The sequence below is a fragment of the Mesoplodon bidens genome (assembly GCF_964165515.1).
Source record: "Mesoplodon bidens genome assembly, chromosome: 5".
Classification (NCBI taxonomy): Eukaryota; Metazoa; Chordata; class Mammalia; order Artiodactyla; family Ziphiidae; genus Mesoplodon; species Mesoplodon bidens.
In genome coordinates, this window is record NC_138161.1 from 68,172,854 (window position 1) to 68,441,364 (window position 268,511).

Consider the following 268,511-nt stretch of genomic DNA (forward strand, 5'->3'; position numbering starts at 1 on the left):
TCCACCTCTCCTTAGCAAATGTGCCAAGTTCACTTTTTTTTTTTTTTTTTTTTTTTGGCCGCACTGTGTGGCATGTGGGATCTTAGTTCCCTGACCAGGGATCGAACCCATGCCCCCTGCATTGGGAGCACAAGTCTTAACAGGTGGACTGCCAGGGAAGTCCCCCAAGTTCACTCTTGATGAGAGGCAGTGAGACATAGCAAGCATGGGCCTTAAAGCCAGACAGACGTGGTTCAATTTACTTACTGTACCTTGAGAAAGTGAGCCAGCATTTCTCAAGCAGTGACTTGATATAAACACATCATAATGCCCATCCTGCTTTTCCCTTATGAGACTTCCTTTCCCCCACTCCTACCCAGAGGGATCCCTAGGGACAAAATGTTTTCAATATGCACCAGTTCTCCCAGGCCCAGGCAAAAACCTGCATGAATCTCATGCCCTAAGGCCCAGCTTGTTTGGTTCAGTATTAGGATGGAATTTCCTCACTCTGCTTCACCACCCTGGGGTCTAGCAGCTAAGGCTAGAAGGATGCAAGCAGCCAGATGCTGGCCAGTGAGAATGAAGCCTGGATATGCAGAGCTTTCTACTCCTATGGTAATTCCTGGCTACTCCATCCCTACTTCCTCTATGTACCTTCCTCTCCTCAGCATGCACACACATATATGTAAGCACCTGTGTATACATGCATTTACACGCCACCACAGTATTTCACTCTGAAAATAATTTTATTATTTTACAGTTGTTCAGGAAAGTTCCTGGGTTGCTGTGACCCATGATTTGGTCACCACAGAACAAAGGATTAGAGCGGATCAGTCCGTCCACCAGTTTTCTCTCCTCTCTGGGTGGTGAGAGCAGGCAGGGAACATGTGCAAAATGAGAAAATAACCAACAGGTAAGGGTTGGAGAAAGGAGAGGTGGGGAATAGGCACAAATGGAATTCAAACCTGGCTGTCATTCTCAGGCTTGGATTTAAATATTTTGTCTTCTTTATAATCTCCTTCCATTTTCCTCAGCTCTCTGTTACCGCAGAGGGCAGATGACGACGCAATGGGAAACTGGAATAACTGTCACCAACAGCAAAGCAGCTTCGGACTTCAAGCGGCTAGGAGTGGTTGTCACACCAGTCAGACCTCCCTGGCTGGCAGTCAGTGCCTCACCTAGGACTGGTTCCTAGTGTACTGTTTTAGGGCCCACATTCGAGGCTTATTCAGATAACACACAAATGACAAGAATTGAATCCCACTGTCCATAGCAAGTTCCTCTTGCCTTTCAGTGAAAGGAAAGGCACAGGCCACTTAATACCTTAGAACACATGTGATCAAGGGATAAGCAGTGGGATCCTCACCTTATAGTCCAGGACCATGACTCTCACTCCAATTATGCCTGAACAGCCAGGGAAAGAGACGCCATCCTCCCCTGTGATCCAACAGCTAAAACCCCTGGGGAGTTCTTCTATTCTGGCTCTGTTTTGCCAGAGACCTAATTGGATATCCTATGAGATAATGTTCCCCAGAACATTCCCCCTGCCATTGTTTATGGCAGGTTCACCTTCCCTCTGAAGCAGGAGAAAATATAAGGTACATGAGACAAAGAATGCATCAATCAAAATGATATTGGACTTCTGATTATTAGGTTTATTGGAACCATCCTCCTGGCTGAAAGACATTCCTCAGCATCTCTCATAGGACCATAAAAGATCAGGGCCCTGGGGCTCCCCTGGTGGCACAGTGGTTGGGAGTCCACCTGCCGATGCAGGGGAAGCGGGTTTGTGCCCCAGTCCGGGAAGACACCACATGCCGCAGAGCGGCTAGGCCTGTGAGCCATGGCCGCTGCGCCTGCGCGTCCGGAGCCTGTGCTCCGCAATGGGAGAGGCCACAACAGTGAGAGGCCTGTGTAACGCAAAAAAAAAAAAAAATCAGGGCCCTGCAAAATCTGAACAAATATTGGGCTCAATAACCAACTGTGGGGCCTCCTCAGATTATGCAGAAGTGTCAGGTCCTGGACAGTAGAAGAAAGCAGACTCACTGGTCCCTGCAGCTCTAACCTGTGCTCATATCCGCCTGTTTTTGCAGGCACTGCAGCTCTAACCTGTGCTCATATCCACCTCTGTTTTTGCAGGCACTTTCTGTGGAGAGTTGGAGAGAGGACCTGTAAGTGGGAAGATTGTTCCACTGGAATTGATGGTTTTGTTGCTAGAGGTGAGGGAATTCCAAGTTCTGAGGGGAGTGATCCAAAAGGTGAGAACTAGGTTTATAGATGGCCTGTGAAACATAGAACGAGTAGGACATGAATCATCAGCAAGTAGATGGCTGCCAGCAGTGGCACCCGTGTCCGGGAATGACAGAGCGAACGCAGGACCCGCTTCCATCCAGCACCACTCCGGGTCTGAAAGGAAAATTTGAAAGTCAGAGAGTTTTGCCCTATAGAGATCTGTCCCTTTCCCTTCTCCAACCACTGTAGAAAAGAGGTAACCTGAGAGAAAGCCCCTCCGGGCCAATGACTTGGCAGATTCCACTAGTTTCTTCCAACCTTCCATACCCTTCCAGTCTCAGGCCCACATTCCTTCTCCTTGACCCCTTGCCCTCAACACAGCCAGCCCTGAGAGCACAGTACCCTCTCTTTATCCTTCCCCCTTCTTACCCTTCGACAACTGTTGCTTGTAAGATCTATTAACAGTGCCTGCTCCTGGGAGCCACAGGAGCCAATGATAGGAGACCGGGCAGAGTCCCATTCACCATGCTCCAACCTGTGTTGAGAAAAAAAAGAGGCATTGGTCCACAGCATGAGAGGCTGATGGCCTTCTTGTCATGTGATGCAGGGTAAGGGACTTGCAGCAAGGGCTGCTCCCACGGCCCCACCCCCATGCAAGGAGTGTAAGGGCAGACAGATTTCTTTCAGCAGCAGTAGAGATGGTAATAATTACCAGGAATTGACTGCCTACTGTGGATCAGATGCTGGATCACGTGCTTTACATACATCTATCCTCAGGTTTGAGGTTGGTGCTATTATCTTCAAAGTAAGGCTTAAAGAGGTAAAAGTACTTTTCCACGGTGGCACAGCCAGTGAGATGTAGAGCTAGAATTCAAAACCCAGGTGTGTCTCTAAACCTCTGCTATACCACACCTGACTCAGAGAAGCTCATTAATTTTTTTCCATTTATTAAAAGCTAATAAGCAAAAGCAACCAAGAAAGATTTTTGTGGGGTTCTTACAATTAAACTGAACTGGCAGCCTCTACTGCTTTCTGCTTCATTTTTTGCTGATTTGCTTATTTATTTAATACTGAAACTTCTCCATTTAATGAAGAAGCTGCCTTTATCCACTCAATGGTTTCTCACAAAAATGAGAAATGTATCAAGGGGCTGTGAGTAAACATAGCGCACACTTGATCAAGTATTTGCCTAGAGGGATGCGCTTTTTAATCGTGGTGGGGAGGGTGGAACTCTACTCCTGATGTTTCCTCCATGTGAAGGGATGTCCATTAGCCTTAAACTCCTGGACTCTCCTGGCAGGGCCCATACTTTTCTCCAGGAGAGAAAGAACACTTTAATCTGATTTGTGAGCCTGGAAAGAGAAACTGAACATGCCCAGCCTAGCTCCATCCTGCCTGTTCTCCTCAGGAGAGCCAGGCTGGCTGCACAAGACCCCTTCTGTGTCTGTTCCTCCATAAGATAAGCTTTTCAGGGGCAGCCTTGATGCGGACAGAATGGTCTGGTACCATGTAGGTCAGTCTGTCACCTTCTGTAGGCTAGGCTGAGGAAGGAGGAGATGTTTATAAGTATTGGTGAGCTGCTTTTAAATGGCAAGTCCGCTGAGTTGCACAAGCACTGCAGAGTGCGTGTGAGGTGCTAACATGACAACGGCAGCGCCAGGCCTGGGAGGTAGCGCTTGATTAGCTGCCTCAATTTCCATTCTGCATCAGGGCCAGAGAGGGAATTGCGGAGGGGCTGAGCTTGGATTAACGTGGCTTGTCTTGATCCTACCTTCACTACAGCACCCATCTCAGGATGAGAACTAGATCCTAATTATTCCCAAGTCTGGCCACTGAAATGCACACGAGTATGATCAGAAAGGGTCAGAAGTGAACAGAGGCTGTGTCCCTCAGCCCTTTACCGCCTGATCTGCTCCTCGGCCATGGAGAGGGCAGCCTCAGCAGCCACTTTTTGGTCCCGCTCTTCTTCTAGCAGCTTCCTCAATTCATTCATCTCCCGTTTAGTGTTGCACAGCTGCTGCTGGGCTTCAGAAAAGCTTCAGGACAAAGGGAAAACAACAGTATCACTAGATGCAGGACATAGTTGCTGATACAAGGGATCCGAAGTCTTCCTAAGGTTATAAAGCATGAAAATTTACAGAAGACTGTACAAACACAAAGAATATTTTATTTTATTTATTTTTTGCGGTACGCAGGCCTCTCACTGTTGTGGCCTCTCCCGTTGAGGAGCACAGGCTCCAGACACGCAGGCTCAGCGGCCATGGCTCCCGGGCCCAGCCACTCCGCGGCATGTGGGATCTTCCCAGACCGGGGCACGAACCCGTGTCCCCTGCATCCGCAGGCGGACTCAACCACTGCGCCACCAGGGAAGCCCTAGAATTGTCACTTTTTAATCCTCACATTAATTCTGTGAGGCCAGTAAGATAAGAAGGCATAGTAAATCCATACAATGGACTCCTGTTCTAACTCGATGACCACCCAATTTCTGCAAACATAGCGCACGCCCCGAGGTTGAGAACTCCTCCCCAACCTTAGCTGTGGCTCCCTCAGTTCTTCAGGATCACCCTTCCTGTGAGCTCCATTCTTTTCCTGGGGAGCTCCTGGAGCAACATCTATATTCAGTGGTCCCTAGAAGAAGAATAAGTTTAGTAATTCAGTGATGAAAGCAGTCAAGAAACTGTGCTTAGGCCAACTGAGAACTCACTTAGGCATTGGAGAGAAAGAGAAATGTGGAGAGGAATACCTCCGTTATCACTCTCTTCAAGTACAGATGTAGAAGTGAGAATCTTTTGTTCTAATACATTAATCTCCTACATAAAACTCTTTATTAGGTTTTCCTTCAGATTCTCATTCTTGAATCTCTCCTCCTAAAAGTTTAAAGGCTTATCACTGAAATCTGCTTGCTTCTAGTGGAGGTTCATGTACATTCCAGAAGCTACTCTGCTCCTTCCCTTATTCAACAACTCCTCCCCAACCCCTCCTCTTCCTTCCATGTCCTCTTCACCTCCACCCTAACCCTCAGTCTCCTCCAACTTCAACAACCTCTCCTCTCCACTGCTGTCAACAGCTCTGCCTATTTTGTTTCTCAGGTCCAAATCTTCCTACAGCTTTCTTATTACTTAAAGCAAAAAGCCTTCCAAAAGCCTCAGTCATCACTGTTTCCCACTTACTTTTTGATTTCTCTCCCACCACCTCTCTCATCTTTTTCCTTCTAATCCATTCACTCTTTTAAAAAATTTATTTATTTATTTATTTATTTATTTTTGGCTGCATTGGGTCTTCGTTGCTGCGCGCGGGCTTTCTCCAGTTGTGGTGAGCAGGAGCTACTCTTCGTTGCAGTGCACGGGCTTCTCATTGTGGTGGCTTCCCTTGTTGCGGAGCATGGGGTCTAGGCGTGCAGGCTTCAGTGGTTGGGGCTCGCGGGCTCCAGAGTGCAGGCTCAGTAGCTGTGGTGCATGGGCTTAGGTGCTCCGAGGTATGTGGGATCTTCCCGGACCAGGGCTCGAACCTGTGTCCTCTGCATTGGCAGGCGCATTCTTAAACACTGCGCCACCAGCGAAGCCCCTACCGTTCACTCTAGTTTTTCCTGGACCTTATTCCTCCTCTCCTCTCCTCTCACTGTCTCCATCACACCTAATGAATCCTCAGCCTGAAGACATCAACCTCTTCGATGCTGCGCTTTACGCTTTATCATCTGCACTCAATTTCCCAACACTTTTCCCGGCCTCTCACCTTCTCACTCACCGCTTGCAGCTCTTGAACCTGCTTCTCCAGAACCGCACAGTGATTAAAAAGGTCGCTGTAGTGCTGCTGGTTCTCACGGAGACTCTGACTGGTGTCACAGAGCTGAATGGAAAGAGTATTTTTCTCTTCCAGCAGCTGAGAGAACTGAAATAGGAGAGAGGATGAGCACCAGCCCATAGGACTGTTTCACTAGTTTCACTACGAGCAGTGTGTAAGCAAACTGTCCTGAGTCTTAAGGATCTAATATTTTTATGCAAGACCTTTCTTTCAATAATACCAAAAATAGCACTGTGTTCCTCCAATGTGAGAAAACTCAGAATTTTTCAACTGAGAAAGGAAAACAATTCTGGAAGAGTGGTAAAAACTTTATTTATGGTGCCTAGTACATTAACTGAAAAATTAGGAGGCAGAAACCCAAGAGCAATCTAACAGGATAGGCTAACTGAGGTCTGTAAAAGGAGAAAGGCAATAGTTTGGGTCCAAGTTGAGATTACTAATAAATGACTATAATCCTCAGAGCTCAATATGGCTGGAGGCAGAGCTATCATCTAAAAATTCATACAATAATATTCCTGGGCAGATTCTTCAATGCTGTAGAGAGTTACAAGCTACCAAGAAAGTAAAAATGATAACAGATGGTAAGAGGGAGAAACAGAATAAATCCTACTATGCCTATGTATGTAAGAAACTATATTGGGAGCATCAACTCTCACAGGGGGAGCATTTCAGTCACTCAAGTCAGGGCTCTCCTCTACTGCATGAGTAACAGGTAGTAATTCAGTCTTCCCTTGAATGTGTCCAGCAGCCCAAGCCATTTTTTACCATGTCAAAAACAGACATTTTTCTTTTTCATATTGAATAAAAAATTTACCCATTGTAGCTTCTACCCAATGACTTGAATTCGGTTCCCCTGGAACTATAATTCTAATTCCTCACTTGCAGGCTGTCAAATTTTAGGTTTTAGTTATGATTAACATCCAGATACATTAACGACCACAAAGATGTCTCTCTGAAGTATCTTTGTTGGATAATGTACATTATGTGAAAGGAAATTGGTGTACCTGGCTGCACATTCAATCTTTTCTCAAGTATTCTTTTTTGTAAGTATTCTGGGTTAGTGTTTGTGTAAAAAAGTTGAATCAACATTTACAGGAGAAAGGATAAACAGTTTTTTAGAGATACTCTGACTGGGAAGGACATTTAATGCATATGGAAAATTAGAACAAGAAATCCATGTGGTATAACAAAAATACTTGCATAGCCAGAATGAAAAACAGAACAAATAACCTTACCTCTAAAGAGCAATTTTCAGTTTACAAAGCACTTTCAAAAGTATTATCTTATTTGAGAGAGTTAGAGGAAGAACTACTATCTTCACTTACAAATGACAAAAAAGAGATGAGTGGTGACTTATCCAATGTTATGTGGCTAAAAGATGGCAGGCCAGGACTCAAGTATGGTCCTTGATTCCAAGTCTAGAGCTCTATCTGCTTTTTGATGGTGTCCCATCTGAGAATTCAGCAAGGGAACTTAAGTAGGTTGCAGGTTTTTTCAGGGGTGGGAACAGTTAGTAAAGGAAAGAATATAAATGTTTAAGAAGCAATACTAATTGGAAAACAAAGGTAGCTGGGTTCAATGACAACTACTGGGTTCTGAGACAGGGAGTAATATGGTCCTCTCCTAATATAGAAGAAAGTCAACTTTCCTGGCCACAGTAAGCAGCCCAAACCATACCAAGAAAAACAAAACAAATAAACGAAAAAACCAAACCCCTCTCCAAATCACTCAGTGTTGAAAAAATCCAACACATTTTTCTTGGAAGATCTAGAGGAGAAAGGGTAGACCAGTAAAACTCACTGGAAGCAAAAATTCCCATAACTTAAGAAGTCTAACTGCTTTTAAGCCACCCTCATACAAACCACCTTTTGTAATGTCTGCACTGTTCCGTCTAGGATAGACATAGATCCCTGTAGTTTAGGGGTTGGCAAACTATGAGCCAGGGCCTACTGCCTTTTTTTTTTTTTTTGGCTGTGTTGGGTCTTTGCTGCTGCGCATGGGCTTTCACTAGTTATGGCAAGTAGGAGCTACTTTTCGTTGCACTGCACAGGCTTCTCATTGTGGTGGCTTCTCTTGTTGAGGAGCATGGGCTCTAGGTGCGCGGGCTTCCATAGTTGTGGAGGGTGGGCTTAGTAGTTATGGTGCGAGGGCTCTAGGGCACGCAGGCTTCAGTAGTCGTGGCATGCAGGCTCAGTAGTTGTGGCTCGCAGGCTCTAGAGCGCAGGCTCAGTAGTTGTGGTGCACAGGCTTAGTTGCACTGCGGCATGTGGGATCTTCCCAGACCAGGGATCAAACCCGTGTCCCCTGCACTGGCAGGCAGATTCTTAACCACTGCACCACCAGGGAAGTCCCTGCCTTTTCTTTGTAAATAAGGTTTTACTGGAACATAGCCATCCCATTTGTTTACGTGTCATCTGTGGTTGCTTCCGTGCTACAACTGCTACAACTGCAGAGCTGAGTAGTAACAGAAATGGTATGGCCTACAAACCCAAAATATTTACTGAGTCTTTAAGAAAAAGTTTGCTGACCTCTGCTCTAACTCATAAGCTACTGTATTTCATCATATCTATACTTGTAAAAACAGAATAGGAGGGAATAATAGAGACTACATGATACCAATAATCATTCCCCTCATGTTTTTAAGTTTTAAGTTTCTTGTTTTAAGTTTGCATTACATACAAATATCCAACCATGCTGGCAGAGATACATATAAGATCTGAGCATCCATGGAAAGAATTAGGGCAGTGGCTTGGAGAGGAGACATTCTATGCTGACAGCCCATTACTACCATCCCATGCTAGGACCTAAGAAGCACTCCTCCTAGCTAGCTGGGACCCATTTAGAGTGAGGCTTTAATATCACCAAACAATTAGCTCCATGAGGGGTCACTGTGTATCCTCAATACCTAATGTATGGCCAGGCTCATAGAAGGCAGATAATAGTTATTTGTTTTTGATGAATGACGAATAAGTGAACGACCAACCCTAGGGATGGAGATGCCTCCTTACAGCTGATTTCTAAAGGAAGAACTCTTTCTCACCCAGAATGACAGTGATCTAAAGCAGGGTTTCTCATACTTTAAGTGGTATGTGAAGCATATCTCAATAAAGCTGTTAAAGGAAACATAACTTTGATAATGACTCAGAATGCAGTATATAAATATAAGTAACTAAAACTAAAGTTTCTCAAAACAAATTATATTCTTTATTATATATTACATAATACATATTTTCCATCTCTTTTACTTGTTTTATATAAAAAAAAACTATATGCACTATTTGTAATAGCTCAAAACTGAAAACCCCAAAAGTTCTTTAACAGCAGAATAGAGAAATTGTTATATGCCTACAATGTAATAAATACTACACAGCATGAGAACAGAAACATCACAGTATACATAACAACATGGATGAATCTCACAAAATAAACGAAGCAAACAAAAGAGAAGACATGATCCATTTATACATAGTTCTAAGGTGGTGGTAGTGAATAGAAGACACAAGGGACTCCTGGGGTTCTGGTATGTTCTGATTTTTGATCTGGGTGCTGCTTATACAGGTGTCTTCACTTTCTGAAAATATACCATGATGTACTTGTGATTTGCGTGCTTTTTGGTGTTTTACTTCAGTAAAACATTTACGTGAAAAATGTTTCAGTTGCTGTCCACTAAAATGACCTCATCATCTACTAATAGCCCTGAATTGCAGTTTAAAGTACTGTCCGGAAAAGACAAATGCCCAGAGTGATTCACAGTCTAATGTTCAGGAGGGCAAATATAACAAAGGTTGAGATGGGGTCTAATGAATAGTTTCCAGAAAGAGGAGGTGTTACAGAGCTATGAAGGGCAGAAGTTTCTGGAAACAACTGACTAGGCTAGAAGAGGAACTGGGTAGGATCTGCTCTGGAGTCTCCCCACTGCCCCCCTAAAAACTCCCAGACAACCTCCCCAAAAAGGGTCTGCAATTTTACCAATTCATTTTGATCAACAAACCTACTTAAAAAATGCAAATTTCTCTGCCAAAATTAATAGTGTTATCTGTCTCTGATACTTCAGTGTCAATTAGTTGAATTTAACAACATTTAGTAAGTACCTTCTACATAAACCAGGCACTGTGCTTTTCCATGTACATTATCATATTTACCTCAGACTGACCTCCTCCTAACACCTCAGGCAAATTACTTAATACCTCTGGGCCTTAGTTTCCTCATCTGTGACACAGCCTACTGATCTTTACCATTTTTGGATCACAGATCCCTTGGTGAATGCCTGAGTTCTTGTGATGAGAAATTTAAAAACACACACACACACCATTTTGCATATATTTTTTGGACATTTATAGCCTTCCTCAAAGTTAATTTTTGGATTTCAGAGTCTCAATGATTACTTAAATCCCTTCCAGTGCTAACATACACTACCTAGCTGGCTTCCTCTGAAGAAGGCAGAACTAGAGGAGGTGCCACTAGAGAATACTCTGACTAGTCAGAGAGCAACAGGAATATAATAATTCATAAGAGGGTGGTGGAGGGGAAGCAGATGAAGGAAGAAGAGAAGCCAGAGAACAGATGAGGGGAGAAGACAGAGATGTGAAGGCACCAAGAATAATTTTTTTATCTTGCCTTGGCTTTTGCTCTAGGAACCCTATGGCAAAGCAGCTCTTCCCTTTAGAAAGAGGTCCTCTACTTCAGCATGCTTCCCTAGAGTGTCTAGAGTGGCAAGGCTGAGGTTTGGGAAAAAGCAAGCTGGCTTCTTTAATTCCAGAACATTAAATACACAATGAGGAAGCTTACAAATGGAGTGAAATGAAGAGCAGATCTCTCATCTCTGCCCCGTTATCTAATCATACATGAAAATCCTCTTTCCTGAGACTCTTCCCTGTTACACACTATTGGGAAATACAGAGAAACTTGCTGGAGGATTTGTGGGGAGTTAATATTACTAACAAGTGATACAGATGGGGAGATGATGTTGGGGAGGAAGGCTCCCTAAAGGAGTTGCCTTTTTTATTCTTACTGAATGGGTTTCTCCAAATCACTCCCCCAAGGACTCTCCAAGGGTGAGGAAAAGGAAATGGCCCTGTATGCAGTGCTTTGGGGTAAGCAACCCAGGCTCTGAGAAAGGTAAAACTTCTGTCTCCTAATATAGCTAGAGCCAGGCTTAACCAGATTCTACTTACCTTCTTGATTCTAGTCATGGAAGCAAGAAATTGAACTCCAGCCTAGCAGGAAACACCTACCTTGCTGTTCAGTTGCTGAATTCTTAACTCCTTTTGGTGAATTTCCTTTAAGCTGTCACTGAGCTGAGTCCTAAGACGTTCTGTCTCATAAACTAGGTTTTGTGATCCATCTAGGGAAGCTGGTGTCTCTGGGGATGCCTGCCAGGATACAAACACTGATGAAATTCTCTCTTAACATTGTTCATGCTTAAATCCTTCCTTTCAGAAACCCTGCCCACCTCCTAGGAAGTCATCAGATGGTTTGCCTAATAGTGGCAGATGGGCACTTAGCTTGCAGGAAGCTGATGTTTCCTGGGTAGTGGTTACCTCTGAGTAGCAATCAGCGCTGAAATCACTCACCTGTCTTTGATACTGCATTTTGTGGGTCTCAGTTGGGGAGGAAGATCTCAATTCCCTCATAAGATTCTGCAGATGGCTGAGCTGCTGATCTTTATCTGCAATAGCCATAAGGTACTGCTCCTTCATCCTCCTCTCATGAATTTCCCAGGAACTCTTCTCCATCCTAGAAAAAACATGAAATAGTCACAGGCAAAATATACTTGTGAGACAAAGATGAATAATTGCATATTTAAAACAGTATTATGGGCTGTAGAGATGTAGTAAAGAAAATACATAACCAGAGAGAAATTTGTTATAAACAGGACTGTGCAGCAAGATGATGGAGCAGAACTTAAAAAAGAATTGCAGCTGGCAGGATTGGGGAAGAAAACAGGCATTTGGTCTGAATCCTGAACAATGAGTCAGGCAGGTTTCCATAATGGGAAAAGCATTCCAGGTTCAGGGAGCAAACAGAACAAAAGGCACAAGAATGAATATATATAGTGAGTTTTGGAATTGTTGTAGTAGTGTGTAGAGTGGATAGGGCAGGAAATGAGGGTGGAGAGGAAAGAAGTCAGACCCTGTGGGGCATTGAACACCATGCTAAATAACACTTACTCTAAGCGATGGGAAACCACTGTAATTCTTCAGAAAGGTGATGCCATGATGCAGTATACTATCAGGGTTATGAGAATGCAACTGTAGAGTCTGAAGGATCTGGGTTCAAATGCTGGCTCTGTCATACACTAGGCATGAGACTGAGTAAAAGTAACTTAATCTCTCTGAGCCTCATTGGTAAAATGGAAATAAATGATGTAATCCTTAGGATTACTGGGAGGATTAAATGAGATAGTTTATGTCATACACCAAACACAGAGCCTGGCATATCACAATCACTCAACAAATATAAATGGCTGATATTTATTTATCCCCTGAATTTGACCAAGAGGGAAGCTTCTATTTGACCCCAGCTAATTTTCCATAGTTCTATCAAAAACTGCCTCTCTGCCATATTCTTTAGTTCTACTTCTTTCTACACTATGATTGAAAAAAACCATTAGGATTGTAGTCAAATTTCTGCAGCATCTGTTTACTTTGAATAGTACCCATGTCTCTAAGTTTTCCTAATAATGTAAGGTTTTATTTGGTAAGGTAAAATGGTCCTTTCTTTTCTAAAGGACATACACCAATTATGAAATAATCCTGCTATGTCAAGAGGTGACTTGGATTACAGTCAGATTTTTTTTAAAAGGCAGAGCTAAAACTTAGAAACTAAAATAAATTTTTATTACAAGGCCACTATACGGAAAAGGCACAGAAATTTTCTAAAACACTTTCTCCGAAATTTGTCTGTGAAAAATGAGAGCGAATAAGAAAGAAGGAGTGTAAGACTGAGAATGCACAAGAAAGATCACAATTCTTCCATAAAGCTTTAAGCCACCATTTTGTTTAGAAAGGTGGACAAGTAGTTATGGTGTGGAGAGACCCTCAATGGAGAAGAGGCACTAAGGAACAAACCTGATTACTTAAGAGAACACAGCCATAAATGGGCTATACCTCACTTACCCCTTAAGTAAGAGAGCACAGGAACCAGAGCAGAATAAGCAAATCAGCAGCTACAAGTGGAAGAGAAATGTTACTGTATAAATCCAGGCTCTTCTCATAAGCCAAACCCAGTGTCATAGAAGCCTGAATGAGATGTTCCAGCTTTTTCATGTTTGAAAACCTCATTTCTCCCAAGTATTTCAAGAGCAAAAAACAGGGAGTCTTAAAGATATTCGGCTAAAGAAACTGGTCCTAGAGTCAGTGAATCAAATCTGTGTCCTCATTTTCTTCTTCTAAAAGTGAAGTAAAACGTCTTCCTTTCTTTCTCATAATTTACTCACATCCACTTGATATACAATTTTTCTTTTCTTCAAAACTGCTCAAATGTGGAAGGTAAAGAGAGAAAGGCTAAGAGAAAGGTGGAAAGGGAGAAAATGAGGGAAGAATAAAAATCAATAGACCGGAAATCATTTTCTTTCTCCCTCTTTTTCTCTTCCCTTAAGGGTCAACTTTATAAGGAAAGTATCTTTTCATAATGCCTTGTGAGGAAGTTTAAAGAGGAACAAGTGGCTGCAGAAAATAACCCTTTAGAGCCTCGCAGCCCTTCTTCCGTTTACACTAGCAACTGGACACAATATTTTTTTTAGTTCCAGGTGATCTGGAGATAATATGGGAGATGTTAAGGTGATGTTCCCATGTGCTCCCAATCATCTTTGGGGGGCCCTAAATTCAGTGGTCAACGTTAATGTTCATCTGAGGTAAGATGATCTCTTGATGGTGAATTGAGATTCTAACAGAATAAGCTAGGGCAGCTATGCCCTGGTAGAAAAAAGGATGAGGTTGAAATGGAGCATCTTTCTTCTAGGGTTCAATTCCAGAAAGAAGAAACAGAAGCAACTTGTATTCCCAGAGAGCAAAAATTCAGTTTTTTTACCTTCTCTGCAATCATCCTTTGATTAAAAAAATGTGTTCTTGTATTATCTGGGGAAGTTGCCAACTCCATGGAATAAGTTTAATATATTTTCACTTATAAGAAAGTCTGTAAAGATGTTGAATATGAAAATCTTTTGGATGTAATTTCACTCCATAAAATTTAAATGACCAAATTCTAAAAAGCATTTTGCTCTATAAACCTTGCTTAAGGTTTATTTTGAAATCTCACGTTAGTAAAGTGCATGGCATCTAGGATCTGTGAAGGAACAAATCTCTTCTATCTACACATTAAGAGCTCTCTTAGGGATGTTACAATAATTATTTTACTATATTGATATCTGTCATCATTGTAGATAATGTAACCTGGATGGAACTCTAGATTCCACCTCATATTCTTTGTATTCACTTGCCTATGTTTGTCCTGTAGCAGCAGGTGAGACAAAGCAGGTGCTGCTTGATCAGCAGCACTTTCCAACATGGAGATTCCCCTTTTAGTATCAAACTCTGAAGGCTTTGGGTTTGATTTTACTAATGTGGCATGTACCACCATCTTACACTAAACAGTAATAAAGTCCCAACAATGAGGCTGCAACAACAGGACCTGTTTTTTATATACTGTTAAGCACTTATTCTTTACCTTTACTTTTCAGATCAAATCTGAAACAATGAATTAAAAAAACATCCAAAATTTGAGTTGCTATCATAATTTTTTTCCCTCTAATAGAACATACAGCACTGTTAGTCATCTTTAAAGGAAAAGGGCTTGGATTTCTAGATCCAGACAAGATGGAGTAGATGCATTTTTCCTTATTCCGCCCACTAAGTATAGATAAAGAACCTTGGAAATTATATATAAAACCAAACATAAGACGACTGGAAAAGATGGAGAAGAAGGTAGAGAAGCTCAGGACTCTAGGACTTAAGGAATGACATGGTGGTGACTTTACTGGTTTTCCTTCTTGAATTCTACATATCCCAAACTGGGTGAGGGAGGATGCAACAACTTAGAACACGAATGAGTGCCAAGAAAAGTTTGCTGTCTTTTGCCAAAGGCCCAGGAAGGGGAGGACTAGCAAGACAGAAACATTAATGACAATAACCACCCAACTGCAGCAGAACACCATGGAAAGACTACAGTATCTCCCTACCACCATTAACAAACTCCTAGTGAACAGATTAGTGTCATTCTTGCCTGGAGGTAACTATGTGCACCTCACCCTCCCTGCTAGGTGGTGTCAGAAGAGGCCAAGTGGGGACTTCCCTGGTGGGCCAGTGGTTAAGACTGCACTCCCAATGCAGGGGCCCTGGGTTCGATCCCTGGTCAGGGAACTAGATCCCACATGCTGCAACTAAGAGCTCGCATGCTACAACTAAAAGATCCCACATGCTGCAACTAAGGATCCTGCATGCCACAACTAAAGATTCCACGCGTGGCAATAAACATCCCTCATGCTGCAACTAAGAGCCGGTGCACTCAAATAAATAAATAAATAAATATTAAAAAGAAGAAGAAGAAGAAAAGGCCAAGTGTGTACACTAGACTGTCCACCACTCTGGTAAAGAGGTGCCTCTCTCTGACCACCCTCACTCTCACCCTCGCTACGGTGTCATTGGAGACAACATGTGGAGCCTGGACATCCACCTCCACCCATAACAGACTAAAATGTTCCCCCCTGTTCCTACAGAGGTAGTAACAGAAGAGACCAGAAGGGAAGTTTGGACTGTGGGCACTAACCAGTGGTAACAGGTGCCCCTCCTCAATCACCCTCCTGCAGTGTCAGTGGAGATTAAGTGGGGAGCCTGGACTTTCACCACTGCCCAGTGACAATGAAGTGCTGCCCTCCACACCCCTGAGTGGTATCAATGGAAGCCATGTGTGGAGATTAGACTTCTACTCTCACCTAACAGTAATGAGGCACTGCTCCCTGCTAACTGCAGTCTCAGTGGAGTACTAAGTGGGGAGCCTGGACTTCCTCTGGCAGTATCAGGGCACTGCCTCCCACTAGGGGTTATCAATGAAGGCTGAGTAAGGAGCCCGCTGGACTTCACCCTCCTCTAGCAGTAAAGTGGCAGTGTTCCCCTTCCCCTGCTGGCATGGTGTCAGTGGAAGCCTACCAAAGATTTAAGTAAGACTGAGTCTTAAAACTTATAGGACTCCAAAACGTCCAGGTTACAACTGAAAATCACTCATCATACTAAAAAACAGGGAAATCACAACTTGATTGAGAAAAGAAAATCAATAGATTACAACACCCGAGAAGACACAGATGTTGGAACTATATATATGGAATTATAGAAGTATTTTAAAGTGGCCATCATAGAAATGCTTCAACAAGCAATTACTAACACACTGGAAATAAATGAAAACAGAGAAAGCCTCAGCAAGATATAAAGAGGACCTGAATGGAAATTTTAGAATGGAAAAATACAATAGCCAAAATAAAAAGCTAACTCAATGGACTCAATAGCAGATTGGAAGTGATAAAGGAAAAAGAAAAAAAAATCAGTGAACTTGAAGACAGACAATAAAAATTACTGAATCTGAATAAAGAGAAAAGTAATCAATAAATTGATTTCATCAAAATTAAAAGGACCTTCTCAATGGAAGGATGAAAAAAATAAACTGCAGACTGGAAGAAAATATTTGCAAGCCACGTATCTGACAAAAAAACCTGTATCTGGGGACTTCTCTGGTGGTCCAGCAGTAACAAATCTGCCTTCCAATGCAGGAGGTGCGGGTTTGATCCCTGGTCAGGGAACTAAGATCCCACATGCCGTGGGGCAACTAAGCCTGCCCACCACAACTACTGAGCTCACATGCCTCAACTAGAAAGCCTGTGTGCCGCAAACTACAGAGCCCACACGTCCTGGAGCCTGCACACCAAAACTAGAGAGAGAGAAAAATAGCAAATGAAAAAAACAAAAACCTGTATCTGGAATACATAAAGAACTCTCTCAAAACTCAACAGTAAAAATTAACAACCCACTTAGAAAACAGACAAAACACATGATCAAATATTTCATCAAAAAGGACCTATAGATAAGCATGTAAAAAAATGTTCAACATTAGTAGCCATTATGCAAATTAAAACCACAGTGGAACAGCATTCCATACCTGTAAAAAACTAAAATTTAGTTACAATATCAAATGCTGATAAGGATGTAGCATTTGATATTGAAACTGGACCACTCATATATTGCTGGTAGGAGTATACAATGATACAGTCATTCTGGAATATAGTTTTGAGTTTCTTAAAAAACTAAATGCCACTTATTATATGACCTAGTATTTGCACTCCTGGGCAATTATCTCAGAGAAATTAAAACTTATTGTCCACATAAAAGCCAATACACAAATGTTTATAGCAGCTTTATTTCTAATAGCTAAAAATTAGAAACAATACATGTCCTTCAATGAGTGAACGGTTAAAGCAGTACATTCATACCATGAAATACTACTCATCAATAAAAAGAATGGTCCGCCTGCCGATGCAGGGGACACGGGTTCGTGCCCCTATCCCGGAAGATCCCACATGCCGCGGAGCGGCTGGGCCCGCGAGCCATGGCCGCGGAGCCTGTGTGTCCGGAGCCTGTGCTCCGCAACGGGAGAGGCCACAGCAGTGAGAGGCCCACGTACAGCAAAAAAAAAAAAAAATAAATAAAAATAAAAAAATAAAAAAAATAAAAAAAATAAAAAGAATGAAGTATTGATACAGGCAATGATGTTAATGGATGTCAAGGGCATTATGTATGAGTAAAGCTAATTTCAAAAGGTTGCATACTTTAAAAAATTCTCAGAATGAGACAAAATTATAGAGATGGAGAACAGATTAGTGGTTGCCAGAAGTTAGGGATATGGGGATGGGAGGGAGGGGAAAAGTGTGACTATAAACTAGTAGCACAAAGGACATATTTGTGATGATAGGGCAGCTGTATACCTTGTTGTAGTGGTGGTTACATGACTCCACACATATTATAAAGTTGCATAGAACTATACACATACTTGAGTGAATGTCAAATTGGTGTGAGGTCTGCATAAGATCTCCGAATCATACCATTATCAATTTCCCAGTTTTGAAATTGTACTATAGTGATGGGAAACTGGATGAAGGGTACGTGAAAGTTCTTTCTACTATTTTTGCAATTTCCCATAAATCTATAATTATTTCATTTAAAAAAACACAAAAAACTAAAAGAAAAGGGTTAAAAAGCAGGGATTACCATACCTGAGCTGATGCAGCTCATGCTGCCAGGAGAGGTTTTCCTGCCTGAGCTCTTCTTGCATAATCTGAAATGTTTTTGTCTTATCTTGATACTCCTGAAGTTGAGCCTTCAGTGGACGTAACTCAGTGATTTCTTGGTTAATCTGTAAGTATTGCTGCTGCAGATTCTTCAATTCCTTCAGCTTTAACCAAAAGGAAAGTAAAAGGGTGATTCATCACATTTCATTCATTCAGCTGTAAGTCAGCAGCACCTCCCTGCTAAGTCAGTCAACATCACAATTGACTACTAGCACCTAACAGTCCACTGACATAATGGCAGCATGAATCCCTAAAATGGTGAAATACATGCAGCCAGGCTGGTGGGAATCTCCTGATGGAGCGGCCATCAAGGCTGTAGCGCCTGACCACTACTGCAACTTCAACACCAGCCCACTGGCCCTGAGGTCCTAAGTTGACACTAGATCTACAACTCTGAGATAGGATAGACTTAAAGGACTTAACAGCTTCTTGGTGGGTGGTAACTCCCTAGAACAAGAAGTGTAAAGATAGATTGGCTTTCTATTTAGCCACATGCCCTGGCTAGGCTTCTAAACTTTCTTACATGAATATCAATCTTAGTTCTAGCTTAGCTGATGTTGATTATAAAGAAGGCATTGATGCCCAAGCCCAGTGTTAAGAGCAGTTAGAATTTGGAGTCAGCTATCCTGCCCACATAGTGTGTGATGCTATGCATGTTCCACACACCTTCTAAGCCTTAATTTCCTTCACCTATAAAATGAATGTAATTATAGTACTCCTCATAAAGATTATGAGAATTCAACAAGAAAATTAATGCACTCCACACATAAAAGTTAGTGGTGGTGATGATGATGATGAACTTGCCTTTAATTAGCAAAACTGCCTATCTACAGTCCAGATATATCTTCTAACTCTTTATCCCCAATATTCTTTAAAAGCTTGGTAGTAAGAAATAATGTCAGGACATCTGGGCAAAGAGAGAGGCCTTGAACACACATCTCTTTCACCCTCTCTGGAAACATCACTAAAGCTACAATAAAGGCATCATTTTATAAGCATAAAACACAAGAACAAGAAGAACAAGAGAGGAGTCAGCAGCAATAAAATTAATTTTAGAAGCTGAAAAGCAGATGCATAAATGGTAACTGACTTAACAGATCTGGGAAAGGCAAGTCTTAAGCTGGCAGTAGGAAAAGCCAAGAACCAATAGAATTTACTCTGCAGACTCTTCAAAAGGCTCAGGAATTAACAGCACCAAGTACCTCTGGAAAAGGTGGTGATGGGGGTAGGGAGGAGGAGGTGATAGCTGAAATAGGGAGGATTTGATGAAAACTGCTTGAGAACAACTACATCCCTAAATACCGTCCCAGTTCCACACTTTTTGTTACTCTGACAGACAACTAGAATTTTATTCTCTAGAAAAAGTTAAAAGAGTGTCTCTGGACTACGGAACACTAGGTACAGTAGAAGATAAGGGTACTGCTCCAAAACAAGGGTGATCAAGTCAATGTATGCTTTCTGAATGCTTGAAGCCTTTCCCCTACTTAGTTTGAAGAGTGCTGGCACACAGGCCTTTACCATCCATAAGGGAAATTGAGAAGTCTTCTCTAGAAAATCTGACCAACCCAAGAGGAACTAAAAATATCAACATGGGGACTACCCTCAAAAAGCTCAGCAAGATCACCATGCACTGAAACTGACAGCTGGTAAGTCCCACCCACAAGCATTTTCAACTCTGCCCACAAACATGAAGAATAAACCAAGGATTAACCCTCACCTGAAGAACAGCTAACATTAGGCAGGGATAAAAAGAAACTAGAAGAAAAGTAATTCAGAAGGCATCAGCAGAAGAAAGAATGTCATGTACTCAAAGACTTAAGAGAATATTGGAAATTAGAAACATTATAATAGAAATTTTAAAATTATAAAGAAAAACTTATTATGAAAAAATTTCAAAGAACAAAACTACCCCCAATCTTCTTGGAGAGGTAAATTAAGAAAACATATCCATGAAACAAACAAACAAAAAAATCTTAGAAATCAGGAACATGATAGCAAAAATGAAAACTTCAATATAGGATTCATATGATGAAGGTGAAAAATCTTCCCAAAGTAAAGCAAAAACAATAAAAAAGGTAAAATTATAGAGCCCATCCAGAAGGCCCTACACCTAAACAACAGGATTTCCAGGGAAAAATAGGCAATAGAGGAAAAGGATGGGGGAAAATGGTAAAATAGAATTCAAAAGAATTGCCCAAAATTGGTGAGCATGACTTCTTAGATTCAAAGGACTAGACAGAATGATAAAAATAGACCCACACCAAAATACATTACCAGGAAACGTCAGAACACACAAGACTAAAAGATTCTATTTACAGTTGACCCTTGAACAAGGAAGGAGTTGGGGTACCCCCACCCACCGTGAAGTCAAAAATCCATGTATACTATTGTCGGCCCTTCATATATGCGGTTCTTCTACTGAATATATCCACTGTTCTGCATCCACAGAGCCAACCACCCACTGATCCTGTAGTACTGTAGTATTTACTACTGAAAAAAATCTACGTATAAGTGAACCATGCATTTTAAAGCCATGTTGTTCAAGGTCCAGCTGTATTTCCAGAGAGAGAGAAAGAGATAAGAGATGAGGGAGAGAGGGAGAGAGACAGAGACAGAACTACCTCATATACAAAGGATCAAGGATCAGAATATCTTTAGACTCCTGAACCACAATGTAAGCTAAAAGGGAACAGACCAATGTCTTCACAATTTTGAAGGGAAATTATTTTCAGCCTAGAATTCTATACTCAGCCAAACTATCAATCAGGTGTAAGAGATGACAAGACATTTTCAAAAAATTTACCTCCCCTGTATCTTTTCTTAGAGAGCTACTGAATGATTTATTCCAACAAAATGATGGCACAAAACCAAGATGAGGAAAACACGGAATACAAGAAACAGGAACTCTAACACAGGAGAGAAATGGAGGGAGATATTCTAAGATGAAAACTGTGTCCTAGGAGTACAGGGCAACTGATTCATTTAAGAGCAAAGAAGAGATTCCAAGAGAATTTTCTTCCTGAAGACTAAATAGATAGGAATAAACATCTTGAAAAATGTGGATTAAATGGCAGTAAATCTGGCGTTAATTACATTGAAAAGTACAAAGAAAACTAAGTAAGCAACAACAACAGAAACACAGTTATTGGGCTTCCCTGGTGGCGCAGTGGTTGAGAGTCCGCCTGCCAACGCAGGGGAAACGGGTTCGTGCCCTGGTCCGGGAAGATCCCACATGCCGCGGAGCGGCTGGGCCCGTGAGCCATGGCCGCTGAGCCTGCGCATACGGAGCCTGTGCTCTGCAACGGGAGGGGCCACAACAGTGAGAGGCCCGCGTACAGCAAAAAAAAAAAAACCAAAAAACAAAAAACACAGTTATTTACTCCAGGAAAAACAAAGGTGTTGAGGAAAATAACAGTAACACATGTCTCAGGTCTAATAGCATTTGTAGTCATAAAAATGTAGACATTGAATATTGATTTAATCAAAATTAAAATTAGGGCTTCCCTGGTGGCACAGTGGTTGAGAGTCCGCCTGCCGACGCAGGGGACATGGGTTTGTGCCCCAGTCCGGGAAGATCCCACATGCTGCGGAGCGGCTGGGACCGTGAGCCATGGCCGCTGAGCCTGCGCGTCTGGAGCCTGTGCTCCGCAATGGGAGAGGCCACAACAGTGAGAGGCCCGTGTACCACAAAAAATAAATAAATTAATTAATTAAATTAAATTACATCAGGACAATGGGGAAGGGGTTGTATATTGAAAATGTATGTCTATACTGTGAAAACAGAGGGAGTAAAGAGAACTAAACCCTGTTAGCATACAAGAAAGTCAACAGCTAATGCAAAGAATGAAAAGCCAAGATGCACTATAAACATGATATTTAGCTACTGAGGAAACACCAAAATAACAAATTAAAAGGGTTGAAAGCAGATTGCCTCAGAAGAAGGAGAAACAGGGCTGGGAATGCTACTGTTTGTTTTTCTTATCAAACATTGTAGAATTTAGTGACTCATCAAATATGTGTGTATAGCTTTATCTTTTAACCCAAAACTAAAATAAAAACATATTTTTGTTTTGTTTTAAAGCAAACATATATTCTTTATGCAATCCACTCACTCCTCTAGTCCAGATACTCTAAATGTTACCTTTGGAATAGAGCAGATCATCAGAAAGCTGTGTGTCTGGAACTGCACGTTAGCCACTTGCAGAGGTAACTTTAGTGAATTACTCAAAATTCTTTTGCTATGCACTTACATCAAGGGACAGCTAAATAAAAACCCTATAAAACAATTATTATATTTACTGTAGAGAAGTAAAGAATGTTTCATAACTTCATAGTGTCTTCCCTATGGAAACACAAAAGAAATTTCTTGCAGGCTTCAATACTTAAAGAATAACTATTCTTATCTGTTCCAAGTAGTTTTACTTTCTTCCTTTTCCCTAAAATATGGACACTGCAATTCATACACAAGGTTTTAAAATTCCGTACTTCTGATGGCTGCCAGACCTCAGAGCAAAATTAGTGGTCCATCTTTCTAATAGGATATTGTGATATCCCTTTGGGATAAGTTTACTCCTAAACTAAACTTACTCCTGGTTTAATCTTTTTCTCTCAGATCCTAATTTTCTTTTCCTTCCCAGTTCCTCACCTTATATTATCTTGAAAAACTGTTCATATCTTTATATGCTACCGCAAATCATTTTCAGACTGAAATAAGTATAGACAAACAAAAAGGCACCTCTAGAGATTTGCTCTACAGCCTTTAGGTAGGAGTGCTTCATTTGATTATGGGAAAATCCTAAGGAAGTTTGAACACATATGAAAACTCCAGAATGTTTTCAGAGTTGTTTGTTATGCCCTAGTAGAATCCTAGAATCCCCTGGGTTAAGTCCTTGCCACTTAGACCCTCAGACTTTATTTGCGAAACTTCCCTTTGACTAATTACATAAAGAAGAAAACGAAAGTCACCTAACCTCCTTTCAGACCTAGCTCATCTCTTGGGTGGTCCCGAGGGAAAGAAAGCATAGTGTAGTCAGAGGTGACAAACCGCTGGCCTAGGCTGAATGTTTAAACTGATAGTGATTGAAATAAGTTATTGTACATGCAGCCAGTGGCTGAGAGACTAGAAACTTCAATGCTCATGAGACAGACTGAGAACAAGATATCTGGAAAAGAAGATTTGATGACAATTAACAATACATTCAGTAAGTATGCAGAAGGGCCTCAGCGGCTGTAGCAGAGTCTGTATGCAATATCATTGAGTCAGACTGTCAGGCCTTCATGTGATTTATAACCCTGCCTAGGCTTTATGATTTGTTCATGGCAGATATAAAAGCCTCAGTCTCAAAAGTTCCTATATTTTCCCTACACGACAATTTCACAAAATAGAGAAAAGTGTTTTCAGTAACAACCACACAGACAGAGAATATGCATCGATTTTTGATTATCTACCATATGATTAACTACCCTTCTGCTAAAAACCATGGGAAATATGAACAAATATAAGACATGACACATTTACCAAGAGTTTACAATTTAATTGGGGAAATAAAAAATAAGGGTATAGAAATTAAACACACACACATATACACACACACCCATATATATAAAGGCAATATGGGATAAAGGAAAAGAGAAGCACTAGGGAAGTACAGACAGAAGGTAATAGACAATCAAGTGATCTGGAAATGTAGCCAGAGGATTTGAGCTCTGGGGCAACCTTTAAAGAGTAGGAAATATGTGCCCAAAAAAGGAAAATGGAGAGTACATTTTGGTTCAGAGGACAGTAATGTGGGTAAGTAGATCAGTTTGTGGGTGAATAAATCAGTTTGGCTGAAATGCAGAGGATGAGTAGAGAAGCAGTAAAAGAGGATGCTGGAAAGAGAGGCAAAAACAAACTATAGGGTATTAAATCCAGACTAAGAGGTTTGAATCATCCTAGAATGCCCAGATAATACGAATAAATTTTTTTATCATTTTCTATGAAAAGGAAAATCAATTTAAAGAAAGTTTCAAAAACTCTCAAAGAAGATTGGAAAGAAGAACCTAGATACTCACTAGTCGGTCTCGGTCATTTTGAAGTGATGACATAGCTTTTTTTAAACTCCGTACTTCATCTGGGCTGGTTGCAGGTGGGGCTGCAGACCTCTGCTTCCCTTCCTCTGACTTGCGGAATTTCTCCAGTTCACTCAACAGGCGATCTCTCTCATTCTGTAGACTGGCCATAGCCTTGGAAAAGGACTGTACTTGGTTGTAAGAGTCTTCTAGTTGTGAGGACAAGTGAAGCAGTTGGTCATCTTTGGATAGAAGCTGTTGGTTAAGTTTCTCAAGGTGGGGCAAGCTGTTATCCTCAGTGGAGTTAAGTGGAAATGCAGCTTTAGAAACAAGAACATCTCTCTCCTTGCTTAAGAGGCTCTGCTCTTCTCTCAGCTGTGCCAACTCCTTCAGACTGGCCTCATATTTCTTTTTCAGTTCCTCAACTTCCTCATTGGCATGATCTCTACTATCTTGTAGGGAAATCATTGACCTTCCAAAAGACTGGATTTGTGCTGTGAGACCTTTATTTTCTTTGGTGACCATCAGTAACTTCTGTTCCATCTCTACCAGATCTCTTGCTAGCTCCGCCACCCTCTCTTCTGCTGTTTCAGTTTCATTTCGCATTATCCCTGCATCATGATGAAGATGCTTTAATTCTTTCTTCAGTTTATCTTCAATTTCACCTACCTTTTTGGCAGCCTCCTTCTGAACACGAACCAATTCCTCTTCCAGTTCTGTAATTCTCTTCTGAGACAAAGAAAGGGTAGTATTTAGCTTCTCTACCTCCTCTTCTTTTGCTTTTAATTGGGTCTGGAATATTCCTAAAGTACCTTCTTCTTGCAAGGCTGTCAACTGTTTCTTTAGTTGGGATAGAGATACTTTTAAGTTCTCAATCTCTTTAGATAAACCTAGTTTCTCCTCCTGTAGGGCAAGAGAGAACCTCTGCAGCTCCTCCTTTGCTTCCTCAGACTCCTTGAGCTTTTCTTCTAATTTAGCATACTCACTTTTCACCTCCTTAGTCTGCTGAAGTTGAGCTTCAAGGAGCTGCTTTTGCTGACAGTCCTTCCTTGATATCACTTGGTTCAGGTCTTCTCTATATTGGATCAGTTCTGCATTGAGCTTGGCATTCTCAGAATTGAGATCATCCATATGACTTCTCAAGCATCGAATTTCTTCCTTCAGCTTATTATTCTCAGTAGCAGCATCCTGGATGAGTTGGTCTTTTTCCAAAATCACAGAGAGATGTCGCTCTTCCAGCTGTTGGTAGTCACCTACTATACGGTCTCGGTCATCCTGGAGAGAAGACATGGATTTAACAAAGGAATTCAACTGAGACTTCTGTTGCATGTTCTCCTTTTTCATGTTTTTCAGTGTTTCCATAAGCTGATTGGTTTTGTCAACAGCTTTTTTGTTCTCTTCTTCTAAAACAGTATTCTCCTCTTCCTCCTGGGACAGCAGATTTTCCAACTCTTTGATTTCTTTATCATGCTGCTGATGCAGTTCAGCAACAGCTACTTGGACTGCCTGTTCCTTGGCAGAAAGCAGGCTTATAATTTTCTGCTCTTTCACATTTATTTCTTCATGCAGCCTACTGGTCAGTTGTCTGGAGGCCTGAAGATCTGTCTCTAGCTGTTCATAACTGAACTTACAGTTTTGGATATCAGCCTCTTGCTGCTTTATGATCCCTTCCAAATTTTCTTTATTTTCCTTATATTTTTCTAAAGAGTTATTTAAATCAGTTGACTGGTCTCTGAGAATCTTCAGTTCTGATTCCAACTTAGCTAATTCATCCTGAGAACTACTGTATAGATGTCGAGTCTCTTCTAGCTGGGAACAAAGTTCTTTGTTTTCTCCCTGTAGAGTATCACAGACCTTCTGCTGAAGCTGGACTTCTGTCTGAGCTTTGGACTCCCATATCTGCTTGTCATGTTCAAGCCTAGAAGAAGAGAGAAGGTCATTAATTACAGATTTCAAGGGAAAAGTACTTGATGCCTAAGGAACACACACTACAACATGTACTCAGATCTAATTGAAGGTGTAATTGAAGGTGTTCATCTTTTTAATAAAGAGGTATTAGCTCTACTGAATGTTCTGTATTAAAGGTATATTGCACCTAAGAATTCGTATAAAAATAAACTCCAAAGTATGTTGCTAATTTAGTGACACTCTAAAGAGTGCCCCCAATTTTGTTCTTTGCTCTAGACAAGCTGTTGTCTGGCCCCTTAACGGAATAATCTTGGTATGAGAGGCAATGAGGAGACCTGTCTCAGAGCAGAAGGATCCTACTAAAAATGAGAGTACAAAGTGTGGGGGACACTGTTATTTCCTGAGCTTGAAAAGTGATATAAAATTGGAGTTTGAAGAAAGTAACTCTAGCAGGCATATGCAGTATGAATTGATGTGGAATATGAGGAAGAAAAAAGAGGAGATTGTTTCAGAGGCTAAGGCAGTAATTTGAGAGTACAATAATATGTACTATGGTAAAAATTCAGACAAGGATAATGGAAATGAGAAGAAAGGAAGAAATCTAAGAGATCTCTCAATAGAAAGATGGGTAGAGAAGCAGATGTAAATTTTTCATATTAATACAAGTTGTAGCAGAAAGTCATTTGCAAGTCATTTGCAAGAGAGCGAGAGAGACAGAAGTGAGAGGGAATACATCTTTGGGGAGAATTTAAACCGAAATCAGTCCCATAATATTAAAGGGAATAGAAATAGTTTAAATAGAGACTTCCTTTGCCTTCAATTACCTTTGGAAGAGCAAAACAAGTCATTATTCATTTACCTGGAAATGTTGATCTTCAATTCCTCCATGTGGATGGACATCTGCCTAAGCTGATCCTTTAGAACACTGAAATTCTCTTCTTTAAGTTTAATTTCTTCTTCTTTGGTTTGAATAGCAACACTGAACTTCCTCTCCCATTTCTTAGCTTCATCTATCACCCTGTCCCGATCATCCTGGAGGGAAGACATGCTCTTAGTGAAAGCTGCAAGCTGGGCCACAGTACTATCCAAGTTTTCCTGAAGTTGCTTAACTTCCTTGTCTTTCTTGTTCAAAGTAACCTGAATCTCTCCAAATGTCTCTTCTAAGTGGACTTTTTCTCTTTGCAAAGCATCCAGTTTCTCTTGCATATTCTTCTTCTCTTTCAGGTGTTTCTCCTCTACCTGCTCCAGTCTTCGCTCAAGATCTTCATCCTTTTGTTTCATTTGGCTTTTAACTGATTCTTTATTTGACTGAAGCTCCTTTTTCAACTTGAAATTGTCTGCTAGGACCCTTGCTGCTTCACTTTGAGTGTCATCTAGCAGTACTTTGAAGCTAGCTAATTCTGTTTCTGCCTTCTTGCGATGTTCATTGGCTTGAGCCAGATTTTCTTTGGTTATTTCCAAATCTTTTTGGGACTCAGTCTGAACAAATTCTAAGGCCTTAACAGTTCTCTCCAGAGCACAGATTTTCTCTTGGTACCTAATGCAATCCTTCTGCAGCTGCTTTACTTCTTGCTGTTTTTCTTTTAACAGCTCCTGAAGTTCCTTTGCATGACTTTTATTGCCAGGCCCTTTCTGAGCACCTTGTATTTTCTCCATATATTCCTTTCGTATTTCTGATTCCACCTTAGTTTTCTCCTTGACTAACTGCTGCTTTTCTTCTTCCAATTCACTCACACACTTTTTAAGGTTCTGCATTTCAGATTCTAGTAGCTCATTTTTGATTTGGGCATCTGTAACATCCTGATAATAATTCCCAATGCTTCCATTAAGTTCTGCTAATTGATTCATAAGCCTCTCTTCCAAATCATCTTTCTCTTCCTCTGCTGTCTCCTTTAGCTTGGTAACTCTGGCAAGTTCTTCTTGGATTTGCTGATTTAACGAGTTTATTTTGGTTACTTCTTCCTGAAGCATTCTTAGTTCACCATCCTTTGCTGATATTTGACTCAATAAAGCAGCTCTCTCATTTTCTAAAGTCTGGCTAAATTCCTTGTCTTTCTGCTTGTCCTCCTCTAATTCAGTGATTCTTTCTTTGAGCTGATCCATCTGCTGTAGGTAATTATTAATTTCATCATGTAAGCTGACATTCTCACTTATATCAGGCTTGGCACTGCTCTCTGAATGAATGGATTCTGAATTTTCAGACCTTGGGTTCATACTTGGAGAGTTTTGCTCATGGGCCTCACCTGGAGCAGACTGGGTTGCCTCTTCAGTAACAAACATCTGGTTATATTTCTCAGTGGCCTCCAGGCTAGCTTGTTTGGATACATTACCTTCTATCTGATGCTTTAAATCCTGAACCTCTTCACTTAAAGAGTCCTTCTCCATCATTAAAGCCTCAAACTCCTTAGAAAGGGTTTTATATTCTGTTTGGACCCTTTCTAGTTCTTCCTTCATGTCAGAATTGGAAGAAATAAGTGCTTCCATACTATTTTTAGATGTACCTCCTGCAGGGTGTACCTCTGCTCTAAGCCTCTCATTCTCTTCTTCCAACTCTAGGATTTTCTGCTGTTTAGATTTAGCAAACTTTCTCATCTTTTCTTTCATCTCCTCCATTTCCTGTTTAGCTTCTTGCAACTGCTTTTCTGTTTCTTTCTTGTTTCCTTCTGTGCTTCTTAACTTGCCGTATAGTTCTTGCTTCTCTTGCCTCACAGTTTCTACCACATGCTGAATCCTTTCTGCCTCATTACTAACATTCTCATAGGACTGCAGAAGAATTTCATATTCCTTTTGTAACTCTTTGTGTTTCTCTTGCCACTCAGTGCTCTCTGCAGTCTTAGAACATTTCAAAGATTCAATTTCTTTCACTAAGTTTTCCTTGTCTTCAGTAAGACCCTCCAGAGCTAATTTCAGACTTTCACAAGAACCATTGAGACTTTGATTTTCCATTAAAGATCTGTCCATTTCTGCAATGAGTTTGTCTCTTTCCTCCTGAAAAAGAGCTAACTTGCCTAAGAAAATATCTTTCTCTTTATTTTGAGCAGAAACTTGGTTTTCCACATCTGCCAGAGACTTGGTGAGATGTTCAATGGTATCTCTGGCCAAAGACAACTCCTCTTGGAGACGTTTGTTTTCTTTTAGTACTTCTTTTCGGGAAATAAGGGCAGCTTGCAGTTTCCTCTGTATTTGTTGCTTTGCTTTACTTTCTTCTCCAATCTCTTCTGGTTTCTGCTTCATTTCACAAAGCTCCACCTGTAACTTCTTTATCTTCTCATCATGTTCTTTGGCTTGCATTTCCAGCTCTGTATGCAGAGCCTTCACTAAATCCTCTTGTTCTGTTATCTCTGTCTGTACTTTAGTAAGGGCTGTTTCCTTCTCACTAAGCTGTCCAGAAAGGTATCTAACTTCTTCTTCTTTTTTGCTTATGAGTTTTTGCAGTTCATCTAGTTCAGGCTGTAATTCTCTTAAATGTTCTAATCCAGTGATTTCTAGTTGACTGCTTTCCAGTTGTTGCCTCAGGCTTTCTGCGTGGGCTTCAGCTTCATGGGATGCTGCCTTCAGACTTTGGATTTCTAAATTCTGTTTATTTATCTGCTCTTGTAACTGAAATACCTCTTCTGATTTTTTAGTCAGCTCACTTATTGTAGAGCTAACCTTCAACTCTAACTCTTCTTTCTCAGCCTCTATTTCTTTCAGCTGTGTCTTAATCTGGGCAATAGCAGTATTGCCCTGCAGACCATTTGTATCTCCAGGATGAGAAGGCCAGTCTGGGCACAAGTCAGACTCTGAAGCAGGTTGAGCAGGTTGCTGCTCTGTGGCTTTGAATAAAGGTTCTTCTAAACCTTGAGTGGGAGAACCTGGAACCCGCTGGCCACTGTCTGGGAGTTTTCTGTCCGAAGATTCCTTTACTTGAATCTGTAGTTGCCTTAGTTGGTCCCCAATGTTCTCACTTTCCTTGCTTTGCTCATCAAACTGTTCTTGCAAGCGATTATAGTCATCTTTCTGTTGCTTGAGCTCCTCCCGAAGATGTCTTTCTTTCTCCTGTGCCTTTTTTAGAATCACCTTGCGAGAGGTTAATACTTCCTGTAGTTTCTCTTGAAGTTGCTCCTTTTCTTTTTCAAGGTCCACTATTTTCTCTTCCAGTTCTGGTTTCCAGTGTTCTCCACTACCTGCAACAAGTGGACTGATGGCTGCTGCTTCTTTTACAGGTGCTGCTGACTCTCCATCACCTGCATCCTTGTTACCTGTGGTTAACTTTTGGATAACTGTTTGGTTTTCAATGATTTCTGCTTGGAGCAGATCTATTTGGTTTGTCTTCTCTTGCAAATTCTGATTCATCTGTTTGACCACAGCCTGTAACTGTTCTTCAGCTGCTGCCTTTTCTTCCAAATCCTTCCTTATGTGCTCTAGTTCCACTTCCTTCTCAGATATTACCTGTTTTAAAGATATTACCATTTCTATTTCTTGGCACTTAGAAGTCATACATTTTTCTAAGCCTTCTTTGCTTTCTTTATCTTCCTCCATTTCCCTCCTCTCACTCTCACTGAGTGGGGTGTCTTTCCTGGGTTCATCTTTCACTTTGGCCAATTCCTCTTCTAATCTACTGACTCTCTGTAGAAGTTCCTTTCTGTTAATAAGAGCAGCCTGGAGCTTTCTTTTCCTCTGCTCACTTTCTTTCTTTACAAGGTCTAATTCATACTGAAGTTCTTCTTTACTTATTAGCCCTACTGGGTTCAGCTCATCAAAATTCTGTTTAATGCCAGAAACAGTTTCTTTATCTTCTTCCACCTGCTCTTTTTTGGCCTCTTCAGCTCTGGATAATAAATTCAGCTGTTCTTTAAGAGTCTTAATTTCAACCCCAAGAGAAAACTTCTCTTCATTAAGCTGAACCATTTTCTCCATCATACTAAAGCTGATTTCTGTCACTTGCTGATCCTTCTCCTCGATGGTTTGTTGGAGAATTTCCACATCTTTCTTTTTCTCTAGTAAGAGTTGGTCCATTTTTGCTATTTCAAGTTCCTTCTGTGAAAGAGCCTGTGAAAGTTCTTCCACCTTATCTGAGATATCCCTCTCACGGTCTGCCCCCTCAAGCACTTCACTTTCCTTCTTCTGCAGCTGGCTCTGCAGGCTTTTGATCACTGTACTCTGCTCGGAAAACTGAACCTGCACATCATCAAGTTCGTTCTGTAAAACTTCAATCTTTACATCTTTAGTTTTGGCTTCTATGCTGAGACTGTGGATCTGTTCAGTGAGCAAGTTGTGATGAGCAGTCTGGTTTTCATAGTCAAGTCTTCTTTGCCTTTCTGCTTCTGCAAGGTTCACTTCCAGTTGCTGTATCTGAGCCCTCAGTTCTGTTACCACACTAAGTTCCTTCACCTGAGAAAGAAGCTGGTCTCTTTCTTCAGACAAAGCAGTGAATGCACTATTGGTGTTTTCAGCATTTTTCTTAAACTCTTCAATCAGCTGGGTTAGGCTGCCTATTTCCTTAGCCTTCTCATCTAAATTTTTCTCATAGATCTCTTCTGCTTTATGAAGGTTTCGCTCAAGCTCCAAAATTTGACCTTTTAGCCTTTCCAATTCATTCTGGTGACAATGACAAATACCTGATACCACAGAAGGGGATTTATCATCATCATCCTGCTTTGCTGATTTTAATTCCATTCCAGTGTCATTTAAAGATATTTCCTCAGATGTTCTGTGTTGGTATTTAGTGCTCATCTGTTCTTCTTTCTCAGTTGTTGAAAGACCGCTCTCTTCATTTGGCATGGGGGGAAAATGTTGCCCTGTATCTTCAAGCAATACTGTCATTTTAACTGGAGGTATTCCTTCACTCTCTGTCTGTTTCATTTCTTTTTGGTCAGGGACCTCAGGGTCACCCTCTGCCCTCTTGCCTTGAAGCTGCAACTTAAGGAATGCAATCTCTTCTTGGGCTTCTTTCATTTCCAACAATAAAATGGATAGTTCTTTATGCTTCTGAGAAAATGTGTTCTCCAGGACATCTTGTCCACCTTCCTCAGCAGAAGAGCTGCTCTTATTGAGCCTGGCAATATCAACCATGCTCATCTGTTTTTAAAAAAAGAAAGAAAAAGCCTCAATCAAATGTTTTATAGAAAAGAGCCGAAGTAGGGACTTCCCTGGTGGTCCAGTGGTTAAGACTCCAAACACCCAATGCCAGGGGCCCAGGTTCAATCCCTGGTCAGGGAACTAAGATTCTACATACTGCAACTAAGCCCTCATGCCACAACTACCGAGCCTGCATGCTCTAGAGCCCGTGCACCACAACTAGAGAAGCCTGCGTGCTGCAACGAAGACCCAGTGCAGCCAAAATAAATAAATCTCCACTATAAATAAATAAATAAATTTATTAGAAAGAAAGAAAGGGAGGGAGGGAGGGAGGGAGGAAGGAAGGAAGGAAGGAAGGAAAGAAGGAAGGGAGAAAGGAACCTAAGTAAAAACTGGCATTTTGTGCTATTTCCAAAACCTAAAACTTTTCTATCCAAACCTTCCTAACATAACACTGCTAAATACTTTTAAAATCAGTTTTCCCAACTTGGACCTCTGAGGGCATCCTGTCAATCCTGCACTGAGGTCATGTCATATTCATAAGACCTAAGGAAACCTGAGACTCATTTTCTAAATATTCCTCACTTGGGAAACGTTTTCTTCAGATTAAAACTACTTATTTCTCCTAAGAACTGCTTAAAAATAAAAAGGGAAGCAGGAGATGAATTAAATTTTTGTTTCATCCCATGCCAAGGAGGAAGTTAGGGATTCCTTTTCCTAAACTATGTATTGAAATGGGAAGTATTAGATAAGACAGCCATTAACAGACAAATACCAAACAAGTTGACTGAGATAAATTACCAGGATAAAATAATCAAAAAGGAGTTCTGTTGGGGATTGGGAAGACATTATGGACCTGTTTTACAAAATATTAACCAAGTTACTGTTACAAGGATTACTGTGTTAGACTGCTCAATCCACATAAATTATTCTATAATTGTTTTCTTGGGAAACAAAACCAGTGAATCTCATGGCAAATTTAGTATTTTATTAAATGAGTTTGGGGACATGGGTTCAATCCCTGGTCTGGGAAGATCCCATATACCACAGAAAAACTAAGCCTGTGAGCCACAACTACTGAGCCTGCGCTCTAGAGCCCACGAGTCACAAATACTGAGCCCGCGTGCTGCAACTACTGAAGCTTGTGAGCCTAGAACCCGTGCTCCACAATAAGAGAAGCCACCGCAATGAGAAGCCCATGCACCGCAACGAAGAGTAGCCCCTGCTCGCCACAACTAGAGAAAGCCCACACGCAGCAACGAAGACCCAACACAGCCAAAAATAAATAAATAAATTATTTTTTTTAAAAAGGAAGTTACATTATTCCCCAAAGCCATTTATGAGTCTATCACTGACTTCTTGATTGTAAGGACAATTAAACACAGTACAGCTAACAGTAATCTTAAATCAGAATATTGAGCAACCATACATTTCTTACAGTAATTTTTAGGTTATAAAAAGCACCGTTCTCTGATGATACCCTTTTCAATATAATCCTAAGTGAAACTGTGCCAACTGGGGAAGGGGATTTGGGGAGAGACTAGAGACTTTATCTAATCTCTTCACTGAGAAACTTTTCTGAGATGGGCAAAGAAGCTGAAAAAAATGATAACCTAGCATGAAAAATGGGTTATCAAATCCCAAGCAAGTGCTACTGTACTTGCGTTGGTTCTGAACAAACAAAAAAAGTCCAAATATTTAGAAACAAGTGAGAGTAAAAGATAAATAATAACCATTACGACTCTTAAATCTCACTTTCCAGGTAATGTAATTCTCTATTAACATTAGAAAATTGCAGAAAAGCTTAGGTTTGAAATTACCTCCCTTTGATTGAGCTCATATTCTGATTATTTTAAGAATGCATCGGTCTTCCCTGATGGCACAGTGGTTAAGAATACGCCTGCCAATGCAGGAGACATGGATTCGAGCCCTGGTCTGGGAAGATTCCACATGCCACGAAGCAACTAAGCTGGTGCGCCACAGCTACTGAGCCTGCGCCCTAGAGCCCGCAAGCCACAACTACTGAGCCTGTGCCCTAGAGCCCACGAGCCAAAACTACTATGCCCGGGCACCTAGAGCCTGTGCTCCACAACAAGACAAGCCACCCCAATGAGAAGCCCGCGCACCACAACGAAGAGTAGCCCCCACTCACTGCAACTAGAGAAAGTCCACACACAGCCAAAATAAATAAATAAAATAAATAATAATAAAAAAAAACAAAGAATGCATCACTTACCTCACTGACTTCTCTATCTGTCTCGCCAGTTCTCTTCTGAGCCTCTAGGAGAGTAATCTGAGAGGACAGTTTTTCTGAAAGTCACAAAATAAATATCCTTAGAAGATAAATGTAGAGTGTTTGAAAAAAACCGAGGTATGATTGTGTATGTGGCTATTTGAGATGCATGAAATAACCAAGAGGAAAGAACAGATACAATAGTTTGGGGGAGATAAAACGTTTATTTTATTAAAGAAGTTGCAAAAGAAGATGATAAGATGAGATATAAGATAGAATGGAGAATGGTACTAGGTGTTAATTATTAACCTGAGTGAAGTATAATAAATTGTGGAGGGCTTTAAAGGGAAAAAAAATGCCAGAGCATATGACAAAAAGCAGCTATTTCTGTGGCATAATTTGGGAGTTCTAGGGCAATAAATTTAACTTAATTTATCTATAACCCTCTGTATTCATATTATACATAATGTATTAATATAGCACTTATAATGTCTTCAACACTCTTTCACATATTTTCATAAGAACGTCAAATTTTAGCACTAGAAGGGAGCTATCCAATCTCCTCAATGACCATATGAGGAAACAAAGAAATGACATGACCTACAGCTGGTTCATAGAGCTGGGATCAGAATTCAGTCTTCTGAGTTCCACCCATGTTTACAAAGTGTGTATTTAAAAAGGGTAGTAGTACCTTGGAAGATAAATATATTGAGTATTAATAAGCTCCCAAGAAACTTATACTCTTTCTGAGAAGTTAAGACAAATATACTAAAGAAACAAACAAAAGAAGCATATTTTTTACACTACATCCAAATGTCTTAACGTGATTTGACCCCACTTATTCTACAAACTCCTCTGCTTGTACTACCCCTTTTTTGCTCACTCTAATCCCAAGAACACTGGCCTTCTTTCTGTCTGCAAACATATCAAATTTATTCATACCTCAGGGTGTTTGCACTGCTCTTCTCTGCTTGGGATTTGATTTGCTCAGCCTCTTTTTGCATGGCTGTCCCCTTTTCATCATTCAGGTATCAAGTGCTCAGACAGGCCCACCCTAACCACTCTGATGCTACTTTCTTCTTCCCCCAGGCACATGTGCAGTAGCCTGTTCTATTTTTATCCTAATACTTATCACTCCCTGAAATTTTCTTATGTATATACATGTTTATAGCCTGTCTTGTCCTCTAATATGTTCAGAGCAGTATCCTTAGCAACTAAATTAGTGCCTAGTACATAGGAAAGGCACCATAGATATTTGCTGAATGAATGAATGAACATTTATGAAACAAATGAATTCAAGACTGTATATAATATGTTCAGACATTTCACAAGATTATTTGAGTAAGGAGCACAGTGGCAGAAATGGAAGCACAAAAGGTGAGTTTAATAGAACATGACTCATAAAGCAAAGGTAACCTATGAGACCAGACACAAAAACTAATACAGAAAACAAGTCCAGTGACCCATGCAGGAAAGAACAAAGAGAATGGAACTCACATAACCTCTAAACCACAGTGAGCTACATGAAAGTGACAGGGACTCCTTGCAAAACTACAAAATAAGCATCACGGATAAGATCACAAAGAAGTATTTTCAGTGGGTTGAATAATGAACTGAATTTGTGGCGTTCTTTCTTTATCAGCAATGGTGGGACTAGTCTAATAAAGGTATGCGATCCCTAGTTTATAGCTAAGTGGAACTGTAAGATGGTTGAGTTGGAAATATTGGCTATAGATTTTAGGAAATGGTACAAACTTTATTTGGTATTCATTCTCACTCTTATAGATAAAGCATGGTAGTCAGTTACTCCAGGATAAAATAGATAAGTAAAACATTATTAACTACAAGTTATTAAAACCATAAGGTCCTTATGAAGCAGGTGACAAATGGAAGGAGGTATTATCTTCATTCTAACTGTTCACACACAGTCCAATAGAATAAAGTGCTAAATTTAGTTCAATCAAACAAAACTTTATTCAGCAGCCACTCATTTGCCAGGTACTATTCTAGTTCCTGGTAAAGCAAAAGATGAAAAAAAAATGGCCCCTGCCCTTGAAAACCTTATACTTTATCTCTAAAGAGTTTATAGTATAAGACATAAAATTATAAATAGATGATCTTAATACAATGTTAAAAGAATGCAATTTGGAAGCACAAAAATGAATTTAACCCAACTTTGGGAAATTAGGATCGACTTCCTGAAAAAGATAATGCCCTAGTTGAGGCCTGAAATATGAGTAAGAATTAGCCAAGCTAAAGAAAAGGGATAAGGTTCTAAGCAGTATATAGTATGAGCAAAAACCAAAATGGTTTCTACCTCTGAACCTTTATTTATACTGATCTCTGTTATCTCACCCCACAAATTTATTACTGGGAAAGTCTTTTCTCTCTTTATTTTGACTATTTAAAAATTCATTGTCTTATTAAGGTCCTATTCAAGCCATACTTCTGAGAAGATTCCTTGGCCACTCCAAAATGAATATAATATAGATCTCCTGCAGCATCTATAGCCCATACTGCAAAATGTTATACTTATGTAAACACTGGTATTGTGCTTAAATTGTTTAATGTGTATTAATCCTAACTTCAATAATCACCAACCATGTTGTCTAAGATCTTTATTATCAGAGAATCTATATGTTATACATATATAGTGATAAAAGTAGAGGTACTTGTGGGTTAAGAAGTCAGAGAATTATGGTTTTCATTTATACGTACCATTCTCAGCTTTCAGCTGCTCCAGCTCTATAGAATTAAAGAGCAAGTCTCCCTTTTCATTCTCTAGTTCTACTACTCTCTTCTGCAAAAAGGCAATACTCTCCTCAGTGACTGCCTAAATTGTAGAAAGACAACAAATTAATGATTCTTCAGTACAAAACTCTCATACTAATGTCCAGACAGCCTCTGGCATTTTTGTCTTCTAAAAGTTCTCCAGCCATGAAAATACTTTTAAAATAGCATCTACTTATCTGCCTAGGTAACCTTTAAAGTAATACTTTTCATCTGAAGACAGAAAGAGAAAATCTTTCACACAAATTTCCAATTCACTGGCTTTTGAATTTAAGACTGAAGTCTGGATTACAAAGAGAGAAATCCCAAGTCTATTGCACATGAAAGAAAATTTTCAGAATCCAAAAAACTAAAAGTGCATTATGAGTTCTGGAAAAACTTCAAGTAATCTAATGTATGTGGAATTGGAGTCTCCAAAGGAAGGGAGAGGGTCAAAAAAAATATTTGACTAATTAACGGCAGAAAAATTTCCAAATTGATGAAAACTATAAACATAGAGATTCAAAAGGCAAACTCCAAGCAAAAGAAACATGAAGAAAACTATGCAAAGGCACATCATAACCCAAGTGCTCAAAACCAGTGATAAAATCCTAAAAGCAGCCAGGGGAAAAAAAAAAAAAGACAAGGATAACAGATTTCTTGTCAAAAACAAAATGCAAGAAAAAAGATAGTAGAGTAATAGCCTTAAAGTACTGAAAGAGAAAAAAAAAACCTATCAATGTAGCTTCTCTAGTCAGCTTTTAAAAATATCTTTTAAAAACAATGGAGAGATAAAAATGTCTTCGAACATACAAGAGCTATAAGAACCCATCACCAGCAGACTTGCGTGCTCATGACAGCACACACACATTAAAAGAAGTCCTTTAGGCAGAAGGAAAACAAAACCAGATGGAAATATGAAACTACACCAGAGTTTGGCAAAATTTGGAGGCTTCCACCTGTTTTTGTATATAAAGTTTTATTTATGGCCTAAAAGCCTAAAATATTTACCATTTGACCCTTTATGGAAAAAGACAGCCAAGTCTTGATCTACCCTAAAGAAAAGTACCAGAAATGGTAACTGCAATGGTAGTTAAGGTATATTTTCTTATTATTTGAATCTTCTAAAAGATAAATGACTAAACAAAAATAAAAATTTTTGTTTATAACATGCTATATTTTTGTACTTTTTGTTTATAATATATGCATAAGTAAAATAATAATAATATAAATCCCAAGAGTGAAGAAATAGAAGTATATAATTGTAAGGTTTTTATTCTATACTTGAAGAAGCACAATATTGTATGTAGGTAACTGTGATAAAAATGCAGACTATAATCCCTAATGCAGTCACTACCATAACAAAATAAAGAATTATAGCTAATACGCTGAAAAGGGAGAAAAACAGAATCATAAAAAATACTCAACAAATTTTTTAAAAGAAAGGAAAAGTAAAAAAGTAAAAGAAAACAGTTGGAAAAATGGAAAACAAATAACAAGGTGAGAGACTTAAAACTATATCAACGACAACATTAATGGAAATGGTCTGAACACTCCAAGTAAAAGGCAGAGATTGACAGATTGGATAAGAAGTAGGCTCAAACTCTATGCTGCATATAAGCTTTAAATATAAAGACACAAATAAGTTAAAGAGTGAAAAAAGATACACCATGCTAACACTACTCAAAAGAAAAGTGGAATAGCTATATTAATATCAGAAAGAAGTACATCTCACAGCAAAGAATGTCACCAGGGATAAGGAAGGTCATTTCATAATATCAATGGGTCACTTAATCAAGAAGACATAAACATACTAAATGTCTAAGCCCCCAATAACACAGCTTGAAAATACATGGTGTAAAAACTGATAGAACTGTAAATAAATCCACAACTATAATATGGGATTTCAATAATTGAGAGGCAGAAAAGCAGCAAGGACATAGTACACTTGAATAAGACTATCAATCAACTTTATGTGATTGGCATTTATAGAACATTCCAGCAGACTACACATTATTTTCAAGTACATATAGAACATTTACCAAAACAGACAATATTCTGGGCCATAAAACAAGTCTCAATCAATTCTTAAAGAGCCAAGTCATATAAAGTATGTGCTCTGACCACAATGGAATTAAAATAAAAATCAATAACAGAAAGACCTCTAGACATATGACTCCCAAATATTTGGAAACTAAGTAACCCAGGGGCAAAGAAGAAATTAAAAGGGAAATTAGTATTGTGAACTGAGTGAAAATGAAAATACAACAGAACTTGTGAGATACTGCTAAAGTAGATTTTTGGGGGGGAATTTATAATGCAAAATGCCTATATTAGAAATAAGAAAGGTCTCAAACTAATGGCCTCAGCTTTCACCTTAAGAAGCTAAGAAATGAGGATATCAAATCCAAAGTAAACAGAAGAAAGGAAATAATAAAGATCAAAGTAGAAATCAATAAAATAGAAAACAGAAAACAAGGCAGAATAAATGAACTCAAAGCTGGTTTTGAGATCAGTAAAGTTAATAAACCTCTGGACAGTCTAACCTGTGTAAGAAAGAAAACACAAATTACCAATATCAGAAATGGGAGAGGTAACATCACTACAGATTCTATACATATTAAAACAATAATTAGAGACTATTATGAATAACTTTATATAAATTTGCCTATAAATTTGACACTTTATATGGACAAATCCCCTAAAAGATATAAAACACCAAAGCTCACTCAAGAAGAAATAGATAACCTAAACAGCCAAATAGTTATGAAACAAATAGAATTTTTAGCAAGTGAATTCAAGTATAAGGATAATATATCACTACCAAGTGAGGTTTACCCCTGGAACTCTCATACACTGCTGCTGGGAATAGAAAATGGTAACACCACTTTGGAAAACTGCCAAGGTCTTAAAACCTCCCATATGATCCAGACACTTCACTTCTAGGTATTTACTGAGAGTAAAGAAAGCACAGGTCCAAAGAAAGATTTGTAAAAGAATATTCATAGAAGCTTTATTTGTAATAGCCAAAAATTGTCAACAATCCGAGTTTGTCCATCAACAAGTAAATGGATAAACAAATTGTGGTATGTACAATATCCTCAACAATACAAAGGAATGAATTCTTGCTGCATACAATAGGATGAACATCAAAATAAGTATGCTGAGTGAGAGAAGCCAGGAAAAAAAAAGAGCACATATAATTTATTAAAAATTCTACAAAATACAAACTAATCTATAATGACAGAAAGAAGATAAGTGGTTGCCTGGGTAGGGGGAGATGTGAGAGAAAAATTAAAAGGGGGCATGAGAAACTGGGGGGTGATGAATATGTTCATTTTCTTGATAATGGTGATGACTTCATGTATGTCAAAACTTATCAAGTTGTATACTTTAAAAGTATGCAGGATTTCCCTGGTGGTGCAGTGGTTGAGTCCGCCTGCCAATGCAGGGGACATGGGTTCGATCCCTGGTCCGGGAAGATCCCACATGCCACAGAGCAACTAAGCCCGTGTGCCACAACTACTGAGACTGTGCTCTAGAGCCCGTGAGCTACAATTACTGAGCCAGTGTGCCACAACTATTGAATCTTGCATGCCTAGAGCCTGTACTCTGCAACAAGAGAAGCCACCGCAATGAGAAGCCTGGGCACCACAACAAAGTGTAGTCCCCGCTCACCACAACTAGAGAAAGCCTGAGCGGAGCAACGAAAACCCAATGCAGCCAAAAATAAATAAATAAACAAACAAATAAATAAATAAACTCTTTAAAAATCAGTCTAGTTTCAAGAGTTGGAAGGCAACCTGATGACTAAGACAAGATGTTAGGCTTCTGGTTTTAAAGATAGAAGAACAACCAGGAAACAAGGGTGTAAGTAATACAGCTCTAGTCACTGGAAAAAATGAGGAAATGAATTCTTCCCTAAAGCCTCCTTCCCTGCAGCTCAGCTGACATCGTGACTTCTGGCCAGTGAAACCAATTTTGATTTCTGATCTCTAGAACTCGAGGAATCTCATAACTTTCTGTTTAGAAGAACAACTAAATCATCCCAATGAAGAAATAGCAATCAGAACACCAGCCAAGCCACAAGAGAAGGGCATGTGATTATGTCAGCAAACTCAAGTCAACCTACTCCTGGCGCCAGAATTGAGTTGAAAAAGCCTCCAGATAATTCCAACTCTCAGCTTTCAAGTCAACTCCAGTCTTTGATTCTCCTACAGAAGGCTCCAGACTTCACGGAAAAAAGAGCCATCCCCATCATTCATTCCTCTCCAAATATCTGGAACACAGAATTGAAAAGAAAAGAAATCCAGAATTTTATGCCTCCCTCTTTGTTCTTTCTCAGGACTGCCTGGCTATTCCAGATCTTGCAAGGACTTCCATTATTATGTTGAATAGGAGTGATGAGAGTGGGCACCTCTGTCTAGTTCCTGATCTTAGAGGAAAAGCTTTCAGCCTTTCAACATTGAGTACGATGTTAGCTGTGGGCTTGTTGTATATGGCCTTTATTACATTAAGCTACATTTGTCTATGTATAATTTGTTAAGAACTTATTATTATGAATAGATATTAAATTTTGTCAAATGCTAAAAAAAATCAGTCAAGTTTCAACAACTAGACAAAAATCAGTCAAATATAATTTGAATAATACTATGATTTAAGTGATATTTATAAAATGTTACAGCCAATAACTACAGAATATACATTTTTTACAAGTGCACAAGCTACATTCAGCAAGACACATCACATGCTATGTCATAAAACAAGTCTCTATAAATTTCAAAGCACTGAAATCATATAGAACATATTACCTGATCATTATGAAATTAAATTAGGAATCAATAATAATAAAATATCTAGAAATAAAACCAAATATCTGGATATTAAATAACACACTTCTAAATAATCCATGATCAAAGCAGAAATCATAAGGAGAATTAGAAAACTCTTCAAAAACTGAATGATAACAACACATCAAACCATGTGCTTAAGAGGGAATTGTGTAACTTTAAATGTTTAAATGAGAAAAGAAGATCTGAAGTGTTTGATATAAAGTTACACCTTAAGAAGTTAGAAATAAAAGAGCAAAGTAAAACCAAATAAATAGAAAGAAATACCAAAGAACAAAAATCAATAAAAGTGAAAACAGACCAGCATTAGAGAAAATTGACAAGGCCAAAAGTTGGTTCTTTGAAAAGATTTTTTTTAAAAGTCAAATAATTTCTAGTTTAAAGTCTGATCAAGAAAATGAAGCACAAAGTGGGGAGATGTCGACCAAATAGTAGAAACTTGCAGATGGAAGATGAAAAAGTTCTGAAGATCTAACACCCAACAATGTGATTATAGTTAACAATAATGTATTACGTAGTTCAAAGTTGCTAAGAGACTAGATCTTAAATGTTCTCACCACAAAAAAGAAATTGTAATTATGTGTCATGATGGAGGTGTTAGCTAATGTTATGGTGGTAACCCTATTGCAATATATACATGTATCAAATCAACAAGTTGTACACCTTAAACTTACACAATGTTATATGTCAATTATATCTTAATTAAAAAAATAGGGATTGGGGTAGGGGTGGGTATCACTACAGAGCATACAAGCATTAAAAGGATAAAAAATGGAATATTATAATCAAGGTTATAACAAAAATTTGACATCTTCAATGAAACGGACAAAACAAAACAAAACTAAAATCCAACTGGCACAAGATGAAAAAGAAAATCTTATTAGTCTTATATCTGTAAAAGAAATTCAATTCATCATCAACTCCAGACCCAGATAGTTTCACTGGTGAATTCTTTCAAATTCTTGAGAAATAACACCAATTTTACACAAACTCTCAAATAAAAGGGAACACTCCACATCTCATTTTTTTTATGCCATAATAACCGTAATACCAAAATCTGACAAAGTACTACAAAACAAAGGAAAATCTTCATGACCAAAACAAAGACCAATATCCTTCATAAGTACGGATACAAAAATGCTTCCAAAAATAGTAGTAAATCAAATTCAGTAATATATAAAAAGGATAATACTTTATGACCAAGTTGGGTTTATCCTAACAATACAAGGTTGGTTTAATAGTCAAAAATTAAAGTACTGTACCATATGAACAGAATAAAGAAGAAAACCCATATGGTCATTTCAATAAATGCAGATAAGGCATTTGGCAAAATTTAATACCAATGCTTACCAAATTAAGAATAGAGGGTAAAGTCCTCAATCTGAAAAAGAAGATTAATGAAAACTTGAAACTAGTAACACAGCTAATGGTAAAATATGGAATACTTTCCCCTAAGATCAGGCAAAATTCAAGAAGTCCCAGTCTTACCACTTCTTTTAAACAGTGTTATGAAGGTCCTAGCCATTGCATGAAAAATAAATAAAGGCATAAAGATTAGCAAGGAGTAAGTAAAACTTGTCTTTATTTGCAGATGACATGATTGTTTTTGTAGAAAATCCTAAAGAATCTACAGAATGAGACTAGAATTAATAAAATAAATATCAAGTTCACATAAGCAAAATTCAATTGTATACTTACATAAAAGTGCAAACAGTTGGAAAGGTGAAATTAGAATAAATTCCACCCACAACAGCATTAAAAAATATGAACTATTTCAGAATAAATTTTAAAATGTGCACAACTCCTCCAACCAAAACTACAAACCATTGCTGAAAGAAATTAAAGAAGATCGTAGTAAGTGAAGAGAGATACTATACTCATGGATTGAAAAGTTCAGTAGTATTAAGATGTCAATTCTCCCTAAAGTGATCTATAGATTCAACACAATGCCAATTCAAAATCCCATCCAGCTTCTTCTTTTTTTCAAATAGAATTTGAGACAGTTGATTGTATAACTTCTGTGGAAATGCAAAGAACCTAGAATAATCAATGCAATCTTGAAAAGAAGAACAAAGTCAGAGGACTTATACTACCTGACTTCAAGACTAACTACAAACTACAGTAATGAAAACAATGTGATACAGGCAGGACCGAGCAAGCAAAGGAACTTATCACTTGTTCTCACTCTGCCCTGCTGCAGCAGGGGCCCCAATAAAGCCTTGCCTGAATTTCTTGTCTGGCCTCTAATCAATTTCCATTGATTGGGGAAGGCCAAGAACCCTGTTCAGTATCAGATTGACGGTGCTCAATGTGGGGCAGTTGTCCTCTTCCGGGGAGAGGATCTGGGCACCTCCGGGACCACTGAATGCAGCTTCCCTGTGGGTGACAAGTAGCCACCTGAACCTCTTGTTTCAATGTCACCATGTTTGGGGGGCTCCCTCTCCTGAGATGGCCATGCTGGACGACTGAGCGGGCCTGGGGATTCTGGTGGCTCCCCGCAACGAGACGTCTATCTCCATCAAGGAGGCCTGGGTGGTTCTTGACATAGCAGGTAAGAAAATCAATTTTTTAAGTGATACTGGAGCCACTTACTCTGTCCTGATCTCTCACACTGGGCCTCCTTCCTCCAAAAGCTGTAGTGTGACTGGTGTTGATGGAAAGCCTCACACCCGTTACTTCACTGGGCCTCTCACTGGCCTATGTGAACAGTGTTTGATCTCATGTACCTTTTTAGTTGGGCCTGAGTGTCCTATCCCACTACTGGGGAGAGACCTTCTGGGCTCCCTTGGAGCCATATTACAGTTAGGAGGCCCAAAGCAGCCCCTTATCTTGATTCTGACTAAGACAAATCAACTGGAAGAACAAGGGCCTATTCCCAGCCATATTCTACACACAGTAAACCCTGCAGTTTGGGACAAAGGAATCCCTGGGAAGGCTATAAATGCTCAACCTGTAAAAATTAGCCTTAAGCCAGAAGTCGCTTATTCTAACAAGAGACAGTACCCCATAAAGTTGGAAGCAAAAAAACGTTTGCGACCCCTCATACATAGATTTTTAAGACGTGGCCTCTTAGTGCTCTGTCAGTCTCCATACAGTACCCCTATTCTGCCAGTTGTTAAGCCAAACAGGGAATATCGAATGGTACAAGACCTTAGAGCAGTAAATGATGCAGTGGTCCCTATACATCCCCTTGTGGCCAATCCTTATAATATATTAGTCCAGATTCCTGGAGTGCTTGACCTCAGGGATGCCTTCTTTTGCATCCCAGTTCATCTCTCATCTCAGTATCTGTTTGCCTCTTAGTAGACTAACCCCCACTCAGGTCAAATGCAATAATACACCTGGACAGTATTGCTTCAGGGGTTTCAGGACAGCCCACACTTGTTCACCCAGGTCCTAAGAAAAGAACTAAGGGAGGGACCTTCCTGGTGGCGCAGTGGTTAAGAATCTGCCTGCCAATGCAGAGGACACGGGTTCGAGGCCTGGTCAGGGAAGACCCCACATGCCATGGAGCAACTAAGCCTGTGCGCCACAACTACTAAGCCTGTACTCTAGGGCCCGCAAGCCACAACTACTGAGCCCATGTGCCACAACTACTGAAGCCTGTGCGCCTAGAGCCCGTGCTCCACAAGAGAAGCCACCGAGTTGCTCCAGCTCGCCACAACTAGAGAAAGCACGCGCACAGCAACGAAGACCCAACGCAGCCAAAAATATAAATAAATAAATAATTTATTAAAAAAAAAAAAACTAAGGGAAATACACCTAAAAGAAGGGGCCACGCGCATCGCGATGAAGAGTGGCCCCCACTTGCCACAACTAGAGAAAGCCCTCACACAGAAACGAAGACCCAACACAGGAAAAATAAATAAATAAATAAATAAGAAGGGGCCAGTCTACAGTATGTAGATGCCATATGAATATGTAGTCCCACCATGGAGGCCTCAGATCGAAATACCATTTAAGTCCTTAATGTCCTTGGGACCCAGGGTTACAGGATCTTCTAGAAAAAAGCACAAATCTCAAAGTAACAAGTTAAATATCTGGGATATATTATAAACCCTGGAAGCAGACAGCTATCTCCAGATAGAAAAGAAGCTATATTAGAACTAAGCGCCCCAAAGACCAAAAAAAAATCCTCATACTTTCTTAGGCATGGCAGGATTTTGCAGAATTTGGATTCCAGGATTCAGGCTAATGGCTAAGCCTCTATATGAAGCCACTGAAGGCCCAGATACAGAGCCATTACTTTGGACTGGGGAACAAGAAAGGGCTTTTAATAAGATCAAACAGACCCTCACCAAAGCTTTTGCTCTGGGTCTCCCCAATTTAAAAAAGCCATTTATCTTGTACATTGCTGAAAAACAGGGGACAGCTATGGGAGTCCTTGTACAAAAGCTAGGAGAAGTTCCTCAACCTATAGGCTATTTTTCCAAACAACTCAATTCCATGGCCCAAGGTTGACATGGCTGCTTCCGGGCGGTAGCTGCCACTGCTTTATTAGTGGAAGAAGCTAACAAGCTTACCTTTAGACAACCACTGGAAGTACAGACCCCTCATCAAGTACAAAAGATTCTGGAAATTAAAGGCCACCATTAGCTAACTGGAGGCTGCCTTACTAAGTAGCAGGCTTTACTCCTTGACTCCCCAGAACTACCCTCAAAACTTGCCACACCCTCATTCTGGCTGCTCTAAGGCTGGCTGAAGGCCCAGAACTAACACATTCCTGCCTTGAAACCTTTGACTAGGTTTATGCCTGTAGGCCTGATATAACAGACCAGGCCATAGAAAACCCTGAGGAAGAATGGTTTACTGATGGCAGTAGTTTCATTACAGATGGAGTCAGGAGGGCAGGGTATGCTACTGTGAGCACTTATAGTGTTATATAAGCAAAACCTTTGCCACCTAACACTTCAGCCCAGAGGGCTGAGCTAATAGCCCTAACTTGAGCCTTAACTTTTGGGGAAGGAAAATTATAAATATATATACAGACTCAAAATATGCCTTCTGGGCTTCCCTGGTGGCGCAGTGGTTAAGAATCCGCCTGCCAGTGCAGGGGACATGGGTTCAAGCCCTGGTCTGGGAAGATCCCACATGCTGTGGAGCAACTAAGCCCGTGCGCCACAACTACTGAGCCTGCGCTCTAGACCCCGCGAGCGACAACTATTTAGCCCGCGTGCCACAACTACTGAAGCCCGCGCGCCTAGAGCCCGTGCTCCGCAACAAGAGAAGCCACCACAATGAGAAGCCCGTGCACTGCAACAAAGAGTAGTCCCTGCTCGCCGCAACTAGAGAAAGCCTGTGCACAGCAACGAAGACCCAATGCAGCCAAAAATAAATAAATAAAATGAATAAATTTTAAATATATATATATATATGCCTTCCTTGTTTTACATGCCCATGCAGCTAATCTGGAAAGAAAGAGGACTTTTAAATGCAAAAAATTCCACTGTAACATATGGGGCTGAGATATTACAACTCATAGAAGTGCTCAAAAATCAAAACTAGTAGAAGTCATTCACAGCTGTGGGCACCAAAAGGAAAATTCTCAAATTACCTAAGGGAACAGGGCAGATCGGGAGGCAAAGAAAACAGCGCTGATGCCCCTACCAGGTAGAAACCAACATTGAGAATATCTGACAACAAACCACCTGGTTTCAGCAGACAATTAACCACCAATCCTCGCTATTCAATATGGGCGTGGAAACTGAAAACTGGTTCTCCAGTTTGTTCTCTTGGATACCACAAGGTATAAAAAGCTTTCTGGGGCTTCCCTGGTGGTGCAGTGGTTGAGAGTCCGCCTGCCGATGCAGGGGACACGGGTTCATGCCCCGGTCCGGGAAGATCCCACGTGCCGCAGAGCGGCTAGGCCCGTGAGCCACGGCTGCTGAGTCTGTGCGTCCGGAGCCTGCGCTCCACAACGGGAGAGGCCACAACAGTGAGAGGCCCGCGTACCGCAAAATAAAAAAAAAAAAAAGCTTTCTGGCAGGAGGTTTTTGTTTTCTCATAACCCTTTTCTTTTCAGTCATACTGATTTAGGCTATATTTTGACTAGTACTCTGTTGTCTTCCCTATTGTTATAAACCTGTGACTAAGACTTTTCGGTCCAAGAAGGAGACCTGGGACCAACAGGTCCAGACCTTCCTTCCAGTGTAAAAATAGAGAAACATGTTGAACTTTAACCCCGAGATTAACAAAAATATACACCCAAACAGAATGGCTTCTTGGCAGGGGCAACAATGCCTCCCCTGTCAGGTCAACAGTTAAGGAAGCCCTCCCAAGGTAACCTGGTTCCTTCCCTTTCTACGCCCTTTAATGGCTATTGTTGTTTTTCTCCTTTTTAGCCCTTGTTTGTTTAATGTTTTGATTGAGTTTGTGTCTTCTAGGCTCCGACAATTTGAAGTAAGGCTCATGATGGCTCAAGGAATTCAGCCCATTCCAGCAGAAAGTGGCCCAGATCCCACAGGTCCTTGGGACAGTCAGCAAGAGACTTCTACACTGCTAGGGGCTAGGGTCTGTGGCCCCTGTCCCCTTATGCAGGAAGAAGTTTCAGAAGAAGAGACCTTCGGTCCCTTACCCCTTAAGAATAAGGGTGTAGAGTCTCTCGGGGTGGGGGGGATGAGACAGGCTGGGACCTGGGACCCTTTGCTACAGTGCTGCAGTGCTTGCACCTGGACAAACATCTCCTCCAGCAACAAAATACAAAGAAACTATATGGAACTAAAAATAACTGCATGCATGTGCAGTTGGGGCAAATTCTGGACCCAAAAGATACAAAGAGACCAAAAACACCCAACTGCCACTTTTGAAGAGCTTGGAGCAAAAACAGGGTATTGGGAGCAAAAGCAGGGTACTGAGCATATGCCACAACACCACCTTAGGGGTGGGCAAACCACCTAAGCCACCCCTCCAGCAAGACCCCTGGACACACTCCTACCCTCACCCCATATAAGGAACAAGCTCGCCTCCCCTCAGGGAGCCAGCCAGCAAGGGAACCTGTAACTTGTTCTCACTTCCCCCTGTTGCCCTAATAAAGTCTTGACTGAAAAAAAATATGATACAGGCCTAAGAATTGGCTAGACTAGACTAGAAAGCTCATAGACTAGAAAGCTCATAAATAGACCTATTAATCATTTGTTTTCAACAAAGGTACCAAAGCAATCCAATGAGGGAAGTAAAGTCTTTTTAAGAAATGGTGCAGAGACAATTGGATATCCATATAGGGAAAAAAATAAAACTTGACCCTTATCTTACACCACACACAAAAATTTACTGAGGTTCAGAGACTTAACTGTGAAAGCTAAAACTATATAGCTTGTGGAAGAAAACATAAGAGAATATCTTCATGACTTGGGGTTAAGCAAAGGTTTCACACACAGGACAAAGAAAATTATAACCAGAAAAAAAAAGATAAATAATAGACTTTATCAAAATTTTAAATGTCTGCTAATTAAAGAACATCATGAAGAAAATGGATAAGAAGCAAGCCACAGGGACTTCCCTTGTGGTGCAGTGGATAAGACTCCGCGCTCCCAATGCAGGGGGCCCAGGTTTGATCCCTGGTCAGGGAACTAGATCCCAAATGCATGCCACAAATAAGAGTTCACATGCCACACTAAGAAGCCGGTGAGCTGCAACTAAGGAGTCCACGAGCTGCAAGTAAGGAGCCCACCTGTCACAACTAAGACCTGGTGCAACCAAATAAATAAATAAATAAATATTAAAAAAGAAATTCTACTTGTAATAAAAAAAAATTCAATATGTGATATTCAATTTAAAAAAATTTAAAAAGAAAAAGAAGCAAGACACAGCATGGGAGAAAATATTTACCAAACATGCCTGATAATAAATTGGCATTCAGGATGTATAAAGAATTACTACAACTTGATAAATAGGCAAAAAAGTCAATTTTTAAAATGAGGAAATGACATGAACAGATACTTTACCAAAAGAAGATATACAAATGTCCAAGAATCTCAAGTAAACAAGTTCAACATCATTTGTCATTGGGGAGATGCAAATTGAAACCACATTGACCTACCACTACACACCCATTAAAATGGCTAAAATTTTAAAAATTGATAATACCAAATCTTAGAGAAGATGTAGAGCAACTAGAACTCTCATATATTTTAGGTGAGAGTATAAACAATATAATCACTTTGGAAGAAGATCCGGCATTTCCCTATAAAGCTAAATATATTCTTACTCTATGGCCCAGAAATTCCTCAACTAGCATTTAATGAAGACAAATGAAAACATATGTCCACACAAATACTTGTACAAGAATGTCCATAGCAGCTTAATTCATAATACCCAAAGCATAAAAAGACCAGTTATCCATCAAAAGGAAATTATAGCACAGTCATGCAAAAGGCAAATACAGTATATTCATAAAATGGAATACTTCTCAGCAATGTAAAAGAATAAATTATGATATAAATGATAATATACTTGAATCTCAAAATGTGCTGAGTGAAAGAAGTTTTCCTACAAAATAACACAAATGTATGATTACATTTATAGGATATAAAACATGCAAAATTAATCTACGGTGAAAATATAGAATATTGGTTCATCTCTGGAGGGGAGTAATGTGGTTGACTGCAAAAGGGTACTTTGTAGGGTGATATACCTTGATAGGGATTTGGGTAACGCATTTGATAAAACTCAATGAATGGTACACTTAATACCTGTACATTTCATGTTTTGTAAATCTCACTTCAAAAGAAAAAGAACTATAAACAAATAGTAAAATCTAGTCAATGATATGCATGCTGAAATATTTAGAGAAAAATGTACTGATGTCTACAACTTACTGTGAAATGTATAAAAAATTAAGATGAATTGGTAGATGGATAAATGGATAGATATATGATGAAGCAAATATAGTAAATATTAATAGAATCTAGATGTTGAGTATGCAGGTGTTCACTACAAAATTCTTTGAATTTTTGTTTTTATTTTTATTTATTTTTTGTTTTTTTAAACATCTTTATTGGAGTATAATAGCTTTACAATAGTGTGTTAGTTTCTGCTTTTTAACAAAGTGAATCAACTATACATATACATATATGCCCATATCTCCTCCCTCTTGCGTCTCCCCCCAACTCTCTCCATCCCACCCCTCTAGGTGGTCACAAAGCACCGAGATGATCTCCCTGTGCTATGAGGCTGCTTCCCACTAGCTATCTATTTTACATTTGGTAGCGTATATATGTCCATGCCACTCTCTCACTTCTTCCCAGCTTACCCTTCCCCCTTCCCGTGTCCTCAAGTCCATTCTCTTCCTGTCCTGCCCCTACATTCTTCAGAACCATTGTTTTTTTTTTAGGAGCTGGAGGAGTCAGGCTCCCGGACTCCAGACTATACTACAAAGCTACAGTAATCAAGACAGTGTGGTACTGGCACAAAAACAGAAATATAGATAAATGGAACAGGATAGAAAGCCTAGAGATAAACCCACGCACATATGGTCACCTTATTTTTGATAAAGGAGGCAAGAATATACAATGGAGAAAAGACAGCCTCTTCAATAAGTGGTGCTGGGAAAACTGAACAGCTGCATGTAAAAGAATGAAATTAGAACATTCCCTAACACCATACACAAAAATAAACTCAAAATGGATTAAACACATAAATGTAAGGCCAGACACTATCAAACTCTTAGAAGAAAACATAGGTCCAACACCCTATGACATAAATCACAGCAAGATATTTTTTGACCCACCTCCTAGAGAAATGGAAATAAAAACAAAAATAAACAAATGGGACCAAAGGAAACTTCAAAGCTTTTGCACAGCAAAGGAAACCATAAACAAGACCAAAAGACAACCCTCAGAATGGGAGAAAATATTTGCAAATGAAACAACTGACAAAGGATTAATCTCTAAAATTTACAAGCAGCTCGTGCAGCTCAATATCAAAAAAAGAAACAACCCAATCCAAAAATGGGCAGAAGACCTAAATAGACATTTCTCCAAAGAAGATATACAGATTGCCAACAAACATATGAAAGGATGCTCAACATCACTGATCATTAGAGAAATGCTAATCAAAACTACAGTGAGGTATCATCTCACACATGTCAGAATGGCCATCATCAAAAAAATCTACAAACAATAAATGCTGGAAGGGTGTGGAGAAAAGGGAACCCTCTTGTACTGCTGGTGGGAATGTAAACTGATACAGCCACTATGGAGAACAGTATGGAGGTTCCTTAAAAAACTAAAAATAGAACTACCATACGACCCAGCAATCCCACTACCGGGCATATATCCTGAGAAAACCATAATTCAAAAAGAGTCATGTACCACAATGTTGCAGCTCTATTTACAAGAGCCAGGACATGGAAGCAACCTAAGTGCCCACTGACAGATGAATGTATAAAGAAGATGTGGCACATATATGCAGTGGAATATTATTCAGCCATAAAAAGAAACAAAATTGAGTTATTTGTAGTGAGGTGGATGTACCTAGAGTCTGTCATACAGAATGAAGTAAGTCAGAAAGAGAAAAACAAATTCTGTATGCTAACACATATATATGGAATCTGAATTTTTTAGAGTTGCTGAAAAATGTCTTAACAAAACACTGGAGGAAAAAGTTGAGAAAGGGAGAATAGAAGAGATTGGAAAGCCTAGATGCCAAAAACCAGGAAGCAAAAATTTTTATCCGTGCACAGTACTGCCCAGGAACTATGGGACTCTGCTGACCAATATATGTCAGTTTGGAAGGGTATAATCTTATAATGGAGATGAATTAATCCAGTTATCCCAGCTTGACACTAGTTAATTAAGTTCATCAAACTAACTCTCCTTGTTCTGATATTCAAGCTCAATAATATGATTAAATGACCAAAATCAATAATATAATTAAATGATTAAAATTTAAATGATTAATATCTAGCTCCCTGGAGACTTTTATAGAGAGCAGAGAGAATATACTGGCCAATGAACAGGAAATTAAACTTTTTACTGTTAACTGATTAATGTGGGCATTATGATTTCTACAACAGACTTTTAAGTTTGGTTAGACTGAATTGTATACTTTAAACCTGATCAAATCTCGGTCTACCAAAAACAAAATTGATTTCTCAACTGGGAAAGCTGATTATAAGATTAAAATTAATGACTCATCTCCAATACAGAGTTCTAAGACCTTAGAATTAGAAAGGCTCTTGAGGTTATGCTGCTCATTGTCTACTTTTTTCTCATTATTCATTGTTGGGACACTACTATCTTTCATGATTCCTTTCAAATAGAATTGGCTCCAAAAAAGCATTTTATCAGGCAGAAAAGAGAGAAGGCTTATACTGCTTTATGGAATAAATTCTATTAGAACACCCAAGTATAGATACAGCAAAGACAAATAGATCATATTCATAAGAAGTACACATTTAGGGCTTCCCTGGTGGCGCAGTGGTTGAGAGTCCGCCTGCCGATGCAGGGGACACGGGTTCGTGCCCCAGTCCAGGAAGATCCCACATGCCGCAGAGCAGCTGGGCCCGTGAGCCATGGCCGCTGAGCCTGCGCGTCCGGAGCCTGTGCTCCACAATGGGAGAGGCCACAACAGTGAGAGGCCCGCGTACCGCAAAAAAAAAAAAAAAAAAAAAAAAAAAGAAGTACACATTTAATTACCTGTGTGCCCTCATTAGAAACATCTGGCAAAGAAGTCTGAGATGCTATTTCATGTTTTAGCAATGTTGCCTTATTTAGAAATTGGTTGATTTCTTCGGATTTTTCCTGGAGTTGATCTAAGGAAAAGAAAATAAAATTGAAATGATCTTTGCCTCAAGCCTGAAACTTAGTGAGTTATCTTCTAGGGATACACCATATGCTGTTTATTCTAGTTCAGTTATCTTAATTAAAATTACGATGCCAATACCAACATTTTATAAATTGTTTAAATGCTCTCAAGGACCAAAGGAAATCTCAGTAAACCTCCTTCAAAGGTAAAATAAAACAGGTCTAGGTATTTTTTTAAAAAGTCATTTTTCCTTTCCCCCTTGAAAATGCCCTTAGTGTTTTTTATTTTATTTTCTTCACTCTCCACATAAGCATTATAAATCCTACTGAGATTCTACAGCACAGTTTTAAACATGAACATGGTTCAATTAAGAGAACAGCATGCTCATGTAACATACTGTTCCCATGTAATGTCCCTTAAGGCTTTCTGGTTAATGTTCAGCTCTCTTCAATACAGATCTTCAATTTAATGCTTTCTAAAATCTTTCCTGTATGCCAATCTTTTAGAATTAAACTAAATCAGAGGCATGTATTACTTTAATAATAACACATTTAAAAAAATAAGTTTTCTTTAAACCTCCTTAAAGGATAAAAGTTTTCTTTAAAAAGAAATTTTCAGCTATAAGAAAAGCATTCAGATCCATCTTTAGAAGTAAAGATGACTCCACGCAATTCAGTCTCCCTACCTTTGCAGCTTGATCTGGCCTGAGTTTTCCACAAATTAATTCAAATCCTACTCATTTCAGTCAGTGAACCCTTCAGACCACAGTTATGTTTCACATAGGGTTCTTTTTAATGTCTGACACATTACTATCAATAGTTTTTAGTACTATAATAATAATTTTATTAAAGCCAGATTATAACTTCAGTCAGAGATGGGAGAAATGCAACAAAGAGTTCAGAAGAGACACCTTTCTTAATCATTCTATTCATTCAATTGGTTTAAGCAAATGATGTCACTAAGAGATCCCTGAAATTTTAAAGGGATGCTAGACAAATGGGCTTCAAATGCAATCAAATACTGACCTTCCAGCTGCTGAATGACCTGAGCTGAAAGAGCTGCCTGTTCACTCTTATCTTGGAGAAGCTTTGAATTTTGATCCTTTAGGGCATCACAGGCAGAGTGCAGCTCTTGTTCAGTCTTTTGAAGACTCAAAATGTGAGAGGTCTTCTCTGCCATTTCTGTTTTGTGCTTCTGCTCCAAAGCACTGTACCGGGACTGCAGTTCAGCCTGGGCTTGACCTGCCTGCTCAAGCTGTTCTAGAAGATGATGCATTTCTTCCTGCAGGTTATGGAAAGATAGCTTTCTCTCTGACACTTCAAGTTCCATCTTTTCCATCAGAATCTTGGACTCCTGTCTTTCTGTTTCTATAGTATTCCTTAAAGTACTCTGCTCAGCTTCTATCTGCTGTAACTGCTGGGAGAAAATCTAAGAAAAAAAGACAAAGCCTCATGAACCATAAATTCATTCTTTCATTTCAATAAGCATAGTGAACAGCCTCTTCTAGGTGAAGCCCAGGCCTAGACACTCAGGACCAAACCTACAATTCCATAAGACCCTTTGTTTTTGCTTCTTGATACTTTTGACAGTTTCTATTCATATATATATTTATTTGTGTCATTAGCTTTTCACTTATGTGTCTCCCAATACAAAATTAGTTCAATAAGGAAAGGGACTGTGTCTGTTTTATCATCACTGTTCTCCAGCATCTAGCATAATATCTGGCATACTGAGTACGTGGTACTCAATAAATACTGAATAAATGGATCCAGTCCCTGCCCTCAAGGAACTCAGAGTTCAGTGGGAGAGTCACACTTAAACAGATCATTATAATACAAAATATTAGAGGCCATGAGAGAGATACTTATAAGGTACTAAAAGGAGCAGAGAAGGGAAACTTACCATAAAGTCACACGTATGTAACTATCTCCATAGTACCTATCTAGTAAGTAGCACAACTAGGATTTGAACCTGACTAACCAATGACAGCCAGAAAGGGGACTCAGGGTCAGGGTATGGGTTCTGTTAGAACTGGAGATATGGGAACATGTTTCTATGCAAGAAAGACAGTCGTTCTCAAGGAGAGTTGAAAATTAAGAAGAAAGGATATGACTTTCTCCAGCAGCATGCAGGACCCAGATGAACAAGCAGAGAATGTGGACCATAGCACTGATTCCACATTAGGATTTGGCTCCCTGGATGTGAAGGGGCAGGGACATAGGGCATCCAAGGGCTGGTAAAGGAGTAGTCCAAATGGTCAGTCGCAGATCTATAGCAGATAAGGAAAGGAGCGAGGCCAAGAAAGAACCAACATACCAGAGCAACACATGAAAGGATCAAGGAATCTTAATAAGAATGAAAGTCAGGACAGCCCAAGAAAGGGAATGACAGGATGGGCTACAGTCAGGGAATAGGATACCTGAGTTTAAGATTTTAGAACATCAGCATCCTTAATCACTTTAAATTTAAGGGAATATTGCATGGTGGGATTATTTCAAACCAACATAAAGTTAAACAACAAAACAAACAAAGAAGGGACAGTACATAAAGCACAAGAACCACTGAAGACAGAGAAGGGGTAAACTGACAGAAAAGAAACTCCTTAGAGGAAAATATGACATTCTAAAGAAACTAGGACCCTAGACCTAAAATCACAAAGGAAAAGAGCAACAATAAAAGATGTGAAATGTAAGCCTCATGAGGGAAGGAACTGTATATATTTTGCTCATCATAGTATCACCACCACTTAAGCACAGGGAATTTGTTGAAAGAATGAATAAATGGCATCAGTTCTCTGAAGGCTTCTAACAGGATTTTATACCTGCTGCCTGGCAAACTAAAGTGGAAATGAATACTCCCAAGGCAGGTAGTAGAGATCACAAGGCAGTACCTGGTTTCTCTGTTCGGCAGCAGTCAGCTCCTGTTGCAGCAGGTCCACAACCTGAGTACGGCCCAACAAGGCTTCTTCATGCTCCTCAAGCTTCCTCTGCAGCACCCTCAATTTCTGAGAAGAAAACGTTTAGACATAATGTGCTAACACATGAGCATCATTATCTGCTTACCTTTCAAAATGTCAGGTAGACTTGTGTACTTAAAGATTTTTAGATGTTGAGGATGACAGATTAAAGGGTCGGACACCAGCATGCCATGCTTCCCATCCAGCAGCAACAAAGAATCTCCAAAAATGTCTTCTTCAGAGCACCAACAACAACCAAACTGACACAAGGAAGTCCCTGAATTAGGGAGCCTTTTTCATAATCAGATATTTATTACACATATCCACTTTTAAAATTATATAGTCATGTCCTGTACCTAAATAACATAGGTACACATATATCCCACTCACCAAAGAGAATATTCTCTATAGGCAAGAACCATTTCTCTTCTAGTTTCATGCATGGGACAGGCACTTGATAAACATTTGTTGAATGTATAAGTCAACAATACACGTATATATTAATATTCTACTTTAAAAAGTGCTATATAAATTAACTTTATTTAGTGGTATATTCTGAAGGATTGCCTAGAACTTGGAAGAAGTTTTCACTCAAAAACAATTAAATGAATCAGCCATGAAATACCACTGGAGTGCCTTTGGGTACCACACTGCACTACATACTAAACAGAAACAGATACTTTTGAGTTAGTAGATGATAAACTTAAAAACAATGAAGCCAATTTTCAAAAATAACTCAATGAATTGAAAATAATGAATGAGTTAATAAAAGACCTTATGGCTTCAAAATCACTGCTTTTTATCTTTAAATTTTCTAAAGTTTAAAACTGACTTCATTGTTTTTGAAGCTTTGGATCAGGTTTTCAAGGCACAAAAGTAGCTACAATCAGCAAACTAAAGAGAAACCAATTTCTGACTACCACATACGTTTGCCAATTAAACTGAGCTTTTGAGTAGTGACAACCTGATTAGAGGGGTAAGAGGCAAGGTAAGGGAAAATAAATAAGCAATATGCAACAGAAGAGAAGAACACCAAAAAGAAGGCAATTAATGAGCAAACCCAGACCAAGTGAAAAGCAGTGGGTAAGGGTGGAAAAGTGGCTGTGATAACTTAATTAAATGTTAACCAAAACTACAATCATTCTACTAAGTTTTAGCAACACACCTGTTGCATCTCTGTTTCCACATCTGCCTGGGTTACTAACTGAAGAAGCTCATCTTCATGAAGACGAACTTGTGTCTCAAAGCGGGCATCTTTCTCTCGGACCACCTGCTGCATGGAACTCAACTGAAGACACACACCAGAGAAACTATACAAGTTACACTCCCAGAATATCGCACAAACAAAACTCACAGACTATTCTCCAAACACAGACACTGAGAATTGATAGACAATAAGGTTTTCAGATTAAATTTTGAGTGCCAAGGATGAGAATTCTGGAAGAGAGATAGGCTTTGATGCTAACTTCGGAATGAGAGGGAAAGCCTACCATCAAATTCAGAAGTCAGCCTAAACATAAGTTTTGAATAAAAACTGTATTTGCATGGTTAATAGAAGTGTTTAAATATACAAGAGGTATATTTTTAAAAGATCTAAGGAGATTAGAATATTAAAGGTACAAAGTTAGATTCCTGTTAAGCCCTAGACAATTCTTTGAACATCACACTCACGCTCAAAAACTTTCAGTGAAATTCTCATGCCCTATAAATATAAACTTCAAACTAATGTATCTTTTACTCAAGATTCTCTACAACTGGAAATACAAATCTTTCTTTCAGATCTCATTTTCAAAGAATTGCTTCTACCAAAGAACTCGGTATATTTCCATTCAAATCCACACCACCTCCCCAGACAGCTATTTTCAACTGTCATTACTTTCAGGTTTCTAGATCACCCTCATTTGTAACTGGCTCTTAACAAAATGAAATGGAAATAAATTGACTGGTTGTGAGTTGCTCGGTAGCAGTGTTTCTGTTTTGTTCATAGGTTTTTTGTGTGTGTGTGTATGTGCGCGTGCGCACCTGCTTATTCATTTCCTTAAGATCTGTGGTTAAGGGCTTCCCTGGTGGCGCAGTGGTTGAGAGTCCGCCTGCCGATGCAGGGGACACGGGTTCGTGCCCCTATCCCGGAAGATCCCACATGCCGCGGAGCGGCTGGGCCCGCGAGCCATGGCCGCGGAGCCTGTGTGTCCGGAGCCTGTGCTCCGCAACGGGAGAGGCCACAGCAGTGAGAGGCCCGCGTACAGCAAAAAAAAAAAAAAAAAAAAAAAAAAAAGATCTGTGGTTAAGCATGCCAAACAGCTCTTCGCGTGTCCATTTTGCACAGGTCCTTCAACTATTGTTGATTTTTCAATTTGTGACACCTTGAACCAACCTTGGCTCTCCTTCTAGGTAGGAGAAAAAAAATCTTCATAATATCTTTGATTATCTGAATTCTGAAATCACTATGAATTTGAAATCCTGTGTTTCAAATGTATAGGCATTGGAGTCCTTCATGAGCCAAACACATCTACACATCCTTTCCCATAAATGTACCATATTCTTTTTCCTGAGACTTTGCTTACACCACTCCCCACAATTGGAACACCTTTCCCCACCTTGTTGAAACTATATTATCTATCCATCATAGTTTTACCTAAATCCTGAGTCTTCCATGTAACCTTCCTTGGTTGTCACATGCAAGTAACCCCTTTCACCTCTCAAAATACTTTCAGTTTGTATTGTTGCTTGCGATGCACAATCTGAATGGCTTGTATTACGATGGATTTGTTAATTCACATAAATGTATTAACGGATCCATCACTGTGTGTGTGTGTGTGTGTGTGTGTGTATCTTGGCTTGCCATGTTTTAAGCCACTCGGTAAAAATATTTTGTATTTCTCCATCCTACACTGTACAAAAAAGGACACAATAAAAGCTAATAGGTAAAACTAAGGATTTTAGGATATCCAGTTTTAAATGTATACACAGCAGTAGGTCATCCATAGACAGAGAGCACCACTAATACTACAAGTTATCAATAAACACCAAACACCCAATGGATAAGATTAGCTATTATACAAAGGCACTTGAGGGAAAAAAGAAAAAAAAATGTTTCTTAAGTCAAAAGCATTCCCAAAGGAAAAATATGAGTGGGTGGTCAAACTGGAAATTTAGAAAAATAGAGAGAAAGAGTTGAGGATGCCAGTCCAAACAGTCTGGTCCTGGTAGCAGAAAAAACTATGAAGAAGAAAGTCACATACTGGTGCCTTTTAACATTGAATCACACAACCTATACCACTTTCTCATTACATAATCACTAAGTAATCTTCTGACTATAACTTAACTTATCATTAAGATTTTACTATAAAGAAATAATGGACCTAATCACTTGTATTTCTTTTGGTTTATCTAGCAGTCTCTTTTGAACTTAGCATAAGCTCATTCCTTCCTAAAAGACAGAGTCTCTGTGTGCTATTAAAACCAAGTTTCTGGGCCTGTAGAACTAAGAAACAGCCATAAATTAAGCTATGGGTGTATTCATCAAGGTAAATAACACTTCTAATTTCTTCTACTACCACACCCTTCTAATTTCTACTGTAATATTCTAGCTACTATACTTCCATCTACTAAAGTTTTAAAAATAGACTGTCTGAACTGACTTGTCATGTAATAATCTTAAACTTTCATGATTCTTTATTCTAATGATTCTGAGGTACCTTCCACCCTACCTGAGCAGCTTGCTCTGCCTGTGTCTGGCTGAGCTGGGTTTGCAAAGTGCTAATGAGTTCCTCCTTCTCTTGGAGCTGTTTCTTCATCATTAAAAATTCTTCCATCTCTGTTGAACTCTTAGCAAACTGAAGACATAGAAGAAAAAATATTTAAGCAAAAGAATTGGCACTCTTAATTCTTGGACCTCCTTTTCTCATTTTCCCTAAATACCTACCAATATCCTTTTAATTTCTACTTAACACTGAAGGGAATTGCATGTACTGTGTTTTTTTTTTTAATTATCAAAATTATTTGTCAGAGGAAAACAGAAACAATAGCAGCAGTTGTTCAGTTTCTCTGAATCCTCACAAAGAACCAGACAGTACAACTAGATAATAAAATCAAAAACCCATGGACAATATTTACAATAAATTAGGAAGGTAGTACTACAAACCCCAAAATACAAGTAGGTAGAGACAAGCCACCAAAAGACTCTGGTATTAGAGTCTGTACAATAGGAAGAAGGCAGCAACAGAGCAACATCTGATGGTCTTGAGAACAGGAAAACCCGCAAATAGCTAGTAAATTCTTATTGGAAAGCACAGTTGGCCAATCTTAGAACAGCTTAAATTGGCAGGGCTGTCCCATTCTCCAATACTGGCTGAATGAAAGGGGTCCACAGTAAAAAGGACAAAAGTGCTAGAACAATCTGGCCCAGCTGAAGTCTCAAAACTAACTCATCAGGGCTGCTTTCCAAGACACCAACTGCACCAAGAAAAGACTTCTAGGTGTGAAATAGAAATTAAACAGAATAGGGATAACAGAAATAGAAGACAAAGGGCTATACACGTGCTATAATATTCATTATCAACTATGATATATTCATATATCAATTCATGTGGCTATCAAGGGCTTGAAATATGCTTAATGTAAATGAGAAATTTAATTATTAATATTATTTAATTTTAATTAACTTAAGTATAAATTATTTTTCCATTAAATACAATTGTGTTTTGGTATGATTATATTTCACTTTACTTGTTGCATCACATAATATACTGCTGAATTGTTGTGCAAGTAGTAAGTGTGCATATTGCTCCTAGTGTTACAATAAACATACCAGCTATCTAGCCAGTGGCAATGGATTGATTCCATTTAAATAATTTTTTTCCTACACACCTATGTGATGTGTTTATTAGAATACTTTATGCAGAGAGCATGAATAACAGTTGATACCTATGTAAATCATAATTGGTAATTAAAATATAAATACTTATATTTATTGAATTATTTTTCTAGTTCAAAAATAAGTATAGACACACTTTTAAGTTTAAAATAAAGGTGTACTACCGATACATAGTTCATTCCTTTTTATTTCTAAGTAGTATTCCATTGTGTGTTTAAATATTCTCCTGTTGATAGACATGTTGTTTCAAGTTTTCGGTTTCACAAGTAAAGCTGCTCTGAACATGCATATACAAGTCTTTATGTGGACACGTGCTTTCATTTCTCACAGATGTAGCTTTAAAGACGATATGCTTTTCAAAGTCAAATTAACAATTCTAAGTAATTAACCAGTTTCTAAACATGGATGCAAATATTAAGGGAAAATGATGTTTCAGCACTCAGTTCAGTTATTAGAAAGTTTCTATATATGTATGGAACAACTTGAGTATATGAATCTATTTTCTCAACTGGAAATTTTATGAAATCTAAACACAGATGAAGTACTTCCAATGAAAATTTAGCATCCAAATTGATATATAATATAAAATACACACCAAATTTCAGACTTAGTGCAAAAAAAGATTATAAATTTACACAAAAATAATTTTATATTAATGTTAAAAGTATATTTTTAATAAATTGACCTAAATGAAATATATTGTTAAAATTAAGTTTACCTGTTTCTTCTTTACCTTTTGTAATGTAGCTGCTAAAAAATTTTAAATTATACACATGACCCACATTATATTACTACTGAGCAAATTTGGTATAGACCAGAGTGAAGGGCAGGAAGAAGAAAGCCAGGAAATCTCAGAAATCCACCTGCCTTATCTTTGAACACAACACAAAAACAACAAAAGAAAAAAGTCTGTTAAATAAAAAAAGTTTTCCTGAATCAAGCCTCCTTCTAAAAGTTTAGGAAAATTAATTTCACACAAAAATAAGAAACATAAAATGATCAAGGTCAAATCCCATCCAAAGTTATTATTTAAAAAAAAGAAAACTAAGGAGCAGGTGAGAAAAGCATACCATAGGCATGCTCAAAAAACAAATCGAATATGGATACCAAAGGGGGAAGTGGGGATGGGATGGATTGTGAGATTGGGATTGACATATATACACTACTATGTATAAAATAGATAACTAATGAGAACCGACTGTATAGCATAGGGAACTCTACTAGGTGCTCTGTGGTGACCTAAATGGGAAGGAAATCCAAAAAAGAGGGAATATAAGTATACATATAGCTTATTCACTTTGCTGTAGAAACTAACACTACATTGTAAAGCAACTATACTCCAATAAAAGTAATTAATTTTTAAAAAATCAAAATTGCAATTTATTTCAACAGGTGTTAAGAAAAATTAAGAAAATTATACAAGACATGAAAGAATAAAATTAAAAAATGAGAATTAGAAAAACTCAGAAATGAGGTGACAGAATTCAGGAAAAATTTGATTCTGCTGAATCAAAATGAATTCTGAAAATTCATTTCAGAAAAGAGCACAAAACAAGAAGGAACACAAAAGTAAATAAACATAAAATAGAATGCCTTAAATAAAATAAGAAGAAAAAAAGAAGAAACTTTTGAAATGAAGAGGTAAAAAGGAACCAAAAGTGACAAAATGGAAGATAATCAAAGATGGAACATATGGATACTAGAAGTCCCCAAAGAAGAAAACAGACTAAATACTACAGCTATATAATTCAAGAAAACTCTTCAGAAATAAAAATGTGCAATACCAAATATTGAAAAAGCATACTGGGTATCTACAAATATCAACCATGGATGACAAACACCAATGCACAGTCTAGTAAAATTACTAGATTTAGTGGGGAAGGAAGGAAGGGAGGAAAGAGAAGGAAAAGGAAGAAGGAAGGAAGGAAAGTGACAGATTCATAGACAAATATTATAGAACTAATGTTATTAGTCATATAATAATCCATTGGGCTTTTAGTGATTTGTTAACTTAATGATTATGAGGTGATTTACACCCTTACCTGTGTAGCTTGCTCTGCCTGTGCCTGGCTAAGCTGGGCTTGCAAACTGCTTATTAGTTCCTCCTTCTCCTGGAGTTTATGTTTTATCTTGTCTACTTCCATCTCTTCTTCTGTAGAACTCTTGTCATGCTGAAAATGCAGGAGATAAAGTCATTTAAATAAAAGAATCTAATTTGCCCTATACAGCCATTTGATTATAGTGTTATCCAACTGATGGGAGCAAAAAATAACACCTGACCTAACAACAAGGAATGAATCTTAGAGTTTTCCAGTTTCAGTATGGCCAAGTAGTTCCTATTAGAACCATCCTCCCTCAGATAACCACTATAAACTGAACAATATAGAAAAACAGCTATCTGAAAATGCTGGAGAGCAACCAAAAGCAGGAAGATACCAGAGGGGAGCCAATACTTGGAAGAAATGGCACCATGTTTCCCATTTTTATAGTTTTTAGTCTGAGGACAAAACCAGTCAGTGACATACAGGACTAAAACATAACAGAAAACTCAGTCTCACTGCCTTGAAGAACAAGAGGACAGAATTCAGGAAAACAAAGCTGCTAAGTGAGGGGCAAAGCATCATAAAAGAGACAGTGGCAGGGAGGGGGGAGGAATTCAAACATTTCAATAATCTATTTTTTCCCAAAATCTCTTCCTTCGACTGAACCAGATTCTACCTCCCATCTGAAGTCACCACCAGCCTCTACCCCCCAAAATGAACCTAGCCTGCTTATTGGAACCACACAGAATAATTTTACACTTTCTTCCACATAATAGTCAAGTATCTGAGGATTGCCATCATTTCTTCAACTACACTTTCCAGAGACTATCAAGCTCTGTCATGGGTATACAATAGTTAAAGAGCTACTGTGACTGATTGCTGGAACTTAGAAATCATTTAATCCAACCCTTTTATTTAACAGAGGAAGGAAATGAAGCTACAAGATGCTAATTTGTTTAAGGTCTCAGAGCTTTAAAAAAAAAAGGTAGAGTATAAAATGGATGATTTAAAAATCTAACAACATAGCAGAGGGAAAAAGTTAAAAGAAACAAAGCCACATGGGGAGAGACAGGTTGGTGTTACCACAGCCAGGGGGAAGAAAGAATAATGAGAGGAAAAAAACAAAAAGTAAGAAAAGAAGAATCAACATGAATACATTAGTTGAGAAGAGTAAGAGAAGATTATAAAATAAGCTTTGAGAAGTTAAATAAGGCTATCAATTCAGGAAAAGTAGTATCTTCTGAGCATTACACCCAGGAAGGAAAGACGAACCACAGTACTAGTGAGCTAACTAGTGACCCCAAAGGTTGTGCCTAGAGAATTGATTAAAATCTCATTTCCCAAGAACTAAAATCATTGTGAATAAGAATACTAGTGGGTCAAAAAATAAAACAGGGTGAAATCTAAGAAAAAATTAAAAGGTTTCTTACATAGAGTTACATCTAAGCTAACTGGTAATGTGTACTGTGATGTGCTGGCCTCTCTGTATTCTATTCCAAACTCTCCAAACAACTGAAGTTTCTTGTTCTCTAACTAGCTGGCTGAATGTGAATATTTGGGGTTTAACCATAGAGGAAAGGTAATAAGAACAAGTATTAGGACAATGCTCTATTCCTCAAAAGGCATAGGCACTTTCCTCACTCCTCTCTCCATCCCCAACCTTGAACGTTTTTGTTGGTGGCAGTCATAAACCTACAGAGCATCACTTAGAGGAGCCCAAAGTAATCTAGCTGATTAAGCCCACAATGCATGAAACTTTAATATACTATTATGTGGCCATATAAAGACAAAGAATATTCTGTATCAAGTCACTGAACTAAAGAATTTCAGAGGTGGGAGAAACCTTACAGTTCACCTAGTTTAATCTTCTAACTAAAGATAAAACTCCTCCAAAAGCTATGTGCCTCTCCTACTTAAATGCCTCAATTTAATTTTTTTTTCTTCCTGTTAGCCTTCTTAACTCCCTGAAAGTCTAGGTCACAACTAATATTTAATTTCCATATTTTCTGTTGGCCTTTTATTCTGTGTTTGGCCCATAGCCCAGCTAGACTGCAAGCTCAAAAAGAAAGGACGGTATTGGGGACTTCCCTGGTGGTCCAGTGGCTAAGACACTGAGCTCGCAATGGAGGGGGCCTGGGTTCAATCCCTGGTCAGGGAACTAGATCCCACATGTCACAACTAAGAGTTTGCATGCCACAACTAAAGATCCTGCATGCCGCAAATAAAAGATCCCGCATGCCACAACGAAGATCCCATGTGTTGCAACTAAGACCCAGCACAGCCAAATAAATAAATATTTTTTTTTTTAAAAAAAAGGACTGCATTGGGCTTCCCTGGTGGCGCAGTGGTTGAGAGTCACAACAGTGAGAGGCCTGCATACAGCAAAAAAAAAAAAAAAAAAAAGGGACTGCATTTAGTACTGTATTACTTTAGCTTCATAAATTTTTGTGATTAGTGAAGATCTGCTATAATGAGAGCCTTTTTCTACTCAGAAAATGTGTATTATACCCAGTCACCATACCTTGGAGAGTTGCTCCTCTGACTGAGATTCTGTAGACAGAACAGTCCCTCCTTGTGCCTTCATCTCTTCAATGTGTTTATTCAAAGAAGTTAATTTGGCCTTAGCATGAAGTTTTAGTTTTTTAATTTTGTTATCAGCAGCTTTTCTCTCTTCCTGTCAGAGAACAATGATGGTAAACACACAAATGCTTATTCATCACTTATCCAGCATATAACAAGTTATTCTCAGTAGGCATCATCTTAGACTAGTAGGGAAATCAGATTCTCTAATAATCTAAGTGAAGAAAAAAATCAAAGTGACTGTTATGTCTTTTATCAAGTGCTTGGCAAGAAAGGACAATGGTACCTGTAGAATTTCATCCTTCTGCTGTAGTTGAGCATCCTTCTGTCCAATGATTTCTTTTAGTTCCTGCACCAACTGTTCTGAATAAGCCAGGCGCTCCAGAACATCCTCTTGTGTTCTATCATTAAATTCCATGTCAGATTCTTGGGGTAATTCCTGGTATTTAGACAAAAAGTTGCCAATTTACAAGGGAAAAGGTATCAGCTTCCAAACAGGAGGTCCTTCATTCCAACTTTATCTTATCTCTTGTCCAACTCATATCCTTACTTAAGAAATTTTTCCGAGGAGATGAGGACCCAGGGGCAGGGTATGGGTTGGAGGAAAGGAGGAGCCTTAGTTGTCAAGAATGGGGCTTGGCTTATGTAAATCTTGCAGCCTAGTGGTAAAATTCCCAGGGAATGAATGCCCTGGGCTGTGGAAGTCCTCCAGAGATGTTGCTTGGATATTATTTTAAGAGTTGTTTGGAGGGGCTGAGAGTTGTGGAAAAGGAGGGGGTGTGGAGGACGGTGGAGGGTGGAGGAGGGGGAAAGGGTAGGGAGGGGGAACAAAGTGAGCACGTGTGTACACTGTAAGGCGTCTAAGGCTGTGCAGGGATGGACAGGGACACGCTCATACTTACCTGGCAGAGGAAATAAAAATAAAAAAAATTTTAAATTTTAAAAAGAAATCTTTCCAATAATAACTACCCAATATTAGTTATTACCCAATATTATTATTAACCAATAATTATTATCATAGCATTTGTAATATATATTAAGTATTTTGTAAATGTTAACTATTTTACAAACATTATCTCATTTACAGTCTTATCATACTAATTTTACCAAAGAGAAAAATAAAGGGAAGCAAAGATCACAAAACATTTAGTGGAAGAGCTCAAAATTTAAAATTAAGAGAGTAGTTGAATAAAATTCTCTTAATCACCAGGAAATACTGCTTGTCTTTTAAGAAAGTGAATGGACTTTTTTTGAGTCCTATGTGACCTTCAAAAAATACAATACAAACTATAAGAGAAGTGATAGATGAATTTACAATAGCAAACAGATGGTCTGAAACCCAAAAGGTGCTCCAGTTCCACCATTTGTTGTTTCAAACCTTTCCTATGAAACAGGAATACATATCCGAGGAGTTAAAATAATCTAGCACTAAGTAAGCCCCAGGGGGACAAATGAGGACAATCTTTCTAACCTCATCCAGGACTTGATTCACATCACTGTGTCTCATAGGCTACAAACTTACAGGAAAAGGATAATTTACACCGTCTCAATATTTTTCTTAATCTTCTCTTCCACTTAGCACAAGGAAGGCTGCTCACACCCTTCTACCTTAAATTCTTGTCCTCAGAAGAACATGGAACATATTTCTCATTAGTTTAATTCAGAACAGAGCTACTCACAGGTTCTAAGGAAGCCCTCATATTCTCATCAGTTTCATCTCCTGATAATTCATGCAAAACAACATTTGCTAATCCTGACAATCGGCTCAGCATTTCTGCAAGGAAAGAAAACATAAGAATCAGTCAAACAGATACATGCTTCTCCTATGATGGTAACTATCATCTACAAGTTAAATAAGAAAACTGTGCAGGTGATATATATTAGACACAGAGTACATCATCATGATGTCTTTAAAAAGGCATTTCAGTATGTACACTGTAGGCAAACACTGTTCTTTTCAGTGACAACTACACAGAGATTTTAATCACCATCACTAATGTTTTAAAAATGAAATACAAATACATAATTGTTTAGTGGAAAATAATACACCTTACAGGTTATCTTTAATGCCTTTTCTTTCATCATAATTTCATTGGCAAACATGGAGTTCTAACTATTCCTTCCCCTGCCAGACTATTATTCACTTCTAATCTGTCATATACACCCCATAATTCAACAAAATTTTTCTTTTTTTTTTTTTTCTTTTTGCGGTACGCGGGCCTCTCACTGTTGTGGCCTCTCCCATTGTGGAGCACAGGCTCCAGATGCGCAGGCTCAGTGGCCATGGCTCGCGGGCCCAGCCGCTCTGTGGCATGTGGGATCTTCCCAGACCGGGGCACGAACCCGTGTCCCCTGTATCAGCAGGCGGACTCTCAACCACTGCGCCACCAGGGAAGCCCCAAATTTTTCTTTCTTGTGTGCCTCATGAACCTGTTCTTTCAGGAAGCTTTCTCAATAAACCATGTGGTTTCACTAAAATTTAAATGTAATCCTTGTTCAAAACATATAGCATTAAATGCACACATTAGAAAAAAAGGAAGAATGACTAAAATCAGTAACCTATGCTCCTTCTGTAGGAAATTGAAAAAAGAAGAGCAAATTAAAACAAATTTAAGCAGAAAAAAGAAAATTAATATTAGAGCAGAAATTAATAAAATTGAAAATACAAAAATAGAGAAAATCAGTAAAACTAAAAGTTGATTCTTTGAAAACATGAATAAAATACATAAAGCTCAGTCAGACTGACAAACAAAAAAAGAGAGAAGACACAAATTATCAATTTCAGATATGAAAGAGGAGAGAGACATCACTACTGACCTACCATACATTAAAAAGTAATAAAGGAGCAGTACAAATAACTCTATACCCATAAATTCATCAACATAGATGAAATAGGCCAACATCTTGAAAGATATCAAGCCACCAAAACTCACTCAAGAAGAAATAGACAACCTGAATACACACACACACACACACACACGCAAGCACACATACCCTTTCTCTCTCTCTGTCTTCCTTTTTCCTTCATTATTTATTTAATCATTCATTCAGATCAGTGTCACTTACCAGTCCATAAACTCCTTAAGAGTGAGAATATTAATGTTTTGATAGGAAAAATCAAAATAAACTGGACTGTCATAGCATTATTATAAGCAATTATACTGAGTGACAAAATATTATTTGGCTTTTAAAATCCTCAGCAGGAAGAAATGTAAAAGCTATTGCACAAAATAAGCAGTTGAATAAAACTAGTCTCTGCTATAGTTTTCTTCCACTCAGTAACAGTGTTTAGGGCAGCCATGGTCATTAATTAAGAAATGGCAAGACCTTTGTTTCTATAACAGGTTACTTAGATAAGCAGCATATAGCATTTGGAAAAGACATGTGAAACAGGAAAGGAAGAGAGAACCACTAGGAGGGCAACATAGGACCATATATAACTACATATATAATTACTGAAAGGGCAACACAAAGTCATATATAAGTGCATAGGGACATAATAATCAGTCACTCATCAAGTTATGAGACTCACAACTACAGTCAGCTAAAAAACAAACAAAATTCACCAGGACACAGACTCTAAACTTTCTTTTTAGCGCTAGACATTCATTTTTCTATAGTAATCATTAATGAAGGAAATGAACACTATAACTAAAGTCTTTATTGCACAGAAATGTGTACTAATCAAATAGTCATAATAGAACCTAACATATCAAGCAGAAGCATTTTATCTTCAGATTTTTCAGACCCTGTTGGGAAGAAGCAAAAGGAAAAACAAACAAAAAAAACTGAACCGATAGGACTCTGAGAAGATGGTAATAGCAGATAGCATAGCTTTTGGATCTTCCTAAATTCCCACATAAAAACAGACAAAGCAATTAGATAACAAAATAAAAAACCCATGGACAGCCTTTACCAAAACGAACAAGCAAACAAATAAAATGAGGCAAAGTTTCCCACAAACTCCAAAATAAACATGGGTATAGAAAAAACACCAAAAGCCACAAGATCTGTGTATCACTGTTGTCCATGCAGGAGGAATAAAGGGAAGCAAAGGGTAGCAGAATGTGCCACTCACTCCAAAATATGTCACTTGGCAGAAGGGTTATTTTGAGCTAAAGCACTTGAAAAACAGCAGGTAAAAGTAGGGTGTGCTGATCTCCCATTTTTCTCCCTGAAAGGAAGAGATAAAACACCCATATGGAAGATGTTCTCTCTATACCAGGAAGAAAAGTAATACTGTCTCCAGGAATGGGAGCTGAACCCAAAAGAAATCTGTAAAAACAAACCTGGTAAACTAACCCTTATCTCCCAAGTCACTGCTCTATGATTAATGACCTCCTTCTGTTGTCTTATTTTCACAATTTACTGCTGTTTGAGCAACTCAGTGTATAGATGTTAGATTCTAACTGCTTCTTTGGGTCTTCATTTCCTTATAAGGGCTCCCATGCCACATAAAACTGATATTAAATAAATTTGTATGCTTTTCTCCTGCTAATCTTTCCTACAACAATTTAATTCTCAGACCTAGCCAAAAACCCTTAGAGCACAGAGGCAAAATTTTATCTCCCCTGTAGAAACTGTAAGAGCACAACAGACTTAATACCAAGAGAACCACAAAAAATCCAGTGGGTATTCACTGGAAAATGTATCCAGCCAATTCAAGAACAGTAGCTGGAAAAGGGAAATGCATGCCCACTCCAACAACAGGTAAGTACAAGAAACCTGCAAGGTCTGAAGTGGCTAAGGCAGCGCAGGCCACATGCATTCTCCAACTGAACAGCCAGGGCTCTTTTTCAGAATAGGGCCCCCACTGAGGAGAATTTTCTGAGAGTAGAATGAAAAATCATCAAGACAGAATTAACAGAGACCAAAGGAAGATCCATATAAAGATAAAATGGGGTTGGTAGGACAAGAGTCAGGAAATCTCAGAAATCCAGCTGCCATATATTTGAACAATAGTAGAAAACATAAGCAGAAGCTCTGTGAGGTTAGAAAAGCTATGCAAAATAAGTATTCTAAAAGTTCAGCAACAGTAAATAAACATAAAGATGCGCAGCTGAAAAGTAACACAATCTCCATATAAAGTTATTATAAGGAAAATGAGCAAAACAATATCCATAAAGGAAATGGAAGCATGTCAAAGAGCCATTCTCAAATACAATTCAGAACCATAACCTACTAAAAGAACTGAAAGGCATTAAAAATTATTAAGACATGAAAAAATATACATCAGAAGTTGAAAAACCCAGGAAGACAGCAAGAGAAGAGAAAGGAACAAAGGAACTATAAAATAGTGAGAAAACTATTAACCAAATGGCAATAGGTAAGTCCTTACCTTTCAGTAATTACTTTAAAAGTAAATGGATTAAATGTTCCAATCAAAAGACATCAAGTGGCTGAATGGATTAAAAAAACAAGATCCAACTATATGCTGTCCACAAGAGACTCACTTGATCTCTAAGGATACACACAGTCTGAAAGTGAAGGGATGGAAAAAGATATTCCATGCAAATAGTAACCAAAAGAAAGCAGGGGTAGCTGTACTTAGACAAAACAGACTTCAAGTAAAAAACTGACCAAGAGACAGAGAACGTTTTATATAATGACAGAAGAGATCAATTCATACATAACAGGATATGAACTTGTAAGTCTATAACAGGATATAACACTTGTGAATGTATATGCACCCAAAATTAAAACACCTAATTATATTTAGCAAATTTTAACAGAATTGAAGGGAGAAACAGGTAGCAATACAATAACAGTAGGAGACTTCAATATCCCACTTTCAACAATGGATAGATCATCCAGACACAAAAGCAATAAGGAAACACTGGACTTGAACAACACATTATACAGAAAAGACCTAACAAACATATATAGAACATTCCATCCAACAGCAGGAGAACATGTGCTTTTTTCAAGTGCATATGTAACATTCTTTAGGATAGATCATATGTTGGACCACAAAAGAAGTCTTAACAAATTTAAGTAGACTGAAATCACATTGAGTATCATTTCTTTTTTTTTATTAGTTTCCGCTTTATAACAAAGTGAATCAGTTATACATACACATCTGTTCCCATATCCCTTCCCTCTTGCGTCTCCCTCCCTCCCACCCTCCCTATCTCACCCCTCCAGGTGGTCACAAAGCACCAAGCGGATCTCCCTGTGCTATGCGGCTGCTTCCCACTATCTATCTACCTTACGTTTGGTAGTGTATATATGCCCATGCCTCTCTCTCTCTCGCTTTGTCACATCACCCTTCCCCCTCCCCATATCCTCAAGTCCATTCTCAAGTAGGTCTGTGTCTTTATTCCTGTTTTACCCGTAGGTTCTTCACATTTTTTTTTCTTAAATTCCAGATATATGTGTTAGCATACGGTATTTGTCTTTCCCTTTCTGACTTACTTCACTCTGTATGACAGACTCTGGGTGTATCCACCTCATTACAAATAGCACAATTTTGATTCTTTTTATGGCTGAGTAATATTCCATTGTATATATGTGCCACATCTTCTTTATCCATTCATCTGATGATGGACACTTAGGTTGTTTCCATCTCTGGGCTATTGTGAATAGAGCTGCAATGAACACTTTGGTACATATCTTTTTGAATTATGGTTTTCTCAAGGTATATGCCTAGTAGTGGGATTGCTGGATCATATGGTAGTTCTATTTGTAGTTTTTTAAGGAACCTCCATACTGTTCTCCATAGCGGCTGTATCAATTTACATTCCCACCCACAGTGCAAGAGGGTTCCCTTTTTTCCACACCCTCTCCAGCATTTATTGTTTCTAGATTTTTTGATGATGGCCATTCCGACAAGTGTGAGATGATATCTCATTGTAGTTTTGATTTGCATTTCTCTAATGATTAATGATGTTGAGCATTCTTTCATGTGTTTGTTGGCAGTCTGTATATCTTCTTTGCAGAAATGTCTATTTAGGTATTCTGCCCATTTTTGGATTGGATTGTTTGTTTTTTTGCTATTGAGCTGCATGAGCTGCTTATAAAGTTTGGAGATTAATCCCGTCAGTTGCTTCATTTGCAAATATTTTCTCCCATTCTGAGGGTTGTCTTTTGGTCTTGTTTATGGTTTCCTTTGCTGTGCAAAAGCTTTGAAGTTTCATTAGGTCCCGTGTGCTTATTTTTGTTTTTATTTCCATTTCTCTAGGAGGTGGGTCCAAAAGGATCTTGCTGTGGTTTATGTCATAGAGTGTTCTGCCTATGCTTTCCTCCAAGAGTTTGATAGTTTCTGGCCTTACATTTAGGTCTTTAATCCATTTTGAGCTTATTTTTGTGTATGGTGTTAGGGAGTGATCTAATCTCATACTTTTACATGTCCCTGTCCAGTTTTCCCAGCACCACTTATTGAAGAGGCTGTCCTTTCTCCACTGTACATTCCTGCCTCCTTTATCAAAGATAAGGTGACCATATGTCTGTGGGTTTATCACTGGGCTTTCTATCCTGTTCCATTGATCTATCTTTCTGTTTTTGTGCCAGTACCACACTGTCTTGATTACTGTAGCTTTGTAGTATAGTCTGAAGTCACGGAGCCTGATTCCTCCAGCTCCGTTTTTCGTTCTCAAGATTGCTTTGGCTATTCAGGGTCTTTTGTTTTTCCAAACAAATTTTGAAATTTTTTGTTCTAGTTCTGTGAAAAATGCCAGTGGTAGTTTGATAGGGATTGCATTGAATCTGTAGATTGCTTTGGGTAGTAGAGTCATTTTCACAATATTGATTCTTCCAATCCAAGAACATGGTATATCTCTCCATCTACTTGTATCATCCTTAATTTCTTTCATCAGTGTCTTGTAATTTTCTGCATACAGGTCTTCTGTCTCCTTAGGTAGGTTTATTCCTAAATATTTTATTCTTTTTGTTGCAATGGTAAATGGGAGTGTTTTCTTGATTTCACTTTCAGATTTTTCATCATTAGTGTACAGGAATGCCAGAGATTTCTGTGCATTAATTTTGTATCCTGCTACTTTACCAAATTCATTAATTAGCTCTAGTAGTTTTCTGGTAGCATCTTTAGGATTCTCTATGTATAGTATCATGTCATCTGCAAACAGTGAAAGTTTTACTTCTTCTTTTCCAATTTGGATTCTTTATTTCCTTTTCTTCTGTGATTGCTGTGGCTAAAGCTTCCAAAACTAAGTTGAATAATAGTGGTGAGAGTGGGCAGCCTTGTCTTGTTCCTGATCTTAGTGGAAATGGTTTCAGTTTTTCACCATTGAGGACGATGTTGGCTGTGGGTTTGTCATACATGGCCTTTATTATGTTGAGGAAAGTTCCCACTATGCCTACTTTCTGCAGGGTTTTTATCATAAAAGGGTGTTGAATTTTGTCAAAAGCTTTTTCTGCATCTATTGAGATTATCATATGGTTTTTCTCCTTCAATTTGTTAATATGATGTGTCACATTGATTGATATCTGTATATTGAAGAATCCTTGCATTCCTGGAATAAACCCCACTTGATCATGGTGTATGATCCTTTTAATGTGCTGTTGGATTCTGTTTGCTAGTATTTTGTTGAGGATTTTTGCATCTATGTTCATCAGTGATATTGGCCTGTAGTTTTCTTTCTTTGTGACATCCTTGTCTGGTTTTGGTATCAAGGTGATGGTGGCCTCGTAGAATGAGTTTGGGAGTGCTCCTCCCTCTGCTATACTTTGGAAGAGTTTGAGAAGGATAGGTGTTAGCTCTTCCCTAAATGTTTTATAGAATTCACCTGTGAAGCCATCTGGTCCTGGGCTTTTGTTTGTTGGAAGATTTTTAATCACAGTTTCAATTTCAGTGCTTGTGATTGGTCTATTCATATTTTCTATTTCTTCCTGAGTCAGTCTCGGCAGGTTGTCCATTTCTAAGAATTTGTCCATTTCTTCCAGGTTGTCCATTTTATTAGTATAGAGTTTCTTGTAGTAATCTCTCATGATCTTTTGTATTTCTGCAGTGTCAGTTGTTATTTCTCCTTTTTCATTTCTAATTCTATTGATTTGAGTCTTCTCCCTTTTTTCTTGATGAGTCTGGCTAATGGTTTATCAATTTTGTTTATCTTCTCAAAACACCAGCTTTTAGTTTTATTGATCTTTGCTATCGTTTCCTTCATTTCTTTTTCATTTATTTCTGATCTGATCTTTATGATTTCTTTCCTTCTGCTAACTTTGGGGGTTTTTTGTTCTTCTTTCTCTAATTGCTTTAGGTGCAGGGTCAGGTTGTTTACTCGAAATGTTTCCTGTTTCTTAAGGTGGGATTGTATTGCTATAAACTGCCCCCCTAAAACTGCTTTTGCCGTGTCCCATAGGTTTTGGGTCGTCGTGTCTCCACTGTCATTTGTTTCTAGGTATTTTTTAATTTCCTCTTTGATTTCTTCAGTGATCACTTCGTTATTGAGTAGTGTATTGTTTAGCCTCCATGTGTTTTTTTTTTTTTTTTTTTTTTTTTTTTTTTGCATTACATGGGCCTCTCACTGTTGTGGCCCCTCCCGTTGCGGAGCACAGGCTCCGGACACGCAGGCTCAGAGGCCATGGCTCACGGGCCCAGCCGCTCCGCAGCATGTGGGATCTTCCCAGACTGGGGCACGAACCCGTGTCCCCTGCATCGGCAGGTGGACTCTCAACCACTGCGCCACCAGGGAAGTCCAATGTGTTTGTATTTTTTACACATCTTTTCCTGTAATTGATGTCTAGTCTCATAGCATTGTGGTCGGAAAAGATACTTGATACAGTTTAAATTTTCTTAAATTTACCAAGGCTTGATTTGTGACCCAAGATATGATCTATCCTGGAGAATGTTCCACGAGAACTTGAGAAAAATGTGTATTCTGTTGTTTTTGGATGGAATGTCCTATAAATATCAATTAAGTCCATCTTGTTTAATGTATCATTTAAAGCTTGTGTTTCCTTATTTATTTTCATTTTGGATGATCTGTCCATTGGTGAAAGCGGGGTGTTAAAGTCCCCTACTATGAGTGTGTTACTGTCGATTTCCCCTTTTATGGCTGTATTTGCCTTATGTATTGAGGTGCTCCTATGTTGGGTGCATAAATATTTACAATTGTTATATCTTCTTCTTGGATCGATCCCTTGATCATTATGTAGTGTCCTTCTTTGTCTCTTCTAATAGTCTTTATTTTAAAGTCTATTTTGTCTGATATGAGAATTGCTACTCCAGCTTTCTTTTGATTTCCATTTGCATGGAATGTCTTTTTCCATCCCCTTACTTTCAATCTGCATGTGTCTCTAGGTCTGAAGTGGGTCTCTTGTAGACAGCATATATATGGGTCTTGTTTTTGTATCCATTCAGCCAATCTGTGTTTTTTGCTGGGAGCATTTAGTCCTTTTACATTTAAGGTAATTATCGATATGTATGTTCCTATTCCCAGTTTCTTAATTGTTTTGGGTTCGTTATTGTAGGTCTTTTCCTTCTCTTGTGTTACTTGCCTAGAAAAGTTCCTTTAGTAATTGTTGTAAAGCTGTTTTGGTGGTGCTGAACTCTCTCAGCTTTTGCTTGTCTGTAAAGGTTTTAATTTTTCCATCAAATCTGAATGAGATCCTTGCTGGGTAGAGTAATCTTGGTTGCAGGTTTTTCTCCTTCATCACTTTAAATATGTCCTGCCACTCCCTTCGGCTTGTAGAGTTTCTGAGAGATCAGCTGTTAACCTGATGGGGATTCCCTTGTGTGTTATTTGTTGTTTTTCCCTTGCTGCTTTTAATATGTTTTCTTTGTGTTTAATATTTGACAGTTTGATTAATATGTGTCTTGGCGTATTTCTCCTTGGATTTATTCTGTATGGGACTCTCTGTGCCTCCTAGACTTGATTAACTATTTCCTTTCCCATATTAGGGAAGTTTTCAGCTATAATCTCTTCAAATATTTTCAGTCCCTTTCTTTTTCTCTTCTTCTGGAACCCCTATCATTCCAATGTTGGTGTGTTTAATGTTGTCCCAGAGGTCTATGAGACTGTCCTCTGTTCTTTTCATTCTTTTTCCTTTCTTCTGCTCTGCAGTAGTTATTTCCACTATTTTATCTTCCACATCACTTATCCGTTCTTCTGCCTCAGTTATTCTGCTATTGATCCCATCTAGAGTATTTTTCATTTCATTTATTGTGTTTTTAATCGATGCTTGATTCATCTTTAGTTCTTCTAGGTCCTTGTTAACTGTTTCTTGCATTTTGTCTATTCTATTTCCAAGATTTTGGATCTTGGAAATAGAATCTTGGATCATCTTTACTATCATTATTCTGAATTCTTTTTCAGGTAGACTGCCTATTACCTCTTCATTTGTTAGGTCTGGTGGGTTTTTATCTTGCTCCTTCACCTGCTGTGTGTTTTTCTGTCTTCTCATTTTGCTTATCTTACTGTGTTTGGGGTCTCCTTTTTGCAGGCTGCAGGTTCGTAGTTCCCGTTGTTTTTGGTGTCTGTCCCCAGTGGTTAAGGTTGTTTCAGTGGGTCGTGTAGGCTTCCTGTTGGAGGGGACTGGTGCCTGTGTTCTGGTGGATGAGGCTCGATCTTGTCTTTCTGGTGGACAGGTCCACATCTGGTGGTGTGTTTTGGGGTGTCTTTGGCCTTATTATGTTTTTAGGCAGCCTCTCTGCTAATGGGCGGGGTTGTGTTCCTGTGTTGCTAGTTGCTTGGCGTAGGGTGACCCGCACTGTAGCTTGTTGGTCATTGAGTGAAGCTGGGTGCTGATGTTGAGATGGAGATCTCTGGGAGATTTTCGCCGTTTGATATTATGTGGAGCTGGGAGGTCTCTTGTGGACCTGTGTCCTGAAGTTGGCTCTCCCACCTCAGAGGCACAGCCCTGACTCCTGGCTGCAGCACCAAGAGCCTTTCATCCACCCGGCTCAGAATAAAAGGGAGAAAAAGTAGGAAGAAAGAATTAGTAGAAGAAAGAAAGAAAGAAAGAAAGAAAGAAGGACGGACAGAAGGAAGGAAAGAAGGGAGGGAGGGAGAGAGGATGGAGAGAAGGTAGGAAAAAAAGGAAGAGAAAAAATGAAGTAAATAGAATAAAGTATGATAAAATATAATAGTATTATTAAAATTTAAAAAATAATTGTTAAAAAAATTTCTTAAAAATTAAAGAAATAAAAACAATGGATGGATAGAAACCTGGGACAAATGGTGGAAGCAAGGCTATACAGACAAAATCTCATACAGATGCATACACAGGCACATTCACAAAAAGAGAAAAAGGGGGAAAATCATAAATCTCTCAAAGTCCACCTCCTCAATTTGGGATAATTCATTGTAAAAAGAGGAAAAGGGAAAATATCATAAATCTTGCTCTCAAAGCCCACCTCCTCAATTTGGGATGATTCTTGGATTTGGCCCCACCTCTGCATGTAGGTCGCCAGAGAGCGTCTGGTTTTCACTCAGACAGGATGAGTTTAAAGGAGCACCTGATTCGGGGACTCTGGCTCACTCAGGCCGGGGGCAGGGAGGGATACAGAGTGTGGGGCAAGCCTGCGGCGGCAGAGGCCAGCGTGACGTTACACCAGCCCGAGGCGCGCTGTGCGCTCTCCCAGGGAAGCCGTCTCTGGATCCTGGGACCCTGGCAGTGGCAGGCTGCACAGGCTCCCTGGAGGGGCGGCATGGACAGTGACCTGTGCTCGCACACAGGCTTCTTGGCGGCGGCAGAAGCAGCCCCACTGTCCCACGCCCGTCTCTGGGGTCCGCACTGTTAGCCACAGCTCGCGCCCGTCTCTGGAGCTCCTTTAAGCAGCGCTCTTAATTCCCTCTCCTCGCACACCAGGAAACAAATAGGGATGAAGAAGTCTCTTGCCTCTTCGGCAGCTCCAGACTTTTTCCCGGACTCCCTCCCAGTTAGCCGTGGTGCACTAACCACTTCAGGCTGTGTTCACGCCGCCAACCCCAGTCCTCTCCCTGCACTCCGACCGAACCCGAGCCTCAGCTCCCAGGCCCGCCCACCCCGGTGGGCGAACAGGCAAGCCTCTCGGGCTGGTGAGTGCCGGTCGGCACCGATCCTCTGTGCGGGCATCTCTCCGCTTTGTCCTCCGCAAACCTGTGGCTGTGCTCTCCTCCGTGGCTCCGAAGCTTTCCCCCTCCGCCACCCACAGTCTCCGCCTGCAAACGGGCTTCTAGTGTGTGGAAACCTTTCCTCCTTCACAGCTCCCTCCCACTGGTGCAGGTCCCGTCCCTATCCTTTTGTCTCTGTTTGTTCTTTTTGCTTTTGCCCTACCCAGGTACGTGGGGAGTTTCTTGCCTTTTGGGAAGTCTGAGGTCTTCTGCCAGTGTTCAGTAGGTGTTCTGTAGGAGTTGTTCTACGTGTAGATGAATTTCTGGTGTATCTGTGGGGAGGAAGGTGATCTCCACGTCTTACTCTTCCGCCATGTTCCCCCAGGTCCTGCGTATCATTTCTTAACACAATGGCATGAAACTAGAAATCAATAACAAGAGGAAAAATGGAAAATTCACAAACGTGAAAATTAACACACTCTGAAAAACCAACGGGTCAAAGAAGAAATCAAAAGGGAAATCAAAAACTATCTTGAGACAGATGAAAATGAAAACATGACATATCAAAACTTATGGGACGTAGGTCTAAGAGGGAAGTTTATCTGTTTGTTTTTTATTATTATTATTTTAACATCTTTATTGAAGTATAATTGCTTTACAATAGTGTGATAGTTTCTGCTTTAAAACAAAGTGAATCAGCTATACATATACATATAACACCATATCTCCTCCCTCTTGCGTCTCCCTCCCATCCTCCCCATCCCACTGCTCTAAGTGGTCACAAAGCACCGAGCTGATCTCCTTGTGCTATGTGGCTGCTTTCCACTAGCTATCTATTTTACATTTGGTAGTGTATGTATGTCCATGCCACTCTCTCACTTCATCTCAGCTTACCCTGCCCCCTCCCCGTGTCCTCAAGTCCATTCTCTATGTCTACGTCTTTATTCCTGTCCTGCCCCTAGGTTCTTCAGAACCATTTCTTGTTTTTTTTTTTTTTTTTTAGATTCCATATATATGTGTTAGCATACAGAATTTGATTTTCTCTTTCTGACTTACTTCACTCTGTATGACAGACTCTAGGTCCATCCACCTCACTACAAATAACTCAATTTCATTTCTTTTTATGGCTAAGTATTATCCCACTGTATATATGGGCCACATCTTCTTTATCCATTCATCTGTCGATGGACACTTAGGTTGCTTCCATGTCCTGGCTATTGTAAATAGAGATGCAATGAATATTGTGGTATATGACTCTTTTTGAATTATGGTTTTCTCAGGGTATATGCCCAGTAGTGGGATTGTGGGTCGTATGGTAGTTCTAGTTTTAGTTTTTTAAGGAACCTCTGTACTGTTCTCCATAGTGGCTGTATCAATTTACATTCCCCCCAGCAGTGCAAGAGGGTTCCCTTTTCTTCACACCCTCTCCAGCATTTATTATTTGTAGATTTTTTGATGATGGTCATTCTGACTGGTGTGAGGTGATATCTCACTGAAGTTTTGATTTGCATTTCTCTAATGAGCAGTGATGTTGAGCATCCTTTCATGTGTTTGTTGGCAACCTGTATACCTTCTTTGGAGAAATGTCTATTTAGGTCTTCTGCTCATTTTTGGATTGGTTGTTTGTTTTTTTGATATTGAGCTGAATGAGCTGTTTGTAAATTTTGGAGATTAATCCTTTGTCAGTTGCTTCTTTTGCAAATATTTTCTCCATTCTGAGGGTTGTCTTTTGGTCTTGTTTATGGTTTCTTTTGCTGTGCAAAAGCTTTGAAGTTTCATTAGGTCCCATTTATTTTTCTTTTTATTTCCATTTCTGTAGGAGGTGGGTGAAAAAGGATCTTGCTGTGATTTATGTCATAGAGTGTTGGGCCTATGTTTTCCTCTAAGTCTCTGGCCTTACATTTAGGTCTTTAATCCAATTTGAGTTTATTTTTGTGTATGGTGTTAGGGAGTGTTCTAATTTCATTCTTTTACATGTAGCTGTCCAGTTTTCCCAGCACCACTTATTGAAGATGCTGTCTTTTCTCCATTGTATAGTCTTTCCTCCTTTATCAAAGATAAGGTGACCATATGTGCATGGATTTATCTCTGGGCTTTCTGTCCTGTTCCATTGATCTATATTTCTGTTTTTGTGCCAGTACCATACTGTCTTGATTAATGTAGCTTTGTAGTATAGTCTGAAGTCAGGGAACCTGATTCCTCCAGCTCCGTTTTTCTTTCTCAAGATTGCTTTGGCTATTCGGGGTCATTTGTGCTTCCATACAAATTGTGAAATTTTTTGTTCTAGTTCTGTGAAAAATGCCATTGGTAGTTTGATAGGGATTGCTTTGAATCTGTAGATTGTTTTGAGTAGTACAGTCATTTTCACAATGTTGATTCTTCCAATCCAAGAACATGGTATATCTCTCCATCTGTTTGTATCATCTTTAATTTCTTCCATCAGTATCTTATAGTTTTCTGCGTACAGGTCTTTTGTCTTCTTAGGTAGGTTTATTCCTAGGTATTTTATTCTTTTTGTTGCAATGGTAAATGGGAGTGTTTCCTTAATTTCTCTTTCAGATTTTTCATCATTAGTGTATAGGAATGCAAGAGATTTCTGTGCATTAATTTTGTATCCTGCTACTTTACCAAATTCATTGATTAGCTCTAGTAGTTTTCTGGTAGCATCTTTAGGATTCTCTATGTGTAGTATCATGTCATGTGCAAACAGTGACAGCTTTACTTCTTCTTTTCGAATTTGGATTCTTTTTATTTCTTTTTCTTCTCTGATTGCTGTGGCTAAAACTTCCAAAATTATGTTGAATAATAGTCGTGAGAGTGGACAACCTTGTCTTGTTCCTGATCTTAGAGGAAATGGTTTCAGTTTTTCACCACTGAAAATGATGTTGGCTGTGGGTTTGTCATATATGGCCTTTATTATGTTGAGGTAAGTTCCCTAAGAGGAAATTTTATAGCAACAAATGCCCACCTTTAAAGAAAGAAACATCTCGAATAAACAACGTAACTTTACACCTTAAGGAACAAGAAAAAGCTGAAAGTTAGCAGAAGGAAGGAAATAACCAAGATCAGAGCAGAAATAAATGAACTGAAGTGTATAAAAACAATAGAAAAGATCGATGAAACTAAGTGATTTTCTATAAAGATAAAATTGACCAACTATTAGGTATATCAACTAAGAAAGAAAGGAGAAAATTCAAATAAAAGTATATGTGAAAGGAAAGACAGGGTCTCTCCTGGTGGCACAGTGGTTAAGAATCCACCTGCCAATGCAGGGGACACGCGTTCAAGCCCTGGTCCAGGAAGAACCCACATGCTGTGAAGCAACTAAGCCCATGCACCACAACTACTGAATCTGTGCTCTAGAGCCCATGAGCCACAACTACTGAGCTCATGTGCCACAACTACTGAGCTCATGTGCCACAACTACTGAAGCCCATGCACCTAAAGCCTGTGCTCCACAACAAGATAAACCACCACAATGAGAAGCCCGTGCACCACAATGAAGGGTAGCCCCCACTTGCTGCAACTAGAGAAAGCCCGCACACAGCAACAAAGACCCAAAGCAGCCAAAAATAAATACATAAATAAATAAAAGACATTACGATGGATATCACAGAAATACAAAGGATCATAAGAGACTACAATATACAATTACATGCCAAAAAATTGGATAACCTTGAAGAAATGGATAAATTTCTAGAAACACACAACCTACCAAGACTCATTCATGAAGAAATAGAAAATCTGAAGAGACCAATAACAGTAAGAAACAGTAATAAAAAACCTCTTAACTAAGAAATGTCCAGGACCTGGTGGCTTCACTGGTGAATTCTACCAAATATTTAAAGAAGAATTAATGCCAATCCTTTTCAAACTCTTCCCAAAAATCGAAGAGGAGGGAACACTTTCAAATTCATCTTACAAGGCTAGCGTTACCTGATAATGAATCCATACAAGGACACTACAGGAAGAGAAAATTACAGCCCTATGTCCCTGATGAACATAGATGCAAAAATTCTCAACAAAATACTAACAGATCAAATTCAGCTTCACACTAGCAGAACCATACACCATGATCAGGTAGAATTTATTCCTTGGATGCAAGGATGGTTCAACATCCACAAATCAATTAATGTGATACACCATATGAACAAAATGAAGGATAAATATCATAAAATCATCTGAATAGATGCAGAAAAAGCATTTGACAAAATCCAACACTCTTTCATGATAAAAACTGCACAAATTAGATACAAATGGGATGTATCTCAACATAATAAGTTTGTATATGACAAGCCCACAGCTAACATCATACTCAATGGTGAAAAGCTGAAAGCTTTTCCTCTAAGATCAGAAACAAGACAAGGATGCCTATTCTCACCACTTCTACTCAGTATAGTCCTGGAATTTCTAGGGAGAGTAATTAGGCAAGAAAAATAAATAAAAGGCATCCAAATCAGAAAGAAAGAAGTAAAATTGTCTCTGCAGAAGACATGATCTTACATATAGAAAACTCTAAAGAATCCACGAAAACGCTGTTAAAACTAATAAATGAACTCAGTAAAGTCAAAGGATACAAAATCAGTATACAAAAGTTATTGTTTTTATACACTAACAATGAGCTAGCCAAAAAAATAATAAATTAAGAAAACAAACCCATGTTTAATAGCACCAAAAATAATAATAAACTACTTAGGAATAAATTTAATGAAGGAGGTGAAAGATCTGTGCACTGAAAACTATAAAACATTGGTGAAAGAGATTAAAGAAGACACAAATAAATGCAAAGATATCCTGTGTTCATGGATCAGAAGAGTTAATATTGTTAAAATGTACATACCACTCAAAGCAATGTACAGAGTCAGCACAATCCTTATCAAAACTCCACTGGCTTTTTTTTCACAGAAATAGAAAAAAAATCCTAAAATCATATAGAACCACAAAAGACCCTGAAAAGCCAAAGCAAGGATGATCAATTCATCATCAAAGAAGGTGCCAAGTATAGACAATGAGTAAATGGCCAAAGCAAGGATGATCAATTCATCATCAAAGAAGGTGCCAAGTATAGACAACGAGTAAAGGACAGTCTTTTCAATAAATGGTATTGGGAAAACTGGATATCCACATGCAGAAGAATGAAATTGGACCCTTATCTCACACCACATACAAAAATTAATTCCAACTTGGTTAAAAACTTGAACACAAGACCTGAACTGTAAAACTAGTAGAAGAAACATAGAAAAAAAGGTTTCTCGACATTCGTGTGGGCAATTATTTCTTGGTTATGATCCCAAAAGTGCAGACAACAAAAGCAAAAATAGAAAAATGAGATTCCATCAAACTAAAAAGCTTCTGCATAGCAAAGGAAACAATGAAGAAAATGAAGAGACAAACTAAGGAATGGAAGAAAATATTTGGAAACCACACACCTGATAAAGGATTAATATCCAAAATATATAAGTAACTCAAACAACTTAATAGCAAGAAAACAAATAACCCAATTTTTTAAATGGGCAAAGGATTTGGATAGACACTTCTCAAAAGAAGACATACAAATGGTCAACATGTATATGATAAATGCTCAACATCACTAATAATCAAGAGAATGCAAATCAAAATCACAACATCACCTCAGACCTGTTAGAAAGGCTATTATCAAAAAGACGAAAGATAACAAGTGTTGGCCAGGATGTGGAGAAAAAGGCACGCTTGAACACTGTTGGTGGATATGTAAATTGGCATGGCCACTATGAAAAACAGTATGGAGGTTCTATAAAAAACTAAAAATAGAACTACCATCTGATCCAGCAATTCCACTTCTGGGTATATACCCAAAGGAAATGAAAGTAGTATCTTGAAGAGATATCTGCACTCCCACGTTCATTGCAGCATTATTCACAACAGCTAAAATACAGAATCAACCTAAGTGTCCATTGACAGATGAATGGATAAAGAAAATGTATACAGTATATACACACAATGGAATATTATTCAGTCCTAAAAAAATAAGGAAATCCTGCCATTTGTGAAAACATAGATGAACTTGGAGGACATTATGTGTAGTGAAATAAGCCAGGTACAGAAAGACAAGTACTGCATGATCTCATCTATATATGGAATCTAAAAAAGTCAAACTCAAGGAAGCAGAAAGTAGAACAGTGATTGCCAGGTAGTAGAGGGTAGGGGAAATGGGGAGCTATTTGTTAAAGGGTACAAAATTTCAATTATGCCAGATGAATAATGTCTGGGAATCTAATGTACAGCATGGTGACTACAGGTAGTTTGCTGAGAGTAGATTTTAAATGTTCTCACCTCCAAAAAAAAAAAAAAGGGTAACTATGTAAGATGATAAATATATTAATTAGCTTGACTGGGGTAATCATTTAACAATGTATACATATATCAACATATCACTAACACCTTAAATATATACATTTTTGTCAATTACACCTCAAAGAAGCTTAAAAAATGATAAATATCTACTTCCAATATTGACACCTACTTAACAAAAATTAACGGCTAAGTATTAATTGCTAAATGGATGTAGAGCACCTAACAGTACAGCAGAGCACAAACAGTAGGTATATGACAGAAATGTGTATCATATTTACTTTTACAAAAGAAAAATTAAACTTCGATATTCTTACCATTTTCTATGATGCAAACTTTGGTGAACACACACACACACAGGTATATATGTGATTTCTTCATATGAATTAAAACAAATAAATTTATCAATTATCCCCCATCAAAAATAGAAAAACCCCCAAAAAAATTAAAAAAAAAATAAAAAAAATAGAAAAACCCAGAAATGAAGCAGAAACACAAGAAATAATTTAAAATTAAAAAAAATATTTTGGAAATAAAGATGAAACTAAAGGGAATAAGTATATGAATAATCACAACAAAGTTGCCTTAAAAAAAAAAGAAACTTGAAATGAAGGATAATTTTAAAAATCAAAAAGAAATTAGCCATAAACTAAACATGTAACTACTTTGTGACCCAGTAATTTTACTCCTAGGCATTTATCTCAGAGTAATGAAAACTTAAATTCACCCATAAATCTATACATGAATGTTCTTAGCAGCTTTAGTTGTAAGCACCCCAAACTGGAATCAGCAAGGATGTCCTTCAACAAGTAAATGGTTAAATAAACTATGGTACAGGCATAGCTCGTTTTATTGAGCTTTGCCTTATTGTACTTTGCAGATATTGCATTTTTTACAAATTGAAGGTTTGTGGCAACTCTGTGTTGAGCCAGTCTACTGGTACCATTTTTCCTATAGCATTTGCTCACTTCATATCTCTCTGTGTCACATTCTGTTAACTCTCGCACTATTTCAAGCCTTTTCACTATTCTTATATTTATGATGGTCTGTGATCTTTGATGTTACTATTGTACTTGTTGTGGGGCACCATGAACCACACCCTTATCAGGTGGTGAACTTAATCAATAAATGCTGTATGTGTCCTAACTGCTCCACCCACCAGCCATTCCCCCATCTCTCCCTCTCCTTGGGCTTCCCTATTCCCTAAGGCACAACAGTATGGAAATTAGGCCAATTAATAATCTTACAATGGCCTCTAAGTGTTCAAGTGAAAGGAAGAGTCACACGTCTCTCACTTTAAATCAAAAGCTAGGAGTGATTAAGCTTAGTGAGGAAGGGAGGTCAAAAGAGGACGAAAGTTAGGCCTCTTGCGCTAAACAGCCATGTTGTCATTGCAAAGGAAAATTTCTTGAAGGAAATTAAAAGTGCTACTCCAGTGAACTCACAATGATAAGAAAGCAAAAGAGGCTTATTGCTGATGTGGAGAAAGTTTCAGTGGTCTAGATAGAAGATCAAATCAGCTACAACATTCCCTTAAGCCAAACCCTAACCCAGAGCACGGCCCTAACTCTCTTGAATTCTATGAAGGCTGAGAGAGGTGAGGAATCTGCAGAAGAAAAGTTTGAAGTTAGCAGAGGTTGGTTCATGAGGTTAAAACAAGGTGAAACAGCAAGTGCTGATATAGAAGCTGTAGCAAGTTATCCAGAAGATCTAGCTAAGATAATTAGTGAAGGTGGCTACACTAAACAACAGATTTTCAGTGGAGACAAAACAGCCTCCTATTGGAAGAAGATGCCATCTAGGATTTTCATAGCTAGAGAGAAGTATCCAAAGTATGGAGTTTAGTTAATAGTAACGCATCAGTGTTAATTTCTTAGTTTTGACAAATGCACTTTTCTATTGTAACATGCTAACATTAGAGAATACTGGGTGAGAGGTATTCTGAATTCTGAACTATCTTTGCATATTTTCTATAGTAAATTTAAAATTGTTCCTAATGCTTTGTTTCTCTAAAAAAGTCAAAGAAATAACTAGTAAAGAAGGAATCAAGAGAAAGTGATAAATATGGCAGATAAGCAATGAGGATAATAGGATCCCCAAAAAAGAAAACCAAAGCAAAGGTACTGAACAAACGCGAAGAACAAAAGCCAAGAGCACTTATCTGAAATTTTAAAAGATTTGAAGTTACATATTGAAAGAGGCCACCAGATACCTGAGAATATCAACCCAGAATGACCAACAAGACATTCTAGTAAAATTAATGGACTTAAAAAGAATTCTTTGAGGTTTAGGCTGAAATGTGACTTACAAGCAAAAAAAAAAAAAAAGACTATGGTCAGACTTTTCAACAGCAATATTTTTGCCAGAAAAAAAAATGGAGTTACAGACTTGAGATATTTAAGGAAAGAAAATGTGAGCTAAGGATTTTATTTTCAGCAAAAATGACCTTCAGATATAAAGAGCACAGACAGCATGTTACAAACTGGCAAGAAAATTAATGAAAAAATTTCCCAGGAGCCTTTCCTAAGGCATCTATTAGAGAAAAAGCTTGACATAACCAAAATGACTAAAGAAACATCATCATAAGGACTGGTGTGAGCACTAAATATGTTATTCATAGAACTAAGACTGGGATGGAGACAGCATAGTATTTAATGATTATATGCTCTGACAACATATAGGGCTCCAATTTTTAAAAATGGGGAAAATGTAAATAGCATATACAAAAAAAAAACTTGAAAAATTTTACAACCAAAATTGGCGGTGTTCATTATCAGTATTATTATTCCTTGACTATTATATGTGTCCTGTGGAATTAAATGAGTAATTATGGGCATAGTAATTCTATCATACAGTCATTATGAAAAAAGGAGATAGACATATAACACAAAAGAAATTAAGAACCCCAAAATAAAAACTAATCTTGAATTTGAATCAAAAGTACCAGTATGGGGCTTCCCTGGTGGCTCAGTGGTTGAGAGTCCGCCTGCCGATGCAGGGGACGCGGGTTCGTGCCCCGGTCTGGGAAGATCCCAGCTGCCGCGGAGCGGCTGGGCCCGTGAGCCATGGCCGCTGAGCCTGTGCGTCCGGAGCCTGTGCTCCGCAACGGGAGAGGCCACAACAGTGAGAGGCCAGTGTACCGCAAAAAAAAAAGTATCGTTATGAACCTACAAGGTAGTTTACCTTAGTACATATATTTTCCTAGCTCTGTCCATTGAAAAAAACTATGACAAACTGAGAAGCAATAAGTATTTCTAGTCTTGAAATACTATTCCCCATTAAAAAAAATTTTTTTAATAGGATGGCTTCTTAGAGAAATGGCTGATTAAAATTCTGAAGCAGGAAATGGTACAAAATGAGCCTGAAACATTTTTTCATACAAAATAGCAAGGAAGCTATCAAAGACTAACATAGAGTCATGTCAAAAGGATCCAGGAGACAAACTGAAGAAGTTCCCACAGGCCAAAGGAACAACTGAGTTTCTAATAAGATTATGAATTAAATTGCAACAGATATTTAAATCCACCAAAAATGTTTAAATTCACAAGTTCATAATAATAATAAACTGGTCATCATCTGAACTAAGTATCGTGAAAACTAGGTAAGTACAAGGATTTATCTTGTCTTTTCTATTTGGACTTTGCCTTATGACTCCATGATGCAAGAGTGATTTCTATAGCTGTTGACATTAAAGGAATAACATGGAAATGTAAAAGGATGGGCACCTCAGGCACAGTTAGGGTCTTTAGGTAGCTCAGAGGTTGGGAACTTGAGGGCAAGAGAGCCACTAAGTAGCCATGCTTAAGCTAAACGAAGAAAGATGGATCTCTGCCTCTGAAAGGCTCACTGTAGGATAGAAATGGGCAAATGCACATATAAAAATTAGTAAAGGGGAAAAGATATAGTAATAAATTAATGTAAGGAATATCTGTGACTACTGGACAAGCAATGCTCTTGCTGTTGTTTTATAAAGCACCAGAATCATGAATAGCAATTTGGGAAAAGAATAAAATAAAGAGCTTCATGCCAAGGTCAGGGTTCAATAAAACATTCAGGCAAATAAAACAATCCCTCAAAGTCAATGCTGGCCACACCTTCTATAAATTCTGCCACAGGATCTCAACACTTCTGTGTTGAGGTGCCATTTAGAATTCCATGAGTCTTATTTTCTCAGTATTCACTGCTAATTATTTTCAAAATATCTACTTGGTGTGGAGCATTATGCTAAGAACCACAAAAATATAAAAAGAAATATAAGGCATGCCCCTACCACAGAGAACCTAGTACAAAATGCATGGGAAAATAAAGTAACTGAAGACAGTGAGCACATGCCTATGACTACATGCATACGCACCACTTGCTTTGGAATTTAAATCACATTTTCCCACAGAAACAACAACACAGAAAATGGTTATATTTCCAGATCACTCCTCAAACTCACTCAGTGCATGTTTAGCTGAGCCTCAGTAGTTTTCCTTAATACTAAGTGATCCTCAACCAGTTTGAGAAGCTGATAGGAAACGGTGCTATATAGCTGGGAAAAGCATATGCAATACTATGATATAATTTTACATTTAGAAAATGGAAAACTAGTTTTCATGACACAAAAAAAACTTGTTTTTATTAAACAAATTTAGCAGTAAACGGTAGTTATACTTTATATACACAGTACTATGTACTAAATACTACTCCAATTGCTTTACATATAATAACTTATTTATCCTCATCATTTTACTCATTTTACTTTTAAAACAACTCCAAGGAGGAGTTCTATCAATATCCCTAGTATTAAAGTGTGTAAGGCATAGGGAAGTTAAGTAATCTTCCCAGTCACAGAGCTCGACAAAGCTTCTTTACTGGTAGAGATTCAGAAGATAACCTATTTTCTGAGCAACCTCATCACCCAACATTCTTCACTGGGGCTGAAAATAGTGCTGGAGGCATGAGGGCACTTGTATACTTGTATGTACTTACAGTTATATAATCACTAGATTAAAATGAAATGACTCACAGTAGTAGGGCTCTAAAGAATTCTGTATTGTTTATACCATAGATAGGCTCATTCAAGGGAACAAAGGATATTTGCACGTGGATACTCACTACAGCAGTGGTTTTTGTTTGTTTGTTTTTAAGAGAGTTTATTTTTACTTTTTAAAATTTTTGGCCTCATGGCATGCAGGATTCTTAGCTCCTGGACCAGGGATCAAACCCGTGCCCCCTGCACTCAAAGCACAGAGTCTTAACCACTGGACCACCAGGGAAGTCCCTACAGCAGTGTTTGTGATGACTAATGACTGAAAACAATATCAATGTCCATCAATAGGGGACAAGCTAAATACATTTTGATATTTCTACAGGGGAATGCTGTACAGCCTTTTAAAAGAATGGGGTAGTTTTATACTTATGGATATGGAAAAAATACCTTATAGTATAAAGTGGGGAAAAAAAGGTGTAGAATAGCAGGTATATTATGATTCAACTTGTGTGAGAGAGAAAAGGAGAGGGATATATATTATACATGTGCTTGAATATGATCAGAAATTTTCTTAAGAATAAACAAATTATTTACAGTGCTTACTTCTGGGAAATAGGGAATGGGGAAAAGGATCAGTACATAGAGGAGAAAGAGATTTTTGTTTTTATATTATATCCTTTTATATTGAATTTACTTTTACCAAAAGCACACACTGCTGATTTTAAATTAGCTTAATTAAAAATGGAGTATTGTAGAGCTTAACATCCTTTCATATAGTGGTTCCTAACAATATACTAGTAGGTAATGACCAGTGGTGAGATGTGTCCCAAATAATTTATTTCTAATAGTAGTCAAGCTAGAGAAGTTTATGAATGATTTTTTATAAACAAGAATGAAATCAACATCCTTTTAATTAATCCACTAATGTAATGGGGAATAAAAGAGAGATTTTAATATTCAAGCAGAGGGAAAAGATAATTATATCCTAAAGATGATTATTTTTAGAAGAGGCTGCATCTCAGAGGAATGGAGGTCCTCAAAAAAATAATAATATTAATAATAATAAATTAAAATAAAAAGGATTCCCCCAATCTGGAAGTCCTCAAAGATGCAAACACCTTTCTCAAAAAATAAGGAAACATCTTTATGTGATCTCCAGATTGGGTTGGGAGTGTCCCAGAAAATGGACAAGAATTTGTTTTCATCCTTTTAAATATGTATGTTTTTGTATATTTTATAAGTAATATATTTACAGTGTTATTCATACATTATTTATAATTAAATATACAGTATTTACAGGATGGCTGCTCAAAAAAAAAGTTTTACTGATAGGGCAAGCAATTAAAAATGTTTGGAAACTACTGATGTAGTCCAACAAATTTAATGCAGTGAAGAGGAAAGCATTAAATGGCCATTCCATGGTCAAAGGATGAAAAGTAAAAGCTGTGAAACAGTCAGTGTACAACGTCTGCAATTTTATGACCATTCACAATTATTCGGACCATCCAAATTTAATTACTTCATTCTTCTGAAAAGGCCTCCAGCCTCTCTGCGGGGAGTTCTCCACTGCCATCTTGCACAGAACTGTGAGTCTTTAAAAGCTCAGAAAGCTTCCAACTACTTCCAAAAGTGAAAGTACTTATCCAGTGATTTTTAAATATCTCTGCCCCACTCTTAAACTGTCCTCTCCCCACAGACCAACTGGAACTCTTTGAGTAAGTCAGACAAATATATTCCTCATTTGTCGAGGGGCTCATCCTCTGCTTCACACTCCTACGCACCACTCCTGTTACGCAGAATAAACATCCTCCACACGCAGAATAAACATCCTCCACACCACCAAATCAAGTTCTTTTTCCTCCAGAACTCTATTCAGGGTTCCCTTTCCTCTAACTGCCTGACCACCTCTGATTCCTGGGGCTTTAGTGTTGATGGGATCGCAAGGATCTTCCCTCTCTCCGAATCTCTCCAGCAACTCATTAGCAGGATCATTCGTCAGGCCCTCGTTTGAGTTACTGTCGTCAGTGTTTCTGCGATCTCTGCCCTCAAGACTTTCGGTTTGTCTGGGTCCTGCCTCCCCTTCCCGACACTAAGTTTGTTTAGGGCCTGAGCGCAGGGGCCTGGCAGGTTCTCTCCGACGTCAGCTGTTGCGTACACAGGTCAGCCTGAGCAGGCCGCTCAGGGAACAAGGCCGTCCTGACAGGACCGACCGGAGCGCCTTTCTCCGTCGCTCCCGGAGGAGAAACGTCCTGGGGATGGGGTAGACAGTGCATATGTGCCTAGAGGCCGCACAGGGCGACCCCGAAGCCATCCGGCGGGGCCAGCTGGCGTGTGGACGATTAGAACTAGGCCTGGTAGGTGAAGGGAGGCGGACTGAACGTCCGGATCCGGGACTGAATCAGGACGGGGAGGGAACCCGAGTGTGGCTGCTTTGGTAGCCCCGCGGGTCCTGTGGCGGGGGTGACCGTTACAAGGCTCAAGGAGGCGAAGAGTTGGGGAGCGTCCCCCACTCACCTGGAAGAGGCTGTCGCCGGAGGCTCCAGCTGCCCCCCTCCCAAATTTAAGCCACGTCAGCTCGGGAATCCCGTACGCGACACCTACCGCTGCAGCGCCCCGCCAAGGGACTCAACCACTGGCAGTTGGGACGGAAAAGGGGATTAGACTATGGACCAATCAGGACTTATCAGCAGGGCGTTACCAGGGAGACCAGGCACGCCTTGTTTGTGACTAACCTATCAACAATGACAGAGACCAATCAACGTCGGGATGTGCTCCGCTTCCTTAAAGAAACAGCCAATGGACTCTGAAGAGTGGAGGAGGGGCGGAGTCAGACGGGAGCAAGTGTTCCGGAAGAAAATCTAGGGCAGAGCCGGAAATGCCGGGAGGGCGGGCGTTCTGGTCAGGTCAGGTGTTGATGGGACGGCCGATTTCTTCTAATTCCTCCGCGGGGTCGGCGGTGCCTGCTCCGGGTTAGGGCTTGGGCTTTTGCGAGACACTGCACCCCGGGAAACCAGCTGCCGTTAGGATTGTTGAATGAGCTGTGAAGGGAGTGGGGATGTGGGTTTTGCTCTTAGAGTCATAAAATATTAGAGCCAGAAGGTAGGTGGTCTAATATGACTTTTTCATTTTACTGATGAAAAATGAGAACCAGTTTAAAGTGACTTGCCCAAAGCCAAACAGCGACTTACTGATGGAACTCGGACAAGAACCTGGCGTCTGTATGAAAGGATCAGAGATGTTTCTAAGGACATGAATGAGAGAGAGAATAGTGAATACTAGGAAATGCCTTTCAGGAAGTGGGGCTTGAACTGGCCCTACAGAGGTTGAGGGTTGAGGGCTTGGGTCCTGGAATGGGAGTCAGTGAGGCGCTCCAATAATAGTCACAGAAAACATGCTTGCTCTCCTTAAGCCGCTAAGGAAAGGAAGAAGGTAGCCAGTTCCTGTGATTTAAGGCACTCTCTTGACGATGAGTATTATTTGAATTTATTGAGTCTTACTGTGTACCAGGCACTCAACCCACTATATGCATCCTCACCCTAGTGCTTACATAACCCTTTGAGGTTCAAACATCTGTAAGGCCTTTGCTGGCTACCCATCTAAAATTGTAGTCCCCTGTAATCACTGTGTACTGTTCTTAGACCTGGAGATATAGCTGAGATCAAGAAACAAAAGTTCCTGCCCTTTTGAAAATAATAATTTAGTGAGGAGAGAGAAAATAAACAGTTGGCCCTTGAACAACACAAGTGTGAATTGCACGGGTCCACTTATACACTGATTTTTTTTTCAGATACTACACTATCTGGCCTGGTTGAACCCATGAACAGAACCACCTGTAAGGAAGAAACATGTATAGGGATAACCAACTCCCTAATTTACTCTGGGGTTTATGACTACAGAGGGTCAGTGCTTCTAATTCCCACATTGTTCAAGGGTCAACTGTAATATGGTAGATGGCAAAATGCTTAGGAAAAATGCAAGCAGAGATGGGGTATAGTGGGTGCAGGGGACTGCAATTTTAGAAAAACTGAGACCAGGCATACTGGCTTTTGCTTCATTCTCTTGTACTTCTTAAAACTTGGAATGTAAAGGGCAGCCCTTCCAGGACCCAACATGAGCCAGGGCTTGCAGGGCTTATTCTGCAGGCTCTCCAAGAGATTTTATTTGAGGTCAGTGAGCAAGGGAATGTTGCTGTATATCAACTGCAGCTGTTTAGGGTTGAGGCACCCAGCTGACTGCATCAACAGCTGAAATTGCTCCCTGATGATGTGCAGACCTTTCATGTAGCTGGTCTCTGTGAGTTATATTTAAATACAGTCATTAAATAAAATCCTCACTAATCAGAATTCCCTAGTGGTAAAGAAGTCTAAATTATGGGATCTGGATTTTGTGTGAAAGTATCTGTGTCTACTTGCCCACAGAGGTCTGGGTCTTTATCTATATTCCCCTAGGTCAGCAAAAATCCCAGAAAGATCCAGAGTGTACCAAATACCCAGTACTCAAAGCCTAAGAAAAGACTGTTCTGAAATCCCTAGCCCTCATAAGTAGTAAGTCATGGGTGTCTCCTCTGGAAGTGCAGAGATGCCTGTGCATACTTTGGTGCCCATTTCTTGACTAGGGCCTGCCTACAGAATGCAGCCACAGTAGATGGGAACTGGTGTCCCACCTACGTTGAGGACAGAGGGACTGCCGCTGTGTGAATTATTTGGGCTTTGTTCTGGTGTCCCAAGGAGGCCAATATGACATGGGGTAGATTTCAGGCCATTTGTCTCCATGTCGCAGTCGGTAGTCATCCTTCATACCAATTAACTCCTAGAAACAGATGCCAAAGGAAGCTCTCTACAGGAATTGGGACTTTTGTTCTTCTGACTTTCCTCCTGGGAATGTCGGCACTCCTGATTAAGCACTAGACCCATGGGAGAGACTAAGCTGACTTTAGGAAAACTGAGACCAGGCCTGATGACTTCCAGCTTCCTGTACTCCTTAAAACTTGAAATTTACAGAAACCCTTGATGTGATTTTTTCCAGCCCAGCTCCAGTTTTTGCTCTCCATGGGTCCCTGTAGATAGTCTATCTTTGACGATGAAAGAGATTAGGATTTGGGGGCTCTTCTGTCTGTGGAGCTGCAGGTGTCTCCTTGCCTCCTGCTGGATGAACTTTGGGATGGGGACCAAGGATAGCAGGTTGTTTCTTGAGAAGGCTATAAGTGTGGAATGAGTAGATGTCCTGATTCAGGCTTCTCAGAGGCATCAGAGATGCCTGAGGGATACAGAAACTTGTTGATTTATGCTCTTATCTTGATATTAAGGCCCTGGTACCTGTCTTTCAGCTCTTGCTCAGCATCCTCAAGCAGCAGCGGTTTTGCCCAAAGGTGGGCAGGGCCAAGCAGGAACCCTGGCACATGGGAGAACAGGAGAGCTGAAGAGGCCAGGCATTGTTGCCTGGAAGATGGCAAGAGTTGTCTCCCAGCTCTTGCTAGGATCTGCTCCTCTGACAGCTGAAGAAGAAACCACTGTTAAAACTCCCCCTGTGTCTTCAGGGGCTAGAGATGCTATAACTGTTTGACTCAAAGGCCTGGAATAATCCAGGCTCCAGGAGAATTGATTGAGGCCTCTTCTAACTTCAAGAGTCTTCCCCCACGGAATCAGCAGGCTCTGGATACTTCATGGAACATGTGGAGCCAGGCAGAAATTCTTGGAAGCCCTGGTAGGCAAAGGGTGGGAATGGCTGAAACAAGTGGGATTATTCTCTATAGGGGATGAAGCCACAGTAGTTTGTAGAGGAGAAGCAACATTTATGCCACAAGAACTCAGTTACTATTTCTATATGAATTGTTACTGAGCATTTCCAATATATGAGGAATTCATATGGGGAGCAGTGGTGACTTTCTCATCTTGAGGCACCTAGAGCCAAGGGCATGAGGAACCTGAAATCAAAGAGAAGAACATTCCTAGGAGCTGTAACCATACAGCTCTTATTCAGTTTGATTCAACAAATACTTACTAAGCACAGACCATGTGTCAGGCACTTTCTGTGGCTTATTTTTTATCTGGGATCTAAGAATAAATCTCGGGCCTTTAAGCAGGCTTTGTGATGTAGACTTCTCTAGCCCATCAATTTGAAGAATGTTCTTATCATGTATCTTAGGGGATATGGTAGGCCCCTTTTTTGGAGAACTCCCAAGTACTATAAAAGTCCCTCAGGATACAACTATATTTAATGATTAATATACTAGCACAAAGAGGTCACTAGAACTCGTTACATATGAAATTGGCATCTCTGATATGCTTCATAGGTACTTTCAAGGACTGTGTCACTAAAGCCTACCTTCATCAATATTCCTAGTCTAGAATATCACCAAGATTAACAAAGTTACCCCACTACTGCTGATATAACTAATAAATTTGCATGTAGAGCAGATATTGTGAGAAAGTCTGTAGACCTCCTAAACATCTCTAAATTGTCCTAGGTGTGTCCTGCTCAATGAACTCTCCTTGATCTTTATTAGAAGATTTCTTTAACAATTAAGAGATTTTCTGCATTTATTACTTTAGAGTTCTACACATGCTGTTTAGGAAGGTGTATTCAACCTAGAGTCAAAACTAAGATATTAATAGGTTTTGTATAACCAGCAGTTAACAGTCTCTCTTCTGATCTCTGAAAGAAGTGCAGCTCTAGCCTTTCTCTCCTGCTTCATTCCTCTCAGCCCTCAAGATTACCAACCTTCTAATTTCCTTGCCTTACACACATTTTAATTAGGCTGACAGGCACAAGAAATACAGGCTGATTAATATGAGTGAAAGATTTGGCTGCATAATTTAGACCCAGTAATAAGACACCTTTTAGGACTCCTGCAGGGACACAGGTGTTGAGTCTCTGCTCCCTTGGAGACTCCTTTCCATTAAGATACATGACTTCTTTATGCCTGTGTAGTGCTGAGGGTTGCACATTCTAGAGACAGCCATCTAGGACCTTGCCTCAACTCGCTCTCTCTCTCTTTTTTAATATTTATTTATTTATTTATTTGGCTACACCAGGTCTTAGTTGCAGCACGCAGGATCTTCGTTGTGGTGTGCGAGATCTTTAGTTGCAGCACGCAGGATCTTTTAGTTGTGGAATGCGGGATCTAGTTCCCTGACCATGAATTGAGCCCAGGCCTCCTGCATTGGGAGGATGGTGTCTTAACCGCTGGATCACCAAGAAAGTCCCTCAACTCTCTTGTCTTCTCTATGTCATATGGGCATCCTATGAAGCCAGTTTATTCATTCCATATTTATTACTTTAACTAGATTTATTTTTTTAATCTTTCTATTCTGCCTGTTAGATATTTTTTTGAGTGTATTACATGAGAATTCAAAGCACTTAAAATTGCTTGGGTCTCTTAATGGGAGGGCAAGACCACTTTTCCATGTGTGCTAGCCAAATCTGCACTCAACAAATAGTTACCAAGTGCCTTCTTCATAATATATTGGTTGAATAGATACACTATTTTTTCATTCCCTCTTCATGGAACACTCCCCTTCTACTCCTTGAGCTGCTCAATTCATTCTTTTTTTTTAAATCATAAAATTCTTTATTTTTTTCTATCCACTTTATATTTTATTTTCTATATTTAAAATTTTTTAAATTTTATATTGGAGTATAGCCAATTAACAATATTGTGATAGTTTCAGGTACACAGTGAAGCAACTCAGCCGTACATATACATGTATACATTCTCCCCCAAACTCCCCTCCCATCCAGGCTGCCACATAACATTGAGCAGAGTTCCCTGTGCTATACAGTAGGTCCTTGTTGGTTATCCATTTTAAATATAGCAGTGTGTACATGTTGATCCCAAACTCCCTAACTATCCCTTCCCCCCACCCTTCCCCCCAGTAACCGTAAGTTGTTCTGTAGGTCGGTGAGTCTGTTTCTATTTTCCAAATAAGTTCACTTGTATCATATCTTTTTAGGTTCCACATATAAGGGATATCATATGATATTTCTCTTTCTCTATCTGACTTACTTCACTCAGTATGACAATCTCTAGGTCCATCCATGTTGATGCAGATGATGTTATTTCATTCTTTTTAATGGCTGAGTAATATTCCATTGTATATATGTACCACATCCTCTTTATGCATTCCTCTGTCAGTGGACATTTAGGTTGCTTCCATGTCTTGGCTATTGTAAACAGTGCTGCAATGAACATTGGGGTCCATGTATCCTTTCATACCATGTTTTTCTCTGGATATATGCCCAAGAGTGGGATTGCAGGGTCATATGGTAGCTCTGTTTTTAGTTTTTTAATGAACTGTTCTCCATACTGTTCTCCAAAGTGGCTGTACCAATTTACATTCCCACCAACAGTGTAGGAGGGGTCCCTTCTCTCCAAACCCTCTCCAGCATTTACTGTTTGTGGATTTTTTGATGATAGCCATTTTGACTGGTGTGAGGTGATATCTCATAGTTATTGCATTTCTCTAATAATTACTGATATTGAACATCTTTTCATGTGCCTCTTGGCCATCTGTATGTCTTCTTTGGAGAAATGTCTATTTAGGTCTTCTGCCCATTTTTTGATTGGGTTGTTTGTTTTGAGGATATTAAGCCTCATGAACTGTTTGTAAATTTTGGAGTCTAATCCCTTGGCAGTCACATCATTTGCAAGTATTTTCTCCCACTCTGTGGGTTGTCTGGTCATTTTGTTTATGGTTTCCTTTGCTGTGCAAAAGCTTTTGAGTTTAATTATGTCCCATTTGTTTATTTTTGTTTTTATTTCCATTATTCTGGGGGACAAATTGAAAAAAATATTGCTGCAATTTATGTCAGAGAGTGTTCTGCCTATGATTTCCTCTAGGAGTTTTATAGTGCCTGGTCTCACATTTAGGTCTTTAATCCATTTTGAGCTTATTTTTGTGCATAGTGTTAAAGAATTATCTAATTTCATTTTTTTTTAGTGTAGCTGTCCAGTTTTCCCAGCTCCATTTGTTGAAGAGACAGTCTTGCCACCATTGTGTAGTCTTGCCTCCATTGTCATAGATTAATTGACCATAGTGCGTGGGTTTATTTCTGGGCTTTCTATCCTGTTCCATTGATCTATATTTCTATTTTTGTGCCAGTACCATACTGTTTTGACGACTATAGCTTTGTAGTATAGTCTGAGGTCTTGTTCCTTCAGCTCCGTTTTTCTTTCTCAATGTTGCTTTGGCTATTCGGGGTTTTTTGTGTCTCCATACAATTCTTATGATTTTTTGTTCTACTTCTGTGAAAAATGCCATTGGTAATTTGACAGGAATTGCATTGAATCTGTAGATTGCCTTGGGTAGTATACTCATTTTGACAATATTGATTCTTCCAATCCAAGAATGTGGTATATTTTTCCATCTGTTTGTGTCTTCTTTTATTTCTTTCATCAGTGTCTTATAGTTTTCAGAGTACAGGTCTTTTGTCTCCTTAGGTAGGTTCATTCCTACGTATTTTACTCTTTTTGATGTGATGCTAAATGGGATTGTTTCTTGAATTTCTCTTTCTGATCTTTCATTGTTAGTGTATAGAAATGCAACAGATTTCTGTTTATTAATTTTGTAACCTGCAACTTTACCAAATTCATTGATGAGCTCTAGTAGTTTCCTGGTAGCATCTTTAGGATTTTCTATTTATAGTATCATGTCATCTGCAAACAGTGACAGTTTAATGTCTCCTTTTCCATTTTGGATTCCTTTTATTTCTTTTTCTTCTCTGATTGCCATAGCTAGGACTTCCAAAACTATGTTGAATAAAAGCGGCAAGAGTGGACATTCTGGTCTTCTTCCTGATCTTAGAGGAAATGCTTTCAGCTTTTCACCATTGAGTATGATGTTAGCTGTAGGTTTGTTGTATGTGGTCTTTATTATGTTTAGGTATATTCCCTCTATGCCCACTTTCTGGAGAGTTTTTATCATAAATCAGTGCCGTATTTTGTCAAAAGCTTTTCTGCATCTGTTGAGATGATCATATGGTTTTTATTCTTCAATTTGTTGATGTGGGGTACCACACTGATTGATTTGTGGATATTGAAAAATCCTTAGATCCCTGGGATAAATCCCACTTGATCATAGTGTGTGATACTTTAAATGTATTGTTGGATTCGGTTTGCTAGTACTTTGCTGAGAATTTTTGCATCTGTGTTCATCAGTGATATTGGCCTGTAATTTTCTTTTTTTGTGGTATCTTTGTCTGGTTTTGGTTTCAGGGTGATGGTGGCCTCATAGAATGAGTTTGGGAGTGTTCCTCCCTCTGCTATATTTTGGAGGAGTGTGAGAAGGATAGGTGTTATCTCTTCTCTAAATGTTTGATAGAATTTGCCTCTGAAGCCATCAGGTCCTGGACTTTTGTTTGTTGGGAGTTTTTTAATCACAGTTTCAATTTCAGTGCTTGTGATTAGTCTGTTCATATTTTCTGTTTCTTCCACCTTCAGTCTTGGGAGACTGTACCTTTCTAAGAATTTGTCCATTTCTTCCAGGTTGTCATTTTATTGGCATATAGTTGCTTGTAGTAGTCTTTTATGATCCTTTGTATTTCTGTGGTGTCAGTTGTAACTTCTTTTTTATCTCTAATTTTATTGATTTGAGTCCTTGCCCTTTTTTTCTTGATGATTCTGGCTACATGTTTATCAATTTTGCTTGTCTTTTCAAAGAACCAGCTTTTAGTTTCGTTGATCTTTGCTATTGTTTTCTTTGTCTCTATTTCATTTATTTCTGCTCTGATCTTTATGATTTCTTTCCTTCTACTACCTTTGGGGTTTGTTCTTCTTTCCCTAGTTTCTTTAGGTGTAAGCTTAGGTTGTTTATTTGAGATTTTTCTTGTTTCCTGAGGTAAGATTTTATTGCTATTAACATCCCTCTTAGAACTGCTTTGGCTGCATCCCATAAGTTTTGGATCATTGTGCTTTCATTTTCATTTGTCTCTAGGTATTTTTTAATTTCTTCAGTGATCCATTGGTTGTTTAGTAACATATTGTTTAGCCTCCACGTGTTTGTGTTTTTTATAGTTTTTTTTTCTTGTAGTTTATTTCTAATCTCATAGTGTTGTGATCAGAAGAAATGCTTGATATGATTTCAGTTTTCTTAAATTTAAGGTTCATCTTGTGGCCCAGCATATGGCCAATCCTGGAGAATGTTCCATGTGCACTTAAGAAGAATATGTATTCTGCTGCTTTCGGATGGAATGTTCTATCAATTAAGTCCATCTGGTCTAATGTGTCACCTAAGGCTTGTGTTTTCTTATTGTTTTTCTGTCTGGATGATCTTTCCATTGATGAAAATGGCTTCTTAAAGTGCCCCACTATTATTGTGTTACTGTCTATTTCTCCCTTTATGGCTGTTAGTATCTGCCTTATATAGGTGCTCCTATGTTGAGTGCATACATATTTATAATTGTTATGTCTTCCTCTTGGATTGATCCCTTGATCATTATGTAGTGTCCTTCTTTGTTTTTTATAACAGTCTTTATTTTAAAGTCTATTTTGTCTTATATGAGTATTGCTACTCCAGCTTTCTTTTGATTTCTATTTGTGTGGAATACCTTCTTCCATCCCCTCACTTTCAGCCTGTATGTGTCCCTAGGTCTGAGGTGGGTCTGTTTTAGACAGCATATATACAGGTCTTGTTTTTGTATCCACTCAGCCAGTCTATGTTTTTTGGTTGGTGCATTTAATCCATTTACATTTAAGGTAATTATCAATATATGTATTCCTATGGCCATTTTCTTAATTGTTTTGTGTTTGTTTTTGTAGGTCTTTTTTCTTCCCTTCCTCTTTTGTTCTCTTCTCTTGTAGTCTGATGAACATCTGTAGTGTTGTGTTTGGGTTGCTTTTTCTTTTTCATGTGTGTATCTATTGTAGTTTTTGAGTTTGCTGTTCCCATGAGGTTTTGCTATAACAGTGTATATATGTACAAGGGTTTTTTTTAGTTGCTAGTCTCTTTCCCACCTAGAGGAGTTCCTTTAGCATTTGTTGCAAAGCTGGTCTGGTGGTGCTGAATTCTCTTAGCTTTTGCTTGTCTGTAAAGCTTTTGATTTCTCCATCAAATCTGAATGAGAGACTTGCTGGGTAGAGTATTCTTGGTTGTAGGTTCTTCCGTTTCATCACTTTAAATATTTCCTTGCCACTCCCTTCTGGCTTGCAGAGTTTCTGCTGAGAAATCAGCTGATAATCTTATGGGATTCCCTTGTATGTTATTTGTCATATTTCCCTTGTTGCTTTTAATATTTTTTTCTTTGTCTTCAATTTTTGTCAATTTTTTTACTATGTGTCTCAGTGTGTTCCTCCTTGGGTTTATCCTGCCTGGGACTCTCTGCCATTCCTGAACTTGGTTGACTGTTTCCTTTCCCATGTTAGGGAAGTTTTCAGCTATTACCTCTTCAAATATTTTCTCAGGTCCTTTCTCTCTCTCTTCTCCTTCTGGGACCCCTATAGTGTGAATGTTGGTTCATTTAATGTTGTCCCAGAGGTCTCTTAGGCTATCTTCATTTCTTTTCATTCTTTTTTCTTTATTCTATTCCATGGCAGTGATTTCCACTATTCTGTCTTCCAGGTCATTTATCCATTTTTCTGCCTTATTTATTCTGCTATTGATTCCTTATAGTGTATTTTTTATTTCAGTTATTGTATTGTTAATCTCTGTTCTTTAGTTCTTCTAGATCTTTGTTAAACATTTCTTGCATCTTCTCAATCTTTGCCTCCATTCTTTTTCTGAGACCCTGGATCATCTTCACTATCATTATTCTGAATTCTTTTTCTGGACGGTTGCCTGTCTCCACTTCATTTAGTTGTTTTTCTGGGGTTTTATCTTGTTCCTTCATCTGGGACATAATCCTCTGCCATTTCATTTCATCTAACTTTCTGTAATTCACTCAGTTCATTCTTTAGTTCATTTCTTTGAGGGGCTTCTTCTGGTCATCTGCCAGACTAAGTTAGTGACTCTCATATACACATCATTTCCTGCAAATAATAGTCATCACAGTTTAAATCATTTACTTGTTTAATGTTTATCTTTTCTATTGGAACATAAGCTCCATTAGCAGAGACGGTATGTGCCTTCTGCATCTAGCACAGCATCTTTTACATCATAGATGCTTATAGGTATTCATTGAATGAATAGTATCTTAGAGTTTAAAGTCTCTGATGTAATAGACACTTTGTCAAATACTGAGAACTCAGTCTTCAACAATTATTAATTGAACACCTCAAAGTGCATAAATAATAGTTGAGGGACTAAAAAATTATAGGGCACCATCCCAGCCCTCAAGAGATGTTCCATAAAGCAGATGGGCCATTTTCACGCAACCAATTAAATACCTACGTAAATCTCAAGTACAAAAAGAGTGAGTGAATGAATAGATGATTAATTGAAATGAATAAGTGGTTCATTTTAGAGTTGTATAGACCTGGATTTAAACTTGGGCAAGTTAGTCAATGTCTCACAGCTTCATTTTTCACATTTATAGAATGAAAATTATAAATGTTCCTATCTTGTAGGGTTCTTGTAAGAAATAAATGAAATAATGATCATAAAATACTTAGCAGAGTCAGGCACATATCACACAACAAATGTCAACTATTTATTGCAATAGTTGCAATTAAATGCAACAGCTGCAGTTGTAGGAGAAGGAGTAGGAGTAGGATTAGGAGTAGGAGGGGTATAGTCAGGTTCCTGAAAAGAGGCAAGGTGGGATGATTTGACGAAGGGTCTATGAACAGCATATCCTTACATTCTCAGATAGACTAGGTAAGGGACAAACTGTTAAAGACTAATGCTGCAAGATTATCTTAGATCAGGAGTTCTTAAACTTTTGTGTTTCAGGACCACCTAATATACTTAAATTAATGATGACTCTATATTAGCATTCTCTGGAAAAAACAGAACGAATACATCTTTTTTATAGATATATAGTTATATATAAGAAGAGATTTAGTATAGAAATTAGCTCACTGGTTAAGGAGGATAAGTCCCACAATCTGCCTTCTGCAAACTGGAGAGCCAGGAAAGCCAGTGGTATAGTTTAGTCCCAGTCCAAAGGCCTGAATACTAGGGGATTCAGTGGTGTAACTCCCAGGCTCAGGCCAAAGGCTTGAGAACTGGGGGACTGCTGGTGTAAGTCCCAGAGTCTGAAGGGCCTGAAAACCAGAAGCTACTATATCTGACATCCTAGCTCAGAAAGAGACAATAAGAATTCACTCTTCCTTCTTTCACCTCTTTTGTTCTATTTGGGCCCTCAACAGATTGGATGATGCATGCCCACATTGGTGAGGGCAGATTTTCTTTACTCAGTCTATTGATTCAAATGCTAATCTCTTCCAGAAACACAGACACACCCAGAAATAATGTTTTACCATCTGTCTTGGCATCCCTTAGCCTAGTCAAGTTGACACATAAAATTAACCATCACAGATCCCACTGAAGTTTTGTTTAGGTAGATTATATCCAGTGATGTGCTGATAAATGTTTAACAACTGGGGTAAATGTTTCTTCAGGGGTAAAATTTTAGACATGTACCATTTACTGATTTCTGTGGTATAGGCACACCCAGCATGTCTGACTTCAATCTACTAATACATCATCACCAAATGTGCAGAAATGTTGGGAAACACACACACACACACACACACACACACACGTGGTATTTCCCATATAGGGATACAGTAGATATAATACTTTCAAATATGATTTATTGAACTGTCAGTTTATGTAATTTTATTTTTAATAATACCTTTTAACTAAGTAATATTGGTATGTATTCGAATGTGAGTTCATATTAATATGTAAAGTTGAAGTTTAATAAAATTTTTACTCCTTTATCAAGAACATTCTTAAGTGAAGGTCATTTTTTGTTTTCAGTACTGTGAATGCCTGGCTATGAAGAATGCAATGGTTACTGCTAACAGTTGGGTGCCTCTGCCTTGATTTGTGCCAGCAGTTTCACCACCATTGCTTTTGTACTACCATTGCAAATATTGACACAGTGTAAAGGGCAAATAACATCTTAGTATTATGATGAAAATAGTTTTGACTCTTCGGTAAGTGAAGGGGTCTCAGGACCACCCCCTACAGGGATCCATAATCACACATTGAAAATCATTGTTTTATACTGTAGACTCCTTAAGGGAAAACGTTGACTTTAATTTAAAAAAAATTATGTTGCTTATGTTATATAATTTGAAACTCATTAACCCAACTACAACATGCAGATGTACAACTCTCCAAACATTTTTTAGTCTTACAGACATTAGGTATGTATCAGTTAACATTTACCTACAGAACACAAGCTCTTCAGTTCCTCTATTTGCTGACCAAGAAACTGTAGAACATCTCTTCAAAAAAACCCATTGAAGAAGTAAAGTAGAATGTTTAAAATTTTATTAAGAAATAGGAAATATGTTTTTTGGAAGTATAACTTTTAAGCCCTTTAATTCATATGAGTGTGTTAGTGGCTATGTAGATATAATTTTGTTACCATGAATGTTCTTGACACTTTGGCAAAGAAGAAGTAGGCCTTTGAGAACATCATGTTTTCCTCATTTCTTTGAGACATTTACAAACTCAAGTAAATACATTCAGAAGTCAGAAATACACATTTTGTTTGTTTGTTTTTTTATTTTGTGGTACGTGGGCCTCTCACTGTTGTGGCCTCTCCCATTGCGGAGCACAGGCTCCGGACGCACAGGCTCAGCAGCCATGGCTCACAGGCCCAGCTGCTCCGTGGCATGTGGGATCTTCCCAGACCAGGGCACGAACCCGTGTCCCCTGCACTGGCAGGCGGACTCTCAACCACTGCGCCACCATGGAAGCCCCAGAAATACACATTTAAAAACAAACTGGCCTAATATTTCCATATGATTGCTTTTATTTTAAATGTAAATGTGACCTATGAGAATGAGTCCTATAAATGTTTTTTTTCCCAGATCTTATTTTAAATGTATAGCTTTTCTGTCATCCTTTGAGACTTTACATATCCCCATTACATATATGAATTATTTCGCAACAGTCCTAAATAGGAAATGATTAAGAGTCTATGGAAAAACCACAGCCATGAATCCATGGTATGTTCACTGAATCATCCAAATGGTAGGGTTTCTATTTTCTCAGATGCTGTTGTCTTCAATCAGATGCCTGCCATCACCCAGATTCCTTTATCGAGATATTTATTTCTTCATACCAGCTTTGACTGTCTAATGTCCTTTCATTGCACCCTGCAGGACTCTTAAACATTTCTTGCCAGGCAGGTGTAGTGATAATCAACTTCCTCAGCTTTTGTTAATCCGTGAATGTCTTAATTTCTCTCACACTCTTGAAGTACAGTTTTGTTGGATATGGGATTCTTGTTTGACAGGTTTTTTCTCTTAGCACATTGAATATATTGGCCCACTGCTTTCTGGCCTCCAACGTTTCTGATAACAAATCTGCTGATATTTTATTGAGGATTCCTTGTATGTGACAAGTCACTTCTTTTTTGCTGCTTTTGAGATTCTCTATCTTTGACAGTAAATTAACTTCTAAACTGATTAAAAATAAGAAAAAAATCTTTTATATTTACTTAATTTTTACAATTTCCCTCACTTTTTTTCTTTGTGTAGATCTAATTTCTATCTTGTATCCTGTTCCTTCTTCAAAAAATCTTTAGCTTTTCCTTTATGATCAGCTTTGTTTTTCTGGAAAAAATCTTTATTTTGCCTTAATTTCTTGAAAGATATTATTGCTGTATATGGAATTCTGGGTTGATAGTTTTTTCTATTAGCATTCTAAAGATGTCATTTCCATTGTCTTCAGGCTTGTATAGTTTCTGATGAGAAGTGTATTGAAACTCTTATATTTGTTCCTTGGTATAAAATTTTCCTTTTTCTCTGCTCTCATGATTTTCTATTTATCTTTGATTTGAAGCAATGTGACTATGATATATTTAGGTGTGTTTTTACATTTGTAACAGTTATTTATCCTGCTTGAGGTTCTCTGGGATTCTTGAATCTGTGTTTCATTAATTTTTCAAAAATCCTTGGCCATTTTTACTTCATCTATTTCTACCTCATTTCTCTTTCTTCTACTTCTGGGACTTCAATTACTTGCATGTCATATTGTTTGATATTGTCTCCTAGCTCTTGGAGGCTCTATTCTCCGTACTTCCCCACCCCTCATTTTTTTCTTTTCTCTTGGTGTTTCTGTTTGGAAAATTTCTATTGATGTATTGGCAAATTTACCTATTCTTTATTCAATTCTAGCCTGCTAATGAACATTGTCAAAGAACTTCTAATGAACTTAACCTCTGATATTGTGACTTTGCTAGCATTTCCACTAATCTATTTTAAAAGCTTCCATCTCTATGCAATTCCCCATTTGTTTTTGCACGTTGTTTACTTTTACATTTTGTCTTTTATTAATCACAGTTATTAAGGTATTTTTTGTGAGTTCCAATATCTGAGTCATCTCTGAATCTGGGTTTGTTATCTCTCAACAAAAGTTTTTTTTCCCAGCTTTTTTGTGTGTCTCAAATTTTGACTAGATGTCATACATGTATAGAACAGAAAAGACGAAGGTAGATACTGCTTATGCCCAGATACGGGTACATCTCTTTTTATATCAGTTAATGTGGGGTTGTTGTATAGTAAATAATTTGTTTTTTGCCTTGAGTTCCTGGGATGGGGCTTCTAGACCCTTGGAATTTCCTGAGTGATAGGAGTGTCTTTATTCTTTGTGGTGGGCTCAAAGGGATTAGAGTTTTGAGGCTTCGAGCCACATGATATCAGCCTGACCTTCTGACCACTGGAGAGGTGTCAGGGGCTGGAGATTGATTTCTGTCACATGGCCAGTGGTACAATTAATCATGCCTATGTAATGAAACTCCAGTAAAAACTCTGAACATTAAAGGTCATTTGAACGTCCTGGTTGGTGAGCACATCAGTGTGCCAAGACGGTGATGCATCCTGATTCCATGGGGAGAAGGCATGGAAACTCTATGTTTGGGATCCTCCAAGACCTTGCCCTAAGTGTTCTTTACTTGGCTAAACCTTATTTGTATTATTACAGCAAAACTAGTCATAAGTATAATGTTTCCTGAGTTCTCTGGTTTATCCTAGAGAATTATCAAACCTGATAGGTTTGTGGGAACCCCCAAATTTGTGGTAAGTTGGTCAGAAGTGTGGGCAGTCTGGGTATATCTGAATTTATGAGGGAATTTTGTTGGGGACTATGACCTCAACTTTGGAGTTTGCATTAACTCCAGTGGATAATATTATATCACACATGGCCAAAAAGTACATGAAAAGGTGCTCAGCATCACTAATCATCAGGGAAATGCAAATCAAAACCACAATGAGATATCACCTCACACCTGTTAAGATGTCTTTCATTAAAAAAAAACAAGAGATAACAAGTGTTGGCAAGAATTGGAGAAAAGGAAACCCTTGTACACTGTTGGTTGGAGTGTAAATTGGTACAGCCCTGATGGAAGTGTATAGAGGTTCCTAAAAAAAAAAACCCAAAATAGAACTACCATGTAATCCAGCAAGCCCCTTCAGGGTATACACCTGCAGGAAATGAAATCAGTATCTCAGATACATCATTGCAGCATTATTCACAATCTTCAACATATGAAAACAATCTAAGTGTTAATAGATGGATAGATACAGAAGATGTCAGAAAATATAAACATATAATATTATTTGGTTATGAGAAGAAAGGAAATCCTGCATTTGTGACAAGGATGAGCCTGGAGGATATTGTGCTAAGTGAAATAAGCCAGACAGAGAAAAACTATATGATCTCACTTGTTATGTGGAATCTTAAAAAAAAAAAAAAGGTCAAACTCAGAAACATAAGGTAGAATGGTAGTTCCCAGGGGCTAGGTGGGAGAAATGGGGAGATGCTGGTTAAAGGGTACAAACTTTGTTATAAGATGAATAAAGTCTGCAATATTTAATCACTAAAGTTCAGGAGCAAGCATTAGCATTAGCAGACATCTGCTTTGTATTGGTGTAGGATTTCTGGGCCCAAAATCATTTCCTGCCTCCCTCCCAGGAGGGTTTTTATTTCTATCCCACCCACAGCAACACTGGATCTCTACTTGTATCTGGGGCTAGACTGTTCGCTACCCCCCCCCACCACACACACACAGACAGCTAGGTTTTGTTTCTGTTCCGTCCTTAAGCACAGTGGAATTTTCTCTGAGCCTTGGAGGTAAGAGGGCTTGCTGCCCCTGCTCTAGCAGCTTAAGACTTTTAAGAGAAGGGTTTGGGAAAGCAAATGAGTCTTTGGGCATGTCACCCAATAGCAGCCTATCACTTCATGTTTGCCTGTGCCACTAAAGGCATCTCTTCAGGTCTCCTGCCCTGCTCCCAAACTTTCTTGTTTGTGTTTGGTAGAGGTCTAACTTCTCCTTTGGAAGTTCCTAGATATTCTAAACTGACATGCTACCCACACTTGGCCTTTAAGAATTTTTGTTTTGCTTTTAAAACATTATTTATTTGGTTGCACCAGGTCTTAGTTGCGGCAGGCGGGCTCCTTAGTTGTGGCTAGCCAGCTCCTTAGTTGCAGCACATGGGCTCCTTAGTTGTGGCACGCAAGCTCTTAGTTGCGGCATGCATGTGGGATAAAGTTCCCTGACCAGGGATCGAACCCGGGCCCCCTGCACTGGAAGCACAGCCTTATCCACTGCACTACCTAGGACTCCTAAGAATTTGTTAACATTTTAGTTGATTTCTTCCTATCCAGCCACCTTTGTCTCTTGTGCTCTACTAAAGATGAAATGGGGGACTTCCCTGGTGGTGCAGTGGTTAAGAATCCGCCTGCCAATGAAGGGGACATGGGTTCGAGCCCTGGTCCTGGAAGATCCCACATATGGTGGAGCAACAAAGCCCGTGCGCCATAGCTGCTGAGCCCGCATGCCACAACTATTGAAGCCTGCGCTCCTAGAGCCCATGCTCCACAACAAGAGAAGCCACCGAAATGAGAAGCCCATGCACCGCAACGAACAGTAGCCCCCGCTCACTGCAACTAGAGAAAGCCCACGTGAAGCAATGAAGACCCAATGCAGCCAAAAAAAAAAAAAAGATGAAATGGTTTATTTCACAGATACTGAGTCCCATCAATTTACTTGGTTATCTTGAGGCCTCAACTATCTGATAGGCTCAAGAAAAATGATTTTTATAGATTACCTGGCATTTTTTTTTGTTAAGATGCAAGAAACACTCTGATGGAGCTTTTTACATTCTAAGTGAAATCAGAACTCTCATCTGCTTATTCTTACAAATGAATTTTATTCATTTTCAATTATGAATAAAAATTACATTAGAATCTTGAGTAGAATTTTACTAAACTAACTTTGGTGGGATGAACAACATTATAGTATTTGGTCTTCCCATCCAGAAATACTGGTTTTCCTACTCATTTATAGAAAAAGCACACTCCAGGTTCCTTATGATATGCAGTCAATGATTTAATTGATTTTAACTTAAATTCCATATTATCACAAACACAAATAGAGGTGGCTTCTGGTATTAAAACACAGTTAAAGATAAACAGGAAAATCAGAAATTATTAGATTGGAACCAAATAATCATGTAGGTATTGAGAATCATAACAGAAAGTAAGCATTGTTTTAGCTCTGAGATTCCTAAGAGACAAATCAAAATGCAAATACTGGGTTATACAGTTCTCTTAGTTTAATAGAAAGAATGCAATTTTATCAGGAGAAATTTTTCTTGCACTGAATCCTAGGAGGACTTTTTAATGTAGTTCCTTTTAGAAATAACAAGACAGAAATTGAGTTCAAACACTGTTTGGTAGAAAATAGTCAAATGTCTTTCAAATGACCACTTCTTTTCCTCACTGTAATAAATGCCAAGAGCACATGTCCTATATTAATAGAAAAATCAATAAATGTGAAAAGCTGAAGTAACCCTGACAAGTTTTTCAGAACAATTGTTGAAAATATTTATTTAGAAAACACCTTTAGTTGGAAAACAGCAGAAACAAAAATAGAAATATCACATTTCATATATGCAATAGAATACAATGCTGAGTTTAGTTCCATAATAAAAGCCATACCAATTTTTATGTGTGGCCAAGGATGGAAGTATGGATAAAGAAAAAGAACTGAAATCAAGGTAGAAGATAACTCTGCTTACTGCCTTCAAGTCTTGTTTGGAGAGGAACCTCTGGAAAACCATGAGTTAGGATAACGCTAGTCTACTAGCATGTCAGAGGCAGAACCAATAATCTCTAGAAATATAATTTGTCATTCCTCCAGGTAACTCCCTTAAGGGGGTTTGGTTCCACCAATGAATAAAGTTCCTAATTCTATACTAAGTTCATCCTTTGGGACATCAATCTCATCTCTTGCATCTTCCCCAAGCTTCTTCCACCAGGGTGCTTGTATATGCTTCAGGGTGGTAAGATGGGCCTGCTTGGCCTTGGCTGCCACAGGCCTGGATCTGCTTAGGAAGAGCTCAGGTTCTTTTCCTTCTGCCTCCTTCAGACTTGGTGCTTCTGTAGTAAACAGAAAATAAAAAAGTGAGTGGAAGAGTTCTGTACCAAACAAACAGGAACTTGAAAACTACAGAGCTGGAACTCTGCAATAGCAGGCAAAAACAAGGTTCCAACTCTGAGTCTATTATTATTGTCAGCTGTAGATGGCATGTGACTATTCACAAGTTGTAGCCCACGCTTCCGTGTTTAAAGGGAAAGAATAAAAGAAAGAGGTAGATTTTTTAGATGGTTTATTTAAAAGAGCAGGAACTTTTAATATAATAGCAGAATCCTTACAGATGAGAGGCTCAGTTCCAGCCACCTATCCATTCAAGAACACAAAATTTGCAAGTAATGGCACTAAAGAGAGGACCTTGGCCCTTTTTGCTCCACAAATACTAAAAGTGTTTCAGAGGCCATCTGAAACACTGGCTTCATGGATGGGATCTCTCATTAAATGCACCAGTGGTTGTGAGAAGCAGATGAATTAATTTTTGTGAAAACACATCATTAAAGTGCCACCATAACCACTCTCATCATCTACTTTTAAAATATGTTCAAAAAGCTTTTCATACTATATAACAGAATCTGGCTAGTAGGGCTCAGCATTTTATAATTAATAACTTTTCTGAGTAGACACATATCAATGATCACAAGGCTGAGGGAAGCAGTCAAGAAGGTTATGGGGTCTGCATCATTTGAAATCATTGTGTGGTGATATGATCTAGAAGGAGAAATTTCTGAGGATAGGAGATGGGCCAATAGACCACTAAATGGTGTTTTCCTTCTGAAGATCTAGATGTCACAAAATCTTACATAGGCTGTTCCTTTTAGGAAGCAAAAATGGAATGAGCACATACTCATCAACTGTTCAATGTTGGTGCTGATCCGAGCCATCAGTGCCTCCCTGTGCTGTTGGGCTCTCTCTTCTAGAGCCCTGCCCATGAAGTAGTGTTGCAGTCGTTCTTGTGCTTGGGAATGGAGCTCCCTGCTGATCACATCTGATACCTCAGAGCCCTGGGAACAAAGGACAAAAAAACTGTCACATGAAGGACACATTTATCAAAGTATGTTTCACTTAACCACTTAGTAGAGGTTCTAGAATGCTTAGCTGTCTGTCATCAATTGAATGTTATGGTTGATATCTACCTTGTACTCTTGAGCAAGCATTAAATAGCCTCTTAAAAGCAGCTTTAAATGAAAATGCAGGTGGGCCGGATTATTTTTGGTATGCTCCTATACCCCACTTCCTCACATAGTATGGTATTCTGGGAGAAGAGATAAGATTGAGAAATCATAGTGAAAATTACAAATAGTTTGGTAAAGATACTGGCCTGGAAGAGGAGTAACAAGACCAATCCTTTTGTTCTAGCCCCACCTGGTAAGACTACCTAACTTCTTGTCCTATCCCCACTCCCAAACTTATCTAAGCCATAATGTTATAACAGCTTCTAATTTCACAGAACAAGGGACAAAATCATTCAAAGGACCATATTCTTTTGGCTAGTCAGCTACTTTAAAAGGAACTTACCTAATTAGTTTGGACAAGGATGAAATAATCTCAACATTGAAGCTGATAGAGCTTCTGACACCCCAGCTTTCTCAAATATTCCAGTTCATGGATCTTGGATACAGCCCTGTTCCAGCTAACACCTTACTTTTCAGCCACAGAGTAACAGCTGTACTAGAGTATGGCTACAGCAGCACTTCTTTTTTAAACAGGAAAATGCATCACAAGCACACACAGTGCATTAAAAAAAAAACAGAGCTCAAAGACCTAAACATAAGGACTAAAACTATAAAACCCTTGGAAGAAAAGATAGAGGAAAAGCTTCATGATATTAGATTTGGCAATGATTTCTTATATATGACACTGAAGGCACAGACAACAAAAGAAAAACCAGACAAACTGTACTTCATCAAAATGAAAAAGTTTTGTGTATCAAAGGACACTATCAACAGTAAAAAGGTAGCCCACAGAATGGAAGAAAATGTTTGTAAATCATACATCTGATAAGGGATTAATATCCAGAATATACAGAGAACTCCTAAAACTCAACAACACAAAAACAAACGACCTGATTAAAAAATGGGCAAGGGACTTGAATTGAAATTTCTCCAAAAAAGATATACAAATAGCCAATAAACATATGAAAAGATGTTCAAAATCACTAATTATTAGAGAATGCAAATCCAAATCACAATACCACTTCACATTCATTAGGATGTGAAAATAATAAATGTTGGTGAGGATGTGAAGAAGTCTTGCTGATGCAGTATGGAAAACCACTAATTTGAAGTGAAGTCTCCTTTACTATTGACTTTACCTCTATGGTCCACATAATTATAAGAAGACGCCAAATCCATTGACTACGGTAAAGCAACTGCATTACCTTATGCCAACAATAAATGTACATATACAGCTGAGACACTTATTTGTTGGTGAATATCACCCACTGCAATAATGTAACACTGGTACCATGGCACAAAAGCTTACATACTGGATGTCTTCTGATATAGTCATCCACTTGTTGCTTCAGTTCAACTCTGCGTGCATCAGTGAGTTCTCTGAGTCCTTGCCAAGGAGCAAATAGTTTCTTTTTCTTACGGCACTTTGCTAGGAATTTAAGAGTCTGGGACAAAAAAAAAAAAAAAAAAAAAAAAAAAGATTTGTGATTTTTCCTTCCCTAACAGAACTATTTCCTTCCTACAAAAACATATGATAGTGACAACAATTGTTAACTCTTTTGTGTATGGGGAGAAAGATAGGATTGTGACTGGGGTGACAGAGGACAATAACTTTATCATTATATTCTTCTGTAGTGTTTTAATATTTTACAAGGATATATTCATATATTATTTGTACAGAAGGCAATAAAGAGAAAAAAATAGGAAATCAGCTTTGGGTTCTAGTCTTAATTCTAGTCCCTTATAAAACTGTTTGATTTTGGGCAAGTCATTCAATCTCTATAGGATAGGTTCTATGTCTACAGAAAACAGGGATCCCAATTGTACTTAGCCAAAGGATTGTAAAGATCAAGGAGAGAAGGTACACAAGAAAAAGCTTGGTAAATGAATGTGCTTTCTCCCGTCCTTCAGAATGAATTCCTGATAAGAAATTTTGTAACAGGCAAGATGTGGAGACACATTTGAAATTATTCTGCCCAAATTTTTTTCACTCTTCTCCCTTCTTTGTAGTTTTTATTTTCATCAAAGTTGTATGTTTACATTGCTTAAGGCAAGGGTTGGCAAATTATGGCCCACAGGTCAATCCAGCCTGCTGCCTGTTTTTGAACAGCTGAAAAATTGTTTACATTTTATATGGTTACAAAGTTCAAAAGGAAAAGAATTCATGACGTGAAAATTATGTGAAATTCAAAATTCAGTGTCTACAAAGGTTTATTGAAACAAGAGTCATGCTCATTTGTTTACATACTGTCCACAGCTTCCTTTGGGCTACAACTGTAGAGTCCAATAGTTACAAGAAACTGTATGACCTGCAAAACCTAAAATATTTTACTATTTGGTGCTTCCCAAAAAGTTTGTTGATATAACTATTGTTTAAAGTGTCAGTTTTAGAAGAATTGTTTAAAACCTCTCCCCCAAAGACAGCAACTTTAGTTCTTTCAGGTTTTTCTTCTGATGTTTATCTCCATCTACATTTTTGTGATTTTTTTCAGTGATAGGTATTATCTATTGACTTTCTCGTATGAAAGGTAAGGACTTAGCTCTCTTTCACACATACTTTCCATATCTCCAAATATCCAATATTATTAAATCATAATTTTAGTTAATGTTAATGTTCAGTGTTTACATTATTATGACTACATAAAGGCTATTCATTTTTCAACCATGTAGTGATGATTACTTTTTCTTCCTTGCATACTTTTATTTTCACTGGAATTAATAACTCTATTATTTTCCTGTGCTTATTTTTCTATATATTTATCACTGATTATCACAATTTCTGCCCTAACTGTTCATACATTAAAACACATCAGGCAATCTATCAAATTAATTTTCTTAGATACACATATTCTGGAGCTTTCTGACTTGTTCCAATCTGGATAGATTATTCCCTATGCTTGGTGCATAGCTGTCATCCAGAGATCTCCCATTCCCCATCATCTTGGTGACTCTTTTCATCTTCCCTTTGTGTTTCCTGGATTCCATGTTGTCCTTTCTTGGGTTATTCCTTTGTTTCAGAGACTTTGTGATGCATAAAAATGTCTTTAGTGTATCTTTACCTTTAATTGATGGTTTGGTTGGATGTAGAATTCTAGTTGGAAATCATTTTCCATCAAACATTTGACAGCCTTACTCCAATATCTTTTAACTTCCAATGATGCTGTTGAGGAGTACTTTTCGCCCCAGTGTATTTCACAATAATGTGAAATAGATGTGAGTGTATTTTTGTCATTGTATTGGACATTCAGTCTTTTTAATCTAAACCACATGATATTCAATTCTGAGAAATCTTAAATTACTTGATTTCTTCTCCTCCAGTTTTTTTTGTTTGTTTGTTTCAAATGTTTGACCTCCTAGACTGGTTCTGTTTTCTTTTTGCCCTGCTCTCTAGATTTCCCAAACCTTTTTTTCTAGCCCTTTTATTATGTCTTTTTTTTTTTCTGTCAAATTTTATTCCATTTGTTCCCTGTTATCCAGTATCTTGGTTTTTGTTTCATGTATTATTTTCTTTTAGATCTCGGAGAAAATAATACATTTTAAAAGTTTTCTTATCCCTGCAATATCTCTATTTCCACCAAGTAGTTGTTTTTTTTTTTTTTTGTGGTACGCAGGCCTCTCACTGTTGTGGCCTCTCCCGTTGCGGAGCACAGGCTCCAGACACGCAGGCTCAGCGGCCATGGCTCACGGGCCTAGCCACTCTGTGGCATGTGGGATCTTTCCGGACTGGGGCACGAACCCGTATCCCCTGCGTCGGCAGGCGGACTCTCAACCACTGTGCCACCAGGGAAGCCCCACCAAATAGTTTTATTCTATTTGTTTCGGCCTTAGCTTCCCGCAGACGTCCAGTGATACTTTCAGCTGATATTTAAGAGTGGGCACTAAAAAGCTGTTTAGAAATGATGAGCAGATGGGTAGGGTTTATCTATTCTGTACTTCTTTATAGGGCTACTGAACTGGGCTGTTTCATTGGAGTACCTCATTGTGAGTATATGTATAACTATTCCCTTGGGCTGTTCAGGTTTCCTAAAGAAAATGTTTTCAACCTACTGTTTATAGGATACAAGCCTGGCTGACAGCACTGAGAGCTGAGAAGAAAAAAGGCCTTGGAGGTTTTTACATTCAGTATAAAGATTTCCTTAATACCCCTGTTTTTACTATAGTACTTGAGCCTTCAACTGCGCTTACATTCTCCTATTGAGAGATTTTTCTCCTTTTCTTCTATTCTTCCCTTTTCTTGATTTTTCTTCCTTGCTTCTCCTTCTATCTTTCCTCTACTTCCTGCTTTTAGTATGAAGCCAGGCTTATGATGCTACTCTGGGAACTCAGAGTAAAGTTTCCAGAACAGAGGAATTTTTGCCCTTAGATCAGAAAAGTCCACCTTGACATCTGTGTCTCTTTTCCTCATTCTTTTTCATTTTAGGACTCTCTGAAATTGTATTTGTCTCCCAATGTTTATTTTTTGAACTGGTTTGTTTCAGTAAGTGCTTTTGTGGTTGGTCTTTAATAGATATGTATATTTGATACTGTTCTGCTATAATCAAGTAGCAAGAATTAGCTATCATTTTGGCTTTAGAGAGCAGATGCCAGCAAACATCACCTTCCTTCTGAGCTGCTGCTTTTTTTTTTTTTAAAGAAGGAACAATTAGGTTTATTTGCTTGTGCCAGGAAATATCTCACATACATTGCTATAAAAACCATGTTTATCACTTTAGTGTGGAATCCTTTAGAAGCATTGGCAAAGTCAGCTTGGAAACTGGATGCACTGAACTGGTGGATGACACAGATGGAAAATTCTAGAAGGCAGCCAGACCTGCCCTTGTGCTTGTCACTAGTTTCCAGTCTTTGATTTCCAGGTTTTGGCTCTTTCAAAGCCATTTTTCACATTTCTGAAATCAAGAATGGCCTGAGAAATCTCTTCATTTGTGTGCATCAAAAATGAACCTAGAGTAAAAAGAGACATTCAGAAAGTTCTGGGTGACGAGAATATTTTCTTCTACCACTAAAATGGTGCATATTTCTGTAGTTCTTAATTTGAAACAAACTCAGGCATATCTGAATAGCAAACGGTTATTTTCCCAGCATCAGATCCTCGAGGACTTTAAAACAGGTTTTTAGGATTGTATGATTATAAAGACCAAACTTCAGATAAACATATGCAATTAGATCTCACTCATCCATTGCAGGCTGTCATCAGCAATGGCAATCTCTTTATTAAAAACATGCTTAGGTTTGGTTCTATCATGACCAGTTTTGTAGTTTTAGTTCTTTTTACCTTCTTTATTTTTTTAAATTGAGGTATAATTGACATACAATATTATATTAGTTTCAGGTGTCCAACATAATGATTCGATATTTGTATATGTTGGGAAATGATTGTCACAAAAAGTCTAGTTAACATCTGTCACCAAACATAGTTAGAGAATTTTTTTTTCTTGTGATGAGAGCTTTAAAGATTTACTGTAGTTGTCCGTTAAATAGCATTGGCTGATGTCAAGAACTGAACTGATCTGATAAAAAAAAAATTGGCAAATCTTGTCATAGTTTTGGTGTCTCTGCAGTATATGAGGCTGTGTCCTTACATGAGGGGTCTAAGTCATTTTTGAAAACTAGTAGCACCTCGTTGACAATAACAGAAGATTACAAAAATTTCAAGTCAAGAAAGAATCACATTTTGGATTCTTTAGGGGTCAGCACACTTTCCCATGTTGAACAACTGTTTCTCTCTCTCTTTTAAAATTTATTTATTTAATTAATTTATTTTTGGCTGTGCTGGGTCTTCTTCATTGCTGTGCACAGGCTCTCTCTAGTTGCGATGCACAGGCTTCTCACTGTGGTGGCTTCTCTTGTTGCAAAGCACAGGTTCTAGACACGCAGGCTTCAGTAGTTGTGGCTCACGGGCTCTACAGCGCAGGCTCAGTAGTTGTGGCGCAAGGGCTTTGTTGCTGCACGGCATGTGGGATCTTCCCGGACCAGGGATCGAACCCATGTGCCCTGCCTTGGCAGGCGGATTCTTAACCACTCGCTACCAGGGGAGTCCCAACAACTGGTTCTCTTAATGGCTCCCCAGGAATTAGGACAAAGTGGCTTCTCTCAGGATCCTTGTTCTCCACCTGGACACTGTCACCTTCCCCCAGCACAGCTGTGTGATGAGGTTCTATCTTTTGTTGTGTGTTATCAGGTCCAATATGCATGTTCCCAGATATGGTATAAATGAAGCTTGGTCACCCTTTAGGAATAGGCTGGGAATGCTTTGCTCCTTGGTCCAATCTGAAGTCCAAATATAGAGTTGGTGTGTAAGTGTAAATCTTAGACTTGATTCCCAGTGCTTCTCCAGAAATGACAGTAATGGTAACACCATCCTTACGGGTTTAGGGATTTTGCTGCTTTTCACTTCCTGGTACCAAGGCTCCACCATCTTCCATGAGCTCCTCAAATTAATCCACAGCTGTAGGCCATGGACTGACTCCTCTGAGCAAGGCATCTCCACACAATGCCCCAGCCCGTGGTCATCCACTGCAGGTCTCCTGTGTTCAACTGACCAGCATGTCCACAGAAGTCTTCGCTGGCCGTGCTAACCCCCTTCCAGGAGGTAATACACTGTTTTAAAACCTCAGTGTGGGTGTTCAGGAAATCCACCTGGTCTACCGCCTTTAAATTCATCAAACAGTAAAAATGGATCCAGATTTTTAAACTAAGGTCAGCCAATGCTTCTGCTCCAACCCCTTCTGACTGCTCCCAGCTAAGCACTAAGAGGGTAACCTTGCAGGATGCCATATAAAGGCTAAAATGAGAGCATGCTGAGGCTTAGCAGATTGCAGTGCTCTGTAGAAAGAAAAGTCATTTGCCACTTGCACCAAATTGCAGAGGACCATTTAAGCATCTCTGGCCATCTCCCTCAGAGACTCCCCTGAGAGTCTAAAGCTGGCTGGGGAGGGTGGGGTCCTGCTAGCTGATTGATGGCACCAGCCCCACCTGGCCCCATGGGTACCCAGTACTCCAGCGTGCTTGGGGGCCCCTTCTGAGCTTAAGAGATGAAAAAGCAAGAAAAGAAAATCCTGGAACATTAAAAAGGAAAAGACAGCTAATTCTTCAAATTTAATTCTAATACTATACCACTACAGAGAATTCCAACTTGTTTACCTAAGGATGTGTAATTTGAAATTAGCAGGTTTACATAAGGTTTTCTTGATTTTTATCTATCTGAGAAACAATGCCTCTCTTTTACCAAAGTGAGGGACAGAAGGTAAACAACAGTTCTGGCCTTTGTCTGCCAAGGACACTAATAACCAGTTCCTCCTGAGGGATAAGTTCAATGAAATGTTATTCCAACTTCCTTCTGTGAAATTGATAATTATTTCCTTTTCTTTGTTACCAAGGTCACCTGCAGTGCTAATAGAAATATAAAGTGAGTCAAATATGTAATTTTAAATTTTCTGGGAGGCAGAATAAAAAGGTAAAAACAGGTGAAATTAATATTTTGCATGTACTGAGTTACATAAGCATAACTCAATATATGTAAAATATTAGCATCTCCACATGTAATTAAGACTCCGTGCTTCCACTGCACCACTGCAGGGGACACAGATTCCATTCCTGGTGGGGGAACTAAGATCCTGCATGCTGCCCCGGAGCCCAGCCAAAAAAAAAAAAAAAAAAAAGGTGGTAGCCATGAGGTAAAGGTATTAGAAAGGACCCAAGGCACTGATATCCATGGGTCCATGGGTTAATCCTTAGATGGCATTGCTTAGCAGAGGGTAAACAGCAGATGTGGGTGTGATTCAGTGATGGTGCAGGACTGTTTGTTGCATACATGGCCTAAAATCCCCCAAAAAGCCTAAGAAAGATGGAGGCGGCAGACATCTCTTCCTATTTCCCTAGTATTTACTGTTTTTTAAGCAGTTTAAAGAAATCTTTGTAAAAGCTTAATCAGAGAAATCAATAAGGAGACTGTTCAAAATCTATCACTGTGAAAAACTGAAATTGACCTAAAGTTTAACAATAAGGGATTATAAAACTAAATGCTACATGATCTGAAATCCTAATATGAATGTTAACTATGTATAATAACTAGGTATTAGGAAAACTGGTCATTAAGTGAAATAGACAGCCTTGTACTATGCTTTTCCAAGGCAATAAAATATTACTATGCTCCAGATAAATCCCAGGAAGATCATCATTTAAGAACACCCTTCTATAATTCAAGAATTATAATGATCTAATTATACCTAATGTATTATCTGCACATTAAAAAACATCTAATATGATAAGCTGCTCCTACGTAGGACTTTACAATTGACAAAATACTTTCCCATAAATTAGGTCATCTGATCCACATAACAACTGAGTGAAAAAGATAGGGCAGACATTCATTCATATGTCAAGCACATGCAGGAAGCTGACAATAAATAAGACTTAGTTCCTTACCCTTGAGATTCTCATTGATCAAGTAAGAAAGAAAAAAATTAACAAATAACACTGCATTTTGGTAAATGATGTACAAGGGTCTATGGAAATACTAAGGACTGAATGTCTAAATCATTTTGGCCAGTGCTAAGGATGTTCTCATTTTAAGAAACTAAGGCTCAGAAAAGCTAAGTGACTTGACCAAGACTTTACAGCAGGTAAACAGGAAAGTCAGGTTTGAACCCATGTCTTTGCCTCCTAATCCAGTACTCTTTTTACTAAATCAGACTCACTGCTCTCTGAAGTGTGACAGCTGCTTTATACTCCACAAGAGATGGCCTCTGTTGGCGAAAATTCTTCCTTTCCCTGTACCCTCTCCAATGTTTCTGGATAATCAATGCTGATTTCTCTTCTATTTCCCGATTATGTTTTTCCACCTGACCTAAAAAGATAACAACTATTACAACATACTCACTTCTATGCTTTCTCAAGTTCTAGAATCAGGACAATGAAAGTGCCAACAATCTTGCAGTCCTTTTATTTTTTTCAATATTGATTTTCCCAATTCTATTATTTTACAATGGTTGTAAGATTTTAGAAACAAGGCGCTCCAAAAGCTTTCTCAGATTATGCATCTTCTTTAGAAAAGGCTCATATCTTTTTTTTTGTCTCAGAGGAATGAGAAAAGAGCTAAAAATACAATAGCAAGAACATTTAGAAAAAAGAATCACAAGTAAATAGAAAGTCATTCAGTACTACCAAAAGGGAAAGGCACACTGTGTATATATGTTACCTACTCTGCGTGGTTCTAAATTTCTCTTTAGTCACTCAGTTAGTTCTACAGATGACTTTCTTTTTACTTTCTGGGAGTTGGTCAGCATATAGTCTAGGGTTCACAGTAGCTAAGTGACAGAATAAGGCGGAAGGTAAAAATAAAAAGGGATATATTTGAGAGACAGTACCAAAAATTGAAAGGTTTTAGTGGTGAACTAGATGTGGAGGGAGGGAAAAAATTCTAGGATGTCTCATAGATGGGACACTGAGTAGACTGTTGGTGCAATTACCTGAGAGATGAGGAATACAGGAAGAGGAAATCAGTGAGGAAAGATAATGACTAGCTTTGATGATGCTTGTGGATATCTAAGTAAAGCTAACCAATAGGCAGCTGGCTACAAGGCTGTATTGTCCAATGTAGTAGGCACTAGCCACAAATGGTTACATAAATTTAAAGAAAGTAAAATAAAATTTTAGATCCTCAAGTGCACTAGCCACATTTCAAGTCAACAGCTAACTCTAGCCATTGGTACTGTGAAGATATAGAACATTTCATTTTGTAGAAAGTTCTACTGGGCAGGGCTGGTCTAGAGCTTAGGAGAGAGGGTGAGGATGCAGACAAGATTCCAGAGTGCTAAGCACTCAGTTGGTAGTTGAAGCTGCAGTTATGCATGGGATACCTCAGGAAGAGCAACATGAGAATAATGGGGTAAGGATGGAACCCTGGGAAACATCTGTATTTAAGGGAAAGAAAGAGAAATATGAGGCTAGTGAAGGATATGGGGAACGAGTAGTAGAAGGGGGAAGGAGTAGAACAAAAAAGGAATCTTGAAATGACTCAGATCTCCCAGACTACACTTTAATATTCAGCTTAGTGTATCAAAAGTGGCAAGAGGTGTCACAAGGTTTGTACTGAGTTCTGAGGGCAGAATGTAGCAATATTCTAACACTTTACTTAAGTTCAAGGGGGTTCTTTCTTTATGTCAAAGACAGATATCTTTAAGCGTAAAATTTTGTTTCACTAGTTTATCTGAAAGAAAAGAAAAATTACTGGAGAGATTGCTCATCATCAACTAATAGGCCTTAATTAAAAAAAATACTTTTTTTGACTCAAGAGATTTAATAAGATTTACCTGAAAAAGGAGAAACAGGGAAAAGGTCCACATTTAAAAAAATAAATCATCAGGTAGCTAGGAAATTTGGTTTATTAAAAGATACCCTAGGCTTCCCTGGTGGCGCAGTGGTTGAGAGTCCGCCTGCCGATGCAGGGGACACGGGTTCGTGCGCCGGTCCGGGAGGATCCCACATGCCGCGGAGCGGCTGGGCCCATGAGCCATGGCCGCTGAGCTGCGCGTCTGGAGCCTGTGCTCCGCAATGGGAGAGGCCACAACAGTGGGAGGCCTGCGTACCGCAAAAAAAAAAAAAAAAGGGTACCCTAATCAGTCTTAATTACACTTATGAAATTGATGCTGCCACACACCTGGATGAACTATTTCAAGCATACTCAGCCGTAATTCTCGGGAAAGTCTCATGGCTCTCTGCCTTTGAAGTTGCAGTTGTAATCTGCGGTCCTCTTCTTCCTTCTGTCTACTTAGCTTCAGTAACATCTTTGTTCGTTTAGATCTGTGATGGAAACATTAAGTACACACAGTTTTCATAATTATATGTCCACTCAAGAAGTATTTATGAAAAATGGCTTGATCTCACTAGTAATCATATAAATACAGACAGCAAAAAAAATTTCAAAGATAATTCCTAGTATAGTTAGAGTATGATGAAATAAGTTTTCATGTGCTGCTCTACAACCTTTCTGAAGAAATATTTTGGATAAATGCATCAAAATATTTCTGAAGAAATACTTAAAATATGTATCAAAAGCCTTAAAAATGTTAACCAATTAATTCCATTTCTAATAATTTTCTTAAGGAAAAATCCAATACGTATGTAAAGACTTATGTTAAAGGATGTTCTCCATAGCATAACAACAGTAACAAGTTGAAAACAAACCATATGTCCTACAATAGTGAGTAATATAAATAAATACTGGTTCATTCACTGGATGGAATTCTATAAACTATGAAAAAATAAAAATTTCAAAGAAGCAATCACTGTCCCTAAGGCAAACAAAGAAGAGGTAGAGTTATGCCCTTAAGCTCGGTTTCAAGGGGGAAGTTGAAGGGTAGTGGAATATGCCACTCTGGCATAAAGATCGTTTTGAGCTGGAGGCAAATGAGAATCAGGAAACACAGAAAGAAGCCTTCCCAAAGGATCCCTTAACTGAGTAAAAGCAGAAAACAGCTGAGAAATGAGGACTGCCATAAATTTCCCCTCCCAAGGAAGTTTTATGGCCATAGAGATGGAAAGCTGATGCTAAGATAGACCTGCACAAATAACCCATATCTTCTGTAAGTTCCCCAATATATTTACCTTCCCACAGTTTGCTGCCCTCAGAAGCCTAAAATCCTTTTCTTTTCACCTGTCACTTTGCTATAAATTATTCTTTGTTAACATCTATATAGGCCCAAATTCTTTTTTTTTTTTAAGGTAAGAAGTGGATTTATTTAGAGAAATACATGTTCCATAGACAAAATGTGGTCTGTCTCAAAAGGCGAGAACAGCCCTGGGAGAAACACACTCCAGAGAGTGTGGGCCATCTCAGAAGGCGAGAGCTATATAAGCCCAAATTCTAACCACCCCTTTGAGTTATGCATCATGTCAGGTTTCTTCCATGTGACGTGTGCTACACATGTTAAGAAACTGTTTTTCTCTTGTTAATCTGTTTTTGTTTTTGTCAGTATAATTTTCAGGGCCCCAACCAACGAACCTAAAATGTATAGAGGTAAAAACTGTTTTCTTCCCCTACAAAGTCAAACAAATAAAATTAAAATACCTAAGTATCAGCACCATGATAGAGGAAGGTAAATTGTGAGCTTTCCTGCTTGTGAGGCAGCTGTTAGCTGCTTCAGTAAACCTTGCTGAGGAAAAGGGTACTTAACAGAAAACAAAGTTTCTGACCATGAAAAGTGATCAAATAAAGAAGGAACCCCCAAGAAAGTGCTTTAGCAAGGGTGTGACTATAAAAGAGTACCTCTTGTTGAATCTGAAGCTCTGATGAATCTAGGTCCATAACTGTGAGTGGTGGGCAGTCCCTCCCCCAAAAAGACATGGGAGAGGGAAATTACTCTGAGATAATAACCTGACCACAAAGAGACAGAAATAACCTTGGCAGAAAGCCCAGCTACAAAGGAAGTAAAAGAAATTTGCATAAACTGATGCAACTAATAGAAGAGGAAAGGTGCTGAAGCCTGGAGCAAACTGGAGATTAAAAAACTAAAAACTCATTATAATGTGAGATTTAAATAATTTTGGCTTCATGGCTAATGTCTTATAATGGATATATTTATAACTGGTCTGGTGTTGTTACATAAAGCAATGGAATTTCTATTTTAAAATAGTGGAATCCTAATTAGATCCCACAGATACCCCTCTAAGTGGACAAAATCTTTAATCCTAGGATGCTTTTAAGTAAAGATTTTAATATTGCAAAGAAAAGTAAACTGGCAAATTTGGCAAATACTGTAAGACTAAACATTAAAGGTCTGAATCCATGGCATAGGGGCACCTTTAAATGTAAGAGGATACATAGCTGAGAACAGTAGCAGGAAGAATCCATAAGGGATAACTACTCTGAGTTCACTACAAAGGTAAGGCTATACCAAGAACATCTCACTCTTGAATAGAAGAATATATACTGTGACTCTCAAAATATTCATCATTTCCCAAATTTATTTAACCAAAGAAATAACTTTTTAAATATTTTTAAAGAAATAGCTAGTAGGATAGACAAACTTTGAGCAATGCTGGAATGGATTATACTTGCCTCTCATGAGTACGATTTACTTAACAGATCTGCCTGCCTAACTAGATCTGTAAATCTTCAAGAGCAAAAAATGTGCCATATGCATTTTCCTCCCTACCACATTCTAAGTGCCCAGTAACATGCTAAAAAAAACTTTCTATTGTTTTAATTTTGTGAGGTACATAGACAATTATCCCCATCTTATAGATGGGAAATTTGAGGCGAGAGAGGTGGGGCAACTTGTCCAAGATCATTCAGCCCATAAGTTGCTGAGGAGGGGCACAAACTCAAGTCTGTTTAACTCTCCCAATACCTAGCACAGCCTCTGGCATATATTAAGCACTTGAAGCATGCTTAAAAAATTAATGTTTTTTTGGCTACCAACAAAACTCATGCCCAATGATATTAATAACTTATCTTTTAAGTCTTCTCTGAAGGAAACTTTTATCAATGAAAAGCATGTCCACTTAGGGACACAGCCAGAGTGGCTTCAATACCTTCCACTAACCCATCCAGATTCTTAGAGGCAATGGAAAGAAAACACACAGACACAAATGACTTAGCTCCTAAGGTCATTTATGATAAAGTAGAGCCATCTCGGAGGTGATTTCTCATGCAGCCTAACTTAAAGCTAAATTTTAGTTCACTATTTTAAAACACATTTGTAACTGAGAAACACAGCTGCAGTTATTAAAAGAATAGTTTCAGTTTTCTTAAAAAAAACACTGACTTCTGGAATATGCAAGTTACACTTTAGTGAACTAAAATATAGCTTTAGGGCTTCCTTGGTGGTACAGTGGTTGAGAGTCCGCCTGCCGATGCAGGGGACGCGGGTTCGTGCCCCGGTCCGGGAGGATCCCACATGCCGCGGAGCGGCTGGGCCCGTGGGCCATGGCCGCTGAGCCTGCGCGTCCGGAGCCTGTGCTCCGCAACGGGTGAGGCCACAACAGTGAGAGGCCCGCGTACCGCAAAAAAAAAAAAAAAAAAAAAAAATAGCTTTAAATTAGGTTACATGAAATCACCTCTGAGATGGCTCTAATTTATCAACAATGACCTAAGAGCTAACTCATTTGTGTGTGGTGTGTGTGTGTGTTCTTTTTGTCACCTCTAAGAATCTGGATGGATTAGTCATGTAAAAACTGGGCCATGTCTTCAGTATTTCATTTTTAGTCTACTTGAAATAGCAACAAATGACAAACTATGTCATATCTCAATGACCATATGTATCCATGCCATATTTACTGAGGAAAATCAGGTTAACATACTTAAACCTTTTTGTACTCATACACATTTTTACCATAATTACATATGAACAATTATGGCAACTTTTAGTTTTAAGGGTTTAATGAGATAATTGACCATTACTGGCTCCCTCTGTAGGCCTGGCCCACAAAAAAGCCTTATTAAGTGAACAGGATTGTGTATTTGTTACATCAGATTCCTGTCTTATATTACGTCTTTTGCTTTTGAAAGTACATCTGGTTAATGAAGTGCTGGTACTCAGAAATGTATGAAGCAAGAATGAAAGAATCAGATTAGAATATTGAAAAAGAAAAAAAAACACTCCAAACTCTAAGTTTTCACTCAGCTATACTCTAATAAGATATATCTAGCCCTCTCAGATCATAATTCCTCTCACACCAATTTTTTACCTGAAACTCCTCTGCAAAGTAATCACAGCAGATGGAAGCTTCTTTAATCTCTTTCTAGTCTGGAAACCCTTCCAATAAGCTTGAATCAAGCAAGCTGCTTGATGCAGTTTCTGAAATTAAAGGCCAGAATTAATTTAGAGACATCTCTAGGAAAGTCTTTTTTAGAAGTTTACTTCTTAAAATATCAGGCCTGGGCAAGTATTAATCTCTACCTTTAATAAGCTGAGCAGGAGGCAACACCTGCATAGGCCCAGGACAGGGAAGGCCTAAGAATATTAAACTCGATCTCACAAAGGAAGCTCAGTTAGGCATTATCTAGAATGTATTCAAGATACAGTCTAGTTAGCTTCAAATTCTCCCTGATTAATCTCACTTCCATTCCCATTACAAGGATTTCATAGTTTTGCTTATTTAATGCTTTAACATCTTTGCTTCACTTCCTATGACTGGCTTCATTTATTCAAAGATTCAAGGGTATGAGGGACTCTTTGTATAGGTTTAAAAAAAAAAAGTCTCTGGGGTTAAAAATTTAGACCATAAACAACTCCTTCTCCCATCAAACTATGGCTGCTCTGGATATTAGGGGAAAATAAGTAAAGGAAGGGGGGAAAGAGAGCAAATAAAAGATTCAAGAGACTACCACTATCCAATATTTTGAAACTAAAATGTTTACTGAAATGTTAGTAAATATCATGCAAATTATTTTTATAATTTAATACCTGCTCTTCTACTTCCTGATAGACCTTAGGGCTTAAAAGACCAATGAGCTGTCTAAGTTCTTGACTAAACTCTGTCCCAGGCTCTTGTTTATTTAGTAGACTTCTGAGTCCTGAAATGCAAAGCAAAGGCACAACTATTAATAATAAAATATGATTTTGTTATCTAATCAGAATTAATTTGAGGTTAAAAAGTGTAGTTTAGAAACAAATGAAAACAATAACAAGATTAATCACACGATTTTTCTTTTTCCTTTTCTCAAAAACTTCTAGATTGAGGTCTTTATGATTTTCCACTGTCCTGGAGTTCTTATGTGCTTACTTGTGAGATCTGATGCAAAATCTGTCTAGTCAACCTCTTTAATTGAAAAAAAAAGGGAAAGTGGAATCACTGCGATAAGTCAAAGCGTAGAGACATACAGTTTTTTTTTTGGAACATAAATACCTTAAACAAAAACATTTAAAAAAGGATAATGAATGCATACTGAGTAAATGCCTATCCTGTGGAAGCACTTAAGCAGGTTATTAGTTACTACTAATTAAATGGAGTTATTATTACATAAAAATATACAGTAATTTGGGGTAAATCAATAGGTTCCTGAGCATTTATTATAGGAGAAGTGCTATAATATTAAAATACTGCACTTTCATCCCAAATTAAAATTGAGTAGTAATATAAGTTACAAAGTAAGTACTATTTCCAGGGCATGGAGGAATGATGTATTATAATGTATGTACGCAATATCAATATACATCAGCAAGGGAAAATGGCCTTGGAGTGTACAACTGGGGAAGACACTAGATGGGTCCGTCCATGTCTTATATTTTCTTCAAGACTCATGTTCTCAGCAGTATTAATAACTGTAAAATATCCTGAGGAAACTGAATAAGCTCTACTGTTGAGAAAGAAAGGGATACAGCTTAAGATAAAATTCCTTTAGAATGAACTCTGTTGGACATTCACATTTCTATAGAAGAAATCTAATTACAGAAATAAAAAATGTGTATCTGGCACAATATCATCTAGACAGTTTTATTACTGGCACTTCTCTCCCTATTTCTATAATACATAAAATAATTACAATGTTCACAGTAATGACTCATGCAAGATAAGTCGCTAAAGTGCCTTCCAAATCATCAAGAATGATTAAAGGCCATTGTAATAGTTTTGGTATTAAATGCATCACATTATATTCTAATTCTTGAAATTTTATATATAATATAACCCTGTATTAGTAAGTATATGTAATCAATTAGAAACCTACTTCTTGACCATACTGAATAAGAAAATATATTGTAATGAATTCATTGCTCTGGCTAGCAAAGAAATAAAACAAAGCTAACATATAACTTTGATTAACAGTTGGAAAAAAAAAACTACCTGAGTAATTCTGGGTAAACACCTACATTTTTTTCCATGCCTCTGTTTCCACTGCTATATAACGAGGATAAGAGTAAACATCTCACAGGATTGTTATGAAGATTAAATATTTTAATACACATAGAGTAGGAGGAATAGTTATCTGACACATAGTAAATGCTCAATTAAATGAAAGATTATTATATGGTAATGGTAAAACACTGAGTCCTTTCCTTCTCAAGTTTTCTGACTTTTTATTCACATATATGTTTGATTTTGGAAGTGAGGAAAATTTTTTGTTTGTCTTTGAGGAAAGGCAGTATAGGAGTTGAAGAGTAATTATTGATTGATGTAAAGATCAAAAGGGCTGTCAATCTCTGAAGCACAGCTCTATTTTCTCAGTAAAGTTAGGTAAGATCACTGATCTTTTTGGTCATTATTTTACTACACTATATGGTATATTCAATACACAGCCTTTTTGTCAGAGAGGGAGTAAATATTCATTGTAACCTTGTCAATAAGGTATCATATGCCATCTGTTGAGACATGAAGATGGCTGGATTACATAAAGGTTTTTTCCCTGAACTGTCATCTGCTGTGACAGAGTTTATCTGCGCATTTCAATTATTGACTTTTTAAAAACACAGGTATTTTGTTTTCCATAAACCATCAATAAAAATGTTCTTTTTGAGACTTTGAAGAAAAGAAAGAATATATGTACTACCTTTGTAGCAGGCACTTAGTCTCAGTAAAATCAAAATTTCCTGATGGGATTCAGCCATCAACAGTAGGAGCCTTGTAGCAGTACTTCTTATGACTGGACTAGGAGTTGATAAAAGTTTGAAAACAACTTCATCTAAAATTGAATGCAGGGTTTTCCCTTCTATTCTGAGTAAATCACCACTAATAGAACAAAATAAAAAAATTAAAAATGTACCATTACTAAACGACACATAAGGATCACAAAAAATTAAACATTAAAGGTGCAGCAACTTAATGCCTATGGCCTGATCCATGAAGATAACCAATAGTTTAAGCAGATAGCTTAGTTCCAAGAATACATCACATTAAATCAATTAATTGAATTCTTACTGTAAGGCACCATGCTAGGTAAAGTAAGGAATACAAAGTTGCCAAAGAAACTTGCAATCAAATACTGGAGGACAGATAAATGTGCAAAATAGTAAACAGATGGTTCAAAAGCTTCAAGGCAATAATAAGAGGAAGATCACAGGACATTAAGTACATGGTTCACTGCTTAATGATGTACGAAGACAAACATGTTATAGGAATTCAATTATCATGTACTTAATATAGAAGGAACTTTTTCTTTTAGTATTCCTTTATTACACTAACAACCTCATGTTGCATTACTGATGTCATGAAAAATTACCTGAAATGTCAAAATAGTCAGAAGGGATTACTGGGTGTTCTTTTACTCACCCCAACAAGGAGTATGTGATTTTCTAGGGGTGTGTACCTTTGATTATCCATTTACTACTGATTAGGATATTTTGAAATTCTGTAAAAGTAGATGTTGGCTTATAGAGAGCAAATAATGGCAATGATTATTATCTGAGAACAATGCAAAGAGATTCTTACTCAACAACAATATAAATAACTTTTATACAGTAGAAAAAGTAACTGTAAAGGTTATGCCTGATATTCTCTACCATTCAGCTTCTGTGATAAAATATTCTTCTGATCCTCTTCCATCCTCTACTTACAGATTTTGACCATTCTTTCTCAGTCTTCTTTGTGGGCTCCCCCTCCCCAATATACCCCTTAAAGGTTACTCCCCAGGATTCCATTTTCAGCCCATTTCTTTTCTCAATCTATTCATATTTTCCACTGAGCTCATCTTCTCTCATGTTTTTTTTTTAAATAAATTTATTTATTTATTTTTGGCTGTGTTGGGTCTTCGTTTCTGTGCGAGGGCTTTCTCTAGTTGTGGCAAGTGGGGGCCACTCTTCACCGCGGTGCGCAGGCCTCTCACTGTCGCGGCCTCTCTTGTTGTGGAGCACAGGCTCCAGACACGCAGGCTCAGTAGTTGTGGCTCATGGGCCCAGTTGCTCTGCGGCATGTGGGATCTTCCCAGACCAGGGCTCGAACCTGTGTCCCCTGCATTGGCAGGCAGATTCTCAACCACTGCGCCACCAGGGAAGCCCCTCTCATGTTTTTAACTATTGTTTTTAGGCTAACTCATAAGTCCATAGTTCTAGTCCAGATCTCTTCCAGAAGTCACATTCACTTGTCAGTGGACATTTAAGTTGTCTTGTCTTTGGATGTTACAGATAAAGCTGCTATAAACATTTGTGTACAAGTTTTTGCATGGACTCTTATTTCTCTGCCTGCTGAAAATATCTACCTATATTGGACATAACCAATATTGAATTTGTTTTGGCTATACCACTGTCTATTATCCATTATAGAAAACTTGGTGTCATAACTGAATGCATCCTTTATCTTACTCCGTATTAAAATGCTCATGGAGACCTAATGATTTTTTATTTTGACCAGCTTCATTAAAGTATAATTGATATACAACAAACTTCACACATTTAAATGTACAATTTGGTAAGTTTTGACGTTTGCCCATCACAATCAAGATAATGAACATACCCATCACCCCCAAAGCTTCCTTTTGTTTCACTGTAGTCCCTCCCTTCTTACCTTCCCTGGCACCTTATACCCAGGCAACCACTGATCTGCTTTCTGTCACTATAAGTTAATTTACATTTTCTAGAATTTTATACATAGTTATGATTGTAGATCCTATCTGAACACCATCAGTTTGCAGAAATGATTACTTTGTATTACTAAAGGAAGAGGGGGAAAAAAAAGAGCAAAGCAGAGATTCTATGATGGCACAAGTTTGATTTTCTCATCCTTTTAAAGCCAAATCAAAGTATGACCATTTCTGCTATACTTCCTGCCTTTGTATACTTTACAAATAAAGAAAAATTTAAGATGTAGGCAGTTTCAATAACCAGATGTGGTTAAGTTGCTTGCAAACAATTTGATCCTTTCAGATCTTGCTTTTATTTTGTTTGGATGATCCAGAATGGTGCTCAGTCTAGTGCTATTATCCCCCACTACTAAGATGAAACCATCCTGAGTACTCTCAGTGCTCCATTTTTCATGTAGTTTTCCAGTTTGGCTGCTGGAATCAGTCAGTATTCTTGGCTCTGTTTCTGGTACTGGTCCTTTTAATCCTTTTAGATTACTGTTTTCCACGACACTGGATAGTTTCCTCAAACGCATGTGCTGATCAGTATTCTACTGAAAACTTGAAGGGGACTCTGCAGATCTCTGGGGTTCTCTCTTTGTGTAGCTCTCTCTTCTATGGTATCCTGTCTTATAAACTATAGCCTACTTTTCACCCTCTGCATGTTGTTTCTTACCTGTGTGCACTTGCTTATATTGTTACCTCTGCCTAGAAATACTGTTTTCTCTTCTTCCTCCCTGGCTAATTTCTCATCCGTAAAGTTTCATCTCAGGTGTTAACCTTCTCCAGGAAGTAGCCCCCCCTCAGTTTGGTTTAGGAGCTCCTCTAATACTTGTGTACCCTTAAACATGGTAACTTATTACACTGTAATATAATTGTCCTTATGTGTTAGTCTCTTCCACTATACTGTGAGCTATTTGAAGACAAGGTTCATATCTTAATCAATTTTGTAAACCCAATGCAGACAAATACTTGGCACGTATAGTAGATGTTTAACAAATCCATACTGAACTGAAAGAATCAATGATTTCAACAGTGTTTACTCTCCCTTTCTATTTTAACCTGGGAAAATTGCCTATTACTTCTTTTATGCCCTTCTATAGCACCTGGCAAATACTAAGCTTGCAGTTTGCTAAATAAATATATGATTAAACATTTTTTATTGTGATCCCAATATTTTCCTTCAGATATCACAGTAATTTTTCTTCTCTAAGCCTGAGATTTGGGCTAAAATCTTCTTAAGCTCTGAGATAACAAATTTGATAACAAATTTCCAGTCTTTTACAGTATTTTACATTCATTTTTTTCTGAAATAAAATGGTAATAATAGAGCTTTTTAAATGCCATGTACAAGTCATATGCAATCAATGATTTTAATTGGAATAAAATTGGTAATGCTTCTGATCACAAATAAAAAATTCTACATATTTTGTAAGGCCAAGTTACCTGTTGATCTGTAGTATGTTCTGTAGCATGGTCATGACCGTAGATCCTACCTGAACATTGTCAGTCTGTAGTAAGTGCAAGAAATGATCACTTCGCAGTACTAAAGGAAGAGAAAATAAGAAAGATTAAGATTCTATGATGACACAGTTAGTATTTACTTGCCCTTTCAAAACCAAGCCAAAGCATAATCATTTCTGTTAAACTTCCTGCCTTTATATACTTTGCAGTAAAGATTTTTTAGAATAGTTTCAATAACTATAATAGATAGCTATCCCATTTTTATGGACAGTTACAAATAAAGAAATACTAAGCTAAAATGGGACTTCCCTGGTGGCACAGTGGTTAAGAATGTGCCTGCCAATGTAGGGGACATAGGTTCGATCACTGGTCCTGGAAGATCCCACATGCCACAGAGCAACTAAGCCCATGAGCCACAACTACTGAGCCTGCACTCTAGAGCCCACGAGCCACAACTACTGAGCCCGCATGCCACAACTACTGAAGCCTATGCACCTAGAGCCCGTGCTCCGCAACAAGAAAGCCACCGCAATGAGAAGCCCGCGCACTGCAACGAAGAGTAGTAGCCCCCCCACCGCTAGCTGCAATTAGAGAAAGCACAAAGACCCAATGCAGCCAAAAATACATTAAAAAGAAAAATAAAGAAATACTAAGCTAAGAATCTACTGTTATCTCCCCTTAAATTAAAAGTAAAATATAAAATCCTAAAACTGAATCTCCTTTTCTAGCAGTGATTTCAGTGAAGAAAACCAAATTTTCTGTGAAAAAAAGAGAATGTGAAGGAATAGCAATGGTACAGATGACCGTAATCAGCGGCTCATGTCCTTAAAAATTTAATTGTTATATAATGTATCATGTTTATGTTTGCTAATATCTTATCTTAAATAATAATAAGATCATTAACTACCCAGAAGAGTATTTGTTTTTATTGGTTTATAATTTTTAGGCTCTGAGCAGCCAGTTATGAAGACTTGGTTGGCACTGGATGCTTACGCAAGTCGCTTAACCTCTCAGAACATCTATTTCTGCCTCTGTAAAACTAAAAATAACAGCTCTTTCACAGACTACTGTAAAATGTCCTAGAACAGCATAGGTTCCCAGTAAATGTCAGTTTATAGTCCTTTCTTCACTAACTGATCAGAATTTTTTTTTTAATAAATTTATTTATTTATTTATTTATTTTTGGCTGTGTTGGGTCTTTGTTGCTGTGCACAGGGTTTCTCTAGTTGTGGCGAGCGGGGGCTACTCTTCATTGCGGTGTTCGGGCTTCTCATTGCGGTGGCTTCTCTTTTTGCGGAGCATGGGCTCTAGGTGCGCAGGCTTCAGTAGTTGTGGCGCACAGGCTTAGTTGCTCCGTGGCACGTGGGATATTCCTGGACCAGGGCTCGAACCCATGTCCCCTGCATTGGCAGGCAGATTCGTAACCACTGTGCCACCAGGAAAGCCCCTCAGAATTTTAATTAAAGTGGGATCAGGTATGTTGGCAAGGCAGCTCTGTGAACACTACCCTAGCTTCTACAAAACAACTTTCCTCTTTCAGTTTCCTGAGGGAACCTATTTGATTTCTTTCACATACTAACGACTGTTCTTCATTTCTATTTATATAATCCAGTATTTCAATATCTCACCACATATCATTCTTTTTTAATGTTTAACAACTTCAAAACACAATACCACTACTATTAAATATTTTTATGGCTTCTAATTTTCCATTCTTTAATAGCAAAAAATTCTCCTCTGTAGCTGGGATAAGTGTATTTTTCCATTTTTGTCTACTTAAAGATGTTTCATTAACAACTCTTTAATTAACTTTGAATTCACTGAAATCCTGTAGTATCTAGTGTGTATATACCTTTTTTCTATATTGGAAAAATTATGATAATTTTTTAAAGTTATTCTACTTTATTTTTTATACTATTTGTCTTATATTATTATATAACTTATTTTTGGAGCCTGTATTATGTTTTTCAAGTGAAGTCAGATAACTATTTGGTCCCCCAAACTAAAACTGATACTTCTGCCCATTTCTTTATTTAATTAAACTTTTTACAATTAAAGTTTCAAACATATGTAAGAGTAAAGAGAAAAGCATAATGACCCTGCATGTACCAGTCACTCAACTTTAACAGTGATCAACTCACCAATAATCTTGTTTCACCTATCCCATCTACTTCCTGCCTCCCATTTTATTTGAAAGCAAATTTAAGACATCAAATCATTTTATCCACAAGTATTTCAATACATATTCCCAAAACATATGAATTATTAAAAAATAAAACATAGCCATTATCTAACCTAAATAATCATGATTCCCTGATTTTATCAAATATCCAGTCAGTCCTCCCATTTCCATTTTTTGTGTGAATTTTTAAAAATTTATTTGAATCAAGATCCAATTAAGAGTCACACACTGGAACTGGTTATCTTTCAAATATCTTTTAACCTATGGGTTTCTACTTTACCTTTTTTCCCCCTTGCAATTTATTTGTTGATGAAACTATGTCAATTGTCCTATGAGTTTCCCACAGTCTAGCTTTGCTGACTGCATTCCTTGGGTATAATTTAATGTTTCTCTGACCTTCTACAAATTGGTAGTTGGAGCTCCAGAATCAAAATGATTCATGTTTGAATTTTTGGCATATCCATGTCATATGTGAGGTTATGATGAGGCACTTATTATCTGGCTGTCTCTCCTTTTGAGGTGTTGACAGTGATGGATAATTCGCTAAAGGTTGCAAAATGGCACTATTCTATCATATCCTTTTCACTTATCAGTTGGGATATGTTTATAAAGAAAAGTTTCTCCTCATCAATATGTAAGAAAAGGCAGTATAAATGCTGGACTCTCCATTTACCAGTTTTCAAAATGAACTGGTCCCCTAGCAGACTCTAATGGTATGGGAATATATAAAAAAAGATTAGCAAAATGTTGATAACTGTTGAAGCTCAGTGATGAGTACATAGGGGCTCATTATACTATTCTACTTTCCATAATAAAAAGTTAAAGTTAATAATCTCACTATATTTGACTGTAGTTATTACCCTTATTACTGTTATTACCCTTATTACTGTTCAAATTTCCCATTTTTAGCTAGTAGAAGCCTCCTTATGTTGGCTCCTGAGTCCTTTTCACAGAATCCTAACAGACTTTGATTGCTTCCTTCCTATCTAGTATTCAAGATACTTCTGGCTTAACTTGCATATTTTCTACCTCATACCTATATATAGTCAGCCATTTCTCCAAGGAGGTGGTTCTTTTGAGAGAAAAGGTTACTGGACATCCTGATTTTGTATCCAATTGTTTAACTTAGTTTTAATACCTACTTTATTGGTGTTTTAAATCTACAGATTGATCTGAGGAGTACTGTCACTTTTGTTATAATTTTTGAAAAGGAATATGGCATATTTAAAAATTTTTCAGGGCTTCCCTGGTGGCGCAGTGGTTGAGAGTCCGCCTGCCGATGCAGGGGACGCGGGTTCGTGCCCCGGTCTGGGAGGATCCCACATGCCGTGGAGCGGCTGGGCCCGTGAGCCATGGCCGCTGAGCCTGCGCGTCCGGAGCCTGTGCTCCGCAACGGGAGAGGCCACAACAGTGAGAAGCCCGCGTACCGCAAAAAAAAAAAAAAAAAAAAAAAAAAAAATTTTCAAATATTCTCTCACTGTCTCTCTTTAACTAGGTCTTTAATATCTCACTATAGTGTGGCTAAGTACTTTATATTTTTGGTAAAATAGTTCTTTAAGTTGGGAAGTTTATAATAATATTTGTTCTATAATGGGAAATGAATAGATAATGTTTTTTTTTTTTTTTTTTTTCTTTTTGCGGTATGCGGGCCTCTCACTGTTGTGGCCTCTCCCGTTGCAGAGCACAGGCTCCGGATGCGCAGGCCCAGCGGCCATGGCTCACGGGCCCAGCCGCTCCGCGGCATATGGGATCCTCCCAGACCGGGGCACGAACCCGTATCCCCTGCATCGGCAGGCGGACTCTCAACCACTGCGCCACCAGGGAGGCCCCGATAATGTTTTTTTTAAGAAGTATTCAAGCATGTTACTTAGCTCTATGTGAATATAACTACCAAAAGTATTAGTTATACTAATCAAAAGTAGTTGCCTTTAGAAAACGGGAACTGGAGTGAGGTGTGAGGGCCAGGGATTGTGTGTATTTTTTAAACAATTCTTACGGAACTATCTGACTTTTTAAATTATGCCCATGCATAATTCTGAGAGTAAAAAATAAAATATTAATATTCAGTTCAATTTTTATGTTCTAAAAATATCAATGTTCTTATATTATTCCTATATAATTATATTTTTCTTAGATTAAATCTTTCAAGAAGGTAAGAATGTTGTCATGATTATTATTTTACTTTCTCAGTCTTTTTTTTTTTTTTTTTTTTTTTGCAGTACGCGGGCCTCTCACTGTTGTGGCCTCTCCCATCACGGAGCACAGGCTCCAGGTGCGCAGGGTCAGCGGCCATGGGTCACGGGCCCAGCCGCTCCACGGCATGTGGGATCTTCCTGGACCGGGGCACGAACCCACGTCCCCTGCATCGGCAGGCGGACTCTCAACCACTGCGCCACCAGGGAAGCCCCACTTTCTCAGTCTTAAGGAAACATAATATAAAACTAACATGTATTTGTATTGCTCAATGTAAGTACAGAAATCCTATATAGTAACTTTCACGTTTAGTAAAATATCACTATATAAAAGCTTACTCTTACATCAATAGTAAGGCTGTGAGTTAAATTATATCTATACTCTCTACGTAGGGATTTCTATCATACTAAGTCTAAAATATAACTGTAATCTTTGGGGGGAAAAAAAAGATTTTCCCTAGACTAAACTGTTAAGATCATTAATCCTTATCTTAGATTTGCTAAGTAGAAAAAACTAAGGAGAAAGTTATATTTTGGCAATTTTCCGCTTAATGTAATATCCACATTGTTGATGTTGTCTATTTAAAGCTGGAACATCCAAATGTGCTTTTATTTTTTGTGTGTGGGGTTATTTCAGTGTGGTTTCATTTAACTGTGGTTACCTGTAGTTAATGAGGTATTTATTTTTAGAAAAAAAAATCAAACTGTTAAGAGGGTGACTCTACAATGACTATCAATTAAAAAATCTTTTTTCTTACCATTCTGGATGAGTTGAACATGTCCTCCCAATAGCCAGAAGAGAGAATCAGTCACAATTTCAAAAAAGTGTAGTAATGCATCTTTTTCTTCACCCTTAACACACACAAAAAAAGACAATTGACTTTTTTGTAATTGTTTTAATAAAAAAATAGACTTCTCTCTGAGGAGTCACAGGACCTGGTTTCTGGATCTATCTCAGCTATTTATGAGGTACATGATCTTGTAGCTTTTAGTTTCTTAATTTATAAAACTGTAGTAACAGGCTAGTAATACCTACTCTACTTAACAGAAATGGTTGCTATCCAGAGGTCAAATGGGACAATATACGTAGTATAAGAACTACAAGTTGATACACTAGGATTTTTCAATACCAGCTATACATAAGAATCATCTGTGAACTTTTAAAAAATATCCCTATGCACAGGCTTTAGTCCAAACATACTGAAATCTGACTCTCCAAAGTTAAAAGTCTGGACATCTGACTCTTTACAAAGTTAGGTGTGTGATTTGGTTATGTAGCCAGGGTTGAAAATCACTGCAATATGCAAATGTAGGTGTCAGCATAAAAAGCATTATTATTAGTGCATTTCAGTTGCAGCTTCTACTCTATGACTCCATGAAGGCAGAGACCATGTTATTTAGCTCTCCACTATACACCCAGTGTCTAAAACAGTTCTGACACACAGTGAAAGTTCAATCAATATTTATCCAATAAATAAATGACAAATTTTTCTACTTCTTTCCTTCTGGAAAGTAGGGTGAGAAATTATTCTACATTAGAGTATATGTCACAATGGGAAATAAGAAACAGATTACATCCACAATTCTGTCTTACTGGCCACATAATTTTAGTGGGAAGTTGTATAAAGGCCATTCATCTTATCCATGTCCTGAATGTACTGTGGCATAAAAGTAATGACAACAGCAAAGACATGGTGGCTATGGTTACTCTTCATAAAAATGAAAGTATTTTATTCCTATTATTCTACCTCAGGGTTAGATAGGTGCTTAAATAGACGTATACTAACAAATATACCAACAATCAAAAAAGAAAGAAGTGTCACATTAGATCAAGAATCCCTTTAGTCCAATAAACTGCTTTAGCCAGTTGCACTGAAATAAAGGGCACGGTAATCTTCATTGCTGCCAACCTTGAGGTATAGTGCTGGGCTCCTATACTTACTACTTTCCTTAAAAAACCCATTAGATAATGTCACCCACAAATTCATGGCCTCTGAGACTGGTTAACAAAATTTACCCTTAAGTCATTACAAAATTCTGGCAGTTATTTTTCTATTCTTACATATAAAATACATATATTGGGTTGGCCAAAAAGTTCGTTTGGGTTTTTCTGTAACATGTTATGAAAAACCCAAACAAACTTTCTGGCCAACCTAATATATATGTATGTATGTATGTATGTATGTACGTATGTGTGTGTGTGTGTGTATATATATATATGTATGTATGCACGTATATATGTATATGTGTATGCATATTTTAATGAGTTTGCAGTTTAGGCCATAATACCCTGTGTATGTCCCACCATGTGCTCTACTACCTACCTGCTAGCTAATTAAAATATATATATATAATTGGGAAACAAGTAGGTAGATAGAACTAATAGATAAATGGACATATATACACTACCAAACGTAAAATAGATAGCTAGTGGGAAGCAGCCACATAGCACAGGGAGATCAGATAGGTGGTTTGTGACCACCTAGAGCAGTCGGATAGGTAGGGTGGGAGGGAGGGAGACGCAAGAGGGAAGAGATATGGGAACATATGTATATGTACAACTGATTCACTTTGTTATAAAGCAGAAACTAACACACCATTGTAAAGCAATTATACTCCAATAAAGATGTTAAAAAAAATAATAATTCTGAAAAAAAATTCAGTTTTCTTTTTCTTTTTTTAACACTAGAAACAGAATTTTAATTAATTTTAAACCAAAGTCCAAATTGTTCCATTTTAGTCTGTGCTGATAATTAACTTTTTCTGTGCTTCCCATTGCCATGATAACCCATCAACAAACAAGTGCGGGGACCTTCAAGATGGTGGAGGAGTAAGACGTGGAGATCACCTTCCTCCCCACAAATACATCAAAAATACATCTACATGTGGAACAATGACTACAGAACACCTACTGAATGCTGGCAGAAGACCTCAGACTTCCCAAAAGGCTAGAAAATCCCCACGTACCTGGGTAGGGCAAAAGAAAAAAGAAAAAACAGAGACAAAAGAATAGGGATGGGACCTGCACCTCTGGGAGGGAGATGTGAAGGAGGAAAAGTTTCCACACACTAGGAAGCCCCTTCACTGTCGGGGACAGGGGGTGACCAGGGGGGAAGCTTTGGAGCCACTTAAGAGAGTGCAGCAACAGGGGTACAGAGGGCAAAGCGGAGAGATTCCCACACAGAGGATCGGTGCCAACCAGCACTCACCAGCCTGAGACGCTTGGCTGCTCACCTGCCAAGGCGGGTGGGGGCTGCGAGCTAAGGCTCAGGCTTCGGAGGTCAGATGCCAGGGAGAGGACTGGGGTTGGCTGAGTGAAGTCAGCCTGAAGGGGGCTAATGCCCCACAGCTAGCCGAGAGGGAGTCCAGGAAAGAGTCTGAACCTGCCGAAGAGGCAAGAGACCATTGTTTCGGGGTGCACAAGGAGAGGGGGTTCCTACTCCATGTGCCCAGGGACAGCAGAGCACTGCCTAAGCGAGCTCCAGGGATGGGCATGAGCCACGACTGTCAGCTTGGACCCCAGAGATGGGCATGTACTGCTAACGCTGCCGCCGCTGCCACCAAGAATCCTACGTGCAAGCGCAGGTCACTACCCACACCCTCCCAGGGAGGCTGTGTAGCATGCCACTGCCAGGGTCCCATGATCCAGGGAAAACTTCCCTGGGAGAACACACAGCACACCTCAGGCTATTGCAATGTCACACTGGCCTCTCCCGCCACAGGCTTGCCCTGCATTCCAATTATGACTACTGTACCCCTCCCTCTCCCTGGCCTGAGTGAGCAAGAAAGCCCTAATCAGCTGCTGCTTTAACCCCCTCCTGTCTGGGCAGGGAACAGATGCTTGAGGGGGGCCTACACACAGAGTAGGGGCCAAAACCAAAGCTGAACCCCAGGAGCTGTATGAACAAAGAAGAGAAGGGGAAATTTCTCTGTGCAGCCTCAGAAGCAGTGGATTAAATCCCCACAATCAACATGATAAACCCTGCATGTCTGGAATACAGGAATAGACAATGAATGTTCCCAAAATTGAGGCGGTGGACTTTGGAGCAAGTGTAGACATGGGGTTTGCTTTCTGTGTCTGATTTGTTTTTGGGTTTAGGTTTATCTTAGTTTAGTTTTTAGTGCTTGTTATCATGGGTGGATTTGTTTATTAGTTTGGTTACTCTCTTCCTTTTTATTTTTATTAAAAAAATTTTTTTTCCTTTTTTCTCTTTTTGTGAGTGTGTGTGTATATGTTTCTTTCTGTGATTACTGTCGGTTTAGGTTTGCTTTTACCATTTGTCCAAGGGTTCTGTCTGTTCATTTTTGTTGTTTTCTTTTTATCAGTGTGTGTGTGTGTGTGTGTGTGTGTGTTTCTTTGTGTGATTTTGTCTGTATAGTTTTGCTTTTACCATTTGGTTTGGGGTTCTATCTGTTCATTTTTTTCTGTTGTTTTTTTCCCTTCCTTTTCTTCTGAGCCATGCGGTTGGCAGGGTCTTGGTGCTCTGGCCAGATGTTAGGCCTGAGCCTCCGAGGTAGGAGAGCCAAGTCCAGGACACTGGACCACCAGAGACCTCCAGGCTCCAGGTAATATCAATCAGTAAGAGCTCTCCCAGAGATGTCCATCTCAACACTAAGACCCAGCTCCAGCCAACAGCCAGCAAGCTCCAGTGCTGGATGCCCCATGCCAAACAACTAGCAAGACAGAAACACAACCCCACTCATTAGCAGAGAGGCTGCCTAAAGTCATAATAAGTTCACAGACACCCCAAAAGACACCACCAGACATGGCCCTGCCCACCAGAAGGACAAGATCCAGCCTCACCCAGCAGAACACAGGCACCAGTCCCCTCCACCAGGAAGCCTACACCAGCCACTGAACCAACCTCACCCACTGGGGGCAGACACCAAAAATAACGGGAACTACGAACCTGCAGCCTGTGAAAAGGAGACCCCAAACACCATAAGTTAAACAAAATGAGAAGACAAAGAAATATGCAGCAGATGAAGGAGCAAGGTAAAAACCCACCAGACCTAACAAATGAAGAGGAAATAGGCAGTCTACCTGAAAAAGAATTCAGAGTAATGATAGTAAAGATAATCCAAAATCTCAGAAATAAAATGGAGAAAATGTAAGAAATGTTCAACAAGGACCTAGAAAAACTAAAGAGCAAACAAACAATGATGAACAACACAATAAATGAAATTAAAAAAACTCTAGAAGGAATCAATAACAGAATAACTGAGGCAGAAGAACGGATAAGTGACCTGGAAGATAGAATAGTGGGAATAACTGCCAGAGAGAATAAAGAATAACAAAGCAGAATAAAGAAAAAAGAATGAAAAGAACTCAGGACAGTCTCAGAGAACTCTGGGACAACATTAAACACACCAACATTTGAATTATAGGGGTCCCAGAAGAAGAAGAGAAAAAGAAAGGGTCTGAGGAAATATTTGGAGAGATTATAGTTGAAAACTTCCATAACATGGGAAAGGAAATAGTCAATCAAGTCCAGGAAGCACAGAGTCCCATACAGGATAAATCAAAGGAGAAATATGCCAAGACACATATTAATCAAACAACCAAAAATTAAATACAAAGAAAAAAATATTAAAAGCAACAAGGGAAAAGCAACAAACAACATACAAGGGAATCCCCATAAGGTTAACAGCAGATCTTTCACCAGAAACTCTGCAAGCCAGGAGGGAAAGGCAAGACATATTTAAAGTGATGATAAGGAAAAACCTACAACCAAGATTACTCTACCCAGCAAGGATCTCATTCAGATTTGATGGAGAAATTAAAAATTTTGCAGACAAGCAAAAGTTAAGAGAATTCAGCACCACCAAACCAGCTTTACAACAAATGCTAAAGGAATTTCTCTAGGCAGGAAACACAAGAGAAGGAAAAGACTTACAAAAAACACATGCAAAACAATTAAGAAAATGGTAATAGGAACATACATGTTGATAATTACCTTAAAAGTAAATGGATTAAATGCTCCAACCAAAAGACACAGATTGGCTCAATGGATACAAAAACAAAACCTGTATACATTCTGCCAACAAGAGACCCACTTCAGACCTAGGGACACATACAGACTGAAAGTGAGGGGATGGAAAAAGATGTTCCATGCAAATGGAAACCAAAAGAAAGCTAGAATAGCAATACTCATATCAGACAAAATAGACTTTAAAATAAAGACTATTACAAGAGACAAAGAAGGACACTACACAATGATCAAGGGATTGATCCAAGAAAAAGATATAACAATCGTAAATATTTATGCACCCAACATAGGAACACCTCAATACGTAAGGCAAATGCTAACAGCCATAAAAGGGGAAATCAACAGTAACACAATAATAGTAGGGGACTTTAACACCCCACTTTCACCAATGGACAGATCATCCAAAATGAAAATAAATAAGGAAACACAAGTTTTAAATGACATATTAGACCAGATGGACTTAATTGATATTTATAGGACATTCCATCCAAAAACAACAGAATACACTTTCTTCTCAAGTGCACATGGAACATTCTCCAGGACAGATCATACCTTGGGTCACAAATCAAGACTCGGTAAATTTAAGAAAACTGAAATCATATCAAGTATCTTTTCTGACCACAATGCTATGAGACTAGATATCAATTACAGTAAAAAAAAAAAAAAACTGTAAAAAATACAAACACATGGAGGCTGAACAATATGCTACTAAATAACCAAGAGATCACTGAAGAAATCAAAGAGGAAATCAAAAAATACCTAGAAACCAATGACAATGAAAACACGATGACCCAAAACCTATGGGATGCAGCAAAAGCAGTTCTAAGAGGGAAGTTTATAGCAATACAATCATACCTCAACAAACAAGAAAAATCTCAAACAACCTAACCTTACACCTAAAGCAATCAGAAAAAGAAGAACAAAAAACCCCCCAAAGTTGGCAGAAGGAAAGAAATCATAAAGTTGAGAGCAGAAATAAATGAAAAAGAAATGAAGGAAACGATAGCAAAGATCAATAAAACAAAAGCTGGTTCTTTGAGAAGATAAACAAAATTGATAAACCATTAGCCAGACTCATCAAGAAAAAAACAGAGAAAACTCAAAAGAATTAGAAACAAAAAACTAACAACTGACACTGCAGAAATACAAAGGATCATGAGAGACTACTACAAGCTACTATATGCCAATAAAATGGACAACATGGAAGAAATGGACGAATTCTTAGAAAAGTACAACCTTCCAAGACTGAACCAGGAAGAAACAGAAAATATGAACAGACCAATCACAAGTAATGAAATTGAAACTGTGATTAAAAACCTTCCAACAAACAAAACCCAAGGACCAGATGGCTTCACAGGTGAATTCTATCAAACCTTTCCTTCTCACACTCTTCCAAAATGTAGCAGAGGGAGGAACATTCCCAAACTCATTCCACGAGGCCACCATCACCCCAATACCAAAGCCAGACAAAGATGTCACAAAAAAAGAAAACTACAAACCCATATCACTGATGAACATAGATGCAAAAATCCTCAACAAAATACGAGCAGAGGGCTTCCCTGGTGGCGCAGTGGTTGAGAGTCCGCCTGCCGATGCGGGGGACACGGGTTCGTGCCCCAGTCCGGGAAGATCCCACATGCCGCGGAGCGGCTAGGCCCATGTGCCATGGCCGCTGAGCCTGCGCGTCCGGAGCCTGTGCTCCACAACGGGAGAGACCACAACAGTGAGAGGCCCGCATACCGCAAAACAAACAAACAAACAAACAAAATACGAGCAGAATCCAACAGCACATTAAAAAGATCATACACACACACACACACACACACACACAAAGATCATACACCATGATCAAGTGCGGTTTATCCCAGGAATGCAAGGATTCTGCAATATATGCAATCAATCAATGTGATAAACCATTTTAACAAACTGAAGGAGAAAAACCATATGATAATCTCAATAGATGCAGGAAAAAGCTTTCGACAAAATTCAACACCCATTTATGATAAAAACTCTCCAGAAAGTGGGCACAGAGGGAACCTACCTCAACGTAATAAAGGCCATATATGACAAATCCACAGCCAACATCATTCTCAATGGTGAAAAACTGAAACCATTTCCTCTAAGATCAGGAACAAGACAAGGTTGCCCACCCTCACTATGATTATTCAACATAGTTTCAGAAGTTTTAGCCACAGCAATCAGAGAAGAAAAAGAAATAAAAGGAATCCAAATCGGAAAAGAAGAAGTAAAGCTGTCACTGTTTGCACATGACATGATACTACACAAAGAGAATCCTAAAGATGCTACCAGAAAACTACTAGAGCTAATCAATGAATTTGGTAAAGTAGCAGGATACAAAATTAATGCACAGAAATCTCTTGCATTCCTATACACTAATGATGAAAAATCTGAAAGAGAAATTAAGGAAACACTCCCATTTACCATTGCAACAAAAAGAATAAAATACCTAGGAATAAACCTACCTAAGTAGACAAAAGAACTGTATGCAGTAAACTATAAGACACTGATGAAAGAAATTAAAAATGATACAAACAGATGGAGAGATATACCATGTTCTTGGATTGGAAGAATCAATATTGTGAAAATGACTATACTACCAAAGCAATCTACAGATTCAATGCAGTCCCTATCAAACTACCAATGCCATTTTTCACAGAACTAGAACAAAAAATTTTACAATTTGTGTGGAAACACAAAAGACCCTGAAGAGCCAAAGAAATCTTGAGAGAGGAAAAAGGAGCTGGAGGAATCAGGTTCCCTGACTTCAGACTATAGTACAAAGCTATAGTAATCAAGACAGTATGGTATTGGCACAAAAACAGAAATATAGATCAATGGAACAGGAATAGAAAGCCCAGAGATAAATCCACACACATATGGCCACCTTGTCTTTGAAAAAGGAGGCAAGAATATACAATGGAGAAAAGACAGCCTCTTCAATAAGTGGTGCTGGGAAAACTGGACAGCTACATGTAAAAGAATGAAATAGGAACACTTCCTAACACCATACACAGAAATATACTCTAAATGGATTAAAAACTTCAATGTAAGGCCAGACACTATAAAACTCTTAGAGGAAAACACAGGTAGAACACTCTATGACATAAACCACAGCAAGATCCTTTTTGACCCACCTCCTAGAGAAATGTGAATAAAAACAAAAACAAACAAATGGGACCTAATGAAACATAAAAGCTTTTGCACAGCAAAGGAAACCATAAACAAGTCAAAAGACAACCCTCAGAATGGGAGAAAATATTTGCAAATGAAGCAACTGACAAAGGATTAATCTCCAAAATTTAAAAGCAGCTTATGTAGCTCAATATCAAAAAAAGAAACAACCCAATCCAAAAATGGGTAGAAGACCTAAATAGACATTTCTCCAAAGAAGATATAGATTGCCAACAAACACATGAAAGGATGCTCAACATCACTAATCATTAGAGGAATACAAATCAAAACCACAATGAGGTATCACCTGACATCGGTCAGAATGGCCATCATCAAAAAATCTACAAACAGTAAATGCTGGAGAGGGTGTGGAGAAAAGGGAGCCCTCTTGAAGTGTTGGTGGGATTGTAAAGTGATACAGCCACTATGGAGAACAATATGGAGGTTCCTTAAAAAACTAAAAATAGAACTACCATATGACCCAGCAATCCCACTACTGGGCATATACCCTGAGAAAACCATAATTCAAAAAGAGACATGTATCACAATGTTCACGGCAGCTCTATTTACAAGAGCCAGGACATGGAAGCAACCTAAGTGCCCACTGACAGATGAATGGATAAAGAAGATGTGGCACATATATACAGTGGAATGTTACTCAGCCATAAAAAGAAATGAAACTGAATTATTTGTACTGAGGTGGATGGACCTAGAGTCTGTCATACAGAGTGAAATCAGAAAGAGAAAAATAAATACCGTATGCTAACATATATATGGAATGTAAAAAAAAATGGTTTTGATGAACCTAGGGGTAGGACAGGAATAAAGACACAGATGTAGAGAATGGACTTGAGGACACAGGGAGGGGGAAGGGTAAGCTGGAACGAAGTGAGAGAGTAGCACTGACATATATACACTACCTAATGTAAAATAGTTAGCTAGTGGGAAGCAGCTGCATGGCACAGGGAGATCAGCTTGGTAGTTTGTGACCACCTAGAGAGGTGGGATAGGGAGGGTGGGAGGGAATATATGTATACATATAGCTGATTCAGGTTTTTATACAGCAGAAACTAACACAACGTTGTAGAGCAATTATACTCCAATAAAGATGTTTAAAAAAACAAAAAACAAGTGTGACAGGAAGAACTGGATGGGCTCAGTGGCAGAGGCTGGGCTTTCAGGCCAAGGAGAGCTGGTCTTCCTGCCCTACCAGCCTGTCCATCACACCAGTACCTGCTCCACTGGAACCTGAGTCATGGACTCAGACAGCAACTTCCTGCCTGGATTCTGGACACTTCTGTGTCCTCCTGGTCCTGTGCACTGAATCCTGTCTCTCGTCATTTTCTTTTTATTCACAATTTTAATTTGTTCTGTGGTCAAGTGGCCCTCTTTTTTTGTAGCTGATTTACTCCCTTTGATGTATATACTAAAGAATTTTTTATCTCTACAAATACCATGATTAAGAATAAGAAAGTATTATGAAAAGTAATGAAGGACTGTATAAATGAAAAGAATATAATTATTATTGCTTTTAAGTGGGGAATATTAAATAAAAGTGCTTTGAAGAAAACATAAAGCTTTCATAATGCTCTGAGCTATTCATGAGATGGAAATTCATTTTACAAAGGAGAAAGTTGAGGTAGAGTGAAATCAAGTGATTTGCCCAAGAACCCAGAGTTAGTTTGTGGCACAGCCAGAAAAGAAATCAAGTTCAACACAATTTCTATAGTTCATGCTGCTTTAACTGAACTGAATTATATTTAGCAAATATGCAAATATTTATTTACTGCTAGCATCCCTCAGAATGTCAATGGAGATGGTAGAAGTGGCATCTGTGACCCATATACTCTACCACTAAGTTAAATTCTCTGCCAACAATACTTCTCATACTCAAACCACTTTTTTGTCCATACTGTGTATATCTTGCTCAATTTCACTCTTAAACTTATTTTTTTGAATTAAAAATATATCTGTCTTAGGTTTTCTATAAGAAATACCTAGAGATTTTATCTACTTTATTAGCCTGAGAGTTGTTTAAATGCAAAACTATGTCTATTCCTTATATACCCAAAGCATCTCAAATCGAACTTAACATCTTATAGTGACTTACATTATTTCCCTTCATAATTCACAAAAGTTTTGAATCTGCTCTATCTCTGATGTGGCAGTAGGCCCAAATGTACATATAGCCAAGAACTCTTCCAAGGTGGAATTTCAGCCTTGTGGACTTATCACTCCTTATATATTCTATATCCAAACTGATCTAATTGACATTTACAGAACATTACACACTACAACTGAGGAGTTCACATTCAGGTATACGGGGAGTCTTTGCTTTTGCATGGTACCATGTTAAATGAAATCTGTGTATATCAAAAGCTTTACATGTCCCTGATATCCATGAGTTTCAGTTAAGACAGCACTGTGCAAAGCAAGGACTGCTTGTAATGGAACATTCACCACTATAAAACATATGGAGTACCATAAAACAAGTCTGAAAATACTTCAAAGTACTGAAATGACACAGAGTATGTTATCTGACATGACAGAATTAAATTAGAAACTGATAACAATAAAACAGCAAGAAAACCCTCAAATATTTTGAAACTAAGCAACATACTTCTAAATGATCCATAGGTCAAAAAAAAAAAAGTACATATAGCATCCAGCATAATTCACCCAAGAAATACTTGTTGGACTGAAATGAACCCAAATGTTGAGGTTGAAACATTTTGACTAGAGAGGATCTGAAGGAGCATATAGAAAGTGCACCTTTATTCTTCTTCACCATTGGAGCTACTGAGAAAAGCCTTGGGCCTAAAGAACAATACTTTCTTCCACTACTGATTTAAGTAGAAAGTATGTTTTAGGAAAATGCTATCAAGATAAATGTCTATGGGTGATGCTCAAAACTGAGTAGTAAAACAGATCCTTCAAAAAGCATATTGTCATACGATATGCTTCAGCCAGCACTTTAAAATTTTCAAATGTAGAGATTTTCTTTTTTTTGGTCGTAGCTTTCAAAATGTTTGAATCCATTACTCTAATTGTACTTTCAGCCAAACATTGCACACTTGAAAAAACAATGTGGAACATCGTCCCAAGAATTAACCTGTTTTGGCTACAAAATAAAAAACCCTAAATAAATACATATACCTTAGCTGCGTTGATGAAACATGTTTGCAATTGCCTCCCCAAAACCAGAAAATTTTCTGCAGCTGATGGAAGTAATTCATTGTAAAATTCCTCTGCATCTTCTCCTGGTTCCAAGCCCACACAGCAATGGCTGAAATAAAGCACAAGTTTGTGATTCAGTTTGTGCTAATTATAAATTTTAGATGAATGCTAAAGCTTCTATAGACACCGGTGCCTTAATGAGAATTTTTAATCTTCTTCCTTTGTTGCCAAGCCAATAAAGAACTTTTACAGGAAAATTAGTGTAACAACTTTCTTAACAAGTAACAAGTAAACAGTAGTGTGGATTTTGCCTGTACTTAGAGCTAGGACTTACATGTCCTAAAAACTTACTTGTCAATCCTTCAGGAAACAAAATACACTTGGCTCACAATAAAGAGAAAGAGGCAAGTTTTCTGTGAAGGGGCTACACACACTCTAAAAGTAATAGAATACCATTCAGGAGTAACATACGTGTTAACTGACACATTTTACACATCAGATAGCTGAAAAATAGCTAGGGTAGCATTAGTCTACAAGGGACAGATTATCAGTTTCTTCCAATAGATCTACTTTCCTAAAATCTGCAAAATATCTGACTGCACATTCCCTACATCAGAAGAGGAGACAGCAAAAACTCTAGTAGGTACAGTTTACAATATACATTGAAAGAGAGAAGGTCATTTAGAGAAATGGGTCCTCTTGAAACCACACATAAAGTCACCCCCTGGATACAAAACGAGTATATTCAAAAGCCTCAATGGTAAGAATTATTTATGCAGACTAACACCAAAAAAATTCCCCAATCCAAGAATGGTCTCTATGTGTGTACTCTAATGAGTAAGTACCGATGTTAGAGGCTTGTGCAGACACTGATAAGCAACAGTGACTACATACTGAGTACACTAAAAACTGACTAATGCTCAGTGTCTTTATTTTTTTTGCATATCAGTTCCTAAGGTCAATAGACTTACACTCACATGTACCAGTTTCTCTTTTCCCTTTGGTTTCTAAAGTTAATTAAGAGTACTATTTTCATTGAAAATGTTAATAAATGAAATACGATTTTTGTACGTTCACAAACATGGGGATTTCTTAAGACTTGGAGTCCACTTCTGAGAGCCTAGCTCCATCAATATTACCATGAGCTAACGTATCTACAACACAAAGACATAAGGCTTTATTTACTTAAGGAAATAATTAATCTTGAAAATTAAGGTATAAAAAATATTACATGTGTTAACTGTTTTTCCTAACTATACACCTTGAATCTGGCCTTTATCTATCTATGTTTAATTATAAGCAGTTTCAAAAGCTAAGATCCAACTAGTACTGCACATTTTCAGTTACTTAATTAGGAAGTGGCTTAGACACTGAGAACACCTGATTTATTTTATTGCCTCCTATATGAAAAAAGATTTTGATCTTTTTCTCATAATTTCTAGCATGGCAGTAGATCAGTAAATGCTGCTTCTAAATTTATTAACATGATTTGGGTTACTTAATGAAATATACAGTTGAGACAGCTAAACCAATGTACTGTGAAATGAAGTTTCTGTATCTCTTCTCCTGCAGTCCTTTGCTTATGCCTTTCATTTCAGCACCTATTTCATTCTGCCTTGTATGATAAATCCACATGACTGTCATCCCATGTTTACTGTAAGTTTTTCCAGTATAGAGCCAGTGCCTTAATCTCTTCATTTCTTCAATATTCTTTAGTCTTTAGTCTATTAGGCCCTTGGGATTCAGTGGTGAGCACAAGATCACCATCTTCGTAGAGCTTATGGAGTGAAATTGACAGTGAAATATTCACAAATACAGTTAGGAATAATAATATATAGTATGAAGGAAAAGTACATCCATAACATACCATGGGAGGTTGCCAATGCTTGTTAGCCAGATGAAGAAAAGAAAGCAAATGTTGAAATTAAGAATCTACTACTATATCCCTCAACAACAAGCTGATTTATTGTTCATTTTACCTTAATATCTGTGTAAGCTGGGAAATTGTAGTCCAACCACCCTGGATTCGAGAACAATCTTGACTGAGGACCAAGAGGCAATACTGAATGAGATCATAACAATATATATCTTGTTTGACTTTCTTCAACTCTGAGCTTCCAAAAGGTGTGTTGTTTATTATTTCTAAGGCAAAAGGAAATAAGATATACTTATTTTTGCTCAATAAATCCAAGAGCTATCCGTATTTTTATAGGTTGAATAATGACTAAAAATACATTAAAAAGGAAAAAGAAATCACTGCTTTATCACAGTGTTAAGATTTCACTGAACAAATTAAAAACAAATGCTAAAATTGTACCCATGATGGAATTTGTTTTGTTAACGTGTCAGCCGATCACAAAAAGATTTTCTTACCTTTTAACTTCAACAGTATAACAGGGACATTCTGCTCAGGACTTATTGCAACTTCAGCAGCTAGAGATAAGATCCTTGGGTCTGTACCCATTGGCTTCATTTCTCTTACCACCTATATTTGACAGAATCAGAAAAATAAAGGTCAACAGCCTAAAACATTCACCCCCTAAATAATGTTTGAAATATAAGTGACAACAGCTTTGCTTGGTTCAAGAAGTGAAGGGTAGATTTTTCTCATTTCTTCCTTATAGGGAGAAACTGTTTTTTCCAACTAGTGTACCTCTAAAAGAGCTAAAGACCCTTACACCTACTGTAACAGCTACACTAGGTACTGTTTATTGTGCACTCTCTAAGAGTCAGAAACTGTGCTTGGTGCTTCACATTCACTCTCTCTAATCTGCACAACAATCCTAGGTTAGGAGTTAATTTTCTTTCATCATAAAAGAGAAACTGAGTGTGCAGAAATGAGCTAATACAGGGCTAAGACTGTTATCTTTTTTAAAGGTCTCCTTACAAGGTTGGCCCTTGCCTGGTGTCTAGGAACTCGGATTTCAGGAGGGTTTCCACCAGCTTCCTAATATGACTGGCTCACTGGGCCTAAACTGTTTGTAAAAACAATGCAGTTTATGTTGAACACCTGCTTTCCTTCCTGAAGTCTGGAATTCTGATATGTGGTAGCACAGGATGCCTACATGACCATCTCCAATAAAGACTCTTGTCACTGAGTCTCTAGTGAGTGTCCCTGGTAAACAACACTTTAGCATGTTACTATAACTCACTGAAGGAGGAATTAAGCATGTCCTATGTGACTCCGCTGGGAGAGGACTCTTGGAAGTTTGCACCTGTTCTCCTCTGAATTTCACCTCATGTGCCTTCTCCCTTTGACGATTTTCCTTTGTATCCTTTTAGTGTAGTAAATCATAGCTATGATTATGATTATATCCTGAGAACTATGAGCCCTCCTAGCAAATTACTAAACCTGGAGTTGGTCCTGGGGATTCCCAACACACAATTCAGAAATGTTATTATAAGATAACCAAAGCTTGTTTATAAATAGCATAGTGAATAAATCAATTATCTTCAAAAAAAATCCACATCCCAATTCAATTTGTTGCTAAAACTTTTCTTTAAAAAATTTAAAGAAAGGGGGCTTCCCTGGTGGCGCAGTGGTTGAGAATCTGCCTGCCCATGCAGGGGACACGGGTTCGAGCCCTGATCTGGGAAGATCCCACATGCCACAGAACAACTGGGCCTGTGAGCCACAGCTACTGAGCCTGCGCGTCTGGAGCCTGTGCTCCGCAACAAGAGAGGCCACGACAGTGAGAGGCCTGCATACTGCGATGAAGAGTGGCCCCCACTCGCCGCAACTAGAGAAAGCCCTCGCACAGAAATGAAGACCCAACACAGCCAAATAAATAAATAAATTTATTTAAAAAAAATTTAAAGAAAATTAAATTCTTTTAAGGCATTCAAAGCTCAAAGATACCATTTTATAAAAAGTATAATCTTAACTTATTTATAATTAATAAATACTAACATATATTAAGTGCTTACTATGAATTAAGCACTGTGCTAAGTGCTTTCATATGCATTACCTCATTTAATCCTCACAACAGGACTATGAGGTAGTGCCTTTAATCACCTACATTTTACAGATTTAAAAAAAGTAAAGTTTGAAGAAGTTAAGAAACTTGTCATGGTTCCACCAGCATGTGGTGGAGTCAGTATTCAAATCCAGATCAGTATGAATCCAATTTCCATTACAATGTTCATTATATTCCTTCCCACATAAAAGAGTAAAGAAACACAAAACATATTCCCAAATAACCTACTTCTCACTTTTTAAGCTATTATTTATTCTTCATAACTGGCACCACAGTTCACCCTTTATATTAAAGAGTTGGGGACTTCCCTGGTGGTCCAGTGGTAAAGAATCCACCTTCCAATGCAGGGGATGCGGGTTCAATCCCTGGTTGGGGAACTAATATCCCACATGCCGCGGGGCAACTAAGCCCACACACCACAACTACTGAGCCCACACGCCTCAACTAGAGAGCCCGCGTGCCGCAAACTACAGAGCCCACACGCTCTGGAGCCCACGCCACAACAAGAGAGAAAATGTGCAGGCTATGACTAGAGAGAAGCCCGCATGCCGCCATGAAGAGCCCCCGTGCCGCAACAAAAGATCCCACATGTTGCAACTAAGACTCGATGCAGCCAAAAATAAGATAAATAAATAAGTAAAACAAATATTTTTTTAAAAAAGAGTTGGCCATAATACAGGATCCAAAAATCATTCCTTTTTAGGTAAAATACAGATCATTAAAAAACAAGTTTTCTGGAAACATTTTTAAAGAAAGCCCAGCACAACTCTTGGCACATAAACTTTCTAGGAGAGTGGATATAGTTATCTCATTCTTTCCAATGGCTGCATTATGCTATGCTTCCTTTATAAGAGTGTATCAAAATATATTTAAACATCTCCTCTACTGGAAGTCATTCAGAGTGTATGCTAGTACAAGCAATGCTGCAATGAATATCGAAGTATATGTCTTAGGTACTCATGATAGTACTCTGTGGGATGAATTTTTCCCTTGCAGTCAGATGGCTGGGTGGCAGGACACATATTTTAAAATTTTTGATTAGATACCAAATTTTTCTCCAAAATGGGTGTTCCAACTTATACTTCCACCAACAATGTATGAGGGTACTCATTTTACTATACCTTCAATAGTACCTAATGTTATATTTTACATTTTTGTCAATCCACTAGGTGAAAAATGGTATCATCTTGTTTTGGGGTTTTTTTTTTGTTTTTTTTTTGCTGTACGCGGGCCTCTCACTGTTGTGGCCTCTCCCATTGTGGAGCACAGGCTCCGGATGCACAGGCTCAGCGGCCACAGCTCACGGGCCCAGCCATTCCGCGGCATGTGGGATCTTCCCGGACCAGGGCACGAACCCGCGTCCCCTGCATTGGCAGGCGGACCCTCAACCACTGCGCCACCAGGGAAGCCCCATCATCTTGTTTTAATTTCTATTTCTTTGATTATTAGGGAGGTTCAGCACGTTTCATGTTCACTGGCCATTTATTCTTTTATATATTTTCTCTTCACATCCCTCAACAATTTTTCTATTGGCTTGTCTTATTCTTTTGTAGAAGCTTTAAGTTTTTCATACATGGATATACACCCTTTATCTTTAACATTGGCTATAAACACTTTATCCTCATCTGTCGTTTCTTTTTTAAAGCTTGATTATGGTTTTACCGTAGTTTTACAATTTTTATGTAGTCAAGTATAACAATCTTCCCTCTATAACTTCTGCCTTTGGTGTCATGCTTAGAAAGGTCCTCCCTACCCTAAGAGTTAAAATGTAATCTAATTTTTTCTACTGTTTTTATTATTTTGTTTTACTTATATCTTCATAAACATACAACTTTATTTATATCTTCAATACAAATGTAAGTTATTTTTGTGAGTGGTTTAAGATAGGAAGCTATAACGTTAGATGAGGTTACAGATTGGTGAAAAAAGAACAAATGCACATAGCTATCATATATTTGAGATAATTTATCATGAATGGATACAAGAGAAGCAATCTGAAATGTCACTTGGGTATATTTTTAGATTCTATTTAGTTCATTAGTCTATTTGTTTCTTCCTGGGCTAGTACAACATATTTCATTTGGATGTATGTTTAGAGAAAATTCACATTAGAAGGTAAGCTTCACAAGGGCAAAACTCATACCATTCTTGGTGGCTGCCTTCTTACCTCTTTGGTTCACTGTTATATTCCCAGAGGCTAGACTAGCACTTGGCATGTGGTAGGTACTTAGTATTTATATATGTTGAAACAATGAACAAATGCACAAACTTTGGGTATTCCAAAACCTCAATTTCTTGATGCTCTGCTTTTCTCCTGGTTATAAATAGAAACCTCAGACTTCTGGTTGAATGCCTTTTTAAAGTAAAATAGATTTACAACACTGTTCTTGCCCTCTGGCTAATATAATAAAACATCACTAAAACATCATCACCACCACCAAACATGCGTAGGGCTCTATGATAGACCCAAGGTTCACATAGATTTTATATAGGACAGACTTTCTGCTCACATTCTGGTTAGGAAAGAAAAGTATACACACAGACCCATATACACACATATGTAAAATACGTTACATGCCAAATAGGTGACACAGATGATAAGAATAAAGACCACAGAGTCAGAGGACAGGGTTTCCATGAACAAGCTTTCTTACCTGTAAACAAAATAATAATTCATACCTCCTAGAGTAATTCAAGGCTTAGAAAAGAAGGCAACCGCCAAAGATGGCCCTAAAATGTTGCATGACAGTAAAGTCTCAAAAATAATAACCATTCAGAGAGCTTTTACTTTATCCCATGAATTGTTTTAAATGCTTTCTTGTACTAATTTAATCCTCTCAACAACTGTAAGGTGTAAGTACTATTACTTTTTCCTCCCATTTTAATGATGAGCATCCTTAACTTCGTTTTGCACAAAGTCATACTGTACAGAGTGAAGCTGGGGTTCAAACCCAAAGATTCTGGCTTTAGAACCCGAGCGCTTAACTACCACAGGGAACAGTCTTAGTACGCCTTAAAAGAGTAGAATTTGGACAAGCAGATAGGCTGCGAGAGACACATTCATCTACCTGCCTGGAACAATAAATTACAAACCTGGCGAAGGTAGCAGTTAAGTAAGAAAGTTTTCTGATTACGTAATTACCCTGAAAAACCACCACTGTTATGGCAACCATTTGTAAACCTTCTCTTGGATGTTTCTCTTCTAATACAGCACTTCTCTCATCTTTACCCTTAAACTCACGAACCTTTGACAGGAAAAATGAAAAAAAAGACAATTATTTTTCAATTATTAATGCTATTACCCTGCTGCCAGAGCACAAGGTCTGGCCTTGGTCTTTTGGGAATTCGGTCTTCGGGGCCGTGTACCGCCGCCACAGGTCACTGTGAAGAAGATAAAGAAGGTAACCCAATGCAATCCAGCTGCAACTAATCCTAAGTATCTGCAGTTCCAAACTCTGAAACTTTTTTACCCACCCCACTTCACCCCCCTCCCTCTATCCCAGTCCTTATACCACCAGGAACTTCCTCTGGAACATAAGGTCAAAAAACGATTGCTGAGGTAACGGCATCGCCTCCAGTCAGGCCCACCGGCCGCGTCTCTGAGGCCACGGGCGTCTCTACTCCGGATTCTAGAGCCGGCTTTCGTGCTACCAGGCCTTGGACAAGACACCAGGCCTAGTGCCCAGGCTCCGCCCCTCCCCCGCCTCAGTTTCCACACCAGATCTCCACAGAAAAGGCGTGGAGCAGGCCGATTCTCCTTTTACGAGCTCCTACAAGACGGGTCGCTTGGTCCAGAAGCCTGCGGTCCGGGCCTCCCGGTATCCCGCGGCGCCCTCCTTCCCCAGCCGCCCCGTTAGGTCGGCTACCTCATTCCTGCCTGCCGTTGCTCCGCCGAATAACCCCGCCCCCACCGCGCACCTCAGAAACGCGGCATGCCGGGGTCTGCGTGCGTCGCAACGTGGGAAATGGAGCCTGGCTGCAGGACCAGGAGCCTCGGGGCCAAGGGGCGGGCCGCCACTCTCCAGGAAGCCAATCAGCACGCGAGAGGCCCGGTGGGACCGCGCTTGCCGGCCGCGGGGCGGAGGCTGTGGTGGCTGAGCTCGCGGCTGCCGAGCACTTCTTCTTCAGGCTGAGTTGGCTGAGGGTAGTGAGCGCCGGTGGCCAAGGCAGAGTCGGAGCCGGAGGAGAATGATGAATGGAACCGCGGGACCTTCCCATATTGGCAGTCGCGAGCGGGTTCTCAAGTTAGGGGAGAGTTTTGAGAAGCAGCCGCGCTGCGCCTTCCACACTGTGCGCTGTGAGTGAGGACGACCCCCGGGGAAAGTGGGGGGGAGCTCTGGGTATGGGGGTGCGGAAGCACAACTCTCTCCAAGTCGTGTTCGCACAGACCCCCACCCCCACCCCTTATTCTATGGGAGAATTGGGTGCCCAGCGGGACCCGCTGCCCTGTCCGGAGTGCTGGGGGGCCGGTGGAAGCAGCCTGGTCGAGCAGGTGTGGGTAATTCTAAGCAGAGAGATTTAGGTAAGACCAGCAGGTAGAAAGGGACGCTTTGTGGACGAGGTCTACAGGGGTGACTGTGGGTGGAGTCAGACGTGACTGGCGGATCATGCAGAGGTGGAAAGGAAAGTACAGTTGACCCTTGAACAACGCAGGGGTTAGGGGCGTCGACCCCGCGCAGTGGAAAATCCACGGACTGCTATCTCTGCCTCAAAAACGAAGGAATCGATACATGACTCACCCAAGGTCCCGAAGTTGAAGCCGTTTGGGTAGAATCAGGACTCAAACTCTATAGTTTTTTTCATTCCACGTATTGTGATCTCTAATGGAACACAAACTTTCCCCCCACACTTCGTTAATTTAAAGATCTGTAAGATGAAAATACAGATACTCTATTTATTGGAAAAAATCCTCATGTAAGTGGACCAGTGCGGTGCAGACCCGTGTGTGTTATTCAAGGAACAGCTGTAATAAGGTGACAAATGGAAGGGGGCAAAGGGAAATGGGAAGGGAAAATGCCTTTATGTTGGTAAGGAAACATTCTCTCCCTTCACTTCACTTTTGGTGTCTGCCTGATGAAAATGCCTTTAGGTTGGTAGGAAAACATTCTCTCCTTTCTTCACTTTTGGTGTCTGACTGATGAGGGTTCTTATTTACTCTGTTCCTGGAGAAAGATTCTGGACCATTCTAATAATCTGTCTCTTTTGGACCCCTGATTTCATTCAGTCACTTATCAAATACTGATTATCACTGTACTGAAGGGTGTGTTATGAATTTATTAGAAAGATATTTACCCCCTGTGATTTCTCCCTTTGGTTTCCCTTTGTCCTCTGGAACTAGTTTTGATACATTTTTCTCTTTCATGTTATTGAGGTAGAAAATGGAACTCTTTTGCTTTAATAGTTGGATGGTGTAGATTCCAGGAAGGAAAATATAGTCTATTATGATTTGATATGTAAAACATTCATGTTTTGCATAATAGCCCTCATAGAATTATAGAGTGGGAAGCAAACTTTGAGATCATTGAATCATAACCTCTTATTTTTCTGTGGCCAAATTGTAAAGTAGGTATTTTTTCACTTCCTCTTTCTAGCCCTGCCCTTCCTTAGTGTCTCTTCATTCCACCCTTCTCAGTCATTCTGTCCTTAGACTGTTCAGAGATCTTTATGGTTTTTACTCTGAAGTGTTCCATGCTTCAATTAAAACTCACATTCTCCAAAAGTTTACTTAAGTTGTACACAATCTAATTACAGTAACTCACAGTAAAGGTATGAAGAACCAATAGGTTTAACTCTCCAAGGATATATTTACATTTTATGAAAGGATTTTATTAAGCAAAAATAATATCTGGTTGATAGAATAAATGGGGGCGATATTTGCAAACAGATCTTCAACACTGTCCCTTCTTTACCATACTTTGTGGTCCAAGACTTTGAAACAGCTAGTGCTGGCTGTGCAGTTTCTCTCCTTCTTCAGCCCCATTTTCCAGAAGTCTGATATAGTTCTTACCTGGTTTCTCCATGCCTTTCTCTCAAATAATAACTTCCCTCTCCTTTCCTCTTCTTTCTTAGGTATGCAGTAATCTTAGTATCAATTTTTTTAATGATAAGGTTTGAGATTACACGAATTTGCTCTAGAATCTATTTTCGTGTAACTTGGGTATATAGTCTCTTTTTAAGGGCGTAAGCCCCAAATTAAGTGAATAAGAAATAGCCTTCGAAATGCACTTTGCAGGTGCTTCAAAGCCTTTTATTTATAAAAGTTCTCAAAATGCTGGAATCGTGTCTTCAGAATCAGAGTATTGGGTGATCCTGTTACAAGAATGAAAATAAACAAAACAACAATAATAATAACCACAAGAAACCCAAATGTTTGAATACACCTTTAGTCCTGTGGAAGACATCAGAAAGGTTTTCAGCTCTTAGTTTTATTCTTGTTGAAGCAGACAGAACCTTTCTAGATTTATTAAAAGAAAACCAATCATTATCCTTGAGGATAGGTTCATTTCCCATATGATTCTCATCCTTAAGGACTCAGAGTGAGGGATGGAAACTATAGACTTTCATACAGGCAGGTGGATATGATTTATTTTTTTTTAATTGTACATTTTTCTTTCTGAAAACCAAAAATGTTTAGTCTTTTTAATTATCACTACTACATATAAAGGTATGGTTTTTCCTCAGGGAACTGAAGAACTTTGTTTCTATTTTCAGAAAAATATATTCATGTCTAAGCTCTGTAATAAAGTAGAACAGAAATAACACAGATAATACATTAATTTCAACTTTTTATTAACTATAAAATAGACAATTCACTTTAAGATGCTGAGCTCATCTTATCTATAGAATGAAGCAATAAATTCAGCCATTCTATCATTTTTATTAAAATTATGAACTGCCCTTAAATTGATAGTTATGTGAAAAATACAATATTTTCAATATCAGTTTTACATAATGCTTGAAGCTTTCATTCATTCACTAAATGTAAATATCTTTCTAAATCTTCTAAGTTTTTTTTAACAGGTAAGGCTGTAAAGATATATATTGAAAGTATCATGATAATTTGTAAGGATGGTTCAAATATATTTTAGCATGACATTTATTTATTTAAAAATTTTTAAATTGAAACATAGTTGGCATACAATATTATGTGAGTTTCAGGTTTCCTACATAATGATTTGACATTTGCATACATTATGAAATGATCACCAAGATAATTCTAGTAACCATCTGTCCCCATACAAAGTTATTACAATATTATTGACCATGTTCCTTATGCTGTATATTATATCCCCATGACTTGTTTCTTATGTAACTGGAGGCTTGTACCTCTTAATCCCCTTCAGGGTGGACCTAATTTATAACAAACAAATCAATGTTACCTGGGAGAAAGTAGTATTCTATCTTTATGTACTTGGGTAATTATGCCTGTTCAGTATACTGAGGTTTTGGAAAAACCTGGATGTGAATTCTGACCTCCACCACCTATATATGTAATGTAACTTCGGGAATATTCTCGAAGCTTTCATTCTCAGTTTTCTTAAATGTAAAATGGTAATTATAATATCTACATTTCAGAGTTTCAGGATTAAGAAAGATAGTATAAACAACCTAGCACAGTTTTTGGTGCATGGTAGAGAATAAATAGTAGTCACCATTATTATTGAAGGGTTATATTCATGTGTGTATGCAGAGTGCCAATAAATGTACTTTACCTAGACTTTCAAAAAGCATTTATCAGGGCTTGGCAGTAAAACCTATCAAAAACATAGTCTGGCATGTGGTAGGGAAGACGTGGGATGTTCTGTAAATGATAAACTTAATGCTTAACAGCAGATGCTTCATTGAGTAGAAGAGTTTGACCAATAGGACCCATTAGAATAAATTTTGGATTTGAGCTAGTACTAGTTTTACAATTTATAACCAGATAAGGGAATAAAGATTGAAATTCCTAAGTTTGTAAATGACACCATTTTTTCCTGTCATGAAATGATGAGCTCATGGACAGTGACTACAGGAAGATTGTCTGAGGCACCAAGTGGAGCCACTCCCAAAAAACTGGTTGTTAAGCTTTGGTATGAGCAAACATTAGAAAGTACACTAATGAAAAATAGGATTGAAATTATATTTACAATTAATGTTCTCTGAATAGTGTGGTATACTGGAAAGGGTATGGGTTTTGGAGTTAGTTGAATTAGTTCAGGTCCCAGGAAATAAATTTACGTTACTAATTGTAGACTCTTTTGTGAAGATATTGACACTGTGTGATGCTACAGCCAAAATAGTCAGAGAAGTGATCAATAATGATAGGAAAAGTGTTGAGAATAAAGCAGGAAATGTTTTTCCACTCTTTATGTAATATAAGTAATTGTATTATAAACCTGAAGAAAATAACATAAATGAAGGAAATCCAGAGAAAATAAATAAACGATAAAATTAGTGGTGAGGCTTCCAAACCAAGAAGAACCGAAAGAAATAAACTATTTAGTCTGCAATCATTCCAACTTAGAACAGAATACATTTGACATTAGAAAACATATGGAAAACATGAACATGAGATTATTCAACAAATTCTGTAGTTCTAGAGCTATATTTAACCCCTTGAATCTCAAAATTTGTATACTTAAAAAGAAATTTCTTGTATGAAGGTAAATAAAAGACAACACTACTTAATATAACAAGTAATAAAATGTGGAATTTATTCTAACAATAATAATTAGAAATATAAATAGGTTCAGAATAGTTTTGATGGACTTACTGGTTATACATTCCAGCTTATTAAGCAAAGCTACAGATATTTTGAGTACATTTCTATCTGTTATTGGTATCTCATATACTATAGGCATTTATGCATAGGCTTCAAGGGCTTGTGAATCCCTTGAAATTATATAGTATTTGATATGTATGTTCATATATGCATATTTTAAGCATGTTTTACTTTTTTAAAGTTAATTAATTAATTTTTGGCTGCAATGGGTCTTTGTTGCTGCATGCAGGCTTTTCTTTGTGACCGCCTGGAGGGGTGGGATGGGGAGAGTGGGAGGGAGGGAGATGCATGAGGGAAGGGATGTGGGAACAGATGTATATGTATGACTGATTCACTTTGTTATAAAGCAGAAACTAACAAAAAAAAAGAAATTAAAATCTTTTGGAAGGACGCTATTCAACTAAAAAACAAAACAAAACAAAACAACAACAAAAAAAAACAGGCTTTTCTCTAGTTGCATCGAGTGGGGGTTACTCTTCGTTGCAGTGCGCGGGCTTCTCATTGTGGTGGCTTCACTTCCCTTGTTGTGGAGTATGGGCTCTAGGTGCACGGGCTTCAGTAGTTGTGGCTCGTGAGCTGTAGAGTGCAGGCTCAGTAGTTGTGGCGCACAGGCTTAGTTCCGTGGCATGTGGAATCTTCCTGGACCAGGACTTGAACCCGTGTCCCCTGCATTGGCAGGCGGATTCTTAACCACTGCGCTACCAGGGAAGTCCCCATGTATGCATTTTTATGCAGAGAGGATCTGTAGCTGGTCTATAATTTTCATCAGATTCCGATAGGGACTTATGACTGTCCCTCATCTCCTAACACCACCCCTCCAGACACATGCATATATAAAAGTTCAGAACTGTGTATCTAAGGCAAAGAGGCTATATAATATGGGATGGGTAGAGTGTGTGGCTTGTGTTCCTAGCTTATCTTTTACTGGCTTCATTACTTTAGAGGAGTTCACCATCAGTAAAATATGGGTGAGAATATTCAATTCAGAGAGTTGTTGTGAAGATCAAAAGTAATGATATATTATAAAGAAAAAGAATCTGTTTTTAAACACTGAAACAGAGGTTATAGATTTACAGCCTATCAGCTGATTTTGACTTTAGAGATGCTGTTTTTGACCCACACAGTTGTTGTTTTAACATGATTTGGTTGTAAATACCTAAAAATCAAGATCTTTTATACAAAAATCTGGATTACCAGCCTCTATTTTTAAAAATCAGAAGATAACCTGGCAAGAGCAAAGGAATTCTGTATCAGAATTATTATCAGTCATTGATGTATATATATATTTTTTGAATTTTTGAATTTTATTTTATTAATTTTTTATACAGCAGGTTATTAGTCATTGACATATATTGATGTGAATTATTTTTAAGTGACTTTCATATCTTAGAGGTTTTTAAGCTTGCTCAGTATGTGAAATATCTTAGCACCCTGTGTGCCCTCTAGGTGATATATTTTAATGACATCATTTGAATTATGATCTAATTCAAAATGAAAACTTATTTTAATTTTTCTGAAGTGGCAGATTTGGTTAAATTTACACATCTTTTAGTGGTGTATGTATCCATGAAAAACTCAAGCTGTTAAACTGAATAAGCTTTCTTTAAATTTCCCCATGAATGTGTGTTTGCTGTGTTTTCATTCATTTTGTATTCTGCTAGGACAGCAGACAAGTGGTAGTAGGAGCCCAAGGTGGTTTAAGAAAAATTTAGGGGAGAAAAGAAACTGAAAATTGAAGATGTTCTACTGATATTGGTTTTTAGCAAATTGTCAAGATACTGACATTATTTCGTTTTTAGCAGTGGAACATCGTAATCTAGTTCATCTTGATCTAAACAGGATCCCAAGGGATCATGAAGTGAGGAATACTGTTTTAGAGTGTAGCTATTTCTTTTTTTCTCAGAATTATACATACACAAATAATCTAGATTGTATTTTGTTTGTTTGCAATATTAAGACTCTTCTAAGCCATTTTAATTACTGGCTGTTGAAAAATGCTTTATCACTCTGAAACATGCTCATATTTTTGATACCCAGGTATTCAGGTATTCTTCCATCTTATAAAAACCAGTATCTATATCTAATTTTAGATGACTTCAAACCTGCTTCTATTGACACTTCTTGTGAAGGAGAGCTTGAAGTCGGCAAAGGTGAACAGGTGACAATTACTCTACCAAATATAGAAGTGAGTATTTCCATATATTTAAACTAAATAGATGTTTTTACAGGATTTCCATTAAATTTAAATGAAAATAATTGTACAGTTCATGTAGTGGTAGTCAGTTAAAGAAATTAATAAATAGAGCAAAGCAAAAAAATCATATTTTAAACTATCTTAAGTAAAACAATCTTAAACTCTTAAAATTTACTTTGTAAGTTTCAAGAACTATCGTATTAAATGATTTGAAACAGTTGGAGGTCTAAACAGATATTTATTAAATCACTATTATGAGCCAGATTTTGTTCTCCAAACTAGAAATAATAACATATGCCCTGCCATCTAGTCCTAATCTGTTACAGCAGACAGACATATAAACATCTATCTCGTGCTATAGATTAGAACAGAGACAAAATTCTGTTTAAGCACATAAGTGGAATTAGATCTGCCTGGTGGAATCTTGAAAGGCTTCACAAAGCATATGCTATGTGGGCTGAGACTTAAAGGACAAGTGGAATTTCATCCATTATAAGAGGAGTAGAATACTCTAGGCAAAAGGAACAGTATGTGAAAGGCTCCAAATGGAGAAAGGACAAGTGGAATAAATGAATGAATGTAGTAAATTACAGAATAATGAAAAATGATTGATAGGAGTAGAGACTGGAAAGGTAGATTGGGAGCAGATTATAAAGAATCTTTTATGTTGTAATGTGGAATTTGGAGATTATGCCATAGGTATTAGAGAACCATTAGAGGTTTTTAAGCAGAGAGCTAACATGATTAGATTTGTGCTTTCGGAGTGATTTTAACAATGACTTAGGGAATGGATTGGAAAAGAAAGAGACTAGGTCAGGGAGGCCTTTACCAAAATTTTGCCCATTTCAAAAATTTTCAGATATATCAAAGTAATGCTATCAAATACTGTTTACATAAATATGCAAGTTCTTTGTTGTATGCTCTAGTTTTCTCAGTCCTTGAGTTAGAAATTTCTTAGCATTCAACTTAAGTTTCTTTTTCCTTTTATACTGACTTGATCTATTCTCAAAGAAAACCAAGACTAACTTTATACTCTAACATAGAAAACACTGGACTTTCTGAGATTTTTTCACGTTGTTTTAACTTTTGTAATAGGAATAGTTTTATGCTAGTTCATCCACATTCTCTTGTATACATTTATGAGATGGCTTGTCATGGTTAGAGGTATAGCAAGCAAGCTCTCTATCCTCTATCTAGCCTTCCATCTGTTTCTTTTTGTCTGTCAACACTATATATGAGACCCCACCTTTATGTCAGACTATATGAGTTGCTGCCTCTGAAGGTTTCCCTAATGTTAATGAAATTTGTGGGCTCATTTTATTGTATATTTCTCATTTGCTCCCTTAGAAATTGAAGAAAATGAAAAATCAACTCAGTCTGAGACATTGTAAATAAGTAAGCCTTTGTATTACTCTGTTATTAAAAAGTGTTCAGATTATGGTGTCTCTAAAATAGTTTGGATATTAAGCTTTTTTTGCTTTATGAGGTTTATTAAAGAAAAGCCCAAATCATTCACTTAATCTTAAAAGTTATTGAAAAGCCTCAGGTGGATAAGAGGCATTACCTGTTATCCTGGTCTCAGATTATAGGATTATTGATCAGTGATGATGGTTTGCAGAACTTTAGATGAGTTCTTCTTTGCCACGTAGCATATTATTTTCTCAAATTGCAATCCTCCCATCCTCATCCCTTGCATTGTCTTTCTACTCCAAGCAGATGGGGATTCTTACATTTATTAATAAACCTTTTTCATTCACACATAATCCTGCTTTAATCAAGAGTTACCATCTACCATGTGTTCGATTTTGGTCTCAGTTGAAAATACTTCTTGAAGGAATGACAACTATAGGAGGAAAATTTCAAGCTTCAAATTGTAAACTTATGAAATAGCAGAGAAATCATTTGGGAAAAAGTAGTTCCCTCCCCACCTCAGCCCACCAGAGATATGTCCAAAATGACTATGCCTCAATATTTTTGTGTGTATATGTGTGCATGAGAAAGGGAGATGGATGGACAGACAGACCATATATGCCTATACTTTCTGTGTGGTAAGTCCTTTGCTAGGTAGCTGTTAAGAATACAGAGGTAGGAGGGCTTCCCTGGTGGCACAGTGGTTGAGAGTCCGCCTGCCGATGCAGGGGACACGGGTTCGTGCCCCGGTCCGGGAAGATCCCACATGCTGTGGAGCAGCTGGGCTTGTGAGCCATGGCTGCTGAGCCTGCGCCTCCGGAGCCTGTGCTCTGCGGTGGGAGAGGCCACAACAGTAAGAGGCCTGTGTACCGCAAAAAAAAAAAAAAAAAAAAAAAAGAATACAGAGGTAGGGACTTCCCTGGCAGTCCAGTGGTTAAAACTCCACACTTCCACTGAAGAGGACACGGGTTCGATCCCTGTTGGGGGAACTAAGATCCAGCATGCCACGTGGTGTGACCAAAAATAAAAATAAAAAAAGAAGACAGAGGTAGACTGGACGTGGTAGGTGTCCTAAAAAATATTATCATTTAATGAGGAAGATAGGAGATAATTGATTAAAATTTAGTAATGTAAGGACTATCATAAAGGTATACACAGAATATTATGGGAGGCGATTCAGCCTGGGGAGGGAGAGGAGACATCAGGATATGCTGTCTTGAAGATGAGTTGAAATTGATGAATGAGGTGAAGGAAAGAGGGAAGGACCTCTTAGAGAAAAGAAAGACGTGGGCTAAGACAAAGCAACAAAAGTCTGTTACATATGAAGAACTATATATAAGCCACTATGGCTAGGTAAGAAAGGGTGCATATGGGGACATAGTCGGAGATGGTATTTAGGAATCAGATAAAGAAGGGTCTAATGTGTAATGCAAAAGAATTTGAATTTTATCCTTTGAATCTTTCAGATAGCTGGAATGGAAGAGAATTGTTAAAATTACCACTTGCTAAGAGCAGATTTTTTTTTTTTCTGCTGGGCCTACAATCCTTGAACAATTGTGAATAAGAATAGAAATTATATTCTCAAATTTTGTGGGGTTTTCCCCCTTCATTAAAGAACTTCTTCAAATAAGTAGGAGGTTTACGTTTCTTCACAGTTCTTAATTTTGTGGGTATTTTGTGGAAATGTAATGATTATTAGTTTGAGGCATTTAGATTCTCCTATTTTCTTTATCAACTTGCTTTCATCATCTTGGTGAAAATGGCTAGAAGCTTGGAGGCATTCCATAAAATAGAATTTTTATTATTATACTTTTAAGAGTACCTTCAGGTTCTGGTGGTTCTTCGATAGGGTAGATTTTCTAATTCTCATTCCTCTAGGTTTTCTTTGGTAGTATCAAATAGAAGAAATTAATAAAAATGAGGACTGTTAAGGGGGTTAATATTGGGCATTTACAAATCTCTCTTTTCTGTAAACAATTCTCTATGGTTGACTGCTATAAAATTTCAAAATGTTGAATATTGAAAGGAAAAGATTTACTTGTCTGTTATGATTTGTCATTGGTGTTGTCCAGTTTGGCATATTTTTAGTGCTATCTTGTGAGGTACTTTTGTGGGCTTTGATGAAATAGCCCACAGGAAACTTCCAGCTACCCTTCCTATTATGCAATGTGTGCATCTCTAGTGGTTGCTCAACAACTTTAGCCCACAAACCCTGGACTTGTGAGAGTTCCATACGTCTGATGGCTACTATGCCACTCTAGATGATCCTGTTGGTCAAAGTCCCTTCCAAGATGAACCTATTCTGATTCTTTCCATTGAGTTTACTTAGCTTACATGGGAAAATAGCCTACCATGTTCTTGGGACTTCAGCTTATTTTAGGACTTGACTCCTATTTTAATGTCTTATTACAGTTATACTTCTAAATGAATTATATTTTTATCATTGTATAATAAACCTTTTTTACCCTGTTTCTGTGATTTTAAGCTTAAATACCACCTTGTTTAATATTAATATTGCCACCTTTGCTTTCTTCTTGTTTGCATGTTCATGGAATCTTAGTGTCTCTTACTTTTATTTAGCTTACATTTTAAGTATATCTTTTGTTAATAGAATATTCTGTGTTTCATTTTTAAACCCATTTTGACACTTTCTATTTTTATTAGGAGAATTCTATCCACATTTAGTTCAAAGTTTTTATACTTGATTTTTATTTCTATCATCTTATAGTATGTGTATTAGTTATTTTAATTTGTTTTCTTTTTTCTGTTCTTTATTAGTTTCATCAAGCGTCTCTTCTTTCTTTTTCTTTTTCTTTGTTTTCCCTCATGTTACTTTGGGAGTACTATTGTACTCTTCCATTCCATTACTGATTACTTTCCTTTCCTGGTATTCATAATCAGGCATGATCAGATTTGCCTGCTAGCAGATGGGAAATAAAACTAGAAGGAGAGCAGGGAGGAGGATAACAGTAATCTAGGTGAGCTGATGATTGGGTTCTGAAGTTGGGTTATAGCAGTAAACATGGAGGTGGTAGGATGTGTTCCATAGTTATTCAGAGGCAAAGAGAGTTCATATGCTTCGGAGTTTCCTGGTACCTTAATAGTTTAATACCCCTTTCTTGGAATATGAAATAAGAGGTCAGAAATTGAAGTTTAAAATAAGAGTGGTACTCAATTTAACGAGGAAAAAAGTTTAATTTAAAAAACTTGTTCAGAGTATAGAAGGCAGGTACAGGGATTGTGAAAGGCTTATTTAACTTGTTATTTATGGTAAAAATGTTCATATTGTTCACATTCAACATTCATTGAGTATCTGTGAAGAGCTTGGTACTTCAGGTGCTAGGAGAAATAAAATATTTCTAATCCAGTCCTCCTCCTTCAGAAACTCAGAGTACAATAATGTATTTTAAAATGTTTTTTATTCTAAGTAAGAATACAAGTATTTTTCTTTTTTTTTTTTTTTTTTTTGCGGTACGCGGGCCTCTCACTGTTGTGGCCTCTCCCGTTGTGGAGCACAGGCTCTGGATGCGCAGGCTCAGCGGCCATGGCTCACGGGCCCAGCTGCCCCGCGGCATGTGGGATCTTCCCGGACCGGGGCACAAACCCGTGTCCCCTGCATCGGCAGGCGGACTCCCAACCACTGCGCCACCAGGGAAGCCCCAGAATACAAGTATTTTTTAAGAAGAATATACTACATGACTCTCTTAAATGTAATTTGGAGCCCTTGGGTTGCTATTCTGGGGTATCTTACTCACTTGTTTTTAGTCAAGATGTTTGAAAAATATACTTATTAGCCAAGTAGGCCCAACTTAGTTTTGTCATGATCATGCTTCTGGCTCTCTACCTTACCAGGGCTTCCACTAAGTGCTCCGCATCTCACTCTTCTAGGGCCACTCCAGATATGTCCTTATCTATGTGCTATGCATGCTTGACTTCTGTAGATCATTTTTGTTTTAGAAAAACTTGTTCCTTACTTTTGGTTTCATAGTTTTCTCTCCCAACCTCTCAAAGGTCTCTAACCTACCCCTTTTTTATGGCATCCTCAATTACCAAATTTATCTCATACTCCTCTGGTAATGTGTTAAGCCTCTAATGATTGTTAACTTTTAAAATATGATATCTCCTGGGACTTCTCTGGTGGTCCAGTGGTTAAGACTCTGTGCTTCCAATGTAGGGGGCCTGGGTTCGATCCCTGGTCAGGGAACTAGATCCCACATGCCACAACTAACAGCCTGCATGCCTCAACTAAAAGATCCCGCATGCCGCAAAGAAGATCCCACATGTGGCAACGAAGATCCCACGTGCCACAACTAAGACCCGGCGCAGCTAAATAAATAAATATTTAAAATATATATATAATAGGCCCTTTAGTCTTTTTTAGAAGTCACCTTTTTCTAACCTGATCTAACATTACTATTGTATTTGGCAAAATTATTATAATCAGTGCTTTAAAATTTTAATGTACCTTTATAAAGTTCAAAACCAAGCAATTATAGCAATATATTATTTAGGGATACATATACGTGGGATAAAATAAGAGAATGAGAAACATAAAATTCCTTCAGGGTTGAGGGAGGCAGGGACAAAGGATAGCAGAGGAGTATAGGTAGATGTAGGTTATTAGTAATGACCAGGATTCTTTAACCTTTTATTATGGAAAATAGAATAGTATAATGAACTCCTATGTACTTACTGAGCTTCAACAATTATCAACATTTTGCTAACCTTTTTTTTTTTTTTTTTTTTTTTTTGCGGTACGCGGGCCTCTCACTGTTGTGGCCTCTCCCGTTGCGGAGCACAGGCTCCAGACACGCAGGCTCAGCGGCCATGGCTCAAGGGCCCAGCCGCTCTGCGGCATGTGGGATCCTTCCGGACCGGGGCACGAACCCGTGTCCCCTGCATTGGCAGGCGGACTCTCAACCACTGCGCCACCAGGGAAGCCCGCTAATCTTTTTTTAATAGAGCTTCCTACTTTTTTCCTGGCATATTTTAAAGCAATCGCAGACATTCACAAATGTTTATGTATGCATCTCTAACTGATAAGGATATTTTAATTTTCACCTAAGTACCATGGTAACCCTGCTGTTATCACACATAGTAGAATTAATTGTAATACTTGGTCCATATTCATGTTTTCATGATGGTTTCAAAAATGTCTTTTTTCAGTTTTTCTCCCTAGGAATCCATATAAAATCCCTATATTGTATTTTTATTTATTTATTTTTACTGAGGTTAATTTACAAAGTTCTGTTAGTTTCAAGTGTACAGCAAAATGATTCAGTTATACATATATATTCTTTTTCAGATTCTTTTCCATTATAGATTATTATAAGATATTGAGCATAGTTCCCTGTGCTATACAGTAGTTCCTTGTTGTCTACCTATTTTATATTCCTATATTGTATTCTGATATTATGTTTCTTATCTCTTTTATTCTGTAAAACTCCCTCCCCCCCTTTTATGCCACCGGTTTGTTGGAGAAACCAGGTTAATTGTCCTAGAGAATATACCCACATTCTGGATTTCAAATTACTTCTGTCTGGGATTATGTAACTTGTTTCTCCTTCCTCATATTTCCTATAAACTGGTAGTTATTTCTAAAGCCTTGGTGAGAGTTAGATTCTTTGTGGGGGTTTTTTCAGGCAAGAACACTTTATAGGTGATGCTGCATACTTTTCTTTTATATCACATCATGAAGCACGTAATGTCTGGTTGTCCCACTTTTAAGGATGCTAAAATTGATCAGTGAGTTTAATGTAAGATATGTTCCCTGATACATTCATTTTCCTTAATCTGCATAGGGAAGCACCCCTTTAATAAAATGTCAGATTTAAAAAATTAAATTTAGGAAGGAAGAAGAGAAAGCGTAGGAAATATAACTCAGGACTTTTGTTCCCTTATTGTAAAGTATATTGGTTGTATTAGAATTGAATCCCAATTTCCTATTGTAGACCACGTCTACAAAGATTTGTGAAACAAATCTTTAGTGGCTCAGGGCAGCTGCTTCCTCTGTTCCCTTTCCTCAAGACAGCAATTTTGAGATCTCAGCCTCTCCTCATCTGTCTTTTTTACTATACTCCTTATTGCCAGAGTAGTAAATTTAGGCAGTTAGGTGACTTGAAGTACAGTATATCAATAGATTGAGAAAGACAGAAGATCTCAAAGGCCCTCTCAGCTGAATTTCTATGATAAATTTCAAGTAATAATAATTAATTTTTTAAACAGGGTTCAACTACACCAGTAACTGTTTTCAAAGGTTCAAAGAAACCTTACTTAAAAGAATGCATTTTGATTATTAACCATGATACTGGGGAATGTCGACTAGAAAAACTCAGCAGCAACATCACTGTAAAAAGAACAAGGTATGTGGTTAATGAAATAAATTATTTAATCAACACATAAATTGCTAAGAGAATGTCAGTGAAGAAAGTTATTGGATTAAGTCACACTATTACATAAGGGTTATTTCTGTGTGGTACAGAAATGTTTTGATCTTTTTCCAAGTTTAAATTTGGTGAAGATCCTTTAGCCAGAAGCTTTGACCATTTCTCCCTATGGTATTTAAAAGCTTGTTTTGTTTCTAAATGTTTTCTTATATGTAGGTACATCTTTTATTCTACTGTAGATACTTTTGTAGAACTGGACTAAAAGAAGCCATTACACATTCTCCAAAATAATTTCATTATCAATAGTAAAATTTTATCAAGCACTTAGAAAATGTGAGGCAAGAAAAAGGAGAATTTCCTATACAAATACTAACCTCAGAACTTCCACATTTTAATTGGATTAGCAGATAATTCCATTAAAAATGTCAATAAGAGAACATAGCCATCTCAAATTTTTTTTGGGGGGGAAATAGGAAGTGTATTAATTGACATGTAGTATACTCTAAAAGCCATACAAATAGTATAGATAAAAATTGTTCTAAGAATTAAAGGAAGGGAGACGTGGTTCATCGGAGCATTCAGGGAGCCCTTACTGATGTACCTTAAGAGAAGGTTAAGATTTAGGGCTTTTTTTCCCCCCAAACATATATCATGATAAGGATTGCCTTTGGGTGCTTGTTAAACAAATGAGTTACCAAATTCAACTACAGATCAGGGAAGGAGCCCAGGAAACTTTTTTTTGTTTTTTAATTATCCCCTCTTCCCAGGTGATTTTTATTTGTAGGAAAGTTTGGAAAATACTGATTTAATTGATCAGAGAGAACATGAGGATGTAAACAAGCCAGGAATATATCTGACTTATTTGGAACCTATGAATAAGACTTCCTTGAATGGAGCAGAGATCTGTTTCTTTCCCTGTATACAAGTATAGAAAGTGGGGTATGAGGTTGAAAGTAGACTAGAGGTAAGGTTATAAAGGTAGGTTGCCTTCAATATTAACTATGAAATTAGGACATTGTCTTATTGACGGTGGTTGCATATTAAAGTTTTTTTAACCAGGGATCGACATGCTTACATTCTTGTTTTGAAATGTAGATCCACCAAACAAATTGATTTAAATGAAACAATGTTGGAAAGAGAAAAATGCACAAACCACGATTTTTTAGAGTAGGAATGAAGAGAAAAGTGAAGTTCTAAATACTTTGTGAAGGAAGAACTAACAGGATTTGGTGACTGGAAATGGGAGAGACAAAGTCAAGCATAGTTGTGTTATATACTTTTTTTTCTTTAAATATTGAAGGGAAAGTATACGAACTTCCTTTAATAACATGTCTTAACCTTATGAATGAGAAATGTGGGAGTGATTTAATTTTAACAGAAATGGTAATTTCAGAATTTAGGGAATATAATGTATCTTCTATACTCATGTATAATTTCATTTTATTTTAGTCATTTGTGTATGTCTTATCTCTTCAGTTTTGAGCAGTGGCTTTTTTTTAATTCACATTTGTATCCTTCAGTGTATCTGTGTGTATGCCATGCCTATAGTAGGGCTCAATAAAGGTTTGTTAAATAATGAATTAAATTAATGCTTTAATTCTTGAATATCGTTTTAAAGATCTCTAGGAAAAAGAATAAGTGGTCGATTTTAGTAGCTTTGTAAGTTGAAATTGTTGTTATATTGCAATCATCATACCTGTTTTGACCTTTTGATATTCTTAATTGCAGAGTTGAAGGAAGCAGTAAAATTCAGTATCGTATAGAGCAGCAGCAGCAACAAATGCGGAATTCAGCTAGGACTCCCAATCTTGTAAAACATTTTCCATTGGAAGACAAGATGTCCCCAGCATCTCCGATGGATGATATTGAAAGAGGTAAAATCTATGAGTATGTAATGGCCCTTTAAAAGAAATTATTAATAAATGTTAAGTGAAATTTTTCACTTTAATTGACAAGGGAACTAACTGTAAAATTCTAAAAACGTAATGTTTTTTGTTATGGTTCTAGGGGAAAAGTGTAATTTATTATTTAGAGTATTATGTACATAAGCCTGTGTCTGTATAACAGAATTTATATTTTTTATTATTCAGGGGAAAAAGTAACTGTTTAGATATGTGTAACTGGAGTTTTCTTCTTTTTGACAGTTGTGATGATTCCAGTTTAGTCCTTCACAGCGTCTTCTTGTTGAAGTTTTTTTTATGTGTAGCCAGACTATAGATATCTAAGATGTAGCCAAACCACTAGTGGAGTGAGAAGATGTAGTAAGCCAAAGCAGCAGGCAAGTTCTTCTGAACTGCTGCTCACTTCTCAGCAGGAAGGTGCTTCTAGAGAGGCACAGTCTTTTTGAAAGTAAGGAAACTTAAATCTCCATTTTTTTCTAGCTGCAGTTTGGGTGTTTATGTTATAGTAATTGTGGTAGGAGTAAGACCCTGGTCACCAAAGTTTATTTGTTTCTACGCTTTCCCTTCATAACTTGCATATAGCTCTCCATTTCCACTTGCCCCCTTCTAGGCCCGGTATCGTATTAGTTCCCTAATATATTAGTGTTCCCTTTACAAATGATAAGGAAAATATAAGCTCAGAACCCTTGTTGCTACAAGGAATCTTGAATTTTATTTTATTGTTATATCTGCTTCCAAAATGGATTTGAATCATTATATCATTTTATATATGTGTACAATAAAAATCTGGAACAGAAAATTAAGATACTAGAGGGAAGAGGAAGCAAATTTGCTAATTATTAAGACATTAAATTTATATCTGAGCTTCCTATCCACTAATACAAAACTGAAAACTTTAGTATATTTTGTATTATCTAAGAGGTTCCAAAGATTTGGAATCTTCCCTGCTACTAAATTCTAAAAGGAATTCATCGTATGGAACCTGTTCTTTGGAGAATTAAACTATGTAGTATCTTCAACTATAATTTTACAATACAAAAAGAAGATCCTCTATGTGGCAGGTTTTTAGCAGAGACCTTAATAAAAACATTGTATTGTAGAATATAAGTTAAGTTAATCCAAGCATAAGATCTAACTTTGTATAAGAATTTACCTTGAGATGTTTGCAGAGCATGTTCCTTAGACTATCTTCTTTTAAATATTTTCTTAATATTTGATCCTACTATGCCAATGCCTACTGCTATGGTTGAAACACTTTTTTTAAGTTTATGATTAGATGTCTGTCAGCTTTACTAGTGTTTCTCTGGTTTAATTTTTACATTTACCTGTTTGGGCTATCTGGAATTCTAGTTTAAGAAATAAGAATCTAAATTTCCTTCCTCCCCAACAGTGTAATTACATAGATATTGATAGAGAATCAACAAATATAGTATTGAAAAAGAGTATCAATATCCATTTTTTAAACAAGCCAATATTTCTTCTGCTGATATGAAAAGCCATTTTTTTAAACATTCAGCTTATTTATTTATTTATTTAGATGTTGGGGGTAGGAGTTTATTAATTAATTTATTTATTTTTGCTGTGTTGGGTCTTCATTTCTGTGCGAGGGCTTTCTCTAGTTGTGGCAAGTGGGGGCCACTTTTCATCATGGTGCGCGGGCCTCTCACTATCGTGGCTTCTCTTGTTGCAGAGCACAGGCTCCAGACGCGCAGGCTCAGTAGTTGTGGCTCACGGGCCCAGTTGCTTCGTGGCATGTGGGATCCTCCCAGACCAGGGCTCGAACCCTGTTCCCTGCATTAGCAGGCAGTTTCTCAACCACTGCGCCACCAGGGAAGCCCTTGAAAAGCCATTTTTTAAATTCAATTTTTATTTTATATTGGGGTATAGTTGCTTTACAACGTTGTGTTAGTTTCAGGTGTACAGAAAAGTGATTCAGTCATACATACACATGTATCTATGCATTTTCAAATTCTTTTCCCATTTAGGTTATTACAGAGTACTGAGCATAGTTCCCTGTACTATGCAGTAGGTCCTTCTTGATTATCTATTTTATATATAGTAGTGTATGTATGTTAATCCCAAACTCCTAATTTATCCCTCCCACCTTTCCTCTTTGGTAACCATAAGTTTGTTTTCAAAGTCTGTGAGTCTGTTTCTGTTTTGTAAATAAGTTCATTTGTATCATCTTTTTACATTTCACATATAAGTGATATTATATGATATCTGTCTTTCTGTGTCTGACTTATTTCACTTAGTATGATAATCTCTAGGTCCATCCACGTTGCTGCAAATGGCATTATATCATTCTTTTTTATTGCTGAGTAATATTCCATTGTGTATATATACCGCAACTTCTTTATCCATTCATCTGTCGTTGGACATTTAGGTTGATTCCATGTCTTGGCTATTGTAAATAATGCTGCATTGAACATTGGGGTGCATGTATCTTTTCAAATTATGGTTTTTCTCCGTATATGCCCAAGAGTGGAATTGCTGGATCATGTGGTAGCTCTATTATTACTCTTTTAAGGAGCCTCCTTACCTTTCTCCATAGTGGCTGTACCAATTTACATTCCCACCAACAGTGTAGGAGGGTTCCCTTTTCTCCACACCCTCTCCAGCATTTATTGTTTGTAGACTTTTTGATGATGGCCATCCTGACTGGTGTGAGGTAATACCTCACTGTAGTTTTGATTTGCATTTCTCTAATAATTAGCGATGTGGAGCATTTTTTCTTGTGCCTTTTGGCCATCTGTATGTCTTCTTTGGAGAAATGTCTGTTTAGATCTTCTGCCCATTTTTTGATTGGGTTGTTTATTTTTTTTGATATAGAGCTGCATGAGCTGTTTGTCTGTTTTAGAGATTAATCCCTTGCCAGTCGCTTCATTTGCAAATGTTTTTTTCCATTCTGTGGGTTGTGTTTTTGTTTTGTTTATGGTTTCTCTTTGCACTGCAAAAGTGTTTAAGTTTATTTTTAGGTCCCATTTTATTTTAAGGTCATATTTGTTTATTTTTTATTTTATTTTCATTACTCTAGGAGGTGGATCCAAAAGATATTGCTGCAATTTATGTCAGAGTGTTCTATGTTTTCCTCTAAGAGTTTTATAGTATCTGGTCATACATTTAGGTCTTTAATCCATTTTGAGTTTATTTTTGTGTATGGTGTTAGAGAATGTTCTAATTTCATTCTTTTGCGTGTAGCTGTCCAGTTTTCCCAGCACCAGTTATTGAAGAGACTGTCTTTTCTCCATTGAATATTCTTGCTTCTGTCATAGATTAATTGACCATAGGTGTGTAAGTTTATTTCTGAGCTTTCTATCCTGTTCCATTGATCTATATTTCTGTCTTTGTGCCTGTACCATTCTGTTTTGATTACTGTAGCTTTGTAGTATAGTTTGAAGTCAGGGAGCCTGATTCCTCCAGCTCCATTTTTCCTTTCAGGATTGCTTTGGCTATTTAGAGTCTTTTGTGTTTCCATACAAGTTCTGAAATTTTTTTGTTCTAGTTCTGTGAAGAATGCCATTGGTAATTTGATAGGGATTGCATTGAATCTGTAGATTGCCTTGGGTAGTATAGTCATTTTGACAGTATTGATTCTTTCAATCCAAGAACATGTTATATCTTTCCTCTGTTTGTGTCATCTTTGATTTCCTTCACCAGTGTCTTACAGTTTTTAGAGTACAGGTCTTTTGCCTCCTTAGGTAGGTTTTTTGATGCGATGGTAAATGGGATTGTTTCCTTAATTTCTCTTTCTGATTTTCATTGTTAGTGTATAGAAATGCAAGATATTTCTGTGTATTAATTTTTTATCCTGCAACCTTACTGAGTTCCTTGATAAGTTTTAGTAGTTTTCTGGTAGCATCTTTAGGATTTTCTATGTATAGTATCATGTCATCTGCAAAAAGTGACAGTTTTACTTCTTTTCCAATTTGGATTCCTTTTATTTCTTCTGCTTCTCTGATTCCTATGGCTAGGACTTCCAAAACTATGTTGAGTAAAAGTGGCAAGAGTGGACATTCTTGTCTTCTTCCTGATCTTGGAGGAAATGCTTTCAGCTTTTCACCACTGAGTATGATGTTAGCTGTGTGTTTGTCATATAAGGACTTTATTATGTTGAGGTATGTTCCCTCCATGCCCACTTTCTAGAGAGTTTTTATCATAAATGGGTGATGCTGGATTTTGTCAAAAGCTTTTTCTACATCTATTGAGATGATCATATGGTTTTTACTCTTCAGTTTGTTAATGTGGTGTATCACACTGATTGATTTGCGGATACTGAATAATCCCGGCATCCCTGGGATAAATCCCACTTGATCATGGTGTATGATCCTTTTAATGTACTGTTAAATTTGATTTGCTAGTATTTTGTTGAGGATTTCTACATCTATGTTCATCAGTAATTCTGACTTGTAATTTTCTTTTTTTGTAGTATCTTTGTCCGATTTTGGTATCAGGGTAATGGTGGCCTCATAGCATGAGTCTGGGAGTGTCACTTCCTTTGCAATTTTTTGGAATAGTTTCAGATGTATTAGGTGTTAACTCTTCTCTAAATGTTTGATAGAATTCACCTGTCATGCCATCTGGCCCTGGAGTTTTGTTTGTTGCAAGTTTTTAAATCACAGTTTCAATTTCAGTACTTGTGATTAGTCTGTTCATACTTTCTGCTTCTTCCTGGTTCAGTCTTAGAAGTTGTACCTTTCTAAGAATTTATTTCTTTTAGGTTGTCCATTTTCTTGGCATATAGTTGCTTATAGCAGTCTCTTGTGATCTTTTATATATCTATGGTGTCAGTTGTAACTTCTCCTTTTTCATTTCTAATTTTATTGATTTGAGCCCTTTCCCTTTTTTCTTAATAAGTCTCGCTAAAGGTTTATCAATTTTGTTTATCTTTTCAAAGAACCAGCTTTTAGTTTCATTGATCTTTTCTATTGTTTTCTTCATCTCTATTTCATTTATTTCTTTTGTGATCTTTATGATTTCTTTCCTTCTACTAACTTTGGGGTTTGTTCTTCTTTCTCTAGTTTCTTTAGTTATAAGGTTAGGTTGTTTATTTGAGATTTTTCCTGTTTCGTGAGGTAAGATTGTATTGCTATAAACTTGCCTCTTAGAACTGCTTAAGGTAATTATCGATATGTATGTTCTGCTTGTCATTTTGTTCATTGTTTAGGATTTGTTTTTGTAGGTGTTTTTTCCCTTCCTCTTTTGTTCTTTTCTCTTTTGATTTGATGACTGTCTTTAGTGTTGTTTGGATTGTATTTTCTTTTTATCTGTGTATCTATTGTAGATTTTTGGTTTGCAGTTACCATGATGTTTTGATATAGCAGCCTATATATATATATATATATATATACATATATGGTTGTTTTAACACATTTTTTACCAGAGATGTATTACAGCCACAGGTGTTAGTTTTTGTAAAAAATCCCCAGTCAATAATGTGTTAAGTTGCTGTTCTCTTAATTTCAAATGTATTTCCAATATACTGCATTTGTACTCTCCCCTTCTCATGATTGCTGGTTTTGATATATTTGTGTATGGATGATATCCTAGCTTACTGTATGTTTCTCTTTACCTGTGGGCTTCTCTTGTTTCTAGTTACGGGCTTTTCTTTTCCACCTAGAGAAGTTTCTTTAGCATTTGTTGTAAAGCTGCTTTGGTGGTGCTGAATTCTCTTAGTTTTTTGTGTCTGTAAATCTTTTGATTTCTCTGTTGTATCTGAATGAAAGCCTTGCTGGGTAGGCTATTCTTGGTTGTAGGTTTTTCCCTTTCATCACTTTAAATATATTGTGCCACTCCTTTCTGGTCCGCAGAATTTCTGCTGAAAAATCAGCTGATAAACTTATGGGAATCCCCTTGTATGTTATTTGTTGATTTTCCCTTGTTGCTTTTACTATCTTCTCTTTGTCTTTAATTTTTGTCAATTTGAATAATATGTGTCTCAGCATGTTCCTCCTTGGGTTTGTCCTGTTTGTGACTTTATGCACTTCCTGAACTTGAGTGAGTGTTTCCTTTCTCATGTTAGGGAAGTTTTCAGCTATTGTCTCTTCAGATATTTTCTCAGGCCCTTTCTCTCTCTCTCTTCTCCTTCTGGGACCCCTATAATGCAAATGTTGGTCAGTTTCATGTTGTTCCAGAGACATCTTAAACTGTCCTCATTTCTTTTCATTCTTTTTTCTTTATTCTATTCTGCAGCAGTGATTTCCACCTTTCTGTCTTCCAGCTCACTTACTTGTTCTTCTGCCTCATTTATTCTGCTATTGATTCTTTCTAGTGTATTTTTCATTTCAGTTATTGTATTTTTCATCTGTTTGTTCCTTAAATCTTCTAGCTCCGAAAAGCCATTTTTGTCACATGCAGAATTTCTTTCTGGACTTAAGTCTATCTCACAACATAAGATGTACAGTGGCAAATACAAGTATGAAAAATGGATCAGATTCACTAATGCTTTCAAAGTTCAAATTTTAAGATTAAAAGATTTTTTTTTCTAAAATTTAATAGTTTCATTCTTGCAATGTCTGACACTGTGAAGGGGTTACAAGAGTATGCCTAGAAATGAATAAGCTAAAAGTTTAACATAATTTCAAGGAAAAATGGATAAATTCACTTCATAGTGGGAGGTTTTTAGTATACCCCCTCTCAGTAATTGATAGATTCAGGCAAACCCCAGATTAATAAGTTTTTCAAAACACCATTAAGAAACTTGAACTAAGTAGACATACATAGCACTTCCACTGTTCGAGATATACAGGTTTTTCAAGTCCATGTGAAATTAAAAAACAATAGAAAACTGACCATGTGCTACATAGCAAAGCATCTCAACAAAAAAAGACATTTTGGGACTTCCCTGGTGGCACAGTGGTTGAGAATCTGCCTGCCAATGCAAGGGACACAGGTTTGATCCCTGGTCTGGGAAGATCCCACATGCCGCGGAGCAAGTAAGCCCATGCATCACAGCTACTGAGACTGCACTCTAGAGCCCTTGAGCCACAACTACTGAGCCCGTGCACCAAAACTACTGAAGTCCAAGTGCCTAGAGCCCATGCTCCACAACAAGAGAAGCCACCACAATGAGAAGCCCACACACAGCAAGAAAGAGTAGCCCCTGCTCGCCACAACTAGAGAAAGCCTGCACGCAGCAACAAAGACCCAACATGGCCAAAAAAAGACATTTTTTTTTAATTGAAGTATAGTTGATTTACAATATTATATTAGTTTCAAGTGTACAACATAGTGATTCAATATTTTTATAGATTATAATCCACTTAAAGTTATTATAAAATAATGGCTATATTTCCCTGTGCTGTAAAATATATCCTTTTTAAATTTTATTTTATACATATTAATTTGTATCTTTTAATCCCATACCCCAATCTTACCCCCACCCTCCCCATGGGTAACCACTAGTTTGTTCTCTATATATGTGAGTCTGTTTCTGTTTTGTTATACACGTTTTGTTTTATCTTTTAGATTTTATATTACACATATAAGGGATAAGATACAGTGTTTGTCTTACTCTCTCTGACTTATTTCACTAAGCATAATAACCTCTAGGTCCATCCATGTTGTTGCAAATGGCAAAATTTTGTTCTTTTTATGGCTGAGTAATATTTCATTGTGTATATATGTGTGTGTGTGTGTATAAATACCACATCTTCTTTATTCATTTATCTGTTGATGGACACTTAGGTTGCTTCCATATCTTGACTATTGTAAATAATGCTGCTATGAACATTGGGGTGCATGCATCTTTTCAAGTTAGTGTTTTTGTTCTCTTTGGGTATATACCCTGGAATGGGATTGCTGGATCATATGGTAATTCTATTTTTAGTTTTTTTAAGGAACCTTTATACTGTTTTCCATAGTGGCTGCACCAATCCATATTCCCACCAACAGTGTACTATGGTTCCCTTTTCTCCACATCCTTGCCAACATTTGTTATTTGTAGACTTTTTGATGATAGCCATTTTGACAGGTGTGAGGTGATATCTCATTGTGGTTTTAATTTGCATTTCTCTGATGATTAATGATGTTAAACATTTTTTTAATCTACCAGTTGGCCATCTGTGTATCTTCTTTGGCAAGAGTCTATTCCAGTCTTCTGCCCATTTTTAACCAGGTTGTTTAGGTATTTTTGGATATTGAGTTTTATGAGCTGTTTATATATTTTGAATATTAACCCCTTATTAGTCATATTGTTTGCAAATATTTTCTCCCAATCCGGAGTTGTCTTTTCATTTTGTCATTAGTTTCCTTTGCTGTGCAAAACTTGTGAGTTTAATTAGGTCCCATTTATTTTTGCTTTTGCTTCTTTTTTCTTAGGAGACAGATCCAAAAAATATTACTACAATTTATGTCAAAGAGTGTTCTGCCTATGATCTCCTCTTGGAGTTTTATGGTTTCAGGTCTTAAATTTCTGTCTTTAATCCATTTCGGTATATGGTATAAGGAAATGTTCTGATCTCATTCATTTACATGTAGCTGTCCAGTTTTCCCAGCCCCACTTATCGAAGAGTCTGTCTTTTCTCTATTCTTGCCTCCTTTGTCATAATTGACCATAAATGCATGGGTTTATTTCTGTCTCTTTATTCTTTTCCACTGATCTATGTGCCTGTTTCTGTGCCAGTATCATGGTGTTTTGTTTTGTTTTTTTACATCTTTATTGGAGTATAATTGCTTTACAGTGGTGTGTTAGTTTCTGCTTTGGAATGTGAATGGAGCCACTATGGAGAACAGTATGGAGGTTCCTTAAAAAACTATCATGGTGTTTTGTTTTTATAAATTTATTTTATTTATTTATTTTTGGCTGTGCTGGGTCTCTGCTGCTGCACGCGGGCTCTCACTAGCTGCAGCGAGCGGGGGCCACTCTTCGCTGTGGTGCGGGGGCTTCTCATCGTGGTGGCTTCTCTTTGTTGTGGCGCATGGGCTCCAGGCATGCAGGCTTCAGTAGTTGTGGCGCACGGGCTCTAGAGCACAGGCTCAGCAGTTGTGGCACACACGGGCCCAGTTGCTCCACAGCATGTGGGATTCTCCCAGAACAGGGCTCAAACCCACACCCCCTGCACTGGCAGGCAGACTCCCAACCACTGCGCCACCAGGGAAGCCCTATCATGGTGTTTTGATTACTGTAACTTTGTAGCATAATCTGAAGTCAGGGAATGTGAAACCTCCAGCTTTGTTCTCTTTTCTCCAGACTACTTTGGCAATTTCGGGTCTTTGTGGTTCCATATGAATTTAAGGGTTATTTGTTCTAATTCTGTGAAAAATGTCACGAGTATTTTGATAGAGAAAGAGATATTTTTTTCATTTATCTGCTTGGTCGTAGCTAAAATAATTGTCAACATCCAGTACTGGTGAGGATATAAAGGGAAACAAATGTGTGCATACATTTTTGAAGAAACATAAATTGACATATATTTTTTTGTAGAAAAATTTTTCCTGCAAAACACTTAGAACAGGGTCTAGCACAAAGAAACTACTATATAAGGTTTTGATTTCATTATCATCCTTATTTGCTAATAACTGTTAAATTAAAAGTGTGCCTATTCCTTACCTAGAAAGTCTAGACATTTCTCTTATTGTGAAACTTAAACAGATAGATACATAATTACATAGGTATACATATATCAGTCACATAAGAGTGTTCAATGTGGCATTTTTTATACTAAGGAAAAAACGGGAAAATCCTAGGTGCACATAGAGAAGGGATTACAATACTATACACCCCTATTAAAAAAGAGCTAGTGCACATTTTAGTAACAAAGAACGATATCCAAATATATTATTAGGTAAAAATGTTTTTACGTATTATACAATGTGTGTGAATGTGTATGAACCATTTTTGAAAACAAAATGTGTATATAGTTGCAGATGCATAGACGAACTTGGAAGAATTATACTAAAATGTAAGCATTATCTTTGGGAGTTTGGGAGTTTCACTTTCTGTGGTGCAAATTGTTATTTGAATTTTTACAATGAACTTGTTATTTTTCAGATAATGATTATTTATTGAGAAGACAATATAATGTAAAAACAATGTTAATATGAAACCACTCATAATCTCACCACCCTAATGTAACTGTGTTAATTTCTGCCTATATTGTATATATTTTTAATATTTATTTATTTGGTTACACTGGGTCTTAGTTGTGGCAGGCAGGCTCCTTAGTTGCGGCTCACCAGCTCCTTAGTTGCAGCACATGGGCTCTTTAGTTGTGACAGGAGGGCTCCTTAGTTGTGGCTCCAGGTCTCCTTAGTTGCGACTTGCTGTCTCCTTAGTTGTGGCACATGGGCTTCTTAGTTGCAGCAGGCAGGCTCCTTAATTGCAGCTCATGGGCTCCTTAGTTGCGGCACATGGGCTCCTTAGTTGTGGCATTCAAACTCTTAGTTGCGGCATGCATGTGGAATCTAGTTCCCTGACCAGGGATTGAACCCAGGCCCCCTGCATTGGGAGCATGGAGTCTTATCCACTGTGCCACCAGGGAAGTCCCTGTATACTTTTTATGTTATGTAAAAATATGTTATATTTTATTTTTGGGGCAACTACTATGTGCCAAGTCTTCCTGTACATTATTTCAGTTAACCTTTAGAATTTTTCTTAAGAAATAGTTCAAACACATAGAAATTACAAAGAATAATGTAACAGATTATAAACCTACAACTTAGATTTAACATTTTACCACTTTAGTTTCAGTTTTTTAAAAAATCACAGAAGATTCTTTCCTTTCCAACACATTCTCTTCCTTTTCCTATCTATGCACATGTCTGAATGTACTCTAAAGGATTTATATACTTTGCTATTCCTTGAAACAGTTTGTATGTGGTAGATTTTTCTAAATTTCTTTAATAACGATAGGTTTGTTCAGTTTCTATTTCTTCATTCAGTTTTGGTAATTCATATTTGTCTATTTCTTCATTCAGTTTTGGTAATTCATATTTGTCTTGAAAATTATTAGTTTAATTCACATTTTCAAAATACTGGCATAATTTGTCCATATAAATCTCTACAATGTCTGTAGTTATGGCACGTTTTTATTCCTAACACTGATTATTTGTGCCCTTTCTCTCTTTTTCTTAACCAATATTTCTAGAATTTGATACATTTCATTAGGCTTCAGTGAACCAGCTTTTGGTCTTGGTGAGACATAATAAATGTGGTGACTAAGAATGACATCTTCAGAGTCAGACTACTCTCATTCAAATCCCAGCTCCATTACTTATCAGCTGGGTGGCCTAGGGAAATTTACTTAACCTCTTATTCTCTCTGTGTATGTTTTCTCATTTTTAAAATAGAGATAATAATTAGGATTATTGAGAGGATTAAATGCAATAAATATAAAGTACCTAAAGCAATTCCTTGTACTAGGAAGTATTCAAATATTAGCTATTATTTTAATTTTTATTGTTATTTTCTTTTTCCTTTTTTTACTGTTTCATTAATGTATGCCCTTTAAAAAAAATTTCCTTCTTTGACTTGCTTTGAGTTTGCTGTGTTGTTCTTATAATTGGATGCTTAGTTCATCTATATTGAATTTATCTTTTGTATGCATTTAAGAGTTTAAATAGCTTTCTAGGTATCACTGTATCTAGTAAATGACACTTCCATGGTAGATAAATTCTAAAAGTTTTTGTAATTTCAGTTCTTAGACAATAAATCATTTATAAGAATGTTTTGTGGTTTCCAAATATATGGAATTTAAGGAAAATCTTGGGCAGGCTTAAAACAATGACAACATATTTCTTGCTCATAAATCTTCAATTTGTGTAGGGCTCAGTAGGGATAGTTCATAGCTGTTCTAGGAACAGCTGGTGTCAGCTGGACTGACTTGGGGTCTAGCAGCTGGAATCATTTGAAGACTCACTAATTCACATCTGCCAGTTGTTGCTGGCTTTTGGCTGAGACTTTGAGGATTGTCAGCTGGAAAAGCTGCACATTGCCTTTCCAGGTGGCCTGGGCTTCCTCACAACATAGTGGCTGGGTTCCAAGAATAAGTGTTGAGAAAGGGAGAGTGGAAGGGAGAAAGGATACAGAGGAGTGAGGTCAAAACTTTATCTTTTTAATTACACAGGCTCAGAAATCATGTAGGATCACTTGTGTGGGTGTGTTTCTATGTGTATCTGACACAAAATCTTCATGTATTTAAAGTACAGTTTGCTAGGTTTTGACATATGTGTACATCCTAAAATTACAACCACAACCATAATCAGGGTAATGAACATAATTATCACTCTAAAAAGTTTCCCCCTCCTCCTTTGTAATCCTTCTCTCCCACTCCTTCCCACTCCATCCATTCCCAGGTAACTACTGATCTGCTTTATGTCATTATCATTCGTTTGCTTTTTCTAGAAATTTGTATCAGTGGAATCATATAGTATATCCTCTTTTTTGTGTATATTTTTGCACTAAACATAATTATTTTGAGAATCACCCATTATTGAAGATTGTATCAATAGCTCATTCCTTTTTATTGCTGAGCAGTAATCTACTTTATAGATATACAGGAATTTGTTTATCTGCTCAACCTGAAGATGGACATTTGGGTTGTTTCCAGTTTTTGGCTTTTACAAATAAAGCTGCTATGAACATAACATACAAGTCTTTGCAAAGACAAATGTTTTCTTTTCTCCATAGTAAATAGGAGTGAAATAGCTGGATTGTATGATAGGTGTGTATTTAACTTTTTAAGCAACTGCCAAAATGTTTTCCAAAGTGGTTGTACTATTTTACATTCCTACCAGCAGTGTACATCTATATCAATGCTTGTATCAGTTTTAATGGGGTGTGTAGTGGTATCTTATTGTGGCCTAATTTTTTTTAAATAAATTTTTAAAAACTTATTTTATTGAAGTATAGTTGATTTACAATGTTGTGTTAGTTTCTGGTATACAGCAAAGCGATTCAGCAGAAAAACCTGAGTGAACTTTTTGGCCAACCCAATGTGTATAATAGTTTGCATCCGGTAATCCCAAACTCCCAATCCATCCCTCTCCACTCCCTTTCCCCCTTAGCAACCACAAGTCTGTTCTCTGTGTATATAAGTCTGTTTCTGTTTCATAGATAAGTTCATTTGTGTCATGTTTTAGATTCCACATATTAGTAATATCATATGGTATTTGTCTTTCTCTTTCTGACTTACTTCACTTACTATGATAATCTCTAGGTCCATCCATGTTGCTGCAAATGGCATTATTTCATTCTTTTTTATAGCTGAGTAGTATTCCATTGTGTGTGTGTGTGTGTGTGTGTGTATACACACCACATCTTTTTTATCCATTCATCTATCAATAGACATTTAGGTGTTTCCATGCCTTGGCTATTGTAAATAGTGCTGCTGTGAACATAAGGGTGCTCGTAACTTTTTGAATTATGGTTTTGTCCGGATATATGCCCAGGAGTGGGATTGTTGGATCATATTCATTGTCACTTTAGTTTGCATTTCCCTAATGACTAATGATGTTGAGTATCTTTTCATGTCCTTATTTGCCATCATTATATTTTCTTCAGGCACAATGTCTATTCAAATCTTTTGCCCATTTAAAAAATTGGATTATTTATTTTCTTATTAGACTTTTAGGAATTCTTTATATATTTTGAATACAAGTTCTTCATCAGATACATGCCTTGCAAATATTTTCTCCCAGTCTGTGGATTGTATTTTTTCATTCTCTTAACAATGTAATTTGAAGAGCCAAAGATTTTAATTTTGAATACACGCATTTTATCCATTTTTTTCTGGATTCTTCTTTTGGTGTCATATTGAAATTTTTTGCCTAAACCAAGATCATAGTAACAAAGGTTTTCTTTCATGTTTTCTTTTAGAAGTTTTATAGTTTTACATTTAGGCCCATGCTTCATTTTGAGTCAATTTTTGTATATGGTACATGGTATGTATCAAAGGTTTTTTTTTTTGCATGTGGATATTGAATTATTCCAGAACCATTTGTTGAAAAGACTGTCTTTTCTCATATATTTGTACCTTTGTAAAAAAAAATATCAGTTGTCCATATTGTGTGTGTCTATTTCTGGACTCTTTATTCTGATATGTTGATCTATTTATCTTTATGGCAACACCATATTGTCTTGATAATTGTAGCTTTATAATAAGTCTTGAAACCAGGAAATTTTAGTCCTACAAGTTTGTTCTTCTCTTACAGAGTTGTTTTGCATATCTTAGGACTCTTCCATTTTCACATAAATTTTAGAATTAGCTTCTCAGTTTCTTAAAGAGACTGTTGAAATTTTTATTGGGATTGCATTGAATCCATAGATCAATTTGGGTAAAATTGGCATCTTAACAATATTGAGTCTTCTGACCCATGAACAAAGTATCTCTCTCCATTTATTTAGATCTTTAATTTCTCTCAGAAATGCTTTATGGTTTTCAACATACAGGTCCTTCAAATATTTTGTCAGAATTATCTATAATTATTTAATTTTTTAATAATTATTTAATTTTCAGAAGCTATTATAAATGCTCTTGTTTATATGATTTTAATTTCTAATTGCTCATTGCTAGTACATAGAAATAAAACCGATTTTTGTATGTTGTCCCTGTATATTTAACCTTGCTAAACTCACTATTATAGAGTTTTTTTGTAGATACCCTCAGCTTTTCTACATAGACAATCACATTATCTGTAAATAATGACAATTTCACTTCTTCCTTTCCAATCTGGATGGCTTTTATTTCTTTTTCATGACTTACTGCACCAATTAGAACCTTCAATACAACATTAACTAGAGGTGGTCAAAGTGGAAAACCTCTTGTTTCTGATGCTGGAGGGAAAATATTCAGTCCCTTACAATTATGTATGATTTCAGCTGTAAGTTTTTCCTAGATGTCCTTCATAAGGTTAACTTATATTTCTGTTTTGCTGAGTTTTTATCAAGAATCACTGTTGAAATTTCTGCTGTTTTGAGATGGCTTTTATTTTTCAGTTTTTAATATAGTGAATTATATGGATTGATTTTTGAAAGTTTGTATTCCTTGGAAAACCCCACTTAATCATGATGTATTGTCCTTTTAATATAGGACATTTCTTAACCTCAGCAGTAGTGGCATTTGGAGTTGGATGGTTCTTTGTCAGGGGCTGTCTTATGCATTGTAGGATGTTTAAGCAGCGTCTCTAGCTTCTACCCACTAGATGCTAGTATCACCACCTGCCTCCAGTTGTGACAACCAAAAATGTCTCCAGATTGCCAGATGTCTCCTTGGGGTGACAGAATCATAGCTGGTTGAAAACCACTGTTATATATTATTAAATTTGATTTGGTAAAATTTTCTTTAAAAATTTTGTGTCTGTTTTTTTTCTGGTAATGTCTTTGTTGGATTTTCTATCAGTAATTCTGGCCCTAAGGAATGAATTGGAAATTATTATTATTAAATTATTATTTCTTCCTTTTAAATTATACAGAAGCATTTGTATCAAACTGATATTATTTCTTCCTTAAATAACTGGTAGAATTCACTAGTGAAGTCATCTGTCACTGGAGATCTGTGTGTAGGGTGTGGGGAGGGTTTTAACTACAACTCAGTTTTTTTTAGAAGATTTATGGATATTCCGGTTATCTGTTTCTTCTTGAGTGAATTTTAGTAGTTTGTGCCTTTGAAGGAATTGATCCATTTCATCTAATTCATTGAGTTTGTGGACATAAAGTAGTTCACAGTGTTCCTTTCTATTCATTTAATGCTGTAAGATCTGTAGTGCTGTCAACCTCTTTCACTCTGGATATTAGTAATTTATATCTAGTATCTTTTTTTCTTGATAAACCTAGTTGAATTTGATCAACATTATTTATCTCAAGCAGTCAATTTATACTTCATTTATTTTCACTTTTTTTTCTGTTGTCTTTCTTGTTTTGTGCTTTTGCTATTTTTTTCCTTCTGCTTACTTTAGTTTTAATTTGCTCTTCTTTCTCTAACTTCTTAAGGTAGAGCTTAGTTCATTTAATTGAGACCTCCTTTTTCCCCCCCAGTATAATCATTTAATGTTTCAAATTTCTCTCCAAACTGTGCTTTAGTTGTATTCCACAGATTTTGATAAGTTGTGTTTTTATTTTCATTCAATTAGAAGTATTTTCTGAAATCTTTTTGATTTCGTATTTGACCCATGGGTTTCTTAGAAGTGTGTTTAGTTCTCAACTACTTGAATATTATCTAGGTTCCATTTATAAATTTTAAATTATTTTGTTTTGATAGAGAACATACTCTGTATAAGATCAGTTTCTTAAAATGTATTGTGGAACAAGATGACATAGACTTATCTATTTCTGCTTCTCCCCACTAAGTAAAACTATAAACCCTGGAAATAATGCAAAAGACAATCAAAGGAGAACTCTGAAAGATGGAAAGAGGAAGGTAATCTGGTTAGGGACCCAAGGAAGCACTAGAAGAACAGCATATTCAGGGCATCTTATAACCTCCCCCTTCAGAAAATGACAATTCAGGCCCAGCATGTCCTGACTCCAGCTTAGTTACAGAAGGCATCTCAGATAGCTTATTCTTCTCCCAGATTGAAAGGGGTATCCAACAACAGCAGGCTAGTCAAGACAAGTGTTTCTACCACAATACACAAACACACACAAACACACACACAAAATGGCAACTATGTGATATTATGTGTTAATTAACTTGATTATGGTAATCATTTCACAATGTATATGTATATCAAAGCATCATGTTGTACACTTTTTATATGTGCAAGTTTTTTGCCAATTATACCTCAGTAAAGCTGAAAAAATTCATCTCTATGTATTGTGTTGCATTACATGTATTGGGGGAATAAGAAAAGAATTAGAGGACAGTTTCTAACAAAACAGATCTCAATTTTTACAATTTAAAACCTTCACATTCTTTTTTGCATTTTATTTGAGTTACATGGGTAATTAAGTATAATGCCATAAGTAAATATAGTATTTAAGTTTAGATATTGCCTATGTCTTTTACTTTTCATAATCCCAACATTGAATATAGCTCGGCTTGATAGCAGAGGAGCTTTTTATTTTATTTTTTGGGGCATCTGAGAACTATGTGTATATGTTGTCCAGACATAGGACAGGGAGAAAGAAAGACTCCCAGAGAAGAGCTGGGAAAGAAAGGTTTGGGTTCAGGGATGCAATTTTTGCTAGAAAAGTTGACTTTTAAAAAAGATTAATTAATTAATTAATTAATTAATTAATTTTGGCTGTATTGGGTCTTTGCTACTCCACACAGGCTTTCTCTAGTTAGGGCGGGCGGGGGCTACTCTTCCTTGCAGTGCACAGGCTGCTCATTGCGGTGGCTTCTCTTGTTGCGGTGCACAGACTTCAGTAGTTGTGGCATGCGGGCTCAGTAGTTGTAACTTGCAGGATCTAGAGAGCAGGCTTAGGAGCTGTGGCGCATGGGCTTAGTTGCTCCACGGCATGTGGGATCTTCCTGAACCAGGGCTTGAACCTGTGTCCACTGCATTGGCAGACAGATTCTTAACCACTGCGCCACCAGGGAAGTCCTGACATTTTTTTTTAAACTCTTGGTTGGTTAGTAACAAAGACCACACTCAAGCTCTAACAGTAGGTGAGTTGGTGTCAAAATCTAAAATGCCAGTTTCCAAGCAGAATTTTAAAACATATATGGTCACAAAAAAGTGTTAGGAGTGATTATTCCTGGAGAGTAGGATTAAAGGAACTTGAGGAGGGGGTAAGAAGAGGGATTTTACTTTTCATTTTGTACTAGTAGAGGAGCTTTTTAAATAAAATGCTTTAAATCTGTAAATGTATGTTTAGTCTTATTTATTCTCCATCAAGTTTGTTAGAAACTGATACATTCAAATTTCATTATATTTATTTAATATTTATAGTTAATATTTATTTAAGCTAACTATTAACTTCTGTTTTATTTTCAGAACTGAAGGCAGAAGCTAGTCTCATGGACCAGATGAGTAGTTGTGATAGTTCATCAAATTCCAAAAGTTCATCATCTTCAAGCAGTGAGGATAGTTCTAGTGATTCAGAAGATGAAGAGTGCAGATCCTCCCCTTCTGATCCAGGGAATTATGTCTCAGAACATCCTACCATGTCTACCATGCCACAGTGCAGGATTCCTGAGATAGTGGCCGGTCATAATAAACATCATGACAGCAATGGCCTTCTGATGAATACTTTAAGTAAGTATACATAAGCATGAGTAATTGGAAAAGTAAGAATTCACAGTGGAGCCATTCTGATTATGGTCTAAAATTTGCATACAGAGAAAGACTTCTTTTTTATTCATTTGACAGTATTACCCATTACCTTCTTTTTTTAATTTATTTTTTATACAGTAGGTTCTTATTAGTTATCTATTTTTTACATATCAGTGTATATATGTCAACCCCAATCTCCCAAGTCATCCCACAAGCACCGCCCCCCCCCACTTCCTCCCCTTGGTGTCCATATGTTTGTTCTCTAAATCTGTGTCTATTTCTGCCTTGCAAACTGGTTCATCTGTACCAGTTTTCTAGATTCTACATATATGTGTTAATATACGATATTTGTTTTTCTCTTTCTGACTTACTACACTCTGTATGAATCTCTAGTTCCATCCACGTCTCTACAAATGACCCAATTTCTTTCCTTTTTATGGCTGAGTAATATTCTATTGTATATATGTACCACATCTTCTTTATCCATTCATCTGTCAGTGGGCATTTAGGTTGCTTCCATGACCTGGCTATTGTAAATAGTGCTGCAATGAACATTGGGGTACATATGTCTTTTTGAATTATGGTTTTCTCTGGGTATATGCCCAGTAGTGGGTTTGCTGGGTCATATGGTAATTCTATTTTTAGTTTTTTAAGGAACCTCCATACTGTTCTCCATAGTGGCTGTATCAATTTACATTCCCACCAACAGTGCAAGAGGGTTCCCTTTTCCCCACACCCTCTCCAGCATTTGCTGTTGTAGATTTTCTGATGATGCCCATTCTAACCAGTGTGTGGTGATGTCTCATTGTAGTTTTGATTTGCATTTCTCTGATAGTTAGTGATGTTGAGCAGCTTTTCATGTGCCTCTTGGCCATCTGTATGTCTTCTTAGAAGAAATGTCTGTTTAGGTCTTCTGCCCATTTTTTTTATTGGGTTGTTTGTTTTTCTAATATTGAGCTGCGTGAGCTGTTTATGTATTTTGGAGATTAATCTTTTGTCCGTTGATTCGTTTGCAAATATTTTCTCCCATTGTGAGGGTTGTCTTTTCGTTTTGTTTATAGTTTCCTTGCTGTGTAAAAGCTTTTAAGTTTCATTAGGTCCCATGTGTTTATTTTTGTTTTTATTTCCATTACTCCAGGAGGTGGGTCAAAAAAGGTATTGCTGTGATTTATATCAAAGAGTGTTCTGCCTATGTTTTCCTCTAAGATTTTTATGGTGTCCGGTCTTACATTTAGGTCTTTAATCCATTTGGAGTTTATTTTTGTATATGGTGTTAGGGAGTGTTCTAATTTCATTCTTTTACATGCAGCTGCCCAGTTTTCCCAGCACCACTTATTGAAGAGACTGTCTTTTCTCTATTGTATATCCTTGCCTCCTTTGTCATAGATTAGTTGAACATAGGTGCATGGGTTTATCTCTGGGCTTTCTATCCTGTTCCATTGATCTATATTCCTGTTTTTGTGCCAGTACCATATTGTCTTGATTACTGTAGCTTTGTAGTATAGTCTGAAGTCAGGGAGTCTGATTCCTCCAGCTCCATTCTTTTCCCTGAAGACTGCTTTGGCTATTCGGGGTCTTTTGTGTCTCAATACAAATTTTAAGATTTTTTGTTCTAGTTCTGTAAAGAATGCCACTGGTAATTTGATAGGGATTGCACTGAATCTGTAGATTGCTTTGGATAGTATACTTATTTTCATAATATTGATTCTTCTAATCCAAGAACATGGTATATCTCTCCATCTGTTTGTGTCATCTTTGATTGCTTTCATCAGTGTCTTATAGTTTTCTGCGTACAGGTCTTTTACCTCCTTACGTAGGTTTATTCCTAGGTATTTTATTCTTTTTGTTGCAATGGTAAATGGGAGTGTTTCCTTAATTTCTCTTTCAGATTTTTCATCATTAGTGTATAGGAATGCAAGAGATTTCTGTGCATTAATTTTGTATCCTGCAACTTTACCAAATTCATTGATTAGTTCTAGTAGTTTTCTGGTGGCATCTTTAAGATTCTCTATGTATAGTATCATGTCATCTGCAAACCGTGACAGTTTGACTTCTTCTTTTCCAATTTGTGTTCCTTTTATTTCTTTTTCTTCTCTGATTGCTGTGGCTAGGACTTGCAAAACTATGTTGAGTAATAGTGGTGAGACTGAGCATCCTTGTCTTATTCCTGATCTAAGAGGAAATGCTTTCAGTTTTTTCACCATTGAGAATGATGTTTGCTGTGGGTTTGTTGTCTGTGGCCTTTATTATGTTCAGGTAGGTTCCCTCTATGCCCACTTTCTGGAGAGTTTTTATTAAATGGGAGTTGAATTTTGTCAAAAGCTTTTTCTGCATCTATTGAGATGATCATATGGTTTTTATTCTTCGATTTGTTAATATGGTGTATCACATTGATTGATTTGCATATATTGAAGAATCCTTGCATCCCTGGGATAAACCACAGTTGATCATGGTGTATGATCCTTTTAATGTGTTGTTGGATTCTGTTTGCTAGTATTTTGTTGAGGATTACTGCATCTATATTCATCAGTGATATTGGTCTGTAATTTTCTTTTTTTGTAGTATCTTTGCCTGTTTTTCGTATCAGGGTGATGGTGGCCTTGTAGAATGAATTTGGGAGTGTTCCTTCCTCTGCAATTTTTTTTGGAAGAGTTTGAGAAGGATGGGTGTTAGCTCTTCTCTAAATGTTTGGTAGAATTCACCTGTGAAGCCATCTGGTCCTGGACTTTTGTTTGTTGGAAGATTTTTAATCACAGTTTCAATTTCATTACTTGTGATTGGTCTGTTCATAGTTTCTGTTTCTTCCTAGTTCAGTCTAGGAAGGTTATACCTTTCTAAGAATTTGTCCATGTCTTCCAGGTTGTCCATTTTATTGGCATAGAGTTGCTTGTAGTAGTCTCTTATGATGCTTTGTATTTCTGCAGTGTCCATTGTAACTTCTCCTATTTCATTTCTAATTATATTGATTTGAGTCCTCTCCGTCTTTTTCTTGATGAGTCTGGCTAAAGGTTTATCAGTTTTTATCTTTTCAAAGAACCAGCTTTTAATTTCATTGATCTTTGCTATTGTTTTCTTTGTTTCTATTTCATTTATTTCTGCTCTGATCTTTATGATTTCTTTCCTTCTACTAACTTTGGGTTTTATTTGTTCTTCTTTCTCTAGTTCCTTTAGGTGTAAGGTTAGATTGTTTATTTGAGACTTTTCTTGTTTCTTGAGGTAGGATTGTATTGCTATAAACTTCCCTCTTAGAACTGCTTTTGCTGCATCCCATCGGTTTTGGATCATCGTGTTTTCATTGTTATTAGTCTCTAGGTATTTTTTGATTTCCTCTTTGATTTCTTCAGTGATCTCTTGGTTATTTAGTAATGTATTGTTTAGCCTCCATGAGTTTGTGTTTTTTACATTTTGTTCCCTGTGATTGATTTCTAATCTCATAGCTTTTTGGTCAGAAAAGATGCTTTGTTATGATTACAATTTTCTTAAATTTACTGAAGCTTGACTTTTGACCCAAGATGTGATCTATCCTGGAGAATGTTCCATGTGCACTTGAGAAGAAAGTGTAATCTGCTGTTTTTGGATGGAATGTCCTATAAATATCAATTAAATCTATCTGGTCTATTGTGTCATTTAAAGCTTGTGTTTCCTTATTTATTTTAGGTCTGGAGGATCTGTCCATTGGTGTAAGTGAGGTGTTAAAGTCCCCCACTATTATTGTGTTACTGTCGATTTCCTCTTTTATAGCTGTTAGCAGTTGCCATATGGATTGAGGTGCTCCTATGTTGGGTGTATTTATGTTTATAATTGTTATATCTTCTTCTTGGATTGATCCTTTGATCATAATGTAGTGTCCTTCCTTGTCTCTTGTAACATTCCTTATTTTAAAGTCTATTTTATCTGATATGAGTATTGCTACTACACCCTTCTTTTGTTTTCCATTTGCATGGAATATCTTTTTCCATCCTCTCACTTTCAGTCTGTATGTGTCCCTAGGTCTGAAGTGTGTCTCTTGTAGACAGCATATATACAGGTCTTGTTTTCGTATCCATTCAGCGAGCCTGTGTCTTTTGGTTGGAGCATTTAATCCATTCACATTTAAGGTAATTATCGATATGTGTGTTCCTATTACCATTTTCTTCATGGTTATGGGTTTGTTTTTGTACATCCTTTTCTTGTGTTTCCCACTTAGAAAAGTTCCTTTAGCATTTGTTGTAGAGCTGGTTTGGTGGTGCTGAATTCTGTTAGTGTTTGCTTGTCTGTAAACCTTTTGATTTCTGTGTTGAATCTGAATGAGATCCTTGCCCGGTAAAGTAATGTTGGCTGTAGGTTCTTCCCTTTCATCACTTTAGATATATCATGCCACTCCCTTCTGGCTTGTAGAGTTTCTGCTGAGAAGTCAGCTGTAAACCTTATGGGAGTTCCCTTGTATGTTATTGTAGTTTTTCCCTTGCTGCTTTCAATAATTTTTCTTTGTCTTTAATTTTTGTCATTTTGGTTACTCTGTGTCTTGGTGTGTTTCTCCTTGGGTTTATCCTGCCTGGGACTCTCTGCACTTCCTGGACTTGGGTGGCTGTTTCCTTTCCCATGTTAGGGAAGTTTTCAACTATAATCTCTTCAAATATTTTCTCAGGTACTTTCACTCTCTCTTCTCCTTCTGAGACCCCTATAATGTGAATGTTGGTGCATTTAATGTTGTCCCAGAAGTTCCTTAGGCTGTCTTCATTTCTTTTCATTCTTTTTTCTTTATTCTGTTCTGCAGCAGTGAATTCCACCATTTTGTCTTCCAGGTCACTTATCCGTTCTTCTGCCTCAGTTATTCTGCTATTGATTCCTCCTAGTGGATTTTTCATTTCAGTTATATTATTGTTCATCTCTGTTTATTTGTTCTTTAATTTTTCTAGGTGCTTGTTCTTTAATTCTTCTAGGTCTTTGTTAAACATTTCTTGCATCTTCTTGATCTTTGCCTCCATTCTTTTTCCAAGGTCCTGGATCATCTTCACTATCATTATTCTGAATTCTTTTTCTGGAAGGTTGCCTATCTCCACTTCATTTAGTTGTTTTTCTGGGGTTTTATCTTGTTCCTTTATCTGGTACATAGTCCTCTTCCTTTTCATTTTGTCTATCTTTCTGTGAATGTGGTTTTCGTTCCACAGGCTGCAGAATTGCAGTTCTTCTTGCTTCTGCTGTCTGCCATCTCAACCATTACCTTCTTATTGAATTATTCATTTCCTTTTGACTCTGTAACATAACGTCCTATTGGCTTTTCTCCTACCTTTGTAGATACTTTTCTGTCTCTTCTTTGCTAGTTTATAATCTTTCACTCAGTCATTAGAGCTGGGGTTCTGCAAGGCTTATTTCTAGGTCCTTTTTTTGTTTTATTCTATATTCTTTCCACACATAATCTCCATATTTCTGTTGCAGCCAATACTTATATATACATAACTTGTAAATTTGCATCTCTGACCCACACCTGTGAGCTCTAGACACATAAGTCCAACACATCTCATATTAAAAGGCATTTCAAATTCGCTTTGTCCAAAACCAATTTATAATCTTTCACTATGTTTCTTCCGAGTGAAAGGCAGGAGTCATCTAATTATGCAAACCAGAAGTGACTGTATTCTAGGGTTGAGTTCCTCTCCCTCTTTACAGTATAGTCAGTCCTTCACCTTCACCAAGTCCTGTTTATGTTACCTCCTTAATCTCAAAGTCATCTACTTTTCTGCATCTCCACCACTATCACTCTAGTTAAACTTACCATTATTTCTTGCTTTAACAATGCAATGACTTCCTAACTGGTTCACCACTTATCTACTCAAACCCATTTTTGATCCACTGAGTACATTGCGGCCATATTGATCTTTTCATAATTCAAGTATTATTTGTCTCTCCTACTTTAAACTTTACAATAGCTTATAATTTCTTTTAGGAAACAGACAAAACATTTTAACATAAGAGTCTTGCCCTTTCTGTTCTAGCAACATTTTCCTTCTTTTTCTCACCATACTCAAATACTTTTGCCTACCTCAGGGACTATACCCATACTGTCCATTCAGCTAGAAATAGTTCTTTCTTTTCATGCAGTTAACTTTTTCTCCTTTAGATTGTAGTTTTTTATATACTTCATCAAGAAAGCCTTTCTTGACCTTTCTGAAAAGATCAAATCCCCCTTGTTATAGACCTTCAGAGCAATATCTTCTTTATATCAATTATCATTTATAAATGTATATTTCTTTTACTTGTTCTCTTCTAAAGTATAAGCTCCAGGAGGGCTGTGATCTTGCTTATTTTGCTTATCACTGAATACTAGCACCTGACTTGGTACCTGATACATAGTAGATGCTCAGTAAATTCTTTTTAATAAAGGCATGCAGGTTGATACTCTCTGGGGAAGAATGGGACTGTCTGTATATTTAAAACTAATCTCACTGTGTTAATTTTAATGGTAAAGTAAATATCTAGGAAAGACCGACTTGCTCTAACTTAAAAACAGAAGTAAATAAGGGAGGAGCCAAGCATGGGTGGTAGAGTAAAACGGTAGTTATGGTTATGGTAGTGTTAAACTATGTGTTAATTAGGGACTAGGAAAGGTCTTTTGAACTTCCAGTTATTTATGTATTTAGTGCTATTATTTATAACTTGAGAGGTGAAATTATAGCATCTGATTTCTTGAATGGCCAAATAATGACAACTACTAGGAGGATAAACAGTAACGAATTTGTATGCCCATAATAATATACCTTCACAATGTATGTAACTACATATTAAAAAATGTAGTTACATATGTGTATTTATATATATAAAACAAAAATTGACAGAAGTAGGGGAAATTGACAAGTCTATTGTAATAGTAGATTTAATGTATCTGTACTCAAGGATACAGAATTTAGTAAGGGTATAAAATCTTTGAACAACACAATTAACATGTCCTTTTTTTATATAATAAAATCTATCTTTTCTTTTTTTTTTTTTGGTCCACAGCACAGTATAATTTATGTAAATTAAAATTGGTCATAGGAAGCAGTTTATTTTTTGCAAGAGGGCAAACAAATGGAAGGAACTACACTGTAATCTTTTTCTAGGGATGCTAAGAAGTATCATGAGCTAGGTGATTTAAAACAACAGAAATGTATTCTCTCACAGTTCTGGAGTCCAGGAGTTAAAATGAAAGTGTCAGCAGGGTTGATTTCTTCTGAAGGATCTGAAAAAGAATCTGTTTTGTGACTCTCCTAGCTTCTGGTGGTTGCTGGCAATCCTTGGTGTTCCTTGGCTTGTAGACACGGTGCTCCAAATTTGGCCTCTGTCTTCCTTCTCTGTGTGTCTGTGTTCACATTTATTTTTTCTTTTTTATACCTTTTTTAAAATTTATTTTTATTGCAGTATAGTTGTATTACAATGTGTTAATTACTGCTATACAGCAAAGTGACTCAGTTATATATATATATTTTTCATATTTATATACATTCTTTTTCATATTATTTTCCATTATCACAGGATATTGAATATAATTCCCTGTGCTATACAGTAGGACCTTGTTGTTTACCCATTCTATATATACCAGTTTCCACCTGCTAATCCCAAACTCCCAATCCAACCTTCAACCACCCTCCCCCTTGGCAGCCAGCAGTCTGTTCTCTGTACCTGATTCTGTTTCTGTTTCATAGATAGGTTCATTTGTGTCATCTTTTAGATTCCACATATAAGTGATATCATATGGCATTTGTCTTTCTCTTTCTGACTTACTTCACTTTGTATGATAATCTCTAGCTGCTTCCATGTTGCTGCAAATGGCCTTATTTAGTTCTTTTCTGGCTGAGTAGTATTCCATTGTATGTATGTATATATGTACCACATCTTCTTTATCCATTCATCTGTAGATGGGCATTTAGGTTGTTTCCATGTCTTGGCTATTGTGAATAGTGCTGCTATGAACATAGGAGTGCATGCATCTTTTTTTTTTTTTAAATCCACCTCTCACCACAAAGACTAGGCTGTATCACACGAGCACCATGTCCACACATGGAGGAAGATGAAGGCCTGACCATGGCAGCCTGCTCCCACAAACCCCTGAAGAAAAGGGGTTTGTCATAGTTATGTAAGTTTCATTTCCATTTATATTCCATTAATTGAGTTATGCAGAGTTCTCTTTCCATTGTGATATGCTAGAAGGAGCTTGGGCTTTGGAGCAAAGAAACATGGCCTCAAATCCTAACTCTGCTAATTGCTAACTACGTACTTAATATAGGAGAGTGGCTTTTTTTTTAACATTTTATTTTATTTTATTTTATTTTTGCTTTATAACAAATTTAATCAGTTATACATAAACATATGTTCCCATATCCCCTCCCTTTTGTGTCTCCCTCCCACCCTCCCTATCCCACCCCTCCAGGCGGTCACAAAGCACCGAGCTGATCTCCCTGTGCTATGCGGCTGCTTCCCACTATCTATCTACCTTATGTTTGGTAGTGTATATATGTCCATGCCGCTCTTTCGCTTTGTCACAGCTTACCCTTCCCCCTCCCCATATCCTCAAGTCCATTCTCTAGTAGGTCTGTGTCTTTATTCCTGTCTTACCCCTATGTTCTTCATGACAATTTTTTCTTAAATTCCATATATATGTGTCAGCATACAGTATTTGTCTTTCTCTTTCTGACTTACTTCACTCTGTATGACAGACTATAGGTCCATCCACCTCATTACAAATAGCTCAATTTCGTTTGTTTTTATGGCTGAGTAATATTCCATTGTATATATGTGCCACATCTTCTTTATCCATTCATCCGATGATGGACACTTAGGTTGTTTCCATCTCTGGGCTATTGTAAATAGGGCTGCTATGAACATTTTAGTACATGACTCTTTTTGAATTATGGTTTTCTCAGGGTATATGCCCAGTAGTGGGATTGCTGGGTCATATGGTAGTTCTATTTGTAGTTTTTTAAGGAACCTCCATACCATTCTCCATAGGGGCTGTACCAATTCACATTCCCACCAGCAGTACAAGAGTGTTCCCTTTTTTCCACACCCTCTCCAGCATTTATTGTTTCTAGATTTCTTGATGATGGCCATTCTGACTGGTGTGAGATGATATCTCATTGTAGTTTTGATTTGCATTTCTCTAATGAGTAAAGATGTTGAGCATCCTTTCATGTGTTTGTTGGCAGTCTGTATATCTTCTGTGGAGAAATGTCTATTTAGGTCTTCTGCCCATTTTTGGATTGGGTTGTTTGTTTTTTTGTTATTGAGCTGCATGAGCTGCTTATAAATTTTGGAGATGAATCCTTTGAAGTTGCTTCATTTGCAAATATTTTCTCCCATTCTGAGGGTTGTCTTTTGGTCTTGTTTATGGTTTCCTTTGCTGTGCAAAAGCTTTTAAGTTTCATTAGGTCCCATTTGTTTATCTTTGTTTTTATTTCCATTTCTCTAGGAGGTGGGTCCAAAAGGATCTTGCTGTGATTTATGTCATAGAGTGTTCTGCCTATGTTTTCCTCTAAGAGTTTGATAGTGTCTGGCCTTACATTGAGGTCTTTAATGCATTTTGAGTTTATTTTTGTGTATGGTGTTAGGGAGTGATCTAATCTCATACTTTTACATGTCCCTGTCCCATTTTCCCAGCACCACTTATTGAAGAGACTGTCCTTTCTCCACTGTACATTCCTGCCTCCTTTATCAAAGATAAGGTGACCATATGTGCGTGGGTTTATCTCTGGGCTTTCTATCCTGTTCCATTGATCTATCTTTCTGTTTTTGTGCCACTACCATACTGTCTTGATTACTGTAGCTTTGTAGTATAGTCTGAAGTCAGGGAGCCTGATTCCTCCGGCTCCATTTTTCGTTCTCAAGATTGCTTTGGCTATTCGGGGTCTTTTGTGTTTCCATACAAATTGTGAAATTTTTTGTTCTAGTTCTGTGAAAAATGCCAGTGGTAGTTTGATAGGGATTGCATTAAATCTGTAGATTGCTTTTGGTAGTAGAGTCATTTTCACAATGTTGATTCTTCCAATCCAAGAACATGGTACATCTCTCCATCTATTTGTATCATCTTTAATTTCTTTCATCAGTGTTTTATAATTTTCTGCATACAGGTCTTTTGTCTCCTTAGGTAGGTTTATTCCTAGATATTTTATTCTTTTTGTTGCAGTGGTAAATGGGAGTGTTTCCTTGATTTCACTTTCAGATTTTTCATCATTAGTATATAGGAATGCCAGAGATTTCTGTGCATTAATTTTGTATCCTGCTACTTTACCAAATTCATTGATTAGCTCTAGTAGTTTTCTGGTAGCATCTTTAGGATTCTCTATGTATAGTATCATGTCATGTGCAAACAGTGACAGCTTTACTTCTTCTTTTCTGATTTGGATTCCTTTTATTTCCTTTTCTTCTCTGATTGTTGTGGCTAAAACTTCCAAAACTATGTTGAATAAGAGTGGTGAGAGTGGGCAACCTTGTCTTGTTCCTGATCTTAGTGGAAATGGTTTCAGTTTTTCACCATTGAGGACGATGCTGGCTGTGGGTTTGTCATATATGGCCTTTATTATGTTGAGGAAAGTTCCCTCTATGCCTACTTTCTGGAGGGTTTTTATCATAAATTGATGTTGAATTTTGTCGAAAGCTTTCTCTGCATCTATTGAGATGATCATATGGTTTTTCTCCTTCAATTTGTTAATATGGTGTATCACGTTGATTGATTTGGGTATATTGAAGAATCCTTGCATTCCTGGAATAAACCCCACTTGATCATGGTGTATGATCCTTTTAATGTGCTGTTGGATTCTGTTTGCTAGTATTTTGTTGAGGATTTTTGCATCTACGTTCATCAGTGATATTGGCCTGTAGTTTTCTTTCTTTGTGACATCCTTGTCTGGTTTTGGTATCAAGGTGATGGTGGCCTCGTAGAATGAGTTTGGGAGTGTTCCTCCCTCTGCTGTATTTTGGAAGAGTTTGAGAAGGATATGTGTTAGCTCTTCTCTAAATGTTTGATAGAATTCGCCTGTGAAGCCATCTGGTCCTGGGCTTTTGTTTGTTGGAAGATTTTTTATCACAGTTTCAACTTCAGTGCTTCTGATTGGTCTGTTCATATTTTCTATTTCTTCCTGATTCAGTCTTTGCAGGTTGTACATTTCTAAGAATTTGTCCGTTTCTTTCAGGTTGTCCATTTTATTGGCATAGAGTTGCTTGTAGTAATCTCTCATGATCTTTTGTATTTCTGCAGTGTCAGTTGTTACTTCTCCTTTTTCATTTCTAATTCTATTGATTTGAGTCTTCTCCGTTTTTTTCTTGATGAGTCTGGCTAATGGTTTATCAATTTTGTTTATCTTCTCAAAGAACCAGCTTTTAGTTTTATTGATCTTTGCTATCGTTTCCTTCATTTCTTTTTCATTTATTTCTGATCTGATTTTTATGATTTCTTTCCTTCTGCTAAGTTTGAGATGTTTTTGTTCTTGTTTCTCTAATTGCTTTAGGAGCAAGGTTAGGTTGTTTATTCGAGATGTTTCCTGTTTCTTAAGGTAGGATTGTATTGCTATAAACTTCCCTCTTAGAACTGCTTTTGCTGCATCCCATAGGTTTTGGGTCATCATGTCTCCATTGTCATTTGTTTCTAGGTATTTTTTAATTTCCTTTTTGATTTCTTCAGTGATCACTTCGTTATTAGTGTATTGTTTAGCCTCCATGTGTTTGTATTTTCTACAGCTCTTTTCCTGTAATTGATATCTAGTCTCATAGCATTGTGGTCAGAAAAGATACTTGATACAATTTCCATTTTCTTAAATTTACCAAGGCTTGATTTGTGACCCAAGATATGATCTATCCTGGAGAATGTTCCATGAGCACTTGAGAAAAATGTGTATTCTGTTGTTTTTGGATGGAATGTCCTATAAATATCAATTAAGTCCATCTTGTTTAATGTATCATTTAAAGCTTGTGTTTCCTTATTGATTTTCATTTTGGATGATCTGTCCATTGGTGAAAGTGGGGTGTTAAAGTCCCCTACTATGAATGTGTTACTGTCGATCTCCCCTTTTATGGCTGTTAGTATTTGCCTTATGTATTGAGGTGCTCCTATGTTGGGTGCATAAATATTTACAATTGTTGTATCTTCTTCTTGGATCGATCTCTTCATCATTATGTAGTGTCCTTCTTTGTCTCTTCTAGTAGTCTTTATTTTAAAGTCTATTTTGTCTGATATGCGAATTGCTACTCCAGCTTTCTTTTGGTTTCCATTTGCATGGAATATCTTTTTCCATCCCCTCACTTTCAGTCTGTATGTGTCTCTAGGTCTGAAGTGGGTCTCTTGTAGACAGCATATATATGGGTCTTGTTTTTGTATCCATTCAGCCAATCTGTGTCTTTTGGTGGGAGCATTTAGTCCATTTACATTTAAGGTAATTATCGATATGTATGTTCCTACTCCCATTTTCTTAATTGTTTTGGGTTCGTTATTGTAGGTCTTTTCCTTCTGTTGTGTTTCTTGCCTAGAGGATTTGTTGTAAAGCTGGTTTGGTGGTGCTGAAGTCTCTCAGCTTTTGCTTGTCTGTAAAGCTTTTAATTTCTCCATCAAATCTGAATGAGATCCTTGCTGGGTAGAGTAATCTTGGTTGCAGGTTTTTCTCCTTCATCACTTTAATTATGTCCTGCCACTCCCTTCTGGCTTGTAGAGTTTCTGCTGAGAGATCAGCTGTTATCCTGATGGGGATTCCCTTGTGTGTTATTTGTTGTTTTTGCCTTGCTGCTTTTAATATGATTTCTTTGTGTTTAATTTTTGACAGTTTGATTAATATGTGTCTTGGCGTATTTCTCCTTGGATTTATTCTGTATGGGACTCTCTGTGCCTCCTGGACTTGATTAACTATTTCCTTTCCCATATTAGGGAAGTTTTCAACTATAATCTCTTCAAGTATTTTCTCAGTCCCTTTCTTTTTCTCCTCTTCTTCTTCTGGAACCCCTATAATTCGAATGTTGGTGCGTTTAATGTTGTCCCAGAGGTCTATGAGACTGTCCTCTGTTCTTTTCAATCTTTTTTCTTTATTTTGCTCTGCAGCAGTTATTTCCACTATTTTATCTTCCACCTCACTTATCCGTTCTTTTGCCTCAGTTATTCTGCTATTGATCCCATCTAGAGTATTTTTTATTTCATTTATTGTGTTTTTAATCGATGCTTGATTCATCTTTAGTTCTTCTAGGTCCTTGTTAACTGTTTCTTGCATTTTGTCTATTCTATTTCCAAGATTTTGGATCTTGGAAATAGAATCTTGGATCATCTTTACTATCATTATTCTGAATTCTTTTTCAGGTAGACTGCCTATTACCTCTTCATTTGTTAGGTCTGTTGGGTTTTTTCTTGCTCCTTCTCCTGCTGTGTGTTTTTCTGTCTTCTCATTTTGCTTATGTTACTGTGTTTGGGGTCTCCTTTTTGCAGGCTGCATGTTCGTAGTTCCCGTTGTTTTTGGTGTCTGTCCCCAGTGGCTAAGGTTGGTTTAGTGGGTTGTGTAGGCTTCCTGGTGGAGGGGACTAGTGCCTGTGTTCTGGTGGATGAGGCTGGATCTTGTCTTTCTGGTGGGCAGGTCCACGTTTGGTGGTGTGTTTTGGGGTGTCTGCGGACTTTTTATGATTTTAGGCAGCCTCTCTGCTAATGGGTGGCATTGTGTTCCTGTCTTGCTAGTTGTTTGGCATAGGGTGTCCAGCACTGTAGCTTGCTGGTCGTTGAGTGAAGCTGGGTGCTGGTGTTGAGATGGAGATCTCTGGAAGATTTTCGCCGTTTGATATTATGTGGAGCTGGGAGGTCTCTTGTGGACCAGTGTCCTGAAGTTGGCTTTCCCACCTCAGAGGTACAGCACTGACTCCTGGCTCCTCAATTTGGGATGATTTGTTGTCTATTCATGTATTCCACAGATGCAGGGTACATGTAGTTGATTGTGGAGCTATAATCTGCTGCTTCTGAGGCTGCTGGGAGAGATTTCCCTTTCTCTTCTTTGTTCTCACAGCTCCCGGGGCTCAGCTTTGGATTTGGCCCTGCCTCTGTGTGTAGGTCGCCGGAGGGCGTCTGTTCTTCGCTCAGACAGGACAGGGTTAAAGGAGCAGCCGCTTCGGGGACTCTGGCTCACTCAGGCCGGGGGAGAGGGAGGGGTACAGAGTGCAGGGCGAGCCTGCAGCGGCAGAGGCCGGCGTGACGTTGCACCAGCCCGAGGCGCGCCGTGTGTTCTCCCAGGGAAGCCGTCCTGGGATCCCGGGACCCCGGCAGTGACGGGCTGCACAGGCTCCCGGAAGGGTGGCGTGGACAGTGACCTGCGCTCGCACACAGGCCTCTTGGCGGCGGCAGCTGCAGCCCCAGCATCCCACGCCCGTCTCTGGGCTCCGCGCTTTCAGCCGCGACTCGCGCCCGTCTGTGGAGCTTCTTTAAGCAGCCCTCTTAATCCCCTCTCCTCGCGCACCAGGAAACCAAGAGGGAAGAAAAAATCTCTTGCCTCTTCAGCAGCTCCAGAGTTTTCCCGGACTCCCTCCCGGCTAGCTGTGGCGCATTAGCCCCCTTCAGGCTGAGTTCTCGCCGCCAGCCCCAGTCCTCTCCCTGCGCTCTGACCGAAGCCCGAGCCTCAGCTTCCAGCGCCGCCCGCCCCGGGTGGTGAGCAGACAAGCCTCTCGGGCTGGTGAGTGCCGGTCGGCACCGATCCTCTGTGCGGGAATCTCTCCGCTTTGCCCTACCCAGGTACGTGGGGAGTTTCTTGCCTCTTGGGAGGTCTGAGGTCTTCTGCCAGTGTTCAGTAGGTGTTCTGTAGGAGTTGTTCCACGTGTAGCTGTATTTCTGGTGTATCTGTGGGGAGGACGGTGATCTCCGCGTCTTACTCTTCCGCCATCTTCCCCGGAAGCCATCTTTTTGAATTATAGTTTTGTCTGGGGATATGCCCAGGAGTGGGATTGCTGGATCATATGGTAATTATATTTTTAGTTTTCTGAGGAACCTCCATACTGTTTTCCACAGTAGCTATACCAACTTACATTCCCACCAACAGTGTAGAAGGGTTCTCTTTTCTCCACACTCTCTCCAGCATTTTTGTGTGTGTGTGTGCAGTATGCGGGCCTCTCACCATTGTGGCCTCTCCCGTTGCCGAGCACAGGCTCCGGACGCACAGGCTCAGTGGCCATGGCTCACGGGCCCAGCCGCTCCGTGGCATATGGGATCTTCCCGGACCGGGGCACAAACCTGTGTCCCCTGCATCAGCAGGTGGACTCTCAACCACTGCACCACCAGGGAAGCCCCTCGAGCATTTATTATTTGTGGACTTTTTAGTGATGGCCATTCTGACCAGTGAGAAGTGGTACCTCATTGTAGTTTTGATTTGCATTTCTCTAATAATTAGTGGTGTTGAGCATCTTTTCATGTGCCTATTAGCCATTTGTATTTCTTCTTTGGAGAAATGTCTCTTTAGGTCTTCTGCCAATTTTTCGATTGGGTTGTTTGTTTTTTCGTTGTCAAGTTGTATGAGCTGTTTGTATGTTTTGGAGATTAAGCCCTTGCCGGTCGTATGAGCTGTTTGTATATTTTGGAAATAAAGCCCTTGTCAGTCTCATCATTTGCAAATATTTTCTCCCATTCTGTAGGTTGTCTTTTTGTTTTGTTTATGGTTTCTTTTGCTGTGCAAAAGCTTGTAAATTTGAGTAGCTCCCATTTGTTTTTGTTTTTTTGTTTGTTTGCTTGTTTTTTTTGCGGTACACGGGCCTCTCACTGTTGTGGCCTTTCCTGTTGCGGAGCACAGGCTGTGGACGCGCAGGCTCAGTGGCCATGGCTCACAGGCCCAGCCACTCCACAGAATGTGGGATCTTCCCGGACCGGGGCATGAACCCGTGTCCCCTGCATCGGCAGGCGGACTCTCAACCACTGCGCCACCAGGGAAGCCCTGCTCCCATTTGTTTTTGTTTTTATTTCTATTGCCTTGGGAGGCTGAACATGCCCATTCTAACAGTAAATACGTAGAATCTTATGAACTAAGAATGAGAAGCAGGCATTCTTTTAATAATATAAACCATTTATGGAAATTACTTTCTACTAGGACAAATGAAATAACACATTTAAAAGAATTCATATTTTATTGATCATATCACATGATTATAAAACAATGAGAATATAAATAAATAATAAAAAATAGTTTAAAATACATGCTTAGAAACTTTGGAGCACATACCTAGTGACTTACATGTTAAAAGGAAATTACAATGAAATTATAAAATATTTATAATTAAGCAGTATCAGAAATATCTCAACAATTTTGGGGTGCAACCAAAATGGTAGAGGGAAATTTGAAGCCTCAAAATGTTCTTTTTTAAAAAAAAATTGAAAATAAATGCATGAAAGTTTCACCTTTAGGAACTAGAAGAACAATAAGATCTTAAAGCAGGGAAGGAAAGTATTATAGATTAGAATTGAAATTAGTATAATAGATAGCAAAGAAACATTAGAGGATCAACAAGACTAAAAGTTATTTCTTTGAAAACTTATAAGAAGACCAACCTGTAACTAGGGCTGATGAAGAAAAAAAGAGTAAAACACAGTATTAGGAGTGAAAAAGTGGTTAAAATTATAGTATGTTTTTATTTTTTTCATTATGAAAACTTTACAAATATTTTATCCCAGTAAATTTGGCATAAAAATGGATGATTTTCGGGGCTTCCCTGGTGGCGCAGTGGTTGAGAATCTGCCTGCTAATACAGGGGACACGGGTTCGAGCCCTGGTCTGGTAGGATCCCACATGGCATGGAGCAGCTAGGCCCATGAGCCACAACTACTGAGCCTGCGTGTCTGGAGCCTGTGCTCCGCAACAAGAGAGGCCGCCATAGTGAGAGGCCCGTGCACTGCAATGAAGAGTGGCCCCCGCTTGCCACAACTAGAGAAAGCCCTTGCACAGAAACGAAGACGCAGCACAGCAAAAATATTTAATTAACTCCTACCCCCAACATCTTCTAATAAAAAAAAAAAGGATGATTTTCTAGGAAAAAAGTATAATTTACCAAATCTGACTCAAAAAGAAGTGGAAAGTCTGAAGAAACCATTAACAATTAACATCTCTTCCTCCTTCTTCCTATCTCCATATCCCCTAGATTCTAGAAAATTGAAGGTAATTTTACAGATGAATTTTAGCAGATCTTCAAGGAACAAACAATTCTTATCTTCTACAAACTGTTTCAGAGAATAGAAGAGTAGGGGAAGCAACCCAATTCGTTTATAATTCTAGGGTAATATCAAATCTGAACAGGAGGGCTTCCCTGGTGGCACAGTGGTTGAGAGTCCGCCTGCTGATGCAGGGGACACGGGTTCGTGCCCCAGTCCGGGAAGATCCCACATGCCACGGAGCGGCTGGGCCTGTGAGCCATGGCCACTGAGCCTGTGCGTCCGGAGCCTGTGCTCCACAACGGGAGAGGCCACAACAGTGAGAAGCCCGCATACCGCAAAAAAAAAAAAAAAAAGGGAACAGAAACAAGACAAAAAGCATTATAGACCAATTTCACTTAAGAACATGGATGTAAAATTACTAAATAAGATATTAACAAATTGAATAACCACTGTACTTAAAACAAGCAAGCTAAATCATGACCAAGTAAAGCTCTTCACAGAAATGTAGGAAATGTTCAATATCTGGAATTATATCAATATAATTTACCACATTAACAGATTATAGGAATAAAGCCATATAATCATTTCAACAAATTTGAATTTGACAACAGTCAGTATTTATTCATTTTACAACTTTTACTAAAGATTGAACATAAGGGAATTTCCTTAACGTTATAAAAGTTAATCACAAAGAACAAAACTATTGCCAACATTATACTAATAGAGACTCCAGAAGCATTTCCGTTAAAGTCAGGAAGAAGACAAGGTGGACTAATATCATGATTTCTATTCAACATTTTACTGAATTTTCTAGAAAATGCAGTAAAACAAGTAAAAGAAATGAAAAGAAGAATCGGAAACAGGAAATAAAATGATCCTTATTTGTAGACAATGTAATTGTCTACATAGAAAATCCAAAGGAATCCACAAACTCTAGAAATAGTAAAAGAAGTTAGAAATATTTTGGATGCAAAAATGATATGGAAAAATCAGCAGCAATCTTGTTATACAAGTAGTAACCACTTGGAATTTCTTTCAAAAAAATAGTGAATTTCTTTGCTTGATATATTTTATCCAAACTTTAAGTTTCTTAAGAGGAAATAAACCCTTTTTTATTGTTACTGCAGTCATCCCATTTTCAACCTTAGCAGACTCAACACTCTCTTTTATAACATATATTTAAGTCCCCTTTACTATTCTGAAATGAATTTCATAGCTTAATATCATCTAGGCACATACGTCTTTGAAAATAATTAATGTAATATTAAGACAAAATAAAAATAGTTTATAGTAAAGTAATAGATATTCTACTTTGTAAATATTCAGGCCTGGTGAGACAACATAACAAAGTGCCATATGTTTGCACTTACTTTTAATGAATATATTTGGAATTAAGGGAAGCAAGGCAATATTCAACTCATGTCAATATTTTTTCTTTTTATTTATCTTGTTAAAATAAGGACTGGAAAGGTATATACATACATATTCATAGAATTGCGTACACAGATAAGTTTTGAGGTGCTGTATTGCTGACCCAAAGCCAATGAGCAACTGTGTTTTCAGAAACAATTTAAAAAAATCTTTGTAAAGGTCTCAAAAAAAAAGTAGTCTTCTTTAGTAGTCTTCTTTCAGTTTACATGATAGTTGCATCCTTGTAAATTTCAGAGAATTTTATGTCTGTGCAAAAGGATACTTTTAGTTTATAAAAATGCAATTAGTTCTGGCCTTAAAATTATAAACAGATCTCTCAAGTACATGAGTATCCCACTGGACTTTCAAAAGTTTTACAGAATGTAGAAGGGTTCTTTATTGTTTACAACTGGTCCTTGCATTACAAGACATTTAAGATTCCTAAGTTCCCTGTTCCCTAAATGCCACTAGCAATCTGCAAATCACTGGGACAAGCGACCCCTCACGTACATTTCTGTAACATCTCCTAGGGGGCAGTATTGCTCTCATTGAGAAACATCGGTTTAGGTATCTGAATACATTTGCTATGGGTATACTCTTTTTTCCAAGTCATAATTACCATTTTGATTGAAAACATATTTCCTTTACTAAGCATCTCATATTCAAAGGCTAATCTCATATCTTCAAAACTGAACATTTCAACCAACAGCATGGTAATGCTGTGCTTATAACCTCCATAGTATGAAGTCTATTAAGAAAAATGGAACTCAGGACATTTGGATTTGTGTCACTTGAGAAACTCATTTTATAGGCATCACATCAGGATAAACATTCTTATGCCATACAATAGTTGTATAATAAGTAGAAACTTAAGCCTTGAAAATAAGAAAATAGTCATGTGAACCAGATGCACAAATGAAGCTTTAGCGGGTTTCTTTATCAAGTGATGTAATTAGTTCTGGAGTTCATGCAGTGGACTGAGGTATCTTACAACAGTTTATATATGGCCTAAAAAGTACTCATCTTAAATTGGATATTAACTTCAAAATACGCCAGCTTTTGTTGATTGTGGAGTAATTTAAAAATACAAGAGTTTGTTAACGATTGTAATTTACCACCCAAAAGATTTATCCAATCCTATAGCTTCAAATAAACCCCCTGTAATCAATGACTCCCAAATCTTTTGCGGCTGTAGCCTCTACCCTGAGCTTCAGACTTGTATATCCAATTGCCTATACCATATATACTTGAATATTTACTAGGTATTTCAAATGTACCTTGTTAAAAATTGAACTTATGATTTTTTTTTTACACAATCTTGTTCCTCTGGTTTTTCTCATCTCAGTAAATGATACCACCATTTATCCAGTTGTTTAGACCAGAAATCTTGGGGGTCATCCTTCACTTTTCTCTTTCTCTCATGCACTAAGTCCAGTACTGTTGATAGTCCTGTAAGCTCCATCTTCAAAGCAAATTATAAATCTGACCACTTAGCACCACCTTCACCTGAACCACCTGAGTCTAAGCCAATATTACTTCTTTTTTCCCCAGTTTTATTGCGATATAATTAACGTACAGCACTGTATAATTTTAAAGTGTACAACTGTTTAACTACATACATCTTGAAATGATTACCACTATAGGTTTAGTGACTATCCATCATCTCATATACATAAAACATTAAAGAAATAGGAAAAAAAATTTTTCCTTGCAACAAGAACTCTTAGGATGTACTCTCTTAACAACTTCCATATATAACATACAACAGTGCTAATTATTTTTATCATGTTATACATTACATCCCTGGTATTTATCTTATAGCTGGAAGTTTGTACCTTTTGACTGCCTTTTATCTAATTTCCCCTCCCCCCAACCCCCCACTCATGGTAGCCACAGATCTGATCTTTTTCTCTGAGTTTGTTTGTTTTTGAAGTATAATTTACCTACAACACTATGTTAGTTCTTGGTACACAGCATAGTGATTTGATATTTCTGTACATTTCAAAGCGATTACCATAGTCTAGTTGCCATCTGTCACCATACAAAGATACTACATAGTTACTGACTATACTCCCCACAATGTACATTTCATACTTGTCACTATTTTATAACTGAAAGTTTGTACCTCACCTGTTTCTCTCCTCACCCTACCTACCTCCCCTCTGGCACCTGTTTGTTCCCTGTATTTGTCACTCTGTTCCTTTTTATATGTTTTGTTTTTTAGATTCCACATATAAGTGAAGTCATACAGTATTTGTCTTTCTCAAAGCTGATATTATATCTTACATGAGAAACTGCATAGACTCATAACTGTTCTCCCTGATTCCATGTTTCCTCCACACCATTATAGTCTATTCACTGATATACAATAGTGTTCAAGTCAGTTGCCTGTTTAAAATTTTCCAGTGAATTGAATTCCCATTACATTTCAAACAAAATCTAAAGTTTTTTCCATGATCTACACACCATGGTCTACTGGATATCCTTCTGACCTATTTCCCTACATCCTCTTCCTCATTCATTTCACTCCAGCCACAGGGGTGTTCTTGCTGTCAGAGAACACAAGAAGCATGCTTTTGCCTTGGGGCATTTGTATTTGCTTTTACCTGAGCCTGGACATTTTCCCCCACCTCTGTATTTTCATTACTCTCTCTCTACATTTGGATCTCTGTTCTAATGTCCCACCTTGAGGAGGCATTCCTAACTACCCTATTTAAAATAACATCTCTCACCACTCTCCCCAGACCCATCTAAATAATGTAATATTTATCCCTACTTAGGATAAATATTACATTATGTATTTGTTTATTGTCTGTCTCCCCCACTGGAATGTAAGTTCCGTGACTGTAAGAACATGGATGAATTACAAAAGAATCAATGATGAGGTACTCTTAACATATACTGCTTAATGACTTTGACTGAATTTGTAGTAAAAAACTATACGTTTTTTCACTCTTCAAAATAGTCTGATCTTCTGAACCACATTTTCTCCTCATTTCCTGATGTAATTAAATCAGTGGTATAAAAGAAGGGTGATGTTGTTATGTGAAAGAAGACTAAAATATCAATAGATGCCAAGTGGTACTAAAACTATGCTGAAGATTGGTGGTTTATTATTTCTTTACAGGTAATATTAATTCTTTGAGTTGCTACTGATGTGACTAATAATCAGATTGCTTATCCTATAATTTAAAGACATAATGTTGGCTAAACAGGATCACCTTGGGGTTATATTTTGTAAAACATCTATGTTATCCAAAAATATTAAATATTAAAATATTAAATATTCAATTACTACAGTTTTCCTTTTTTTATTTTAGGAAATGATTTGCAGCTGAGTGAATCAGGAAGTGACAGTGATGACTGAAGAAATATTCAGCTATAAGTATAAAGTTTATAAGACATGTGACAATTTATTTTATATTAGGAATAAAAATTCCTAAGACTGAGGAAAATGTATCTTAACTTTGATGATAAGAGAAATTTAATCTGATTCAGAATTTTCAGTTGATGTTACATTTTTTACCTTTTATGGGTACCGGCATTTTCATGGGTTTTCATTTAATCTTAACAAAACTCCTAGGAAGTTTTACAGATGAGAAAACAAACTTCAGGGGTTAGGTTACTTGCCCACATATTGTTAACAAGTGGCAGATCAGGGGTTCTGAAGTTCAGGTTCAGTGTTCTGTTTCACCACACTGCTGTTTTCAATTGTGAATGGCAAAACTGTTGATTTATAATAAATGTCCTGGTTTTAATTACATCTCTGAGCCTTTCTATCTGATATTCCTTAAATTTTGGTTGAAAATTAAGCTAAAATTTAGGGTAAAGGTGAAGCTAAGTAATTGTTTTAATGAAACAATTGTTCTCTTATCTCTCACACATTTTATCATGTTCTCTTATCTCTGATACTTTTTAATCATTTTCTTATTTTGCTTTTCAGAGTAAAAATAAGCATTTATGTTAATGAGATAAATAATTAATATTTATACCTATAACATCTTTGAATTTGGGGAAAATGATAAATATTATAGTTGAGAGTCACTAACCAGCAGCAAGTTCTTTTTTTTAATTAATAAACTTTATTTTTAAGAACAGTTTTAGTTTCACAGCAAAATTGAGCAGAAAGTACAGAGAATTCTCATATACTCCCTGTTCCCACACATGCACAACCTCCCCAACTATGAACATCCTGCCCCAGAGCGGTACCTTTTTTTTTTGTATAATTGATGAACCTACACTCACACACCATCACCCAAAGTCCATAGTTTACATTAGAGTTCACTCTTCGTGTTGTACGTTCTGTGGGTGTTAACAAACGTACAATGACATTTATCCACCACTGTAGTATCATACAGGATAGTTTCACTGCCTTAAAAATCCTGTGCTCTGCCAATCCATTCCTCCACACCCCAACCCCTGGTAATCAGTGATCTTTTTACTGTCTCCTTAGTTTTGCCTTTTCCAGAATATCTTATAATTGAAATCATACATTATGCATCCTTTTCAGATTGGCTTCTTTCACCTAGTAATATGCACTTAAGTTTCCTCCATGTCTTCTGTATGCCTTAATAGTTCATTTCTTTTTAGCACTGAATAATATTATTACATTGTTTGGATGTACCATTGTTTATTTATGCACTAACTGATGATAATATAAGCCTGAAAGTAAGTTGGCTACAAAGGAACAAAAATCAGTGGGCTTTGAACTATTCCATAACACTACACTAAAACTCTAAAGTTAATAAAGCTGCGTCAGCACAAGGTATAAGTGTGACCTATAAATTATGTATTCATCAGATATCATCTACAGTTTGGCAAGAAGGCATTCTTAGACATGTCAGAATTCAGGAATTATATCATTCACATATCATTCATATAATAATTACTTTAGTAATTTCCAATTTATTAAGAGATGAATCAAAATTACCAACTCAAGAATGGGAAAAATATTATAAAAATATATTCTAAAAAGGTTGAAACCTTCTTCACATGGACTGACTCAATTCGTAGGAGTAGTATATATATAATATATATTATTATATTGTGTTGGCTAAAAAATTCGTTTGGGTTTTTCTATAAGATGGTATGGAAAAACCTGAACGAACTTTTTGGCCAACCCAATATTTATTATAAATAAATATTTATTACAAATATATATAATCTTACCTGGGTGGTGGTTGTGTGAGTTACATATATGTAAAAAAACAGTGGAGTTTTACACTTAAGATTTGTGCCTTTTAAGTTACGTTTAACTTTAAAAGTCCACAAAAAAAATCAGTAGAAAAAATATTTGCAACATAGAGGGTGGCAGAGCTTTAATATAAATGATATAAAGGTAGATCTTACAAACTTACAAGAAGGGGACAAACAACTCAATAGAAAAAAGGGAATGAATCTGCAGTTCTGAAAACTGTAAAAACATTTTTGTCACATCAGTCTCACTTCTGTAAATTCATTCTACAGAAACATTTGACTTATTTGCAAGGTTATTATTACAGTATTATTTATAATTGCAAAAGACTTAAAAAATCTGAATGTGAACCTTTTTTATTGATTTTTGAAGTGATTTATATAGTCTGGACACAAATCCTTTGACAATATATGTAATATGAGTATTTTCTCCCACTTTGTGAGTTGTCTTTTTACTCTTAATGGTATCTTTTGGTGAACAAAAAAGTTATTAATTTTAATACTGTCCCATATATCAATTCTTTTTCTTTTATGGTTACCATATTTTATGTCTTATTTAAGAAATCTTGGCTTATCCACAGACATAAAGATGCTGTCTTATGTTTTCCTCTAAAAGCTTTAATTTTTTAAACTTTGACAGTTAGATCTATAATCTATATTGAATTGGTTTTTATGCATGGTGTAAGATATATTTACACCATGCATAAAAACATGGGTAAACATATTTTTTTCCATCTGAGATCTAGATGGTGTTTTTTTAGTTGAAAACACCGTCATTTCCCCCACTGCACTGCAGTGTCACGTTTGTCATAACTGATGCCTCAGTATATGTGTGGGTCTTTTTTCTGCACTCTGTTCTGTTGCATTGGTTGCCTTATCTATCTTTGTGTCTGTTCCACTCTGTTATAATTACTATAGCTTTATAATAGGTCTCCTACTGGTTAGTGCAAATCCTCCACTATTGTTCTTCCAGAGTGCCTTTGCTATTCTTCGCTTTTTGTATCTCTATATGAATTTTAAAAATCAACTTTTCATTTTCTACACTCACAAAACCTGTTGGATTTTGTGTTGCAATTATAGATTGATTTGGGGATTACTGACATTTTTGCTGGGCCTTCCAAATCATGAGCATGGTATGTCTCTCCATTTATTTAGATCTTTAATTTCTTTCAATAATGTTTTAAGAGTGGTTAGTATTGATGTCTTAGACATCTTTCAATAGATTTATTCCTAGGTATTTTTTATGCTATTAGAGCTAGTATAATGTTTTAAATTCCCTTTTCTATTTGTTTTTGCTGATATTTAAATACAATTTATTTCTATGTGATGATTTTGTATTCATACACCTTGCTAAACACATGTTCTCTTTTAATTTCATATTTGCCTCTTCTCTCTGACTATATTAGTATCTGTCATTTTCAGCCTCCTTTCTGTACATGATTGTAAAATATCACTCTCTTCTGTCATAATCATTGAGGTCACAAATATTTTTTACTCTTACCACTGATATTTTAGATTCTTTCTCTCTATTATTTTTTTTTTATCTTTCAAGAGTTTGTACTCATTTCTATTCAGGAGTTGCTTTTCTCTTTGATCTTTTCCCTTTTATCCTTCTGTCTGATTTCAACTTAGCAAAAATGATGGTGTACAAGAGGCATCTTGGTAAGATAGAAAAGGCTCTAGAATAGGTCTTGGAGGCTGGGAGGCTCTTCTGTAATATTCTTCAGGCTAGACTAGGAAAAGGATTTCAAACCAGTGTTCACCAAATCCCTATTATAAGAATTACCAGAGATGCTTATTAAAAATACAAGTTCTTAGATACCTACTTAGATCTATTCAATAAGACTTTTCAAAGCAAAGGCCTGTAAATTGTATGTGGTATGTGTGTGAATTGCTGTGGAAATTTGTAGTTATAAGTATATATACAAATATAAATATATATGTAAATATATATATCCCTAAGTGATTTTTAGCATCAGGGAAGTTTAGTTTATGTAGGACAAGATTAAGATTCCTTCCATCTCTGATACTATTCGATTTTATAATTGCTAGCATTGTATTGCCATAATCAAAAGAAGAATTTCACGTAAACAAACGAGTATCAGAGAACCAATACTCTAAAGTCTGGTATTTAGGGCACCTATAAGCACAAATAAATTGGTGCCTTGCCTACCGGTGCTACTCCATCTGCTCTGAGAGATCAAATGCTATTCCAGAGGTACAAGGCCAGAGCAGGGGGAGCCAGTGATATAATTAGATCTTAAAAGCATCTGTGCCTCTAGTGGTTAACTTGACTAGTAAGTTTTGACTGTTCATTTGTTTTGTATCCAGAGACATTAACCAAACTAGGTCAGAAAGGGCAGTACTTCCTGAAAGAATAACTGTAGCTTAATCATTAATGTCACAAACAGAAATGAAGTGGACCCTTCTTTGGGTAAAGGTTGGTGGGAGAGAAGCAGGAGGAGGAGTGAATAGAAGCTGGGAAAACATGGTCAAAGTCTAAGATGGAGTTTAGGGAGGAAAGGGTAGAGTTTCTGCTGGTCTTATTTGTCAATAACTCAAATAGGTAATGTAAGAATTTTATGAGGGAGAGAGTCATAGGTTCTCATATTCTAAAATAAAATAATTCATTCTCCTGTTTCCTGACTTCATTTTTGGTTTAGTCCTCATTTTTCTTATTGCTCTCTAGCCATTCTTTTCCTTTTTCTTTTGATTGACATCTAGATGGGCACCATACTCTCTTGTTCTTTTACCTCTTTGACTTAGCAAAAATAATACTGTCTAAAATGTATCTATCATTGTCATCTCTGTTCTTGTTTCTCCTCTGATAAGAACTAAATATTATATTCTGGAGTCATTTGGGAGTCCATTCATTGAAAATTAAGAAATATGATATTTATAATGGTTCCTAGAAAATAACTGGCTCATAGTTTTTACACAAATTAAATTTTATTTACTAATGAAATGATGGATTCATTTTGAAGTGAGAAAGTGAAAACACAGGGAATGAATTTAGCAAAGGAGAAGAATGATTCCCAAATGTACATCACCAACCCTTTCCTTTTGTTTTCTTCAGCTACACCTCTTTAATTGCTTATAAGACATTTCTAGTTGAACTTTATTATGTTGAAAACCAAAAATCAACATTTTATGTATCCAAATTCTGTTTGGAGATAACTTTCCCTCTTCGATGCATTTCATTTCCCCTACATTACTATGTTTTTATTTCCATAGTTTCTATTTCTAAGTAATGACCACAGGCATTACTGATACTAATCTGTAGTGGCATAGTGAAAATTCCAGATCTGCCACTTACTGGCCACATGACTTTGGACAAATTACATAACCTCTGGGGACATTAGTTCCTATAAAATGGGGATAGTAGTAAGAATTAGAACATGTAGATATAATATATATGTGTGTTTGTGTGTATAAACCTTCCCCACAATAGGTGTGCAAAAAATGGTAGCTATTATTACCCTGAAATCGATTTCAAAATCTGCTCTAGGCTATGCTCCAGGCATTGTATTCTTAACTAATTTTCACTCATTTGAAATTTTCCAGCATTATACTGTCTCATCCCATGATGTGTTATTCTCACTTCCCTGTGACATAAACATTCTTTTGAACTAGTCTGAGACCCAATCCTTTCTTTTTCTATAGCTTTCTGCTTTGCAGGCGGCTGCTGACGCCTGACACCCACAGGGTTAAACCTAGCTGCTGAAGCCACCCCCTCTTCCCCTCCCAGTCCCCCTTTTCACAGTAGCCTGGCAGCTGTCCCAACTGCCTACCGAAGCCAAATGCTTGAAGAGAGAGAGAGTAAGGAGCCAGCCATGAATCTCTTCCAGAAAAATGAGTTCAAGGAAACTCCTTTTTTACCTGTCTCCCCTGAAGAGGTACCACCTCGACCCCCCAGCTTTCCAAAGAAGCCATCTCCGGTGAGTCCTCAGATTCAGTTCTGTCTCTGGTAGGAACAGACTTACTCTTTTGGTTCTCCTTCTTGGCCCCTGGAGCTTCACGCTGAGCTGTGTTAGAGTATTAAAAACTATTCTCTCTTGGAGTTAGAATTAACCTGTAAACCAAACCTAAACAGAAGTTTCCTTTAACTTAGGAGAGGAAGCAGCAGGAAGAGGTAGTCAGAGTTCTTCAGTTGGTATCCAGGACTTGGCTGTATTTCATTGTATATTCTGAGTTTCTCTGGGGTGGAAAAAAAGCAATTTGAATGTCCAGGGAAACTTGGCAAGTACTCCTTTCTGGAGAACTGTGTGTGATTGTTCTTTCTTCACCAAAAAAAATCTCAACCCTTAGTTTCCCCTGTGCACAGAATCTATGCTGACCACCAAGAGAAGTTTTAGAATAGATCTAGTCTCTGTTACTGTGTTCCAGTTTACAGTGGGAGAAAGGACAGAGAAACAAGGAAGTAATAATAATGTTTTACTTTATACACTTGTTAAAGCACTTCCCAGTTCTTATTCAATCCTCATATCAAAATCCTGTAAATGGAGAGGATACAGACATACTAGCCAGTATTTACTGAATTCTTACTACAGGCAAAGAGGTAACTGTAGTAGTATTCTAGAGGTGGTAGTTTCTTTGGAATAACAAAACTGAAGTATAAAGCGAAGTGTAGTGACATGGCCTGGATCAGTATCACAGCCAGTGACAGTGTTACATAGCTAGTAGAAATGTGTTAACTAAACTTCAGGTTGCATGATTCTCGAGCTGTGAGCTGGTAAGGTAATAAGACTAATTCATATTGTCTTCCAAGCAAGTTTTTATCATACGTTAATGTATATTAATATTTTGGAGGGTTGTTTTTTATATCCATGTGGATAAAAGAATGAATACATTAATTTATTTAGTTATATGTTTTCTGGTCCCAAAGAATTTGAGCCTGCTTACAAAGATGTGTGTACATCTTATGAATAAGAAAAGGCAATAAAAATCTCATGATAAGATTCGACTGAACCAAGGACACATATCTCCATCCCCCTCTCATATTGGCTGGGCTATCATAATGGGTAGGGATTTGAAATAAAACATGATGTTCCTTTTATTCTGACTGATACAGTGCATGAAATAGCATAGTCCTTTTAATGCCCAAAAAGATTAGCATGAAAATGTTATAGAATCTTTCTTTCATAGAAAGAATGGACATTTAATTTGACAAGATTTAAGAACTCTCTGCCCAAGGTCAAGGTGATCAGTCATCTTACCTTTAGCAATCTGTACTAGGCTCTGTGCCTGGCTTCAGTAGCCACTGAATGGGAAGCCTTCATATTGCTAGGATTTCTCCCAGCACAGTGAATGGGGCAAGTGGGAAAAGAAAGGTTAATCCGCACAGTGGAGCTAAGCAGGATACTGACATCTGAGTGTGACTGCCTGGACATCAAGTGCTCCATAGGCCAACTCTTTGTTCTGTTCCTGAAAATAAGTATGATTATTCTCCTACCCAGAGCCCCAGGCTTTTCATTTAGTACTTGTGGGAAGATGAACAGGTCCTGGTGTCTAGTATCAAGGAATGCCTGAGCAGTTTCATGTTAAATGAATTGAGGAAAAAAGTAATATTCAGAATAGCTTCTCACTGCTAAATCAGCAATGCAAGCACTTTCAGTGTGATGCTGGCTGTTTCATGAAGAGCAGGGGCCATTGTTTCACGTGACCTATCATGGCAACTTAAATTCTGTTGTGGAGCAATCTAATGGTTTAAACAGGGAAATATAGTTCATGCTTGAACCATTGCCTTTTTGTTTCTTAGAAAATCTGTGGCTCCAACTATCCACTGAGTATTGTCTTCATTGTGGTGAATGAATTCTGTGAGCGCTTTTCCTATTATGGCATGAAAGGTAATTTTGTGTCCCTGAGTCCTACTCCTCTCCACTCACTCTCACCCCATGTTTGTAACAACCTGTCTCATATGCACTTATTTCCCTTATCTACTCTTTCTGCCTTCATCCAATTGGTCCTTTCCTTTGGCGAAGACTTCCAAAAAATGCCTCATGGGATTTCACCTACTAAGTCATACAGGCCAAGAACAGAAAGGCCAAGTGAAAATCAGAACACAGCCTATGAGAATATAAGTGGAAAAACTCTCATCATCGACATTCCATTCTTCATTTCTGTTCCTCAGGTCTATGGGTTATATCATTGCTGGGAAGGAGAAGGAAGGGATATTAGAAGCTCCATGTTATCTTTTGGATTGGCCTAAATTATGCTATGTAGACATACACTGAAGGGAGGTGTATTGCATTTGTGTACTAAGCATAGCCCCATTCACTCCCACAACTCCAAGGGGCCCTGCTTCTACTGCCCAGCAATCACCCCTCATCACTTCACTGATAGGAGTGTTGAAGGTCAGTATCAACTTCAAAGACCATATCAAATGTTCTTTTGCTCCATAAATCATTTTAATGCATCCATTTTGTTTTGTCTCTCTTTTTTTTGCTTCAGCTGTGCTGACCCTGTATTTCCTGTATTTCCTGCACTGGAGTGAAGACACTTCCACATCTGTATACCATGCCTTCAGCAGCCTCTGTTATTTCACTCCCATCCTGGGAGCAGCCATTGCTGACTCATGGTTGGGAAAATTCAAGTAAGGATGATGGGAGGTCACAGTCCAAGAAGCTGCACATGTTAATTGTGCAGAGACTATCACTTCTAGCCTCTTGCTTCCAAGCAAGAACATACTTATGTAATCCATGACAAATAAGAATCTCTCTCAGACTGACAATACAGAAAGGTTTTGTCTCTTATCAGTTTTTCCAATATTTTTATACCCTTTTCAGTCAGCAGCGTTTTTTTCTTTTATCTAATTTTAATCTTCCATTCTGTAATTTAAGACTAGTTCTTGTTCTGATCTCAGGTGATAGAGATTGCTACCCACAAGAAAATTTATAATTCAATGTAGTTATTTGATACACTATCTATCTCTTCTCTAGATTGAGTCATCCCAAAACTCTTACTATCTTCTTATGAATCCCTCTTTTTAGCTCTTTTACCATCTCTGTTTCTCTTCTCTAACCTCCTTCTGTAGTTTCTTTTTTAATAGTATAATAAATATCTTCATGAGTTAGACTAATGGTCTATTCAGTTCAGTATCTTTTAAGTCCCTGAAAATAGCACCAAGAGATATGTTTGGGGTAGTGTTATTTTTGTCCCCTATAACATCATCCTCATGGGCTAGAGATGGCTCTTAGATATCCATCACTCAGGTATTTTCTGTGGACTTGTCTTCTATGGAATTGTCTAAATTAGCATTTCTCAAAGTTCATTCTGTTGAAAATTGGTTGTATAGGATCTAATGAATGTTATGTGGGAACATAAAGCTCTCATAGTCAAATAAGTTTGGAAAATGCTAGGCTGAATAAAGCTAAAAAGGTATCTTTACTGCATGACTTCTTACAGCCTTTAACATGTGAATTCATACTATAAAATATCCAAGAACAGGTTATGGTATGTAGTATTTTCCAAACTTATTTAACCATGGAATATTTTTTCAGGATTTCTTGTGGACCTAGTGTTCCAAGGAATCCTCTTTAGTAAACATTGGTTTCTATCTCACTTTGGCCTAGATATATTCATTCTTCTAAAGTTTTTAATCAGCACCCAATGTAGCGGTACAACCACACCTTAGTACTAAACACAGTTTCTTGCCTTGGGAAAGGTATGGCAGGTGGCTGAGATCTATGTTTGCTCCTTATACCAAGTCCATCCAGATAGAGGGTTGGCACTATGTGCAGAAAGAAAATATAAACCATGGTATATAGTCTTCATTCAGTTATAGAATAAAAGACTCACATATATCATGTAGTAATTTTATTTATTTTTAAAATGACTTCCTTTAAGATTTAAAAAGTATAGATCCAAGATTTGGTAAGTAATAGCTTCCTGACTATTTCAGAGGAAATTTAGCAACCTCCACTTGTGCCCTCAATCTCAATCCTTTATGAGGTACTTTCAGTTTTTTTTGAATTTATTTTTATTGAGGTATAACTTACATAAAGTACACAAATCCAAAAGTCTTAAATGTACAGCTGGATGAATTTTTACAAATGTATCACCATCACCTAGATCACTCTCCTTTGTGTCTTTGTACCCTCAGTACCTCTGTCTCTTTCCTTCAAATTCTTCCTCAGAGACACTCTTGCCCTGTACCTAGAAGCAAGGGCAAATATGAGACCTTTAAACAAACAAAATTATTGTTAACCTTTCTTTTTCTATCTTCTTTGTCTTATTACCACTACCTTCAGATTTTTAAAAGAATCACTTATTATTTGTTGCCTTCCTTTCTCTTCATTATCACTCCTTAGGGTAGAGTAATGTAATGCAGTGCAGTAGAATCCAATTAGATTCAACTTAAGCTGATCGAGTTTAATTCAGTAAATGTTTATTGAGCAACTTCTATTTGTCCAAAGAACCATGAGGGATAAAAAGATGAATAAGACATAGTACATGCTTCATGTTGTTCATATTCAACTAGCTTTAATACAAAGCAGATTACGGTAAGTGAAATAATATATAGTATGTCATCTTTTTATCCTATTGAAATTCTTCTCTCTAAGATCACTGGTAATGATCTCTTTGTTATCAAACCCAGTGGTCTTTTCTAAATTCTTATTCACTTTGAATGTGTTTTAACATTTTAGTCTGTTAGCACCCCTAAATTCTTGAAACTTCCTGGGCTTCTTTAACACTGTATTTTCTTGTTCTTTTACTTTTTTGGATTCTTCCTCATTTGGCTTTTCTTTTGCTTTTTGTTTACTTTACTCTTTCCTGAATGTGGGCATTTCCCCAGTGTATACCTTTTATCCTCTCCCCTTTCTCCAGATTCTCCCTCAGCAAGCTCTGTGGTGTCAATTTTACCTATATGCTAATGGCTCCTCAAACTCTGTAATCTTAACCTGTCACTCAAGCACCCTTATGCATTATAACTGCACATTAGCATTCATCTCCTGTGTATTCCACCTTATCCTCTCTCCTAGCTTTCCTATACTCCCACATCCAATCAGTTTTCAAATTCTGCCAATTCTATTTCCATAATCTCTCTCACATTCTCCCTCCTCAACACTGAATCCCAGGGCCATCAATCGCCACTACTCTAGTTTTGGTTTTCATTAGCCTCTAAGTTGGGCTATTGAAATGGACGTGTACGATGTTTTCGTTGCTTCCCATATCTTTTGTTCACAATTGAGTCTATGCACTACTGTCAAATTAATCTTCCTAAAAGAAATCTCTGTTCATATTACTACTCTGCTCAAAAATTTCTGCTAACACACTGTCTACTAATCTCATCCAGCTTACCTTTCTGCTCTTATTGTCATACTCCCTTTCAAAAATATACACTAGAGAAAAACCAAATACTAATATTTACCTAATGATAAACAGGGACATTTCTTTTCCATGTCTGTTTGCATAGTTTCTACTTCATGGAATCTCCTTCCTCCCCAGCCTTCTATGTCCAAACCCTTTAAGGCTCAGTTCAAATTCCACCTATGCAATGGAGTATTCTCTGCCCCTCACCTTTCACCACTAGCCAGAAGTAATCTAAAGTTCTCTGAACTCCTTATTTTTTACCCTCATGTGACATTTACCAAACTCTGTCTTATCATAACTATTGTATATGAATCTAATACCTTCTTCAGACACTTAGAAGACAAAGTCTCATTTATATTTTTATCCACAGCACCTAGAACAGTGCCTGGTACATAACAGGCCCACAGCAAGTGTTTCAATTAATCAATTTATTCACCCTCAGATACTCAAATATAGGCACAAGACTGAGGTAGGTGTGGGCAGGTGTGAAGATGACTTATTTTGTTGTGGGTATTGTGATTGCTTTTTTTTTTTTAATCTCTACTTCAGCTACTTTTTTTAAATAAATAAATTTATTTATTTATTTATTTTCGGCTTAAAACCAGATTCATTTATTATATCACAATTCTGTAAGTGAGAAGTTGGAGCCAGTCAGTTGGCTCACAGGTCTGGGTGTCTCCTAGGTTGGACTCTGGGGAATAATCTACCACCAGCCTCATTCGTTGTTAGCTGAATTAATTTCCTTGTCATTGTAGGTGCTTATTTTCTTGCCATCTTTCAGGTGGAGGTGTCCCCTTTCCTTGACACGTGGTTCTTTCCATATTCAGGCTATCAGTATGGTGTATCAAACCCTTCTCGAACTTTGAATCTCTTCCCCTTCTGTTACCAGAGAAAAGTCTCTGCTTTTATGGGCTCATATGATTAGATCAGGCTCATCTAGTTAATCTCACTGTCTTACTGTCAATTGTGTCATATAATATAACATAATTAAAGAAGTGACATCTCATTATAGTCATAGGTTCCAGAGATTAGGGTGAGACATCACTGGGGGGGGGGCGGTGGATTTCAGCAATTCTGCCTGGCACCATGGCATACGACAATAAGGGGCAGTGACAAAGAGCATTCTTATGTCAACATTTGCTTTGTGCGTCAAGAGTAATAGCCTTGATTACCTTTGACACTTGATAATAATAAAAGAAATATTTTAGGGCTTACCTGGTGGCGCAGTGGTTGAGAGTCCGCCTGCCGATGCAGGGGACACGGGTTCGTGCCCTGGTCTGGGAGGGTCCCACATGCTGCGGAGCAGCTGGACCTGTGAGCCATGGCCGCTGAGCCTGCGCGTCCGGAGCCTGTGCTCTGCAACGGGAGAGGCCACAACAGTGAGAGGCCCGCGTACCGAGAAAAAAAAAAAAAGATTTTAAAATAATATGGGAATTTTTATTTGATGACAACATTTTAAATTAATTCCTGAAATAGAAGAACACTGACATTTGTGAAAATATGAGAAGTTCTGTCCATTTATAGTAAAGAAAATATTTCCTCTTTTTGAATAAAGATGATTTTTTGAAGCTCTATAAAAAAAGAAATAGGATTATAAAAATAAGTCCCAAGGTTCCAATATATTCTGCTAGGTGTGTGACTTTCTGGATAGTTTCCTTTTTCCTAAGGAAGGAGCTATTTGAGCATCGTGTAACTTTCCACCATTAATTCTCTTGGAGCACAGAATTATCGCCTCTGTGTATCCTCTGCACTGCATCCAGGGCAACCACACTCACATATTAAGGTAGCAGGCCCAGCATTTATCTATAAATTTAGAGCCTTTCTTACTGTGAAAACATCATGGACTAATAAAAAACATCTAGGAATTGTTATGAGTTGCCTGAGATACTTTCCCCATAAATTTTTAAATTATTACTTAATTTTGATATTTCTTTCTTTGGAAATAGATTCTCTGTTGATTTTACAAGAAACCATAAATTCTTAAAGAGTGATCAGTCAACTGTTAGCTTTGCACTATTTCAAGCGAATGACAATATTACATGATAATAAAGTAGTGAACTTCTTAAATTAGACATGTGCATTAAAACAAACCCTTCCTGGTTGGAAACCCGTGACTGTCATTAACCACTTTAGTATCACAGCAGGTTACACAAATTATTATTACATTTAATAAGCATTCTGACAAGTTGAGGAATTCTTTACCTACATTCAGATCACACACAGAAAATTATTTGAAAGCATTTCCTGCCTTGAAAACACCAAAGCAAATCAAAGAAATCAGCTCCAATCTTATCTTTATCTTGACTGTGTTGGGTCTTCGTTGCTGTGTGCGAGCTTCCTCTAGTTGCGGCGAGCGGGGGCTACTCTTCGTTGCGGTGTGCGGGCTCCTCATTGCGGTGGCTCTCTTGTTGCGGAGCACGGGCTCTAGGAGCATGGGCTTCAGTAGTTGTGGCACACGGGCTCAGTAGTTGTGGTGCACATGCTTAGTTGCTCCATGACATGTGGGATCTTCCCGGACCAGGGCTCGAACCCATGTCTCCTGCACTGGCAGGTGGATTCTTACCCATTTCACCACCAGGGAAGCCCTGTGGTTGCTTTTTAAATCACAAAACTCTTTGGGGATGAATTGGTATCTCTTTCTGAGAGAAAGTGAGTTGGAGAAAACATGAGTAATTTGTTCTATCGGGGTGTGTGTGAGCTCACATGTACAAAAACAATGATGACAGCAACATAAGAATATAAGTATTTAAAACTCCTCTCCTTTTCTTCAGATGTTATCTTCAGGATGAAAAATATCCTATAACATTAGAAACATCTGAATTTTGTAAACAACTTCTATTAAAAGTGCTTCCTCTGTTTGCAGTTGCAGAATCATAGCTTTTTTAAGAGAAAATGGGTATCCAGGGTCCCTCACTCTTGTATAAGGAACTCCCTATGTCAGGAAAGAGGTGAACCTTCCTTCAGGGCTACACACAGGAAAGAGTAGCCAGTGGATATACAATGGAAAAGAAAATTTTTAAGTATGGACACTGGCTTTTTATGATTTCTATAAACATCTACTGAGAGGGTTAATTACATGCTCAGATGCAATTTTTGATGCCTAGTTGCTTTTAAGAGAGAATAACATTTTTAGTCATAGTCCCTAGTGTTGGTTTTTACCTTGTGATCTGTGACTATCACTCTGGACTCCTGATCATGGCAATCACTAAAAGCCACTCTCTTAAATGTGTTTATTGCCAAATATGCTTTTGGATGTCTTCTCTACAATTTCTTTTTTTTTTTTTTTGAGTGTGTCTATAGCATGTCCTTCCCCCACTATTTTTTTTTTTTTTGTCTCATCAGAGCTGACCCTCTTTATGCTAGGTCTCTTCCTCTGCCTCAGAGGAAGTATGAATAATAATATATGCCTACTGCACATACTCCTTCTCAGATCCTAAGCTTTAATTAAAAATGTCTCTGGCTTTTGATATTCTTACGGTTAAATAAAATTTAAAACTTCTTTCTCTTTCCTTTCCTTTTTCCACATTAACTTGTTCATGATAAAACTGAAGGAATGCTGGGCTGTAAGAAAGTAGAAGTTCTAGACCTAATCCTAATACTAATTAGAATGTCACCTTAAAAATATCCTTTGACTTCTCTGGATTTCACTTTCCTCATTTGCAAATGGAAGATTGGTCAAGTCTATCTAAAACAGATCTGTGTCCTGTGGTTGGGATTGTAATGACCCCAATGACTCCATTTCAAATGCAGAATTTCCAAGTCTCTCTTGTTTTCTCTCTCCTTCTGTTAAAGTTCTCTACCATTAGCTTCCTGTCTTATATTCTTCACATTCTAGACTAATTCCCTGAATCTTTCACCTAGGAGGTTGCCTGTTTTCCTTTTAAGGCACTTATACTTCTCTCATTCATTTAGTCCAACAACCTGATATTGCCCTGTTCTCCCAATGCAGACTATCACTCCAGCTCAGACTCCTTTTGTTTTTTCTCTGTGATGATTTAGCATAGATCATCTACTTTGTGTTCATAATTGTTGGGCTTTTTTTTCAATCCCTTTTTATTCCCTTTCTTTCTATTCATTCTTTTTATTCCAGTGAAGGGAACTTTTCTCCAGAAGACACTACAAGGCCTTTTGGAAAAGGCTGCCCCCTCCCCTAACATTAATTAGCCCTGGTTTAGTCACTCAGCTTTCTTGTCCCCTGCTTCCCGTTATAAACCCTCTGAGATCCCTTCACTGGAGAGCCAACCTAGGAAGATTAGGCATTTAGAATGAGAAATCCACATTCTGAGATTTCTGACATCTCCAGCCTCTCTCTGCTACTTTCATTCCATTCTTTATATTCCACGTTAGCATATAACACTTCAAAATCACAGAAGTTAGCTATATAATTTCCAAGGTTCCTTCTAGTATTAATATTCTACTTACATATAAAGAGAATACTGGTGTCTTAATACAAATAATACACATTGTATATTTGGTAGTATGCCATGTTTCAGTGTGTATATCTCTACATATGTTCTTACTGGAATTCCTCACTCTTCTACTTCATGTTTGTCATTCAGATTTTTTGGAAAAACAGCATAACAACAAGTCCCTATCAACTGCATGAGCTATATCACTGGGCAGTCTGTTCAGAGACCCTGGTTCCTTTCTTACCCTTGGGAAATTGTCCATGAGGAAACTGTGGTGGGGATTACAATTAACCCAAGTGTTCAGACTGAACCTGAGAGCCCTTTACCTCTCTATATATCCCAGTGATTGTGTTTAGAGAAAGTTCTTTGTGTTAACCATCCCTTTTTTCCTGTTTATGTGACATTCTTTCTTGACCCTTATGGATTTCTAGAGCCAAAGACATTCCTTGGAAGAAACCTCAGGTCAAAGTATCCTGTTCTTCTGGTTCTCCTTCCTTAAAACATTATCGCTGGCTACAAATCCAACCTGGTCATGACATATCTACACAAGATCAGGGGTACTCTTTGTTTGTGTGGGGTTAGTGAGGGAAAAGAGAGAGCAGGTATGAGAAAGGAATGTCCATTATCTCTAACACTACAGGGTAAAGAGTTACTGTCTCTTTTTCTAGACTGTTTGTTTCATTCACTATTATTATTTCTATTTGCATATCTCAGGTAATTCTTTCCTTCTCCACCCCCTCCTCCTGCCACTCCATTTATCCTGGCACTGAGAACAGTATGAACTCTGAGTCTGTAATTACTCAAATCTCTGAATTCTGTTTGTAGACTGACTGATTTAACTCTCTCAACAGGACAATCATCTATCTCTCCTTGGTGTATGTGCTTGGCCATGTGATCAAGTCCATGGGTGCCTTACCAATACTGGGGGGACAAATGTTACACACGTGAGTAAAATCATGGAATAAACTAAACCACTTTTCCTCCATTGGGCAGGTAAATGTCTCACACATTCATTACAGATGTTTTTCTGTCTTCTTACCAACGATGTCCCTTTATTTTCCAATCTGTTTTAATACTAAATTGGTTAAGGAAAAAACTTTGACCAGTTGAACTCTTTCCTGCTTTATCTGATCTCATTGGTTTTTATTAAATGTTTGGGGACTAGTAGAATGCCCAGTTAGTATCCTTTTCATAAAAACTCTTCATGTGCTTGAAGACATTAAAACCTTCGTGCCCTCCATATTCCCTCACCTATTCACCCATCCACACATTGTACCTTTACCAGAGTTAAAAAAAAATGTCTGTGATATTTCCTTATAATACATTGTAGAATTCATTTTCAAAGCTTGGATTATTTCCATTTATGTGTAGTTCCATATATTCCAGTTGCTCTATCCCTCTTTATTAAGCTCTTGATGTTTATGATGCCAGAGACTCTTGATAGATTCTGATGTCTGTTGGTTCAGTCAGTAGAGAGGATTAGAGTTGTTCAAGAAGCAGGTCATACATATTCATGTTTATACTGTGCCTATATGTGTATTTTCCAATGAGTTAAGAATTTTGCTTGAAATTTAATAAATATTAGATACCTCCTTATTTTTGTCCCCTCAGAAATCACTACTCCTATTAGTTATGACTAGTTTAACATTTTATTTTGTGGTTACTAAGGATATGTGGGATAAGGGTTCACAAGGTCATTCTATTGAAGTGTCCCTTTGACTAAGACAAGATTGAGAACCAGTGCTTTAACTTTGGAGTTCCTTCAGTATCTGCTTCTATCTGTTGTGCACAAGGGGTAAATGAAACTATCAGGGACAAATCTCACCATGTAATGTATACTTTCTGGCAGAAACTCAAGGATTATAAGTGTACTTGAGTCTCCCCTAGGATTGAAGGCATATGGAAAATGCCCACAGTGTAGAAATGTGAAGGAGGTCTTTGCCCTTGTACACATTTTTTTTCTCTTGTAGCTCTATATTTTATTTCTACAGTTGTGTTTAGTATCAATATGGTTAGTACTCTCACCTCTCCATTTCAGAGTCCTATCAATGGTCGGCCTGAGTCTGATAGCTTTGGGGACAGGAGGTATCAAACCCTGTGTGGCAGCTTTTGGTGGAGACCAGTTTGAAGAAAAACATGTAAGAGTCCTGTAATTTCTGTGTTTTCAAGAATGTAGAGCAGGCATCAAACGGCAGGTAACCATTTGCCAAGATTGAAGTGATCCACTAGTCAGATCATATCTGAGGAGCTGCGTTCAGTGCTGGGTACTGGTTGGTCATTAATAGAGGGAAAAACTGCAACATTTCAAAGGAAAGTGACCAGGGTGGTAGATGGACTAAAAGATGCTCTTATGAAGAAAAGTTGAGGGAAATGGAGATATTTATAGCCTGGATAAGATAAGAATTAAAGAGAATATTTTAGCTGTCTATAGATATTTGAAGGATGTCAGTAATTAAACCAAAGATCAATGGCTGAAAGCTATAGGAAGCTAGCTTCTGGCTTGATGGAAAGAAAAACTTCAAATAGTTGGAAGTAGTGAGTTTACTCTCACTTGAGGTACTTAAGAAGATACATGGTAATCACTTTGGGAATGGGAGGTGATGAGTAGTACGGAGATGATTTAAGCTTTGAGATTCTATGAAAGGGGAAAAGGACCATTTGGAATAAAACAGAATGAGTTTCTCTAGATGAACCTGTCTGGATGATCATTCCTTCTTTTCCTAAATACTTGCCACTGTCAGTGGGAGGGGAAAACAGTGTGAATAAAGGTAAAAATGGGCCTGTATAAGGAAGCAGTGACAACTTGGCAAGGGAAGTAGTCTATTCTTAGATCAGCCAACATTTCTAGCTTCCTCTTTTTTCCTCTCAGTTTTCTTTTTTGGCTGTCTTCATATATTACTCCCTCTTCTGTAGCTAGTTACCATGTTTCTGGGTTTTCACTCTGTTCTTTCTCTGTGTCCTGTCTTCCTTCATGTCTCTAACCCTTCAGACCATTTGAGTTATTTTATATTCTTTATCTGCCTGCGGGTCCATAGATCATAATTGCTTGCTGATGTTGGAGAAATAACCAACCTCTGGCAAGTGGGATTCTATGCACAATGAACTATACACATAGATTGGTGTAATGAGTTTAAATGGGGACCAGAAGAGGAAGCAGAACACACCATAAATAGAAAATGAGTATTGTACTGATGTGTCAGGAAAAGACCTGGGGCATCAGAATGAAGCACAGAAGTGCACAATGAATAAAGCCTCAGCAACTGTATTTGAAAATTGCTTCACTTTGTAACTGCTCCACAAAGATATTTCAATAATAGTACAAACCCACCTCCAGGTTTCCACCAGCCATTTCCAAGCCCACAGATATCCTTTTATACTCTTTGGCAGACTTCCCATAAACATTAGGTAAATTATCCTGTTTGACGGACAGTTTACTCCACTGTCCCATGTTCTAGTCCTATTCCTACCACACATTCCACAAAATCAATTATTTGGTCACTCAATCACTTAATAAATTCAGTTAATAAACACTTATTGTCTGTAGTGTAACAGGTACTATACTAGTGGGGATTACAGAAAATAATAAGATACAATTTCTGCCCTAAAGGAACTCAACCTACAGAAAGAAATAGACATTTAATGCAAAGAAACTAATATTAGAATAGATATGTATAGGACACAGTACATAGGCATAGTGTACAAAATGATCATTTTTGCCAAGATAAAGGGGTAAAAGAATGTTTAAGATGCTTGTACTAGGGTTTGAAAGATAGGGAAATGTTTGTCTGGGGTCAGCGAGCTATGTGTTAAAATATCTAATATGATATTCACATACACATTCACAGAGGCAGTGCCTGAATCTGTCTCTGTGTATGTACCTCTCGCTTAGTCTGAACATGAGGTGGGGGGTGGAGCTAGGAGGCATATTGCACTGATGATTTGGCCTTTTTTTTTTTTTCCAGGCAGAAGAACGGACTAGATACTTCTCAGTCTTCTACCTCTCCATCAATGCAGGGAGCTTGATTTCTACATTTGTCACACCCATGCTGAGAGGTTGGGATCTTTTCTCAGGGACTCTGTATAAGCTTTACTCAGGCCAGCCAGAAATCTGTTCAAGGCTTCCTCCTGTCCATCTTCTCCTTTTATAAGAGTTTGAAAATCTGAGAGAATTTCTTTTAATCTTGCTTTGTCTGGCCCAAAAGGATTGTGGATTAGGTGATGGGAAGAAAGAGGATGGCTATGTCTATGACCTCAAAAACCTGAGCTTACAGAATAGAATGTCAAAGACTTAAGATTCAGTTTTAATTTGTTTTGTTTTGTTTTGTTTTCCTGTAGGAGATGTGCAGTGTTTTGGGAAAGACTGCTATGCATTGGCTTTTGGAGTTCCAGGATTGCTTATGGTGATAGCTCTTGGTAAGTGCAGTGGGGCAAAGGAAACTAATAGCCACTGATGCCTTCCACATGTAAAGCATGATGTAAGCACTTTACACAAACTATTTCATTCAGTCCTCACACTAACCTATTAGGTAAGTGTTATTGTAGGGGTTTTCCCTAGACATTGGAGATAAATTAACTGAATAAAGTCAGAAACCTCAAAAAAATGTGCCCAAGGTTACATAACTAATAAGAAGTTTCCTAGAGAGCTTTAAAAAAGACTGATCCCTGGACCCTATGTAGGACTAATTAAATCAGGATCTCTGTGGTATAGGGCCTTGGCATCTGTAATTTTTTAAGTATCTAGGTGATTCTAATGTGTAGTCAAGGTTGAGATGTACTGATCTACACTACAGTATATAATGAAGCAAGGAAAATAATTAATCCTTCCTTTTGAACTAGCTTATTTCATCTGATGGTTATTTATCTGGTAATTGGAAGACTTTTAAAATTCGTTGGGCCTTTTAAAGTAGCTTCTAGGTTTAGCCGTTTCTACCCTGCTCTGCAATGCTCCCAAGAAGTTTGCTCTTAAGCAAAGAGAATAAGAGGAGTTGGATAAGTAGGGGGAAACTGATGCAACTTAGATCAAGTGGCATTCTCTTTACCACAGGGAACCCAGCAATGGAAGTGGAAGGGGGATGTGTGTGTTGCTTAGTTTACACAGCCTAAGGGGAAACTTGGACATGATTGTTTCTAATCATTGACCTGGAAACCTGTTCTCACACTGAGCCTTTGGGTGACACCCCCCCTGGAAGATATCCAGTCCAAACACATAAAGAGCTCAATAGAGGATAAAGAGCCCAGAGACTCAATGTTCCATCTGATTATTTTCTACCGGGGGTTGGGGGGTGTGCTAATATTATTATATCAGATTGCAATTCCAATTCCAAGGAAATGTATGCGTAATTCCTGGAGCCCTGTGATAATACATTCTCTGCTTCCTTCTCCCTTTGAAGCCAAGTATTTTCCTGGTTTTCCTCTGATTAGTACTATGTCTTTTTCTCTGGATCATTGCACAATGATATTATTTACATATCAGAGTAATTATGAAGATCAAAAGAGATGTTATAATGGAAATGTTTAATAAATAATGAAATGTTAAATAAGTGTTAGCTGTCATCATTAGTCAGCTACTTCAATTTTCTGTGTACTAATAAGTCAGTTCTCTGACTTTTCACTATAATTTAATTTATTCATTTGATTTTTTTCACTCATTAATTTGATAGACATTGACTTAATGAGCCGTTTATGTGTCAGATTCTGTGCTAGATATTGGGGTCACACTGGTCAATTAGATAGCTACAGAATTCATGCTTTCAAAGAATTTATTTGGTCCAGCAGGAGGAGGGAGACAGATAAGAAAACAGGAAATTTCAATATAGTATGATCACTGTCACAGCTGGTGAAATACAGAGAAAGCTATAGGAGCACATAGGAGGGATATCTGACTAAGACTTCGAGGGTCAGGAAAGAAATAATGTGTAAGGTAAGACCTAAAGGATTAGCAGCAATTAATTCAAAGATTAATCAAAGAAAATATTGAAAGTGAAACAGAAATAGGACACGGTATCTGTAAGACAAGGAGATGAGAAATAGTATGACATATTTGAAGGCCTTAGAGGAATTCAAATTGCCTGGAGCATAAATGGAAAGACAGGAGAAATTGACAGAAACTAGGTAATGAAGGGCCCTTTAACCTACTAAGGAATTAGAAATTTATCAGGAGACTAGTAGGGAGCTTCAAAAGGATTTTGAATAGAGGAATGATTGTTAGATTTTTATTTTTCAGTGGTATTTCTGACTGTAATGTGGAGAAAGAATGGGTTATGGGTGAGACAAGGATACCCTTTGTCTTGATTACTGAATTTTGGTACTCCCTTAAATTTTGTGCTCAAGGTGAGTGCCTCACTTAGCTCACCCTCCTTGGCCCTGACAGAATTGACAAGCTTGATATGATTAGATGTGTGAAAGTAAGGGAGAAGATAAGCCAAGATTGAATGTAGGGTTCTGGCTTGAGCAAATGGTGGATAGTAGGGTCATTAACTGATAATAAGGAAGAAGAGGTTTGGGGCAATACTAATGAATTTAGTTTTGGACATGCTACATTTTAGATGTCCTTGGAACATTTAATTGGGAGTATCAAACATTTATTTGGAAATACAGGTTTAAAGTTCAGAAGAAATGTTTCAGCTGTAAAGATCTGGAGCTATTAATATATGGATAGCAATTAATTCATGAAAATAGATGGAATAACTAAGAGATAATAAGAGTAGGGTAAAAAGACAGCAAGGATAGAACCGTGAGGAACACCGTATTTAAAAGACAGTCAAATGATCTAAGCACCAGGAATTAGAGATAAACAAGTTATGGTACCTATTTGCAAGGAATTTTATTTTCCTGGTGAAGATACAGATAAGTGAACAATGAAGTTCTGTTCTCTGTGATAAGTGCAGAAATAAAGATATCTACAAGGAAGTGCAGCAAAGGCATGAGTAACTAGTTTGCACTGAAGTTATTCAAATAAAGATTCACAAAAGTAAAGTTGGGGAATGGCTCTCCAGGTAGGAAAAAAACAGTGCAAATGGAGAGGCAGAAAACAGAACATCATATTTTGAGAACCAGGGTGATTTCATTAATGCCAGAATCAAATCTCTAAGGGGAGTCTCTATAGCATAAACCTTTAGAATAATGTTTCAGATTTGTATGGGAATGAGTCTTAATGTAATGAAACTTAATAATGATTATTTTCTCCAATATATAGATTGTCAATTCTTTGTTATGTATTTATATTATTAAATGAGATTATTCAGTGTTGAGCATACCTTTATACAAACCAGCATTTACTTGTAAGTTCTTGTATTTCCTTTACAGTGAAAATGTGTTAAGGGTCAAATTTTGTATTTGAATTAGGTAAAGGGTTCAACAGTTAACAACAAAAAAAGACAGGCAAAGAGGGGAAACCCACAAATGAGACTAAGAAGGAATGGCCAAAGTGATAGTTGTTCTATCTTGGCTACCAAGAGGATTTCAAGAAGGGACTCATTCAGCGTAACAAATGTTACTGACTGGGAAAGCAAGATAAGGGTGGAAAATGTCCATTAAATATAGCGACAAGGGCTTCCCTGGTGGCGCAGTGGTTGAGAGTCCGCCTGCCAATGCAGGGGACACGGGTTCGTGCCCCGGTCCAGGAAGATCCCACATGCCATGGAGTGGCTGGGCCTGTGAGCCATGGCCGCTGAGCCTGCGCGTCCGGAGCCTGTGCGCCACAACAGGAGAGGCCACAACAGTGAGAGGCCCGCGTATCGCAAAAAAAAAAAAAAAAAAAAAAAAAAAAAAATATATATATATATATATATATATATATATATAGCGACAAGAGGGTCATTGATTTGATATTATCATCTATGGTAGATTGGTGGAGATTCGAGACTAATTAGAGTAAATTGGGAAGTGAATGAGAGGGATGAAAGGGAAGACAGTATTTATAGCTGAAAGGCGACATGGAGTCAAGAGAGGATATTGAGCATGCTTGAATGTCATTAGGAAGACTCCAGTAAAGAAACATGTTGAAGATGTAAGATAAAACAGTATAATCAGTATGAAAGCACACATGGCACAATTGCCTTTATACAGGAGGAGGAACATCAATCACCCTCACCTAAATGGAGAGAGGAGAGGATGGGTGTGGATACAGAAGTTAATAGATTTGGTGGCAAGAAGTTGAGGGAGTTTTCATTTGAAGCCTTCTATCTTCTTTGTGAAGTAAGAGGCGACGTCTACTAGTGGGGGGAGATGGTAGAGAAACTCAAGGTCCCTACTCATCTTCTTTAGTTAAGTGGCCTTGAAATTTAAGTGTGAACTTGTCAAGATCTTTCTTTTATCACTTCACTGTCACTTTTAGACCAGAATTCCTGAGAATTTCAGCCTGTTTCTAGGATCATTCTTAGTTTCAAGAGCAGTCTATTTCCTTCCAAAATCTTCCAAAATCTTCTTATCTAGATACCTCTTTATCTGCCCACTGGTCTCCCAGGATTAGCATTCTTTCTCTGAACTATTTTTTCTATCAACAATAAGAAGGCTGTGGTAGGTAAAGGGTGCTATTTGGAGAAGCTTTGGGGAAACTGAGAGGATAAATAAAGAAAAAGTGGTAGGGTGAATCTGACTGAGAGGAATGGAGAAATTAGAAAGTTAAGATAGAGAAAAGTAAGGTGATTCAGGCATTCTAGATGTAAGGATATTGGAAATTGCTACTGGTCACTGAGAAAAGCATCTTGAGTAGAAGATCTACTAGAGGGGCATCTTGCTGGAGCTGGGAAGTCCATTCAGGAGGAAAGTACATCTGGGAGGGTACCAAGATGGAGGTTTCCCACAGATTTTAGTTAAATTTAATAAACTTGAAAAAATTTTACTTTTTTATAACTGTAAAAGTAATATCTCATTGCCGGTAATTTGGAAAATAAAGGAGAAAATAAGAAAATTAAATTCACCTATAGATAACTGTGGAGATGTGGTTAAAGGATAAAGATGGGCGTTGAGGGAAAGAGAATGAGCTCAAGAACAGAAATAGAACAGAAAAGAATTTTTCATAGGAATGATGAATAGTAGTTAGAGGATAAGGTGCCAGATGGAGAATAATGAAAGGTAAAGTGGGAAGCGGTAGGTTGACGGGGAGCTCCATTGCAGACAGGGCCACCTCTTTTTTATCTTTATTACCAGTAGTATCTAGCACAGTGTGTAATGCAAGAATGAATGAATGAGGTGCTTTATGGTGGTTAAGAGTATAGACTCTTGAGTCAGACCTCAGGTCAAAAATGCAGTTTCTGGCACTTTCTTGTACAAATTGCTTAATTTCTTTAATCCTTGATTTCTTCATGTGTAAAATAGAGTATTACATATTTTGTCAGGTTAAATCAGTACTGAATGTAAAATGCCTAACACTTTACATATAATAATAAATCTTCAAGAGATCATTAATGATAATAATAACCACCAGGATAACAATGAATTTGGGAAGGGCTTCCATGCCAGGAGTTTAGGCTTGTTAGGTAGGTCCTGGAAAAAATATTTAAATTTGGCATCAGATAAAAGAAGAAGAGAACAGGACTGAGAAACTAGTTGGTGGCCATTTTGATAATGCAGGGTAGAAGTTGTGAGGTCCTACACAAGAGTCACAGCAGTGGTGATGCAAAAGAGGGGGCAGGCAGGAAATGCACTGAAGACAAAGGGTCAGTAAAAGTTGGTAATATGTCAGATGTAGAGATGAAGAAAGAAGAGTGAGAATTCAAAGGTGACTTTCATTTCTGTGATAACAGGAAAGTCTCAACACTGATCATTTTGGCTCCCATAGTTTTTATAACTCCAAAGTCAGATAGCATCAGTCAGTTCCCTCCCTTTATGAGATGAGCCAGTTGCTCCTGTATTTCAGCATTCTGTCCTTAGTGTTTACATACTGAATGTGCTAAATGAGAAGCTAAGAACCTTATTTGTCTATCAACTGCAGTTGTGTTTGCAATGGGAAGCAAAATATACAGAAAACCACCTCCTGAAGGAAACATAGTGGCTCAAGTTGTCAAATGTATCTGGGTAAGTCCATGACTTGTTTACCTGCCTTTTTCAATCAAAGGGAAAGAGATGCTGTGCTGAGCATATAGGCCTTCAAACATGGCTTCTCTCAATGACCTCTGCTCTACTTCTGTGCCTTTTGGCAAACTGAGATTAATCGGTCTTCCCTCTGTGCCTCTACTTAACCACTAAGTTAAAAATAATGTGGGCCTCCCTGGTGGTGCAGTGGTTGAGAGTCCGCCTGCCGATGCAGGGGATACGGGTTCGTGCCCCGGTCCGGGAGGATCCCACATGCCGCGGAGCGGCTGGGCCCGTGAGCCATGGCCGCTGGGCCTGCGCATCCGGAGCCTGTGCTCCGCAACGGGAGAGGCCACAACAGTGAGAGGCCCACATACCGCAAAAAGAAAAAAAAAAAAAAAAAAAAAAAAATAATGTAATCATTTTTTTAAATGGGCAAAACTTTTCTGAAATGTAGTTATGTACGTTGCCAACAGAAAATAAGGATAGGTAAAATTAGATTTGAAATATTCTGAAATTCAATGCCTGATGAAATCAAAAGGTTGGATTAAGTCACTTAAGAGTTATGTGTGTTTGAGGGAAGAGATAATGAATTGGAAAAAGCAGGGGATGGTTTTTTTGGTCTCTCCTCTGATATCTACGCTCTGCCCTAGTTTGCCATTTCCAACCGTTTCAAGAACTGTTCTGCGGACATTCCAAAGCGAGAGCACTGGCTGGACTGGGCAGCTGAGAAATACCCAGTAAGTTGGAACTGCCGAAACATCTGATGCCTCCACGTAGTCTTTCCTAATGTCCAAACTGATTCCCTCCTGCTGTATTTGACCTCTTCTCTTACCGTTCTGGGCCACTTCTACTCTAAGCAAGAAAACCCTATCTGGCAATTCAGCCTGTTCCTTCTCACCCCTTCTTGCAGAGGCAGCTCATTATGGATGTGAAGGCACTGACCAGGGTACTATTTCTTTATATCCCGTTGCCCATGTTCTGGGCTCTTTTGGATCAGCAGGTAAGAATGGAGACACAAGAGGGAGGGGATATGGGAATATATGTATACGTATAGCTGATTCACTTTGTTATACAGCAGAAACTACCACACCATTGTAAAACAATTATACTCCAATAACGATGCTAAAAAAAAAAAAAGAATAGTTCTTTTGAAAGCTACCCCTTCTTCCAGCCCCTTCCCTCTCAGAGAAAGGGATTTCTTATAATAGCATCTGTTTGCCCTAGGGCTCACGATGGACCTTGCAAGCCACCAGGATGAATGGGAATTTGGTGAGTAGAAGAGATTTTTCCAGAGAAGTCTATCATTTTCTTTATAATCCATATTAAGGAGAAATTTCTTTGTGTTTTTGCCTGAAAACTGACATAAGATCATAAGAGATGTGCCTTTAGCATGAAGATACTGAGTAGGCAAAGTAAAGAAAGCAAATCTAGAAATAAAAAACAGAATCTTATCTTTAGAAATCAGAAATATAAGGATGGAAAGGTTTAAATGTATACAAAGAAGCACAGAGAGGATAGCAAATGAAGTGATAGAGCCTGGGGGATTGGATGTTTTCTTCCATCTAAACCTGGCCAGGGCACAGCAGGTTTGATTGCTGCTACAACACAATTGACACCATCGCTTAGGCAGGGCTAACAGCAGAGGACCCAGAGGTGGGATATTTTGTACATGGATACAGAAATAACGGGAAAATTGTAAACATTATTTCCTCTTTTTCCAATTTCCATTCATTGGCAAAAACTCTTCTCTCATTTGTTCCCACTTCCTAGATTATTGTATTGTTTTTCTGTCGTCTCAGTTGTGAAGAGGGCAGGGTGGAATGATGCCAGGGTTTTATGATGCCAGTCTGTTTGGAGCCTGCTTAATATAATTTCACCTTTTTCCTTCCCCTGGCTGTCCAGGATTTACCATGTTTGTCCTCTTTTTGACCTCCTGGAGAACAACTTCAGAAACACTGTGTCAGTGGGAGTCTTCACCCTAACCATGATGTCTTGTCCTTCGTATTATTACCACCTACGACTGCAGTTACTGAGATTAATAAAAAACACACTGACTCTATTCTCTTTCAAGTTAAAGAAAGCACAGTGAACAGAAAATAAGATTCTCCATTAAGCCCATCTGCCTTCAGGAGACATAGCCTAAAGCTATTCCCAGTCTCTTACAAGGGTAATAGTGATCCTGAACCAAAGACCTGATGGATTTTACCTTATGCTTCTCACCTGCTAATTAGCAAGATGGTTGATCTAGGCTTTTTTTTTGTCTTTAGGCCACCATCTTAATGTGATTTGTTATCATGTTTCAGGGTTTTTTTGTGCTTCAGCCTGACCAGATGCAGGTAGGAGACTTCTCTATAGTCCTGGGTGCTTATTTCTTTCCTCATCTACACCATTACCTGTAGTAGTAGGATTACCAACCATAATTTGATGTTTTTTTCCTTGTATGCTGAGGAGAGCTAAACATAGGGATGAAAATATTCTCTTTAAGCCCCACACTTCTCTTTCACATCCTCTGTTAAGTAAGTAGCTCCTGATCAACTCCAGGGAGACTGAGTTTTGAGCTCACAGGGAATGTATAAGCACTGGATTTTTTCCCATGTCAAGTATCATGGAAATATTGTCAAAGAGAGTATAAGGCTTTGTTGTGTGAGCAACAAAATCAGAATCTCTGTTTATTGGTGACTCCAATAAACAGAGATTTTTTTTTTAAACTCTTGTTCAACAATCCCCAATTCTTCCTTCTCTCATTCCTTTCTTCTGGCCATGACATTTTTCCCTTGGCTGTGGTGCTGAAGAAGATAAGTAAAAATGGGAGGGGAAAGCTCCCAGTTGATTGACAGAAAAACAGGTTCAGAGTGAAACTGGTTCCTTGGGATATTTGGAAGCTAATGTGCTATGCAGGGGAAATAGAGTCTTGGGTGTAAAGAGACTGAAAGATGTGGAATCATTCTGTACATAGTATGATGAAAGTGTGTTTGGATGTGAGAGAGAGTGCACACATGCAAATGAGAGCACATGCTTACACTCATGATAGAAGAACACTTGTAATAATCCTTTTTACCATGGTGTTACAGGTACTAAATCCCTTTTTGGTTCTTATCTTCATCCCATTGTTTGACCTTGTCATTTATCCTCTGGTCTCCAAGTGTGGCATTAACTTCACGTAAGTGCTCACTATGCCTATGTTGCTCCAAACTGACTCAACATTTGCCCAGTTTGATAAAGAGTCAATATCTTTTCTACTTAGTGATGATTTGTTTTGATTTATCATTTTTCTGCTTCTGCTTATCCATGTTAGATTAAACGCCTGTTAATACTGGAGGACAGGAATTAGATCTAATTAATTCTTATGATAGAGAGTCCAAGCCATTACTGCAGACTTATGTATGTGATGTTGAAGAGTTAGGACTATACTTCATGGGAAGTCAAAAGTATGGAGATTAGGCTCCTAAACCAACTTGTTGCTTTGTTCTTTTTTTTTTTTTTTACATCTTTATTGGAGTATAATTGCTTAACAATGGTGTGTTAGGTTCTGCTTTATAACAAAATGAATCAGTTATACATATACATATGTTCCCATATCCCCTCCCTCTTGCGTCTCCCTCCCGCACTCCCTAACCCACCCCTCCAGGCGGTCACAAAACACCGAGCTGATCTCCCTGTGCTATGCAGCTGCTTCCCACTAGCTATCTACCTTACGTTTGGTAGTGTATATATGTCCATGCCTCTCTTTCACTTTGTCACAGCTTACCCTTCCCTCTTGCTTTGTTCTTGAAAGTTGCCTCTTCAAAGAAGTCCAGAGCCTTTGAGGATAACTAATCCCTTTAAATCTTCCACTGTCCCTATGAAACAAATGGGGGACCTCATAAGAGTGGGGATAGAATTGTCCCTAATTACTGCCTTCCCCACCTTCTAAATAGAAGTGTTATTCTTTGTAAAGTTTGACAGAGGAGGGTGTTAAGTCTTCTCTAATTTCTGATTTAATAGCAATTTCCTTTTGATAACCACTTACCATATTCAAATGACCTTTTGTCATTTACTCATTCATTGAGCAGTTTATTGAGTTCAGCACCAAGTGCTATGCAAATGTAAAAGCACAAATCTTGCCCTTAAGGAGTTTACTCTTTAGTAAGGAAGCTAGAAAATATGCAAGGTTAATTATTGCAACAAGGTGAAATATGTTAAGTGCCCTAATAAGGAAAGCAAAGTGCCAGGGAAATGCACAGATGGAAGAGAGAGGCCAGGGTCAAGAAAGACTTCTGAAGGAGAGGAAAAGGAGGTAATAATATATAGTGACTGGTATATGGTAAATGTTCAGTAAATCTGGCTACATTGCTATTATTTTTCTTATTATGACATAATGGATAAAAAAATCATAAGCAAAGATAGAGGGAAAAATTTGATGCATTACAGAGAACAATTCAGTATGACTCAAGTAAAAGTAGAAAGAAGGTTATATGAAGGGGAGGCAATACTTTGAAAAGTAATTGGGACCAAATTACCTAAGCTTAGGGGGTTTAGATTTTATTGTTTAGAGTCTAGAGTTTAGCTATAATTGTCTCTTTCTTTCCCCTATAGATCACTTAGGAAAATGGCTGTTGGTATGATCCTAGCATGCCTGGCCTTTGCAGTTGCTGCTACTGTAGAGATAAAAATTAATGTGAGTACAATAAATCTTAAGCCATGAGGGCAGGACCATACCTATTTTGTTCACTTTTCTGACTTGTTCAATCTTGATTCCCTGGGCCCTAAGCACAGTACCTGTTTTAAAGAAGGTGCATAATAAGCGTTTGTGGTAAATGAGTAGATACTGGGGTAAAGCAGCAGTGCAAAATGAAGCCCACCTCCCACCTGAGTGATTCAGAGTATATTGTCAAGGAATTTCCAAGCACTGGTATCCAAGATATATAACCGTCTCTTAGATAGCTTACCAGACACTCAAACAAATAACTTTTGGCAGATTGAATAGCCACTATTAGGGAATGGTGCATGAGGCCACGGCTGAGTCAAAAGGCATGGAGTTTGTTACCTGACATCAGTGCTTGCTATATTGAGCTGGTGTTTCCCCCTCCAAACTGCCTTCAGAGTTTTCTAAGCCAAATGCTCTTTAGAGGTAGAAAACTGTGTCCTCCTGACTAGATGAGCTAGGCTGTCGAGAAAGGACTGAGGTATGTGTTTTCATGGTATCTGAAGGGTTATTTGTTGGTAATTCTAACATGTGTTCTTTGTCCTAAGGAAATGGCCCCACGCCAACCAGATTCCCAAGAGATTTTCCTACAAGTCTTGAATCTGGCAGATAATGAGGTGAAGGTTACAGTGCTGGGAGATGAAAACAATTCTCTGTTGGCAGAGTCCATCAAATCCTTTCAGGTGACGTATGGACTTGAATGAATCAGAAACACATTCAGATTATGCGCCAAGGCAGCAGCATAATACAGTGGTGAAGAGCGTGCACTTAGGGAGTCAAACTGCCCCAGTCCAATTCCTGGTTCTGCCATTCCCTAGCTATAAGACCCTGAACAAGTTATTTGATCTCTAAGCCTCAGTTTTAGCATCTGTAAAATGGCAATAATTTTTATGTCATAAGCTGTTATAAGGATAAATATTATATGTAAAGTGCTTAGCATAATGTCTGGGACATTGTAAGCTCTCAATAGGTTGTAATTTGTGTTATTATTTCAAACTGCCTTGTAACACACACCCTGTGGAAGAGTTTGGCTTGCATATTTTCACTACTATATTATACATATTCTGAAATATTCATTTAAAAATATTTTTTAAACAAAAATAATATATGTTTATTGTATAAAATTGGGGAGTATGTCAAAAGATATAAAAACCACCTATAAATCCATCACACAGAGATAATCATAGTTAGCATTTTTGTATAAATGAATAAACAAATTTTTAAAAAGTGTTGAAACACTATATGCGTTATTGACCTTGATTTTTTCTTAACATTAACCATCATAAGCATTTTCCCATGCCCTTAGGTAAACTTTGAGAATGTGATTTTAATGGATACATAATATTCTATTCTGTGGATATAACATGGTTTAGTAAAATATTTCCTTATAGGTATTTAATTTTTTTTGTTATTATACATAATTCTATAATGAACATCCTTACTCATAAATCTTTATTCAAGCCTCTAATTACTCCTATGGTATATTTCTAGAAATGGAATTACTAGGTTAAAGGGTAATGTTGAAAGTATCTAATGAGGTCACCTGCCCTGGGTCACTATGAGATTGTGATGTCCAAGATGGGGTAGAAGGTGAGTGTGACAGGCTCTTCATTCTATAGAAAATGCCACACTATTCCAAACTCCACCTGAAGACAAAAAGCCAGAATTTCCACTTCCAACTGAAATATCACAATTTGTCTGTCTACACTGAGCATTCTGTGGAGGAGAAAAAATGGTACACTCTGATCATTCGAGAAGATGGGAAAAGTATTTCTAGCATGATGGTAAGTTGAGGAATGGCCTAGTTTCCAAATGATCTTAGAGAACAATGACTGGGCTTATCAATATCTTACCAAGGAAATGACTGATGATCAAAGTTTCTGATTATCAGTTCCCTCTTGTCAGCTGTAACTGATTTTTACTTCCCTCTATTGTAGGTAAAGGATGAAGAAAACAAAACAACCAATGGGATGACAGCCATGAGGTTTGGATGCCAAGGAGACCCAGGCCTCTCTGTTCTCTTGAATCTTGGGTCTCTTCTGATCTGTGGGGCTTCACATGAAGAGACTTCACATTCTACTTGTCTTGTACAGGGATTCTCTTCCTAGAATGTCAAGAGAATTAGTGTCAGAAGGCATTTCCCAGGGCAGTGAGAAGCATAGATTCAAATCCAAGTCTTTTGGCTTGCTTTCTCATGTGGTATTCAAAGATGACCCTGTATTTATGTACGCCCCCTGTGCTCTGCAACATAAATCTCTTCTGCTGAATTTTATCCACTTATCTTGCTCTTAGGAAAATAACTGAATTGTTTCCTCTCTGTGATCACCGGAGAGAAATTTAGAAGTAAGCAAATAATCCTCCCTTCGTTATTGGTAGTTGAGTATCTTTTATAGTTACTGTGTTTTTAAAGTAAAATTTAAAATAAACCTATAGAGGCCTCATGGTTTAGTAAAGGCAACACACTTGAAGTCAAAAGACTTGGTTTTGAATCTAGATAAGGCTGAAGTTCTTGTTAGACAGCCTGGGACATTTACAGAAATGGAGCCCTGAAGGGGTCACCTGCTCACTGGGGCAGGAATCTGACATGAAATAGACAGATGCATGTGCCTATGGCCATCAAGATTAGATGGTTGCTGTTGAGAATAGCATTTTAGAGGAGAGCTTTCAATGAAAAGTTTGAATTTCACTGAAGGGTGGAACAGTCATAATAATCTGCTTTTGCATATGCAGCTTCAGAGAAAGTAAACATCAAAAATGAGTAAGACAACAATGAGGATAGGACTTCCCTGGGTCAGAGAGCAATGGGAAGCTCCAGGAAGGATGAAAGGGAGCAATTTCTAGGTTAGTGCAGGATGATTGAATGTCCAGAAATCAATATCAAGGATTTTAGAGGGAACTGCCCTTCTAATCCCATGGGCCAGGGACCAACGCAAATGCTACCAGAATCCCAAACTGAGGGAGCAATTTAGCGGCCCAGGTTCAAAAGACTAGAAAGATGGTTCTGGAAGAGTCCAGGTTTATCTGCAGACCCAAAACAATGATAGCTCAACCTACTGTGGGCTGGGAGTCTGAGTTTTGGATAAGTCAAATCAGACTTCATTTGTAAGAGGATAAAGTATCAGTTTTATATAAATACTGGTACATATTTATACATATATATATATATACACACACACACACACACACACATAATTATTTTTCTTAGTGGAGTCTCAGTTGATGAATTACACCATTAGAAGACGGAAAGAAATTAGGTGCTCCTAAGGTGGGTTAGTAAGGAGACTCGGACTGCCATGGGTGATCATAATAGTGTCATCCCAGCTGAAATCAGGTGAGAGTGTGGCAGATAAAAAGCTAATACCTGAGGAAAGAAAAAGTTAGGGACAGCTAAGACTACAGATTGCTTCTTACATGTGAGTTCATTTATTCACCCAGTTAACAATACACATCACATACCTTTTATGTGCCAGCCACTGTTCTAGGCACTAGGCATATAGCAGTAAACAAAATAGAAAAGGCCCCTGCCCTTTTATCAGGTGGGAGAGTTTGTCTGATCTGTAACAATGTCTCTACCCTTAGGTTTGTTAATACTTTGCATGAAGAGATCAACATCTCCCTGGGTACAGATACCTCCCTCGGTGTTGAAGAAGACTATGGTGTATCTGCTTACAGAACTGTGCAAAGAGGAGAGTAAGAGCATTACCCTTGTAATATTACTTTTATCAACAACTGTTTTTTAAATGCTTTCTTTGCGTATAGGTGGGAGGATTAGGTATATCTCAGCTAATTTTAAATATACACAGATTCCTGCTCTCTTTCGACCTTTGCCTCCTTCCCTCAGTCTCACCTTTTTCCGCACAGATATATTGAGACCACGCTTGTTGTAAAGGCCATACTGTATAGTCAACAAGGCCATCTCTGGGAGGTTTGCCAGTTTATTATTGGCTCCCACTCCTACCCTTTGGTAACTCCTATTAACACCTCGTTCGAGCTTATCCTTTCGGGTTCACTGTTTTATAATGTTCCACTAATTCATAAGACTTAGAAGAGAAAAATTCGTAAAATTTAGATGAGAAGACTTAGAGTCTGAAGTTCACAAAAGAAGACAATTTGTGCTTTCTGCATTCAGGTTTAAGGTTTGAAAAAAATTAGCCAACAGACAATGAAAAGCTCAGATCAGGGGTAGAAAAAACCTGGCATGAAAATAATTCACTCTGAGACTCCTCTCCTCAAAGAGAAATGGTAGCTTTGCTGATTGATTCACCATCAGTAGAGAGATAAAATCACTCTTTCCTCCGGAGATGGGAATGCTTTTCTAAACTGTAATGTCTATTCTAACCTAAATTTGTCCTGTTCCAGATATCCTGTGGTGCCTTGTAGAACAAAAAATGAGGACTTTTCACTGAATTTGGGGCTACTAGACTTTGGTGCAGCTTATCTGTTTGTTATTACTAATGTAAGTAGCTCATGGCCACCCTTACTCTCTCCTTCCGTATATCTGTATCTATATTTATGTCTATATAACTATATCATATCTATATATATAAATCTATATCTATCTGCATCTGTATCTATCCTGGGACCCAAAGAAGACTCTGTGGCAAGACAGCATCACATACTTATTTCTAGTGTAAGGTGACAGTTTCTATAGTGACTTTAGAAAACCTACTAAGGTCTCCATGAGGACTTAAAAGAGATAACATTGGCAACAGGCACAGAGTCTTGGGGAATGGTAGACATAATTTATCTTGAGTCATTGCTATGAGGTGACATGGTCTGCTGCAGTCTCATTATGGCCCCAAGAAAACAAAAATTGTTTAGGTCTTCTTGACTGACTCCACATGCGGGTCTCCTAGCTCCTTGGAAACTGATCTGCTAGCATATCACAGTCTGAAATACCAAGACTGGTAACAAATGTCAATCTCTACACAAAGTTTGGGGATGAATTAACTGTGCTCCATCCAAAGCAATTTTCTCAGCACTCGGCACATGACGCCTCTGAATTTTAATTCTGATGTGAATCTTGATTCTAATTTTATTTCATTACTTTTTTTTTTTTTTTTTTTTGTGGTACGTGGGCCTCTCACTGTTGTGGCCTCTCCCGTTGTGGAGCACAGGCTCCGGACGCCCAGGCTCAGTGGCCATGGCTCACGGGCCCAGCCACTCTGCGGCATGTGGGATCTTCCCGGACTGGGGCATGAACCCGTGTCCCCTGCATCGGCAGGCGGACTCTCAACCACTGCTCCACCAGGGAGGCCCTATTTCATTACTTTTGACATTGTATTAAATATAAAAAGAAGACAGTGAATAAGAAAAAGATGGAAAATTTCTAGAAGTGTGATGAGAATAATCTGTAAAGTTTTTTTATTTTAATTAATTAGCATGATATCTTTAGTATGCCATTTTTTATTGCAGCTTTATTAAGATATAAGTCATATACCATACAGTTCACCCACTTAAAGTGTATAATGGTTTTCAGTGCATTAACATATTCAATATATATTGTATATTCAATACATATATAGAATATATTTTCAATAATATATGTTCAATGGTTTTTAATAAATTCACAGAGTTGTGTAATTTTAGAACATTTCCATCATTCCAAAAAGAAGCCCCATATTCATTAGCAGTTACTCACTATTCCCTTCCATACCCTCTAGCACTAGCAACCACTTGTTTACTTTCAGTCTCTATAAATTTGCCTATTCTGCCTATTTCGTATAAATGGAATGATATAACATGTGGCCTTTTGTGTCTGGATTCTTTCATTTAGCATATTTTTTAAGGTTCATTTATATAGCATACATCAGTACTTCATTTCTTTTTATTGCCCAATAATATTCCATTGTATAAGTATAACACATTTTATTCATATATTCATCAGTTGATGAACATTTGGTTGTTTTCACCTTTTGACTAACATAAATAATGTTGTTATGAACATTCATGTACAAGTTTTTGTGTAGACATATATTTTCACTTCTCTTAGGTGGAGTTGTTGGGTCACATGGTAACTCTATGTTTAACCATTTGAGGAACTGCTAGACTTTTCCAAAGTGAATGTACATTTAACATTCCCACCAATAGAAGGTGGCAATTTTTCTACATCTTTGCCAACACTTGTTTTTCTATCTTAATTATAGCCATCCTAGTAGGTGTGAAATGGTATTTCATTGTGGTTTTTATTTATATTTTCCTGATGACTAATGATGTTGAGCACCTTTTTATGTACTTTTTGGGCATTTGTAATCTGCTTTGGAGAAATGTCTATTCAGATTCTTTGCCCAATTTCTAATTGGGTTGTGTTTTAATTATTGAGTTGTAAGCATTCCTTATATATTTTAAACCTAAGTCCATTATCAGATATATGATTTGCAAATATATCCTGCCATTCAATAGGTTGTCTTTTTAACTTCCTTAATGGTGTCCACTGAAGTACAAACATTTTTAATCTTTATGATGTTCAATTTATCAATTGTTTTCTTTGGTTGCTTGTGCTTTTGGTGTTACATCTAAGAAACCATTGCCAAATCCAGTGTCATGAGGATTTATGCCCATTATTTTCCTTTAAGAGTTTTATAGTTTTACCTCTTATATTTAGGTCTTTAATCCATTCTGAGTTCATTTTTGTATATGATGTGAGCTTGGGGCTTACCTGCATTCTTTTGTGTGTGAGTATCCAGTTGTCCCAGCACAATTTGTTGAAGACTCATCTTTTCCCATTAAATGGTCTTGACATTCTTGTCAAAAGTCAATTGACCGAAATGTGAGGGCTTATTTCTGGATTCTCAGTTCTATTCTATTGATCTATATATTTATTCTTGTGCCAGTACAATAATCTCTTGATTACTGTTATTTTGTAGTAAATTTCAAAATCAGGAAGTAAGAGTTTTTCAACTTAGTTCTTACCTTTAAAGATTGGTTTGGCTATTATGGGTCCCATGAATTTTAGGATCAGCTTAGGATCAGAAGCCAGCTGGGATTTTTGAGAGGGATTGCACTGAATCTGTAGGTGATTTTGAGGAGTTTTGCTCTCTTAACAATATTGTCTCCTGGTCAGTGAACATGAGACGTTTTTCCATTTATTTAGGTCTTCTTTAAGACCTAAATTTTTCAACAATATTTTGTAGTTTTTAGAGTATAGGTTTTACATTTATTTTGTTAAATTTATTCCTAAGTATTTTATTCTTTATTTTGCTGTTGCTAATGTAATCATTTTCCTAATTTCATTTTTAGATTATTCATTGCAAATATGTAAAAAGACAGTTGATATTGATCTTGTGTCCTGCGACCTTACTGAACTCATTTGATAGTTTTAATAATTTTTTAGTGGATCCCTTAGGACTTTCTACATACAAGATCCTGTCATCTGCATAAAGAAGCTTTACTTCTTTCTTTTCAGTGTGGATGACTTTTATTTCTTTTTCTTGACTAATTGCTCTTGCTTGAACCTCCAATACAGTATTGAATAGAAGTGGTGAGAGTAGACATCCTCTTAGGGGGAAAGCATTCAGTCTTTTATCACTAAGTATGTTAGCTGTGGGGTTTTCATAGGTATTCATCAGGTATCAGGTTAAGTTCCCTTCTATTCCTAGTTTATTGTGGGTTTTGTTTGTTTTTTACTATGAAGGGGGGAGGTTGAATTTTGTCAGATGCTTTTTCTGTGTCTCTTAAGATAATCATATGGTTTTCTATTGATATGGTATATTATATTAATTGATTTTGTGATGTTAAACCGACCTAGCTGTATTAGTTTTCTAGGGCTGCTGTAACAAAGTACCACAAGCTGAGTGGTTTTATCAACAGAAATTTATTTCCTTATAGTCATAAAGGCTAGAAGTCCAAGATCAGGGTGCTGGTAGAGCTGGTTCCTTCTGAGAGCTGTGAGAAAGAATCTGTTTTGGGGCTTCCCTGGTGGCGCAGTGGTTGAGAGTCCACCTGCCGATGCAGAGGACGTGGGTTCATGCCCCAGTCCGGGAGGATCCAGCATGCCGCGGAGCGGCTGGGCCCGTGGGCCATGGCTGCTGGGCCTGCGCATCCGGAGCCTGTGCTCCGCAACAGGAGAGGCCGCGACAGTGAGAGGCCCGCGTACCACAAAAAAAAAAAAAAAAAAAGAATCTGTTTCATTTAGCTTCCTTTAGCTTCTAGTGGTTTTCTGGCAGTATTTGGTGTTTCTTGATATGTAAAAGAATCACTCCAGTCTCTGCCTTCATCTTCTCATGGAATTCTCCCTGTATGTTTGTCTATGTTCAAATTTCTCTTATGAGGACACCAGTCACATTAGATTAGAGCCCACCCTAGTGACTTCATTTTAACTTGACTAATTCTATCTGTAACAACCCTATTTGTAAATAAGGTCACATTCTCAGGTACTAGGGGTTAGGACTTCAGCACATGAGTTTTAGGGGGACACAACTCAACCCATAACACTTGCATTCCTGGTGTTTTCCTTCTCTCTCTCATATACTGCTCAAGATAGAGGCTATATATATTGTTTCTGAATGCCAGGATAATAAGCATCTAGAGTAGAGATCATATATTAGAGGCCTAAGGGCCCAGTTCCTCACATAGTCCTGTTTTGTTTGGTCTGTACAGTCTTGACAAAAATAAAAGTAATTACTATTAATAGACAATATTTAAAATTCAAGTGATTTTACCTAAGAAACTGTATTCCTTATATTTCTTAAAAACAAAATCAGAAGGTTCTATAACAGGTATTACCATGTCAGTTGGCTGGTGCTATAGTGGCTGTACACTTTAGATGGGGCTGGGCTGTCCAGTTCACCATAGTCCCTATCATTCCCATTCAGCCTGCTTTGTTTAGTTAATTACCTGCCTGTGGGTATTTGAGAATGTGACCTTGATTTACAAGCTCAGGTCACAGTCTTCTCTTAGGCTAAGAAAACCCAAATATGTGCCCAGGTATTGTTCACAATACCAACTAAAACAACATTTGCCTTACTACATTTCGAACACAATGGCCTTTGACTCAGAGAATCAAGGGCATTTGGACATCAAAGACTTTTGATTTCAGGGACTTTTGACCTATATGTTTTAGCTCTGCTATTTTTATCTCATGATATATCCAGATATTACACCGGCTATCTAATAACACTTACTACCTAATAACTTGGTTTTACTCCAACAAAAATACATAATTCCAAAAATTTAATTACATTATTGTAAGAAATATTAGTAAATATAATCTATATAATCTATATAAAATAAAACCAACTACAGCTAAAAACCTGCATGTAATAAAAGTAATTTTAGATGAAAAAAGAATTGTAGAATCGTGTATATTGGTAACATTAATAACAAAAACTTGACCCTGAAAAGATTCTTTTTGACCAAAATTTCACAGAAAAATTGCATCTTTTTGACAAAATTTGAATAAGATTTGTATTCAAAAATAATGGCTAATAAATAGAATTCAACATAGCAAGTGGTATTTGATATGGATTTTGAAACATTGATCAAGAAAATCTTCAATGTAAGGGTTACCAAGAAAATAACTCATTTTGATAAAAGTAATTTTAGTAAAATAGATGTTTAAATGGAAAATGTTAGAAATAGTTTAACTGTATTTACATAGAAAATTTAACAAGGAGTTAAACTTTTCTTAGGTACATGCTTTTCTGAAAATTCATTGTGTTTGTATAATTCAGATGCCATTTTACATTTAAAATGTTGGCCAGGATCAAAATACCCAGTAGGTCAAAATGGTGGGAATCCAAAGTACAGTATCAAAATAGTCTACCATTTAAGGGCTCTGCAGTAATGGTATTTGATTGACTGAAGTCAGGCAAGTGAGTTTAGTGTTACTGAAAGGAATTTCAAAAAACTGAAATTGTGTAGAAATTGCTTGGTAGCACAAGGATGAAAATACAATGAGGGGATGGATATAAGACCATAAAATGTTGTAGGCCAGGAATATTTACTTGAGACTCCTGACAAGCCCATTTCTTCTTTCCCTCACTAAGAGCACCAGTCAGGGTCCTCAGGCCTGGAAGATGGAATATATCCCAGCCAACAAAATGTCCATCGCATGGCAGCTACCACAATATGCCCTTGTTACAGCTGGGGAGGTCATGTTCTCCGTCACAGGACTTGAGTTTTCTTATTCTCAGGTAGGTTTTTGCAAGAGGAAGGTGGAGGTGGAGCTGTTGCTCAGAGGATGGAGTTTTAATCCTGGCACTGCCTTACTTAGGTATGTGACCCTGGCCAAGACCTCCATATTTTTTGGCCTTAGATTCCTTATGGTCCTGAACAGAGTATCAACTTGACTCCTAGGGTAGTGGCAGGCTGGACCCCTATGCTGTTTGGGATCCAGAAAAGGGTACTTAAATACTAAGAATAAGGGCTATGGAATCAAACTGCCCACATTCAGATTTTGGCTGCACACCTAATGTGTAACCTTGAGCAAGTGTATCTCTCTAATGCTATTTTTCTTTATGTATAAAATAATAGTAATAGAACTTATCCCTTAGGGTTGTAATGAAGATTATATGATATAATGAATTAAAATATTCAGTTAAGAGCTTCATCTTATTGTTACTCTGAACATTATTACCATCCCCTGAATCAATGTGATAGCTGAACTTAGTAGGGGAAGTTTTTGTGGGAGAAGTTTTGTGGATAGATGCATGGGGCATGAGGGTGGTCTAGGAAGTTTGTTTACTAACAAATTTGTGTCATCTCTAGGCTCCCTCTAGCATGAAGTCTGTACTCCAGGCAGCCTGGTTGTTGACAGTTGCAGTTGGGAACATCATCGTGCTTATCGTGGCACAGTTCAGCAGCCTGGTACAGGTATGGACCTAAGGGAAGCAGGAGCATGTGTCTACCCAAGGATTTCCCTGCAACTTCCTCTGCTCTCTCTTCCCCCTCCCCTCTGTCTCCCACATTCCCCACTCAGCCCTCTGACTTGAGATAGATTAGATACCCACAGACTTTGCCAGAAAAATAGACATGTAAGTGGCAATAATGACTACCATAGGCCCATGCCAGGAGAGGCCAGTGAGCCCTGTCTTCTCCTGCCAAAGCTCTTCCTAAACAGGTGACCCTGGGTAAATCTGCTTCCCCAGTCCTCCTCCTATAAAGATCCCTTTAGTTTCAGGTTCTCCATATTCTTCTCTTATATGTATTTCTTCCTGCAGTGGGCTGAATTCATTTTGTTTTCCTGCCTCCTGCTGGTGGTCTGCCTGATCTTTTCCATCATGGGCCACTACTATGTTCCTATAAAGCCAGAGGATATTCAGGGGTCAACAGATAAGCAGATTCCCCAAATCCAAGGAAACATGATCAACCTGGAGACCAAGAAGACAAAGCTCTAATGACTCCCTGGACTCTGCCCAGACCCCAATTCCTGACTCTGGTCTTGGCCATCACCATCTTCAAGCATTTTTTACTCCGACTTGGTTAGAAGAGAGAAGTAGTGTCATATCTGAGCTAATCTCCTCTACTTTTCTCCCATGATAGAGGCAGTTCTAGGACTGGGTTTTTCAGTACATTATAGTAAGGCCCCTGAGACTCTGTGTCTTCCCATCTCTCAGTGAACTTGGTACACCTTGTGTAGTGTTGCTGAAGCTGGCCTGCTACCTCCAAATGGCCATGAAAAACACAAATGTATAATTGAGGTTAGTCTCTGTGGTTATCAAAGTTATGTAGGCATTGTTTTACCTGCCATTTAGAACTGATGACCCCACTTTTTGAAGTGCTGATTTAGAGGCAAAATTGCAGAATAACAGAGAAATGGTATTTCAAGTTTCTTCATTAGCAGTGTAATTGTACTGTGTACAAGGACCTCAAGAATTGGTATGTCTGGTGTGATCTGGTCCAGGGCCTGGCTTCTCAGGTATCCAGATTTGATAAGACCGTAGTTAATTTTTCAGTACAGATAGTAGGAAACAAAATGATATTTTATTAACACATAGGAGAAGATATATCTTTCTGATAATTACAGTATTTTATCTACTAACCCAAATCCCCTTTCTCAGTACTGATAGATATTTGGAAACCAAATTAAAGATAGTAAACATGGTTCTGGAAAAGAGAACAAGTATAAATTGCAGAAGTCCTGATGAGCCATTTCTTCTACAGTGTACATTCTTCTTAGGGACTACAATGTTTCAGCCCTAGAGTACGCCCTCCTGTGGACAGCTGTGTAGACACTAATTATAATTTTCCACCCCTGCCTTTTCAATGTTGTTGGGCCAGCTTTGTCTTATTATTACATCATCTTGCTTATTGCAACAAGTATTTAATAACAACAGTATTTTTATGAATATAACTTCCTTTTTTATTAGTACTTCCTACGGCCTCAAAGTAGTGGATCTGTTTTGATAATTATTCCTGTTTTACTTTTCCCAAAATTTTTAAATGCCATTTCTTCCATTTAGGCCTGGATTTTCCTGTTTATTAAAAAAAAAAAGTTATATTAATACTCTAGGTTTGAGCTTCTAAAATGGCAATGCTCACTGGGGGACATGGTCCCATATCAGGATTCTAACAAAATCTGGGGGTTGAGGGAAGGAGTGGTAGAACATGACAGGTTTTTGTTTGTTGCTGTGTTGGTGAAAAAAGTTGAGAAATATTACCTTGCACACAATGAATGAATCAGTGGACAGACATGGGAATATCATGACTCTACGGTGTATTGCTGGGGGCACAGTTCAGAACAGTTGTCCTAGACAGCCTCATTTCCATTGGTTTTGCTCCATTATTCTCATCTAGAACTGTGTTGAGTCAGTCTCATGTTGTAAACGTAACGAGGAAAGTTGCTTCAGTTTCCCAAGCTTTAATACTCTAGTCTTAGTTACCAAGTTTTCCGAAGTACCGAAGTGACAGCAACACCATCCAGTTTCCACAGGTATCTTAATGTGAACCTGACTGTGCTTCTTCAGAAGATTCTCTGTTCATTTTTGAGCAGCTTTAACTCAATCTGTTCTATGAACTATTGTTTCAAGAGATATTAACAGTGCTCTGTGAATAAAAGATTTTATGGATAAATAACTTTTGGAAATGAAGCATATATATCTTCTTAACATTTGCATATTAAGGATTCTTAGATATCCTTCAGTAAAGACACAAGACACTTTGTTTAGTTTCACATGGTATAGTGTTCTGCAGAACACTCACTTTGGAAAAACTGGCAGGCAATTCTTCCTTATGTTGAACTGAAAGCTTTCTCTTTGGAACCTCCTACCATTGGTTCTTTCCTTTATGGCTAACAAGAATAAGCATAAACCTCTCCTTTATGCAGCAGAATTTCTGCTATTTGGAGAGAATTTTCATGTCGCCTCCCCAGTCATCAAGTAAGTATTCATCAAGCTAAAGATTCTCAGTTTTTTTTTCATGGCTCTTCACAGGGCGTAGTCCAGTCTTTTCACAACTCTTTTTCCACTTCTGAAAAAATATCCTTTCCCTAAAATGTAACAGTGGGTCAGAATCCCTCTTAATATGTGATATCTGAAGCCAAATATGTACAACATTCCAGAATTGGTTGGACCAGAAGAACTACAACCTGCTTTTCTCCAAACAATACACTTCTGTTAATGTAGCCTTAGGTAACATTAGATGTTTTTGGCAACTGCATCACAATGTAGGCTTACATTTTAATCACATGGTTGGTTAAAACCTCAAAATTTTTTAAGAGAGTTATTTTTTTATTCAAATACCTCTTTGAGTTTCACTATATGCCATTCATTGAGTTAGGTGTTGGAAAAACAAAGATGAGTAATCTGCTATACCTGTGTGCAAGGTTACCTCACTTATCTTGACTAGCTGTCAAGATCTTAGAGAGTACACAGGGCTTGAGGAAGTAATGGAATACTGAGGAAGAGCAAGAAGGATAGTACGACAGGACTGGAGTAAGTAAGATGTAAAGAGGTAGAGGATGCAGTCCCAGGAAGCTAGGGACCAGATTATGTGGGGCCTGTGGCCATGATAAAACATTTTGATGTTATTCTAAGTGAGATGTGAAACCGTTGGAGGTTTAGAACATGGGGATGACATAATCTGACATTCTCTAAGATCATTTGGTTGCTAAGTAGAGAATTGTCTGTAAGCAGGAAGGAATGGAAGCAGGGAGTCCAATTAGGAAATATTTATAATAGTCCAGGTAAAACATGATTGTTATTTGGCCAAGGTGGTAGCAGTGGAGGTGGGGAGAAATGGCTTGACTTGGAATAAATTAAATTATCTTTAAGGTAGGACTGACATGAATTGAATATGGTTTGCATATATGATTTGAAAGAAAGAAATCAGTGCTGACTCTTAGATTTGAAGGCTCGAGTAATGAGGATGAATGATGGTGCAATTTTCTGAGAGCAGGGAAGACTAGGGCAAGAATAGATTGGGGGTGTAAAGTAACTAAGAGTTCTGTGCATGTTGAACTTCAGATGCCAATAAGGTATCCAATTGGAGATGTTGAGCTGGCAGTTTTATGAGTCTGAAGTTCAGTTAAGAGCCTGGAGCTGGATATATAAACTTGAGAGTCATCAGCATATAAATGGTATTTAAAGGTGTGACACTGGAACAGATATCCTAGGAAGTAAACGTATACAGAGAAGAGGTTCAAGGTCTAGTCCTGGGGTTTCCCAACATTAGAGATCTGGAAGAGGAGGATCCAGAAAAGGCGATGAGAATGAGTGATTTATGAAGTAAGAGGAAAACCAGGAGAATGTGATTTAATTATACATTGTTTATTACAATTAGATAAAACTAAAATGAAAAAAAAATCTTTGACCTAAAGGAAGCACATGTTCCTCTTAGGAAACCTGGGTTCTGGTAATTTCTATGTAAGTTTACCTGAATTCTTTTGCCTCCATGGTTTAATTCAATTTAATGGAACTTTTTTTTTTTTAACCTGAGAGACATTATGTCAGAAGCTATGGGAGAAATAAATTGGAATAAATAGAGTCCCTACTCTTAAGGAGTTTGCAGTAGGAAGATAAGGCATGTACCTAAATAACTATCATGTAAATAAAAATTAGTGTAATAATTTTCATTTGTTTAGCATATTACTTTTCACATGCATTGTTTCAATCCTGTTTACTGAAGACAGAATGTCACCTATACCAAGGAAATTACAAAATGTTATGAAAATTCCTAAGAAAGAGAGATTACTTCTGGCCACGGGAATTAGGGAAGGATTCATGGAGCAGATAGTGTATTAGGCTTGACCTTGAAGGGGACTAGAATTTGGACATGGAAGCAAGGGACAAGACAGCATTGCAGGTAGAGAGTCCCTCACAAGCAAAGGTGAAGAGGCAGGAATACAAAACATTGGGAAAATGATGAGTAGCCTGATTTGTGTGGAGTAGAGTGTGTGCAGAGTAGTAGTGGGAGATAAGGCTGGAGAAGTATATAACAATATGTTGGAGTCTTCCACATCCATAGACATAAACATTAACACCAATTCTTTGGCTCCTTTTTAATGCCAGTGATCTCCATTTTACTTTATCTAGGGTAACTCAGTCATCCTCAAACTCAACTATATCTTAAACTTAAACATACCTTGAAAGACTCTACCTCCAAAATCTCCAATTTTGAGATCTTTTATCCTTCTACAACTTTTCCTCCCCCTCTCTGTTGAACTCATTGTTCATCTTCATTTTAACCTCCAATTGACATATCTCAGTTTTCTCATACTGTGTGCTAGTCTGGCCATGAAACTAGCTTGGACCTCATGGTCAGTTATTATAGCTCCACATTTTAATTATGCATTTGCTACCACCTCAGAATTTTTGGCCTTCTTAACCTTCCAACGTCTTTGCCAATCTCTTCTACCACTAGGCACATATATCCATTATTTCTATTCCTATTTTTGGATTGCCTGGGAGTGCAGGAAAAAGTCACAAGACTATGATTATGTAGTTCCAAATTCTACATCATTTACCCATTTTCCAAATTAGGAACTTAGGCATTTTCCATGATTCCTCCCTCTGCCACTTCACACATACTCAGTTGATCAACAAGTCTCAGAGATTCTACTTAGTAGGCTTTGAATCTGTCCACTTCTCTCCTTTCCCACTGCCGCTATACCAGATAAAGCCACCATCATATCTGTAGATTATTACAACAGCCTTTTAAGTTTACTTTTCGGCCTCCAAGTTTTCCTACATTACTAGCAATACGATCTTTCTTACAATGTAACTCATATTGCTTTATTGCTTAAAAACACTTCATTGCTCCCTATTCAGTCTAAACTTCTAACTCCTCAACAAGGCCATCTGACCTTGTCCCTACCTACCTAACTAGTCTCATCCTGCCACTGGCCCTTGTCAAGTTGCACACACACCCCCACACACAGAGATCTGATGAGATCTTAATTGGGATTTTATCACATCTATAGGTCAGTCTGGGGAGAGTTGGCATCTTTACCGAACTGAGCCTTCCCGACCTTGAATCGTTCTTTTTTAAATGTCATTCCTTTTACTTCCTTTGGGTTTAATTTGCTTTGCTCTTTCTAACTTCTTGATATAGATACTTGGATCATTTATTTATTTATTTATTTATTTATTTATAATATACACATTTAGGATAATAGTATATAGATACTTGGATCATTTCTTTTCTTTTTTTTTATAATACACATTTAGGGTAATAGTGGGGTTTTTTTAATAGTTTTTTTTTAATAAGTTTATTTTTTTAATTTATTTTTGGCTGTGTTGGGTCTTCGTTGCTGTGCACGGGCTTTCTCTAGTTGAGGCGAGCGGGGGGGGGGGCTACTCTTTTTTTTTTTTTCCCCACATTGAGCTGGTCTTTATTTGCATCTGTTCATTTATTCATTGCTTTATCCATTCAACACATTTTTTTTTCTTTTTTTTTTCTTTTAACATCTTTATTGGAGTATAATTGCTTTACAATGGTGTGTTAGTTTCTGCTTTATAACAAAGTGGATCAGCTATACATATACATATATCCCCATATCTCCTCCCTCTTGCATCTCCCTCCCATCCTCCCTATCCCACCCCTCTAGGTGGGCACAAAGCACGGAGCTGATCTCCCTGTGCTATGTGGCTGCTTCCCACTAGCTATCTGTTGTACATTTGGTAGTGTATATATGTCCATGCCACTCTCTCACTTCATCCCAGTTTACCCTTCCCCCTCCCCGTGTCCTCAGGTCCATTCTCTACATCTGCATCTTTTATTCCTGTCCTGCCCCTAGGTTCTTCAGAACCTTTTTTTTTTTTTTTTTTTTTAGAATGTGGTTTTTCTTTAATTGACAAAAGGCTACATCATTTTATATTTCTATCAGCAATTATGAGGATTCCCATTTCTCCATGTTTAGGCCTCAACTTATTATTATCATCATTCTAGTGGGTGTGTGGTTTTAATTTGTATTTTCTCATGACTAATGATATGACAAAGAGCACCTTTACATGTGCTTATTAGCCATCTTTGTTTTCTTTGGTGAAATCACTATTCAAATCTTACCTATTTTTAAAAATTGTGTTCTTTGTCTTCTTATTGAGTTATGAGATTTCTTTATATATTCTGGTTAGAAGTATTTTATTAGAAACATGATTTGTCACTATATTCTCTAAGTTTGTGGCTTGTATTTCCATTTCCTTAATGGTGTCTTTTGAAGTGCAGAAGTTTTAAATTTTGATGAAGTCCAATTTATAAATTTTTCTTTTAAGGATTATGTTATTGGTGTCATAGCTAAGAACTCTTTAAGTAATCCAAGGACACAAAGGCTTTCTACTACCTTTTCCTCTAAATGTTTTACAGTTTTAGCTCTTACACTTAGGTCCACTGTCCATTTTGAGTTAACTGCTTTTGTGTGCTATGAATTAAGTGTCTAAATCCACTTTTTGGCATGTGGCTATTGGCAAATGACCCAGCAGCATTTGTAGAAAAGACTATCTTTTCCCCCATTGAATTGCCTAACTAGCTTTGCCAAAAATCAATTTACCATAAATATAAGGATTTATTTCTGGACTCTCAATTCTGTTCCATTGATCGATATCCTTATGTCAGTACCACACTGTCTCAATTATGGTAGCTTTATAGTACATTTTAAAATGGGAAGGGGGGCTTCCCTGGTGGCGCAGTGGTTGGGAGTCTGCCTGCCGATGCAGGGGACACAGGTTCGTGCCCCGGTCTGGGAGGATCCCACATGCCGCAGAGTGGCTGGGCCCATGAGCCATAGCCACTGAGCCTGCGCGTCCGGAGCCTGTGCCCCGCAACGGGAGGGGCCACAACAGTGAGAGGCCCGCGTACCGCAAAAAAAAAAAAAAAAAAAAAAAAACACAATAAAATGGGAAGGTATAAGTCCTCCAATTGTCTATTTCAAGATTGTTTTGACTATTCTGGTAATCAGTCTTGCATACCTAGAATAAATCCCACTTGTTCGTGGTGTATAATTATTTTTGTGTATTAAAATATTTGGTAATATTCTGTTAAGGATTTTTGCATCTAAGTTCATGAGGGATGTTTGTAGTTTTCCTTCTTTTTTCTTTGGTCATATCTTTGTCTGGCTCTCTACTGTCTTCCTGAATGAGTTGGGAAATGTTTCCTCTTCCATTTTCTGGAAGAGATTGTGTAAAGTTAGTTTTAACTACTGTCTTCCTGAATGAGTTGGGAAATGTTTCCTCTTCCATTTTCTGGAAGAGATTGTGTAAAGTTAGTTTTAACTACCCTTTAAAGGTTTGATACAATTATCCAGTGAGACTATCTGGGCCTTGAGATTTCATTTTGGAGAGCTCTTTAATTAAAAATTCAATTTCCTTCATGGTTATAGGGCTATTCAGATTGTCTATTTCATCTTACTTGAATTTTAGCAGTTTGTGGTTCTTAAGGAATTGTTCCATTTTTTTTCTAAGTTGTCATATCTATGAGCGTAGAGTTGTATGTAGTACTCCCTTATTTTTTTTAATGGCTGCACTATGTGGAATGATATATCTGATTTCATTCCTGATACTGGTGTTTTGTGTTCTATTTTTGTCAGTCTTGCTAGAGGTTTACCAAATTCATTATTTTTTTGAAGAATGAACTTTTTGTTTCCTTGGGGGTTTTTTTTCAGTAATTTTTTCCTATTTCCAATTTTATTTTCTGTATTATCTCATTCCTGCTGCTTGCTTTGGATTTATTTTACTCCTTTTTCTAGTTTCTGGAGGAAAGAAGTTATTGATATAACACCTTTCCTCATTTTAAATGTAAGCATTTAGACCTATAAATTTCCCTCTCAATACTGCTTTAGTTGCATCCTACATACTTTGTGTTTTAATTTTTATTTAGTTTAATTTCTCTTGACACTTATTATTTGACCCATAATTATTTAGAAGTGTGTTGCTTAGTTTCCAAGTGTTTTGAGAGTTTCCAGTTGTCTTTCTTACAGATTTCCAGTTTGATTCCACCATAGTCAGAGCACACATACTTTATGATTTCAATTCTTTTATATTCGTCAAGATTTGTTTTATGTGGTTTTTTTTTTTTCCTACTTGGTCAATGTTTTACAGGAAATTGAGAAAAATGTAGTCTACTGTTGCTGGATGGTCTGTTTTATATATGTTAATTAGATCCTGGTGATTGTGTTGTTCAGATAGTCTATATCCTTGTGATTTTTTGCCTAACAGTTCTATTGGTTGCTGAATGTGAGCAGTGTTAACATTCCCAACTATAATCATACATTCTTCTCTTTCTCATTTCAGCTTTAACAGTTTTTGCTTCACGTATTTGAGGCTCTGTGGTTTATACACATTAGTATATCGTGTCTTCCTGACAGATTGAGCCTTTCATCATTATATAATATCCCTTTTTTCCTCTGATAATTTTCTTTGCTTTGAAAGCTACCTTATAAGATATTGTCACTGCTTTTTATTTCTATTATTAATGTGTACATAGTATATCTTTTCCCATCCTTTTACTTTCAACCTACCTGTGGTTGAATATGAAGTGAGTTTCTTATATGCAGCATATAGTTGGATTTGGTTTTTTAATTTTTTAATCTACTCTGCTAATCTCTGTCTTTTGATTGGTAGGTTTAGACCATTTACAATTAAGGTAATTATTGATATGTTAGCACTTCACGATGCTATTTTATTATTTATTTTCTACTTGTTTCCTTTGGTTGTTGTTGCTCTTTATTCTTTTTCTTGCCTTTCTGCAGGTTATTTGAACATGTTTTAGGATTCCATCTTAATTTATAGCACTTTTGAGTTCATCTCTGCAGTTTTCATAGTGGTTGCTCTGGGTGCTACTTATAACTCTGTACTTGGTATCACAGTGTTTACCATTTAAAATGAAATATAGAAACCTCACTTCCAATTAGGTCTCTTTACCTTCCCCACCTTTACATATCATTGTTAACTCATTGCATAACTTCTGTTTCTTTTGTGAGATTTTTTCCTTTTGGATTTTATAAATCATATTTTATTGAAACAAATTATAATACCATCTAATACTCGAAAAATGTCTATTGTATGGACTCATATTTCTGATCTATTGTTTCTTATTGCATTCTGATGCTTATGTTTCCTTTTATCATTTTCTTTCTGTTTGAAGAACTTCCTTTGTCCAGTCTTTCCAGGGTGTATCTGCTAGTCACAAAATCTTTTAGTTTTCATTCATCTGTGAATGTTTTTATTTTCCCTTCATTTCTGAAAACTAGTTTTGCCAGATATAAAATTATGGGTCAACAGTTATTTTCTTTCAGTGCTTAAAAAGATATTTGGCCATTTCCTTTTTCATGATTTCACATGAGAAATCCATTCAAATTGGTGTTTCCCTATAGGGAATGCATTGTTTCTCTCTGGCTGCTTTCAGGATTTTTTTGTCTTTAGTTTGCAAAAGTTTAATTATGTTGTGTATGGCATGGATTCTTTGGGTTTATCCTGTTTAGAGTTCATTCAGCTTCTTGGATCTCTATGTTGATGTCATTCATCAAATTTGGGAAGCTTTCAGTCATTGTTTCTTTGAATGCTTATTCATTTCCCTACTCTTTCTCCTTCACTTTCTGGGACTCCAATGAAATGAATGTTGGATATTTTGTTATTGTTCCACAGGTCCCTGAGGCTCTGGTCATTTTTTTTCACAATCTCTTTTCCATTATTCATATTGGGTGAATTCTACTGTTCTGTCCTCATGTTCACTGATTCTATTCTTCATCATCTCCAGTCTTCTCTTGAGCCCATCCAGCAAGTTTTTAATTTCTGTTGTATTTTTCAGTTCTGTAATTTCCACTTGTTTTTTTTTTTGCATAACTTCTATTTCTTTTCTGGGATTTTCTACATTTTTATTTAAGACAATTTGTAATTGATTGCTGTAGCATCTTTATAATGTCTGCCTTAAAATTCTTATCAGATAACTCCAACATCTGATTCATCTCAGTGTTGGCATCAGTTGATTTCACTTTTCATTCAAGTTGTGATTTTCTAGGTTCTTGATTTATATCCTGGACATTTTGTCTATTGTGTTAGGACAATCTGGGACCTATTTAAATATTTTATTTTATAGGAATTCATTCTATTTAGGTTTAACACATGAGTCTTAGCCTACTTTTGTGGGCTATGATTCCAACAGTTTAATTTTCAGAGACTTTGTGACTGCCTGAGGGAGGCAGGTGAGGAAATCCTTGTATTAGTAACCCCCCACCCCCAGCTACCCAGGTTTCTCTGGGCAGGGAGGAGAGATAAAGTGATTTCTGGGACCATGCTGCTAGCTACAGGGCTGCTAGCTGTGACAGGTTCTTTTTCATGATTCCGCCAGTCAGCCCTAATGTCTCTGGGCAGAGGAGGAGAGTCTCTGGCCCTTGGGGACAAAGAAGCTTCCCCAGGTGGGCCACCTGCTTTACCTGGGTGTCTCTTACTGGTTCCTCCCATCCACATCAGTATCTCTCCATAGAAGAGAGGAGTCTCTGGCCCAGCAGGGTAGGAGAATCCTTCCCCTGGTCACTTATTTTTGGCAGGACTCCCAGTTGTTCCCCCTTACTTGAGGTTGTCAGAAGGACTCCCACTACATCTAGGGGGAAGAACAAGCTACTGGACTACTTTCTGTTGCCAAGTGGGAAGTCAGAAAAACATCAGGTCTGGGTGGCTGCCTTCTGTTGGTTGGGGGACACAAGATGCCCTGCCTCTGTGTTGTCATCTGGTCCTGTGTTCCCAAACCAGATCATCTTCTTCTTAGCACCCTTCAGAGTCATCTTTTGCTTGTCTCTTGTGTCATTTCTAGGTTATATAAAGTTGTGCTTAGGGAGGAGGAGCAGGGAAAAAGAGGTCTATGCCATCTTGTCCAGACCAGAAGTCCCTCAGCTACTGAATTATCCATTAAAATCTTATTTTTTCTGTTTTACCAATTTAGATGCAGTTACATTATGGATAGTAAAAATCCCAAAGACACCTTTGCACAATGCAGGTATTTAACCAGTATTCTCTAACATGTAATTAATGAGACTGGGAGAAACAACGGATGTTAATACAAAGGGATGTAAAATGAGCTTAAGGCCATACACATAAAGATACTGTTGAGGAACACGCACGCACACACACACACATATGCACGCACTTCCTTTCAGGCCGTCTACTTACAGTCT

At 37.8% G+C, this 268,511-nt stretch overlaps 4 protein-coding genes and 1 pseudogene across 25 annotated transcripts; 2 read left to right on the forward strand and 3 right to left on the reverse strand.

Annotated features, from left to right (window-relative positions):
* Positions 1–706: 706 nt before the first annotated feature.
* On the reverse strand, positions 707–93,400 carry GOLGB1 (golgin B1). 14 transcript variants are annotated; one of them, XM_081234293.1, is made up of 23 exons: positions 93,222–93,397; positions 79,650–79,823; positions 68,093–68,187; positions 66,700–66,852; positions 66,355–66,507; positions 63,834–63,962; positions 60,626–60,751; positions 58,081–58,185; positions 56,850–56,963; positions 54,985–55,387; positions 53,851–53,966; positions 37,314–37,428; positions 34,599–34,672; positions 27,162–32,362; positions 24,398–26,312; positions 18,269–18,447; positions 11,586–11,748; positions 11,247–11,384; positions 5,944–6,099; positions 4,742–4,839; positions 4,113–4,247; positions 2,641–2,746; positions 707–2,385 (listed from the first exon to the last, which is right to left on the reverse strand). In XM_081234293.1, exons 3-23 carry the CDS (start codon positions 68,183–68,185, stop codon positions 2,251–2,253), a joined length of 9,807 nt encoding a protein of 3,268 aa, XP_081090419.1. In that variant the 5' UTR covers positions 68,186–68,187; positions 79,650–79,823; positions 93,222–93,397; the 3' UTR covers positions 707–2,250. The 14 variants fall into 14 exon arrangements, with proteins under 14 accessions (XP_081090419.1, XP_081090420.1, XP_081090418.1 ...); XM_081234294.1 differs by having other exon boundaries at positions 5,956–6,099; positions 58,081–58,188; XM_081234292.1 differs by having other exon boundaries at positions 58,081–58,188.
* A 216-nt stretch (positions 93,401–93,616) lies between these two features.
* On the forward strand, positions 93,617–216,246 carry EAF2 (ELL associated factor 2). Of its 3 annotated transcripts, XM_081235125.1 has the most exons (7): positions 93,617–93,806; positions 96,034–96,410; positions 165,892–165,986; positions 173,631–173,767; positions 175,520–175,665; positions 193,570–193,830; positions 215,677–216,246. In XM_081235125.1, exons 2-7 carry the CDS (start codon positions 96,377–96,379, stop codon positions 215,721–215,723), a joined length of 720 nt encoding a protein of 239 aa, XP_081091251.1. In that variant the 5' UTR covers positions 93,617–93,806; positions 96,034–96,376; the 3' UTR covers positions 215,724–216,246. The 3 variants fall into 3 exon arrangements, with proteins under 3 accessions (XP_081091251.1, XP_081091250.1, XP_081091252.1); XM_081235124.1 differs by lacking the exons at positions 93,617–93,806; positions 96,034–96,410 and adding an exon at positions 159,111–159,334; XM_081235126.1 differs by lacking the exons at positions 93,617–93,806; positions 96,034–96,410; positions 165,892–165,986 and adding an exon at positions 159,236–159,334.
* Positions 111,019–159,009, reverse strand: IQCB1 (IQ motif containing B1). 6 transcript variants are annotated; one of them, XM_081235112.1, is made up of 15 exons: positions 158,904–159,008; positions 158,340–158,418; positions 153,434–153,545; positions 153,040–153,202; positions 151,040–151,169; positions 139,460–139,553; positions 134,310–134,409; positions 130,860–130,957; positions 128,779–128,888; positions 128,060–128,169; positions 124,029–124,171; positions 122,068–122,216; positions 114,685–114,816; positions 113,044–113,200; positions 111,026–112,204 (listed from the first exon to the last, which is right to left on the reverse strand). In XM_081235112.1, the coding sequence occupies exons 1-15, from the start codon at positions 158,906–158,908 to the stop codon at positions 111,975–111,977; spliced, it is 1,812 nt and encodes a 603-aa protein (XP_081091238.1). In that variant the 5' UTR covers positions 158,909–159,008; the 3' UTR covers positions 111,026–111,974. The 6 variants fall into 6 exon arrangements, with proteins under 6 accessions (XP_081091242.1, XP_081091238.1, XP_081091237.1 ...); XM_081235111.1 differs by having other exon boundaries at positions 111,029–112,204; positions 130,860–131,038; XM_081235114.1 differs by having other exon boundaries at positions 111,029–112,204; positions 130,860–131,038; positions 158,956–158,974.
* On the reverse strand, positions 118,033–120,145 carry LOC308617488 (pirin-like; annotated as a pseudogene). Its single transcript has 2 exons — positions 119,391–120,145; positions 118,033–118,312 (listed from the first exon to the last, which is right to left on the reverse strand). The product of its transcript is annotated as a pirin-like (transcript).
* A 4,988-nt stretch (positions 216,247–221,234) lies between the features above and the next one.
* SLC15A2 (solute carrier family 15 member 2) lies at positions 221,235–258,979 on the forward strand. The gene is made up of 22 exons (XM_081234389.1): positions 221,235–221,487; positions 223,308–223,395; positions 224,000–224,141; positions 232,122–232,214; positions 233,309–233,408; positions 235,233–235,323; positions 235,606–235,683; positions 241,205–241,287; positions 241,938–242,024; positions 242,198–242,287; positions 242,512–242,556; positions 243,591–243,623; positions 244,359–244,447; positions 245,863–245,944; positions 246,520–246,654; positions 247,591–247,755; positions 247,909–247,955; positions 249,551–249,661; positions 250,331–250,427; positions 255,958–256,104; positions 256,679–256,783; positions 257,131–258,979. Exons 1-22 carry the CDS (start codon positions 221,350–221,352, stop codon positions 257,305–257,307), a joined length of 2,223 nt encoding a protein of 740 aa, XP_081090515.1. The 5' UTR covers positions 221,235–221,349; the 3' UTR covers positions 257,308–258,979.
* The last annotated feature ends 9,532 nt before the right edge of the window (positions 258,980–268,511 follow it).

What these genes read in the sequence shown, in the direction of transcription:
- GOLGB1 (XM_081234288.1), bottom strand. Translation starts at nt 68,185, where the DNA reads ATGCTGAGCCGATTGTCAGGATTAGCAAATGTTGTTTTGCATGAATTA. An exon ending in GGTCATTCAGCAGCTGGAAG is followed by an intron (nt 53,967 to 54,984) that starts GTCAGTATTTGA and finishes TCTTTTCCTTAG; the next exon opens with ATCAACTCCAGGAAAAATCC. An exon ending in TTCAGCAACTGAACAGCAAG is followed by an intron (nt 6,100 to 11,246) that starts GTAGGTGTTTCC and finishes CTCCTATTTCAG; the next exon opens with TTCTCTCAGCTGCTGGAAGA.
- IQCB1 (XM_081235111.1), bottom strand. An exon ending in ATCAGGAAGTAGAAGAGCAG is followed by an intron (nt 128,170 to 128,778) that starts GTATTAAATTAT and finishes CTTTAATTTCAG; the next exon opens with AAACTGCATCAAGCAGCTTG. An exon ending in ACTTTGCAGAGGAGTTTCAG is followed by an intron (nt 124,172 to 128,059) that starts GTAAAAAATTGG and finishes TTTCCATCACAG; the next exon opens with ATCTAAACGAACAAAGATGT.
- EAF2 (XM_081235124.1), top strand. Translation starts at nt 159,226, where the DNA reads ATGATGAATGGAACCGCGGGACCTTCCCATATTGGCAGTCGCGAGCGG. An exon ending in ATCACTGTAAAAAGAACAAG is followed by an intron (nt 173,768 to 175,519) that starts GTATGTGGTTAA and finishes TCTTAATTGCAG; the next exon opens with AGTTGAAGGAAGCAGTAAAA. An exon ending in CCTTCTGATGAATACTTTAA is followed by an intron (nt 193,831 to 215,676) that starts GTAAGTATACAT and finishes TTTTTATTTTAG; the next exon opens with GAAATGATTTGCAGCTGAGT.
- SLC15A2 (XM_081234389.1), top strand. Translation starts at nt 221,350, where the DNA reads ATGCTTGAAGAGAGAGAGAGTAAGGAGCCAGCCATGAATCTCTTCCAG. An exon ending in TCATGGTTGGGAAAATTCAA is followed by an intron (nt 224,142 to 232,121) that starts GTAAGGATGATG and finishes CTCTCTCAACAG; the next exon opens with GACAATCATCTATCTCTCCT. An exon ending in CTGTAGAGATAAAAATTAAT is followed by an intron (nt 245,945 to 246,519) that starts GTGAGTACAATA and finishes CTTTGTCCTAAG; the next exon opens with GAAATGGCCCCACGCCAACC.